At 38.0% G+C, this 288358-nt stretch overlaps 8 protein-coding genes across 14 annotated transcripts in view; 6 read left to right on the forward strand and 2 right to left on the reverse strand.

Annotated features, from left to right (window-relative positions):
• The first annotated feature begins 47240 nt into the window (after positions 1-47240).
• Positions 47241-126774, forward strand: kcnip4a (potassium voltage-gated channel interacting protein 4a). Of its 3 annotated transcripts, none has more exons than XM_053628997.1 (8): positions 47241-47394; positions 105007-105131; positions 121019-121088; positions 121892-121962; positions 123268-123375; positions 123465-123569; positions 123794-123856; positions 124114-126774. In XM_053628997.1, the coding sequence occupies exons 1-8, from the start codon at positions 47337-47339 to the stop codon at positions 124159-124161; spliced, it is 648 nt and encodes a 215-aa protein (XP_053484972.1). In that variant the 5' UTR covers positions 47241-47336; the 3' UTR covers positions 124162-126774. The 3 variants fall into 3 exon arrangements, with proteins under 3 accessions (XP_053484972.1, XP_053484970.1, XP_053484969.1); XM_053628995.1 differs by lacking the exon at positions 47241-47394 and adding an exon at positions 60990-61177; XM_053628994.1 differs by lacking the exon at positions 47241-47394 and adding an exon at positions 82397-82700.
• Positions 126775-128408: 1634 nt separating this feature from the next.
• On the reverse strand, positions 128409-148825 carry sec24d (SEC24 homolog D, COPII coat complex component). The gene is made up of 23 exons (XM_053628993.1): positions 148720-148825; positions 146815-146966; positions 146244-146346; positions 146005-146144; positions 145624-145896; positions 145363-145502; positions 144411-144522; positions 143988-144115; positions 142981-143119; positions 142727-142842; positions 140391-140515; positions 137009-137200; positions 136692-136785; positions 136222-136338; positions 135959-136129; positions 135726-135822; positions 135422-135567; positions 133307-133445; positions 132940-133058; positions 132436-132615; positions 131215-131406; positions 130816-130905; positions 128409-130561 (listed from the first exon to the last, which is right to left on the reverse strand). Exons 2-23 carry the CDS (start codon positions 146963-146965, stop codon positions 130421-130423), a joined length of 3105 nt encoding a protein of 1034 aa, XP_053484968.1. The 5' UTR covers position 146966; positions 148720-148825; the 3' UTR covers positions 128409-130420.
• A 1822-nt stretch (positions 148826-150647) lies between these two features.
• On the forward strand, positions 150648-177371 carry LOC128610002 (synaptopodin-2). Of its 2 annotated transcripts, XM_053628999.1 has the most exons (5): positions 150653-150844; positions 165109-165260; positions 165917-166638; positions 168449-171180; positions 174593-177371. In XM_053628999.1, the coding sequence occupies exons 1-5, from the start codon at positions 150737-150739 to the stop codon at positions 175166-175168; spliced, it is 4290 nt and encodes a 1429-aa protein (XP_053484974.1). In that variant the 5' UTR covers positions 150653-150736; the 3' UTR covers positions 175169-177371. The 2 variants fall into 2 exon arrangements, with proteins under 2 accessions (XP_053484973.1, XP_053484974.1); XM_053628998.1 differs by lacking the exon at positions 174593-177371 and having other exon boundaries at positions 150648-150844; positions 168449-173158.
• A 2565-nt stretch (positions 177372-179936) lies between these two features.
• myoz2a (myozenin 2a) lies at positions 179937-188993 on the forward strand. 2 transcript variants are annotated; one of them, XM_053629000.1, is made up of 6 exons: positions 179937-180025; positions 180896-180983; positions 183165-183328; positions 185058-185202; positions 187329-187512; positions 187891-188993. In XM_053629000.1, the coding sequence occupies exons 2-6, from the start codon at positions 180902-180904 to the stop codon at positions 188144-188146; spliced, it is 831 nt and encodes a 276-aa protein (XP_053484975.1). In that variant the 5' UTR covers positions 179937-180025; positions 180896-180901; the 3' UTR covers positions 188147-188993. The 2 variants fall into 2 exon arrangements, with proteins under 2 accessions (XP_053484975.1, XP_053484976.1); XM_053629001.1 differs by having other exon boundaries at positions 180896-180974.
• Positions 188994-197783: 8790 nt separating this feature from the next.
• LOC128610005 (inactive ubiquitin carboxyl-terminal hydrolase 53) lies at positions 197784-240802 on the forward strand. The gene is made up of 18 exons (XM_053629006.1): positions 197784-198175; positions 207341-207899; positions 209914-210006; positions 210099-210233; positions 211750-211863; positions 212245-212327; positions 212605-212704; positions 213799-213945; positions 217472-217621; positions 220064-220232; positions 221696-221845; positions 223845-223967; positions 226564-227287; positions 229690-229757; positions 238143-238179; positions 238413-239113; positions 239225-239331; positions 239569-240802. The coding sequence occupies exons 2-17, from the start codon at positions 207756-207758 to the stop codon at positions 239299-239301; spliced, it is 3015 nt and encodes a 1004-aa protein (XP_053484981.1). The 5' UTR covers positions 197784-198175; positions 207341-207755; the 3' UTR covers positions 239302-239331; positions 239569-240802.
• Positions 240803-242179: 1377 nt separating this feature from the next.
• On the reverse strand, positions 242180-269064 carry frem1a (Fras1 related extracellular matrix 1a). Of its 3 annotated transcripts, none has more exons than XM_053629003.1 (37): positions 268873-269064; positions 260489-260867; positions 258177-258271; positions 257778-258091; positions 257443-257639; positions 257016-257339; positions 256594-256702; positions 256352-256483; positions 255898-256242; positions 255657-255799; positions 255258-255454; positions 254489-254579; positions 254228-254395; positions 253801-254009; positions 253558-253651; positions 253212-253464; positions 252819-253022; positions 251925-252110; positions 251593-251789; positions 251148-251370; positions 250850-250994; positions 249808-249949; positions 249437-249632; positions 249045-249309; positions 247768-248194; positions 247128-247329; positions 246468-246612; positions 245910-246039; positions 245653-245725; positions 245338-245487; positions 244950-245161; positions 244806-244853; positions 244169-244339; positions 243884-244015; positions 243615-243730; positions 243435-243520; positions 242180-243338 (listed from the first exon to the last, which is right to left on the reverse strand). In XM_053629003.1, the coding sequence occupies exons 2-37, from the start codon at positions 260729-260731 to the stop codon at positions 243136-243138; spliced, it is 6567 nt and encodes a 2188-aa protein (XP_053484978.1). In that variant the 5' UTR covers positions 260732-260867; positions 268873-269064; the 3' UTR covers positions 242180-243135. The 3 variants fall into 3 exon arrangements, with proteins under 3 accessions (XP_053484978.1, XP_053484979.1, XP_053484977.1); XM_053629004.1 differs by lacking the exon at positions 268873-269064 and adding an exon at positions 265831-266207 and having other exon boundaries at positions 247777-248194; XM_053629002.1 differs by lacking the exon at positions 268873-269064 and adding an exon at positions 265831-266207.
• Positions 269065-269526: 462 nt separating this feature from the next.
• Positions 269527-271900, forward strand: LOC128610769 (bone morphogenetic protein 2). The gene is made up of 4 exons (XM_053630186.1): positions 269527-269710; positions 269834-270446; positions 270539-270619; positions 270721-271900. The coding sequence occupies exons 1-4, from the start codon at positions 269563-269565 to the stop codon at positions 270863-270865; spliced, it is 987 nt and encodes a 328-aa protein (XP_053486161.1). The 5' UTR covers positions 269527-269562; the 3' UTR covers positions 270866-271900.
• Positions 271901-274336: 2436 nt separating this feature from the next.
• Positions 274337-288358, forward strand: part of tspan5a (tetraspanin 5a) — a 25783-nt gene continuing 11761 nt past the window's right edge. The window contains exons 1-4 of the mRNA XM_053629010.1: positions 274337-274764; positions 284419-284469; positions 286500-286646; positions 287529-287699. Of these exons, the coding sequence (XP_053484985.1) occupies positions 274681-274764; positions 284419-284469; positions 286500-286646; positions 287529-287699 (453 nt within the window). The 5' untranslated portion in view covers positions 274337-274680. The remainder of the gene's footprint in view (positions 274765-284418; positions 284470-286499; positions 286647-287528; positions 287700-288358) is intronic.

The raw sequence follows: 288358 nt of genomic DNA on the forward strand, positions 1-288358 counted from the left end.
GATTGGACATGATTTGAAAAGGCACACACCTGTCTATATAAGGTCCCACAGTTAACAATGCATGTCAGAGCACAAACCAAGCCATGAAGTCCAAGGAACTGTCTGTAGACCTCCGAGACAGGATTGTATTGAGGCACAGATCTGGGGAAGGGTACAGAAACATTTCTGCAGCATTGAAGGTCCCAATGAGCACAGTGACCTCCATCATCCGTAAATGGAAGAAGTTTGGAACCACCAGGAATCTTCCTAGAGCTGGCCGCCCGGCCAAACTGAGTGATCGGGGGAGAAGGGCCTTAGTCAGGGAGGTGACCAAAAACCTGATGGTCACTCTGACAGAGCTCCAGCGTGTCTCTGTGGAGAGAGGGGAACCTTCCAGAAAAACAACCATCTCTGCAGCACTCCACCAATCAGGCCTGAATGGTAGAGTGGCCAGATGGAAGCCACTCCTCAGTAAAAGGCACATGACAGCACGCCTGGCGTTTGCCAAAAGGCACCTGAAGGACTCTCAGACCAAGACTAAGACAAAGATTGAACTCTTTAGCCTGAATGGCAAGCGTCATGTCTGGAGGAAACCAGGCAACAGTCATCACCTGGCCAATACCATCCCTACAGTGAAGCATGGTGGTGGCAGCATCATGCTGTGGGGATGTTTTTCAGCAGCAGGAACTGGGAGACTAGTCAGGATCGAGGGAAAGATAAATGCAGCAATGTACAGAGACATCCTTGATGAAAACCTGCTCCAGAGCACTCTGGACCTAAGACTGGGGTAAAGGTTTATCTTCCACAGGGCAACGACCCTAAGCACACAGCCACGATAACAAAGGAGTGGCTACAGGACAACTCTGTGAATGTCCTTGACTGGCCCAGCCAGAGCCCAGACTTGAACCCGATTGAACATCACTGGAGAGATCTGAAAATGGCTGATGGAGCTTGAGAGGTCCTGCAAAAAAGAATGGGAGAAACTGCCCAAAAATAGGTGTGCCAAGCTTGTAGCATCATACTCAAAAAGACTTGAGGCTGTAATTGGTGTCAAAGGTGCTTCAATAAAGTATTGAGCAAAGGCTGTGAATACTTATGTACATGTGCTTTTTTTTTTTTTTTTTTTTTTTTTTTTTTAAATAAATTTGCAAAGATTTCAAACAAACTTCTTTCATGTTGTCATTATGGGGTATTGTTTGTAGAATTTTGAGGAAAATAATGAATTTAATCCATTTTGGAATAAGGCTGTAACATAACAAAATGTGGAAAAAGTGAAGCGCTGTGAATACTTTCCGGATGCACTGTATACAGTCATTTTAAGCGATTTATAATACAATTACAGAGATTTCAGGTTTTGTGCATAGATGCAGCTGTATCGGGAGGGAAAGGAAAAAATTAAACATGTTCCATCAAATACATACATCTTTATATTTAAGGTCTTACTCATTGTACAATCATCGATTCTAATGGGGCTTTAAATTAAGAACTTTATTAAGGGCAAGTACACTATTTTGGTGAAACCGTTACTATAAGAGTGTAAGTTACTCTGAGACTACAGAGTTGATATTAGACAGTATTAGTGTCATCTGTGAGATAAATAAACATTATCTGTGATAATAAACAAACATCTATAAAGAAACATCTGTGAGAAAATAAACAACACTACAAGTGCCTAATTAGTGTGATCCAGATCTGTCTTTTTCAGTTATGTTTTTTAGGTTTCTTTCCAATAAAATAAAAACACACAAACATTTCGCAATTATACCTATTTTCCTATACAGACCTTCTAATTGTATTTAACTTGAACCCATTTCTTTAGGTTTAACCAAAAATGTTAATACAAAGTGTTAATATACAAATTTGTCTGGTGGTGTATATGATCAAATTAGTGCAAGGAAATGACTACAGCTTCAGCTACATCAAAGTGAGCCTTTGGGGAAAATGACCACAAACATTAAAATTAGGGTTGGGTTGTCGACCCATCACACATCTAGCATATTAGAATAATAGCCAAGAATTTAAAATGAGTCCACTGCATGTGATTTTAGTCCATAAACTAATGACAGATGCATTTGGCTTTATCTGGTTCTGGCCCTGCTTTGGGATTTCATTGGGTTTGTAGTAAACAGCTGGAGGCCAAACTATTTTTTTGGCCACTGATTACTCTCTGCATAGTCTGGCAAACACTAAACGTTTGCCTCAGGGATGTTCTTGCCCAGCTGTGCCTCAGCAAAGCTATAAAAGGTCTGGCATCAGCTGTGGTGGCACTTAGTAGTCTGAGACCGCAGATTAAACCTCTGACCCATTTAAACACCAGTATTACATTCTGAAGACTAGAAGTTGTTTCTAATGAAATAAAATTAAAAGTTCAGAACATTATCATTTTCATACAGCTTTTCATTGCTTTAGCTCTGTTAATTACTTGTAGTTTTGAAATTTTTGACATCAATTTAGTGTTCAGCTTTTGGTAGCATGGTGCATGCTTCTTGTGCCTTTTTTAAATTATTATTATTATTATTATTATTTATTTATTTATTTATTTATTTTTTTTTTTACACAGCTACCATTTTGTTTTGTACCTGACACTAATGACTTCTAGGACAGGAAACACAAGACTTTGATTAATAATATTTTCTCTTACTATTAACTCATTCACAGGTGGTAAATTTAAACATATGACTTTTTTAACAGACTTTCAACTTGAACTTCTCTGTAATCAAAATGTTTATAAGAGGTGGGTGATGAACACTGCGCTCAGGTTCCAATTCAAATAAACCTAAACCATCAGCTGCCTACATTGTGTCCATGTGAACAGCAACCAGTGCAAAATGTGAGTCAAACAGTGTTTGTATAATTAAATTAGAGCCGTGCTTTCAAACAGACTGACTTCAATTATGTATTAATACAAATGGGTGCGGAACAAATGATGAGAACTGTACACAGGGTCATCTATAGTTCAGTTGTTTTTCAATTGTGCTTTGACTCTCTTTAAATGAACCTCAGCAATGCAATATAAGAGTTGTGTGGTAGAAAGGAAATATGGATTTGATCTGTGTTAGCATTAGTCCAGAAATAACAATAAATAAAATAGCACAAAAAAAAGAAAAGCAAGTAAACTGCTCAGTTTATTTAGATAACTAAGAGGTAACTTTTGTAATAAAGTTGAAAAGCTATTGTTAGCTGTATCTCCAGAAACCCAGGGTATGGAATGGTAGCTAAGGGTCAGTGTGCTGTGATTGTACAAGTGATACCCTGAGCACTCTCTTCTATACTGTAGCTCTCTATAGCATTCTGGGAAGTGAACAGCAATATGCATGCAAAATGGAAAAGAAAACATTAGCCAACTGTTAAGTGATCCTGAGGACAGTGCTAATGTCTGTATAATTTGATGTGTCTTGGCCTTTTGTTGAGAAATGGCTTTGTTACAGACAGTGTTACCTCTCAGACTGTGGGCAACAGTTTAAAATGAAAGGAAAGCACATTCGAAAGGCAACCATGATGTTTTATGTAGTCCCTACATTTATGTAGTCTATGATAGGTCTAAAGTTGATTTTTGCACCATACATAAGACTTCTTTTACTTCTCTCACTTTTAAAAAAACTATTTTATTTTTATATTTAGGGTTTTTTTTTTAGATTTAATTTTCTGCATTTTATTAGGAAACTTTCTCTGAGCTGTTTTTGTTCACAGCTAAAATGGGACAAAAATGTAATGCAATTTAGCCAACAGGCAGTACAAGTTAATGTTTCATAGGAATTTTATTTATGCATTATTTATTTTATTTTAACAAACAACATACTATTTTCCTTTCCTTCTCCATATTTCTATTGTCGTTATCCTCCTGTAAGGCCTTTTAAGAATCTATATACAATGGCTATAAAAAGTCTACACACCCCTGTTAAAATGGCAAAAAAAATGAAAGTAAATTACGTCAGAACTTTTCTACCATCCATGTGAAAAAAATTTTAAGGAAAAAGGAAAAATAAAAAAACTTACAATAACCTAGTTGAATAAGTGTGCACACCACTAAACTAACACTTTGTTGAAGCACCTTTTGATTTTATTACACCATTCAGTCTTTTTGGGTAAGAGTCTATCAGCGTGGCACATCTTGGCTTGGCAATATTTTCCCACTCTTTCTTGCGAAAACATTCTAGCTCTATCAAATTGTAAGGGCATCTCCTGTGCACAGGCTTCAAGTCACCCCACAGATTTTTAGTTGGATTCAGGTCTGGGCTCTGGCTGGGCCATTCAAAACATTGATCTTTTGGTTAAGCCATTCCTTTGTTGATTTGAATATGTGCTTTGGGTCATTGTCGTGCTGAAAGATGGTATTTGTAGCTATTCATGATTCCCTCCATGGGAAGCCCCAGTTCTGGCTGAAGAAAAGCAGACCAAAGCATGATGCTTCCACCACCATGGTTCACAGAGGGAATGGTGATCTTTTGGCATTTTTTTGCACCAAACATACCTTTTGAAATCCTGGAATTATCATACCTTTTGGAATTAGTCTCATCAGACCATAACACATTTTGTCATATGGTTTGGGGTGATTTAGTTGGGCTTGTATGTTTTTTTTGTGAGAAAGGGCTATAGACTAGACACAACTACCCCAAAGCTCAGACATGTGAAGAATATGAAAGATTGTTGTCACATGCAGAAAGCAATCAGTACTTGTCAAATATTACTGCAGTTCCTTTTAAGTTGCCATAGGTTTCTTGGCAGCCTCACTGGTAAGTTTTTGCCTTCTTCTTTCGTAATTTTTGGGGGGACATCCTGTTCTTGGTGATGTCACTGTGGTGCTCCATTTTCTCTATGTGTTGATGATGTCCTTTACTGTGTTCCATGGTACATCTAATGTTTTGGAAATTCTTTACACCCCTCTCCTGATCTATACCTTTCAAGAAGTGCGACACCATGCATGCATTGTAAGCCCTTTGCGGACCAGGCGTTCAGCAGTCGGATGTAACCAAGAAGATGTGAAGCAAATCCTACAGAAGCAGCTGGTCTTTATTTGGGGTTAATCAGAATAATTTAATTGATGACAGCTGTATAATAATTATTTTTGAACAAGAGATTGAATGCAGGTATGGGAAGGTAGCTCAGGTCGTGAGTTCAAACCCCAGTACTGCAAAGCTGCCACTGTTGGGCCCTTGAGCAAGGCCCTTAACCCATCAACTGCTCAGATGTATAAATGAGATAAATGTAAGTCGCTTGGGATAATGGCGTCTGACAAATGCTGTAAATGTGACTGGTTCATTCTAAACACAGCCACATCACCAATTATAAAAAGGTGTGCACAATTATGCAACCACATTTTTGTCTCTTTTTTATTTTTATTACTTTCCCCCTGAAATGTTTTTGATTGTTTTTCAATTAATTTGTATATGTTGTAATTTCACCTCGAGGGTAGAAAACATTCTGACATGAATTACAGTTGCGGTCAGAAGTTTACATACACTCGTCATGAACATGAATGTCATGGCACTATTGGGCTTTCAATAATTTCTTTCAACTGTTCTTTTTCTGGGGCAAAATGAGTGTACAACATACATCTTTAATAAAAAACAAACACAAGGTCAAAATTATACATACAGAATCAAAAATATACATACAGCACACCTAATATTTAGTTGAATGTCCCTTTGCAAGTTTCACCTCAGGCAGACGCTTTTGTTAGCCATCCACCAGCTTCTGGCAGAATTCTGGTTGGATATTCGAGCACTCTTCTTGGCAGAATTGGCAAAGTTCAAAGACATTTGTTGGTTTCCTGGCCCTGACTTGATTTTAAGCACAGTCCACAAATGTTCGATAGGGTTGAGATCAAGTCTTTGGGAAGGCCATTCCAAAAGCTTAATATTAGCCTGCTTTATACATTCTACAACCTGCTTTGATGTGTGTTTGGGGTCATTGTCCTGTTGGAACACCCAGTTGTGTCCAAGTTTCAACCATCTGGCTGATGGTTTGAGATTATGCTGAATAATTCTAAACTGGTCCTCCTTCTTCATTATTCCATCTACTTCTTTCTTGGACGGCAGCCTTTCAGTCCATGGCGATGTAAAACTCGCTTGACTGTAGACAGTGACACTGATGTTCTAGCAGCTTCCAGTTCATGGCAGGTGGTTCCTGGGTTTTTCCTTACCATCTGAATCAATTTCCTCTCAGCGGAGAGTGACAGTTTGGGTCTTCTTCCAGACCTTGGAAAAGTGGCTACACTTTCCAATAACTTGTACTTACATACAATTGTTTGAACTGAAGATCTTGGAATCTGAATTGTTTAGAAATGGCTCCAAGAGACATTCCTGACTTGTGTAAATCCACCATCCTCTTTTTCAGATCTGCACTGTGCTCCTTGGACTTTCCCATAGTACAGTGTGTTGGTCAATCCAGTGAGTGTTTTCAAACAAACCCTTTTTATGTTGGCACAGAGAAGCTGCCAGCTGTAGTCAATCATGATCACTAACAGGAAATTAAGAGGCTTTGTCGGCAAATGAAAGGACATTTTGGAACTTTTTGCACGATTGAATTAATAAACAAAGTGTTTATATGTGTATTTTTGACCCTGTATGCAGAAATTTGATCCGGTGTTGATTACAGAAAACCCCAAATGAATTAAAACTTGTGAACAATATTCTTGTTTATTTTTAATTAACGATGTATGTGGTACAATCATTTTGCCCCAGGAAAAGAAAGTTCAGAGAAATTATTGAAAGCCCAATATTGCCATGACATTCATGTCCATGATTGGTGTAAGTAAATTTCCGACCACAACTGTATCTTGGTTAAATTTTTTTTTACATCACAAAAACCTGCCATTTGAAAGAGGTGTGTAGACTTTTTCTAGCCATTGTAAATATCACTTGCTGTAACCTTTTTAAAAATCACAAGGTCCTAAGATGTGGGTTATCTAACCCACATCTTAGAACCTTTAATAATAAAGCTACAGTTGGTATCTCGTAGAGCTGAACTGCTGCTGCATGTAGATTAATTAGTATTACTCTACTTTAAGGAATACTTTGGGCAAAGATTGTCCACTAACACTAAAAGACATCCCTGCTGGGGGAAGAAAAAAACCCCCCAATAGAAACCATTACAGAAATTCTAACGGGTTCCACTACAAATACAATTACAAACCAACAGCTATTAAAACCATTACTATTATTGGTTCTCAGTGGTATCCTCTAGACATAACATGCCACCAACAGATTACCATTAGAGACCCAGAGGGACCGTTAAAACCAATACTATTCCCATTAAAACCATTACAAATTCTATGAGGGTTTCTGTGGTGTTTTTTTTTTTTCCTCCACAGGGGTTTGGTGTGCGAATTAAGTTTGCTTTCTTTATTTTGCACAGGTGGATATAACTAACGAGTAACGGTAGCAGTTTAGAATAAATCATTACTTTTATATTATAACATAACAACGTCTTTGAGGCATGGGCGAGTGTGTGTGATGCTAAAGTGGTAGCTATACTCTTGTTGTTTATTTGCCCCGCAAATTTTGCCGCAAAACTAAAGAAGCGAACTTCGGGCACCAAATACCACGTGTCTGGTTGATTACATTTGGAGTCTTTTTTTTTGGTCGAAAGTACTCTTTTAATTCAACTTTAGGGCACTCGTTAACATAATTGTGCTTACAGTCATATCAGTAACTCTCTGGAGAAAAACTTAGTACTGATTGTAGCTTTAAATCTAGTAGCTGAACATAAAAATACGAATGTATTCACAATACGGCAATAACAGATGGTTAACGATGAAGGTTGAGACGCTTAAGGAACAAAGATTACAACCCAAAAACAAAAGTTTAAAAAGGTTATATTGACAGAATATGATGTGTAATGTGATCGTGTGATGCTAGCTAGCCTGCACCAGCTTGTTGGCATGTTAGCATTTTAGCTAAAGAGGCTGTTCTGACGTTGTGCCTTGTCTTCTGCAGTTTCTTTTCTTTTCTTTCATTTTTTAAAAAACTTTTGTTATTTAGACCTGAGTACTAGTGCTGCAATGCTTTAGACAGTAGTTATCGAGTTATTGAAAGGAGGAAAGATTAGCATGGTTTTTAAACACAAAACAAAATGGCGCATTTTACACTACAGTGGTTTTCTAGACTTTTTTGATAAACGACAACCTGTAGTTTATGCCTTGTATCATGTCATGATCATGTATTGCACTCGTGGGAAATGTGTTAAATAATATATTTATGATCTCAAAACAATACTTCCATTTTCTCAAAAAAAAAAAAATCACAAGGTCACTACTTCTTTTTACCTTTCATATGCTTTCTATGTCTTTGGATGTCCATCTCTATGGTTCATATGCACTTGCTGTGCCAGTGGCCAGATGGGTCATGGTGTGCGGCTGTGCAGACGCAGGACGTGGCTTTAATATTTAAGTATGAGGCTCTTGCAGAGGGCTTTGCTACCCTCGAGAATACCTCGTTACCTCGAGAATAGAGTAGAAGAGCAGGGTGAAAACTAGGCCAGGAAAGCAGGAGTCCAGCACTCATACCTAGACGCCGGCAGTCTAGAGCCCCATTTTGAAGAAGTAGAGAAGGTGGTATGGGCTGTGCTTTGATCAGATCTTCTACACAGATATCTGTATATGTAAGACACAGAGGAGTGTTGATACTATGAGTGTAGTCTAAAATCCTCTCTCATGACTCATGGTACTTTGTGAGGTTTTTTCTGAGTTTGTAAGTATGTGAATTATGTTCATTTAACAAGAATAGTGACGTTTGTGCTTTTCCCACCAAGGCCATAAATACAGTTGATATTTCAGGTGGGGTGGGGTTTACTCTATAAGGTGGTGGAATCACATTGTGTTTCACATACATCATGCTCTGTGTGTGTGTGTGTGTGTGTGTGTGTGTGTTTGTTCATTAACTATGTTATAACCCTTGTGTAAATTGTAAGATAATAGAAAGTATACAGAGTGTGTTTTGATGCTGGTGCTTAATATTTACGTCTTCTTTACAAAGCGGTTTACTTTCTCTTGCTGTATGTCTGTTGCTGTGTATCTGAATTGTTATGATTTATATAATATCATTACTTTAATTCATCTAAGATTGGGTACAGATTTGGATAGATTGAGTTCAGAGTGCCAACTACTTCTTCTGAATATCATTCCTTGTGGTTTTGATTGACCTAATTGTCAGTGAATTTTGACTGCTTTGTGTTTATTGTTTCCGCTATCAACCTAAATCAGTATAAATTTTGAATGCTTTCTCTGCATGAGAATAAAGACTTCCAATGATGTGTTTGTCACTTTGATTGATATATATATATATATATGTATATGTATATATATATATATATATATATATATATGACTGTAAAATACAAAAACAGACACTGGTATGTCAAACATTGATCTGTGAAATGGTTCAGCTGTGAAAACTGTTCAGCTGGCCTGGGAAATGATGGTATGTGTATGTTGCTCTGTAGGTCTCAAGTCTATTTATGGAAAAGAAAACTTTCCCTCTTTTTTTTATGGGAAATTGGTTGCGCCAAAGAAATAGGCAGGGATCTAAATCCTCATGGAAAAAGCTCTCTGTTTTGAGAGCTCTTCTTGAAACAGGCATTTCTCCATCAGAAACAACCTGCAGGATTCAGGATTTCTTTACATAGAGCACAAAGCATCTCATTTCATAGCTGAGCAATTTCTCTGTGAGTGTCCACTCGTATTTGAATAGAAACTCATTAATGTAATAATCAGTGGAGAAGGCTGAGGCTTTGTCAGATCAGAGATCAGAAAGTGTGTGCGGGGTTGATATAATGACAGCACTCATGGAGGGAAAGGTTGATGATAATTGAAGTTGTGATGATTAGTGATGATTAGTGATGAAGGTGATGCACCACTGTTTTTAAGAAGTGATGTAAAATACGAAATGCTCCAGACTGTCCATCATTATCAAGTTTTACCTTAGCTGCTTTTTATTTGGTTTGTATATACGTTCATGTGAAAAAATATGTATACCCCATGGAAATTGTAGGCTTTTTTGACATATTTGGACAAGCAAACAAGCAAGTCTTTGAAACAGTGCCTATTAATGAAGTTGATATACTTGAACAAAACCACAAGGAAAATTAGCTTTTTCAATCATTTATTGAACAGAAATATCAATAGATGTGATATTCGATATTCGAAATTTCAATAGATGTGATATATTTAAGCAGAAAACTTGTAGGCGTTTTGCATAATTGCCCGTCTGCTTTGCTGGAAATTTTGACCACTCTTTCATGCAATATTCTTTCAGTTGTAAGATGATTGAATGTTTTCTTGCATGTACTGCCTGTTTCAAATCCCCCCACAACATTTCAATGGGATTCAAATCCGGGCTTGACTAGGCCATTCCATACCCCTCTATTTCTTCTTTTTGACCCACTCCTTGGTGGATTTGCTAACTTCAACTTTTGGACAGATTGCCTCGCATTATCTTCATACACTCTTTGATATGATGCAGAATTCATAGTTGAATCAATGAATGCAAGCTGTCCAGTCCCTGAGGCAACGAAGCAACCCCAAACCATAACATTTCCACCACCGTGCTTCACAGTTGGTATGAGATGCTTCTCCTGAAACTGAGACTACTTTTTGCATCAGATGGCCTGCTCTTGGGCTGAATTTGCTGGGACGGCCAGTCCTAGACAAATTGGCAGTCATTTGAAATCTGAGTCATTTGTAGATTATTTTCCTTACAGTGGAATGATGTATATCAAATAATCTGGAGATCATTTTAAATCCCTTGCCAGACTCATAGGCATCCATAATGTTTTTTCTGAAGGCCTTACAGAACTCTTTAGATCTTGGCATGATGATACCACATACCTCAATAGCAAAGGGAACACCAGACACTAGATTTGAGAGGGGTATAAATAAGACCAGTTCCACCTGCACTCTTTAAGCAGGTTATAATCACTGGCACCCAATCTTGAACAGCTGATTCTAATTTTATGCATTTGAAGTTGTGATAAATGTAGGGGTGTACTTACTTTTTCTATGTGACTGATTTGTGTTTTTGTTCATTTAAATTGTGAAAATGACTAAAAAATGTCAATTTTATGTCATTTGATAGAGTGTATCAACTGTATTAATAGGCACTGTTTCAAAGAGGATCAAATGTTTGCTTGTTCAAATATGTCAAAAAAGAACAATTTCTATGGGATGTACTTATTGTTTTACATGCAATAATATAACCTTCGCTTGTTGCTCTTTGTGACTCCCCTCAATCTATTTATGTCTGTTTTTTCTTTTCCTCACATGCTTTGGATCACTATCTCCCTCTCTTGCTCTTTCTCCTCTTGTCCACCATTCTTCCCTTTTGTATTTGTCTTCCCACTCCCTCTGTTTTCCTATCATGTGGAACTGTGTTGCTTTGAGGATTAAAGTATTGATTGTGTAGATGAAACATTTGCCATGTGCAAGTGGTTCAGATTCAATCGATTTCCAAAAGAGCAATGTGTTTATAAATTATACGAACTAAGGAAAATAGATTTTATACCTTAAATTAGGGATTAATCCCGGGGTTGATATATAAACCTCAAGCTACTGAAGACATCTTTGTGTCATCCAAGTCACTGGATTCAGCACTTCAGCACAGCATGAATCTTGGAGTAACAACAGATGGCCAGTTAGCTAGACATCACGGTAGTGATCTGCTGATTTCATAGGTTTGCTCTGTGTAACTAATATGTACCTGTTGGAACATTATACACAACTCCTTATGCGTACACTTATCATCTCACGGCTTGTCTCACATCTCTGATTTCCAGTCTTTTTGGTCTTTTCTTCAACTAATGTTACATCTGCAATGAATTGGCATCCCATATGGGGTGAATTCTCCTGCCGTATGCCCAGTGATACTGGGGTAGGCTCTGGACCCATCATGACCCTGTCCAGAATAAAGCATTTAATGAAGATGAATGAATGTTACACATCTCTTTACCTCACTTTGATAGCTCACTGTAGCTGTTCACATTGCAAGTCCTTATTGCTTGCCTACAAAGTAACCAATGGAACTCTACCCATTTACATGGAGTCACTCCATAAGGCACAAATTACATCCTGATTGCAAGTGAACGGCATATGGTGATACCACCATATCACCAAAAAATTGATTCAGAGTACTCTGAGTATGTGTGTGTGTGTACGTGTGTGTGTGTGTGTGTGTGTGTGTGTGTGGCTATTTAAGTATGTTCTCTTTTGTTACTGTGTTAACTCCATCAATGTTCCACAGAATCCGACCTAAGAAATTCATAATTGATTCAAATGAATCAATTTGTGCAAATTGTTACCAAGATGTTCACTAATGGGGGCACAGTAAGTTAGTGGTTAGCATGTTTGCCTCGTACCACCAGGGTTGGATGTTTGATTCCTGCCTCTGCGCTGTATGCATGGAGTTTGCATGTTCTCCCTCTGCTTTAGGGTTTCCTCCGGATATTCCGGTTTCCTCCCCAAGTCCAAAGACATGTGTTATAGTCTGATTGGCATCTCTAAATCGTCCATAGTGTGTAAATGGGTGTGTGAGTGTGTGTGTGCCCTGTGATGGGTTGGCACGATCCTGTGACCCTGTGTAGGATAATCGGTAAAGAAAATGGATGGATGGATGCTTTGTGGCTAATATGGCTCTCACACCTGAACCCTTATGTTTATCTGGTGCTTTTTCTGTTTACTTATAGCAAGCTTGAACGTGTGTGGCTATTTAGGTATGTTTGTGTATATTTTCAACTCATTTGTAAGTCACCTTGAATACAATCATCTGCCACATGAATAAATGTAAATTGATGCAAATGTAATTGTCTTTAATTTCAGTTTTTATTTACCTCATCTCACAACGCACACTCCATATTTCTCTCATCCTGTCTGATCGACTGTCTCCCGTTAGAACTTTGGTTCTCCTTTTTTTATTTAATGCATCAATTGCTTGCTTCTTTTCAGCTCTCTCACTCAACTCAGTCCTGCAGATAAGCATAGGTGTTCTATAAGAACAGCTCCATTATCACCTGTCATTGTTGATTCATTAGCTTTGATACTTTCCCAAGTGCCACTCTTTTTCTCCCTCCACCCCTCTTCTCTCCTCTCCTGCTCCTCCCTCCCTCCCTCTCTCTCTCTCCCTCCACTCCGAGGCCGTGCTGGTCCCTCCTCCCCAGCAGTGGTCAGGAGGAGGCTGAAAGCACCACAGATGGTTCTGAGTCACATGAGCAGTCAGACTACTATGAAAGTGTGTATGTGTGTGAGAGAGAGGGAGTGTGAGAGCTTCGAGCACGAGGTGTGAAAGCGCAGTGACAGCTGAGAGAGCCGACTACTGCGGGCTCAGAGATAGGCGCAGCTCTGAAGGAGAGAGAGAAGGAGAACTCGGCACCTCTGGGAAATATTTATAAGAGGAGAGGCAATGCCGTGTAGTGCTGTATGAGCGTGCTGCCTCCTGTACACACACACAGCAGGCCAAGTGTACATGCTGGGATCACAGCTGCAGGGGGGAAAGTTTTCTGACAGAGAACCTACAGAGAAACGAACAGTAAGCAATAGCTTCAGCTATGAGCTGCAGGAAGAGATGCAAGAGGGAGATCCTAAAGCTTGCCGGGTACCTCTTCAGATTCATCACCGGCACGCTTAACACAGGTAAAGTTTGGAGCAGTTCCCTCACTGATAGAAGTTTACACCACATACCACTGATTATTAAAGTGATTACTCTTATGCAAGTTGCTTGCTGCAAGTGTCACTGTAAAAGGCAGTTTCACTTGGTTATATAGATATTCAGAATGAATGCATATGCTTGTTTTAAATTCAGCTGCACTGTGAATGAATGTATTTTTTACATATCATAAGCTAGTACAATGCACTCAGTGCACATGTCTGCAGACAGAGTCAAATCTAATTCTGACCTTGTTCATTACTGAGCCTTTCCATCATAATTGCGTTACTTAGGTCAGTGAATGCCTTTGATTGAATTATGATGAGGTAAACAATCTTGCATAATCATTTGCTGAATATAAACTAAACCACCGAAGACAAACATATTGCAGTAACCTTACTAGGAGTCCTCCAGATGATAAAACATTCCATTATTGGTTATTATGGTTATTATATGACTGTCATCCTTTGTCAATGTTTTCACTGTGATGTATTGTGAATGCAAATATGTTCTCTGTGATATATTGTAAATATATATTTTTTGTTCCAGGGTTTGAGCAGTGTATCATATTTCAGATATGGATGGGCTTGTTGTAAATTCATGAAATAAATCAATGAACATGTAGTGACCATGTTGACCTTGACGGAGGGTTTATATTATTATAACTCAAGTGCAGCTTTCAATCCATGAAGAACTGGTAAATTATGACAGAATGAGTTTCACTAAAGATAATCCATGACCACACCTGAATCTTTGTATTGTATGTGAAGAATAACACTGTAGAAACCTGTGCATGTAGTAATGGAAGGTGGTCAAAAGGCTACATCAAAATGCTCTGTTGTGCTGCTGTGTTAACTTTGCACTACCACAGTGACTGGGGTGGAAATGAGAATATGAGGTTAAATTAGTTTTGGCTACATTCTATTGAATTTCTAAAGGTTAGAGCCACAACATGATCTATTTCAGGATAATGTGACAGAAAATTATATTAGAACTTGCATGTCTGTGTTCTTTGTCTCTCCCTTTTTTGCAATCAATATTTGCAGTGGTTTATTGGCAGCTGCTAGCATGGTACAGTGTAAGTAGATGCATTGCAGCAAAGAGGTTTGCCTAAGGTATGACTTACAAACCTCTAGGTGTCCGTGAGCTTTCATTCTTTATTGATGCTTTCTGTTCTATGGAGAGAGTATCAAATGGGTGAGTAGGTAGACAAGTGAGTGAGTATATTGCACCATGAGAATTTCAAAAATATTGGTTTTGACTGCTATCCTTTACTTTATTGGTTTTGAGAAAATAGATCATATGAAATAATACACAACATTAGCATGTCCTTTTAATGCTGAAACTGTCTGTATTGATAATGTGTAAAACAATGTTTCTCATGAGAATGCTGGTTAATATGAGTGAAGGCTGTAGAAGTTTGTGTTTGGGCCTCATAGGCCACTTTAGCGTAAATTGTTGGCAAGTATCGTTCTGACTCTGTAAAAAGCAGATTTAAGGTTGAAGCACTGAGGCACAGTGAAGATTCAGAATTGGATTATGCATTTCATCCAGACCTTTCACTTTTATCTGTATCTTATAGCAGGGGTCATTAATTGGCAGGTCAAAGACATGGACAAAGAAATATGCATTCCTTTCTGCTTTGAGACTTATTTATAGCCAGGAGCTAATCAGCAATGGTTAAGCATCAAGGTAACTGCTGTCATCATTCAGTCATGTTAGTTGCTTTTCCAGACCATTGTAAGCAATAAAATTATGTAGCTGGACCTTCACAAATTTATATAAATTCAAACACTAATAGATATGAGCTGGATTTGTCTCATAGCATTTGTAAAATTGACATTTAGAGGCAATCCATTAGTTTATGTCTGCCGCATAGATCCTAGGTATGATCCATTATTTTATTATTATTCTTACCAAATGTAATGGAATTGATACAGGGTATAAAATGTATCACTGTCTGATTTAGCTCCTTATCCACTGCAGGTTTCTAGTTTGTCTCTGGCAACCAGCAAGTATCAATAATATATAAGTAGCCCTGGCAGAACAATTCAGTTATACAATTCAATACTAGTTGTAGTGCTTGTTTGGACAAAGCCCAAAGCTTCTTTTATTGCTGAATCACTGAATGTGAACGTTGTTTTTGACAGCCACACTTCTCAAGAGTGTAACTAAGCTAACATAGCCTGGAGCATTACCCTGATACATTACCAAACTGATCAGGCTTGGGGAGTAATGGAACACATGTAACAGTGTTACATAATCAGGACACAAATAACTGGTAACTGTAATCCGTTACAGTTACATCAAAAAACAAAGTAATCAGATTACATTTTTACATGCTTTGGACCATTGTCTTGCTGCATAATCCAGTTGCGCTTGAGTTTCAATTACGGACTGAAGACCAGACATTCTCCTTTAGGATTTTCTGGTAAAGAGCAAAATTCATGTTTCCCTCAATTATTGCAAGTTGCCCAGGCCCTGAAGCAGCAAAGCATCCCCACACCATCACACTTCCACCACCATGCTTGACTGTAGGTATGATGTTCTTTTTGTGGAATTCTGTGTTTGGTTTACGGGACCCCTGTCTTCCAAACAGTTTCGACTCATCAATCCACAGAACATTCTTCCAAAAAGTTTGAGGATCATCAAGTTGTGTTTTGGCAAAATTCAGACAAGCCTTAATGTTCTTCTGGGTTAGCAGTGGTTTTCGCATCGCAACACTTCCATGCCATTTTTGCCCAATGTCTCTTTGATAGTGGAGTCATGAACAGTGACCTTTATTGATGCAAGACAGGCCTGTAGGTCCTTTGATGTTGTCCTTGGTTCTTTTGTGACTTGCTGGATGAGTCGTTGCTGTGCTCTTGGTGGAATTTTGGAAGGTTGGCCACTTCTGGGAAGGTTCAGTACTGTGCCAAGTTTTTTTTTTTTTTCCATTTGGACAGAACGTCTCTCACTGTGGTCATTTTGAGTCCTAGAGCCTTTGAAATAGCTTTGTAACCCTTCCAAGACTGATGTATTTCAATCACCTTCTTCCTCATCATTTATGGAATTTCTTTTAACTTTGGCATAGTGTGTTACTGGGTAAGACCTTTTAACAAACGTCATGCTGTTGAAAAAGTTCTATTTAAGTGTTGATTTGATTGAACAGGGTTAGTAGTAATCAGGCCTGGTTGTGTCTAGTCCAGCTGAACCCCATTATGAATGTAGTTTCATAGATTTGGGGAATTAGTAACTACGGGGGCAAATACATTTTCACACACGCCCAGTTGTTATTGGAGAACTTTTTTGCTTCAATAAATAACATTATTATTTAAAAACTGTATTTTGTGTTTACTCAAGTTCCTTTGTTTTATCTTAGATTTTGTTTTAATTTCTGAAACAATTTACTATGAGATATATGCATAAACAGAAGAAATCAAATACTTTTTCACAGCACTGTATATTTATTGCTCTCTTTATATTTTCCCTAGAGTGCCTAGAGGTGTAAATTTAATCTTTTCCTGAGTTTTCAATTGTTCTCTTCGCCCTTTTGGAGACTAAAGTACTTCATCTAGAATTGTTTTTTCCCCCTCTAAATACTGTGATGTACTAGTGCTTTCATAAGATGCTCTTATAGGTGGCATTTCTTTATTCATAATGAATGGAAAGATTTCAGTTTTTTATGATGTTATACTCACTAAAAATCTTTTTGTATGACTGGCTTACAGCAATTCCTTTGGATGCTTTAACATGACACTGTGTGTGTAATGTGTTGGTGTGCATAAAAAAAAAGAAAAGAAAAAAGAAACTTTGAATAATTCATACATTTAATCATCTCTGTTTCAGACTATTTGATATTTGAACAACTGATATTCAAAAGATATGTAAAAGTAATGCTTCAACAGTTTTCTAGTAAAAGCTCCTTAGTCTTGTTTATGTAATTATATGTCCAATGTACTTTGTAATATATGTTATGCAGGAAAGTTTTTTGTTTAGGTTCAGGAATGATATTTCTGACTTTTCAGTCATTTTCCTTCCTCTGCAACGCCCTTGTGAACTAAGTGTTGTCACGCATCTTAAGTGTTTCATGGCGATAGGTCCAAATACTTGGCAAACATTCTGGAATATTGTCTGTCTTTTGTCTTCCAGAGAAAAGAAACAAAAATGGACATAATGTTTCTGACATTGTGCATGCATAAGCGGCCAGAAAACTTTCCATCACAATGCAGGCTTTGTGTTCCTCTCTATTTCTGTTAAAGCTTCACTGCCAGTAAACATGACCATTTATTTGTGAAACAAACCTTTCATATACACAGCGATTAGTTAACAGCTTAGTGGACAGTTATCAATAGGAAATCAATCACGATTTGATTTAGCTTTACAATACAGTTGTTTGTAGACTGAGATATGATTTAGTTTGTCAATACTGTTACTCTCAGCACCAATATCCTATTACACTAACAGAGATAATTAAGGAAGGGGTCTGCTACTCTATCAGTTTTTCAATACCCAGTAGCACCTTTAGGAAATGGATGACAGAAAGTGCTAAGGGAGTGTGGAGTGCACATTTGATGGCAATGTAGTTTAACAGCTTTTACATGTACAAAGTATACTGTTTATACTGTTTATATTAAAGGGTATGTCCACACCTTTCAAGGAATGAACTGCTATTTAAGAATAACAGTTTAGAGAGAGAGAGAGAGAGAGAGAGAGAGAGAGAGAGGTGAGCATGCTTGACTTGCACCCCTGGGGCTGGTGGTTTGGCCTTGCACCCCTAGGGCTGGCGGTTCGAATCCAATCTCCGCCCTGAACGTGTGGCGCCAGCATGTTCTCCCCATGCTTCAGGGGCGTCCTCCCCCAGTCCAAAGATATGCATTGTAGGTTGATTGGCATTTCCAAATTGTCCATAGTGTGTGAATGGGTGTGCGATTGTGCCCTGCGATGTGTTGGCACCCAGTCCAGGGTGTCCCCCGCCTTGTGCCCCAAGTTCCCTGGGATAGTCTCCAGGCTCCTGTAAGACTCTGTGTAGGATAAGCAGCATGGAAAATTAATGGATGAATGAAGGGGGACCCTCAGGGCCTTCTAGGCCAGCATAGAAGACACAAGGATTTCTGGAAATTAAAAATCAAAATGTCTGTAATTTTTTTTCATTCATTGTTTGTTGAATCTTCATACACAGTATGTTCTCTATAATGTTGAACTAATAGTCTCACTTTATTGGTGCATGTTTTTACTGGAATCAAAATGGTTATGATTTTGAAACAATAAATATAAAATTATTCATTCAGCTTTTTTGTTTGCTCAGTGCTTCTGTAAATCCTTCTGGGAACTGACTGTACAGCAAGTCTTAATTTTCATGATTGTGCTTTATATGTACAACTAATCTCTGCATCTGTGCTGAAAGTAGGTGCTTTGAGATAAGAAGGAAGATAAATGGATAGCTAGCCACATTACTGTGTCCATTAAAACATAATTGAGAGCTGAAGTTGCTCATGAATTTGCTTAGGTAAAAAAATATATTAAAATACACAGCAAAAACCCAAGTTGGGAAGCACAAAATGGATGAGAAGTAAATAGATTAGATACCAAAACACATTTGGTCACAGAAACAGATGAGTGCATTTTGTTCATGCTGTTGTTTTAGCTAGCTGATTAATATAATTTTTGCAACTGGGCTGGATAGCAAACTGTATTCTATGCAGTCCTCTAATCCGCCAGGGGGCGCCCGGGGGGCCTCAACAATTTGGTATGAAAAATAAATTCTCACTCTCAGACAACCACACACACACACACAATCAATTCCTAATGTAATGTAATGTAAAGATGTAAAAATGGGGGATATATTCAGAAGTCTGTATTTTTAATGTGTGTTAAAGACATCTTGCAAAAGGGGGGCCTCGGCCAAATGTTAATGCCATTTGGGGGGCCTTGCCCTGGAAAAGTTTGGGAACCCCAGCTCTAATCCATTTGATGGAAAACAAAGGGCTCAGCACAAGCCATACTACTAGCATAGCCACTAGTAGCAATTGCATTTTGCATACCAGAAAAAACAAAACAAAAAAAACTTCTAACTGCCAAATCCTACATTCAGCAGCATTAATGTTTTTGAACTAGCCGGATTTAACAACAGAAAATAGGCATCTGCTTGTTTTCTTTTTTTTTCTTTCTTTTTTTTTTTTTTTTTTGCTACCACCCTGACTGGGATTTCCTAGTGGCTATGTATTTTGTTAGTGACTGCTTGTGTATGGTCAACAATAATGTTCCTCTTTTTGTTTTAAGACAGTTCAATGTTAGGATTCTGTGCAATTTTGTGAAAGGTTTTAAATATTATGAGGTAAAGTGTAGGCATGCTTCTCTGCCTTTCTAAAGATGCTTTTGGAAGCAACCATCCTAAGCTAAATACAGGGTGTCCCAAAAGTCTTCATACATAAGGGACTATGTTTGCTAGTACCATGTCGGTTGTGCCTTCGTCAGTGGATGTTCATGGACGTTCACTTCTCCTTTTGACCCCAACACTTCCAGTCTTTTTGAATTTGTTAATAAGTTTGGCAACAGTTTTATATGATTGCCATGTTTCCTGTTAAAGTCTATCACAACTTTCTGACAGCTTCTCGATCCAGCCATGAGAATGATTTCAATCTGTTCTTCTTTTGTCAAAGGCATTCTTAAAGGCTATCTAAACTAAGCATGAACAATGTTTAGAAGACATTTTGCTACAAAGTCTTAATTTCTCCAATGTATGGAGACTTTTGGGACCCCCTGTATTTTTTTTATGTAGAAAAATGTCATTTTCAAAACAACCTTTTGATGGCTTTCATCAAGAGGACATAGTGAGTGCCGTAGGTCTAACTGTTTGGACAGTGTAACTGTGTTCCTGTTTGCTGTGTTGATGTGAACCCTGAGACACAAGTCATCTCAATTTCTGCTCTTTCCTGACAGCTATTGCAAGGTCATGTTGCAGTTGGTCTCACGTGATAATGTACTACAAAGTCCTCATAGTTCATGAGCATCCACAGTAAGCACATATTTCACAACAGCGGGTTGTCTGCACTGTAAATCAGACAGAACAAGTACAAAATATCTAAGCCCAAATATAAAGTTGTATTAATGATTGCTTCAAGGAGGTTCTGGCCACTGATTTGTTTGCGATGTAGTCTAAATTCAGGATTAGGGGAGATAGCTTTTCAAAGGCATTGCTTAATGTGACTTATTGAGACTTACATCGTACACCTTGTTTTCTCTGGTATTGTTCTGGAGTGTGAGGAGTCTGAATATAGAAGCTAGTATGCTCTTTTTGTCTGGTGCTACATAACTTTCCTTTACACACACACACACACACACACACAACATGGAAAGTAGCTGTATCTAACATTGCTATCTATATCATATTCCAAAAGTAACCCATCCCAGTTTCACATTTTAGACCAATGTCTGGAAGGCTTAATCCTGAAAAAGGATGTAGGAGATATAGCTCACCAAAATAAAATGCATAGTATTGTGTTAGGAATCAGTGCATGGCCATATCACATCATACATACATACACATTGCAGTTCATTGATTTTGAAATCTGTCACAAGACCTACTACAGTCCATGTGATTATGGCACAACAGTAGCCTTCACTGTTAGCTTTAGCCTTCTTTAGGTTCAGGTTCAGCTGACAGTCTCCTAAGCAGCTCCTTCAAAAATATCCATAACAAATAGTGTCCTGCCAAGCACCATAACCTTTATATGTGGCCTCTGTGGCATAACAGTGCCTGCAGCATCCAAAGCCAAGAGAGACAAGCCTGTAACCTTTTCTACATGCTACCCCAACTGAGGGATAATGCTACAGCTCCTTGTCAGTGGAGGTGTACTTTTCCTCCTTGTGTTTCATGGCTATTGTATCACTCTGACTGGCTGGCGTTCTCTTTGCTTGCCAACTGGATTGATGCCAAATAACTGCCACGTTTAGTCACACTAGAGGCAGACAAGTCTAGAACACTGAAATCCTGCCCGTTCACTAGGATCCAGGTTTCCCTTTTGGTTATGAATAGCTAAAGGTTCTCCTGAGGTAAAGGAACATGAGCCTTTTGCTTGTTGTTTCTACTCATGCAGCCAATTGTATCTTCTTTCCAGTATGCTGTCAACAATAAATTTCCATTCAAGATGTTATTGAAACACAGCTCATTAGAACTCATGGGTTAATTCTGATGCCCATCAGGTACCATTTAGGCTAATTTGTCTTGGTATAATTAATTACATGTGGACGATTTGAAAATAATGAAGATATTATGTTCCCCTCAGTGTTTTGAGAAGTCATTACATAGAATATTGAGATACTGCATACAGAGACATGGATTATTGTACATAAAATACACTATATGGCAAAAAGTATGTGGACACCTGACCATCACAACCATATGTGGTTCTTCTCCAAATTGTTGGCCCAAAGTTGGAATCACACAATTGTAAAGAATGTCTTTGTATGTTGTAGCATTACTGTTTCCCTTCACTTCACTTCACATGAAACATGCTCCAGCATGACAATGTCCCTGTGCACATTGTGAGGTTCATGAAGACATGGTTTGCCAAGTTTGGAGTGGAAGAACTTGACTGCATAGAACTCTGACTTCAACCCCATTGAACATCTTTGGGATGAACTGGAACTTCGACTATAGCCAAGGCCTCCTTTCCTGATGTCAGTGTCTGACTTCAGTAATGCTCTTGTGACTGAATGAGCACAAATCCGCACAGCCACGCTCCAAAATCTAGTGGAAAGCCTTCCCAGAAGAGTGGAGGTTATTATAAAAGCAAAGAGGACTAAATCTGAAATGGGATGTTCAAAAAGCCCATACGGGTGTGATGCTCAGGGGTCTACAAACTTTTGGCCATATAGTGTATCTGCTAGGGTACCATCACTACCACCCAGGAGTTAAACTAAGAGGGACCCCAGGGGAATAGAGTAAATACTGAACACTATAAATGTAAGGGATAAATTAAGCCATTTATTTACAGCAGAAAAATATTAATTTAGCAAGAAAATATTTTCATGGTATTAAACCAATATTGCTAACATTCATGAAAGAAGTAAATACCAATTTTAACCCCTGGTGCCAAATATTTTCATGAGGATCATAAATGCTTAATGGTGATAAAAATGTTACATGGCAGTTTGGTGTTTTAGCAGGTACTGTGACTGTCTCGCAGCTCCAGGGTCCCTAGTTTGATCCTGAGCTCAAGTTACTGTCTATGCACAGTTTCTTAAGTCCTCCCCGTGCTCGTATGGGTTTCCTTTAGGTTACTGAAGATGAATGATAATTTTGTGATAATAGGTTTCTGATTTGGCTGATAAGATGATGGCATTATCAAGTCTATAACTCTGCTTGTTGCAGTCCACAGATTTCTGATATTTTACCACAAAAAATTGTGTAATCTCATTATGGGCTGATAAATTACTGTATGCCCTTAAAATAACATCAGGGCTAAACTGAAAAAATAAAAATCTAGACTTTCTAGGATGTGATACAACATTGGCTGCAATGCAGTCATTGTTACCTTGGGGAGTGAGTAGTCTAATTGTTTTTTTCCTTCCATTTGATTCAGTTCAGCTTCCAGTCAGCAAATTTCACTTCTGTCTCTCCTAATGTTCTAATTTGCCTAATTTTCACTAATGTTTGAAAATGAGTTCCTCCTCAGTATACTCCATGCATGTTGTATTTTTAGAAGTGCTCTGTTGCAGACCTTGTCTGGTTGCAGGGCTCTTTCACCAGACCCCACTTGGAGAAACATGGATCATTAATCCTCTAAAGTAAAGGAAGAAAGCAAAGTAGGATTATGTGGATGCACTTTTGATTAAGACTTTTAGACATTAGTGTTAATAATACTACATAATGAAGGTTGATATTTGACTACAAAGCTGAAATTTTGTTCCAAGCAGTGGCCACTATTTTTTGAGTATTTACAGCTTTTATAGCTGACATGGTGTTCAATACTGTGGCCGTCTGCAGCTTTGAAATTTTAGACCTCTCTTCTGCCAGTATAGCTTACTGTTTTTATCTATTGTTACTTTCAGAATACTATAGCAATGATTTAATCCTTAGAGACATGCATCAATCCATATTAGTTAATGTTGAGCTTTTCCTGAATTGCCCACAAAGTTGTGGTTCCTCTCCCTGAGGCTTTATAAAATGTACAGAGAGAGAGAGAGAAAGAGAGAGAGAGAGGTTTTTAATTATATTTAATATAATTTTTATACCACAGTACTGTCTCTAGCGTATTGATTCATTTTCTATAACAGCATGGCTATGAACATGTGGCAGGAACGGATATAAATGCAGGTAAATTAGGTTTTATTTAAAATGCAGGGAGACAAATCCAAAGGGTTAGGCAAAAAGAACAATAGAAAAACAGGCAATGGTCAGGCGATCAACATGAATTAGGCAACACTATGGGCAAAAACCAGAAACAAGATCAGAGATACATGATAGCAAGCTACAAAAGGCTTAGTAACTACAGGTACTTGACACTGCGCATATGCTTCGCAATGAGTAAGTGATGTGAGAGTCCTTATACAATGTGAGTGTATAATTGAGTACAGGTGTGTGCAATCAGAATGAACGGGACAGAGTTCATGATGGATGAGTGTTGTAGTCTTCAGTGGTCATGTTTGTAGGTCATGTTGTATTCTGGGAGGTGTAGTTGGATGCTGATTCTGGCATTGACTTGACACTGAATCATAGGGAATTGTTTACTGGACTCTTCAGAACATAAGCACAATAATAGTGTTGTTATATAATGAAGAAAACTGATGAGATTTTGAATGAAAATGTTGATATGGTGACATTTTCTGTAAGAAGAAATTTAATTAACATTTTGAAGGAGGCTTCAGTTTCAGCACATTGCAACAGATAGGGATAAAGCTATTCCCTTTTTCCCCCCACAGGGAAAGACTAATAACAGAAAACATTACACTTTGTGATTTCTTGGTAACAAGTTGCATTTTCTATCTTATTAACCTCAAGTAAAAATAAGGGAATGACTGTTTGTAGCTGCTATAGCATAAGTGATAACAGGACCTAAGTTGTTTCACAGATGTTCCACAAACTAAAATGTTAAATGTAAAGATATAACGTGCAATTTACTATTCTTACAAAAAATCACACCATCCCATCATGTATTATTTTCCTAAAACAGCATTCCTTTGATTGTGCATATCAATTTATTAACAATTAAATTAAGCCATGTCAGCTTGACATTTGTTTCAATGCAAAACAATATTTTCTGGAGCTGTTTTATCATTGTTTAAAATCTTTATGCTTGGTACTCCTATGGAGATTTTTATTGATATGACTGTGGTGCTGGTAACTGCACTACAGGCATAATTTTAAAGATTTACTCTTCTTCATTAGAAATGAAATCAGAATGCAGTAGTATAGTTTGGTCTTATGAGCCCTGTGATCACAGCTTGAGGAGTATTGATGCATTGTTTCTGTTGATATTGAGACCCTGTAGTCTCTATTTTTGTAAACATATTATAAAGACATAACTGATGAAAATCAGGTTCAAGTTCAAGTGGCTTTATTGTCATTCCAGCCATATACAGCTGGTACAGTACACAGTGAAATGAAACAACATTCCTCCAGGACCACGGTGCTACATAAAACAACACACTAACCACATGAGGCGACACTGAACTAAATAAGACCTACACATTTCTACATAAAGTGCACATGCAAATGGGTGCTAACAGCACAAGTCTGTACAGTACTACTAAAACAGGACAATAGGCACAGTAAGTGACAGTGTAGTGCCGACCAGTAAACAGTTTTAGCGTGGACGTGTCCGATATAACAGGCAGTGCAAAAGATAGGTGCCAAAGAGTAACAATATAATTTAAAAATGGTATAAATGTAAACATAACATGCTATGACTTAGTATTCAGCAGATTAGCTTATACCATATATGGACATAGCAGTAATGCATTAGCAGCCAGGTAAAGTGTATAATAGTGACATGAAATTAAATATGATATTTTTATAAGTACAGTAGCAGCAAAAATGTCAGCGAGTCAATGCAGGAATGGGCAAATATTGCAATGGGAGTGCAGTGGTGTTCAGATCAGAATGTGTGTGTGTGTGTGTGTGTGTGTGTGTCAGTCCAGTCTCAGACTGTGTGTCAGACACAGTCTGGCCATGAGGGCCCGAATGCTTTGGTACCCTTTTCCAGACGGCAGGAGGGTGAAGAGTTTGTGTGAGGGGTGTGTGGGGTCGTCCACAATGCCGGTGGCTTTTCGGATGTGGCATGTGCTGTAAATCTCTATGATGGAGGGAAGAAAGACCAAGAGACCCAATGATCTTCTCAGTTGTCCTCCCTATCCGTTGCAGGGTCTTGTGATCCAATAAGGTGCAATTTCCAAACCAGACAGTAATGCAGCTGCTCATGATGCTCTCAATGGTTCCTCTGTAGAACGTGGTGAGGACGGGAGGTGGGAGACGGGCTTTTTTCAGCTTTCGCAGAAAGTAGAGACACTGCTGGGCTTTATTGGTTATGGAGCTGGTGTTGAGGGACCAGGTGAGGTTCTCTGTCAGGTGAACACCAAGGAATTTGGTGCTCTTGACGATCTCCACAGAGGAGCCTTTGATGTTCAGCGGAGAGTGCTGAGTGCTCCCCTGTAGTCAACAACCATCTCTTTCATTTTGTCCACATTCAGAGACAGACAGGTTGTTGGCTCTGCCCCAGTTCATTAGCTGCTGCACCTCCTCTCTGTATGCTGACTCGTTGTTCTTGGTGATGAAATCCACCACGGTCGTGTCATCTGTGAACTTGATAATGTGATTGGAGCTGTATGTTGCTGCACAGTCATGAGTCAGCAGAGTGAACTCAGTGGACTGAACACACATCCCTGAGGGGTCCCTGTGCTCAGTGTGGTGGTGCTGGAGATGCTGTTCCCGATCCGGACTGACTGAGGTCTCCCAGTCAGGATGTCCAGGATCCAATTGCAGATGGATGTGTTCAGGCCAAGTAGATTCAGCTTTCCAGTCAGGTGCTGGAATGATTGTGTTGAATGCTGAACTGAAGTCTGTGAACAGCATTCGAACGTAGCTGTCCTTTTTGTCCAGGTGGGTGAGGGCCAGATGTAGGGTGGTGGGTGTAGGGTGTTCTTATTAATCCTAACACAAGTATCTCTATCAGTGTAGAATAAATTTGTGTTTTATTGTAGTAAGATATGAAATGGAGCTCATATAATTACTAAATGAGAAGTAGTAAAAGCAGGTGACAGGTGAGACTAATCATAATTGCCCTTGTTGTGGATAGACGGTTCTACTTTTTCTACCTGCTATTGAAAAATAAAGCCATCACTGGTCTCTATTAGCTGTTTTAAAACAGCTGTCTCTAGAATTAGCATGATGATCATGTCTCTGTTTTGGACTTAACGATCATATATACTACTACAACTACATGTTATAAAATAAAAATAGTATAATTATTGTGTATGTGTAGGTATAATAATTTTTTGTAACACAGCTCAAGATGTATATGAATGTGATCGAATAATATTGGACGTTTTATTCAGTTATTTTCAATCCCTTTTAAATGCAGAGTAACAGAAGTCATATGAATTTGAGGGAAGGGGGTCAAGCCCCAGCACAGCCAAGCTGCCACTGAGCAAGGCCTTTAACCCTCTCTGCTCCAGGGGTGCCGTATCATGGCTGACCCTGCACTCTGACCCCAGCTTCTTAACACGCTGGGATATGCAGAAAAATAATTTCACTGTGCTGTAATGTATATGTGACAAATAAAGCCTTCTTCTTCTTCCAAAACTCTTAGGTTAGACAGATCTTAAATTGCTGTTTTAATAGTGGATTGCTATTATACAAACACACCCTGACCTAGCATTTGATTGATCTTCTTGTTTTGCAATTAAGGTGGCTTGTACCTTTTTTAACCCTTGTCTTCCAAGCAGTGTAATGTAATATGAACTTTTGTCCTGTTATCAGGGTAGGATGAAGACAGGAATGAATATATAATCTGGAAAATAACTGGAAAAGTCATATTTCTTCTGTAAATATGTAAAGTCATATTTCTACTGTAAAGAGCTCACAAATAAGATTCCTATGTAGAATTGTAGACATAAATGAACATCCTATCTTCCCCATGATAAATTCCTACCTACACTCACACACACCACCAGAGAAACTGATACAATCACAGTATAGGCTCACGACAAAGGATTTCCTTCCTTAAAACACAAGAAAATAGAGATCAATGGAACAAGCTGAATTACACAGGGACCAAATGCTTAGTGTCTTTTATGACATTGACATGCCACTGTTGGACTCGTGAGCCTGTATGCTTTGTAACACTGATTATGCACTGGCTATTATTTGGCAGCCTTTCTTGACTGCTTCTTAACGATCAGTGTTATAGATCTCCATGACAGATGCATTGGCCCATAAAGAGTGCAGCATCAGCATTTCCTCTCTTCCCTCTATGGTTTGCTGTCAAAATGATGTTGGAAAAACTTTTAATTACATTGTAGTTGTTTAGTGTTTGTAAGCAATCCAGCAATGTGTCCTGAGACAGCTTGATTCACAGTAGATTTATTGTTATTGTATAAACCTTTTTTTTTTTTTTTTTTTTGTTATTTACTTTGGTACAGTTGCCATTTAAGGTAAGCTAGCAGGTGATAAAGAAAGCCAATAAGTTCAAGTTAAAGTATTTATCTGCACCACTGTCTTGCTCTTTTTTTTTTACACCACTTTTTACACTCGTTCAACCCCACCTCAGCCCACTTGTTCAAGTGTTAGATAATCTCAATTTGCTGGAGTGTTTTTGTTTTAATTGAGAAATCGCTTAAACTCATGACACCCACAACAACAATACACACACAAAATTAATTAATATATTATGGAAATTGTTGATTTTAGGACTGTGCCAATTTAACGCTTGTAGCGTTAACATAGCACTACATCATGGCTACATAAGTCCTTCAGCTGACATACTGACAAAAATGTTTCTAAAGGCTTATTGCAAAGAACATCATAAACACTGTTTTTGTCATTTCACATGACAAGTAAGTCAGCTGACAGATCGACAGTTATGTTGGCACATTTTCTGGGCTGATGTACTTTAAAAACCCATGTCTACTGGCTTTGTAGCTCAGTGAACATCTTTTAAGTTCTTGTATATTTCTGCTCATAACATTTAAAATAAAAATCATGGCAAAGAAATGACACTACAATAGTATAGTTATAGCATTTTTTAGTATAGTTAGTATAGTTATAGCATAACATGTCTTATTTAAAACTCATACCATAAAAATGGCATTTGTTGTTATTACATTTGTAAGTCACTTTGGATAAAACTATCCGCTAAATGAATATATGTAAATATAAATGTACATCTGTCAATTTCACCAGAACTTTGTCATAAGTTAGCATTTCCAGCCAGATATACTGTATGTCTACGATCGCACCGCGAAAACAGCGAATCTTTGGTATCATGAGAAAACTCATTCCTTCTAGCATCATGATAGCTGGTTTAAATATGGTCATTTCCTTTCTAGAGCTCACCAGTAGTGAGAAACTACAGTCTGACCTAAACCAGGAGACAGAATTTCATTGGCTAATGAAGTTTAACGTTCATTTCTGGTGATGTGATTCGCCGAAATGAGTCACGTGACATGCTCCGCTATCTTACAACAGACTCATCATGGTTAAAACACAAAAATTCAGTGCAAAAGCAGCAAAAATGGATGTAATCAGCAATCTATAGCTCAAATAAGTAAGGAAAGGACATGGTAAAAAAAAAAAAAAAAAAAAAATTTTGCGAGAAAGAGAAAACAAATGAGGCATCGAGGTGTAAAATACTTGCGATGATTAACGATAGGAATATCTCCTCTATCTGCCCTCCTCTCATCACATCTCTGTCTATAATATAGTATAATTCACACAAAGAAGTCATATACAGTTTATATATAGTCAATTGTGTAGTAGAGCTTTTGGGGAAATGATAAATGAGTTACTGTGTAAATAAAGGTTATTTCTAATCAGTAAATATGAAAATCTGCAATCAATATCTTTACCAGCTGTTTTCTCAAAATGAGGTTTTTTTCATCACTCTGAACCAAAAATCTCAACTTGTGTAGCACTTACATAAGCTATACTTTTCATTTTCATTCTTAGTTATATACTGAAGATTATTACAAAGGATTTGTTCACACAGTGTTTATTGCCTGATTTACACAACATTTTGTATTAAAAACATGGTGATAATCAAGGTTTAATACATGTGCATAGTATTTAGAGATTTTATAAATGGAAAAAAAAAATAGATATCCGAAATCTGTTCTGTAAAAACGTTTAACTCTGAAATATTGTTAAAATGAAGTAAACATTTTAAATATAACTGTTTTCAATATCTAGATTTTTGTTTTTTTAAATGTATGTAATTAAGCGCATATTCAATGAGATAGTATTTTATTTGCATATCTAAACATACTTTTTTCAGAAAACTTGTAATGCAGGCAATAGTTATAATAATGTATATAATTTACTGGCAAAGTTTCATGATAACATCTTCACATTAAAAATGTTCACCTATTCACTTGTAGTGTCTCGCCTTAATTAAGATGTGTTACATTTTACTTCTAATAAGTTGAATGGCCTATGTTTCCTTAAGTTTTTTTCTTTAGTTATATGAGTGGTCAGGAAGTGTCTATGTAGTTTCACTGTAGCCATGTGAACACCACTGCCAAGTGAAGTGATAATAGTCCATGCAAATATTCACAATGAACACTGATTAATTAATAAAGGCACACTACCATGGGCTGCAAAGTGGCACAACAGAAAAGCATTCACGCTATTATCAGGAGATTGCTAGTTTGAATCCTCATGATGCCATAGCCATCCATAGCCAGTAGCCAAGGGAACAAAATTTGCCATGCTCTCAGGGTGGGAGGGATGGTCAGAGACACAGTCAGTCACAACAACACTGGCCAGTTGTGGATGTCTGTTAGCTCATGTTTGTCGAAGAGGGCAGATCTGAGTGTGTTATGCTGCTCTGTGACAAGGCAGTTGGTTGACTTCATGTGACTCAGAGGAAGCACGTTAGGCATCATACTCCACAGTTGGTACCTGGTGGGTGAGAATTGGCACATGAGATAATGTAGAAAAATAAATATTAAAACTGAAGCATAGTACTGATAAATTACTTAATTAATATTCTCCTTACTAATAGCATGATATTACTAATAGTATACTATTCCAAATTTTCTTCCACTCATATAAATATCGGAAGAGGACTTCAGATCTATCAAAATGGCATAACTTGTTTTTGTTAGTTTTCCTTGCCTAATCTGATCAAGTCAGAGTTTGATGGAAAGATCTGCACCTGCAAGTGAAAATATCTTGAATACATGCACATGTATCTATTGTTTCTCATTATAAAATTTTAACAAAATAAATCTAAATTATTAAGCTAATTTCCAGAAATTTTAGCCTATTCTCAGACTTGAAATTGTCTTTCAGATCATTTGCAAATAAACTCGCTTCTTTCCAGTTGTAATTTTAAGCTTGATACTATATTGTATACAGTATATTCAACATAATTCTCTTGCTAATATATATTAATCTTTGCTGTGTTTATTATTTTATTTATTTATGCATCTGCTGCAGACAATTCAATAGTACAAAATGGTAAAATGAATGATGTTATTGGGGAGAAGTTTCATCAGACTAAAAAGACATTTGGATTTTAATGAAGATAATAACACTAAGTCAAACAGATAATTAGCAGTAAATAAAATGCAGTTCATTTGTTGTGAATATGGTGCAATAAATATGAACATGGTGCAATGATGTTAAATTTAAATTTAGGAGATTTAAGAACATTGCAACAAACTAATAATTTTCACCGCTACTGTTTATGAATCATTTGTTTTAGAGCTATAACTATTTGCTTGGGTCAGGCATTTGTGGAAAGAAACATTCCAGAGGAGACTTATTAGTTACAATCCAATTAGATCTGTTAGAGAGTATCTGCTGCAACACTCCTCTAAACTAGAGCCTGGAGTCCATTCCATGTTTATTTTGTATTCTTTATAGGAGTCTGTTTCATCATTCAGCATAGTTGTCATTTCCATCTGATTTTCCATTCAGTATCATGGCAAAGTGAAATATATGTATTCTGGACTATGTCACCTCAGATTACTGTGAAAATATAGTCATGTGCTTATGGCTATTCCACATTCTGTTGTCCAGCTGCCTTATTTCAAGCTGCATCTGAAGGTTGTGCTACTGATGTGGAACCGGCTAACTTTGGTGATTTGTTTAATAGAAAAGAAAATCAATTGTCATCACAACTACAATGAAATTAGGTTTACATCTCCCCATGTTATATACATAGAGAATATGTATGCATTTGAAATAATAGAATACTGTACATAATAGTACAAAATGTGCAGTATACAGTTGTATGTGCAAGTTATGGCATCATAGGATATTAGTGCAAACAATGCTGAAGTGACATTACAGTCAGAAGGGTATGTTAATGTGCAAAGCAGCAGTTGCAGATTGGATACACAAATGAAGTGTGGTATGCAGTACTATCACAGGGAGGTAAGAGAATGGTATATTAATGGTTGCATAAATAAATAAGACTTAACAAAGTAATATACAGCAGAATAGTTCTACTACAATATCACATTGATGTAGCATCATGTCTTAGCTTTAGCTTATAGTTGCTAGTATTTATTGGTGCAGTGTGCATGTGGAGGCAGTTACAGAGGATGTGGTTCCATTATGCGGTTCCAGTGGGTTCATTAATCTCAGAAAGTGTAGCTGCTGCTGTGCTCTTTTAACCATTGGGGTGGGGTTTGCAGTCAAAAAGAGGTCCTCTCAACTTCAGTAGGTCCTCCTCAGGAACATGAAGCTGGTTACTTTCTCTACCATAACTCTGTTGAAGTCCGGAGGCATTTATTAGGGATCCCAACCTTGTACCTACACTTATTGGTCATTGAAGCAGGTAAATATACTGTACATATAGGTTATTTTGTAGGTATATAATTACAGAAATGTTGCTCTGCAAAATTTCTCCACCCTCACATTTTTTCTCACCATGTCCATAAGTGTATTATTTGGAGGAGCATTCTCAGTTATGCAAATGTATGTAGCGCTGTTGTGAAGCAAATTATGAGGGTTGAACCAGACACATAATGGTACCAGGTTAAATTGTGTCTTCATGTGTAATGAAGGTGTGAATTTGAAGTGAAAAATGAAACTACTCTGACTGTCAGGAATATCAAATCAGAGTCTTGTATCGTGGCTATAAAAACACCATCAAGGAGAAAAAAACTGCATTAGGAACAAGAGTAATAGCAGTAAATGCATTAGTCATTCAGGCATGAGGCCCAGTGCTGAGAAATAGCTTGCTGGCTGCAGGTACTGAACAGCAGGGAATACATTAACACAGTGTCAATTTCAGACAGAGTGAGAACTTTAGAAATAGCATGAGACTGATCCTCACCAAAGAAATTTAAATACAAGAATTCATTTTTGCTGGTGAAGGATAATATTGCTTTTTTTGTTATGAGGATGTGCTGAATTTTCATTGGCAGCTTGTGATGTGTTAGTTATTAGCCTTAACATTGTGGCTGTACAGTAGGAAATAGTAAAGCAGTCTCTCATGAATATTGAGTGAATAATGAATGAGAGTGGAGAGCTGAATGTGTGCGATTCATTTTACTTTAAATGAGAAATATCTGGGTAGGTTTTTTTTTTTTTTTTTTTTTTTTTTTACAGCAGTAATAAAAGATCAGGTCAGTGTAACCTGTAAATGAAAAAATAATAGCCTTTATAACTTGTTTTGCATGGATAATACTGTATGTATTATGTAGTGTAGTAGACCTATAAAGTTCTACAATTTACAATTTCTCATTAAATATTTCTAAATCGTATTGTGGGGAAAATAATTCTAAAAAAGCATTCTTTCGATTGCTAACCCCTTAAATTACTATGATTCATTAGAGACCAGTGTTCAGACTTAATTTCTTGCTCCTGAAGCTGTATTAATTTTTCTATAGTTACTGAAAGTTCCATACTAGTTAGTAATTTGCATATTAGTAGAAGAATCACTGACTAATTGGCTGGAACCAGAGTTTTAAGGTTCTATACTATCATATTACTAAATCTGCAAGGTTTATTTAATGCAACACATCATGTGCCTTTGAGAAAAATAAACTGAATCAAGGTGCAATGTGGAATTACAATGTACATAATGTATAGTTTGTTGTAATGCTCATTTCAAAGAATTTTTTGTCTTTATTGTCATTGTTTGTCTTTCAGTTCACTTCCGGAGCAACAAAATTTACGTGTTCATATGTGAGCACTGAAATACAGTATGTTCTACTTTAAGCTTTCCTGTGTTTGGAAGGTTTTGCTATTTTATATCATGAGCTGCAGAGTTGGGAGTTTTGCAGGTTGGCAATCAAGTTGTTAGAATTCAGGTTTATATCCTGAAAGCTGTCATCACCAGCCATATCAACAGACCACCTGGGGGAAATAACAATTTAACCAATGTTTTGTTTAGTTATTCCCTGTTTTACAACCTCAATTCCAAAAAAATTGGGACATTGTGTAAAAATGTAAATACATGTAAATAAAATCAGAATGCAATGATTTGCAAATCTCATAAACCCATATGTTATTCACAGTAGAACATAGAAAACATATCAAATGTTTAAACTGAGAAAAGTGTACCATTTTAAGAAAAAAAAATAAGGTAATTTTGAATTTGATGGCTGCAACACGTCTCAAAAAAATTGGGATGGGGCAACAAAAGGCTGGAAAAGTAAGTGTTACTAAAAAGAAATAGCTGGAGGAACATTTTGCAACTAATTAGGTTAATTGGCAACAGGTCGGTAACATGATTGGGTATAAAAAAAGAGTATCTTGGAGAGGCAGAGTCTCTCAGAAGTAAAGATGGGATGGAATCTGGATGGATGCATATGTTGCTCTAAAACCTGTACATACCTTTCAGTATTGATGCCTTTCCAGATGTGCAAGCTGCCCATTCCATAGGCACTAATGCACCCCATACCATCAGAGATGCAGGCTTTTGAACTGAGCGCTGATGAAAAGCCGGATGGTCCCTCTCCTCTTTAGTTTAGAGGACGCGGCGTCCATGGTTTCCAAAAAGAATTTCAAATTTTGATTCATCTGACCACAGAACAGTTTCCAACTTTGCCTCAGTCCATTTTAAATTAGCTTTGGCCCAGAGAAGACAGTGGCGCTTATGGATCATGTTCACATATGGCTTCTTCGTTGCATGATAGAGCTTTAACCAGTATTTGTGGATGGGAAGGCGAACTGTGTTCACAGACAATGGAGGCATTTCTGAACCCATGCAGTGATTTCCATTACAGAATCATGCCTTTTTTAATGCAGTGCCGCCTGAGGACCCGAAGATCACAGGCATGCAATATTGATTTTCACCGTTGTCCCTCGCGCACAGAGATTTCTCCAGATTCTCGGAATCATTTGATGATATTATGTACTGTACATGTATATTCATATGAGGAACATTATTCTGAAATTGTTCCACAGATTGTAGACGCAGTTTTTCGCAGATTGGTGAACTACTGCCCATGTTTAATTCTGAAAAACTCTGCCTCTCTAAGATACTCTTTTTATACCCAATCATGTTACTGACCTGTTGCCAATTAACCTCCAGCTGTTTTTTTTTTTTTGGTAACACTTACTTTTCCAGCCTTTTGTTGCTCCTGTCCCAACTTTTTTGAGACATGTTGTGGCCATCAAATTCAAAATTACCTTATTTTTTTCTTAAAATGGTACAATTACTCAGTTTAAACATTTGATATGTTTCTATGTTCTATTGTGAATAACATATGGGTTTATGAGATTTGCAAATCATTGCATTCTGTTTTAATTTTCATTTATTTACATTTCACACAGTGTCCCAACTTTAAGTTAACGGTTTTGCTTAATATTGTTGTTGAGCAAATGAAAACCACTAGGGGTTACATCACTAAGCAAATTACCAATAATAGCAGCATCACTGATTGTACAGAATTTATTCACTTTGTGTCTTCTGCAGCCAAACTTTAATTCAGGTTTTTTTTGTGACTAGATTTCATTATAGCCAGTTTCCACATCGATAGTTTCAAATGAGCCCATTGTGCTCCTGTTCCTAAATCGCATAATGCAAATGGTTTGGAATTGATCACAGAACAGATGCAGAATGACTCAGAGTTGCCAACTCTCAACTCCACCCTCACTGTAAACGTACAGGCATGAACTGAACATGCTAGATATTTTCTATAGAAACAGTTTCATTTGTGAGGCTGGACTGAATAACCACAAAGTATTTGCTGTAAAATACTTACTATTGGAAAAGAGTTATTAGTAGATATTAGATATTAGTTAATAGTCTGTGTATATAGTTCATATTCACTGCAAGAATATTAACAACTAAAAAAAAGATTTTCTTTTCTTGTGAATTATCTTCATCTTAAATTTCTGCTTTGCTGTGGTTGATGACTGTTCAATCCGATAACTCTGTCCATTTCCTCATCTCTCACAATCCCATTTTCTCACTACCAGGGCTGCACATTATATGGACTCTCACATTGCGAGACAGCACCATGAAATATTAGAAATCATATAGCCCAAGGTCAGTCGAGGTCATGTTTTAAAGCGTCAATAAAACTACAATGCTGAATTTCCTCGTGTTTTATCCTTAAGCTGTCTAAAAGTCTGACAGGCTTTTCCTTTTGGCCCATGACTTACAAAGGAGCAGTGCTGATAAATAGACTTGTCACTTTTTAATTGAATTTGTCACTAATCATTTAAAAATGTTTCAATAATATTTAAGTATATACACCGATCAGCCATAACATGAAAAGGACTGACAGATGAAGTGACTAACATTGATTATCTAATTATAATGGCACCTATCAAGGGGTGGGATATATTAGGCAGCAAGTGAACAGTCAGTTCTCAAGGTAGGAAAAATGGGTAAGTGTAAGGATCTGAGCAACTTGGAGCAATGGAAGAAGGTGGCCTGGTCTGATGAATCACGTTTTCTTTTACATCACTGGGTGCATGTGCGTTGCTTACCTGTGGAAGAGATGGCACCAGTGACAGCTGGTCAATAAGGGGTGCTGTGGCACCGCCCCCTTCAAGTAATCCAGATAAGAAGGCTACTTAAACATGTTAAATATATATTGCAAAATAATTATGAAAGAAAATTATTTAGTTGTACTATTCGCCTAGTCATGTTAGCATCTATTTAAAAAATAAAAAAATCTAAATTGTATTTTGTTCATACAGTACCTGTGTGCAGGGTGCCAGCCAAATGAGTGTGTATGTAGGTCCTTAAACTTTTGAAAAGTAGGTGAGTTGAGGCTGCTCTCTAATTGGCTTTCTTCAGATTGTCCTTGGGGTACATCTCATTGCGCCCCAGACACTCCCACTTTTGTTGTTAGTGAATCAATATTGTTTTTATATTTTTTGGACCATTCTCAATGACTCTCTTTCCCACTCAGCAGCTTGTCAGTTGGCCGGCACTGCAAGACATTGTTAATAACGTAGAAGACATTTCTTCTAGATGAAAGAAAATTTGGTTTTATCTTTTACAAAAAAAACCCTTTCACAAGACTTTCAAATGAAGAAAAAAAGGATAAAGCAGCATGGACCAAATCGACCCGACTTACAAATGCAGCAGCAGTCAAGTGATCACGGACGAGCTCACACCTGGTGTTTCTCTGGCACTTGTTGTGGCAAGGGCAAAAATTTATTTTCAAGTAGTGGCCATTGTTTAAGTAACATTATGGTGTTTTTTTGCGTGATTACAGTTTTTTGAGTTGACCTTGATTACTTTATTACTGATAATAAACCCACATTAAACTCAACTTCACTGATTCGTGGTACCTTATTGCATGCTTTAACAGTTGAATTTACCATTTTTAGCCAAGCAGTGGTGATACATTATTATATCACCTGTTAAATGGCTATATAACAATTACACTCAGTCCCGCATTATTAATGGTGTGATTTTCAGTTTGTTTGCACCCTCCCCAAAATTTTTAGCACCTGAGGCCACTGGATGGCACCAGCATGCACTATGGGAAGAATGCAACCCAGCGGAGGCAGTGTGATGCTCTGGACAATGTTCTGCTGGGAAATCCTGAGTCCTGGCATTCATGTGGATGTTACTTTGACAAGTACCACCTACATAAACACCTACCTAAACCAGAACAAGTTCACCCTTTCGTCGCAGTGGTATATCCTAATGGCAGTGGCCTCTTTCAGCAGGATAATGCACCCTGACAAAGAGTTCAAGGTGTTGATTTGGCCTCCAAATTCCCAGATCTCAATCCAATCGCACATCTGTGTGATGTGCTGGACAAACAAGTCCAATCCATGGAGGCCCCACCTCACAACTTACAGTACTTAAAGGATCTGCTGCTAACATCATGGTGCCAGATACCACAGCACACCTTCAGAGGTCTTGTGGAGTCCATGCCTCAATGGCTCAGTACTGTTTTCCTGGCACAAAGGGGACCTACACAATATTAGGCAGGTGGTTTTACTGTTATGCCTGATCTGTGTATATGTACATAAGTATATGCTTTGTAAAATGATATTTTAATATTAAGTAAACCATTTGTGTCAAAATACCTCAACAGATACCTTATTAAATATTTGTTCACCGAGCTAATTTGATGCCATTTGTAGAAATTTCATGGCTGTGTTACTTGGCCAATGTCTCCAGGTGGAAACTGGGACATGGGGAGGAGTGCTTGCACACTAAGTGTTCAGTTACAGGGTTGAAAGACATACATATGTATTGGTTACAGTTTGTAAGTCATCTCTAGGGGAAAGGATGTCCCTTGGACACCTGAGCTGGGCTATAAAAAGGTAAGCAGTCCCGCCTGTCAGACCTCACCACGGGCTGACTGTGAAATTTGTGCTAATGTATGTGATATACCTGATTAACCATCTGAGTGATGGTTGTTCTTTAGGATTTGCTTGAAGAGTCTTCAATGATGCTCTCACCATGTTCTTGTTTTTCATGTCTATCTTTGTTGATTGACAGAAAGCCACGATGTGTGAAGCCTTGATCAAAATGCAAGTATCAACCAAGCAGATCCAACTCATAAAACACATTGTAAAACACTTATTTTATTTGCTGCATCACGTCATTCAAGCTTCATTGATTTAAAAGAATTAATTACCTACAATGGGAAATAACAATTCACTGTCTAATAACTACTTATAATAAATAATTGTATCCACCCCCTCCATTACTCCGGTTTTCTCCCCCAGTCCAAAGACATGCACGGTAGGCTGATTGGCATGTCTAAAGTGTCCGTAGTGAATGAATGGGTGTGTGAGTGTGTATGTGATTGTGCCCTGCGATGGATTGGCACCCTGTCCAGGGTATACCCCGCCTTGTGCCTGATGCTCCCTGGATAGGCTCCAGGTTCCCCGTGACCCTGAAAAGCATAAGCGGTATAAAGGATGGATGGATGGATCCACCCCCTTTGCACTAAGAATACATATTACTCTAAGAAAAAGAGAGAGGCAATTGAAATGCACTTTGCCAGTCCTTTTAAGCTTGCTTTGTACACAGGAGCATTGTCATGTTGGAACATCTTGGAGCCTTTTAGTTCCAGTGAAGGGAACTCTTAATGCATACAAACACATGCAGGTCAGATGTCCACATGTACTTTTGACCATATAATAGATTTATTAATTTATAGCACCAACACAACTGTTTAAGTCTAATCCATAGGTTAGCTAAATCACTTATATTGTTCTTGGATTTTAGCAAATATGCAGATGTAGCACATGATAATTACAAATAATAGAGTGCCTTAGAACATGTTTGAAAATGCACTTTTGTCACGATTGGAGGCAGAGACGGATGCAAGTGCAGATTAGTTTTAATAAAAATACAAACAAAACACAACAGTATATATAGAACTTGTGGCAGAAACACTAAGGCTAAGAATAAACATAAACCAAAGACCATAAACACAGCAGCAGAAACAACAGCAAAGAAAGACAAATGCAAGACAAAGAGTGTAGCAAAAACTGTGGCTAATATACACATAAGTGCTCATGAACGTGATTCAGGTGCAGGTGGTCATGTGACCGTGATGCAATGAGGTGCAGTGGCTGCTGGGTACTGTAGTTCAGAGTTCCTCCTCTGATATTACATGATAACTTTGACTAATATATAAGTAATATTTTTGTAACAGATCAATATCTTATCAAACTGGTATTTCAATATGTGATGTTCAAACTGGTAAAAATGTTAGGAGAGACTGGGCAAGTTGAAGACAGAAAATGCAGTGAATTACACCAAACGTTGCCTCCATCCCATTAACCATAGCTATTTCTTCAAGTGACTAAACGCTATTTTCTTCAAGTGAAGAAATCTAGTAAAATGCTGACTTAGCATCTGGTAAAAATAAATAAATAAAATAAAACAAACAAAGAAGTTGTTTGTTTTTTCCAGAAAGACAATGCAAAAGAAACTGCATTATGCATAGAGCTTAATGCATGGTGTTAGTAGCAGAATTTTTATTCAGCAAACATTTTTGGTTTCCACAGATATGTCAGAAGTAGTAATGGAAAGAAGTATAAGGCTGTGTGAAAGTTTTATGATGCACAGTGACAGCTCTGGTGAGAATCGCTTGAATCATGAATGCTATGAAAAATAAACAGATTCTTCATGCTGTACCTGTAGAAAAACAACCAAAACATATTTCACAATAGTTTTCACTGTTTTGAAATAACACAGAGCTACTTTAATTGTGCATTCTAGAAAAAGCAACATAACTATGTTAAAAATACTGCACTAATGATTCCTATTCTAAACATGAATCATCCCTCAAGAAAATCTGTCTACAGTTGTATGCAAAAGTGTGGGCACCCCTGGCTAAATGACATTTTTTCTTGATTTTTGAATTGATTTCTCAAAGTATTAAAGCAGTCATTTCATGATTTTTAATGTTTTTCTTTTGTTTGGGAGTGTAATGTATCTGTTTGTGCATGTATAAGCACTGCAAATTCCCAAAGCTCATAGTCTCTCTCAAAGGGATTTATTTTATCTAACAGAGAACACTACTCCAGACCTGTCCAAAACACACTGTTTAAAGTCCAGATTTACTTCTGTAATTCCTCTACGTCACGGCGTGCACTATCAGCATAATCCCGCCTAAAGGCAAGCACAAAGAAAGAAGGCGAGGCTTCAGTGAATTCAGGCGCCATGTCGTGGAGATGCTGTGTGTTTCAGTGCGAAAGCAAAACCTCTTTGTTTAGCCTTCTGAAAACGGACGAAATTAGGAACCAGTAGTTACCGTTTATTTATAACGCTGTTCCTGAGCAGTACAACCCAATCATTTGCTTGTGCACAGTGTATTTTATGGAGGACAGCTCCCTGAACCTGGCCGAGTACAAGGCAGGCTACACACAAAGGATAATGCGATTCCTACTTTGCTCTGACAATCTTGTGCTTCTGGATCAGAACCTGTAAGTGTGTTTGATTATTTTATGAAGTATCTGCTATTGACTGTTCAAATGCGGAGTTTTGTGTTGTGGCTCAGTTGTAGACCTCTACAAACATGCTAGCTAAAGTTTCCTAAGTTGCCTCAGTATTGCAAGTGTTTGTTTGTATGTTGGCGGTCTGACAGAGACGTTGATTGTAGCTGCTGTTGTGATTGTATCTTGAAACAGTTTATATAAATCAAATCACAAGAATCTTAGCTTTCCAAAGACATATAGCATAAATACCTGTGTACAGAAGCTGTGTACATAGCACGGTTTTGCGGACCGCCGGTGGGGCGTCGGTATTTACATCAAATATAGAAAATAAGAGAGTTACAAAATAAAAACTTACCACTGTGAAATGTTGTGCTCAAGTTGTGTCTGCAAAGTTGGTTCTGCTTCATCATCCGCATTTTCTGAATAGGGCTCGAACTGATACGGTAAAACCGACGACATGCTGCTTAGGAGCTTAAAATTGCTTTAGAAGCTTTGGAGGCTAAAGCTGAGCCAAGTGCCGTTACATTTCTGACACACGCCTGAGGCTTATGGTCAAGCTCAATGCAATGGGTCAGCTAAACCAGAGCACTCTGGACTTTTCAGAAGAAGGGGCTTTGGAGAAATCGGAGCGTTTCAGGCAGCCTGCGAATAGAGGTACTGCAATAATGTACAGTATTTGACAAATAATGCATTTTTTGAACATGCATGTTAACCTATTTTATTACACCCAATAAACAACATAATTAACGTTTAAAAATGTTCAAAATCATAATATGACTCCTGTAAAGCATATTTACTTTATATTTGATTAACTTATAATAAATATAAAAAATCAAATAGTAATTGTGGCATGTACAAAAGTTTGTAGCAATTACTTATGAACACATTTGGCAGATATCACAGCTTGCGAAGTTTTGTTGTTGTTGCTGTTGTTGTTGTTTTGTAGCCAGTTAGTCTTTATACTCTTTATAGTCTTTATATTCTTGTTTAATGAATCTTCACCCTTTCTTCTTTGCAGAATGTTTCTAGTTCTGAGATTCATGGGCTGTTTTTCACGCACAGCATGTTTAAGATCTACCTACATATTTATAGTGATGTTCAAGTTAGTACAGCGGTTCCCAGCCTTGGTCTTGGAGAACCCCCTGTCTTGCTGGGGTTAGAGGTTTCCCCTATCCTAAAACACCCAATTCAACTTATAAGCTAATTAACAGTAACACTAAAATGTGCAGAACAGTGGGTACTCCAGGACCAGGGTTGGGAACCTGGACTGGAATTATTGGACTGTGAGGGCCATTCCAAATGATTCAGCTTGTTTTGATTCAGTTGGTCATAGTGGCTTTTGAGCTATGTTTTGGATTTTCGTTCTGTAGTTGAAGCCAATCTTTTTTTAGATTCAGTATTTTGACTGATGGTGTCACACTTGCTTACCAGAATTTGTTAATGTTTACTGCAATCCATATCCCTGTGTAATTTCATCTCCTTGTGCAGTCTTTCCTGTGCCACTGGCTGCTACACAACCCCAAAGCATTATAGAGCCACCCCCATTGTTAATGTTGGCAAGGTGTTCTTTTCATCAAATGCTGCTTTTTTCTCAAACCTTTGGTGATTGCGGCCAGTCAACAGCACTTGTTTCCAAAATGCATCTGGCTTATCTACATATTGTTTTGCATATAGTAGACATTAACTTTTGTGATGAGGTCACATTTAAGGTTTCCTTCTGATGACTCTTCCATGCAGATTATGTTTGCACTAGCAATGCTCCAAATTAGAACAGTGCACCAGCACTCCTGTGTCAGAGGGAAAGAGCGATTATGAAGCGTCCATGCTGGGCGATGACAAAAGGGCATATTGCAGATATTGCAAATAAAAAATTCTTGTGCACTATAATAAACTCCATGAACCCATTTTCTGGAAATTTTGCTGAGGCCTGGCACACTGCTTATAATTTTGACTGCAGCTCTGCTTCCCAAGGGATTTAAAATCCAGCAACGTGCAAGAAATGCAGCAAATGCATATGCAAGGCACAAGCCATTGTGACTACACATTACACTGTGCCACTGTTTATTGTGCCATATAATGCAATTGAATCTGTGCAGTTTGGAAAGCAAGTAAAGATAATTTTGCCTTTTGACCCAATTCAATTTGCAATGAATAAAAATCAAATATCTTAGCAAAACTTTGACATGGCAGTCTAGCCTACCATTCTTTGATAATCACTCAGCAAGGTCTCTGGTCTACAATACTTCAAATAAAATATAAATTGTGTTTATTTTACTCAGAAAATAGTGGTATAATTTCATGAAAGTGAGGATTATTCACCCTAAGAAGAATGCAAATCTTTTGACAATGACTAGAAATGGGACTGGTTAAACGTGTAACGCAACAATTGGTAATAATTTTTAAAATGCTTTATATAGTTTAAAGGGACCATGTTAATTTTGACAGATAACACCAAAGATAGAAGCCTGACTCAAACACAACACAAGAGTTAGGTACAGAAGCTAAATAAAGGCATAATACACACACTTCTTGATGTAACGCAGCTACATGTTATAGGTGTCCTTTCCTTTTAACTTTCTGACTTTACCTCAGTCTTGAGCTCCACATGCAGTATTTTCAGTGTTCCAGTTATAGCTGTTCTTGTGTAGCTTTTGGCACGAAGACAAAGCAGCACATCACTTTGGAGAACCTTCACCAATATAAAAGAACTTGCCCATAGGTACAACTGAAATGGACCCTGTCTAGTGTCCTTTGACTCAAATGTAAATAAGAAAGAAACTTTCAAACCTAATGCTTCAGGTGCACTGTGCTCCATAGAACTGGAAAATAATCCAATAAAGTACCTGCAAGTTCTTTTCTGATTCAGTTAAAATCCATTACACGTTGAGCTCTCTGACACCCTTTGTATGATTAAATTGAAATAATCTAAAGTTTCCTGCTTGCCCCTGCATATTGAATTTCACTGCTTTGGTTTGATTTGAGCAAGGGCCAAGGGTTTTGTAATAAAATATATTTCTAAGAGACAGATTGTTGGTGAAACCACCTGTCACATTCAGAGGTCTGTGTGAGATGAAATGTTTTGCTGAGAATATATTATTGTGTAAAGTCTTTACACAATATTACTGTGCCAGAACTTGTCAAACACTGAAAAAACCTGTCTTATACTGCCCCTGTGTGGTAATTCACAGAACTGTCAGATTGGCTACCTGTACTTCTCCAACAAGTGGTTCTGTCACTGTCGTGTCAGTTTTTCCAATGTCACCTATGAAAGCCAACAGACAGTGACCTTGTGATAATCATGTATTCATATTTTATCTCCTGAAATTGGCTAGAAATTGTATTAGGACTCTCTGGTGGTATTGTTAAATAATGATTGACCTCAATTAATGTAAAATGTTGACACGTTAACTAAGCCGTCTCACGTTAGTGTAGTGTTTACAAAACTCTCACCTTAACCTTTCCGTCCTGTTTGGGTCAATGTTATCTATATACATCTTTACTAAAATTGTAACAATTCTAGAAATAAATTTGTCTAACATGAAGGTACTCTCAATTTCTGTAATTGAACATAAACTATATATATATATATATATATATATATATATATATATATATATATTAAATAAAGGTTAAGGTTAGAATATGGGAAAGTTATAATATTTACTTTAATTTATTATTATTTGAATTATTTTTCATGTGGTTGAAAGTCCCCAACATGACTTTTTTGCATGTTTGCTTCAAACATGCATCTAAACATCAGATACTGAGTTTCACTAATGCTGCAGTTCAACCAGTGTATCTGAATATTTTACACAGTGCATTTTAGCAGTTTTACTAGAATAGTATTTGCATTTTAGATTAGCTGGCCAGATACTGGCATCCATCATGATGTGCTGCTGCTTTTTATCTGCTTACTTGGGAACAGATATAGACAGTGACTATAATGAACACATTAGTTTTATCTGCAATTTCAGAAACTAACAAATGCTTTTAAACCCTTAAACATATTCCAAGACTGCAGTGTCTGTGTCTTAAAAAAGTTCATTTCATTTTTCCTGTAATTTAATTCAAAAAGTGTAACTTTCATATATTCTAGCTTCATTACACTTAAAATGAAATATTTTAAGCATTTTTTTTTGTTTTAATCTTGATAATTACGGCTTACAGCTCATACAGAATTTATAATGCAGAAATGTCGACCTTCTGAAAAGTAAGTTAATTTATGCACTCGATATTTGGTCAGGGCTCCTTTTGCATGAATTACTGCATCAATGCGGCGTGGCATTGATTGGAAATGAATTTATCATCACTATATATTGGAATCCATCCATCCATCTTCTATACCACTTATCCCTCCTTCAGGGTCATGGGGAAACCTGGAGCCTATCCCAGAGAGCATCGGCACAAGGCGGGGTACACCCTGGACAGGGTGCCAATCCATCACAGGGCACAATCACATACACAGTCACACACCCATTCATACACTACGGACACTTTGGACATGCCAATCAGCCTACCATGCATGTCTTTGGACTAGGGGAGGAAACCAGAGTACCCGGAGGAAACCCCCGCAGCACGGGGAGAACATGCAAACTCCACACACACAGGGCCATGGTGGGAATCAAACCACCAACCCTGGAGGTGTGAGGTGAACGTGCTAACCACTAAGCCACTGTGCGCCCTTATATATTGGAATTACAATGATAAATGTGTGTAGTCATGGGATTGAGCCATATATTAAAGGCTTAAACTTGAAACACTGCATGATCGAAAGCATCAATTGGGTACAGAAAAATACTGCTATATCTAGTCTTGTCATATTCCAATTATCATTATACAGATGACTGATTACAGCTGTAGCAGGAAGCTGGTTAAAGGAGGTGCTTTTTTTTTAATTCTGTGTTTCTGGGGTCCCTGGGAATAATTGCCCAGTGACTAAGCCTTCTCAAGAGCCTATTTACATTCCAGAAAATTGGTTACTTGACGGCACTCTTTGCCTAATTTGCTCAGAGTCACTGGTTTTGTTGTTTGCTGTGTGGGTGGAAGAGTGTTGTATAATTATCTTGCATGTATGTCTGTGAGCGTGCGAAGGAAGGAGCCTGTGTGAAGTTCATGATAAGCTTACCTAAGATTTAATTAAGCTCATCTTAACCTCTGGCAGGTATAGATCTGGCATGGGCTTTTCTGTTTATAATCTGAGACATTCATCTTTGTATTATATTGAACCTGTACTGTTCAAGATGCATTGAAGTGTTTAACTTCACTTTTCACTTTTTCTGTGAACACAATACACACAAACACACTTGTGAGAGAGGTGATCTCATCCTGCATCTCATTCTGTATTCCTTCTAAGCTCCCTGAAATTATACATACTATACTACCTTGTGATTGCAAGCTTGTAATTACTAGTCCACTAAGGTATTTGTGATTAGGATTAAATAGTATTTACATTCCAGAATCATTACAATCTTGAATAATGCTGTATTAGAAACTTGGCTGTAGACATTTTAGTTAGAGATCCCAGAGAGTTTCTGATTCTCATGCCATCTGTGATACAATTTTGTCAAGGAAAAATGGCTGAGCAGATTTGCAAATGAAGGTTGTTGACATGAAGATGATACAACTCTCAGCTTGAGGAATTGCTTATGAATTTGAAATAATCAGGACTAGTTTACCGTTTTTGAAATGGCCCCACTGGAATGATATGTATGATTAGTCATAGACAATTTAAACGCAGCCCATATGCTTGTAGCTACCAACTCTCTTATCATTCCTCCCTCTCTCTTCTCCTGCCCTCCCTCCCCTCTTTCCCGCTCCTCCTGTGAAGCATCTGTTAAAGAGTGGAGTCACACAGTAGGAGGTAGCAGAAAGCGCACACAGCTCATTTATCTAGTTACTCAACTGGGCCAAAGTTAACACTGTATTTTTTGTATCATTCCTTGAGAGGAAAACCGATCATCACCTTGCCAAAGTTTAGAGAGGACCAGATCCAGCTAGAGTCAATGCCAGAGTGTCGTACTGAGTGAGGAGGCGGGAGTGAAGTGAGCAAAGACTTGGTCAGATCGGTCTGTTGAAAAGTGTGAGAAGTGCAGGGATCTATGAGGGGAAACACACTGTTGCAGGACGCCTGAAACATTCAGCAAAACAGACACAGTGAAAAAAGACACATAAACGGACAAAGAAGGTGCAACATGGGTGCACTAATGGTCATTTTCTCTGTCAACCAGAAGCAAAGAAGAAAAAGGAAAGGTAGGTTGTTTAGAGCTGTTTTATTTTAAATGATGGTGTGTGAGGTGGCTTGAAAAAAAAAAAACCTATAAGTTAGCATTACAGACAATTATATTTCCAATATTTATAATTAATATTAATTCATAGCTTTAACACATACTGTTAATATTGTAATATATGATTTTTTCCCCCTATTAGTTGCTTATAGGATAGGATAATTCTTAATCTGGACGTTTGTGTACACATTCATTCATTCATCTTCAGTAACTGCTTTATTCTGGTCATGGTTACAAGTTTTGTGTACATATAAGCAATATTTGTCAGAAACTCACCTTCATGAGATCACCTTTGTATTTCTCTGTTAAGCATGTCACAAGGTTATTCAGAGAAACATTGGAAATGTGTTGAAGTGAAATGTGTGGTTTTTTTAAGGGTTGTACTGTTTTTTTCAGCATTTTCGTTTCTGGCTAGTTTTTTTTTAAATAAATGTATGACATGTATGAAATATAGTTTTAAAGATAGCTGGCTCTGCTAAATTGCTGGCTGCTGCTTTACTGTTAATGCTTTATTATCAGTAAGTGGTATTAAAACATCACCTCTGACCTCAGCCTGCATAAAAAAAAAAATAAATAAATGTATGAGCTTTACTGTTAAGTGCCCATTATCAGTTACCTCAAACAGACTTTTACAAGCTTATACTCTGCCTGCTCTGCAATTAAATTATGAGTCAAAATGATGGTAATGAATGACAGTTAGAACTCAGCCAAGTTTTATTTATCTCATATATTAAGCACTTCTCATTATTATTATTATTAATTGTATTTCTATTAGTTTTATTAAGTCAACATTAGACTAATGAAAATGTCCAGATCAGCTGATAATGTTACACCTATTACTACTTTTATTACACAGTTAATATTGTCCTGTTCTCTGTGTTGATCGTCATTAAGAGTCGTGTCTATATGGAAGGTTATATTTAGTGTCTCATTTCTAACCTATATTTTATGAATGTTTTGTGGAACAGGTTGAGAGTAAAATGAATGGGTGAGCTTGGTCCCTCTTGCAGGCAATAGATCACAGAGCAGACAGTTCTTTGCACTGTTAGCAGAAATGAGGGGAACCCAGTTTCCATCGCAGCCACTGTAGTGGTCATGCAGTCTGCCATTGTAACACAGAAACATTGTAAATGTCAGGAATAGAGGAATTGTTTAAAGTTTGCTTTTTGTGTTTACAAGGTGTGTGTGGTACAGTAGGGATCTGTACAGAATATTTCAGTTTGTCGCACTTGATACTCCTTGATAATCTGGACTAATTGTCTTAATATTCAAAACTGTCAACATTAACAAATAGAAAATCTTAACTGTGTTGAAATGATGCAAGCACCATCTGTCCCTTGCCTCAATTCTATTATTTTAATATGATACAAAATGAAAATGATAATTGCTCATGCCACACCACTGAATCATCAATTTTGATTGGTCCGAAGATTTGTAATCCATCCATCCATCCATCTTCTATACCGCTTATCCTTCTTCAGGGTCACTGGGGAATCTGGAGCCTATCCCAGGAAGCATCGGGCACAAGGCGGGTTACACCCCGGACAGGGTGCCAATAGATTTGTAATAACTTTTTATAAAACAACACATAAGTAGTGCAGCTACATGGCTAAAGGCAGCTATTTATCAACGTGCTTGTTGTCATGAAATGTATGTAATGGAGGTTAGGACAGATGCAAGTGCAGATAAAAGGTTTGTTAAAAAGTGGCAGGCAGACAATTCCAAATCGTGAAACACTAGCGTCAAAACAGGCAAAAGGTCAGGCGATTGGCAAACGGGCATAAACTAGGCTAAACAAGGTCACTAGACAGCACCCAGGTGTGGGAAGCTAGATCGTCAGCTTCAGAAGAGAAGGCAACATGACGTCCTCAGTGGAACAGGATGGCAGAGCGACATCCTCAACCGAGCAGGGTGTCTGAACTTGGTTGGCCGTCTCGTCGACCTCGGACGAGAACACGACTTGTGAGGCCATCTCGTCGACCTCGGACGAGAACATGACTTGTGAGGCCGTCTCGTCGACCTTGGACGAGAACATGGCTTCTGAGGCTATCTTGTCGACCTCGGACAAGAACATTGCTTGTGAGGCCATCTCATTGACCTCAGATGAGAACATTGCTTGTGAGGCTGTCTCGTCGACCTGGGACGAGACCATGGCTTGTGAGACCACCTCGTGGTTCTCAGGCTGGAGCTCTGGAGATGAGGTTGCCACGTTGACCTCCGGCTGGAGCTTGGCAGGTGAGACCACCTCGTGGTTCTCAGGCTGGAGCTCTGGAGATGAGGTTGCCACATTGACCTCTGGCTGGAACTCTGCTGGTGAGACCACCTTGTGGGTCTTAAGCTGGAGCTTGGCTCTTGCACTCTTGTGGAGCCGTTTATGGGTGCACAAGCTGCCTTTGAAACATTCCTGGGAGCAGAAATATGATTAGTGCATCCCAAGTTTACTGCACGTTGGACACTGTAGGGTGGCTTCTTTACAGCAGCCCTCAGTCTTGCATGCCAGTGTCACCTCTACTGCCACGCTGTCAGCCTGGCTCTGGAGCTGAGCAGTGGAGGCCGTCCTGTTGATCCACTCATAAAATGTGTGGAACGGCAGATTGGGCTTGCTCATCACGCTGACTCCCCTCAAAAGTTCATCCAGGTTGCAGTTCTGCCCTGGATTCCTAAACTCCTTTAGAAATAGTTCCGCAAACCGAGTTACATTGCTGAGGGCACTGGACCCTGCACTGGCCAGATGCTCCACCCATAGCGCCAGGACACAATGAACCTGAGCCACTGCCTCTTGTCCAGCTTGGAGTTCGCCAGGCTTGAAAAGTAAATTTGGCAGTGGAACAGATCCTGCCTCGGGTAGTTGCACAATCCACAATTCGAATCTGGATGGTCTATGTTAGTCCACTGAGGAAACTGGACTGACATGAATGGTGGCCAGGCATCCCTATGTACGCTGGTATAACGATCTCCTCGCTCTCCTGCTGCTTCCATGTTGAGGCGAAGTCTTCTGGCACAAAATGTACGTAATGGGTTTATTAATGAGCGGCAGGTACACAATCCCAAATCGTGAAACACTAGTATGATCAAAACAGGCCAAAGGTCAGGCGATTGTCAAACAGGCATAAACTAGGCTAAACAAGAATTGAACAACGAGGGCGAGAACAAGAGCAAAACTATGGCACAGAAACAAAGAACAACGGCTTGGTATACGGGAAAACTCCTGCAATACTCCCGCCGGAAAATGAGACACGAGGGGCTTAAATACTAAACATAATCTGGGTGAAACACAAAACAGCTGAGACTAATGACACATACAGGAAACAACCGATGACAATACAGGGATGGAGACAAGACAGAAATCACAACACATTTGTCAGAAGTAAACAAAGTCAATGTCACTGACAAACCCAGAAGCACGTGCTCACCCTTTGAGCTCGCGATTCAGGTTTCAGAGCATGCCGTGTGCTCCAGCGCTTTGCACGAGGGGAAATCATGACACTTCTTTTAATTTGGTATTTGTTTAATCATTTTTGTAGTAATAATTAATTCACAGGAGCTCTGCAAATTTAATTTAACCTAAAAAGAAACATTTTAAAAAGAAAAAAAAAGTGTTAATTTAAAAAAGATAAATAATCATTGACGTTGCAGTGGTCAAGTAGTAGGCCCTATGTAAGGAGAACATTTTTGTTACATTGATCAAAGAACACTGCTCTGTCAGTAAAATTTTAGACGTATTTCTGTTCCTTAACATTTTCCAGCACAGAGATAGTGTATCAGTGAGAGAAAAAAGGCAAATGCTGATAAAGATTGACTATTGTAGAGATTATATCATAAGTGGCAATAGGCAATAACGTTTTATAGCTACACCATAGCATTATCTTTAACTGTCAATGAGGGAAAATTCTGATTTGGTATTCTGTAACAAAAAAAAGTGTACTCTTAGACAAATTAGTAACTGCATGTTCTATACTTTATCCAGTTATGATGCAAATGCAACATGCATATGTATATGTTTAAATACTTTATTCCATATCCTTCAAGTAAGACTGGCCAATCAATAGCTTCAAAAGCATATGTTTACAACAATTCTTCAGTCAAAATGTGTTTCACTAGAGTGAGTACATGAGTACGAGATATATATAAGCACTATGAGCTGTAATTTCCATATTTAGACCTAGAACTGTGTACAGAGTCTAGTATTTAATGCACTCAACTTTGATGCTCAACTTTCAACTTTCAGGAATATCCTTGGGTATAATATGACATTTAAAAATGGTAGACATGTTTTGTTTTTTTTCTTTTTGCATTAGCATAGCTTCTATTCATTCTTCAGAAATGTGACCCAGTTTCAAATATTAAATATTTCATCCACTGTCATGGTTCAGAGTAATACATTGAAAGATGGAAAAAAATTAAATAAATAATGGAGAGAGATTTACTCAAAAAAAGCATGTAACAATTACCACGCAGTCTTAGTCAATTTAACTAAGCATCTTTGAGCAAGGTTTACATGACACCAAGTATTACTCTCATTAAATTTTTTTTTAATTAAATTAAACTTGCTATTTTCTTTTTTATTAGTAAATTTGACTCAAACTTAGAGTTAAATCTTTAACTATTGCACAAATAAAACAAGTAAATCAAACTTTTGTCCTTTTTTTAAGTAAATTCTACATAGTTATTTCACACTAGAAAAAGTACACATCATCTAAAAGTTAGTTACTGCTTTATGGTCACTAACACCTTAAATTCATCCTTCCAAAATTTGCATACACTAATAATAGGCTTCAAAAAGACTGGACTGGCAGAACCCAACATGACTACTTAACTCATTTGAGTGCACACATACAAACCATGCACTTGACTGAGAAACACAAAGAGGGTGAATCAATCAGTTCAAGTAACATTTCTTCTTTTTTGCTACGTTTGTCAGCACTTGCAAAATAATATTAAATTTGACCCAGTAAAGAAAGTAAAGTATATATTTTAGCCACATATTTACATGAATTAATTTGGTACAGTAACAATTAATTTAGTAAGTTAAAGCAGTTAATAATTATATTAATGGGGGGGGGGGGGGGGGGGGGCCTGACAGTTTTTACCTTTTTTTTTCCAAAAAGTGCAGCTTTTATCTTTTTAATAATGTTACAAAATTATTACTTTTTTTTTACGGAGTATAGGTTTTTGTAGCTACAGTAATGTAAAGGTCAACAGAAAATAGAAAATAAAAGCAACATGTGTATAAGTGTATCTTTAGTATAATATCCTTAGTACAAAAACTAACCAGAGTTGTTGAGACAGAGCCTCATATGAGTGTATCCAGTGGCCTTTTATGAATAATGTGTACTTGCTTTCAAAAACACTGGACATAATGTTTTGTTGCCACTTTGATGGCGGTGCTGCCATCCTCTCGCCCGCCTACACAGAGCTTGCTGAAGAGCTCCTGTGTTTCAGTGGTGCCTCTTATGTAGCAGAATCATGCTGGCATAATACATAGAGGCAAACACATGATGCACTTGAAGAACACTACAATGACTACAGTCCTACTCTAGTTATTGAGAGCTCTTGAGCTCTTAGCTGTGTCGTGTCTCACTTTGCATTTCTGCTTCAATTCTTCAGCTTCAGTCTTAACCAAAAGTGACTAAGCAGGTGGGAGGAGTGCACACTGTATATTTGTAAAGTAGTAGCAGAAGGCACATGGTTCTCCTGTGTCAGGGCCACTTGCATTCCTCTTGCTGTGTCCTCTAATTGAATTTGTTTCCCTGGTCACCCACCGATTGGCCTGTGCTGCTGGCTCCAGTTCTGTCCTGGTCCTTCTGGTGTTTACACTGATAAACTGGGCACACAGAACACACACAATCACTCATGCCTACTGCAGGGAGAGCAGCTGTCACTCAGTGCAGGGTAGTGACTGCACACTACTTTATGCGTGCACTCCCCAACAAGGCCATGTAGTACACCTGGAGTGAGCCTATGAAACCCACTTTATCTTGGCAGCCAGATTCTAAAGCCAGTGTTATGTGTTAACCTGTTAATGATTACAGTTTTTAAAACAAGTCATTTATTTATTTATTTATTTATTTATTTTACTACTTGGAAGCAAATCCTTTGCAGTCAATGACTGCCTCAAATCTGTAACCCATGGACATCATCATATGCTGAGTTTGCTCCCTTGAGATGCTTGCACAGGTCTTTACAGGAGCCAACTTCAGTTGTTGCTTGTTTTGGGGCTTTTCTGTCTTCAGTTTTGTCTCACTGACCTACTTACTTATTGCACCTAGTGGCCAAAAATGGCAACTGCATCAAGCGCTAATAGAGGCCCATGGGACAGCATATGTGGCATGCTGCCCCATGTTCAGTCTATTAAAAATTTCCTTGGAGGCGGAGCAGTAGATAGGACAGTTGATCTCAGGATTGTGTTATAATGCCAAGTTGGGTAATTTAAAAATACTGCCAAAATAGCAAAGATAGCAAATAATCAAATTAAGTTTTCATTTATGAAGTGTAAGTACATTAAATTACATTTCTGAAGTGTAAGTACAGACAGTGTGTCTATGATATACTGAGACATTTCTATTTTAAGATACAGCGAGACCGCAGTGATAATCTGCATTTTATTTATCATTCACAATTATGTAAAAAAAAACACACACACAAAATAAACAGAAGTTTTCAGAATATTGAAATATTTATAACAAAGAAAGTAACTGTTTGATAGATTGAATAATTCATATTCAAGATTCTGCACTATTTCTAGGCCCCTATTTAAATGTAAGCAAATTCGTGATTCTGACCATGTTAACTGTTTTGTGCAAAAGGTTAGATTTTCCTCATGTCTAAATCTCTTTTATTGAAGCATGTGTTCAGACGACACTGGATTTGGATTTGATCCAAAATGGATCATAAGGTTTTGCACAAACTTATGGCATCCATGCCAGCTCAAGTCATTAAACACACTGTCATTAAATATTCAAAGATCCTACTTTTTACTCAAGTTTACGATAATTTTGCATGGTTTTTGAGATCTAGTTCGGCTCTAAATTTTGCTGAAACCTTGTTAATGATATTAGCCTTCTGTGTGTGCCTCACCCAGTTAGACAATCTCTCAACTTAATATTGTTTGAGGCTATGCCATCATTAATGCCTTCCTGCCCCACCAAAATCTATGGTCATGAGCTGCTGCTGCTGCTGGCAATAAACATCTACAGGCACTCTGACCAAAATAAAAAATTCAACTATGGCTACATCTGCTATAAACATGCCTACTGTAATGTAGCACTGGGCAATATGACAATATAATATTGTTTTTTGTGATAAATGACATCAAAAAACTGTTTTTAAAATATTGTTATTGTTACACACAGTTAGTAAAAATAGAAGCCTTTTATGTTAAATATTTTTGTAAATGTGAAAAAAGTGCAAAGTGTCCATTATTTTGTGATTGCTCCAGAGGTTTAGAAGCTGGTATGGATTTAAACAATGGTTAAAATGAAAGCAGAACTTTTCTGAGATACATGTTTAATACAGATGAGTAAAGGTGCCTTTTACAAACTCCGGCAAGCCATCATGTGCCTTTTACTGGTCTCCACTTTTACTGGTCACGGAGAGCCTATCCCAGGGAACTCGGGGCACAAGGCGGGGCACAAGGCGGGGCACAAACGCCAATCCATTGCAGTGCATAAACTCACATTTACACACAACGGACAATTTTGAAATGCCTACACAGCGCATGTGGGGGAGGAAACCGGGGTACCCGGAGGAAACCCCCAAAGCACAGTGAGGTTATGCAAACTCCGCACACACAGGGTGGAGGCTGTATTCAAACCCCCAACCCCGGAGGTGCGAGGCAAACATGCTAACCATTATGATCCTGGGTTCATCACTGAATATGTGTCCAAGTTGCACCATCTGGTGTTCAGGAACCAGTATTAGTGTTAATATATCTTTCTGTGTCTTTATACAACTAAAAAAGTTTATAGGATTTAATACAGTAAAGAAGTACACTAGTGTAAACTATCATTTAAATTTAAGGCCTGGTAGAATGGAAAAGCAGTTACAGTGTTTCAGTGTATGCGGTTTTTATGTACTCTCAATGTGTATGCATATTTGATATACACTGGTAGATCAGGAAATTTGACAAATATTTTACAATTCCAATGAAAATATTGATTGACCCTTATTGTCCAGTTGAGGGCAGCAGAACCATGTCTATCCATGCAAGTTTCTTTAGGTTTGCTGAGATGAGACACGTAACGCACGCTGCACAACTTTTGATGGACTTATATGTAAAGAAATTAACCATTTTATCATTTACTCAATAAGCTCATATTAAGCAAATATAGATTCATACATGGCTTGTTTGTTGATATTTTTATTCAGTAAATACGATGATTTCGTGTAAGATACCTGGATATTATAAATAACATTTGTTCCCTTTGAACGCAATTTATTTGAGAATCATGAGCCTATTTCAGAGATAATAGAAAACACATGCATTCATTAAATTCTTTAAAGGCCATTAGGAACTCTTAGAATAAACACAGTAACACATTGAGGATATTTATTATACTTAACACCACTAAGTCCACATGCTTACTGATATATTTATCAAGTATTAAGTATTCAGTGGTAATTAAGCTACACAGTGAAGGCTGAATAATTACTTTTGCTCTGTTTATCTAAATTAATGTGTTGTGCTTTGAATCAAAACACAGACCAAAAAAGAAACTGATGTTGTTTTGCTTTTATTACTGACAACACAATTTATTCCAGAACTTTAACGGATGTTATTTATTCAGAATTAGAATTCAGTCACCCTTTTGTCTATATCGAATAGTAAATGGTAAATACAGTACAAAACACAACAGAAAAACAGAAGAAAGCTACACTTGTAACCTCATCAAGAAATCCAGATTTTATTATTATGTGAGTTAGAATTGTCCCCAAAACTACATGGCCTGCATTTGCATATTGAAACTGATAGGCCATTGTATTTTTATGACCCAGTAACACTCACCTCACTCACATGTTCAATACTGAAAATGAGAATTTTAGCCTCCTTGTTTATTAAATTATGTGACAAAATCACTGCATGCTACTCATGCTGAGTCACAGGCAGCATAATACACTTGGTGGAAAATGCTATCCGTCCTCTTCCATACGCAGCCATGATTGGCTATTGTCACTGTGATTGACAGGGGGAAATGGAGTAGAGAGTTTTGTATGTTCTCCATGTTGTTTGCATGGGTTCCCTCCAGCTTGTCTGGTTTCCTTTCTAAAATATGTCAGTAGGTGGTGTAGCTACACTAATGAATGCATGAATATGATCCTCAGTGACTTTAGCTGAGATTAGAGATGCTGCTATGAAAATATAATTATTGCTTCATAAGGTTACGATTACTGTGTACAGTGCATCCGGAAAGTATTCACAGCGCTTCACTTTTCCCACATTTTGTTATGTTACAGCCTTGTTCCAAAATGGATAAAATTCATTATTTTCCTCAAAATTCTACAAACAATACCCCATAATGACAACGTGAAAGAATTTTGTTTGAAATCTTTGCAAATGTATTAAAAATATAAAACAAAACAAAAAAGCACATGTACATAAGTATTCACAGCCTTTGCCATGACACTCAAAATTGAGCTCAGGTCCATCCTGTTTCCACTGATCATCCTTGAGATGTTTCTACAACTTGATTGGAGTCCACCTGTGGTAAATTCAGTTGATTGGACATGATTTGAAAAGGCACACACCTGTCTATATAAGGTCCCACAGTTAACAATGCATGTCAGAGCACAAACCAAGCCATGAAGTCCAAGGAATTGTCTGTAGACCTCCGAGACAGGATTGTATTGAGGCACAGATCTGGGGAAGGGTACAGAAACATTTCTGCAGCATTGAAGGTCCCAATGAGCACAGTGGCCTCCATCATCTGTAAATGGAAGAAGTTTGGAACCACCAGGACTCTTCCTAGAGCTGGCTGCCCGGCAAACTGAGCGATCGGGGAGAAGGGCCTTAGTCAGGTAGGTGACCAAAAACCCGATGGTCACTCTGACAGAGCTCCAGCGTGTCTCTGTGGAGAGAGGAGAACCTTCCAGAAGAACAACCATCTCTGCAGCACTCCACCAATCAGGCCTGAATGGTAGAGTGGCCAGACGGAAGCCACTCCTCAGTAAAAGGCACATGACAGCCCGCCTGGAGTTTGCCAAAAGGCACCTGAAGGACTCTCAGACCAAGACCAAGACAAAGACTGAACTCTTTAGCCTGAATGGCAAGCGTCATGTCTGGAGGAAACCAGGCAACAGTCATCACCTGGCCAATACCATCCCTACAGTGAAGCATGGTGGTGGCAGCATCACGCTGTGGCGATGTTTTTCAGCGGCAGGAACTGGGATACTAGTCAGGATCAAGGGAAAGATGAATGCAGCAATGTACAGAGACATCCTTGATTAAAACCTGCTCCAGAGCGCTCTGGACCTCAGACTGGGGTAAAGGTTTATCTTCCACAACGACCCTAAGCACACAGCCAAGATAACAAAGGAGTGGCTACAGAAAACTCTGTGAATGTCCTTGAGTGGCCCAGCCAGAGCCCAGACTTGAAACCGATTGAAAATCTCTGGAGAGATCTGAAAATGGTTGTGCACCGACGCTCCCCATCCAACCTGATAGATTTGAGAGGTCCTGGAAAGAAGAATGGGAGAAACTGCCCAAAAATAGGTGTGCCAAGCTTGTAGCATCATACTCAAAAAGTCTTGATTCTGTAATTGGTGCCAAAGGTGCTTTAACAAAGTATTCAGCAAAGGCTGTGAATACTTATGTACATGTGCTTTTTTTTTGTTGTTTCTTATTTTTAATAAATTTGCAAAGATTTCAAACAAACTTCTTTCAAGTTGTCATTATGGGGTATTGTTTGTAGAATTTTGAGGAAAATAATGAATTTAATCCATTTTGGAATAAGGCTATAACATAACAAAATGTGGAAAACGTGAAGTGCTGTGAATACTTTCCAGATGCACTGTATGTAATAGTTATCCCCATTAATATTAATCAAATTTAACAAATAACTGCTTGAAATAATAATATTCAGTATTAGTGTTGTGTCAGAATTATGATCAAATGTTTCCCTCTTGTTGTTGCTAAGCGGACAAACTTTGACCGGGTACAAAATTTGCCAAAATAAACACAACCATGTAGATCAGTGTCAGATATGGCGCGTAAACACGGATGCAAGTGCAGATAGGGATAAATGTTTAATCACAAACACAGTAAAACTCAAAACAAGAACTCAGAAAACATGATACACCATATAACATTAAAGCATGAATCAAAACATAAACATAGAAACAAGATGCACACATAAAGACGAAGAACTCAAGATGACCAGTGCTGTACAAACTGTGGCTTATATAGTGACGCTGATTAACCAAAAACGTGAATCAGGTGAGGCCAGTCATGTGACGTAGCACTGTCTGCTGGGAGCTGTAGTCCCGGGTTAGTTCCTACGTATCCATGACAATCATATTTTGATAAGACTAGTATTGGCTCTGACAAGAAAATTACAACATGTGTAGTTATTAGGTAATAAGCTTCATTTATCATTGGCTAATTGATTTGTGAGATCTTTTAAATGTTACCAAAAACAGTTTAAACAATAACGGTTTTTACTAATAGCTGCTTTAATAGAGGAACAAACGATGGTCATGGCAAAAATGGTACACTTGTGGCTACTGTGATTAGGGATCTGTTACAGTTTTATTTGTGGCAGCTGGGTTCACTCTAAATATAGATAAGGACCCTGATGGCAGGCTTTGTGTGACTGCATGGTGCAATCACTCAGGACCTGACAGTGTGTGTCTGTGTGTGCGTGTGTGTGTGTGTGTGTGTACCTGTTGAGTTCTTTTCTTAACTGTGGAAAATGATGAGAATGTGTGAACTATCACACCAAGACAGGTATAGGATAAGAAGTTGTTTTTAAACTTATGGCCAGTTGCACAAAAATGTTCTTTGGTGTCAAAGAAAAAAAAAAAAATACCGTGGTGTGCTTAACATGCACTTGTGGATGACTCTAAAACCATAGAGAGGATAATTGAATCCAATGGGAGCGCTTGATGATGGCAATCAAAACCCAGGTTAAGCTAATCTTTAATCCCCGCTTGTCTTCCCAATTGCACATGATTGATGAGAGAAATTGCTGGAGGAGAAATGTGTGGGAAAAGCAGCATTGTGAATATCTTTTATTAGAATCTCTGCATGGTGCAAAAATTTTCTCACAATTTGCCTACCTCAAAATTGCTAAGCTCACTGTTATTAATCGTGCTCCATGATAAACTGATCTGGAAGTTATCATCAAAATAGTCAGAGGTTTTAGACATGGACCAAAGGAACGTGTTCTGCTTTAAAACCAACCGTCCTTATTAGACTGGAGGACATGTAATGGTGGGTAATTTCATCTCTCAGTCTCACACAAAACCCCCGTTCTGGGTGAGTCATTGTGAACCCAGAGCTTGAATGTGGTTTCATGTCCTTGGTGCTTCTGGAGCTAAAAGAGCCTTTTACTTAACTCTCACCTAAAAGATTGGCTTATAATTTATGTTTCTATCGAGGGTATTATCAAAATAATTATTCTTCTCTCACTTAGAAATGCTCATATTGCTGAGTATTCACAACTTTTTCAGTGCTTACTTTACAGAAACAGATTATTAATCATGTGTGACAGATTGACCTTGTGGGCAATCAGGTGAGGTGGCTGCTCAGTTAATTGCATTAATCCAGCTTCATTAGCAGCGGAATCAACGGACTGTTGCCGTAATCAAATCTAACAGAATAGCGTGATAATAACAGCACGAAAGAAGAATGAGCTGTCCTTTAAACAGCTGCCTTAACCTTCTGAACAAACACAAGTACTGTTTGTTTACAGCAATTAAAAAAAATTATCCAACTTGCTACACTGCCTTTAAGAGTGTGTTGTATATTCATTCTTTTTAGCTTCATGTTTAAACACATAATTGTTGCACTTTATATTAGTTGTAGTTCCCACAGGGATGCTGAATAATAGTGAGTTTGGCATGAAATGTAGTGCAATATTTTGGGAACAGTCATCGTGTCTAGCATGGATCCTTACTGTATTTGTTTCAGGACCAGTTTCCTTGGTAACAGATGCTCAATGTGACAGCGTCCTGAGGTGTGTAGAGCTTCAGAGCTATACACACTGTGTATTGTCTGACACCAGGTCTCAGAAGATGGACTGAGGCATTATCTTATTCTCTGTGTGTCCGTTGGGGAAAGATAAACTCCACAGAAACATCCTCTTTATTATGGAATATTACACAGGGAGGGGAAAAAATTGTCGTTCAACCTTTCATTCAATTCTTCCTACCTAATACCTGTCCAAAGATCCCTTATCACTTTTCCTTGTCCCCCTTAGCTTTATCTGTTTGCCTTTGTCTTCACCATCACTCCAACTTGCCCTCCCTGCTCCCTTTCCAGCTCTGCCCCTCCCCATCTCTCCTCCTCTCCTCCTCTCCTCTCCTCTCCTCTCCTCTCCTCTGTCTTTACGGAGGATGTGAAGAAACAGAGTCTCTACTTGTAGTTCACAGCAGAGTGTTCTGTGTCCAGAGCTGTGCTCACACACACACATGACATGACTCAGTCAGCACCATGAACTTGGAGGGTTTGGAGATGATCGCTGTGCTGGTGGTAGTTGTTCTCTTTGTAAAGGTTCTGGAACAGTTTGGACTTTTAGAGGCAAGCTATGATGGTAAGCAAAAAAGTGGCAAAGATTCTGTGTTTTGTAATGTGGTTAGTATTCACACTTACAGTAGAAGAAGGTGGTTAGTTCTTTACTAGCTTCTTGTTTGTTTGTTTTTATATATATCAGTAAATGCTTCTGGCATCATTTTTTTTTAATGAATGACAGGGTGTGTGCTGTAACTAATAACACACATGTCCAATATCCACTTGTTAGATAATTATTAAAATGTATTGCATAGTTTTGTAACCATGTGATCAAGTGGTGGAATGTCCAAAACTGGAAAAGAAGTATTTCTATGTTTCAAAACTATGTACTTGTTGCATCATAGTATTTTTATTAGTGTAAAATTTTGGTTAGTTGTTAATAATAATAATAATAATAATAATAATAATAATAAGGCTAAATGAGAACTGTTTCCTTATTATTGCTAAATAACTGTCAACAACTTTGCATAATTCCACGGCTAATACACATATTGAAATGTTCTCTGAAAAGATCTCTTGTGCTGTAGATTAGTATTGTTTATCAGCTTTACTCTATTATAAAAATGAGTTTAAAATGACCATATGCTGTTGGGCATAAGCTTCTCTGCTTTTTTATATTGAGCACAAGCTGTTTTGTGGGAAAAGATGCTGGAATCACAGCGAGGAAGTTCTTATTTTGAATGTGTGAATCGCTCGTTCTGCAACCACATGGCTACCTGTTATGTATAACCTGTTATGAGGAACAGTCTGAGACAACATGCTGCTTAAAAACAGGACTTGTTGGGTTTGTTAATGCTGTGGGGGGATTTCTATATTTGGAGGTTATATACTGTAGGGCAAACACGCCTCTCTGTTATATATGTCACCTACAGGTGGTTAGGCTCAGTGTCTTTATGGTAGATCTATAAATAATGGAAATAATGAAATAATTTTAAAATTAACATTAAAATAAAATCACAAAAAAGAATTAAACACTAAATGGATCATTTACATCCTGGCCACATCTGAAAGCCTGCAACAAAAATCTGTTTGCCTCCAGCATTTCCTCACACAAGACAAGAATGTTTATTCCAGTCACGACCCAGCCTAAAGTCCCAGATTTATCATGTTCAATACTAACAGGATTAGACAGTCTTAACAACAGCAATAATTAATAACATAATTTATTTAGTACTTTTTACATTTTTTTTGTCTAAATCTATGTATGTTGATTAAAGAAAATAAACTTTTAAAAACTACTTATGATAAAGCATAGTAATGAAACATTTTTCAATCATTAAAAACTTATAAATCAATGAAATTACTCAAAATCACAAGACGTAGGTCTATTTTTAATCAAAATGAATGATTTATGGATTACCAGAAGGTTAGGTTAAGTAAGTATATTTTTAATCTGGATTTAAAAACATCTATCTAGTCACTGTTCCTAATGTTTTCTGAAATACTATTCCAGAGTTTCAGGATGATATAATAAAAATCTTCCTCTAGCTAAGTTGCAGGTGGTTGGCCCTAATCACAGCAAGAGCTAAAGTTCTCAAACAAACAAGAGAGGCAAAAAGGGGCAATGTCCTGAGATGTTAAGTTGTATAAATACCATAATAGTAGTTAGAATATGAGCTGTGTAATGTAAGCCACTTACAAAAAGTCCTTTCAGATTCTACCTGGCCTTTCAGCTTCCACTGCTTTTATAGAGTCATATGAATCATTTCTAATTATTTCTAATTAAATTTAATATCTCATGTAGCAGTAGTTCTTTATCTATGGAATTGAGTTTTCAATATTATGTACATGCTGGTCTGGAGATCTATCTTAGGAGGGAGTGCTGTTTTATACAGATTACCTGAATCTATATGGTGTCTATTATACTGTTGAGCTGTATACAGTAAGAGTTAGAAATTTGTTTTGTATTTGATTGTTATACCATGGCAGTATGCGTAACAGTCAGAAAATGCAGCTATTTTACAAAGTTCACAATTCTTCATATAATTTGACTACTACCTGTGATGTTTGTTTTGAAAAACTCAGCAACAGAAGAAGAAAAAGCTTGGCTACTAAGAGGATTTCGGTACTGTATTTATATCAAGTATTAAGATCACATACCATTAAGATCACATAAGGACATATAGCATTAAGCAGTGCTCTAATATACTTTTTTGACAAATAGGTCACAATCTATGAAATATCTTCAGTACGAAATGATAAAGAGTAATTACATGAATTCAAATAACCATGCGCTTGTCTAATTAGCACATGGAAAGAAGCTGTAGTATCTTACATTGTGGAGTTTGATTTCTAACACTTATATATGATTGAATGTGAATTCTTTATAATAACTTTTGGAATCTCCTAAAGAGAAAGTTTGATTCTTGGTTGGTTCTTGTTTATTGTTGATAAGAATAGCCACTGTGTGGAAATGGCTATGTTCGCCCTGATCACTGCCTCTCTGGAGGAGTGACACTGAGTGACAGCAGTGTCACCAAAACACTGCTGATATGACAAGTGATGAAATGATGACAGAGATGGGCCTTTAAACAGGGCATTGACTTTCAGCTCAAATGGCTTCATAGAATATTTTTAGATAGTATGTTGGCTGTACAGATGACCAATTACTCTTTTTAACATAATCATGCTTTAAATGAGTCCAATTTTCAAATTACAAAAGCTGCATTTTTTTATTGAAGCCCACATCATTGAAGATGTCATTTCAACAAGCTGTAAGAGCAGATATTTGGCCCAGTAACAACAGTATCCACAGTGATGTGAACAATGCCCAAGTGACATACTGTTTATGAATAAGAATTACTAGCCAAATGTAGCAGCTGGTGGAGAAATTGCACACAAGAGTCACATATTTTATTAACTTGTCATCAGAGAATGTTTTATTTGATCAGTGACCTGTTGAGCTTCAGGCACAGTAAGGTTCTGGTTCTGGGTTCTGGTCTTTATAATTGTTTAAATAAATAGTGTTACTATAAACTGCATCATTTATTCTTTTTATTCTCATAATTTATTTAAGATATTCTTCTTTCCATTGGAAAATTTTGTAATTTTGTATTTGTAAAAAAGTTTGTAATTAAGCCATAAAACCATAATCACAAGCCCTTTGCAAAAACTTTAATCACACATGCAATATTGGTCAGAACAAAATTGCACAGATATTTTCCCCAAACCTTTCAGCCTTGCTTAGTCGTAAATCTTTTTTTTTTTGGGTGAATCAAGTTCAACTGGTAAAAACCAACAGATTTTATAACCATAATATATTATTAACCAAGCCTTTGAATTTTGAAAACATTCAGAGCAATTCAGTCACAGAATCATTTTTGTCATTTGGTCTAGGAGGCATGTTATGTGAACTTAACATGATAAGACGCTCCAAAAAAAAAATAGAGAGTCATGAGAAGTGTTGGTTTGTGTGTGAATCAGTGTGAAACCAAAAAGAAGATCACACAGTCACCATTCAGTCTCCTGTTGGGCTACCGCTTGGTCATCCGCTGTCCATTCACGTATTGTGTATGCCAAAGAAACACAATTGACACTTCTCCAGAGCTGCATACTGCAGATTTTCCATACACACTCTAGGTGGGGTCCAGGCCATCCTATCCAGTTCAAATAACTATCAATGACTGAAAATGGGAGAAGCTTTGTATACAGCAGGCACAATTAAGTAAATACTAGAGGAACAATACATACAGTATCTGTATATTTGGTAAATGGTCTGCACTTATATAGCGCTTTTTTCCAAAGCACTTTACACTGTGTCTCATTCTACCATTCACACACACTAACACACCAATGGTAGCAGAGCTGCCATGCAAGGCGCCTGAGCCACAGCTGCCCTGTTGGAACTTTATAAATAAATATTAAAAAATAGGTACTTTCCAATCAGGATCATTGTCATGTTGTAGACAAACAAAAAATGATTGATGTTTTTAATTTATACAGTAGTTCTGGCCTATGGCCACTGAGTGGTGTTATATCCATAGATGTACTCATTGCAAACAATTATCTGGTGGAGATAGTGTTTGATACTGTATAGTCATATATAGTACTGACTATACAGTGCATATAATTTTACTGTGTGTTCATTATAGATCCATTATATAAAAGTAGCAAAATTGTCATAATATGGAGGACTCTACTAGTATTTATACAAAAAGAAAAGAAAACTAAACCGATGGCTATCCTGTATTAACAGTAGGAAACTCAAAAACACTGTAGTAAAAAAAAAATTAAGCTGCTATATACAGTACACAGTGTACATGCAGGTGTTTGAAAAAAAAGGTTTATCACAAAGTACAAAAATATAATTAAGTTGCTGTGTCTTGCAAGTCCATTAGATGGTGCTATAGTAGAATGTATTTTTTGTTATAATCCTTGGGGCTGGTTTTACTTGTTACACAGACCAAATGAAAACTGAATAGTTTAATACAGATAAATCAGCATACAATATAATATTTTTTTTATTGATTTTTGTTTGTTTGTTTGGTTGGTTGGTTTGTGGAAACCTATGTCCTGGCTGCGACAAGATGACAATGACCAAAATAATAATTATGCCCATTCAAGTTAAGTAATTATAACCAACAATAAATGATCCACAAGAAAATTCATATATCATTATAATGGTCTTACACATCAAAAAAAAAAAAAAAAAAAAAAAGCAAATCATTTTCATACATTATGTTCATTTTGTGGGATTTATATTTGAGAACAAGCTGCACACTTTCATGTTTTATTTGTTCCATGGCTGATTTGCATATGTCATCTATAAGCATGCACTTTGAGGCATAAGCTGAATTTACTGTGTAGGCAGCTAATCATGTTATACAATTTATTACCATTTTAACAGGTATAATATTAGGTGGAACGACAGGCTTTTGCCTGTGTTATTAAGTTTTGCTAGAGTAGGCAGTCTTTTTTGTACTTTTTTTATCCATCTTCTTGTCCCAGTGAGCCTCTGCATTCTGCAGATATCATTTGCTCATCCATATAGGATGTAGCTCCACTATAATTTCTTTAATGCTGTTTGTAAAGACCTTCTTAATGGAAAAATCATACTGTTTATGCATGGTATTAATAACATACTTTTTTTCCCCTCACTGTGAAAAAGAAAATAAATAAGCTCTGTACAGCATTATGAAATAAGTAAGGAATGCATCATACTGGGACATACTGTTATCAGAAAATAATCAAAGACGTGGTGGTGTGATGCCGATGGATGTGAATTTAAGTTACGGATACCACTACAGAGTTGAGTATTTTCCTATAACTGCTCATCCTAAAATGTTTTATTTCTCTTATACACAGCAATTCCCCATTTATAAAAAATGTTCATTAATTTAATAATGACATGTTGTTTATTTATATTTCATGTTGTGGAACATCAGCAAAACAACTTCCTTTGATCACTTAGCTTAAAGCAGAGAGAACAGTTATTCCTTCACCATCCTCTCTTTTTTTCTCTCTCTTGAAATGAATAAGACATGTTACCAAGAACCTGGAAAGTCTTTGCCATGTCTGAGCATGTTTACATATAGCTTTACTTCATGCTGTTGTAATGCACTGTCACTGGAGACTAATGTTAAATAAATAACTCCTGAACATATCAACAGTTAGACATTTATTTTTAAAAAACAAACAACAACAACAACAACACTCATGTGGAGCATATGCCATACAGTCCATGTGTAAGTTGCTACAATAGAAATGATTACATATTAAAGAAAGCAAATAAATATAACCTGAGATTTGGCCTTGCAACCATACTATTGACCAAGTTGTGCTGTTATAGAAAATGAATGAATTAATCAACAACTTCTGACCAATCAGAATTGAGCATTCAACAGCGCTTTGGTACTTCATCTTCTTTTGCACCTGTTTAATACCGCAAAGTCCAGACATATCAGATTTCATTAGGATCACATTTCATTAGACATATCCTATTTAGCAAAAATAATCAAAACCATAACATTGTCCAGTGGGATAGGATTTAAATAGAAATATGTTTAAGAGAGGTGTGATTCCTTAAGAATGTAAATCCCTGCTGTTCCAATATAGCTGCATTGCTAGATGAACTAATAACTCAGTTGCACCACATTAACCCGAAATGCAGTGTTTTCAGGTTGGTAATGATATTCTCGGCAAATAGACTGTCACCGTTTCTCTAAAAAGTAATCTAAACTTGTGCAGATGCTATAAAACTCATGAATGGAGCACTATATTAGGCCTTAGTGGAAAGCATGACTGCATTTAAGGAGTTTAGGGATACACAGCCTAGTAAACAGTTCTAAGGTTGTCTCCAATCTATTGACAGTGTGATTAAAGCCTAATAAGCTTACTCTGAGCAAAGTTTGGAAGTTCTAGAGCTCCCACAAACAAATCTACTCTATATCAGCCATTCAAATATTATGTAGGTCTCTGTGTTTACTGGTGTAACTCTTTACCAGTCATGAAGGTGGAGCATGTCATACTACAGTGTGTCGCAGAAGTCTCTATATATAGGGGAAATTAACACTTTTTAGTAAAATGTCTTCCAAAATTTCCATACTTAGTTTATTTTATATATTTTTTTCCAGCTCACCTTTAAGAATGCCATTGACAAACAGCATCATTCTGATGGCTGGATCGGGAAGCTGGAGACTTTTGAGACACCTGGTATAACTTATTATTGGATTAGGAACTTTTTACCTTTTGCAATAAGTCAATATTTTGCAATCTTTAGAAAATCCAGGGGACAGGCTGGTGTGTGTTTCTCATGTGGGTGGTCTACATGAGAAATCAACCTATGATAATGGAGTTATCTGTACTAGATCTGCATAATCACAAAAAATTACATTGGTTAAAAAAAATTAAAGAAAAAAGTGCAACTACCACCATAAATACAACACCTACTGTACACAAACTAGCTTCTTGCTTTACAAAAGTGGTGGACTACATTTATTCATCTTCAGTAGGGATGCCACAATTCTCAATATAACATTGAACCGTTTGGTACGACATCCACGATTCAATACTCGCTTGTGAATTGCATTTTTTTTTTTTCTTTTTCGGTTTTGTGTTTAAAACTTTTTCGGTTTTGTGCATTTTATTTCTCTCCGAATTGGCTCTGTTTGTGTGTGCCCGTGAGTCTATGCACTGAGATGAGGAAACGCCTCCCCGCAAATAAATATCCAATCACTATGTAAAAAATTTAGGGGGGACTTAACCATGCTTCAATGCTGGTGTCAGATTTCTCATTTTAACGTGGCGAGCGGTGAAATGTGGCTGCAGTACGAGGACGCACCACCGTCTTTCAAATTTGTGGTGTGGGGATATTTCGATTTTGTAGTTGAGTATAATGCTGAGGAAGAAAAAACGATAAAAAAAAATAACTGTGTGCAAGCATTGCTTTATGTGTCACCTACTCAAATGGAAACACTTCCAACATGACTGCACATCTGCAGTGCCATCACCCAGCGATATCACTATCTGAAAGCAGGATAGCAGAGCAGGTAATACAGTCATCCAAAAAGCAACAGTCCCTCTCTGATTCCTTCCAGAAAAGAAACCCAACTGGTCCAGAGAGACACAAAAATAATAAAGGCAGTGGGGGTCTTCATTGCCAAATGTTTGTAGCTGTTTTTGATGATTAGAGATGTGGGCTTTCGTTATCTTATGAAAGTGCTCGATCCGCGTTACAGACTACCGTCTCACACTTTTTCCAGCGCTGAGGTAATTCCCGACCTCTATGAAAAGACACGCGACAGTATCAAGGATTCAGGGATTTTTATTGACATTCCAACACGTACATCTGGAACGAAATTAAGTACCAAAGGCCTGATTAAAACCACTCATAAGTAATAACAGCTAACTCACTCATACATAAATAAACACAAATACCCAATCATACACACATATATATGCACTAGAATCTGAGAAATTAGCAGCATAGCAAAAGACATGAAAAAAATGTTAAGTTTATCAGTTCTGGTGTGTGGCAGAGTTTAATAGTCTGGAAAGAAGCTGTTTTTTAACCTGATCATCCTAGTTCTGATGCTGCGCAGCCTCCTGTCTGAGGGGAGAAGGACAAATAGTCTGTTGGCAGGGTGGGAGGAGTCCTTCATAATGCTGGAGGCCCTACTCCTGCATCTGCTGATGTATGTGTCACTGATTACCCGGAGACTGCATCCAATAATCTTCTCTGCCGACTTAACCACACGCTGCAGGGCCTTCCTATCTGCAACAGAGCAGTTCCCATACCATACTGTGTAACACATGAGGTGAGGATGCTCTCCACCACACACTTATAAAAAGACGTAAGGACTGTAGTTCCCAATCCAGCCCGTTTAAGCCTCCTCAGAAAGTACAGCCAATGGTGATCCTTTTTTACCAGGCTGCTGCAGTTTGTTTTCCAGTTGAGGTTGTCATTGATATGTACCCCCAGGTGACACCTAACCAACCAATAAAAAATAAAATAAAATAAAAACAACTTACTCTGGCACTTACACCTTACTCTGTGCACTTTGCTTCTTCTGGAACTCAATTAATGGATCTTGTATGGTAGCACTACTTGTATTGTTCTCTGCTTGATATATCGCTTTGCTTGTATTTTCTCATTTGTAAGTCACTTTGGGAAAAATGTGTCTGCTAAATGAATAAATGTAATGTAAATGTAAATGTATTTGAAGCTGGAGACAACTTCCACCTCAGCTCCCCCAATGCAGAGGGAGGGGGTTGGTTCCTGATGGCCTTTCTGAAGTCCACAATCACTTCCTTAGTTTTTTTCACATTGATGCAAAGACTGTTGTCCCTGCACCAGGCCATCAATTGTTCCACCTCTAATTTGTAAGCTGACTCGTTATTCTGTGAAATGAATCCCATCACAAGAGTATCATCTGCAAACTTGACAATGTGGTTACTCGAATGTCTGGCAAAGCAATCATATGTCAGCAGAGTGTAGATTAACAGGCTCAGGACACATCCCTGCGGCGAGCCAGTGTTGAGAACAGTGGGGGAAGAAATACTGTTATGGATCTTTACAGACTGTCTTCTATTGGTTAAAAAGTCCCCAATTGCACAGTGAAGAGCCTAGTCCAAGAGTCTCCAGTTTATGTATCAGTGTCTGTGGAATGATCGTATTAAAAACAGAACTAAAATCAAGAAAGAGCAGTCTCGCATAGGTGTCTTTGCCAGAAGTACATCCAATGAGACAGCATCTGCAGTGGACCTGTTCTTTCTGTATGCATACTGATTAGGGTCAATGCTGGCATAAACTTTCTCACTGGTTTGAGTCATGACCAACTGCTCAAAGTACTTCATCACTATCGGGGTGAGTGCTACTGGGCGATAGTCATTCAAGCATGACACTGTAGTGGTCTTAGGCACAGGGATGATAGTGGCAGATTTGAGGCATGATGGTAGAACTGCATTAGAAAGTGATATGTTAAAAATGTCAGTTAATATCTCTGATAGCTGATATGCACAGTCTTTCAGGACCCTACCTGGGATGTTATCTGGGCCTGCACCTTTCCGTAGCTTGACTCTCTGCAAGACCCTCCTAACATCTTCTGTGGTTACATTGGGTGGCTGCTCACTAGGTGGTATAGTGAGTCTACTGCTAGGAGTGGTGTTAGAGTCCTATAGCACGCATAAAAAGCGTTGAGAGCATCAGGAAGAGACGGATCGCTAGGGCATTCAGTGTCTCTTCTGTTGTAATCAGTGATGCTCTTAATGCCAGCCCACATGCTCTGGGGGTCATTTGTAGAAAAGTGACTCTGTATTTTAAGAGCATAATCAGCCTTGGCTCTTTTAATGCCGGTTCTCAAGTTTCTCCTTGCTACTTTAAGCACCTCAGTGTCACCATTCCTGAATGCTCCATCTCATGCTTTCAGAAGAGATCTGACTCCTGCAGTCATCCATGGTTTCTGGTTAGGGTGGATAGATACTGTTCTGGTAGAAGTAACATCGTCCACACACTGACTGATGTAACTGGTGAGAGCAGATCCACCTCTCCAGCATTTGTCGCTGCTTCCCTGAAGACATGCCAGTCAGTACTCTCAAAGAAATGTTGAAGCACAGAGGCAGCATTACTTGGCCACACTGTGATTGACTTTTGTATTGGTTTCATATTGGTATTGTAGACAAATTGGATAAAGCACAGAGCCTTGCTCTGACTACAGATAGTTGGGCCTCACGGGCAACAGAGAGTTACCTCACTGTGACTGTTCACTACATATCAAATTGGGAACTGAAGAGTGCAGTACTCCAAACCTGTCCCCTGTATGAAGGTCATAGAAGTGCTCATTTGGCAGAAGAGTTGACAAATGTAGTGAATGGAAGTTGGGGAGGCCAAACATCCATGTGGTGGAAAACAAATGAATGCAAGCTCCCCCATGTAGCAAAATCTGCACAATGACACCTCTGTGTCCCAGGAACCTCGGTTGCAATTGTGAGAACTTTCTCCACTGCCAGAGACATTGTAAGTGCAAACAGCACTCGCCTTGCTGCAGAGAATGTTGACAGGCTTATCAAAATACAACCTCAAAATACAGGAACAGATAGACCTAAATGATATTGCACTTTACATTCTGAATGAAGGCTACTGTACTGGAGTACTGATAAGTTTAATTGAGATGGTTAATTTATGTTTAGTGAAATACAGGTATGTTTAGCTGAAATGGTCAATTTTTGTTTACATACATGTTTATTTTTTTAAATTTAGGAATTCACGTGTTCTCCAGTTTGTATATGGGCTACCATCAGCTGTGAGCTGGCAGTGTTAATTTTTATATATATTTATATTATACAATTTTTTTTTTTTTTTTTTTTTTTTTGCTTTTAAGTAAAATAAAGAAAGAGTATTGCAATAAAAATATTTTTTTTCTCCTTAACCTCTTACTGTTCCTGTCACCTAAGCATAGAATAACAAAAAAACAAACTTAAGTGCCAAGCCATCCAAACCGAACTGAAAACCGTGGTTAAAAAACCAAGGTATGTACTGAAGCGTAGGCTAACTGTATTGTTACATCCCTAATCTTCAGTAACATATTTGTTTTGGTCAGAGTCACAGTGGATCTGACGCATATCTGGGGGACGTGTTTGACTATGTATTACTTATCGATCAACAAAATGCACAGCATTGTTACCTCTTTCAATTCAGACATAATGTAGTCAATGTGAACTAATGCTTTACATAACAGGACTATTTCTCCCAACTAAACTTTTTTTTTTTTTCATTGGTTTGGGAAAACATCATCTACTGATTAAATAATCATACCAACAGAACATACCAACTACACCATGAGGAAGTGCATGGTTGAATAGCTTCAGTTTGTGTAAAAGGTCAAAACTGTTCTCAGCATAATTGGAAGCAGAATTTCTCTCCAGGTGGGATACACAGTGGCAGCCAGGACAGACTTTATCATGCTTTCTCTGAAGTGCTAGCTCAAAAGATAGCCTAAAAATAACTTTTTACACATGCTTATTAGTATATATTAGATAGTATACTGTGTCCATTTTTAATATTTCTAAAGGAAGATTAAGTTCATAATATTGAAGCACTAGTGGAATCACAACTACTGAAATTACTACTCAAATCAAAGCAAAATTGAGACACTAAACATGTCTTGGCTGATGAACGTGGATGATAATTCTTATTAATTATGATATCCTTTTAAGGACATTTCAAATTGACAGTTTATCTCTTTCAGAGTTTCAGTTTCAGAGGTAATTTTTTTTATATATATATATTTTTAAATCTAATGGCTTCTTCCACCAATATAGAGTAGCATATGCCCTATGCCAACAGAACAAAATTGCATGAATCCCTACGTATGACTATTATACTGCATGACTATTACTGTATATGGGTGGCTGTGGTTCAGGTGGTAGAGCGGGTTGTCCACTAATCGTAGGGTTGGTGGTTCGATTCCCGGCCCACGTGACTCCACATGCCGAAGTGTCCTTGGGCAAGGCACTGAACCCCAGGTTGCTCCTGATGGCAAGTTAGTGCCTTGCATGGCAGCTCTGCTACCACTGGTGTGTGTGTGTGTGTGTGAACGGGTGAATGAGACACATTGTAAAGCGATTTGGAACCACTAAGGTTAAAAAAGTGCTATATAAGTGCAGACTATTTACCATTTATATGTCTGTTTATCTCACTTTAACATATTTGTTTAGTCTGAACATTGTGTCATTGAGCTAGCCCTTGTTTAAAGCCACTCCCTTTTTCATGAAATTCATTTGGCACAGTTTGAAGTGTTTTTGTTTGTTTGTTTGTTTGTTTTTTGTACAATATAGTAATAAAACCCACAACCCACCCCAGTGAAATTGAATTGGTCAAAGTGGACCTTCATCATTAAACTGGACAGTTCTAAAGAATTAGCTAAGTATATTGAATTGAACTTCCCACCACTACTCTACTCAAATGCACTGTGCTGGCTCTACAGTTATGTGAACTGCTTATGTGGTCCTGCATAGAACTGAGCACTCATCAATCCCAACATGATATGAGCATCTGCATTGAGCAAATGGGCACTGGAAAATAGTATAAACAATACAAAATATTACAATAAATTGAAGTAAGAAGTAAAACCAAAAAGATGGCCTCTGAGTCTTAAATACTGAGTCTTAAATTCACATGCTGGCAAAATACAAATGTGCAAATTTGAAAACAATTTAAGTATCGTTTATCAATTATTGTAATCTGCAGATAAACCAATCAGATTTTGAAACTGATCCAAACATGATTAAGCTCACAGCAAGGTCAAATGTCTGAAAAAGTTTTTCTTCAATAGTTTCTTTCCTGTTTGAAGTACTTTTAATTTTCAGGGTATTTGAGGCATGCAAATAAGTAACAAGAAGGAGTAGACTTGTTGGGGGTGGAGGCATCCTTATCAACACCATTAGCTTCAAGTTTGACTTCTTTAACCTTATTGCTCATTGAAGCAGTTATTTTTTATGACTAGCCTTTGTGATAGTATTAGCCATGCTGAGTGGTTCATGTTCTTGCAGCAGTTACATTGAATAATGTTTCAAGCTTGTAAAAACCCCTTTATCAGCTGCAGGCTGTTGAATGTTTCATCCTATTTTGTTGTAAGGGCGCCCCACTGCGTCTTTTTGCCTTTTAACTCCACTATTTTCATTAAGCTCTTGCCCAACAGAGATGATTTAGTTTTACACATAACTGTGCTGGGGTGCAATTCCTGTGCATTCATTTCCCACTCCAGACAAATTCATAACAGATTACTCCATTATGAAATACTTGTTCAAGGCCCTACTCAAAAAGTTAAGCTCCAGATCTCATAGGGTTGTTCTCAGATTTTTTTGATTGATGGGTGTAATGTAGCCTGAACATTGCTAATCATGGAGGCTTATTGTATTGCTGATGCCAGTAACCTTGCTTAGTGACACAGATACAAATGGTCACATGAGCATTTGTCTTGATCCAGCATGATTGATTTGTGTAGTGATGATTGAGTAAACACAGCTGTTATTTCTATATGAGTGTCCATGTGTGTGTGCCATTATGGTTGTTTAGTCTGTCTCATTTAAGCATCACACTGCTCAGTTGCTGCACATTGACTGGTCCTTGCAAGAATGCAGTGTGTTTGATTTTCTGAATATTTGCTCAAGCAACATTATATTTCGCAGTACATTTATTATCCCAAATGAGAAAACTAGTCAAATACTGCATGTGAAGATATTAATAGTGGAAAAACTCCAAATGATAAATGTTGAAAAGTTTTCCCTTTCTGAATGTGATATAACTATTCTCTAACTATGGAATAAAACATGACAGGGTGTGGTATTGTGGGTAAATAAGCAATGGCAGCCAAGCATGAGGTGGAGTTACCGTTACAGCTCCAGCTCCAAAGTTTTTTAATTCCTCTTATACCACAGCAAGTTGCCAATGATGACAATATTTAATTTATTAATGATCGTGACATCATACTTCTAACAGTTTATATTTGTGTTTAATGTTGTGGAACATCTGTGAGAAGAGTTAGTTTCTGTAATCACTTATGCTAAACAGTTGTTCTCTGTAGCCTAAACCTCTTGAGTAGTCTTTCTCCATTTTTCTTAACATATCATAACTCTCCAGAAGTCATAGACTTCCATCATCAAATCAGGTCTTGAGACTGAGTGGGTCAGTGCAAAACCATTTCAAACAATTTTTCTGTCCATGCCTTATGTTTTGGTTTTTGCATTTCATTTGAACATTTTTGTGTTACTGGGTCATTGAAAATAAATGGTAAAATAGAGGTAATTGTTCATATATATATATATATATATATATATATATATATATATATATATATATATATATATGGACACTGCAACTATACAGCCTTGTTCTTTTTTATGCGCCATGATTATATACACATCAGTGTATAAAACATCCAAACTAGTCTTATTATTATGATGTTATATTGGTTATAATATGATAATCAGAATATCGGAACCTTCTAGAATACTCTCTCTCTCTCTCTCTCTCTCTCTCTCTCTCTCTCTGTGTGTATGTGTGTGTGTGTGTGTGTGTGTGTGTGTGTGCAAGCCTTTTAATCATCTACATTTTATTTCTATCAAATATCTAGCCTACTCACACACACACACACAAGTGTCAGTTAATATGCCGTTTATCTCACTTACATGTTCACTGCATATGTTCCCATATTCAGAGAGATTTTGTCAGAAGGCTCAGCTTTCAATCAGAGATCTCCCCAGAGTCTGCCTGCTGCAAATCAGTTGAACCAAGACACATGGTTTCTGATTCAGGCTGCTGATTGTTAATCACATATTCAGCAGGTGTGATGGAGGTATTAGTGATGTCTGTGTGATTAGTTCCTCATACACAGCAGGCACAGATCTTGATATTCTACCTCTCTGAATCACAATCTAAAAGTCTCTGGTATTCTCCTCTATTTTAGCCACCGTTGTTCCACATCTCATTTATTCCACATCCCTGCTTTTTTGTGAAGAGCACAAAGAGTCTCTCTATCTATTTATCTTTCTGGAGCTGCTGTACCAGTGAGACAGATAAAGATAGATGCCAGAGGTATAAGACTCTGTCTCCTGATCCTGCTCTCCAGAACCAATACAATGGTGAATCTTTGGTTCATTCACTTCTCATCATCCTGCTGACACCAAAACATCAAGTGCATGTGCAGAGCTAAAAGAGTTGAATATGAACTAATATTATATCAATATTAATAACACTAATGTTTATTTCTAAGCACATCTGATCTATGTAATAGAATCGAATTCAATGTTATTTACAGTCCTCTCCAAAACTATTGGAACAACAAGGTCAGTAAATTGGTTTTTGCTGTAGAATGGAGACATTTGGTTTTGAGATCAAAAGATGAATATGAAGAGAGAGTTTAGAACCTCTTTATTATTATTTTAATTTTAATAATTAACCGCTTTTATTTCCTGTTATTTATATGTAAATGTGTTAAATGAAATAGAATTTAGCACACTTTGTATCCGACCACCCAATTTGTAGGCGAGCAAAAATATTGGAACATGTGCCTGACAGGTGTTTCTTGTTAGGTCAATTGTTTAAACAATAAATAGCTCTGAACATCTACTCTTGGTTTTAGCGTTCAGTTTCACCTGTGAAGACTGCATTTGTTGTTTAAAAGGAAAAAGTTTTAGATTGAGCAGCATTTCACCTCCCGAAGAGGAGACAGAAGGGAGAAACTCCACAATATTCACTTTACATAAACATGCAAATGTGGGTGTGTGTGTGTGTGTGTGTGTGTGTGTGGGATGCAACAAATTGTATATGCAGCTCTGGTCAGGGCAGCCACAGATCATAGACTATAATTACTCGCATTTCACACTTAGTGCTTTTATAAATATGACAGGCTAATTTTAATGTTTCCCAAATATTGGAGAACTTGTCCCATTTGCATATCATAACAGGTGTTACTGAGTGGCATGTAATTAGTCCCATAAGACTGCCCAACTGGTCTGCATACAGCTTAATGACCCTATTATAGATTCTCTTTCATGTCATGTAGCTGTCATCAGTATGATGAATGATGTTTTTGTGGCATGGCAGTTTCTCATTTTAGAACGGTACCATTTTAGAGCATGACACTAAACAGCTGGGTGCTTTTAATGAATTTTCAATGGTATAATTTGAAATTATGGAGTGGAAAGAGACTCAACCAAACTGTACTTGACTCAGTAGGTTAGCTGAAGGCCTCACACTGACACTCAAAAAAAAACAAAAAACGAAACTACACATAAAAGGATTTACTTGGGAAGTAAATCTATCTCTCTGGTCCTCAGTTCAACCCTGAACTCAATTTACTGTTTGTGCAGGGTTTCATATGTTCTCTGTGGGCTTCCTCCAGGTTCTCCAGTTTCCCCACCATCATATTTTACAGAGTCTATCAGGTGCCATTCCTTGTCTCCTTTTGTGGTCAAACATGCTGATGTTTCATGAACAAAAACATCCAAAAGTGTTCATGACCAAAAAGTTTGATTTTGGTTTCATCCGACCATGACACACGATCCTTGGTGACGTTCGAGTGTTTAATTTTTTTAGATGCTCTCAGGAGGGGCATCTTTATTGTAACACTTTCAAACAGCTTGTTCTTATGACATTTAACAGTTGATTTTGAAACCTGACATCCACACGAATTAACCAAAGTCTTCAAAAACTGTGATCTTTAGACTCTTTTTCCTACCTTTACCGTCCTCCTCAGTGTGTGCACTTGGGTCCGATTTCCAATAGTTTCAGATGTGAAACTTATTGTTTGGACCAAATTGTGCTTAATGGAATTGTTACATGATTCTGTATTTTATGTCTCTTACCATCTCTTTTGTGTTGAAATTTATTTGTTTTTCCCCATCCAGGGTAATGGATGATTTTGTGCACATGCAAATGGATTTTACATGTGTGCAACCTCATATACCTCAGGGAAACAGGATATGGTAACAGCTAGCAACAAAAGTTCCTGAGAACTGAGAGCAAATGAAAACTTTTTTCAAAAACTTAATTTCTTAGTACTGCTAATAATTTGTTATCTATATTTTCAGAGAAAATATTCTTATTATAAAAAAAATAGCTCTAAATCATATTTTAATTACAACAAAGTTATTTCTATAGTATGAATGGAAATTAAATGTTTTTTTTTCTTTTGAAGCATGCCAATAAAATTGGTGAGCACTGTATGTACAGTACCATCTGTGAGTACGTTTATACATAGTTCTATCATCTTAGTAAAAATAAATTGTGCATTTGGCTTTACAGTTGTGTCTTGATTGGCTTGTTGTATTATTGTACAGTACATGAGACAGCTAACAAAAGGCCTCGAGTTAATATCAGAAGTGAGGTCTTCACTGTAATAAAAAAAAATATGTAAACACCAGCGTCCATTCAGCTGAGGGAAATATGAATAATAAAGTTCACTTTACTGTAGCAAACTTTTAGATGATAAGCAGTGAGTTTTATCATCAGTGAGAAAAGAAGAACATGTAAGAAACTTTTATCCTTTTCATCTAAAGATGTAAATAACTACTGGAGCATGCTTACCTGAGATTTTCTGCTCAGTCAAGGAAGCATTACTGCTACAGATGCTACCCGATTCCCGTTCTGAACTCATACTGCCTTACAGTAGAAGGAAGATTGCAGCTATACACTGGTGTAGCCTGGAGCTGTGAGGCAGCTGCATCACTGTGTCACCCATGAGTTTACCCCCCCCCCCCCCTCCACTTTAATCAAATACATTTTAGTAATAGGGTTTAGTCATGTAGATTTTGCCATTGATGGTGTAATAAAAAATTATTACAAGCTATTATTACTATTCCCACCTCTCTTTATTAAAAACTGAAGTGTACGTGACACAGCACAGAGCTTTCTTCCCTCTGTCATCCTCTTTGTGGCGCAAGTAAGAGTCACCAAGGACAGGCTAGCCAGATACCATGAAAATCTGAAAGACTTCCAAAAATGTTTTCCCCAAGCATCATTAATCAGAAAACAACAACAACTTGTCAAATCAGAGATGTATCCTGTGCTGGATTGTGATAAGAAGAGGACAGTTTTCTGTTAATCCTCTATGTGTCATTTTAGATATAACCTTTAAGACATTTGCTGAAGGGTAAAACCTGTAGGAACCATGAGGCATGAAGAGGTAGAGTTTGAGTTGGACAGAAGCTAGAGGTGTCCTGCATTACAAAAAAGTTTTTTAAAATTCTTTGTTTACAGTTTATATATACATACAACCCAAATTCCCTAAATTTGGGCCAGTATGGAAAATAAAAAATAAATAAATAAAAAAAGTTCGAAAATTCGATTCACCCTGTACTATATTGAAAACACATTATTAACACATGATTTGATGTTTTACTTTGTGAATTTATTTATTTATTTAAAATATACACTCATTTCAAATCTGATGACTGCAACACACTCCAAAAAAGTTGGGACAGTCGACTGTTTACTGCTGTGTAACATCACCTTTTCTTTTAATAACATTTATTAAGTGTTTGGGCGCTGAGTGAAAACACCAGTTGATTAAGTTTAGCTAGCGGTATTTTCACTCTTCATCCATTATGCATTTCTTCAGCTGCGCAACTGTACGGGGCCTTCGTTGCCTTATTTTGCGCTTCATAATGCGCCACATATTCTCAATCGGAGACAGGTCAGGACTGCAGGCAGGCCATGCTAGCACCCGCACTCGCTGCTTACGCAACCATGCGCTTGTAATCTGGGCAGAATGTGGTTTGTTTTTCTGATCTCTATGGCAGCATATGTTGCTCCAGAATGTGTACATATCTTTCTGCATCAATGGTGCCCTCACAGAGGTGCAAGTTACCCATGCCATGGGCACTGACACACCACCATACCATGACAGACGCTGGCTTTTGGGCCTGACACTGATAACAGCTTGGATGGTCCTTTTCCTCTTTGGCTCGAAGAACACGATGGCTGTTGTGTCCAAAAACTATTTGAAATGTTGACTTGTTGGACCACAAAACACGAATCTACTATGCTACTGTCCATCTCAGATGAGACCGAGCCCAGAGACGTCGGCGGCGCTTCTGGACAGTGTTGATGAATGACTTCTCCTTTGCATAGTAAGGCCTTAACTTGCATCTGTGGATGCAGTGGCGATTGGTGTTGAGTGACAAATGTTTACCAAAGTATTCCCAAGCCCATGTCGGGATATCCATTACAGACTCATGACAGTTGAGGGATCGGCGATCACGCGCATTCAGAAGTGGTTTTCAGCCTTGCCCTTTACACACCGAGATTTGACGAGATTCCTTAAATCTTTTAATTATATTGTGCACTGTAGAAGGTGAAATGCCCAAAATCCTACTGATTTGTCTTTGGGGAATGTTTACATCAAAGTGTTGGATTATTCTCTGACTCATCAGTTAGCAGATTGGCGAGCCTCGACCCATCCTTGCTCTTGAAGGACTAGGCCTTTTTTGGAGGCTTCTTATATACTATGATTAGACGATTGCCTCACCTGTTTCACATCACCTTCTTATTTCAACATGTCACATCGCTATTAGTCCTAAATTGCCCTGTCCCAACTTTTTGGGAACATGTTGCATGCATCAATTTCAAAATTAACGTTTACCTTCAAAAAACTGTGCAGTTGATCAGATAAAACATCAAATACCTTGACTTTATACGTTTTTTTGTTGTTGTTGTTGTTTGTTTTTTGTTTAAATGCATGTCAAAGTACATTTACAAATCATGCCTCTTTGTTCTTATTAGCATTTTCCATAATTGGGGTTGGGGTATATATATATATATATATATATATATATATATATATATATATATATATATATATATGCACACTATATGGCCAAAGGTATGTGGACACCTGACCATCACATCCATATGTGCTGCTTGTTGAACATCCCATTCCAGATTTAGTCCTCCCTTTACTGTTATACTAACCTCCACTCGACTTTGGAGCATGGCTGTGGGGATTTGTGCTCATTCAGCCACATAAGCATTAGTAAGATCAGGCACTGATGTCAGGCGAGGAGGCCTGGGGTGTCGTCAGAGTTCCAAATCATCTCACAGATGTTCATTGGGGTTAAGGTCAGGGCTCTTTGCAGGGCACTTGAGTCTTTCAACTCCAAAATTGGCAAACCATGTCTTCATGGAGCTCGCTTTGCGCACAGGGGCATTGTCATGCAGGAACAAGTTTGAGCCTCTTAGTTCCAGTGAAGGGAAGTTGTAATGCTGCAGCATATAAAGACATTCTTCTGTGCTTTCAACCTTATGGCAACAGTTTGAGGAAGAACCACAGATGGGTGTGATGGTTAGTTGTCCACATACTTTTGGTCATATAATGTAGGTCTGAGACAGCTCATTTATTCTGTATATATATTTGCTGTACAATAATATATGATCTATTTATCGTTTCCAAAATTTTAATTATATATCACAGCTAACATTAATGTATGCACTTATCCTTGGAACAGAACACACACACACACACACACACACACACACACACACACACACACACACACACACATACACACACACATACACACATATGCACGCGCACACACAGGACCAATACAAAACTGCAAATCCAAATGACCAGCAGGGGGCAGTAGTTAAGTATTCTAGGAAATGGTCAATGGTTATTGATATGTATTGTCTTGGGAGGCAGAGGTAATTACTCATTGGTTTGAAATCAAATGAATCCATATGAACCCACAGTTTCTATCGGTTTTGTCTTTTGCCTAATGAGGATAATTTGCACATTTGGCGGAATGTTTTTCCCCCAATGCTCATTTTCTAGCATGAGTAGATAGTCTGTAAATGGAAATGTCAGGGAGTAGAATGTATTTCCATTTAACTTGAGATTATTTACAAAATATAAAGAATTAAAATTTGGTTGTAAATAAGACAGCTGAAAAGCATCTTGTGTATGCTGTACTGCACTTGTAGTATAGTTTGCATAATGAAAGTCTACATGATGAGAATTTGCTCACATGGTATTGAAATAACAGCAAAAAGTGCATCATGCCTTCTGTACATGCTAAACAGATCAGGTCTGTCTGTACGGCTACACCGTTCCCTTTTTCAGTCTACTACTTTCCTCCCTTTCTCACTCTCTCCCTCCCTCTCTCTTTCGCGTCTCTCGTTCGTTCCCTGCCCTCCCCTTTGCTGAAACTAAACGCCTGAGTACAGTCTCTCAAATAAGAGCACAGTACAACTAACACAGCAGAGTGATTCAAACTCTGCTCTCCTTTGCTTCTCGTGCCTTTCCTGTCCGCTGACATCTTGAGCACACTCCCCTGGCCACGCAGCCTGGATTTGGGACAGGAGCTGGGTGGCACACGTGGGTGCCCTGGGGTACAGGGCCCATGCCAGTCTGTGGAAGAGGGCACATGGGCGTTGGGTAACTGGAGCTCAGATGTGGAGGAGCCAGGGGGCTGGCATGAGTCAGGGCAGGGTGCGATGCTGGGCACGGCGTGGGAGACGGAGGGGCTACAGACGCTGGGCATCGTGGTGATCGTGTGCGCCTCACTCAAACTGCTGCACTTGCTCGGCCTCATCAGCTTCTCCGAGGGTAAGGGAAGATATGAATTTAGACACTGGAGCAGTGTTTACTTAGTGTACACGGAGTTTAATAAGAGGAAAATAACTGTGTTTTCTTAGTGTGTAAGAAATTTGTAGAGTTGTGTGTTAGATATGTGTATGAGTTTGCAGATGGATTAGTTTCTGTGGATGAGGCAAAGATGAGAGATAAAATAAAAAGAAAACCCAGTTTTAAAAACTTTTGGCAATTAGTTGAAAAGAGAGTTTGATTAATCTAGTTTAACATTCCAAGAGTTTCAATTTATTTTGTTTTATTTAAAGAGTAGATAATCGCGGTTAACATGCTGTGAGCCTTCTCTCACACGTATTGGACCTCCAGAACAGTTGTAAATAATCATAACTTCATCAAATGTTTTCATAGCCCTCTTCACACTCTGTTCCAATTTTCCATTCCATCATCCTCTACTGATCTTAAACCTTTGCATAAACCAAGTGCTTTTTACATGACGGCATCAGCCTACTCATCAGGCAAGATGAATATGTGAATATCACAGTGTGAATAGAGCATTTGAAGTGATGTAGCAGTTTGAGTACAGCAGGTTTCCTCCCTTAATCGGTCTCTGAAATATCTGACAGAATATTTCTGACATTCGGATTTTGGGGATCTGCTCTCTTTGGTTTGGTTTACTCAAGACATAAATCAATTTCCAACATTTATAATATATTGGATAATTCAATTGATTATTAAGTAATCAAACTTTGCATTTCAACCTGGTTAAAACAGCCTCATTTTTTTTTTTTTGACATAACGCAATTTATTAAACATGGTGGCTTGAAAGTAAAGCACTGTTTCACTTTGTTTAATCCATCAATTAACAATTCTATAGGATTGACTATGCTATGTAATATGGAGAAGATTCCTAGCTTTCTGTTCTGGCACAGAATCCTCTCCATATTCTAACACTATCTTAAATCTCTTTCTGTCTCATATGTGTTTGACTATATTACGTTCTATTGAAATGCTGCTTAAAGAGAAGTACACTGCAAGGTTTACCATGTACTTTTATTATGTGTCATAGCTGTAGTGTTTTGTTTAAATGGGTCATTTAACACAATTACACAGCAAGGCCAGTGATTCAGGGGATGCTTTTAACCTCCTGCCTGAAACTGTGAGGCAGTGTTATTTGTTCCCTCGGTTGGGCTTCATCTTTCACGCTCTGTCTCATCAAAAACTGCATTTTCCTCCCGTGGAAAGCTAGAGACTAGAAATTCAAGCATCTTGACACTCTAGCAATCATTACTTTTTAGAATTATATATTGGTAATACTCAAGCACCTTTTCTATATTGTACAGTTTTGGTGACATGGTTTCGGTGCATTGCATATACCACGTGTGCTGTAATTATCAAAGTTAAGGTGAACAAATTACCACCTTTAACCCTGTTCAACCAAATTTTTATTGCTCGATTAAAAAAGCACCACTGGGACCACAAAGGTATTTTAAGAGTCAGGACTGACTGTGAAAAAGTGACGGCATATGGAAAGGGGTGGTTATGAATCTCAATGAACCGTTACTTTTTTTATTATTATTTCTTTCCTTTTTTTTCTCAAAGCTAGTTCCCAATGATGAACGTTTCTTGCATATCAGTAGACAGCAAGGCCAGCGCTTGCCAAGATGAGCCAAAGCTCAGCCGCCAGCTGTCAAGCAGAGCTGTTTGTGTCCTCAGTTAGGCTTTTTGCATACTGAACATTTCCATTTTTACTTTCTCTTCGCTTGGTTACTGATGTTGGCTGCATCTATGAAGGTTGCAAGATTCAATTCAGAAACTCAAACACAGAATCTGAAAAATCTCTGTTGTATATATATACAAGCAATTAGTCATCACAGTTTTCTGACTATTGTGAGGGTTTTGTTTTTTTTCCTGCCTCAGTTTATTAAAGATGGCTGCAACCTGTAAATATTTCATGTAGAGTAGAGTGAACTGACTAGTAGAACTTGTTATCCATACAGAAAGATGGACTGACTAACAGCAGCTCTGACTGCACTTTGACAGTGGATATTTCGAGATGGATCATTAAAAATCTGAATTGTATACATTCCAAGGCATGTTTGTTGTTTTTGGTATTTCCACTGTAAATTTTTAAAGGATTTACATTAAATACAGGTCATACTGTTATAGTAAGGAAAACAGGGGAACAAGACATGACACACTATGGAAATAAGACAGTAAGTAGAATAAAAAGAACAAAAAAAATCTAAATAATCTGGTAGCACACAAGCTAGAGTCACAACACATCAAGTTGTAAACTAGGATGCTGCAAGTTCTTTTTGATTTCTTTGTGCTCAATAACATACAGTATGTTAAGAGCAATTGTCAAACATTATACAATTTCTGAGCAGAACCTTGAATGTATTCATTATCAGTCCAGTCAATAGATACAGGCAGTTCCAATACACCTAAATGATTTTCCCATTGTACTAGATGCTTGAGAGAGCAAATGAGTGGAAAGGCATACGTTTTCTATAGACAGATAATTTCACCTTTGAAAGGAGACAGTTAAGAGAGTTGCTGGAAAGAGTAGAACGGAAAAAATATAATAAATCTAGAAATCTGATTGATTTGAGGCCTGTATTGTACCATTACATTACACATTCAATGCCAAAGAATATCTGCTCAAAAATAGTGTGTTAGCTATAGTGGCATCAAGTTGAACTTGACCAGTAAATCATTTATGAACATAAAAAGGATTGTAACACCCAACATGATGGAGCATTTACACTTGTATAACAAGTGACAACAAATGAAAACCTGAGGATATTTTGGTGAGAACTGAATGGTGTCATATCCCCTGTTTCAGTCAAATTTTAATTATACTAAGAAGCTGCATTCTGTGAGATATGCTATTTCAAAAATAGAATCAAACAGTATAAATGCTGAAATGCACCAGACTAAACTATGGAGTAGTTAAAATTCCCTCCAGGTTTAAGTGAGATTCCCTCATGAATTAGAATAGTGACACCACATGATTTATTGCACAGGGAATAAAATGAATAACCTAATTTTGTTTGTAGTGCATTTCTTGCAAGAAACTGACACCATAACTGACCATTTAAGATGCAATGGCAACACAACAATTTTAGTTAAAATGTCTCACAAATATACATGATTGTAATATATACAGTAATATAGGTTTAAAAACACACACACATGCAAACACTTTGCTTGACAAAAACATGCCTGAGCTCCTAAGGCACTTCTCAAGTACACCCGAGTTAGATTACCAGACAAGAAAAGTCTTAACAGAACAGTAACCTCGAGAGCAAAGGCAGATGAACTGAACTGGACCTTCACATATGCAATGAGCTGCAATTTATAATCCCACACTTTGACCATGCCATTAAATTCATGAGCAAACCTAGTTACTGTGAGTAGGCTTGAGCTTTGGCTCTAAGAAATTATATGATCTGTCCAGGATTGATTTCTTCTCCGTTTTTAGGGAAATTACCTAAATATTAATTTCCCATTGGGTCTTATTAGACATTTGCAACCAGTCTGATACCATATCCCATAGATCTGTTTTAAAACTCATTATATTTACAGTTGAGTTGCTTTACGCCATTTATTTGTTGTGAAACCGTGGAATAGTATGAAGAGCAGTTCTCAGTGGTGGTCACAGATAACTCATGGAGTTTTCAAATGGCCCCCTTTGCTTGCGAAGAGAGTTCTGCAAGATGGTAATAAATGATGCTAGCTCTTGAGCTGTCTCTTTTAATGAAAGATATTAAGGGTGTGGCCGCTGTAGTGCTAGACAGTGAGTTTGTATTGAACCCATTTATAAAACATGTAAAACATTTGATGAGAATACTTTGACAGTACACTTTGCAGCTAATGATGATGCGGAGGTGAAGGATTATCTTATGCTTTTGGTCATGCAATTATAGACATTGATTTGAGAAAATAAGGACTGCTATGTTTTGAGACATGACATGGAAATTACATTATGGACTCTTTAGGTATATTGTTAAATGAATATGTACACTTCTTGTGATTCGGGGAGTTCTCTCACCTTCTCCCAGGAACAAAAAGTACAGACTGTTAAATGACTAACTGATTAAATGATTTCATCCATGACTTGCTTGTGCTGCTGCAACACAAGCATTACTCCTAGTGTATCTTAATGGAAACATCCTTGTCATCATGTGATTTGACATGGAATGGTGTACTAAGTCAAATATATAATGTTTATAATGAGTTATTTCAGAACACTTAAATATTTGTTGCATGTATACAATGGACTCTTTTGCAGTAGTGGGTGGCTTTATTGACAGATTTGTGAATCACTAATTTAGCTTTTATCACAGATCTCTAGGCTACAAAAAGGTGCAATGGCTAGTAATTGGAGAACACTTCATTTTATATGCAGGTTTTGCACTTTATATTTAAGCTTTGCATTACAAAAAATAGGCCTGAGCTCAGAAGTTGCACTTCCCCAGTAAAGTCAGTTACTGTAGATTAATGGACAAGAAAATCCTGTACCAATTTTTGTTTTTAATAAAACAGCAGCCACTGTATGTAAGACAAACGCCGAACTAACTGAAATGCACTTCGACAAATGTAATCAGCTGCAACTGAAAATCTTAGAGAGGAAAATGCCATAAGCAAACCCAGTTATATTTGTGGACAGGCTTGAGCTTTGTCTCTAAGAAATTATGTGATCTGTTCAGGAATGACACTCTGGAGAGGAGACATTTCAAAAAGGAAAAACTTTTCATATTCATAAAATTGAATTGAATTGAATATTTAAGTCATTATTAACCAACCAGTCTTATGTATTCCTGGCAGAACATTAAAGATGCTATAACATCTACTTGATTTGAGCGTGACCCATCAGCGTGGATATAAACAGAGTCATCATCTCCTAGCCCTCACAGAAACTGTGAGGTGAGGACCAATTTGTGTATCAGTGGAGATAAATATCACCTAGCTCAGTGGAGCACTTGTGCGTACACACACACACACACACACACACACACACACACAGACACACACACACAGACACACGCACACACACAGAGGAATACAGAGGACGCTTATGTCAGATTAACATAGGCGCCAGCCATTAGCAGAGGGAGCACTGCATGTGTGATGGTCACGGCACCTTTTCACCTGCCCTTTGTCTTAGACATGTCCTTGCACAAGATTCACGAGTCACTGACAGAACCTCTGAGTCTGAACTGTACACTAAAGCGCCACAGGAGATGAGTTATGATAATGGCCTGTCAGAAGCTTATATGCCTGAGAGGACCTTTTCTTCACCTTATTCATATTGTGTGTGGGGTTTTTTCTTCTTATAAAACGATGGCATGAACAAATAGGCTGATTATTAGCAGAGAAACACAGCTTGTACAATGGCTGCCCTTATAAAAATGTGTTTCATTGTAATGTCCTTTAACCTCTTTGAAGTGTTAGTAAAAGACATGGATGAACAAGATTTCTTTCTCTTTTTTTAAGCAGAATTTGTAAGAAATTACATTGTCTGACTAACAAGCTGGAAAGTCTGAACTTGTAATGGTGATTTCATACCATGAAGCCAAATAAGTTGTGACAGCAAATGGTTCTCAATCATTATAGCTACAGAGAAAGGTTCACGCTTCATAGATAACTTTTTCACTTACCACAGAAAACTAGGAAACTATGCCTCAGTTATAGAATGGCACAGGGATTAGGACAAAAGAGAACCACCTCTGACAAATTGGAACCAGTAGTTTCATTCACAAATCATATTTTCATTCACAAATCAATGTCTGTGACATGTGAAGCAGTTTCTGGCTGTTGAAGGTTCAGTCTGAGTTCACTGAATCCAAAGTGTATTTTATGTGTGTTTTGTTAATTAATGGAAATTATAGCTGGCCAATAATGGTCATCATGGTTATTTTGCTCAATCATTAAATAAGAATTATTGTACTGTAGAAAGTAACAAGACAGCTGGGCTAAAACACAACCAGGAGCTTGCAAAGTCAAAGCTTATTATTCAGTGACTACTGCAAAATATTTATAACTACAGTGAAATTCTTAGCAAAAGCTATAAAGTTGTATGAGTGAAGAATATAAGTCAGGATCACATCATGTGATTTAATGTACCACACTCAAAACTTAAGTCTAACCCATAAGCAAATTAGTTCATTCTTTCTATGTTCAGTAAAGCTCTCCAGTAATTCAAAATTGATTAATAAAAAAAAAAAATCATGATTGATATACTATTAATTTTGCTGCCCTAATTAAAATAAAAAGCTGATTATTCACTAGACTCATAATCATTGTTTCCTTTACAGTATACAAAGGGGTTTTGTAAAGACAACTATTATTATTGTTTCCTCATGTCCTCTTAGTACCACAAAAACTTTTTATTTATTTTTTATTATAGAGACAATGTCTGTGGTAATGTAAGTCATAGCAATTGTACATTGTTATAATCGTAAAGAAATTTGTTGTTTCAAAATTTTTCAAATTTAAACTCCAGGGATCGAAATTTATCAACCATGTATGAGAGTAATTTTGAGGTATGCATACGCACATTTCTACGCATAGAATGTTATTTATCAAGTTCTTTTTGTGTGTGAGGATGTACATATATTTAGATGTGTATGCAGAAACCCCCAGTGATAGAAAAGTGTAATAGTGGGTAAACTGATTATGAGCAGGAGCTCTCATCCCACTTAATCCCACTACTGTAATAACGTCAAAATAATTGACAAAGTAATTGCTGGCTGTGGTGTTAACAAGGTGTAGACAGGGGACACATGAAATGTAAAGTAAAAATTATGAAAGGCACATCTAAAGATTGATTGGGATGATGCAGACAATGACTGATATTGTCTTGCTTGAAGATTTGACATGCACAGTTTGCCCAGGGAGCTCTCTTTGCTGAGATTGATGAGTGGCTCATCAGTTGGTTTTGTTTGACCAGTGCAATCTCTGCCAGCAGCTTGCTCCATTTTTGAAAACACCAGCAAAACACAAAGGCAAAGACAACAATAATGATGTATTTTCACACCATGGCAGGTTTAGCCATGCAATTTGGGAAACAGATTGCACTTATATTAAAACATAAAATAACCCAGTTTTTATTCACATATGTAAACAGAAAAGTCTACTCAGGAACAGGTCATTTGTGATGCACAGTTGAGCTTCTTGAATGTCGTAGCCACGAGGAACACATGATCCTTTCATTGTGCAGAACAGTGCGGTGGAATTCTGAATTCTTCAAGCCGGTATTGGAGCTTCTTAGACCTTTTGACATGCTTTATGTTGTTCACAACAAGCCATTTATTCAGGCACAATACAGAACCACTCGTTAAGGTGAATTCCCTACTCCCTCAGTGCATGGCTTACATTTAGTATCGGCTCGGCTTGCTTGGAACCTCGACCAAGAAAAATGTACCAGGTACCAGGTACTATCCACAGTGGAAAATCCCCAAAAAGCGAGCAGAGTCCAGTCGAGTCGAGTTAAGTTGAGCCATACCATGCAGTAGAAAAAGGAGCACAGCAATTTTAGAATATGTGGGATTTATCAACTGTCACTGCATACAGCTGTTTGAATTAGTGTTGTCATGATACCATAAACATATCTTACAATACATTACCAGCTGAAGTATCAGGATACTAAGCAGTATCAGGATACTGCTAATTCATAATTAAAAACTACAAAATGAACCAAATTTCAGAAATACGCAGATATAAATGAAAACAGACAAACCATACATTATGAATACGTTATTAATGAGAATGACTAACTGGCTGGGTGGCTTAGTGGTTAGCATGTTCACCTCACACCTCCAGGGTCGGTGTTTGATTCCCACTGTGGCCCGATGGATGGAGTAACTGGCTATTGGAAAAATTCAAGAACAATCATACAGTTGGCAAGCAACTAATTCAATGTGCCACATATTTCATCTATTGTTCCCTAGAGCAATGAAATCAAGCAAATGGAAATAGTCCTGAGAATACTAAGAATTCATCAGGAATAAATCATCAACATCATCAGGAATAAATAACTGAATTTAAATCATGAAATTGGGAACTGTCACAGATTTCCCCTTGCGCTGAGCACCACGCTCAACAGTCCATAGTGCGACAGCATGTGCTTCCGGGTTGTCAGTGACTTTGTTTACTTTTGACATGTGCTTTGTTTTGGTTTCTGTTCTGTCTCTGCCCCTTTTGTTTCCTGTTGGTTATTTCTTCAGCTGTTCTCATTTCCCACTTTGATTTTGTTTAGTATTAAAACCCCTCCTGTGTCTTGTTCAGTGCAAAGTATTGTGTGTCTGTGTTTAACCACCAGAACCATACCAAGACCTTGATCCTTGTTTGTTGATTCCATAGTTTTGATTTTTTTTTCTGTCCTCCTGGTTATTGATTCTTTTTTTCAGCTAGTTTATCCTGTTTGCCTTTCGCCTGACCTTTTACCTGTTTTTTTTTACCACATTTGTGATTTACGTTTTTGGATTTGTCTGCCTCTCTCATAATAAAAGCTTTAACTGCAATTGCATCCGTCCCAATCCCATTACATGACAGGAACGTTAGCTCACTTACTATCAAACACGGCTAATTTTAGTATTTAGGCATAGCGGTTAGCGTAACGGTAGCTTGTTTACTAACAAACAGGAAATCTTTAAAGATTAAAGTAAAACATTTAGGTAAAATGAAGTGTAACTAACCTTTGTGTATTCTGCAGAAGCAGTGGTATGTCTTTTAAGTGAAAATAGTACTAAATGCTGCACATACAGTACGACATTACTTACAGTTCACCGTATTGATGATGCTACTGTTTAAATAATACAGTGGCATTGGGGGTATTTTAAAGCTTTAGTATCGCGATACTACTGTAATACCGGTATATCATGCAACCCTCGTATGCACATGTGTGATAAATGGGAATTTCCTTATGCATATTGGAAGTTATTATGCACAACTGTAGAACTTGTTCTACTTGTGCTTAGATAACTGACACCCCAGCTCTAGTTACTTAGATTTATAATTAGACATATAATAATCTGATTGACTGAAAACCTTCATAGCCATATCACAGTAATGTATTAACATGAGAAGCAAGCAACTACATTCGTTGTTCCTTTTATTGCATACAACATAAAGGGCAGTGTGTTTTCAGCAACTTTTTTTTCCCAATCTTTAATTCAAGCTTAGTGGTTTTAGGCATTGGGGAAAAGGCTGACATGACCTTTCCAGTTTAGTTTCTGTGCTTTGCCTCAGGTGGCTTTAGCTATAATCAGACAGACAGTGGAAGGCTGACCCACACATTTGTAGAAGCTTAAGTGAGGACTGTCTCAATCCGTTAGAATTACAGGGACTTAATGGATGCTAATGGAAGTCCAGTCTGAGAAATGAACATTAAGGTTCAAGTGGACTGAAAGACATTCTCATCAGTTTTACTAAGGTGTGCAAACAGTTATGAGGCCCTACATCTTATTTCTGAGTATCAATCCACATTAAGATGAAGATACAATATAAGTGGACTGTGACACAGTTGGATATAGGAATAGTGAGAACGCTAATGCTAACCTATTGCGCAATACTCAATTATTTTATTCTTAATGCATTCTTTATATATCAATCCCAACATTTGCAATGCCATAAGCTTATAGCAGATCTAAATGAAAGCATTAAGACCACAGATTGTACAACAGCAAAGCTGATTGCTTTAAATGCTAGTCCTGTCATAGCTTAGCCTTGATGTCTAAACAAAAAAAGGCTCCATTTTGTTGAGAAACTCAACTCAAATTTAATCTAAAGGATTTGCTCTATGTAGATTAAACCTTTGTTAGACAGCATACATGTTTTCTTGCACCATTTCAATATGACTGGCTTTGACACAAGAGTTTGTAACCACTAGTATCTCCTGCCACATATATTTAAAAATGGGATGCAAATGAGTCTTTCAACATTGGAGCCTAAGGGACAAATTCAAACTTTTCATCAAAACAGTCTGGGAGGAACATTGACCGTTAGCATTAATCTCTAGTTTAATTGCAAAGCTAAAAGTGGAATAACATCTCCCCACAAATCCTCTGTGATTTGTAAGTTTAAGTATAGGCTGAAGGTGTGCTTATAGATTATGTTAGCTAATATGCTGAATGATAAATTTTGTCTACAATATATTGTTATATTTATATATACACTATTTAAATTATATTTTTCTACTTCTCCTTGTTTATGATATTTGGAATGTTTATTATGTCTAGCCCTGAGTGAATTTGTCTCATCTCAGTTTAAATCTCCTTGATAATTGCATATCCAATTTTAGCCCAGTTTTCTACCACACTGGGTTTTTCAAAGCTCATTCCTTATGTTAAAGGGCCAGTATGTTACCTTAAAGTGCTGACGCTTGTTTGTGGTTTCTTTATTAAAAGGGACTTTGGACTTTCTCTTATTAACTGATATATGAGATACAGGATTACAAGCTAAATGGCAATGTGTCTGGGACAAGTAATTCATCAAATTATTTTTAGCTATGTGTACTGTCTTTGTACTGTTCTGTGATTAGGTACAAAATTAATAACCTTTTAAGTATTTTGTGAAATATTTGAAATCAGCAACTGATACATTACATCTTTCAGTGAGATCATAGGGCTCAAACCATGTTTACATTTAAGTGAGATGATTTCTAACTGCAAAATCCCAAATGTAGTGTTTATTCCTAATTTATAAGTGATTCTTCCTTTAGTCATGCAAATCATCAGCTGTAATAATGGTACAATGTTATTATGCAAGCAAAGAAGTGATTTTTCATTTCAGTCTACATGAGACTACATGTAGAGCCCTGCATCAACATTCCCTCTTCATATTGCATTCAATCAGTGCATCACATTTAAGGGGGGTTTAAAATAGCGTTTTCAGTCAATATTCTTGATACTATTGTAAAAAGCCTGTCATAATTAGGTTGTATCTTTAAATAATATATTAATTTTCTACCAGCAGAGCATGGCTTGTAATGAATTATGTCGCATCATTACATTACAGTGCATCCGGAAAGTATTCACAGCGCTTCACTTTCCCCACATTTTGTTATGTTACAGCTTTATTCCAAAATGGATTAAATTCATTATTTTCCTCAAAATTCTACAAACAATATCCCATAATGACAACAGGAAATAAGTTTGTTTGAAATCTTTGCAAATTTATTAAAAATAAAAAACAAAAAAGCACATGTACATAAGTATTCACAGCCTTTGCTCAATACTTTTTTGAAGCACCTTTGGCACCAATTACAGCCTCAAGTCTTTTTGAGTATGATGCTACAAGCTTGGCACACCTATTTTTGGGCAGTTTCTCCCATTCTTTTTTGCAGGACCTCTCAAGCTCCATCAGGTTGGATGGGGAGCGTCAGTGCACAGCCATTTTCAGATCTCTCCAGAGATTTTCAGTCGGTTTCAAGTCTGGGCTGATAGCTACCCACATTAACACAGCAGATAACAAAATAAATGCCAAACAACTAAACACAGAACTTATAAAGGGGAACTAATCAAGGGAAACATAAGACAGGTATGTGCAGGAAATCAGAGGAACAGCCAAGGAAGACATTCAAACTATGGGGGAGGTTGCCCTCTAGTGATGTGGAGGGCAATTGTATCTGGTGGATATAACAGGTGTTTTTGTTTGTGTGTTTTGTCACTCATAGTTAACAGTGGAGAAATGCTAGACATCTCTTGGGTCTAGGACCATCTGTGCTTTATTAATGTTTGGCTTTTGGCAGCTACCTCCTGTCACTTATCTCTAATTTAAGTCAGCCATCTACACACCCAGAGAATATACATGAGCACACATGTATTGTGGCTAACCAATATTGTGAGAGATACAAAGTTTGTATAGATACACTATTGATCATTCTGCATTTCTGCTTTTATCGATTCCATCCATTTAATTACAAAAATAATTTTTCACTGAATAGTTAAGCTTCTTTCCTCAGACCTGTGATTGGATCACCTATTCAGTCTGGCAGAACTGGACAAGACAAGCACAGAGAATTGTTTTTTACATTCCTCACTTTAATTGACTTGGAGATACTGTCAAGAAGAAAAGCTATAATCTATTTTACTTGCTGGGGACACTTGGCATAATGCAAGAATACACCCTGGATGGGACGCTAGTCCATCACAGGGCACCATGCACACACACCACACGCAAGTTATTTACTAATAGTTGTGGAAATAGTAATAGCCCATCCATCCATCTTCTACCGCTTACTCCTTTTCAGGGTCAAGGGGAACCTGGAGCCTATCCCAGGGAGCATCGGGCACAAGGGTGACAGTCCACCGCAGGGCACAATCACATACAAACTCACACACCCATTCATACACTACGGACACTTTGGACATTCCAATCAGCCTACCATGCATGTCTTTGACTGGGGGAGGAAACCGGAGTACCCAGAGGAAACCCCCGCAGCACGGGGAGAACATGCAAATTCCGCACACACATGGCCCCGGCGGGACTCGAACCCTGGACCCTGGAGGTGTGAGGCGAACGTGCTAACCACTAATTAATATAATACCACTAGTATTATAATAATATAGTACTATAGAAATCCTCAGAAATTCTCTTTCTCCTATAACTTTAGCCAAACAAAGACAGAATACAAGTGCAACACTGCCTAATAGAAAAAAAGTTTATTTATTTATTCATTTTTATTGTATTGCTTCAGTCAAGGTATTTATTAACTGGTGTATTTGATTATTAAAGCAAAATGTGTTCATTTTGACATTTTATTACTTAAAATTATTTGGAAGTGGCAAGTCTGACAGATGGAGAACTTAAGAACAGGCCCTTAGAACAGAAACAGATACATAAATTTCCATAATATCAGCATTGAGCACTTCAGATTAACACATAACTTGAAGGGTATTGCCCCTACACTGTTGCTACTCATAAATGAGAGCACCTCTACTTCCCAATCCCAATTTTGACCCCTAAATTACTGATAATTAGGTTAAGGAATGGTTAAGGAAAGGAATAAAAAGTTGTATTATTCCTGTAGCATAGTGTCCAGAATCTACTGCATATGTTCTTTATGTTCTCCTTCAGGTAAAAGCTTAAGGCAATTTTTCATTTAATGTAAGCACTAGGTCCTCTTCTTGACAGGTGTCCAAGCTATAGAATAAACCATCTCACAGGTTTACATTAAACGTTCATTGTATGTTATATTTGGTACAGGAAGCTGGGTGAATGATTTTCTGCACACTTGACAGGGCACTAAATGAGTTTTTGTGTGTGTATGTCTCTGGAGGTTTAGTATGTGTGTGTGCCTTTGCTGGTCCATCTCTGAGCAGAAAAGATGTGATCCTGAGTTTTTAATTTTTGAACACCTGCACAATTTGTCAATTAGTAGTCAAATTCTTTGTAATTTTCCAAAGTCCAGCTGGAGGTGTACAGATCAAGTGTGTTGCTAATCAGACACCTCATTTTAAGCCCATTTATTCTCTCATTTATGACTCTACCAGTTACTGAGATGGAAGGCTCTATGCATGAATTATACAGTGGAATTGCTCTTTAATTAACAGTAAGAAAGAACATGCAGTATATTGTATGTCTGTGTGTCTTTGACAGCTAATTACATTAATGAAACAAAAATGACAGCAATTAAACCTTCTTTCACAGAAGTGTAATTATTAGAATTAGTATAACTTGAATTAAACTACTTTGCTGGAGCAGGTCCATAAGCACGGTTTGGTCTGGAATTTGGAATTAAACACCCTAAACATCAGTGAATACAGTATAAGTATATAACTGAATACAAGGCTTCTAAACACAAACAACTAAGGCATAGTCATTAAATGACAGTAAGCATTGTTTCCTACAGTTAAATATGGTGTACATGCCCTCAGTATGGCAAGGGGGTTATATTGTTTCAGCCTTCCTGCAGTGCTCATGAAGTGTGTTTACACCACTCTCAGTTTTACCTTTTTAAATGCCCACTAGGATTTTGAATTGTGGCTCACCAGGGCATGTGCTCTAACTGTGTCTGCTGTTGACGCCAAAGGCAGGTGGTTATGTCTGAGAACAGATCATAAATTAGTCTATTCTAATAGGCAGGGACCTTTGTGCAGCATTAAACTTTGTAAATCACACAATACACAGTAATGGAGAGCCTAAGACTGTGGATGCACCATTGGCCCAGACTATGTACATAATATATGTGGAAGAGCAGTGAGAAATCTGATGGATTCCAGCAGTAAATGGAAAGTTATAAATCCAGTCTAAACTCAGAGAACATGTTGAAGTGCATAAAAATGAAACTACCCAGACTTATAAATATTGTATATATTGTAGGTGACTTAACATTGTATTATATAATTACAGAGCTTCATAAGTAATTTACTATGTCAATGCCTGCATGAGTTTTGATTGATTTTATACAGGCTATGGTTTTTCAAAATGATCAGGGCTCTGTGGTACATACAGTACATCAAGCTCATTGGTTTGGTTTAAACCAGACTTTCTTTAAACATGAGCTGTTCCCTAATAACTCCAGCCTTTTAATTTCAAACTAAGGTGCTAACCCTGCCTAATTTGGCTAAAGTTATCATTTATCAAGCACATTTAAAATAAGAAAGACAGAGTTCCTCAAGGATTATGGATGTTGAACACTTCTAGCTTTCTAAAGAGGTTCTATCCTTTTCTGAAAAGGAAATCTTCTGTTGTAGATTTTACACAGACCCTGTAAGGTTTTCCAAGTGCAACAGACTGAAGAACGCTTTAGGGTGTTTGATGAAGTAGGAAGTGACATAATTGCATCAGTTTGCAGCTCTTCGAAGGAAGTGACACAGTGTGCTTAGTTCCATGGCTGTCCAGCCCTAATAATAATAATCATCAGTGTTCTGAAGAAAACTGCTGCTCTGGACAGTATGTCTATGTGCTGAAGTGCCAGCACCTGAAATTAGCACAGCCCTCCACTGAGTAGGGAATTGATTTGGTGCAGTCAGCTCTAGCATGCCATACTGGCTTGACCATATAAAATGAAAAATAGACATAGTTAGGTATATTTTGACTGTACGGTTTTATTTGAAGACAATATTTTTCAAAGGTTTTTAATCCCTTAGACATCCATCACCATAGGGGGAAAACCAAACTGATATCAAAACGTACATAAAAAAGCGATATGTGATAATGAATTTAAAAACTACATAGGTAGTCAATAGAAAATAGGTTGCCTGGAAGCATGAGCCCTACATTGATGTGAGGGGGGTTGCCAAGTTTCAACTATTAGTGTAACCTTTTATAACAATGTGCTATTGGAAGGGATGTGTGAATGAAGCCCTTTCTCAAAGAAACCCACACAATGAAGCACCTAAGCTTGAACCAAGTATCACTGGAACTACAAATAGAATATTTCACTGAACTGAGATGAGAACATGAGACTGTATACACAGAAAAGCACCCGATAGCCAATGTGTAAAATATGTTGATAGGGTTGTTTTTCAGTTAATCATCCAGGGCTTCTTGTAAAGATTAAGGGCCAACAACCTAGTTCACGCTTGTCAGGCGGTTAAGACTTGACCATTGATGGCTCTTTTAATAAGATAATCATATTCCCAAATCAATGGAAATGGTTGTGGGACACAAAATCAGTGTTTCCCAATGGCCAACTCGGTTTCTGGATTATAACCCTACTGAAAACATGTTGTGTGAATTGAAAAGGGAAAGCACATGCACAAACTTAGACTATAAATGAGCTTAAAGTGTTTATTAACAAGCTGTCCCTCTAAAAGTTTTCTCTAAATTTATTAGACATTACAGGAAGAGGCTTAGTGCTATTATTTTCTCTGGGGGAAACTTCGGCAATTAATTGGTGAAACCACTATTTTGTAGAAATAAGGCACTACTTAGACTCCAGGGATGCTGGAGTCAAAGGACGTGACAGTTTTGTGGAGATTACAAGGATTTATTTCTCAAAAATGATCATTTTATATATACACCAGTATATATTAACCACATTGCATGTTTGTGAAAGAAAGAAAAATAAATATATACAATAGATTTTACTAAGTAGGTTTTCCTTTCATTGTATGAATTAAAAATATATATGTGCACTAATTTTCTCTGAAGGGTGCCAATAATTCTGGGGCTGACTGTACATAAAACAATGCACAGAGGAACTGAAACCTTGTTAAATCAATCAGTTAATCAATAAAACAGAATAACTTGCATCCTAAGGGTGTTGTCATGACACACGTGTCTTGTACAGCATATGCGTATTTATCAATAAAAGATAAATAAATACAAAAGAAAGAGAAAAGAAATAAGAGAACTCTGACGCACAAACATTTTATTATTTTACGCAGATGGCTGTGATCATCATGTTCAGCCCAAATATTTATTCCTCTGGCTGTGAAGTGTCAGAGTCTCTGACTTCATTTCTACTTTGACGTCAGTGTTCTGGACAGTGGTGACGTTTATATGGCTAGGGTTAAAGATCAGGTTGAGTCATGCACTGACATTTCACACACTGTCTATATAGACATTATGAATTCTAACAAATGTTAGCAAGGCTTCTTCACAGAATGGCAAAAGTACATCCTCACAGCTTTCTCTTGTTTATTTGTTTTATTGAATGGTGTCAGGCATGTTTGTGTTAGATGCAACTTCATGAATTATTCATAAAGACCGCCTAAGTTTGCCCTTATCATCTTATCAACATTTAACCATCATGAATATGTTTATTTGACTCAATTTGTGTTGCTTGAATCACCAGCCACTCTATACACTATTAAATGTGCATTTAGTGTGCACAAGTATGCATGATTTAAAAGCTCCTGCATGTAGGTTAATATATAGTTTCTGTCTGATGAGCAAGATTTGTTACTAATGAGCTATAGCCTTAATCATCTGTCCTAGTATGTGACATTTATAATTAAACGGAATGTCAGAGACACTGTTTTTGACTTTACAATAAAGTCAACATGGACATATCAGCTCTCAATGTCAATTAACACTTCAATTTCCTCTACTCTGGCCGAATGCTAATGCCATCCAGCCAAACAATGCAGGAGGGATTCCAAGCTCGACTTGCATTCATGCCAAATAATGATTTGAGCAATCTCCAATTATCTGCTCTTTAAACGATTCCACATAGCTGCCAAAATAGTTTACCATCCTTTCAGCTCTGACATCTAATACATCAGAGTGTCTTTTTCCTTGCTATCTGTGTTGCACTGATAATTGAGCAGGTGTGGGGTGATGGATGGCAAGCTGTGGAGGAAAGCTCATCGTATCATGCCCACTCTATCTTTAAAGCCTTACAGTGGGATTTTCAGCAGTGCTTCAGGGTCATGTAGAGCTGTACCATCCTGCTTTGCTAAAAACACTTATGCTAGCACCCTAGGTGAGGTAGGATATACAGTATTTGCACAGGCAAACATAAGAAGAGTTCAAAGTGTCAAAGTGCAGGCCACAAAAATGAAATGGAGAAAGAAAATGAAAAGACACAAAACATAAACCTTATATAAAACAGGCTATATAGAGCATTCTTCCGTTGCAATGGAGAAATATTATGTGCACAGGCATTTTCTATATTTATGGCTGTGCAGTGCCTCAGAAGGCCTTTGAAAGCCATACACACACGTGTTTGAGATCAAATATGAATTTGAGATGATAGTTCAGAATTTTTGCTTTGATTTTCTGATATTTACACCTAGATGTGTTAAACAACTTAAAACATGGTATGTTTTGTGAAAACAACTCTTTCTTGTTGTCTAGGTATTCTCTGTTTGATTGATTGTTTGAACAATTAATAGCTCTGAAGGTCTGCTCTTGGTTTGAGCCCTGGGTTTCACCTGTAAATAATGTATTTGTTGTTAAAAAGAATAAACCAACATGAAAACCAGAGAATTGTCTATGTAAAGCCATTGCAAGCCATTTTGAAGCTGAGAAAAGAGGGAAAATCACATTGGGCAAAGTCAATGTAACAATATGGATTATCCTTAAAAAAAAACAAAAAAAACCACTGGTTTATTAACAACCAGACATCGAACAGGTCAACCAAGGAAAACAACTGCAGTTGATGAAAGAAACATTGTGAGAGCTGTGAAACCCAAAAACAACAGTCAGTGATGTCACCAACAACCTCCACAGGGCTGTTGTGAAGGCATCACAATCCACCATTGGTAGAAGACTTCAAGACCAGCAATATAGAGGCTCCACCATAAAATGCAAACCACTCAACAGCAATAAGAATCAGAAAGCCAGATTGGGATTAGCAGAGAAATACAGAGAAGTTCTGGAATCAAGATTAACCTCTACCACAGTGATGGAAAGGCCAAAGTGTGGAGAAAGAAATGATCTGCTCATGATCCAAAACATACAAGCTCATCTGTGAAACATGGTGGAAGTAGTGTCATGGCTTGAACTTGCATGGGTGCTTCTGCAATGGGCTTATTAATCTTTATTCATGATGTAACTCATGATGGTTGCAGCAGAATTAATTCAGAAGTCTACCAACACATTCTGTCTGCCAGTTTACAGAGAAATGCATCCAGTCTAATTGGGAGGAACTTTATCGTGCAGCAGCACAATGACCTTACAACACACTGCTAACACAATATAAAGGACTTCACCAGGGGGAAAAAATTGGAAGGTTTTAGACTGGCCAAGTCAATCACCATATATATGTCCATCAAGTATATATATGTATACTTGCATTGCATAGTGGGAGACAGCTTTATGGCAGAGGAGCAGAGGAAGAGCTTGCGGAGACGTGCTCCAACTCCACTCCTGCCGCCTCTCAGAAAGAACCTAGATTGATACACCGGGATACACCGGGAGCATCAGCATAGTTAGCAACAAGACATGAAACATGCATGAGGAACCAAGAGGAAAATGTGCCATGCTTATCAAACTAAGATAGCACTATATGTATTGTTGTATTGACTTTACCCAATGTGATTTGCTCTCTTTTCTCAGCTTTGAAATGGCTTGCTTTTCTTCCATATATATATATATATATATATATATATATATATATATATATATATATATATATATATATATATATATATATATATATACATATATATATACTTGCAAAGCAAGTTCTCCAAGCTTATGTCTCCTCTCACTGCAGTGTTCTGTTGGCTTTATCAAAAGAGTTGTCTCACTTTCTTCATAGACTCTTTTTTATCTGCCTCTCTCTCACTTTTATGCATACTTTCCGTCATTATTTCTCTCTGTTTATGTACCTGGTGTACCATATTATATAGTTAGGATTCAGGTCTTATCATGTAGACGGCTGCTCTGTTATCTGCCAGACCTGTATTTCTCAACAGGTTGGAGATCAGTGGACTTGACAAGAAAGGATATTATTTGTTTTCATGTTTTATCTTCTATCGATAAACACATTTTCACCTTTTAAGCAACCGCTTTAACCCCTCAAACCTCTAAATCCCATTAGCACATTCAGACTTTCTTTATTCTTCACCCTCATTACTACAAACCTTTTTTTCTAAAAGATTATTTTCAGTGTAGTTGGTGAATAATTCATAGTAATTACTAAATAACTTGCTCTAAAATTAATATCAGAATAATAAGACAGGACTTTTTATACCCTGTACAACTTGCATATTAATCTTTAAGCAGCTGTTTTAACCCCTTAAACTCCCAGATCCCATCTGCAGGTGCAGAGTTTCCTCATTACTCACTCTCATTGCTACAAACCTTTTCTATTATTTTCACTGTAGTTACTGAAAAATTCATAAGAGTTACAAGAAATTACTACATCTACACCTTCTCTAACATGAATAACTAAATAATAAGATGGGATTGTAAAGGAAAATCCACCTTGAATTACTTTTTTTATTTTGTAATGAAATTCTGAATGTAATTTTTTTTATATATAAAATTTCATCAAAATGTTGATCTATTATCTCTTTAGCTAACAGGTTGATACATTACCTACTGTACGATGGAAATTGACTGCATGCTGATAGTGGTGTGGGATTTAGCTGTTGAGTCATAATTAGTATTAACTACTTAAGTGCTATTGATATTAATTATAACCTTGATTTAGATTTTAAACAAATTTTAGTCACATCAAAATTTGTCACTGTTCTGTAAAGTGAAATTCATTGAGTACAAAATAATGTGTCAGAAGTTTAATTACTTATGTCATTATTTTTACTCATTGAGCAACTTCACTCTTCACTATTAGAACAATTTTACCCAACTGAAACAAAGAAATCTAAGTTTAGACGAATCATATTTGATCTCAAATTTCAATTCGTTGTTTCCCCTTTGTATTTTATGCCAAGGTGCTTGAGTCACTTGCTGTATTTGCAACATAACACACCAACCATCAGTAAAAAGGCTCATGTGGCCCTTTAACTGGCCGTCTGAGTCATACTGTTTTACTTTTGAGAGACCCCACTACCATGGTGATATGCTTTATGGTTCAGTGCCTCTTACCAAAACAAAAGCCCTGGACTATCAGGTCTGATAACAGCTGAAGAGAGCTGGCTGTTTGCACTGAACTCATTTTAGCTTTTATCAGGTGTCTAATGGGATGTGAAGACAGCAAGACACACTGGAGCAGTAAAAGAGAAGATATATTTTGAGCACTGACCAGAAAGGACATTGTCACATTTCCACCTACCGATTTACTTTGTGTCAAATAGTCAAAAGCCACTAATGTTTGTTTACAATCAATCAAAGTAATAATTATTGAGATCACTATGCTTATTTTTCTATTCATAATATTTTATTTTGAAATAATTATTACATATTCACTGTCTCAAATGCCAGAGGCAGCTTAATCTTCTAAAAAGAAAAAGTGGTGTTAAGCACCCACAGCATCAAAGAACTTGAATAATTGACTAATTAACAAATCCATAAATACACAGATTGACTGACTTTATGCAGCAGTGGTTTCAAGTTGCTGAATATCAAACAATTTATTTGATGAATGAGTATGCATATACAAGAGTGTTTAATTGCATACTGACTTCACATGTACACTGAAAGGAGTGAAATGTTTTTACTTTCATGCAGGATAGAGTGGGTGATATGGTATGTAGGTCAAAGAAAGAAGTTTCCAATAACTTTCAGTAAATCCCCAACAAAATTGTAACTTTATATGAACAAAATGCTTTTTTTGAAACCCATCATAATTGTGTTATTTCATAATATAATTTCCCAGGGACAGAAATGCATTGTCAGCATGAAGCCAGCAGATGTGCAAAAAGCTATCAGTACCCAAAAAGAAGATGATAAAAAAGATAAATGTATTGCACATTTGGAGGTTTTCAGTGATTAATTCATATGGCAAGGAACCTTATTTGGCTTATATGCAAGATGTGTTTTTTAAAAATGCAGTGGAGACAAGTTATGTTTGTGGATTCATTTATTCATCTACCTTATCTTGATCAGGATCATTTATTTGGTTATATTTTGCGAAACAGAACCAATAAGCTTATTAAAATATTACAGCTGGATGCAAAAAAAATAACTGCTGGGGAAGGCAGGATTATGTGTGTAACACAATAACACTATCTGCATCTGTTTAATGCTCCAAATATCTGTATCTGATTTAAACCCAAAGTGGGTGTGGCCTAATCCTGAAAATGGTGTTTTTTTTTTCTTTAATTAAATGTGAACCTTACCACTATGCCCCAGAACCCACTGGAAAATTCTGAAAAAAAGCCAGAGGTAGAAATGCCTTGTTTGTTTGTACCTGCCACAATAAAAACTAATTAATTTAGTTGGTTATAAAGAAACTGGTAGCTTAATTTAAACCATTGTTACCCTAACCAGGCAGTTACTAAACATGAACAGTGAACAGTGTGCCTCCTCTACATATCTGTATTTGTAGCTGTTTAGAACACAGAAATAATGTATTCGCATCAAGTTACATCCCTAGTCAAGAGTGTCTGGAGGAGCTGAAAGTGGTCAGAATGTGGGATTTAAAAACAGGCCCACACCCATACTGTATAGTGGGAAAAAGTTACCATTATTACAGCTTAGTTCAGTAGCTCTAAAACACTCACCATGTTTGCTTCAGAATTAATGACAAGGCTGAGTGACAGGTTTCTAATACATATGAGAAAATGCTGAGAAGGCATAAGGCTCCCTGTAGGGAAAATTACAGATGTTTCTCTACTTCTTTATCAGGTGTATATATGACAAGAGTGATTATAATCATTTATTAATCTCTAAAGCTGTTAAACGCAAGACCCTTCTGTGACCTCGTAAAACTATATAAAATTTTTAGTAGCTGTGCTGTTATCCAGAGAAAATCCTACATGAGATTTATGCATGTGTATACTGTTGTCCTCCACAGACAGTGCAGAGGATGAGCTGGAACTGTCAGCCGTGCGCCATCGGCCAGAAGCCCTGGAGCATCTGGAGGCCCAGACCCGCTTCTCTCGCAAAGAGCTACAGATTCTCTACCGCGGCTTCAAAAATGTGAGCTAGACCTTCATCTTGAAGTAGAACTTTTCTTAAGGTTTTGATTGAAGTAATTGCCTACTAGGATGTGTTAATATAGTACGTCAGTAACAGATCAAATGACAATGAGACTTAAAATGAGGTAAATGGGGATTATGACAAACTTCCAGATGAAAATGATTGTGACCTCGGCGTTGTAAGTTGCAGTCTGCTGTGTTGTGTAAAAATTAGTTAACCACATAAACTTCACAGACACAGCAAGAGGGAGAGCAAGGAGAGAGAGAGAGAGAGAACAAACACTGGTTCTCCAGTCCCCAGACATGCTGTCATCTGGTCCTCAGGCAGCTGGGAAGCGATCCCCCACAAAGTCAAGCAATGGCACTGGACTCCCTGGTGGATGGCTTCGGTCCCTCCCCTTTTCAGGTGGACAGCAGCCACACTTCTGCCTTCCCGGCGGACGGCAATCGCTCCTCCCCTTACAGGTAGATGGCAACAGTTCCTCCACCTCCTGAAGGATGGAAGCAACTCCTCCGTCCTCCCTGGCAACCGCTCCAGAACCACCAACTGCTTGGCCATGTGATCCTCCCACAGTGGCAAGGGCGCTCCAACAGTGCATCCCTCCTCCTTCCCGGGTTTCAGCACCAATGTAACAAACTTCAAAGTCAGGCATGGAGGATGTTGGAACCGGCTGAACATAAACATATCGTTTAATAATCAACAGAACCCAAACATAACAACATAACAGAAACACAAATGGAACAAAAAGTGCATGTGTGTCTCTCTCTCTCTCTGGCACTTCCAGCCACTCCTTTATTGCTCTCTCCCACTGATTAAACAACTCAGTGCTATTCTTCACAGCCTGGCCCCTCCCCCCTCCTTGTCACAATATATATTTTTATTTTTAAGTTTTTTGTGTAATATTTAAAATCTACAGTCTCCAAACCCACAGATACTTTTAGGTTTATAGATACAGTTGCGGTCAGAAGTTTACATACACTCATCATGAACGTGTCATGGCAATACTGGGCTTTCAATAATTTCTTTGAACTGTTCTTTTTCTGGGGCAGAATGATTGTACAACATACATCTTTAATAAAAAATTTAAAAAATTAAAAATTTAAAAAAAAAAAAACAAGAATTTGGTTCACAAGTTTTAATGTATTGGGGTTTTCTGTAGTAAACACAAGGTCAAATTTATACATACAAAGTCAAAAATATACATACAACACGCCTAATATTTAGTTGAATGTTCCTTTGCAAGTTTTACCTCAGGCAGACGCTTTAGGTAGCCATCAACCAGCTTCTAGCAGAATTCTGGTTGGATATTTGAGCACTCTTCTTGGCAGAATTGGTAAAGTTCAATAACATTTGTTGGTTTCCTGGCCCTGACTCAATTTTAAGCACAGTCCACTAATGTTCGCTAGGGTTGAGATCAGGTCTTTGGGAAGGCCATTCCAAAAGCTTAAAGTTAGCCTGCTTTATCCATTCTACAACCTGCTTTGATGTGTGTTTGGGGTCATTGTCCTGTTGGAACACGCAATTTTCAACCACCTGGCTGATGGTTTGAGATAAAGCTGAATAATTCTAAGCTGGTCCTCCTTCTTCATTATTCCATCCACTTTGTGAAATGCACCAGTTCCACTGGTAGCAAAACAGCCCCAGACCATAATGCTACTACCACCATGCTTAACAGTTGGTACAGTATTCTTTACTCTTCCAAACATACCTCTGGTCATTGTGGCCAAACAACTCAATCTTTGTCTCATCTGACCATAAAACTTTCCTCCAGAAGGTTTTTTTTTTGTTCATATGATCAGCCGCAAACTTTAGACGGTTTTGAAGGTGTCGATTTTGGCGCAGGGGCTTCTTTCTTGGACTGCAGCCTTTCAGTCCATGGCGATGTAAAACTCGCTTGACTGTAGACAGTGACATTGATGTTCCAGCAGCTTCCAGTTCATGGCAGGCCTGTGCCTTGGTGGTTCCTGGGTTTTTCCTGACCATCTGAATCAATTTCCTCTCAGCTGAGGGTGACAGTTTGGGTCTTCTTCCAGGTCTTGGCAAAGTGGCTACACTTTCCAATAACTTGTACTTACATACAATTGTTTGAACTGATGATCTTGGAATCTGCAGTTGTTTAGAAATGGCTCCAAGAGACATTCCTGACTTGTGTAAATCCACCATCCTCTTTTTCAGATCTGCACTGTGCTCCTTGGACTTTCCCATAGTACTGTGTGTTGGTCAATCCAATGAGTGTTTTCAAACAAACCCTTTTTATGTTGGCACAGAGAAACTGCCAGCTGTAGTCAATCATGATCACTAACAGGAAATTAAGAGGCCTTTGTCTTGGCAAATGAAAGGACATTTTGTAACTTTTTGCCCCATTGTATTAATAATCAAAGTGTTTATATATGTATTTTTGACCCTGTATGTAGAATTTTGATCCTGTGTTGATTACAGGAACCCGCAAATGAATGTTGTTTTTTTATTATTATTAAAGATGTATGCTGTACAATCATTCAGCCCCCAAAAAAGAAAAGTTCAAAGAAATTATTGAAAGCCCAATATTGCCATGACATTCATGTTCATGATGAGTGTGTGTAAACTTCTGATCGCAACTGTATCCATCTGCAGGGGCATGTTGGCTTAGTGGCTTAATGCACCTCCAGGGTTGAGGGTTCAAATCCCAACTCTGCACAGAGTTTACATTTTCACCCTGTGCTTCAGGGGTTTCCTCCAGGTACTCCAGTTCCCTCCCTCAGTCCAGGGTGCCCCCTACCTTGTGCCCCAGATCCAAAATGGATGAATGGATGGACATATGCTCAATGCAAGTAAAAATGTGTACAAAACAGGACTGGTAAGGGCTTCCAAGGGGCATAGGAGAAAATGGTTCCCCCTTTCCCTATCCTTTCCCTAGAGTCCAAGAGAGCAAAACTAGCCATGCTCTTTGGATGGAAAGGATGTCATATTCTAATCAGAATGACACTAAGACAGTCATGGGTGTTTGTGAGCACATGAATGCGGAAGAGGGCAGTTAGCTCTTTCCCCATGTCTTCAGCTGCTTGTGATGTCAGATGCAGTGACTGGATTCGTGTGTCTCTGAGAAAGCACATGTTTGCCATCACCTTCCCCAGGTGGTGCCTGTCGTATGATATGGTAGAGCTAGCTAGTGAGTGGGCCTTGATAAAATGACCAAATTCAGAGAAAATGCGGTGAAAAAAACAGGATTAGCCTTGGTCTTCATACTCTCTGTTCTTACGATGTACAGGCATTCTTCAGCAAGGTTTTCAGCACAGCAAAAAGAACAGATAATATAAAATATTTAAGGTAAAAATATCTTAGGGAAAACTTAGAAAATGTTTTTGAATCCTTGAGCCATTTATCAGTTATGTATTGAGATTGTATGATACATGGATGAGACACTGTCAGATAGAACCTTTCAAAACCAGTAAATGACCTTATATGTCTTTTTCTGTGTTGAAAAATCAATTTTCTAATGGTCTATAGCATAAATTCAAATTAACCTTGAAATATAGATCTTGTTGAGCTATAAATGTATATAACAGTACTAGTTGAAAATGTGGTAATCTACAACTCAAAAAAGCTAGAAGCTTCACTCAAAGAGGACCTTATAATATAAAGTTCATGTGCTCCTTCACACACAAAAAAATTGAATGGAAGTGACTGGAAGAGATTGTTAAAATGGGCATATCTAGAGGTTGAGGATTCTGGGAACTGTAACAACAACTTGTCCACCATCATCTCTGGTGGACAACATTTTAAAGGATAAAGTATTGGACCCTATCTTGAGGTCATACTTCGGACTAACAGCATACACAGTGTCTATGCACCAAATGTCTGCTGGTACCAATAAAAGTACCAATTTAGGTTACTTTTAATCATCACCCTGTTGCCTAAAACATCCAGATTTCCTGTAATTACTGTCAGTGGCAAAACACTGATAGACCGCTCCTAGCATTTTGTGAAATGAGTGTACAAAAAGTGCTAAAAGCCTCTTGCTTTTTAATCGGGCAGTTCATCGGGCACCAGTCTCACTCGTTCTAAGTGATCTGGTGTTCTTTACAGGTCTGCAGATGGGTTTTTTTTAGATAGAATGTGTTTCAATTTGAGTCTTTACCTGGCTTTCAGCCAGAGCACAAAGGCAGAAATCAAGTAATGGGCATTTGGCGTCCTTGTGAAGTAGGAGACGTATAAAGCAATGCTTTTAAAAACCTTTATGACCGTTATAATCAGAATAGTTGGCATTGTGTCCTGAATATCTCCAGACTGAAATCAAAAGACTACTGCTCTATGTGTTAATGAAATACTCTTTTAAACTCAGTCAATAAATTCTTTCTCTACAAACAAGAAGGCTTGTAATAGCAAACTTCAGCCTTGATAGAGAAATGTGGAATTATTGTAGTCATTCTTCATAGTGCTTTTAATTTTACAAAAGTACATAAATATGCCTTGTCTGAACTACTTTGGCATTCTTTGACATAATTGCACTATAAACGAGTCACAAGTGAAATCTGTAATTAAAAGAATATTGAAGTCAGTAACAGAAGAAATATGCCTATGCTCATTTTATTGGTAATGATGATCATTTTTACTTCTCTAAATTGATTCAAAATTGTTGATTCATTTTGTTGTTATGATTCTGGTGTTTACAGAACAAAAAGCATTTAAAGATTTATGGTTTATGTTACCAGAGGCTTCGCAGTTAGCACGTTTGTCTCACACCTCCAGGGTTGGGGGCTTGGTTCCTGCCTTTGCCCTGTGTGCATGGAGTTTGCATGTTCTCCCCGTGCTTCGGGGGTTTCTTCTGGGTACTCCGGTTTCCTCCCCCAGTCCAAAGACGTGTTGTAGGCTGATTGGCTTGTCTAAATTGTCCATAGTGTGTGAATGGGTGTGTGAGTGTGTGTGTGTGTGTGTGTGTGTGATGGGTTGGCACCCTGTCCAGGGTATGCCCCACCTTGTCCCTTGGGATAGGCTCCAGGCTCCCACGTGACCCTTTGTAGGATAAGAAGTACATAAAATGGAAAAGATTTATGTTACCTACATTTGATTGTGCTTTCACAGTTATGATCCTGAATGTTATACAGTGCCTTCTGTCATTGTTTTAGCTAATACAACACAAAAAGAAGGAGGTAAATAAATAGTCCTAGACTGCATGCTACAGTATACCTGAAGTCTTTGTGAATGTCTTAGTCAATGGCTTTGCCAATTATCAAGCACTTATTGCTCCCAGAGTGTTCTGTCTTTCCCGTAATTGTGATAATATAATTCAGGTAGCAATGTCCTGAAGCCCAGTCAAGACCAAATGAATCAATGTTTTGGAAACTTTCTCATGGCAACAATAAATAGCTGACCTCAGGCTTTTTATATTCATTCAAGCCATGCCATAATCACCCTGATTTTCTGGATTGAAATCTTTTTCTCTGCTGTATTATTCCGCTACAGCATTTTCACTTAATCATTTCTAAGATATGCAGTGCTGGCTGTTGTCTGTTATGCTGCAGAGCTAGGAACGTTAGAGACATCCTCAAACATGACTTCATTTCACAGTTCAACCCTATTGCTATGTAAGCTAATTATTGAATGATCATGGGTGACAAGACCGAAAAAAACACTTTTAATTACACTCTGCTTATTTATAAAGTGTAATGAACCATGTGTTGTTCATCCAGGCTAAATGATGCTAATAGAACTTTTGACTTGTCAAAAGTCAAAGAAAGTGATGGCATAGTGAGAGAAGCAGTGGCTCTTTAGATGGTAATTACTCTGAGTCTCTCTCATCCTGTGTGCAAAATAGGTGAAAGATGACAGCTACACTAAACATTCCTGCTTAATTAATCAGAGCTCAGTCCAACAATAAAGTACCGGTTCAGACTCAGACACAGACTGAGCTGCATTCGATTAGATGCCATAAGCTACTGTGTGTTTATTTACCTGGCATAACACAAGCTAATTACAATATTCTGTAGTTTTAGTATTGGTGAAGATAAACGTTTAGGGCATAATAATATTTGATGACATAATGAGCAATGCTGCATAGATTCTGACTGTGCTGATGATTCATTAGCCTTTGCAGTAAATTACGTTTGCGATCAGATACAAAATAACCCAGGGACATAACAAAAATGAAGACTAGGGACATTTGGCATGGAATCTGCAGCTCACACACACACAGAGAGAGAGAGAGAGAGAGAGAGAGAGAGAGAGAGAGAGAGAGAGAGAGAGATTTGGTACACACAGCTGTAAATACAAATAAAGTATGTAATTTATTAGTAAGTAAGAGTGTTTCATAGAGTGTGTGTGTGTGTGTGTGTGTGTGTGTGTGTGTGTGTGTGTGTGTTTGGACATACATGCTTGGAGTGAGCTGTTAGTTTCTGAGGTACTAACATAGTTAATGTACACACACACACACACACACATACACACACACACACACACACACACACAGCTAGTTCTACTGCCCTATAAATCATGATCACTTGGACAGAAACTACAGGCACTGTTCCAAACTATGACCTAACTCTTCATCTGGTTAATTTAAAACTGGGTTCATCAAAACCACTGCCTTATCTTGGAACTGCAAAATTATATACAGAGAGTGAAGTTTATGTAATTATGCTAGCGGGGCAGATCTTGTAAACAGAAACAGCAGTTTAATTTAGAAATTTCAATAAGTGTTCATTAAGGGCACATTACTTAACATTACAGAGTTCACCACAAGAGACTGTTTTGCATGTTTGTATTATAATTTAAGCTCATTTACAGAGAGCAAGCATATGACATCTTAACAGGAATGCTTTCTAAGATTATACTGTATGTCAGATGAGTGGAAAAAGAATGTGTTTGCATTGAATTCCTCAATGTTATGGTCTCAGAATCTTCAGAAAATTGAGAGTTTCTTTATTCTCTTCACACATAGAAATATGTCTAAAGATATCTAACAGGAAATTAGTCCCTTTATTTAATAGTAATATCAATTTATCCACCAGTTGTGCACCTTCAGCTGTGTACCACCATTTGTGCTAAATGCAAAACCACCAATTTACTTTCATAAGTAAGCACACAGGTATTATATATCATGCATTATATTCTACAAAGCCACTGGGTTCTATTTGTTCTGAGACTGTTGATTTCCCAGCTGCTCCATAGAGGATAATGAATTGGAGCTACTAACTGTTGTTGCTTCAGCCTAATAATGGACAGACTAATGCATGTGAAAAGTCTGTCCCAGATGTGTAATTAGAGAGACCGTTTCAGATAATTTCTGTGTTCATACAACAGACAGTTGGAAAGATTTGTAAAAAAAAATGTAAGATGTAATATGCTTTGATTGATTTTCTCCCTGCTGGTTTTTAGAGGCAGAGACCAGTGTGATGTAACTTAAGTGAAGATCATGAAGCACTCACTCATGGTTTCTAAGAAGTGATGTTGCTGAGTAACATGTGCTTATAGATCATTATGTTTGTGCTACAGGGCATTTCCGGAAATTTAATGTAACCCCTCATCACTGGGTCCAGACTTTACACACTATTGTAAATACAAACATTTTCTATTAGTTTTACTGTGGTTACCAAATCATATTATTTAATGTATATAGCTGTGTAAGCAGCTAGGACCTCTTGGGGTTATACTAGAATCATAGGTTTTACAGAAAATTTCAATTTGTCTAAATTACACTATGTAGTTCATAAATAATAATGTCTAATATTTGAATAGTGTACAGAGGTATTACCAAACTAATATTCTGTTAATATTACATATGGTTGGTTACATGTGAAGACACTATTCCAGCTTGACAAGTGATGTGTAATTATTGCTAGCGTTTACATGCATTAAAATGGTCTACTGACAGATATTTCAGAGACGTAAAACAGCACAAGAAAGTAATGCATTAAACAAGACAATCATGACTTTGTGCTGTTTTGACAAAAGAGCTAAACAGGGTAATATTCCATTATTATATTATACTTTTATACAAAGTTATGTCTTATCTGAATTATTACACGTGAATAAGGGTCTAGATTTATATTCCTCACTCTTGTAAGTACAAACTTTTCTTATTACTTTTACTGTAGTTACTGAATAATTCATAGTAATCACTGAATAATATGAATAATAAGCTTAATCTAGAATCGTGATGCATAATTAATTTAAAATCGTACTTAAAAAGTATTTTTATAACTCAGAATAATGGGTTTATGAATAAACTTTCCTAACTGCCTGTTCATTGTGTAAATCCTAGATAGCACTTCCAATAAAGTCATGTATTGACATATTATGTAGTATTTGTAATAAATACCACCAGTCATTTTTGCTCTCCTTCTTGCATATCCAACTAGATGAACAGAAATGAGTGCTGTTCTCCTTCTCATCGATTTGCATGCCCAAGTATATTAAAATGATATGGAGAGCTATCCACTTAACAGCTTGTTGCCACGATCAGACCTATACGTGTCCCATCCTTGAAAGCTGGTGTGAGAAATTACAGACTGCCTCTTAACAGATTCCACTCCAAGGTAGTTGTTGGAAAAACTTATCCCTGAAAAAGGCTTTACTATCAAAGGGACAGTACACCTCAGTCTCAGCAATATATGTATAATACCACCTAAAGTGACATTCAGTAAGTTATAGCATGGGAGCAGCAGTGGGACATCAAGAACAATCCCTGAATAAAGGGGTATGTGACCGTAATTATCATTCAGAAAGACATCCATTGCCCTCCACTAATATTGACACCTTCAGTAAATATGAGCAAAAAAGGCTATGAAAAATTGTCTTTGTCTAACCTTTTGATCGTTTGTTTAAAAAAATCACAAAAATGCCCTCATGCATATCAAACAATTGCAAACAAAACACAGGTTTATATAAAAAAAAAAAATCTTTGTTAAAAATAGGTGTGCAACAATTATTGGCTATCTTTTAGTCAATACTTTGTGCTACCTCCCTTTGCCAAGATAACAAAGCTCTGAGTCTTCTCCTACAGTGCCTGATAAGATTGGAGAATATATGGCAAGGGATCTGAAACCATTTCTCCATACAGAATCTCTCCAGATCCTTCAAATTTCAAGGTCCACGCTGGTGGACTCTCCTCTTCAGTTCATCCCAGAGGTATTCTATAGGTTTCAAGTTTGGGGACTGGGATGGCCATGGCAGGACCTTGATTTTGTGCTCAGTTAAACATTTTTGTGTTTATTTTGATGTACGTTTTAGATTATTGTCCAGCTGGAAGATCCAATCACAGCAGGACAATTAAGCTTTCTGGCAGAGGCAGTCAGGTTTTCATTTAATATCTGTTGTTATTTGATAGAGTCCATGATGCCATGTACAGAAAAACAGCCTCAAACATTAAAGAGCCACTACCATATTTAACTGTGAGCATGAGGTACGTGTCCATATGGCTACCTCTCTGTGTGCGCCAAAACCACCTCTGGTGTTTCTTGCCAAAAAGCTCTATTTTGGCTTCATTTGACCATAGAACCCGATCCCATTTGAAGTTCCAGTAGTTTCTGGCAAACTGAAAATGCATGAGTTTGTTTTTGGATGAGTAGAGGCTTTTTTCTTGAAACCCTTCCTGTCATGATATTGATTTCGAACCGGATGCAAATGCAGAATCTCAGGGAAACATTTAATAAAGTAACAAACAGAACACCACACAAAACTTACATGGCCCAAGGATAAGCATAACATTATACATGAGGTCAAAACAAAAAACACAAGTCAACAGAGCACTGCTGAACGTGATATATATACACACCAGTGCTAAGGAGCTAAATGTGAAACAGGTGAATGAGACATGTGACTTGGAGCATTGGCTGAAGGGAAATGTAGTTTCTAGTCCTTTTCCGATATTACATGACACTTCCAAACAACTTGTGGTGGTGTACAGTTGGTGACTTCGAATTGTAGCTTTGGAGACTTTCTGACCCCAAGACGCAACTAACTTCTGCAACTGTCCAGCTGTCCAATCCTTGGAGATTTTTTGGCCACTTGAACCTTCCTTTTCACAGTGTGTTGAGACAATATAGACACATGTCCAATTCCAGGTTGATTTATAACATTTCCAGTTGACTGGAACATCTTACTTATTTCCCTGATGGTGTAAATGGGCATTTTTAATGTTTGTGCTATTTTCTTATAGCCACTTCCCATTTTGTGAAGCTCAACAACTTTTTACCACACATCACAGCTATACTCCTTGGTCTTACCCATTGTTATGAATGACTAAGGGATTTTAGCCTACGTGTTACCTCATATTTATACCCCTGTGAAACAGAAGTCTTGGTTGAACAATTTCCTGTTCCGTGTCACCCAGGTGTTCTAAAAAAAATTCAAATATCAATGGAAATATACTTCAAATATATTTTTCTCATATTAATTCATAGGGGTGCCAATAATTGTTGCACACCTATATTTAACAAAGATATTTCTTGATAATCCTGTGTTTTGTTTGCAATTGTTTGATATCCAGGAAATCAGATTATTTTTGTGATTTTTTTTTTAAACAAAAGATCAAAAGGTTAAACAATAAAGACAATTTTTCACAGCCTTCTTTGCTCATATTTACCAAGGGTGCCAATACTAGTGGAGGGCACTGTCGGTCTAGACAATCCTATCACCTCGTCATTTGGGGGTCACACCTGTAACAACTTTGGTACTATGAGAACAGAAAGTGGTCACATCAACTGCTATGCTTAATTTACATTTAGAGCAAAACTTCATTTACATTACAGGCAGAAAACCTGTTTAGACATACAGTATAAAATGTCTGTGCTTGATATTGTTCGAGGTTCACTTTGACTCAGATGAACCCGAAGTGCTTCATGTACTTTGTAACTGTCATGCTGCAATACAGTTATTCTTCTTTGAGATCTTTGAAGTCCTCATTATTTTTTCTTACACTGGGGACAACCTCTCATTTAATTATATATCTTTTATTTATGTGCATTTTTGTAGAAATCTATGGGGCTCCCTAGCATCCAGTAGCTTTGAGTCAGATTTCCTTCACTAGCATTACTGCTCTGCATTATATATTAATCACTCACCACTCATCATGGCTATTTATCTCTTGGGCTTTGTCTGCACTAAGTAGTATTCTATTCACTGTATAGTGAGAGTCACTTAACGCTCATCTCTTTCCCCACCAAGTCAGTTCCTCTTGCTTCATTTTCTCCTTCAAATATTCCACATTCCCCAACAAGAACAGTGGTGCTTGAAAGTTAGAATTTTCTATATATCTGCATGCAAGTCCTAATTGATCAACAGTAACCAGAAATGTTTAGTTGCAGTTATTGCTGCACAAGGTGGTCACATCAGATACTGAAAGCAAAGGCTTACATACTGTACTTTTGCCCCTCACAGATATGTAATATTTTATCATTTTCATCAATAAATAAATGACCAAGTATAACATTTTTGTCTCATATGTTTTACTGGGTTCACTTTTTCTGCTTTTAGGACTTCTGGTTTTAGGTCATATTTATGCAGATATATAGAAAATTCTAAAGGGTTCACAAACTTTCAAGCACCACTGAAGCTTATTAGCAGGGCTTGTGCTTAATGCATTGCTAGCATTGTTGAGTGGTTCACTCAACAGTGGCCACTATTTACTGCTGAGCCTTCTAGTTTATTTGAATTCCTGACAATTAAACATCTACTTGTTTTGTAATGGGTATTTCCTCCACTATTGTCTTTATACTTAGGGTAGATTATTTTATACTTAAGGTAGATTACTCACATACTTCCATCTATACCAAATGGTTATCCACAAATTGCCATGCACAGTACAAGACTTCTGCTTATGCAACCAGTGTCTGATTCTCTTGTAAAGCAAAGATAAGTAAATGTAAATGTAAGTAAAAGAACTGATTGACACCTTACTTCCAGGAAAGGAGCCCTATAAAGTAGTAAGGTTTCAGAATCACTAAGCCATCTTCATCTGTTGAGGGTGCTAGGATTGTTGACAACAGCCACATTGGTGATCTTCCTTCTTAAAGGCTGGGAAGTGATGTGTTGCCACACTGCACCCCCCACTCCTTCAGATGGTACCACATGTGACGGTCAGCTATAGCAACCAAATCAGGGTGTCACAAGGTTGAGCAGCTCTCTTCTTAGGTGAGCTAATCCATGACTGGCCTCACTGAAAGCAAATCATCTGCCAGGGTTGTACAATGATGCAGCAGGTACATTGCCACATACAGTATGCCCAGGAGAGCGACATCTGCACCAGAAGTAGTGGCACAGATCTGGGAGAGGTTTGGCAAGGTGCTGGTGGACCTCTTTTCCAGTGCCAAATCAACACATTGCTGCTTACTGAGACAGGAGGCAGCCACCCTCACTATTTATTATACAGTTTTCCTTCTCTACTACTCATTCTTACCAACCTCTGCAGGACCCAGCAACTAGGCCTTAGAGCCTTACTTGTAACCCCAAGATGGCTCCAATTCAATTCAATTTTATTTGTATAGCGCTTTTAACAATGGACATTGTCTCAAAGCAGCTTTACAGAAACATATAAACACAGGATACAGACTTTAAGTGTGTGAATTAACTCCTAATGAGCAAGCTAATGGCGATGGTGGTGAGGAAAAACTCCCTAAGATGATATGAGGAAGAAACCTTAAGAGGAACCAGTCTCAGAAGGGAACCCATCCTCATCTGGGTAACAACGGATAGTGTGAAAGTAAAGGAAAGTTCATTATGGTTTTTATATGAAGTCTGTTTGTTGAACTAGTCCACTGTTCACTAAAGGAGACTTGAGTGCAAAACTGTATGTGGTAATTGCAGTCCTAAGGCCATAGCAGCAACCGTAGTCCCAGCAACCACAGCGAGAATGTCCATGTGGAATTGAGGTCCAAAACCATTTCCATGGTACTTCAAGTGGTACCATCCTAAGCAATCTCCAGGCTGTAGCCTCCAGTTGATGAGAGCTCCATCCAGAGGTAGGGCATCAGGATGGATCAGGCACGTACGGAGAGCAGAAAGAGTCAGGATCACTGGCACCTCCATAAAATCATGTGTGGCTCGACAAATCTTGGTTCCATGCTGTCCCAAATGGAAAATGAGTGTCTGTGGATCACCAACTGAGGATTGTGATCTACCAATCCTGGAAACACTTCTGAATGCTATGCAAATGTGTTATTTGGACAGGAAGGGAGCCATACAAGCCTCAGAACAAATTGCAGTGGGGTTAAGACATGGGATCCCTTGTCTAAACAGAGACTAACCCACTGAGTGGTCCTATGGTGAGTTCTGTTTCTCATGACAATGGACATTTACATTTTACATTTTATCCAAAGCAACTTACAAATGAGTAAATACAAGCAAAGCGATATACCATATCAAGCCAACAAACAATGCATAGTGCTACCTTACAAGATTTTTTATTGAGTAGAGATGTAAGAGCATGTGGAAGTGCAGAATTTTTTTCAGGGGTTATATTACATTACAGCATTTGGCAGACGCCTTATCCAGAGCGATATACAATTATCTCATTTATACAACTGAGCAGTTGATTGTTAAGGGGCTTCTTGCTCAAGGGCCCAACAGTAGGAGCTTGGCAGTGCTGGGATTTGAACTCAGAACCTTCTGATCAGAAGTCCAACATCTTAATCGCTGAGCTAACACTTCCCAAGTGGGGCAAGTTAGGGGTTAGTTAAGTGTTCATGGAAGTGGTGGGTCTTTAGTCATTTTTTGAAGATAGTGACAGCTTCTGTTGTCTGGATTGAGGTTCGAAGTTCATTCAACCACTGAGGGACAGTCAGTTTGAAGGTTCTGGAGAGGGACCTCATGCCTTGCTGTGTAGTCACTACCAGGCATCAGTCGTTAACTGATCGCTGGTTGCGTGAGTGAACATAAACTTCAAGGAAAGTGTTGAGGTAGGAGGGTGCTGTTCCAGACATGGTCTTGTACATGAGGATCAAGGCCTGGAATTTCATGCGGGCAGCTACATGATGCCAATGGAGGGAGATGAAGAAGGGTGTGACATGGGTGCTTTTGGTCTGGTTGAAAACAAGGCATGCTGCTGCATTCTGAATCATCTGAAGGGGTTTGATGGAGCTGGCTGGGAGGCCCAGGAGTAGTGCAGTATTCCAGTTTTGAGAAAACAAGAGCCTCGACTAGTAGCTGTGTAGCCTGTTCAGTGAGATAGGGTCTGATTTTCTTGATGTAGTACAGAATGAACCTAAAGGATCGTGCACTTGTTGAAATGTGGTCTCTAAAGGTCAAGTTGTCATTAAAAGTCACCCAAGGTTTCTGGCTGTCCTGGTTGGCTTGAGTGTGATTGAGCGGAGCTATCGTGAGGTTGTGGTTGATTGAGGGGCAGGCATGGATGAGAAGCTCTGTTTTTGCCAAGTTGAGCTTAAGGCCTCATATATGCCAGAAATTTGTTCTTACAAAATTTTCAGAAACGTTGATTGTTGATTGACTGTATGGCCAAAAGTATATGGACACCTAGCTATCACATCCAGATGTGCTGGTTGAACAAAAACCATGAACATTTAAGGTTTGATGTATGTATGATGATATTTATGTCCCCCCTTTTGCTGCTATAACAGCCTCCATTCTTCTGGAAAGGCTTTCCATTAGATTTTGGAGCATGGCTGTGGGGATTTGTCCCCATGATGTCAGGCACGGCGGCCTGGGGTACAGTCAGCATTCCAATTCATCCCAAAGATATTTAGTGGGGTTGAGGTCAGGGCTCTGTGCAGGTCATTCAAGTTCTTTCACTCCAGCATTGGCAAACCATGTCTTTATGGAGCTCACGTTGTGTACAGGACCATTGTCTCTTAGTTCCAGTGAAGGGAAATTGTAATGCTACAGCATACAATGACATTCAATATAATTGTGTGCTTCCAACTTTGTGGCAACAGTTTGGGGAAGAACTACATATAGGTGTGATGGTCAGGTGTCCACACTTTTGGCCATATAGTGTATTATGTCACTATGTGATTTTGTTGCAAGATCTTGGCATGCATGTTTATGTGCAACACAAGGTATCCAGCTGTAACATACCATCTCTAGTGTTTATCTCCTAACCACAGCTAGAGTCAAGTTTCTTTAATTGGCACACAATGGTGTTGATGGTAATTGGGTTTGTTATAGCTCACCAGTGTCTACTATGTAATTAGCATTTTGATGAGTGCCAAAGGTAATTTAAAATTACATTTCTTCTATGTAACTACTGAAATTCCCTGCTTCAGTAGAATATTTATTATTAAACTGTATATGATTTTATAGTTTTTTATTACCATCTTATGTACTTTCAACACAAAAAATAAGTATGAAGAATATTACATTACTGGCGATTGAAAGACAAGTGAAGCTGGAACTTTCCTAAATCCCATCTCTCTCTCTCTCTCTCTCGCTCTCTCTCTCTCTCTCTCTCTCACACACACACACACTACATGCTTGTGTTTTCTCTGGCTTTTTACTAATGGCACTATAGTGACACTGCCTTATCTTTTAAGCACTTAGTTCAATTCCATTTTAGAGCTCTTGCTATAAATCAGGGGGGAGCTTTCTTATTCATTTTGGCTGCTGAATAAGCTACAGTGATACAATGAAGAATAATCAACTCTCACAACAAAGAGAATGATGAATAAAGCCTCTCAACATGAATGGCTTCTTCAGTCCATGAGGGAACAGCTATTTGGAATGAGATACCCTTATTGCACACATGAAGTTTATAGCATATAAAATCACTTTTTGCTTATTACTTCATATTTTCCCTAAGTGAATTAAATGTTAGCTCTAAAATAAGGACTCATTGTATGGTTTATACAACACACAATCAGCACTATTGTAATGTATATTTCTTACAGTAGTTGCACATAACTTTAAAAGAACATATTGTTGAAGGTTACCTGGTAAAATAATGATTTTCTTTCTTATAGGAATGTCCAAGTGGTGTGGTCAATGAAGACACATTTAAAGACATTTACTCACAGTTCTTTCCACAAGGAGGTCAGTACATCTGTGGATATTACCTGTATTTTTTTCCAGTCATACAGTCACAGAACGATTTTATTATTTATTATTTCATCAATCATAGTGCAGTGTAGCGGTGTAACCAAAGGAGCCATTGATCCTGTCCACGTATGTACAGTTGTGGTCGGAAGTTTATATACACTCATCATGGACATGAATGTCATGGCATTATATAATTATATTATAAGAAACATGTGAACCAAATTTTTGTTTTTGTTTTTATTAAAGATGTATGTTGTACAATCATTCTGCCCCAGAAAAAAGAACAGTTCCAAAAAATTATTGAAGCCCATGCCATGATGAGTGCATGTAAACTTCCGACGGCAACTGTATGTATGTATGCATGTATGTATAATGTTTTGTTGCAGTAATTTGTGTTATAGTTATTCAAAGAAATAAGCTTAACTAATAATAAGATTTAAAGTTTTCTAGTGAAAAGGCTTGTAAGTGTGAAATAAGTATTGTCCCATAATCCCAAAAACAGAACTTTTACTAATTTTATTTTGTACCACTTATTCTTTAAAGCCAAACTTCAAAGATGATTTCACTACTGTATAACAGTGAATTAGTATTCTATGTGAGAAATAATCACATAAACACATAAAAGCGCTTAGTGTGATTGTGCCAAATACAAAATAAAGCTGCAAATATTAAACTAGCTTAAAGGCAGTTTCTAGGAATAAAACATTAATTGGAAACCATATTTTTGTCAGAAAGGGGATAAGAAATGACAGAGAACGCAGTAAAAACTGAAATACAGTGCTTGGTTTCTGTTTCAGATGCATCCACGTATGCACATTTTCTGTTCAACGCATTTGACACAGACCACAACGGCGCAGTGAGTTTTGAAGTAAGTAATATTTCAAGCTTACATATGTAATGAAGTTTCAGTGCATTCTCACACTAATCATCTGTATTTCTAACACTGGTCTTGTGAATGTTACACTCATGTCCATACTTTACTATAAAATTGATTGAACGCACTGAAATATATGCCTTTTGTGTTTGATGCATTGTCTGTCTTCTACATCTAATAAACGTTGATTACAATCCATATCCATATACAATCCATTAACAAGCTGCATAGCCTACAGTGTGGTGACAATTAAATTGTAATCAGCGTTGTAAATAAATGAAAGTTGGTTTTGTATATTAATTAGAATCAGCTTTATGAGCTTCTGCTTCATAAATGTCCTCAGGCCTGTTGACTATTTCTCATAAATCTCACAGTTTGATATTTATCATGTTTATTAAAAATAATACTGAAATGCTTTACTTGTAGTTCATTATGATGTGTAAAATGGAGCTGGGTGGGTTGCATGCATTACGTAAGGGAAAAAATATTATGGCGAATTAAGTTTAAGGAAAATAATCAATGATGGAGTGCTGTGATACTATTTCAAAAGATGATTATTTCCCTATAACACTCCCTATTGCCTGCTTTGGGGCTGCCCTTGTTCAGTATTGAATTTATTCACACTCCGCAGTAGTGGTTAATGGCTTATATGAAGGTAGACACTCAGGGCTTTAAGAATTTGCAGGGGTTTTTTGTTTTTTTTTTACCTAGCCTACTAGGTTCAAATGTTATATTTGTATCATGGTAATTGTACACAGTGTTTTAGTTGTGCTGACCATTTTATATCTGTACCAATGTTATTGTGGAGAAGTCCTCATTGTTTGCCCAGCAGGGGGCTCACACTTCTCCGCTTTCCCATCACTCTTCTCATCAGCAACTAAACACAGAGACAGATACTCTACACACAGAAACCTCACAGTGTCCTGGCTAAACTTATAACAGACTTGCGGCGATAAAATAATTAATTTGTTCATACTGGTTGAAAATGTCCGATTAGTCAATTTCCATCCCACTACAGAATAGAACTCTGTGAGAAAGGGTTAATAGAAAAGATGTATAAGACTCCTTCCAAAAGTATTAAATAAACATCTCCTCATAGAAAACTAAACCATATCAACAACTACTCGTGTTTATGTGGAGAATTTTGTCACAAATCCCCGTTACTAATGAAACCTGTTCATTATAGAAAATTAATCAACACCTTCTGACCAATCAGATTCAACAGCATTGTGGTAGAAGTATGCTTAAGAGACTTTATAGATGGATGAATCAGGTTGTTTGTGTTTGATTTGATTACAGGATTTCGTAATGGGCCTGTCTATACTGCTACGGGGCACAGTTCAGGAGAAACTCAACTGGGCATTTAACCTGTATGATATTAACAAAGATGGATATATAACAAAAGAGGTATTACAAGTCGTATAGCAGGAAACAGTAACATGAACAAAAAGAATGTAACTGTAATCAATAAAAACCCTTTGTGATTTGTATCACAGGAAATGTTAGACATCATGAAAGCCATTTATGACATGATGGGCAAGTGGACATATCCTATTCTTAAAGAGGAAACGCCAAAACAACACGTGGAGATATTTTTCCAGGTGAAAATACTTTTTAGTGCTATATTACTGGCTAACTGTGTATGAAATCTGATGTTTGATTAAATAATTTTCTCCATAAACTTAAAAGACCTGATCAAGGAAATGAAACTTGTATCATGTTAGTCTTTAATATTACATACTGTAATTCTTTTTCTACAGGTCTTTGATGAGTGATACTAACAAAATATTTTGTAACAATATATTTGTGTGTGTTTTTGTAACAGAAAATGGACAAAAATAAGGACGGCGTTGTCACCATAGACGAATTTATAGACTGCTGCCAAAATGTAAGACTGATTTATCTTTTTTAACATCACGAGTTCCTTGTGCATACAAACAATTACGTTTCATTCAAATAAATTTCTCAGCAAGAATAAGGGAGTGTAAAACATCGGAGTGATTATTTTAAAAATGGAAAATTCACTCAGGTATCTACATCATCTATTCTATCAGCAAAGCTAATTGAAAGTAATGTGTTTACTGAGACCAGGCTTTTTAATGATCAACTTCAAATGACTCACTTGTGTTTGTATGTTCTCTGCAGGATGAAAACATCATGAGATCGATGCAGCTTTTTGAAAATGTCATTTAATAGCCGGGTGGACAACATACCTCTGGTGGCTGGTCGGCTCATGCAAGCACCTTTCTACTCCACATGCGCCAATATCCTCATTAAGATAAATGGATTTGAATGGAAGGCAAACACTCAACCCAGAAAACACCATTCTTTTGGGTTCAAAGCACATTTCAACCCACATTAATTTCATTACAGTTCTTGTATAGACGTCATGCTTTTAATTAACCATTTACAGCAACTGCCATTTGAAAGGTTTTTGTGCATAGCGTACACTGAGCACTTCCTACATAGGAGGTCATGCTGGAACGGATTACTTTTAATCTCCCAGCTATGTTCCATTAAGTGTTACCAATAATATTGAAACAAAATGAAATTATTGTTTTCATTACCCCTTACAGCCATAGCATTTATTTCTGCCCTTAATCTTGTGAGAAAGACTGGGAACATTAGTCTCAGTCAGTTCTAACTATGTACTGCGGAGAGCATGTTTTATACACACGGTGCATGTGGAATCCGTTTTTTATGGTTTGATTTACTGTAAAATCTGTAAATAAGGGCCACAACAAATACATTGGTCCTTACTTCAATTTATGTTGTTATCTTTTGTCAAAGCATTTAAACATACTGTATGTCCAAAGGCACAGATATTTTGATTCCAGACATTTCTTAAGACAAGCATTTTAGTCCAAAGTTTGAAAGACTATGAATATGAGAAACATTTGTTGAATCTTTTTTTTTTTTTTTACATTTATGGCATTTGGCGGATGCCTTTATCCAGAGCGATTTACAGAAGTGCTGATGATGGGAAGGTTGATCGGGGAAGTAACTGTAACTGCATGGAATTCGAAGGATGAGATGTTGAGATGAGACAGGGAGAGAGGTGTGAAGTGTGAGAGAAAGCATAAGCAGAGGATAGAGCAGCCGGTGTAGCTGAGTTCTGTGGAGATATCCAGGTCTCAGTTAGTGCCAGAAAGTCAAGAGAGTAAAGGGAAGCTAAAGCTGAGATTAAATCAGCTTTCTTTACAGCAGACTGGCAATTTGAGAGCCACCTACCACTGCTGTTTGAGACTGAAACAGCAGAGGAGGGTAGATGAGGTTACTGGTAGTTCAGCCTCTGGTTTGTGGATGAGAGCTTCTAGGTCTGAGAGAGGTGACAACAGAGATACTGTAGGTTTGAAGCACATGTCTAGTCAGGAATGAAGTTAGTGAATATAGGGCTAAGAAGGAACTGGTAACACTTAACTGAACAAGAAGAAATAAACACCACTAAACTTGATACTTTATCTAAATTGATGCTGCTAACACTAGTGTCTGTAACCTTCAATATATCTTAGTAAGCCCTGCCCACAATTCACACCTTAAGAGAGACTGAAATTTCACTTGCTTAATCACCTGAGATTAGCATAGACTAACAAACTCTTCCAAGCAACACTACTGAATCAACAATACTATACAATACAGCAATTCTAGTGGCAAGAATCTAGATCCAACTGAGTCAAGTAGATAGTACACAAAAGTCAGAATCCTACCTTACCTGTAGAGAATAAATTCAAGATAGAACACTGTGTAAATTAAATAATTGCAGGTTTCCAACTTTATTCATGAATATTTGCCAAGCATATTAGAGTAATAACGAAATATACTCAATAAGATACTGTGTCATTATTTTTAGATTTATGTTTTGAGTAGTACTATTCTTAAAACAATGGTATTGCAGTTTGGTTTTATTTACTACGATTCTAACATTGTACCGAACAGAGCACTATTTGAGCCATACAGTATTTGATTTGATTCATGATCATTATGACAGTGTGTGTGCTAAGAACATCCAGAGTCTGATGAGAGGCACTAATTTGTGCAGATTCTGTGTCTTTAATTTGGACTTACACTTGAAGTACATTTTGTTCTATTTCTTGCCAGTTCTGGCATAGGAACAATGAACATTGCTGCTTTTTCATTACATTATGTCGCACGCTACAAAGAGCATCCTTTCATATTTTTTATGTCATTCCAAAGCAGTCAACCTTTTTCTCTGCCGGGTTTTTCCTCTCCTGTTTTCTGGCATTAGAACTGATTAGCTCCTGCTGGCTGAATCAAAGATGTAGGTATAGCTGTGACTGGCTACAGCACAGACAGAACAGTGAGCATGCTGGGTAGCAGATGCATGTTTTCTGTCTCCCAGTAGCATCCAAGAGCACTTGTCCAAAGGCAAAATTTCCAACTGCCATGTAATGCAATTACCACCAGCAATATGCTACATGGCATGCACTGGGTTCTTTGAAAAGCAAGCTGATTTGTGTAAAAATTTTTAAAAAACTATTTTATGTTAGAAATTGTCTCCAGATCTTTTTGTTGGTACTGTGGACATGAAATTTAGAAAAATTACACTTTGTAGTTATATTTTTTTATATTGTTTTAAAGAGCATGTTTTTCCTGATTTACTGGTAGGCAATGACAATTTAATATTGAAAACTAACCTATATTATAGTTCAAATATTGTCTTCTCAAGGTAAATAAGTCCATACAATCCTATATTTTCAAGTTATGAAAATATATAATGGAAAATGTCATTTGTTTTCCGTAATTTAATTCAAAAAGTGGAACTGTCATGTATTCTAGATTCATTACACATAAAGTGAAATATTTCGAGCCTTTTTTTCTTTTAATCTTGATTACGGCTTACAGCTCACGGAAATCAAAAATCCAGTATCTCAAAATATTAGAATAAAGAATTTATAATACAGCAATGTCGAACTTCTGAAAAGTATGTTAATTTATGCACTCAATACTTGGTCAGGGGTTTAATCCTTTTGCACGAATTATTGCATGAATGCGGCATGGCATGGAGGCGATCAGCCTGTGGCACTGCTGAGGTGTTCTGGAAGGCCAGGCTGCTTTGCTAGCGGCCTTCAGCTCATTTGTATTCTTGGGTCTGGTGTCTCTCAGATTCTCTATGGGGTTCAGGTCAGGCGAGTTGGCTGGCTAACCACGCACAGTAATACCATGGTCAGTAAACCAGTTATTAGTAGTTTTGGCACTGTGGGCAGATGCCAAGTCCTGCTGGAAAAGGAAATCAGCATCTCCATAAAGCTTGTCAGCAGATGGAAACATGAAGTGCTCTAAAATCTCCTGATGCTGCATTGACTCTCGACTTGAGAAAACACAGTAGACCAACACCAGCAGATGACATGGCACCCCAAATCATCATATTGTGGAGACAACTTGGATTCTGTGTCTCTCCACTCTTTCACCAGACTCTGGGACCTTGATTTCTAAATGAAATGCAAAATTTACTTTCATCTGAAAAGAAAACTTTGGACCATCAAGCAACGGTCCAGTTCTTTTTCTCATTAGCCCAGGTAAGATGCTTCTGAAGTTGTTCAAGAGTGGCTTGACACTAGGAATGCGATACTGCAACATTTTTGTATTATAAATTCTTCATTCTAATATTTTGAGATACTGGATTTTTTTATTTCCATGAGCTGTAAGCCATAATCATCATGATGAAAACAAAAACAAAAAAGGCTTGAAATATTTCACTTTGTGTAATGAATCTAGAATATATGAAAGTTCCACTTTTTTAATTAAATTAAGGGGAAAAAATTACTTTTCCATATTCTATTTTTTTTTTTTTAGATGCACCTGTATGTGGTAGAGATGGTGTATTTACATTAACATGGTGCCACCTAGTGGACATTTGGTATATATGCAGGACCAAAGTCATATATTATTTTACAAGCCTGTTTAGATTTGGGATTTGTTCACATTCTCTATAATATGTCTACAATCAAACATCACTCCAACTGTCTTTGGAAACATGCCATATGCTGTAGACCTTTTGCATCGAGATGCTAAGCATTAAAAATGCAGTAGGAATGCTGAGGGAAGGACTGGAAGCACGTTATGTGAATGCTTCACCTAGTTAGAGATGGTTAATAAGGGATAGTACTGAATAATGCAGATCGAGTGCGCTCTGTGCATATCACACTTCCCTATGCTATTAGAGAACATAGAGGCATTAGTTGACATTGATTCAATAAACAGCTCTGAATGTATGTGCTTGGTTGTGTTTTGCCTGTTGATCAGTTTGTGCCAGAAAAAAAAATCTAGCCTAATTAGAGTGGTGTTGGTGTGAGTCTGATACTTAGGTCAGCCATGCAAAATGTGTTTAATAGAGCTATTAAAATTAGGTCATTTTCACAGTCATTCACACAAATGAAAAACATTCATTGAAAAAAGAAGTTTCCTGAGTTCAGTGAAGACTAGTTTAATCCAATTTTTTTTTAATAATGGATGTTTATAAACTGCAATGTATATGGCAAAGCATCCTTAACTCAGCAAATGGGCCCAAAGTTCAGAATTTAAAAAAAGTCACTTACACTTCCACACTGTAAGCTACAATAAGCAGTTACATGTACCTCTACCTATGCTCTACATGGGTTACCTGAGGCATGTTTACGTACAAGTCATAATCTTTCAAATATAACACAGAAGTAATAAAATATACTGCTTCTGGTGATGTACCAATAAAAAAAGATTAAGGTATATTGAGTATGATAAATTTTTCTAATTAATTTGATAGCCATGAAGCCAGATCTCTGAGCATAGAAAGACCAAAGCTCATCTACAAAAGATGCCGTTCACTGTATATGATTTGCTTCTTGGATTATTATGCCGTAAACTGCTAAACACTCTCAATAAATGTTTCACTGTGTACAAATTTACAGCACAAATAGCATTATAATGATCAAGACAAAAATGCCACCAAGTCAGGAATACACAGAGTTATACATTAACAATTTCTCATAGTTTTCATGAATAAATATTACTTAATATAACTGTAGTTTACTTAATTTCGGTTAATATGGTCCATTCTAATGCTTCTAATATTTCTAATGGTATCCACTGATTTAATCTATGAATTTAATAGACAGCATTTCCTGTCATCTTAAGCATTTTAAGCAAAAAAGTCTAATATGTTTAATATGTCTGTACTAAAAGATTCTCATTCTTTGGTACCATTTTAATAAAACAATTTCCAGAGATGTAATTTTCAATTTGGCAAATAATGGGTAATTTGAGAATCCTTTCCTTTTTTCTGTTATCTAAAAAAAAAAAAAAAAAAAAAAGATTGCATATTTTATAAGACATTAATTCACACCATTACATACAAGCAAGCCAAGCTTAACCCAAACTAGACTTTTGAGTGAAATTGACAAAATAAGAACACTTGTGAAGTCCTGACGGAGTTGTACAGTCATTCAAAGGCAGCGCTGGAAATAGTAAGGAGTTCATCGTGTGTACTGCCTTGCACACATTCTCTCTATACATTCACCAACCACTTTATTAGGAACACCATACTAATCCTGACTAAACCCCAACCACCCCCAAGCCTTACACTTAGAACACTATCCATTCTTCTTGCCCTGGATTCCAGTTTTTGTTTCAAACATTCCTTTGAGTCTTGTCCATGTCGACATGATTGCGTAACACAAATTTCTGCTGATTTGTCAGTTGCACATTCATGCTGCGAATCTCCCGTATCACAACATTCAGAAGAAGCTCTATTAGATTCAGATCCAGTGAAGCCATTGAAGTACACTGAACTTGTGTTCATGTTTATGGAACCAGTTTGAGATGACTTGTGCTTTGTGACATGGTGCATTATTATGCTGGAAGTAGCCTTTATAAGATGGGTAAATTCTGACTATAAAGGGATGTACATGGCCAGCAACAATAGCAGAGGCTTGGCATTCAAATGATGCTTGACTGTTATTTAGGGGCCCAATATTTGCCAATAAACCATTCCCCACACCATTACACCACTTCCACCAGCCTGCACTGTTGACACAATGCAAGCTGGGTCTCTGGATTCATACTGTTGATGCCAAATTCTGACCCTACCATCTGCATGTCTGAGCAGAAATTGAGATTAATCAAGCTTCAAATGTTCAGTTTCAGTGAGATTGTGCCCATGGCTGCCTCAGATTCCTGTTCTTGGTTGACAGGAGGGGAACCTGATGTGATCATCTGTAGGTGTAGCCCATCCTCCTCAAGGTTGAGTGTGTTGTATGTTCTGAGATACTTTTCTGCTCACTACAGTTTTACAAGTATTTATCTGAATTACTGTAGCCTTCCTGTCAGCTCAAACCAGTCTTGATTTTAATTTATGCATTGTGTTGCTGACACATGTCTAGATGATCGGTTAATTCCATGACTGAGTAGATGTTCCTAATAAAGGGGCTAGTGATGGTATATGAGTTCTGTGTGTATGTTAGGTCAGAAGCTGCCTAATCTCACGGTGAACAGAGCACAAGAATTCCAAATACGAAGTTCCTCCATTCAAGCCTTTATCCTCCACTAGGAGCTGGCGGAACAGCATCTCTGATCTGTCTTTCTGCTTCACAATCACCATCTACAAAAAGAAAACACTTCTAAAGATCTACTGCAACAAAGACCTGGAAGCATCCTAGAGGGCGCCCCAGTAAAATATGCAGCATTCTGACATTCTAGTGAATTAAATTTGATAACATTTTTAAAACATCTAAGGTTTACCTTGTCAACCCCTAACAATTTGCAGAATGTGTTTCAGAACACAATGGCACTGCTCACTTGATCTTGAAACACAGTGTAACGCAAAATTAACTAACAGCATTGGGAGAGTTGTACCTTCATGGACTTGCACTGCTGCTGGGAGATGGCACAAATGATGGAGTGAAGCTTCCTAGAGTGAGCGGTATCTATTTCAGGCAATGTAGTCTGCAGATATATTAATATTAATATCAGTCAGTGAATAACCAGGTCAGCTTTAGAGAAATTATTCAATTCGTAGATGTTAAATGCTTGGAAAATTCTTTAAAGTTAAAAAAAATATATTTGATAACAATAAATAATATATTGTAACGGTTACTAGCTAATTCAATCAAAATATCAATTCCAGTTTTAATTGCATTTGGCTTTTCTGACCTGAATCATTTCAAACTTAATGCAATTCAACAATTAACCCAAACACAACAATGGTAGACACTGCTTGCATGTGATTTTGTGTATGATGCTGGTGTCTCTGACCGTATCTGAACTGAGGTGAGCCATGGAGGGCACATTGAAGAGGTTCTGGATGAGATCAGGAGAGCAGGCCTGGCCCAGCCAAAGGAACATAGACTGGCCATTCCCCAGCAAAAACACACCGGTCTCGCTCAAACGCTCCTCAGAGCAGCGCACTGCTGCTGGAATCGAATCACTCGCCACGTCCATGGAGTGCTGACAGAAACAGAGTAGGAGCTCATGACCAAAAACACACAAAATTTAATTTAATAGTAACTTTTTAAACTAATTTTAGGGGAGTTATATACTGACTGACTGTGTTGTTTATGTCCTGTCATTTTAATTTAACTAATTAAAATGTGCCTTTTAGCTTAGCCTTACCCTTTCTGCTTTTATGATCAGTACTGCATTCTGCCTTAATAGGGCTGGTATAGTCCAAGTAAACTATATTATTACATGTATCTCTAAGGGTGCTTTCCCATATGCATTTGCGATTTCAGGCAAAAACACAGAAATCGCACTCAGTTTTAGACCCAATTAACCAGACTGAGACTGTCTACAAATGGTGTTTGACTGCAGTTAGGGGGTGATTTGACTCTGGATTAAGGCAGCTGCAGTAAGTGAACCAAAAATGGAGTATATTTCTGGTTGTGGGTGACATTGCTTTATAGACGTGAACTATTAATTTGACCCATGGGTGACTGAATCACTGAACTGAATAAAAAGTCAGAAAAATGAGAGGTGTTCTGGATTTTTGGGCATATGAACAAAAACATTTGTTTAGTGCCAGCTCTGTGTTCTCTGTTCCTGAGTGATTTACACTATTTCAAATTTATTGGGCATAAATAAAGCAATGGACAAAATGGTCGGTTTACCTGTTTTTTCCCAATTTCCATATTTATGATTAATAAATTAAAGAGATTCATGAGTACGGTTTTCAGCCTTAGATGTCCCTCAGCGAGGTTTTTTTTTTTTTTTCTTTTTTCATTAACTTACAATATGTGCACAAACCATGTCACAAACCAAACAGCAAATAAACGATACATTTTGCTCTGGTTTGGGTGAAAAATAGACCTAAAAATAGGTGTGAAATCAGCCCAAGAAATACATGACTTGACTGTGTATATAATCACATCCTTTTCAGCCTGCATTGTTTTCTAACAGCCGAAGAAACAGCATCAAATAAACGGTGTACATTTGGCCTTTGGTTCCCTGTTTTTGCTTTATGTCTTCATGTGTTCTCACCACTGGAATGAGCTGTGGGTAAAGCAGGACCTGGCTCTCCTCCACTCCCATGGACATGACGCTGAGTCTATGGAAAGCCCGGTCATCTGTAGAGAGTTCAGTGCTGCCCACTAGAACTGGAGTCTTCATCAGGCTGTTCATGTACACTGGGAACACTTTCATAGCATCAGGCAGGATCAGCTGCACATAACATTATAGGGAAAAGAAAAGGTCAGCTGACATAAAAAGTCAAACTGCATAATGGTCAGTAAAAGTCAAAGATAAGCTAATCTGATACAAGAATGACAAAAGTTACTGATTGATACTGATAAATATGATGGCTCATGCTGTTAATTTCCCAACTTCCAATAATTCTCAATTTCACAACAACAAGTACATTCTACAAACAACAGTGACGTCCAACATGATGACTGCAAAGCTAAATCAAGATATTGAAGGCTATCTCCATATATGATAAAGCAACAATAAAGTCTCTTTTCTCTGAGAACACGTGACTTGTCAGACCTGACTTGCAGCAGAAGGTGTAGCACAGTTCTTCCTATAGCAGGCCAGCATGTGGGCTGTCTGCCTCACCAGGATCTCCCTCACTGTCCGCACAGGCTGGCTTAGTATAGCGTGGTACGCTGGACAAACAAAGACAAACACTTTTAGCGTGAGTACACAAATGTTATTTAAATCTAATGTAATGTTAAGGGTTAATTTTCTGGTAACATGCAAGACAGATATTAACCAGAAAACATTTCATTAGCCAATCCCAATTGACTACAGTTTAATCTAGGACTGGGCTAGGCTTAATGCATTTAAATTGGCTCTAGGTTTAAGTACTGTAGCTGAAAAAATTCTGACTCAAACATCAGACCTCAGTTTTTACCTGATTTGGCAAAGAAGTTGATGAGTGCATCAGTCTCACAGCTCTTGTAAAGCTCAGATAACTGAGAGCTACAGTTCAGACTGAGGTTGTGAACGCGCAGCCGCCTCTGACCACCGACGGAGGTGTAGAGCACAGCACACTGGAAAAGCAAGAGAGGCACACATAGTAGGGCAGAACTGACTCTTTTTCTCTAAATGCACACATACAACTGCAACATCACATGCACATACAAATATCACTTCTCCTGGTCCGCCTGAAAACAGCAGGATTCAACCAATACTCCGAGAGATATTTGTGAAAAACAATTTTATGCCATATACAGTGCTGTGAAAAAGTATTTTTTCCATTTCTTCTGTTTTTGTTTATATCTCATACTAAATGGTTTTCAAAATTACAACAAAATCTAAGATGAAGCAAAGGCAACCTGAGTAAACACAAAATACAGTTCAGGTGGTAGAGTGGGTTGTCCACTAATCGTAGGGTTGGTGGTTCAATTCCCGGCCCACATGACTCCACATGCCGAAGTGTCCTTGGGCAAGACACTGAACACCAAGCTGCTCCCAATGGCAAGCTAGCGCCTTGCATGGCAGCTCTGCTAAATTGCCCCTAGGTGTGAATAAGTGTGTGAATGTGTGTGACCATGGTGGCCTGTGATGGACTGCTTTCCAATCCATGGTGACTTTCCACCTCACGTCCTGGGATAGGCTCCAGATTCACCACAACCCTTACTAGGATTATCATTATACTCACTGAAGACAAATGAATGAATGTTGCTATATTATGCTGCAGCGTAGAAATGTAATCTGCTTGGAATGTTTACCAGGGACCTAACGCTGCAATGTTGCCGTGGTTATTCTTTATTTATTCTTTGTGATCAGATAGAGAGTTTGGCACCAAGCATTACTGGAAGAGAGTACAATGTCTGTGTTTTCTCTTTTTAATCTGTAACATATTTGTTGCAGGAATCTTTAAAGATGCACTGTTGTATTCTGTCCATGTTCAGTTCTCACACATAGCAAAACCAAAATAGTGCCAACTTGCAATATAAACAAGGCAGGCAGACCACTTGAGCTCACCATTTCAACAGGAAATTGCGAACACAACATTGCAGTAGTGGCTGCTAACCAGGTAGTTGTTAAAAATGTTTTACTTTGCAAACACTATCAATAACAGTTTCAATTACAGTCAGAAATAAAAAGAATGATTTACAATGTTTCAAATTACGATTATTAACTTATAATTCGTATTCTTATAAAAGGCTAATATCTATAATTTGGCAACATGCATTATGCTAGGATGAGGAGAAAACAAAAACATAAAAGGCAAGGGGAAAAAGACATTTGTTTTGGGCTAAAGCGCAGGTGTCTAATAATACAAAGGGTAGAGATGTCACGAGAACCGATACTTCGGTACCAACATTCTTAAAACATGACGGTACTTGTTTTTCGGCATTTCCGTCGGTACCAATTGTAACGAAAGTACCGAGGATGCGATTCTTCCGTACCTGATGGGGGCAGCAAATACACGCAAGTGTTTTAGTCGGTCCACAAGTGAAGAAGAAGAGGAACGCCTACAAGCACACGGGAAAAACTACAGAAGATTAGCTTAGTTTAAGAAGTTTAGCTCCGCCCCGACTCGTTGAGAGGAAAAGAGAGGAAAGCCAGTATCGGTTTCCAGTGTGCAACCGATGCGATCGTTCATTTCAAACAAAGCGAGGAAACACCTGGAATTTGGCGAAGCACCTGAAAGACGGTCCTATATTATGTCTGTTTGAGGCAGCTGGCATTGTGGCCATGAAACCAGCTAACATTATGCTCCATGTAATGTTTGCGATAGCCAGTTATGTTTAGGAGTGCACGTCCACTCATTATCAGACAGTGTTTGATAACTAAAATACCCCCCTCTCTCTCTCTCTTTGCCAGTATCAGCCAGAGGAGGATATCCTCCAGGAGAGTTTTTTATTTTATTTTTTTATTTTTATACCACACCGTGGTATCGACTTTGGTATCGAGTATCGTGTACTTTTGGTGGTATCGGTATCGACTACTAGATTTTTGGTATCGTGACAAGCCTAACAAAGGGGCTAGTGTTTGGTGGTGTATGTGCCACACTGACCTGTATAAGTGCCCCAGCCTCCTCACTGAGTGCGTCATCGTGCTTAAACTCCACTGTAACTGCTTTGTCACAGTCCACTGCAGCCATCTCCACATCTGTAGTTGTGTTCATATAGATGGCACCAAAGAAGTCTGTGGCCCTGAAACCTTAAGTATAGCCAGTATACACAGACTCAGGTGTTTGATCTTAAAATTGAATAAACTTACATTATTACAAATTTCTTCCTTTTGTTGACATACACAGAGAGTGTTGCTTCTCTGAGTGTCCAATTTCTGGTTTTGTTGTTTGAGACTGCCAGCTTTACCTGTGTTGGTTCGAACACGCATTATGGCATCAAATCCGATGGACTTCTCCACATCTCGTCTCAGATCGCTGAGGAAATGCGGACCGTCTATCTGAACCTACCAGATAAGATGATGTTTTGAAGTTAATCACAAGGGGATGACATTTCACACTACATAACAATTTCGATACACAATCACAGAAACATGAGATTATTAAAACTGTTTATTACACCTCAGGGAGTTTGATACACACCTGAAAGTTGCTATATTTGTAAACTGAGCCACCAGTGTGTGTGGGAATGTCACCCATAGTGGCCAAATCCACATACTGGTTAGGGAACAAGAAGAGGTCAACGCAGCATCCCTGGCTCACACACTCTTTAGTCAGCTGCTCATACACACCACGCTGTGGCTGAAACAGAGTCTGCAAATGCAAATATACACAAATTAGCCTTACATTCCAAATGTGTGCAAATTAACATATTTTGATTGACAGAAAAATAATTAATAAGCCACCTTTTCTTTCTCGGTGTTCACCAGCTTCCTGTCATCCCTGTTCTTCAGCTTCCCAGGTGCCTCTGCAGTTGGGAGGGAAGAGTGGAAGATGAAGAGCTTTCCACTGCATTCAGCAGCCTGAGGACACAATGGGTTTGGGCATGATCAGTGACTTACACTTTAATGACTGAGTGATTAATGAATAATTAATAATGTATTATTCTTATGAAAGGCTATGGGAGTTAGTAGGTTATTACACATAGGACAGTCACACAGAAACTGCAGAGGAGGTCTCAGTAAATGGTTACGTTCAAAGATACTGTATTTTAGTTTAACAAAGTTAAAGTGTAATTTAGTTGAGGAAAACTAATAAACTATAGTCTTTAATAAATTAGTAAACTATAGTCACAATAAATAAAGTATCTTCTGAGTTTTGAGTCCAGTTAGAAGTCAGAGTAAGCTAGATCAAATTGCACATATATTTGTTTTACCTTCAGTGCTTCCACTCCGGCTTGAATAACTGGAGCAAAAACAGTTTCGCTTTCATTTGTGTCAGCAAACATGTCAGGAATCTGGCTCAACAGACTATGATAAGCAATACAAGGAACAAAATTCATGTTTAATCCTTTTATTTCTACTTTTCTAAAAGGAATGCCATTGCAAAAAAAAAAAAAATCAAATTAATGTTTACCAAAAGATAACCAAATGACATTACATTGCAAATAGCACTGGATCATTTTTGGGTTACATCCATGCAACATGGATAAGAAATCATAATGTCAATAATAAATAAAACTGGTAAACCTACTTGTTGATGACAGCTCGTGATTCCTGAAAGCTCACTAGGAATCCATCCAGAAGGGGCAAAAACATATCTGTCACATCAGAGACCACCATCATCTGGGGTTGAGCTAGTGCACTATTCACATTGTAGAAGTGCAGGATCTTGTTGTAGGTGACAAAGCCCACTCTAATGGCTGAGCTTTCAGCTCCCTCCTCTCTAAAAAGCAAGAGTCAGGAAACATTAGTGTTATTGTTCAGGAAAGCACTTTATTATGAGTGCCAACATTTGTGGACTTATATCCCACATGATTCTCTTTTTTTGTATTTAATATAACCTCATGGAGCACTTTATTTGGAACACTAAACTAATACTGGGTAGGGTCTCCCTTTGTTCTCAAAACAGCCTAAATTCTCTGTGGCATGGATTCCATAAAATGTTGGAAACATTCCTTTGAGATTTTGGTCTGTGTCGACATGATTGCATCACACAATTCCTGCAGATTTTTCAGGAACACGTTTATGCTGCGAATCTCCCGTTCTACCACATCCCAAAGGTGTTCTACTGGATACAGATCCGGTGACTGGGAAGGCCAGTGAAGAACACTGAACTCATTGTCATGTTCATGAAACCAGTTTGAGACTTTTGCTTTGTGACATGGTGCATTATCATGCTGGACGATTTTGACAATACTACTCAAATAGGCTGTGGCATTTGTGGCAAGTGATGTTTGTTAATTATTAACAAAGTGTGTCAAGAAAAATTCAACCATACCATTACACCAGTCCACCAGCCTGGACTGTTGACCCAAGGTAGGTTGGGTCCATGTATTCGTGCTGTTTGGTGCCAATTCTGACCCTACCATCTGTGTGCCTCAGCAGAAATCAAAATTTATCAGACCAGGCTACGTTTTTCCAGCCTTAAAACTGCTCACTGGATGTTTTCCTTCACTGCACCATTCTGTAAACTCTAGAGATGTGAAAATCCCAGGAGTGCAGCAGTTATAGAAGTACTTAAACCAGTCCGTCTGGAACCGACAATAATGCCACAGTCAAAATCACTGAGATCATTTTCCCCCCATTCTGATGGTTGATGTGAACATTTCCCAAAGCTGCTGGCCAAAATCTGCAGGATTTTATACATCATAAAACTGCTGCCACACGATTGACTGATTAGATAATTGCATGATTGAGTAGGTGTACAGGTGTTCCTAATAAAGTGCTCAGTGAGTATATTTGAGTTCTGTAAGACTATAGAGTATAAAATCAATTAAAACTATTTCACAAATAAAACAAGCCAAACTCTTGTACAGAGACTGGGTTAGAGAGCACTCCATGTTTATAGTTCCAAGGGCCACTTCCTCAACATAAATAATTGTGAAAGCTGGTCAACAGGGCCAAAAATACATTCCCAGTGCTAAAACAGAATGTTTGAAAAGAAAAGTGTAAAAAAAAAAAAAAAATGATTGGTTTCGTTCCAGATTTGCAAATCTTGACCCTAGTCAGACCATTAGGACAGCAGCACCACAAAGATATGTGAAGTGACAAAACAAGCTTGTTTATGAGTTTAAATGCCTTGGTCCTGCCAGAAAAAGTTGAATAATGGTGGGTCAAGGGTTTGTGTAAAATTACATCTATAGAGGAAAAGGAGGGGATGTTTAAAAGCAAAAAAAAATTGTGAGAAGAGTGAAGGGAAGGCAATAAAAATCCCTCTTATCATTCCTACCTTATCATTTAGCTGACTGAGAAAAAAGTTACAGAGCGCAAAAGTCAAAAGTTCACACAAGCTCCAACTAGACAGAAGAAAGTAAAATGGAGCACAATGTTGCCTGTTAAAAAATGATGCTGAATATAGTATATCCATTTACAGTAGCAATACCAATGATTATATATTTTTTGAGAGGGTATTGGTGGTATTTGGTAAATTTCCAAATACACACTTTTAACACCATTGCATGCTGGAGTAAATAAAGCTTATGAAATTGGTCAAAGTGCTAATTCTGTGAGAATACATTATGTGCACATGACTGTAATTCACAAACTGCACATTTGTATGAGGAAAATGCTGAGAACTGAATTTAATATGTGAGGTAAACAAGTACTAGTACCTACAGAGAAACCATTTGTTCTTTGCAGATAAGTGAACCTGAATTGTATCTGGGATTTGTTGACTTCTCAAGCATAACAATTTTAAAAAATGGTGTGCTGGCTTAAATAACTCAGGGCCTACAGGCAAACTTCCATTATCCATAAAATGAACATTACTCCAAAACAGGGAACATCAGCACCCAATCAGTTCATGGCATATATTTAAGCTTGAGTCCTGATGAAAAATGAGGAAAAAATTCAATGCTGAGGTAAAACTGCACCAGGGTTGCTACCAACTGCTTGGCCTTTGAACGTTCCTTACTATGGTAGTTGAGCCATATAAAAGTTGAGCCATATAAAAACGTTGGGTGTCCAATGTGTTTCCCATTAAACGCATGCACTCTAGTGAGCAAAGCCAGAAACAGAGGGGAGAAATCAGATTTAATACCACAGGCTTATTTGGAGTGCACTTCCAGCATGCTTTTGAGGTGAGGTCAGTTTTCGAAACAAACACGGACATACCCACAGGGTAAGGAGAAAGACATTTTGCAGGAGATGTACATGGGAACTACTAGATGGTAAATCAAAAGTTTGTATATTTGCACGCCAATTTTTTTTTTACGTACGTTAGAGCATTGTGCTCCATGAACATTTCAAAGATTTGGCCTTTCTCGATCAGCCCCCACAAAAATCACGTAGGCAGGCATTTTCAAATGATGAGATACAGCAGTACTTGGCTTGGTGGAGTTTTGTTGTTTCGCTTTTCTTCACGCTCATTTTACTGACCATATTTGGCATGGAATTGGGGGCCTTTTTCAGGTGCAATGAGTTGCTTTCTGAGCTGATGGCAGCTAAGACGTGCATGTGTTACACCTGAGATATGCTATCAAAACAGTACTGACAAACATTTGTTGCCAAAATTTCTTGCTGATACTAATCATTGCATAAACAATGCCAAAGTGGTGTTACAAGAACATAGCCTTAAGGTAGATAGTTATGTTTAAGTGATTAACAGGCTTCAACAGTGTATATAATGTGTTCTTGAGGGAATGACAAAAAACAGTTTGTCATGTACAGCTAATAAACATCGGCCACTGCTTCTAAGTGATTCCTTACATTGTATTCCAAAACTACAAGCAAAAAATGTCACTTTTATTAATTATGGCAATAAGTATGTTTAAAAATGTATCTAAACTTTTAGCTTTACATGCATTGGTATACCTGATTTATTTTACAACCCATGTAAAATGTCCTGAAGCAAATCAAGTTAAAAATTTTTGGACAGTTCCGAGTCGTCAGTTAAAAGTAGAATTTTAACTTACTTTGGAAGTCGTTCCAGCAGCGTTTTCAGTTCCTCACATATCAATTTGACAAGTCCACTCTTTATGTTGTTGTATGAGACCTCGATCATGAAGATATAAGCAGGAGGATTGGGAGGCTTATTGTTCTGAGAAAGAAAACAAAAACAAAAATTACTTGCCTTGGCTTAACTGACAAATTTTTATTTACTGGCCTCTGCTACCAAGAATTAGTGTCCAATGCACCATTAAGCACAGGACTCCAGTAGTGGGTATATATTATTTACTAGTGTAGTGTAGAATATACAGTATATAATATTGTATATTAACTACATGTTGATTTGACTAACAATACCATTGAGGTATCTTAATTAGGAAACATCAGTTGAACTTTAAAACAGCCATAATTAACTTTTATGTACAATATAATCACATGGACACCAATATGATGATCCCAGCTGCCACATTCCAATATCTACTGTACATTATTATAAAATGTAGGACTAAGTGCTCAATGTTTTGCTTTATGGGTACCAGTGTGCAGTATAATATCATCCAAGGTAATTCTAAGCATAATTTATACAAACTTTAATTACCAAATTTATGCATCAGTTACTAAATTAATAACATGGTCTACTAAGTGAAGACAAAACACAATATGCTTGAAGTTCTGACAAAACAAGCAAATCTACTTGTTCTTGCCAATACTAAATTTACAATGTAAATGTTCACAGTTTAAGTTCCAGTTAAAAAAAAATGAGATGGTAGGCATGGGTTGGAGATTCTTTTTGCATGAAGGTGCATGAACGCAACAAATACTTTTAAAAAATCTGGGTGTTCACCAACTCATAATAAAACAATTATATGTTATAATAATGATATATTATATTATATTATATTATATATAATTAATGTATGTTATATCATAATTATCTACAAATGAAGAAAATTCAATATTGTTGCTATTCGCCCTACAAAAATTACACCAAGAGCTGAAGGAGATGAAAAATAACCCAAGAGCAATAGGAAAAGACCTGCAGGAAATACATTTCAACTATAAAAAAAAAACACTGAATGGTGTTAATAGAAGAAAATGACTGGACTTCAAAAATAAATTCCTGCACATCTCAAATTCAAATTCAGAAAAGAACCTAGCTGTTCCACAACATTTCTTGTACAATGTTCTGTGGAGAGATTACACAAAAGTTAAACTTTTGGCAGAAATGCACTGCACTATGTTAGGAAAGAAAAAAAACTAAAAAAAAACCCAAAAAAAACCCCCACCAAAACCTCATCCCGTCTGTGATGCACAGTGGAGGGAGCAACATGGTTTGGAGCTGTCTCAGGGCATGGACAGCTTATAGCCATTTAATTAATTAATTAATTAAAATATATTATAATCATTTTTACAGCAGAATGTCAGGACAGCAGTCACATTTTGGAATCAAGTCGGAGTCCAGACCTGAGACCGAAATGAGAGACTGATCATGCAAATCTCAAAAATATTGATGAACTGAAACAGTTTTGCAGGGATTAATGGTCTAAAATTCTTTATTGCCACTGTGTATATCTAATCAGCAGCTACAAAAATATAAGATCAAAGTTATTGCTGCTAAAGGAGGTTCTACCAGTTTTTAATTACAAGGTTTCTCCTACTTTGTCTAGCCTGAATTGTAAATGAGGAATAATTGTCAGCTTGTCAATACAAGGGACAAACCAAGAAATCTGTGACTTTTATTGTGTTTTCCTCTGCTCATTTTGCAGGTGAATTTCCTTCAGTTAACACTTTCATAATTGACAGAAGTGCCACAAAGATGTTACATAACGCAACAGGTAAATAAAAGGGAAAAGTTTTAGTGATACTACATGCAGCTCTAGTCTTATGAGCAAGTCATTCAACTAACTCCACTTAAAGCATCAATTTCTAGAAGTTACACTTTGTATATTTCCAACTGCATACGGCCACAGTATAACGTACTATAATATTATATAATAGTGCTTTTTTAATCTGCTGTCTTCAGCTCGCTATAGTGTTTCAGCAAATGACTGCCATGAAATGTAGTTCCATTAGATGGTCCATGCTGAACCCTTGTACGCAAATAAACACTCCAAGCAATGTACTGTATTTCTTTTCCATATAATTTTGAAAATATTCAATTCTACATTAAATGCTGAATGGCTTAGCAATATCCACCATATGCGACTGTTGTAAATTGCTATATTGTTCAAACATGTTTTAAATAACACCACTTCACATAAATACTGAAGAATGATCTCATTTTCAAATGCAAAGTATATTTTTCCATAAATAAAACCTAAGTGTATAATGCATTGTTGAGGAGCTATAAATAGAGCATTACTTTGCAGTAATCCAGCGTAGCGGCAAACTCATAAGAGCCCAGGGACAGCTCTGGTCTTTCATATACATCCATTCTTCGGCCCATGTGGTCTAGGTGTTGGAAATACTGGACAGGAACTAAGGAGGGATACATTTTTACTTCTTTTTTTTCTCAAAAGAAATAACTGTATGGGAAAATATATTTGTTGGTTGCTGACCTTATTGCTAAGTCAAAAAAAGTTAAAACCAACAGTGAAGTATGTCTGTGGTACTGACCCTCATTAATACAGCTGCAGAAGCCACACTGGAAGCGTCTTCCACCGTCAATGAAGAGCATAAAGGGGCATATGTAGGCCTTACAGCGGTTACAGCGTATGGGTCCTGCCTCGCCATGATTTACTATGTATAGAGGAGTCTAATGTAAACAGAATCAAGAGAAGACAAAGAAGCTGTTTATTATTTTGACCTGTAACACAGACTTTCAGGTAATTCGAATTATAATATATAAAGACCCGACACATTTATGTTTTTATAACCAATAAATAAATCACTAGCTTAAAGAAACACATGCAGAACTAAGTGGAACATGGTCCTCTCTGTGTAGTAATAAGAAGGCAAGTTATAAATTAAGCTATGTTTACAAGAATTAAGAGAAAATATTTCACCCAGGGTAACTAACTATATACATGTCTTTTAAGTTACATTTACACTTATTTACACTTACATTTATACAGTATATATTTACAGATATAAATATTTACAGATATATAATATAGTCTTAAATTATAAATCATATTTGTACTATGGCCACTTGTTACTACTAGTCAATTAGGAGGCCTGGAACGTTTGTTATGTAACATGTTCCCCTGAGATTGAATTTTAAAGTAATTAGCCTCTTGTGAAACAATACACTAACATTACCTAAAAAGGACCTACAGCAATAGTGCTGTCACAGACAGAAAGGTGAGACTGACTGAAGATTCCTGGACCACACAACACTCTCAGACCTCAGCAATCAAGAGTTTCAATGAAATATACTATCATTTGTCATATACAAGACAACAATGTATTTAATGTAAAGTTATTATCTAGAACACAGCTATCATATATACAGTATTAAATGCTGTCTTTATTTTTAAAGGAGTAATTATGGCTATAAGAGTATAAGTTACTAGTGACCCAGATGTGTATTGGTGATACACAACTTTGTTCTGTCTATGTGTAATAACATAATACTTTATATTAAAAGATAAGGACCAGTGACAATGATCTAGCATACATACTTCATTTTTGGGCACTGTGGCAAAAGGTTTGATGATGGCCGCCAGAGGCACTTGCCACTGCTTGGCAAGGTCAGAGGTACAGGGAAATGAATAAGTGGTGCATCGCATGAACCTTGGGCTAGCATTTCCTGAAACAACAATAAACAATTTGACTAAGAAATAAAGTTTTTTTATTCTCCTATGAAGAGATTCATTATAGTTTATTTATTTCTTGCATCACGCAATGATAGACCCCTCAGCTTTCATTCCTTTACCAGGGTCAAAGTTTAATGGTATTCTTAGGCCCTGGATTGTTTGTACAACTGTAAAGAAATGTTTTTCATTGGAGACTACATAATACTTCAGTAGGTCAATCTGTAAAAGGGTATCTGCTAAAAGCTGTAAAAGTAAATGCAAACACTGGTATTTTGTCACAGAACTCACCTTGATCCTGAACAGTGAAATTGGTTGTGACTAGGGGCGGCACTTGACCCCTGAGATTTGTGGTATAGACCTGACCACCTCTCTTAGCCTGGTCACTTTCAATCACTTGTATCTATACAGTGAAATGTAATGACATTTTAGGGAAACACAGTGCATAATGAATTATAGATAACCTAAAAGAAATTACTTTACCTAATTTACTAAATCTATAAACAGCATATCATTGTGCCACAGTCATCAATACAGAAGAGGACTGTACACACTCTGTACAGATAGATGTCAGGCAAAAAATTTTTTAAATGTTTAAATGGCATAACAACACACATTAATAGCAAGACATTTAGACAACACAACAAAACTGACTGAATGTAGCAACTGTTCCAGATCAGTCGACTAAAGAAATAACAATGAGGCTTGTGTTTAAATGCTGCAAGTGTCTTTTATCTCAGGTGATGAGACAGAGACTGATGTGGATGATGCTGATAATCAAAGTGAGGCAGGCGGAATCTTTCCGTGGAATAGCAATGACATTTTTAAATGTAATAATCTCTGGTTTCACTTTTGGGGGTGACCACAATTTAAAATTTTATAACTTTACCTATGGTTAAGATATGCGGAAAAGGTCAACATATTTCAGTTCAGGAAAACCAGCAATTTTCAGAGCTAAATAGAGTACAAAATGTTATAATTTGACCATCATCATCATCATCATATATGCATGCATGATAAATAATAATAAATAATTTATTTAATAATTTATATGTGAGACAATCTATTTATATTCAGTAAATATATTTTATAATTATTATGTAATGTTTGACCCAAGTTGGCACCCATGATGGCGTTTATTTGCAAATTATTCAATTGTTGAGTATATATTTGTTTACATGTCTCACACTGGGACTGTTACAGTGTTTATTGTACAAGTAAGTTCTTATCAATCAGTTCTTACTGTGCTAGGTATGGAGTCTGGATCAAGTTTCTTCTGAGGAGGTCCAGCCATGTTGGCAGGTCCTCCAGGGAAGCCTCCTGGGAACGCACCTGGCTGTGGCCCTGCCATCGGTGGCCCTGGCATCTGTCCTCCATATAATCCTGTATCCACAAAGACATTTAACATACAAACTGCCTCAGCTCAGTGTGCATATAATATAAGAGCATGGTTCACATCAATATTAAATGATTGTTTTGAAACAAAATGCCAAATATTCTTTACCTGGCTGCTGAGGAGGAAATCCCTGAGGTGCTGGTGGCTGTTGGAATCCAGCTCCACTCAACGGAGGAGGGTGAGGCCGTGAATTAGACAATCCCATTGGCGGAGGCCCTGTTGCACTCATGGGTGGATTAGCTGCCATTGGTGGACATGTAGCCATTGAGAGAGGTTGAGTGCCTGGAGGAGACATGGGTGGATGTCCCATTGTTGGTGGTGGAGACATGTGAAAAGGCTGTGGTGCCGCTAAAGACTGAGGAGTTTGCATGGGGCTTTGGGCTAGATAAAGCAATAAAAAGAATCAGAGGAACAAGTCAGAGGAAATAGCTAATTTAATCACAAACACAACTGTATATTAAGAAAAAGAACTGCTAATACTAAAATTACCATATCCATCAATGTTCATAGCACTCATCTGATTGGTTATTTGTTGGGTTGGAGGCGTGACTGGAGCCATGCTGTGGTATGGTCTTTGAGGGGACTGTCCATAGGGAGACATGGCAGAGGCTGCCGGAGGGGGAGGGAACCTAATAATAAAAAAAGTGATGAGGTTCAATTTAAACTGCGAAATTTTACAAAATTCACAAAAAAAAATCTTTAATCTATCTCTGCGCAAAGAAAGTTACGTCTGTAGGTGTGCGCCATTTTGTTGAACAGGAGATCCATACTGGCTAGACGCAGGTGGTGGAAGCATCCCAGAAGGAGAGGAGGCAGCTGGTTTGAGCATACCTGAAACATAACATTTGCAGGGTTGTAATAGGCAGCTAGTAATCAGTGATGGGGGTATTTAAACACATACCCCAAATTATATTCCTAAAAATTACAAGTTCACATTTCACACTGTCTCTAATTGAAGCTCCTTATGCTAATATTGCACATGCAATTGTACAGGGACAAAAGATCTTGACAAATGGCCCAAATGCCAAGAAGTAATACCATAACTACCTTTCTCAAATGTATAGATAATTACACACAGTTCTCTATTAATCACCATATTTAATATTCAGAATATTATCTAAGACCTGTGCAGTACTTATGGTAAATATGAGATCATTGCATATGCTAAGTCAAAAGCTAAAATACAGTTATCTAGTCACCAAAGCCAGCTTGTGCATGTGCACAGCTAACAAGAGAAGACATATTCTTGTCAAAAGTGAAACAAAAGTAAAATAGAAAGTGAAGTATATTTCATTGTACCTGTTGGTTGTGGAGGAAACGACTGTGGTGGAGCTCCATAGTGCCCATAATGGGATTGTGGAGGGGGAGCCCCGAATGTAGTGGGGTATCCCCCCATCCCCGCCTGGGCCTGCGAGTATGGAGGTGTAGCGACATAACCCTGCTGGCTCATCCTGTTAGATGTATTTAATTCCACAAATAAAGACAAACAGTAACATGTACAATTAATATAAATTAAGCTTTGAAAATTCTTGTAACACCAACCATGATAATGTACTTATACAAAAGTGCTGCGTCCCAATTCGCCTACTATCCGTCCTAAATAGTATCACAGATTACAATTAGTGAGTCAAATATCATGTGTTGTATCCCAAAGGTAGACGGATGGTCTATTATTTCCGGTAGATTTTCAAAGTGTGGATCCGTGGACACTTTTTCAGCTAATAATGCCCACAACTCCCTATGCAAGGGAGTGACCATTGTGATCATTTGCTTCTCCGAATTCAACCTGCAAAATAGTCGGACGAGTCGGTGATGCAGCTTCAGCATTTAAGTGTAAGAACTTAAATGTTAAGCACTAACCAAAGTATTTTTTTTTTATTGTCACGTAAGATTAACGGTTGGATGTTGTGTAAAAAGAGTACCATGTTTATAATTTTAAAAAAATAAAAGAAATAAATCAATGGAATGGTAAATTAAATTATATAGTATAAATTATAAGGATTAATGAATGAAGAAAAGCTGAACTGCAACGAGGAGTTTGTTTACGGTGACAGTGTGTGTAACTAAGCCACAACCTTCTCTTCCGTTACGTCACGTGTTCGTACGTCCCAGTCCTTACAAACCCTTTTGCTACACACTCAGAAATGTGTACTTTTTCAGCACAAAAAGAGTACATACTTCTAGTGCATAGTACTGTATATGTAGGCGTATTGGGACACAGCATATGACGCTTCCTATTATGTCAACATTTATGCCTCCATCTTTAGTAGTGATGGCCTCTAAGTTGCAATGCTTACATTGATACAGCTTAGGTAAATAACAGTTTATTCAATCTCTAATATGAAATTACAGACTCATGCAACCCAACCTTGGTTCATGCCATATTGCATGGAAGCTCATGATCTTGTGTAAGATGGACCTTTACCAATGAACTATTCAGAGATAATGAGAGTGATAAAGCACAGAGTGATCTCATTCTGTGTGTGTGTGTGTGTGTGAGAGAGAGAGAGATAGAGATATTATAGATTCATTTAGAATGGTTATCCGTCTGTAAGGAAACATGTTTAACAAAATAAAGGCTAGAGTAACATGTAAACTCCTGACTAAAATGTAAAGCTTCAGTGGGAGAACCTTTGAAGTCAAAAGCCTTTGGCCAGAAGATGAATTCTCTGACCGGTGACAGTGTTTAACACATTAAATGTTTGCCATCTCTTAATTAAAAAGTGAAAATATGAGCCTATGTAAAGCAGTAATTGTAAATAAATACTCAGTGATGGATAACAGATGCTGTCGGTGAGCATGCTTGAACTTGTGCAGTGCTTTACCTCTGCCCACAGCTGCCACGTCAAAGATGAGTGTTACATTCATGTTACAAAAACAAAACGTCTTTTAAAAAACAACAACAACGACGACGACGACGACATACGCCATACAGTTAGCATCAATTCAGCCGCCTAATATGTATGGAGTTCGTGCTTTATAAACGCTGTTTAATGTTTGTCGATAGCAAAAGAGTTGCGGTATATCTACTGAGCTAACTGACACAGAAGGAACTCACGGACGACTCAAACTTTCCGGTTTGTTTAAGTCTATTTAAAGACGTGTAACAGAACATAACGCAACATTATACTCTGCCTCACGAGACGTCTCAGATGTCTGGTCACGTATGTAACTAAAATAAATACATAAACGAAGAGAAATTACCTGTAAGGTAGAGATGACGCCGAGCAGACCTACTGTTCAGAATGTAGGCGAGCCTAACGGGAGTGCCACGTCAAACTCCCGGCACCGGCCTCGGGTATTTTGCTGCTTCTGCGCATGCGCACAGTGGTGGGAACCGCTACACGTCAGCAAAGATGCAGGAATACAGACGTGCGCAGAGAAATCCTCCGACTGTGTTCATGCAAGCAGAACACACGAAGATCAGCTCTTACAAAATACAAAATATCAAATAAGAATGCCTTTACGCTTTTCATAAACTAATCATTTCTGACGCTTGGTCTCAGTATCAGTTTTTTTTTAAACACTGAGTATGAAACACAAATACGTAAAAAGAAAATAACACCAACTATGTAACTGTAACAAAAAGAACTGATGTAGTATAGGCAAAAATCAGACAACAAATACAAAAAATATATTTATTTATTTATTTCTTGTATATGGAGGACTTAGTGGTTGGCATGTTTGCCTCGCATCGCCGGGGTTCGAATCCCGTCTCCGCCCTGAGTGTGCGGAGTTTGCATGTTCTCCCCGTGCTTCGAGGGTTTCCCACCCCATCCAGGGTGTCCCCCGTCTTGTGCCCGGAGTTCCCTAGGATACTTTAGGCTCCAGGCTCCCCGCGGCCTTGTGTAGGATAAGTAGTATGAAAAATGGATGAATGGATTTTTGTTTAATTGTTGAGTGAGAGGTGGAACCACCTAATTAAACTGTGCATATTGTGGGCTGGACAGTGATGCACCTGGATGCATTGCTGCCTCTCACAGCTCAAAGGTCCTATAGAGTTTCTGTGCATGTTCTCTCTGTGTCAATGTGTTTTTCCACTGGATTCTCCAGTGTTCTCCCACTATCCAAAAACAAGCCAGTAGGTGAGATGGCTAAGGTAAATTGGTCCTAGGTGTGAATGAGTGTGTGCATGTTGCCCTGCAATGGACTGGCGTCCCACATCAGCAAATTATTGAAAGTGAGCGTGTATGTATTAGGCTATATTATATTATATTATATTATAGTAGTATATTATTTCAGGGATTTTAATAAAAAATCTACAGTGTTACCATGAGGAATTAAATGTTATTTAAATGATCCATCCATCCATTTTCCATCACAGGGTCACAGGGGAGCCTGTAGCCCATCCTAGGGAGCTTGGGGCACAAGGCAGGGAAATCACACAACCCATAGCAGGGCACAGTCACACAAACTCACACACCACTGACAATTTAGAGATTGTCCAATCAGCCTACATCACATGTCTTTAAACTGGGGGATGAAACCGGAGTACCCGGAGGGAGCCCCCAGGTCACAGGGAGAGCATGCAAGCTCTGCTCACACACGGAGGAGGCAGGAGTCAAACCCTCAACCCGGGTTGTACAAGGCAAGTGTGCTAACCACTAAGCCACCACCATTATTATTATTATTATTATTATTATTATTATTATTATTATATTACAGGAATTTGAATTTAAAAAAATCTAAAATCTACAACAAGGATTTCAATTATTTAAATCATTACTTCTAATTAAATTTTTTGTTGGAAGTCCCCATAAAGCAGTATTGGTACTTAATTCCTCATAAAGCAGTTGTTAGACACTTAAACAGTTGTTAAATATTCGTTTGCAAATACAAGTTTTGCACATACTCTCTTAATCAGAAAATTCTGTTGCCCAGTTAAACCAGCTTGCTTTGCTATTCACCTTCTTGTTTATTTTTTAGAATCTTTGCTAATAAACTAACCTGCTGCTTTAGACAACAAGATGTGCGTGAGGGAGTTGTAGCCTCTGCCTGGAAATGTTTAAAGGCGGTTAAGGGAGAATTTGTTGGTGCTGGAGGGAGCAAACTTGAGCATTTCTCTCAAGCTCCAGTTTGAAAAGATCTGCGAGACTTTGGGCAGGTCTCAGAGAAATGACGCTGAGCAGTGGGCTGGACCTGATTTCTTCACCTACCTAAACCCTTGGACATATTCTCCCGAACACAGACTCAGAGAGGAGACAGACACGCGCGGTGCGGGATGAGCGCGCAGGATTACGCATGCGTGACGGTGCGGGGTCGCGCGCCCTGGGGCTTCCAGCTACGCCAAAGTGACACGGAGTCGCACCGATGTGTTCAGGTGCACCAGGTGAGATACACTTATTAACACACGGGGTCTTTATATAGGTTTGCAGTCGTGATATGCGTTAATTCAGTGCGTTAATTCTGGGAAATAACGCATTGAATTACGTGACTGACATCTTTATTATGCTGCATTTATAGGCTTTTGGTTTATTTAATGTTTTATGGATCATTTCTCCTGTGTAGTCCAGATATCAATTTGATTATAACAGTGAATTTTTTCGAAGCTTACTCATATGTGCACGTTGAACTTGAAACACTTTGTGGTTTTGGTTTCTGGGTTTGGGGCAAATTATTTTTTTGGATTATTATTGTTACCAAAGAGATAACCAAGCTGAAAGTCTGCCCCAAATAGCCGTGTAGTTCTGGATGTCACACTGTATTCAGTATGCTGTTAATGGTGCAGTAACAGTACAACATAATGGCAGTTTATGCTGACCCATGGTGAGTTCAAGATGTGAGACTACATAGACTACAACATTTATGTAAAATCCCTTTATACAATATAGCTTGAGCAAGCCTTCAATGTTCAAATTATTAGAATAGCTTATGACTATGATTTATACTACTTTATCAGCCATGTAAGTAAATGGGAGCAGATTAATGTGGTGATGGCATACTGCTAGTAGTCTTCTCCTCCATCACACTCAAGCAGGAGTCCTTATAAGGTCATAAATAGCTGCTAGTGGGTCAGTGTAGCATGTTATTTCTTAACACTCCCATGGATATGATCAAAATCTAAACAAGTAAAAACTGTTAGTATTGGGGGGGCTATAATAGACATTTTAAGGGTTACTCAAGTGTATACACAAAAGCAGGTCTGTAATGTAAGAGGTTTTCATTATTTTCCATGCAGTCATAAAAACAAAATTCACGTAGGGGTAACTTTTCAACCTTTGTCGGTTCTTCATTTGTCCTGCTCAGAGAATCCGTAAGGGCTCTATGCCTGTCAGAGTAGAGTTTCAAATAGGGGGCTAAGGACCCTGAAATATCCATCAAAATCTTAGAGAACCCTTTCTTTTAATGTACATAGAACCTTTAAGGGTTCCCCCAGAGGGACAACCATTAAATGTTCTAAATTGTAGAGTGTAAAACTGAATTTTGTATCTGTGACTGCATGTGAAAACATTTCTTACATAACAGTCATGCTCTTGTGAAACACATGAGCTAGGGTGTTATGCTCTTAAAACTTTTAGAAACCTTAAGGGTTCTTATGTTTACACAATCTAAGTTCTATGTAGAACCTTGCAACAAAAGGTTTTTCTACCAAAAAGGAGGCTAAGAACCCTTAAATATCCAACAAACCCTTGACATCCCCCCCCCCCCCCCGAGTGAAACATTTTGAGTGTCTATCCTTAGAATCATTTTTAATCATTGTCAAAATGACAGTAAAGTCGTAGGTCCTTGACTTTTCCTTGTTGGAGAGAAAAGAGATTATGCTTCCCAGGCAACTTCTCATTCATCCCAGGAAGTTTAAATGCAGCTCCATAAAATATTTATAATAAAAACTGGCATATTATTAATCAACTAACATTTTAATTATAAGAACTATGTCCTGGGCAGCACAGTGGCACAGTAGGTAGCATTGTTGCCTCACAGCTCTAGGGTTCTCACACTAAGTGCTGCTGGGATAGGCTCCGGATCCACCATGACCCTGACCAGGATAAAGCAGTTATGTACAGTACATTTAATAAAAAACTTGATAATGGTGGCACTGTGCTTTGTTTCTCAGACTGAGAGCCAGAAGGCTTATAAGACATTTTCCATATTTAATTGCTTGCAACATTGAGTTCTTTCAGGAGGAACACCTGAAGTCTTTTCAGTCTCCTGAAGATTCAGTCTATCTTGTTTTTTTTTTGTTTTTTTGCTTGTTTAGTACATTTTAACTGCCTGAAGCTGATACTATTACAGCTTATATGGTTCCACATTGTCAGTGGTGCTCTAAGAGTGTTATCCTGCATAATGATTGTGCCCAGCTGCCTTTAGCTTGTCAAAAGAATTTTACTTTTCAGAGATGTGCATTCCACTGACTTGGATGCTTGCCAAAGCACAAATCAAAGCAGTCTTAAGGGAATAGTGTAAGACAGTATTGCATTTGGGTGTTTGGTCTATATTCACACTGAATATTCTAATCTGTTCTGAAAGCCATCTGCAGTATAAGAGGCATGTTTGGGACTGACAGTATACATTACATGAGGCAAGATGTTCATCAAAGTGTTCTACAGTATTTGAGTGGGGCTTAAACATATGTGTGATGATGAGAACACGGCAGTATGATGTGGCCAGTTGGCCTCAGATCAAACTGTAATGGCTGATCAACTCGAGGTCAGCCAAGTGGCAATCATTCTTCTGTATAAGCCAAGGAATATAGGGTATGTATACAGTTTAATTATGGGTCAAATTTGCTGTGTTATCTACAGTATTCATCTGTTCAATTGAAAGTGTATTTGTTTGAGTTGCTAGATGTTTCTAAATTAAATACTGGGAAGTCTGACTTCACACTTCTATAAGGCTTGTGTGAGATCAAATGTTTTAGCTGAGTGGGTAAATATTTGCCTGCACTCCTGTGAAGGGGCTCAAGATGACAGAATGATGCCTCACACAGTTTTGTGGAGTTATTCTGTTCATCCAACACATCATAGGAGGATTTTCTGACAAGGTGAAAGGCAAAAAAAGAGAAGAAATAGCAGGAACATGGGAAATATTCTACATTTCATATGTCCTCTGACCATGAAAGTGTTTGCATGTAGTTTCAGGTTTATGTGCTTTTGTGCATATGTGCTTGTGTGCAGTTGTGTGTGTCTGGGTGCATGTAGGAGACAGTTTTCCTTATAAGGAAGATTGTTTTCTTCCTTTGTCATCAGTCTTTTGGGGGAATTCTGGCTTAGTTGCAAAAGTGGTGAAGTCATAGCTCCTCACATTCTTCGAGTTGCACAACACAAATGTAGCCTTTGAAAGCAAAACCTGCACCTGGAGAAGCAGACAGAGCTCTCATATAACCTAACATCAACTTAACTGCACATTCCTAAGATGATGATGTCATACCTTTGACTCATATATTATCATAATCTAGACATACAGCCTGGCACTCAGTTTTCATTACTCTCTATATAGAATGTACATGGATGGTTAATCTATTTCAGATTTTACAATGTTATATATAATAGAATATAGCAAAATTGTTTGTTGGGCAATTTATTTCTCTGAGCACTGAATTACCTAAACGATGTGTTATGCTGTCATTGGACACAGGAACAAAGCCATCTGCTTTGTAGACACGACCACATTACCAATTCCCTTCAGTGTCATGGATTCAGCTTTAAAAACCCATTTACATGGGTTTTTATGCTATAGGGATGGGTTCAGTATTTGTGCTTGACCCCATACATCAAATATGAATATCAGCTGCAGCTTGTGACTATAGATTTTGGTAGAGCTGGACAACATTAATAATTACACAGCCTTAAACAAATTTAAGTTAGAGGCTTTCAGATTTGACTTATGCTATAGGATGCTATCTAACAAATCCATGGAGGTGGATGCAGATGCTGGCTTTCTCAAAACAAAAAAACAAAACAACTGAAGAGGAAAAACACATATTGGGGGATTAATAAAAGGAAACACAAGACAGGTGTATAGAGGAAAGCAGTGAAACAACCAAGGAAGACATTCAAACTATGAGGGAGGTTGCCCTCTGGTGACCTGGGGGGGAACTATCCATGGTGGACACTGTCTAGTGAATTTTTAGAGCAACCCCGTAATAGGCAGTTGCGAGTAGACAACATACATTCACACAGAATGTGTTCTAGCAACTTGTTTTGTTTTGGTTTTCAACATACCTTTATTCAACTGTGTTTGATATAGCAAGCATTTTCCTGTTGACAGTCTGTGAGGCATACACAGAAGAAATAATAATTAACCATATAAGTCGGGGAGTGCCCCATGATTGTGCAACATCTGGAAAAGCAAGCAAATCAATGAAATATCAGCTTGTATGTCAAATAGCAACATTTATCAAAGTGTCATTTAAAAGAGGTAATTAGTATTTTAACAGAATTTAAAATGCATGGAGTTGTGAATGAAAAGTTTATGAAGATTATTATCAACAAATGGCTGACATACATACATACATACATACATACATAGAAGATCTACCCCACCTGCTGTCTCTATGAGTATAAACTATTAATTTATTCAGCTTTTGATTTAAGGTAACATAGTCAGCTCCTCACAGTATAAAAAAAAAAGGTATAAACACAATGCTTATGAGTAAAAATGTTATGAATATTATGAATGGTACTAGTCCATTGGTACTAGTCCAATGGTACTAGGTATGTAAATTCAATGACTTCCTCAAGGACTAACCTCAGTTTATAATAGATGGTTTTTCCAAAACTGAAAAACAGCAAAAACTGATTACATAATTTGGTGCCTTCAGGCAAACACGTGCTCACACACGCACACACACACACACACACACACACACACACACACACACACACACATGCACACACTATCAGACATCCTGTTTTATTTACCCCCTATGGCATAACTGTACTTAAACAGTGCTTAATGCTGAAGTGTGTTTAACTGTAAGAACTTTATTTGCCTGAGAATAGAGTAATTAGTTTTTACCTGCCCAGGGCCTGGAAGTTGTTAGTCAGAGAATTGTAAACATACACAGCCTAAAACTGGCCAAGAGAAACAGCTGCAAATGTGCTTTTCAGATGTGTTCAGTACAAGTTTTTGTTGGTGTGATTTCACTTGTTTTTTTTTGTTTTTTGTTTTTTTTACAATTGTTTTTATTAGTTTTCCATTCTATTTACAGTGCATATGTAATGTATCAACTGGGGTTTTTATTATTGTTTAAGTCAAATTATTTAATGAAGTTGAGAGTTTTGAACTTATATTCTCATAGGCGGTTTAACATCACCATAAGGCTTTGGCTTTCTTCAGTTCACCATCCTCTGTCACACTTAAGAAATAATTAAGTGTGTGGCTATTTTCCCATCCTCTTTTGGAGTGAGTGCTGATTCTGGCAGTTCAGGCATCCACCTTTTCTCTTTGAGCAATCACTCCACACACACACTGCATCTATGAGAGATCCATATATGGGTAACGTAAACTGTTCCATTTACCACTGCTGTTACTGTTGTTAAAACAAAGCCCACATCACCCTTGTTTTATCACTATCTAAAACAGTATACTCTTTCCCTGGTGCTCATAAAGTGACCATATAAAGTCATTGGAAATATGCCATATTTCACAGTGAGTAATTGTTTTTGGTTGTTATTGGTGAAGTTGTAATAGTTACATTGGTGTCATGCTGTAGTACTTATATTACAAATTATTCATATTTAAGTGTTTATGAAAAAAGTTACACCAGTGGTAAGGTTTTGATTATGCATGCACAAGCTTTGTAATTTGTCCAAATATTTTCACTAAGGCACATTTGGTACCTTCATTTTTACGTAACCTCTGGGCTCTAGTGACTGTTTGCAACACTGTTCTCAACATGCAGCATGCCAAGTCCCCACAGTATGCCTTAATTAACGTTCTCCAAACCCTGGTCCTGGAGCACCCCCTGTCCTGCACATTTTTATGTTTTTCCTGCTCTAACACAACCATTTAAATTCAGGAAGGCCTGTTAGCTGATTAGTTGAATCAGGAGTGTTGGGAGCAAGTAAAAGACTAAAATGTGCAGAACATTGGATACTCCAGGACCAGGGTTGGGAACTGGTGCCATAATTCATAAGCTTAATGTCAGATGGGATAGATCATGGGTTCCCAGTCTTTTCCAGGGCAAGGCCCCCCAAATGGCATTAATATTTGACCGAGGCCCCCCTTTTGCAAGATGTCTTTAAAACACATTAAAAATACAGACTTCTGAATATAACCCCCTTTTTTATTAATAATTACATCTTACATCTTTACATTACATTACATTAGGAATTGATTTTGTGTGTTTGTGTGTTTGTGTGTGTGTGTGTGTGTGTGTGTGTGGTTGTCTGAAAGTGAGAAAGAGAAAACATACTAGTGGGAGGGATGGGCTTGGTGGCTCCAACACAGTTTGTCAAGCCTGGGCTTTATGTCTGTCAGTGCCATATGCATGTCATTGTCCACATGTAGACGTGCTCTGTGTTTTGTTTTGATTAATTTTAAAGTATAAAAGCCAGACTCACACAAGTATGTTGTTGCAAAAGGGAGTTAGGTATAGCAAATGTGATTTTAATATGTATTGTTAAAAATAACATGTTATATATATATATATATATATATATATATATATATATATATATATATATATATATATATATATATATATATATAATTTATGTATTTTTTTAATCATGTATTTAGTTATTTTTCACACCAAATTGTTGAGGCCCCCGGGCGCCCCCTGGCGGCTCCCACTTTGAAAACCACTGGGATAGATGACCGAACAGAGTTTATTGTCAGAGCACTGCCCTCTAGTGGTAGAACACCAACCTAAAACTAGAATTTTGCCCAAGAGACAGTGTCTTGCAAAAGTATTCAACCCCACTGGAGAGATTTGTCTGAATAAAAAATAATAATAAAGTCACATAGTCTTCCAGTCAGTTTTTATTACAAATTCATGTTCTCTTAGAGTGAATTTAATTATTGGTCACGAAGTATTTCAAAATAAACAAAAAACTGAAAATGCTGCTTGCACAACTTCCCAGGTTCCAAAGCTCCAGATGAAAGATATTGTCTTAATGAGGACACTTATTGACTTATAATTGGACATAAGCTGTGAAATATTAAAACAGCTCTCATTTTCTGAAGAAAAAACACACCTCAGTTGATATGTCATTGAAGAGACTGTCAGTCTGGAGGAAAGACCGAAAAGGAAGTTAATGGTAAGCTAATAGAACTTCATAACTTAGGAACAGGGTGTAAAATTATATTTTATACATCCCAGTAAGCACCGCTGGTTCAATAACGTGGAAGTGGAAGCTGCATCACACCACCCAGGCACTACCTAGATAAGGTCATCCCTCAAAACTCACAACAAATCAAGACAGAAACTGATGAGAGAAGCCACAGTGAGGCGAACAGTCACTCTGAAGGAGTTACGAGTAACTTACTGACTGACAGTGGAGTGATGGTGCACCAGACTATTTCAAGAACTCTGCATAATTGAGGACTGTATGGGGGGGGTGGCTACAAAAAAAACATTGTACAAGAAGAGCCATATGAAAGCAGGAGAGTGACCCAATAAAGATGTGTTTTTTGGTGTGATGAGATCAAGGTCAAATACTGTTGGAAAAGTTTCCAAGCGCTACGGTATGTGTGGTGCAAACCTAACACAGACCATACCTCAACTAACACCATCCCTACAGTGGAATATGGTGGTGGCAGCATCATGCTCTGGAGATGCGTTTCATCTTCAGAGCTTGGTCTTCTTGTCAAAATTGAAGGGAGAATGGATGGAGCAAATGCAGCGGGATATTACAAGAGAGCCTGCTTCAGTCTGCTAAAAACAAACAAACAAAAAAAACCCTAAAGCTTGGTTGAGAGAAATTTCACCTCTCAGCAAGAAAAAGGCCAAAGCAATGCAGGAGTGGCTAAAAATAAATTGGTGAATGTTCTACAGTGGCCAACTCAATGTCTAGATCTGAATCCTACTGAGAATCTGTGGTACTGTTTTAAAATTGCAAGCAACAAACAACATCCAACAAACCTGAAGAACCTGGAGTAAATCTGACAGGAAGAATGGGCAAACATTAGTCCCAAACAATGTGCAAAGCTGGTAGGTTACTGCAACAAAAGGTGGTTCTAAAAATTACTAGTCTGAAGCGGTTGAATACCTATACAAGCAACATTTAGCAGTTTTTATTTGTTTTAAAGATCTGCTGACAAATAAAAAATTTGACCTTTAAAATGTATTTTAAGAGAATATTGGTTTGCAATAAGATACTGACTGGAACCTAAGAACTAATGACAGAGCTTTGTACCCTTGGGCCCAACCCAGAATGTTACAGCGAGTGTGTCACTAACACTTTGCAAGGCACACAGGAGGCAAACGTGGGGGGATAAGTGCTCCTATATTTTTAGTCAAGGTGGTAGGGTGTGTGTGCATGTGGAGAGGGGTGGTACAGTGAGAGGTTGTAGTCTTCCTGGCAAGAGGCATGGCTTGGAGGTGGCAGCAGTGTAGGGGTGGTGCCCAGGGCCACAGAAGAAGTGTGTGGGCACCGTTGGGTAGCACGAGGAGGTGGGATAATGTCTTCTTCTTCCTCGTCAACTTCTGTGGTGGACAGAGAGAGAGACGGGATAAGTCACACACGCTCACCTTCCCGCATCTGGTGGGGAGCTGCTGCCACAATTATCTTCTGCCAGCCATGTGTGCTTTGGCCACCCCACCCCATAACCATGTTTCTCTGTATGTTTCTCTGTTTGTTTACACCATGTGTGGCGCTGAAGCATGCCGCACCTGGTCTGGCTGGCCCTTCCTGGTGAGATCTGAGAGGGGGCGGCTGGAGAGGAGAAGTTAGGCACAAAGTGCCAGTAATATCCCGCCAGCCCCAAAAAGGCTCGTACCTGTTTTTTCGAGGTGGGTCCCTTACAGCCTTGATCTTATTCTCTTGAGGATTCAGCAGCCCCTGGCTAATGCAATATCCCAGGTACTGTGCCTCGGTCAAGCCCAGGTGACACTTCCATGGGTTAGCAGTCAGCCCGGCTTCCTGGAGACTTTGCGGGACTTCCCAGAGGTAGTGGAGGTGATCGGCCCAGATGGTGGAGTGAATGACAACAATGTCCAGATAGGCTGCAGCGTACTGTCGGTGGGGCCAGAGGGTGATGTCCATCAGCTGCTGGAACAATGCTGGCATCCCATGCAGGCCAGTACTGCCAGTGGCTGCTGGGGGTGTTGTAGGTGGTTTTTGTCTTGGCATCTGGGGCTAGGGCCACTTGCCAGTATCCCTTGGTGAGGTCAAGAGTGGAGGTGAACTGGGCTCCAGAAGTCAGGTGCTCCACCAGGTCGCCCATTCAAGGAAGGGGGTAGATGTTGAAGTCTGGCACACTGTTCAGCCTCCAGAAGTCATTACAGAGTCTCAGGCTGCCATTGGGCTTTGGCACCACCACAATGGGGCTGGACCAGGGGCTGGCGGATTTGTCGGCGGGCTTCTGGGACACGGTAGGGCCTCTGCCATATCACCACTCTCCACAGAGATTTTATCTCATGCTGCACGAGATGGGTCCAGCCCAGAGTCATGGAGAAGACATCCTGATGTTGGCTCACCAGCTCTGCTATCTCCTGCTTCTGGGCTGGACTCAATTCTTCATTCAGCTGGACCAAGGTATGTTCTGCGGGACTAGGGGACACAGCGGAGAAAGCAGAGACTGGTGCAGGTAGTATCCATCTTTTTAACAGATTGATGTGATAAATCTGAGTGTCAGGGTGCTAACTCTATCCACGATCCTGTAGGGACCTTGTCAGTGGGCTAGGAACTTACAAGAGGCGTCAGGGATCAGGAGGAGCACCTGAACACCCGGCTGGAACTCCCAGGGCTGGGCCAGCCAGTTATAGACCTGCTGTTGCTCTTGCTGTGCTGCCTCCAGGTGGTCATTTACAATGGGCGTGACCCTGCATTTCTTGGACATACTCGATGAGGGAGCAGTACGACGAGGGCTGATCCTCCCGAGCCACATCTAGTAGGCCCTGGGGCTACAGCCCAAAGAGGAACTCGAACGGCGTGAAGCCAGTGGAGGCCTGTGGGGTCTCCTGGCTGCCGAAGAGCACATAGGGCAGGAGTAAGTCCCAGTTCCTCCCTTCCTCATCTACCACCTGGTGCAGTATCTGCTTGAGGGTCTGGTTGAACTGCTCCACTAGGGCATCCATCTGGGGGTGGTAGATAGTGGTGCAGGTGTTTGACCTGCAACAGCTGACACATTTTGAGGCAAAGGGGGTACCTTGGTCGGTGACCAGTTTCTTGGGGACCCCGAGACGGCTGAACAGGAGCTCCTTTGTGATGTTCCAGGAAGTGACTTTTCATAGGGGGACCGCCTAGTCTAGGATGACCAAGATGTACTCGTGGCCCCGGGTGGATTTTGGGAGCGGCCCCACCAGGTTCATGCCTATCTGCTCAAATGGGATGCTAATGATTGGGAGTGAGATGAGGGGCGCCGGCAGGGGCTTCTGCGGTGTCATGCACTGACACTGGAGGCATTGCTGGCAGATGGCCCGTGTCTCAGTCTCCATTCCTGGACAGATGAACCTGTCCCTCAATTTTTCCAGTGTGTTCTGGGGCCCCAGGTGACCGCCTAGTGCGTGTGAGTGGGCCAGGTGCAACAGCAGTGGGGCCTTGGAACAGGGAATCACCAGCAGATCGCGGACTTCTCCCCGACATTCCATTCGGTGGTAAAGGAGGCAGGAAGCAGCTAGTGGGAGTTCTGGTCGACTCCTTTCTGCCACACCTGGCCCTAGCAGTGTCTCAGCCAGTCGTCCTCCTTCTGCTCCCAGCCTAGGTTCCCCTCTCTGGTAACCTGCTGAAACACAGAGAAGATGGGGTTAGGATGAGGAACGGGCTCACCTGAGGATCTGGCATCGATATTCTCTTCTCCTTGGGCCACGTAGGCCGGCCAGGCCCGGGCCCTCATGGCGGGCGTTCTTCATTGGAGGTGGTGCTGTGGCCTTGAGGGGAATCCGGACCACTCCCATCCAATGAGCAGAGGAATGGGGAGCTCAGGGATCAATCTCATGAGGAGGGGCCACTCCCCCGTAGTGGGTGGCAGGGACCTCCCAGACAGACGTGTCCGTGGATGCAGGTGATGAGGATGGTTCCCACAGGCTGGCAGGGGGGTCCCATGGTGGCCGGCCATGCCATGGTTACTCTGCTGCTGGAGTCTAGGAGGGCAGTGACCCCACGGTGAAATTCGGCCCAGAGGTGAAATTCAGCCGCCGCGTTGGTGGGGGACAGGCTGCAGCGGGCGGGGATTTCAGCTTTTAGTGTTCTGTAGTTGGTGGCCTCATCTGCTGGGAGGGCATAGTAAGCACGTTTAGCCTCCCTCAAGAGGTAGGGCGTGAGGATCTGAGCCCAGGTTTCTTCCTCCCACTTCTCACAGAAGACGATGCATTTGAAAGTTTGCAAATAGGCTTCTACATCGTCCTCATTGCAGAGCTTAGTGATCAGGTACTGGGCTTCATGGGAAGGATGGGGAAGAGGCACCATGGCACTGGCTTCTGGGCATCTTTGAAGGTTCAATGATTCTTGGGTGGGTCCCATACCTGCATTCTCCACCAGTGTCACTAATGCTTTGCTAGGCAAGGTGGAACACAGACACACAGGAGGCTGACATGCAGGGAAAAGTGCTCTTTTATTTTTAGTCAAGGTGGTAGGGTGTGTGTGCGTGTGGGGAGGGGTGGTGCAGTGAGTGGTTGTAGCCTTCCTGGCGAGAGGCATGGCTTGGCAGTGGCAGCAGTGTCTGGGCGGTGCCCAGGGCCACGGTAGAAGTGCGAGGAGGTGAGAGAGCATTTTCTTCTTTTCTCTTGGGGAGCTTCTGTGGCGGAAAGAGAGAGAGACGGGGTCAGTCACACACAAGAGAAAACACGCTCACCTTCCCGCATCTGGTGAGGAGCTGCTGAGAATTATCTCTTGCCAGCCGTGTGTGCTTTGGCTGCCACACCCCTTAGCCATGTGATCTCTGTTTGTTTACACCATGCGTGGTGCTGAAGTGGCGCTGTCCCTTCAGCGTGTTGCTGGCCGTTGTGTGAGGAGTGTGTCTGAGGTGCATGTGCTGCAGGCCCACCATCACAGTGATTTGGTGTAACCTGTTCCTGTAATGAGATGAAACATGTGCAAGTTTTAATTATTTACCTGTGCACCTATGCTTGATGTGATGTAAGATGTTCAATGCTGACATAACAAATCCACAAAGACTTCAGTCCAGGTCACTGTTTTCCTATGTCTAAATAGCTGGATGTCTTCTTTTGATGGAGCCCTGTACATAACTCATTGAACACTGTCTAATGTTACTTTACTTATGTAGGAAGTAAAAAAATACCGCATATGGTTTATAATGCAGTTAATATCTGACTTGACTGATTCTGCAGCACTCTGGAGCTACTTGGATGTTAAGATGCGACATAGTGACACATTCAATGGTTATTTAAATTGTACAGCTACAGTACATTATACTTGTAAATTACATGCACCTATATTGCTGTGTACATGATACAGTGTACAATTGTAGTGACCTTTATTCCAGAAGTTTGTCTGTTTCAATGTTACAACCAACTTCAGTAAACACTTTACAAATTCCACAAGACTTTACAAGATTCTAGTGATTGTTTTGAAAGTCTCTTCTGTCTCTGTCTCTTCTGTCCTCTCTCTAACAGGCTCATTCCATCTCAAGTGGTCCAATACAGGTTGCTCATCCATTTTGAATTGTACAAAAAAAATTGTGATTACCTCTATGTCTTGGTATTGCAAAATCACCATTTAAAAAAAGAAATGTATTTATTTTACTTGGTTTAACTATGATGGCCATCTTTGTGTCATGGCACACAATAAATTTTGTTTATGGAAACCTCAATATCTCTGCTCAGGAGGGGCCTAGCTCCTTGGAACAAAAGCTGATCTCCAGAGCACATTACAAGGAATACAGTTGTTATGCATGAATAGATTTTATCCAAATTTGGAAGTACAGTGTTCAGTTGGATATTTTATAAATGAACAGTGTGAACCATGAGAAAAGCAGTGAATGACTACAGCTCAGAAGTCACTTAGCGCTTTTATCACAGGAGAAACAACACAACAGCTCTGTTTATGACACTGTTCATTTATAAAACACCCAACTGAACACTGTATATCCATATTTGGATAAAGTCTTTTCACACATACCAACTGTACACCTGTACCAACATGATAGATCGGGCTGGTTCTTCAAATCTGGCCCTCGAGGTCCACTGTCCTGCAGCATTAACCTCCGATCTCAAACTCACAAGTTTTACAGCAGAATGCTAGAAGACTTGTTTCTGTGAAAATTTCAGGTTTATATCTGGTCCCCCACCAGAGATATTCAACCCAAAATTGAGAGACATTTTTAAAAATTGCACTTTCTCACCCCCATTAAATAAAGAGAAGTCTCAAACCTGAAATGTTCTGCATGCACACTATACAACAAATACAAAAGTACATCAGCCCAGGTCACTGTTTTCCTATGTCTAAATAGCTGGATGTTTTCTTTGGATGGAGCCCTGTACATAATTCATTAAATGCTGTCTAATGTGACTTTATTTATGACATGTAGGAAGTCAAAAATAGATAATATGTTTTTTATAATGCAGTTAATATCTGAGCTGTCTGCCTCTGCAGCACTCTGGAGCTACTGGTTGTTAAGATACCTAGGTACCCCCTAAAAAAATTAAGACTGAGACTCGAATTCCCATTATAAATTGACCCTGAAAGTGGAACTGTGAGCAATCTTGATCATTACATTTGGCCTTCTAGGTTTAAGTTCTAAGTCTAAAGAACATGAGTATGCAAAATGTTTATACTGTATATGGACATGTTCCAATGTGCTATAGAGACCAGTTTTTGTTCCAAGGAGCTCAGCCCATCCTGAGCCGAGATATTGAGGTTTCCGTAAATAGCCATATAACCAAAATTTGTTGTGTCACGACACAAAGATGGCCATTATAGTTAAAGCAAGTATTTTTTTATGGTGATTTTGCAATGCCAATACATGAAGGTAATGACAAAAAAGATGGTCGAGCAACCAACTTTGTAATGGAATGACCCAACAATCAAATATGCAGGACAATGTGTTAGTTGTGGGGACCATCTTAGAAGAATAGTTTCTCATATTTTACAAGCTGGCTTTCAGGACTTATTTGCAATGTGTACTCTCATCTTAAAGGTTAATGTTAATTTTACACTTTAGAGTCACTGCTGTTCCTCTACTATGGACAGCCTTCTGTCGAAGAGGATTGTTTGGTCAAGTAACATGCAGCTGTCATGCTGCATAAAACGGGAGCATGTCTGAATGCTGACACACAAGTGCTCAGCAAAAGTTAGGAATCCAAAAAGGGTTCTTTATTGTTTTTATGGATCTGTTTTAATAGTTTTTAAGCATAACAGTGAACGAGTCAATAGATAAAAAATAATAAGATACATTATTTTGTCTACAAATTTGCCTTTTTGTAGGGCATAACACCTACCTGAACTATCAAAGTCATATCTATTTATATGTCAACAGTGATTTTGTTATTATAATAAAATAGGCTTGTGGTTGTGTTCTTTCTTAAAGGTTGAAGAAGGCAGCCATGCATCCATAGCTGGTCTGTGTAAGGATGATGAACTTGTGTCTGTTAATGGAGTATCCTGCTCCAGCCTCAGCCTTGCAGAAGTTATTGTTCTCATTGAGAAAGCCACTGACTGCCTACAACTGCTGGTAAAAAGGTACTTAATATTTATAGTTAAACTGAATCAGACAGCCACCAGAAAGCTGTTCCTCAAGATCACCAAATTCTAATGGAATTTTTTTTTAATCTCATCTCAAATGTATACATAGGCCTAAGATAAACAGGCAGAACTAATAAGACTATTTTTGTACCACAGCTCCATTTCATGTATCTAATCTGGTGTTCACTTTGCATTTTGATTGTTTGTGTTATGGAGAGAGCAATTGTTGTCTCACTAATGACAGATATGACCTTTGACTCAACCAAATGGCAAATCAGCTGCTTTGTGTTTGGATCCCAACACTAACTACCCAGCTCAAGATAGCAGTTGGCTTTTGTTGATGATATACCAGTGGATTGTGCTTTCTGATTGTGCCAAACTGGCCCATACAGCTTTATTAAGTTTCATTTACTCTCATTTCAATTGCCAACAATTGCTGAATGGTTTATGTGCCACTTTTTAAGTGTGACCTTACAGCATCCATTGAATGGATAAAGTCTGGGACATTAAACACAATGACCTTTCTGAAAGGCCTCTTGTAAGAACTTGTGAGATAATAATTGATTGCTGTGGAAATACAAGTATATGACCAATATAAAAGTATACACTCATGTAACAACCAGACCCCTTTAACCATTATTTCTCCCTTACAGATGCTGTTTATATCCTCAACAGAAGTCTCAGTCAGTTAACACCACACTCCAGGCTTCCTGGAAGGAATTGAGGGAGCCCTACAAATCTGAGCATCAGGTTGAAACATGTTATGAAGAGACAAATAGTGATACAGAGTGCCCTGCAGGGAACACCATGGTCCGAACCCAGTTTTGCATTCCAGCTCCCAAGGATAGAGCTGGAACAGACACCTTTGACTCTAGTGATAGAGGGCCCAGGTTTGAAATCACTCCAGGAGCTGTAGTGGAATTGCAGTTGTCACTCTCTCAGACCACCCTGGAAGACACAGGCTGTACCTCATTAGGAAGTGCTCGTGGAGTTAAAGGAGACTTGTGCCATCAACCAAACACTGAAAATGACGAGTGCACAACGAGTGCACCAGGCTGCTCTTTCTATATACCACTGCATGAGAGAGAGCCTCTGGGTCAGCGAGGCGTGCTTGTCAGTTCTCCTTCTGCTTTGTTGGGACAGGTGGAGGTTACCATACAGCCATCTGGGAGGGAATCTGGAACAGAAAGAGTGGGGGCCGGTGGGACTGAGGCAACAGCTAATAAACAACAGGATTATGCTGAAGGAGAAGGAGGGTACACTGACGAAGATCCCACCTCCTTCTCTGTCTCCTTTGGAATTCCATCAGAAGAGGAGGACTCTGAGTCAGAGAGGGAGCTCAACAAGCCAAACAAGCACCGGGCAAGGCACGCCAGTAAGTCTTTTATTATCATTTAGCCTCTTATATTTTTTGCTATTTATTATACTGAGTGATTAGACATATCCATGTTTTCTAAACTTTAATTAATCTGTTTTGCTATATAATTTTAATGCCGTAGCACATTTCAATAAATTATATGAACACTGTGTTATGGTTACATATTTGTTCTAGTACTAGCATTGTTGTATGTAAAATGTACCAAGGACAAGAGGAAAACTGTTAAAAACAAACAAACAAACAAACAAACAAACAAACAAACAAAGAAACTGAGCTGAGAGTAATATATATTTGTATACTCAGTGTTAGCCTATATTTAAATTATGAAGACATTGTGGACCATGGAACTATGCATGCATTTCAGATTAATTACTTTTAGTCTGCATTAGGTTAATGGAAATGATATGTAATTACAAAATATCTGATTAAATATCTATAATAACTTTGTATCACATGTGCCAATTCCCATTAGGTTAATTTATATTGTTTTAGATTTTTGTACTCACAAGAAAAATAAACTGGATTGAATATCTGTGCTAAATTGAACTGTCTTCATGCACAGCTAAGACAGGGAGGGGGCCTAGAGGGTGACATGGTGAGGATAATAATAAAACATAGATATGCTAATGCTGCCTGTTGGAGAGCTCTTTGACAGACACCAGCATGTGTGACACTGACTAGTTACCTGATCCCTTAAAACTGGCCATCTTATCAGCACTGAAAAGGGAACTGTTCTGTTCTCATCTGTAGCCATCTCCACCATGAGGTTGACAATTCACATGTCAGACTATAACCAAACATGTCCAAAACTGATTTTAAAATATAGAAATGTTTGTGTACTGAAAGGTGTAACTTTACTACCACCTTTTGAATAAGGTTGAAATACCATGGATACCTCTAGAGATCATTTTTGGAACTCCTTTGGACTCAGTTACCCAAATATCTGTAGCTCATGCATGTAAATACTCTATAAAAGACTCAGAATTTTGTGTCACATTTTCCAATTATTACTACTAGTTATGTAATTTTATGTTTTTAACTGATTTCCTCTTTTCCACAATTCAAATCAATACAAATCATGGCTTTGTATTCTTTTAAATTTTAAATACATAAATTTAATTTAATACTTATAGAGACAAGTGACAAATTAAAGAAGAAGAAAAAAAACCCCATAGAAATGCATAAAGTGTCTTAGTAAGGTTTTGGGCCACCACTAGTTGCCAGAACAGTTTCAATGCTCCTTGGCATAGATTCTAAAAATCTCTACAACTGTACTGGAGAGATGAATACCATTCTTCCAAAAAATATTCAACATGTTTTGATGATGGTGCTTGAGAGCACTGTCTAATGTCTGAAAATATCCTGATAGATGTTTAGTTGGGTTGAGAGCTGGTGACTGTGAAGGCCACAGCGAATGATTAAAATAATTTCCAGACTCCTAAAACCATTCACTGAGCATTCATGACCTGTGGATGGGACAGTCTCATCCTGGAAGAGGCCACTCCCATCAAGATACAAATTTCTCATCATAGGATAAAGGTGGTCAGTCAGGAAAACTTTGTATTCCCTGAAAACATTGATTTGCCTTTTCCCTGTAAGGGGACAAGTGGACCAAACCATTTAATTTGTCACAACTTTAATTAGTTGCTTGTGTGCTCTCAAATTTAATTATTCATTGTCTACACTCTTTTACCCATTCTATACTTATCACTAAAGGGATGTAAGTGAATAATTTGAAATATCTCTTTAATACTGCCCTTGCTATCCTCGGTATTCTTTAATCCCCTTTTTTCTCTCTTTTTCCAAGGGCTCCGCCGAAGTGAAAGCCTGTCTGAGAAGCAGGTGAAGGAGGCCAAGTCTAAATGCAAGCGTATAGCCCTCCTCCTGACTACTGCTGCCCCCAACCCTAATAACAAGGGTTTGTTAATGTTCAAGAAGCATAGGCAAAGGGCAAAGCAGTACACACTTGTAAGCTACGGAACTGGAGAGAATGAGCCAGAATTTGAGGATGAAGACGATGACTACAATGACAAGGAAACACATGCTGTTGAGTTCACAGTTCTAGCCACCAGTGAAACTGAAATTGATGAAGATTTTTTCACAAATTCCTCAGGCCAGAAGAATATTGTAACCTTTGATTTGGATACTGGACTGCTTGAGATAGAGCGCAAGCTTCACAACCAAGAGGACATGAATGCACTCCCTGAAACCAAGGGCAAAGGAGCCCTGATGTTTGCACAGCGCAGACAACGTATTGATGAAATAGCAGCTGAACATGATGAGATGAGAAGTAAAGGTATTCCTGTTGAAGGTATACAGGAAGCTGAGAAAATCTACCAACAGGTGAATCAGCACTCTTGCATTCAGACTAATGACAGCCAGAATTACACTGATGTAAATGTGTATCACCAACAGCAACCTCAGCAGTACGAACAATACCAAGAACAGCATTATCAACAGCAACAGCAGCATCAATATCAAGAATACCAACAGCAGATGCAGTACCATCAGCAGCAACAGTATTACCAGCAACAGCAGGAATGCCAGCAAGAGCAACAAAATCAGCCTCAGCAGTACCAACAACAGCAGCAAATGCAACAATACTTTAATAATATGAATGGTGTGTCTAGTCACCAAACAAATGTAGTGCGATCATCAGTCATTAATAGAAGTGCTAAACCATTCTCAGTTCAGAATAGAGCAGCAGCCCCATTTCCCCCTTCTCTGAACCAAGAGCAGACGTATTATTCAGATGGACAAGGGGAACAAATTGCTACCAGAGATGAGCGAATTTCTGTACCTGCAATAAAAACAGGGATCTTACAAGATACAAGGAGAAAAAACAAAGCTAAACCCATGTTCACTTTTAAAGAGCCTCAAAAAGTTTCCCCAAATCCAGAGCTGCTGAATCTTCTCAACAGGAATGACAAGAAGGCAGGCTTTGATTCTGGTACAGAGGAGGATTATCTAAGCTTGGGGGCAGAGGCCTGCAACTTTTTACAATCCACTAAACTAAAGAACAAAACTCCACCACCAGTTGCTCCCAAACCTCACATACACCAAGTTACTCCTGTATGGTCACCACAACCAGAAACTGCAAACCAGCAATTTCAGCAAGATGTTGAAAATAACATCCCTGTAACTACCAGGGATCCTGTCCCTGAAATGGAGTCCACAGTCATACCAGAGGAAGAGCCCTCCACAGCACCTGCTTCTGATCAACATGAAGCTTCTACTAAGCTCCGCTCAGAGGTTCAACCAGAAGTGATCAATGCATGGGGTCTATCTGAGACACAAATACAATTAGGTCAGCAAATAGGTACTTGGCATGAAAATCCATCCCAGCCACAGTTACATGCAAAGCCAGAGCCAGCTGTTAGCTCTTGGGGTCCATCTTCAACTCAGGCTCTTGAGCAGCCACCAGTAACTGCTTGGGGTCCAGCAGAGCTTCCATCACAAGTCCTTGCTCAGAATCAGTCACAGATGCATCCACCTTGGGTGACACAATCTCAAATCCTTTCAGAAGTGGAACCACCCACATCTTTTCAAACACAGTCACAGCCCCAGCCTTCCTGGGTGACACAAAATCAACAACAACATCAACCCCACCCTCAGTCTCAAATTAATACATGGGTAACAGCTCCAATTCAATCACCACACCAACCCCCATGGGCCCAAAATCAAGTGCCACGACAGGCATCTGTCAGCACTTGGTCTCAAGATCTAAATCAACCCCAAGTACAGCCATCCTGGACCCAACAGCAACAAGAATCTCAACCAATACCACCTTGGACAGCCTCTCAACAGCATCCCCAGTCCCCCTGGAATCAACCTGAGAGCCAGCCACAGCCTCAACCAACTTGGGTCTCTCAGACCCAACAGCAAACCTTGCCACAACCACCAGTAAATACATGGAATCAATCTCAGAGTCTAGTTCAAACACAACCTCCATGGACTCATCAGGCTCAACCATCCTCTCAGCCTTCAGCACAAATGCAGCAGCAACAGAATCCTTGGACCTCAGTCCCCACCCAGTTACAACCACAACCAACATGGGCACAACAGACTCAAGAGCATCCACAGCAAACAATGAATTCATGGGTACCAGAGCAGAACAAAATACAGCCCCCCTGGAATCAGCCACAATCTCCAACTCAGGCACAACCTCCATGGTCTCATCCACCTCAGCAACAGACACCACTACAGTCTCAGTTTCAAACAACTTTAAGTACATGGACACCACAACCCCAGCAAGGTCCAGTCATTACCATGGGTTCTACTGAAAGTCAGAAGCTGGCTCAGCCATCCAAACCATGGAGTCCACCTCAGACCACTCAACCTCCTCCTCCACATCAACTGAACTCAAATACACCCATATCAAAGGTACCTTCACAAATGCCTGGAATGGGTTCAGCCTCTAGAATGGGTTCAGCTTTTGAGATGCCAGCCTTGCGAGGGAAAGGTGCTGAACTTTTTGCTAAGAGGCAATCCAGAATGGAAAAGTATGTGGTGGATTCTTCTACAGTGCAGGCTAACAAGGCAAGATCTTTGTCACCTTCTCCTTCTTTACCAGCCTCATGGAAATATTCATCTAATTGTCGTGCTCCACCACCTTTGGCATACAATCCACTACAGTCACCCTCATTTCCACTAGGTGCTATCAAGCAACCTCCCTCTACTAGCCCTACATTAAAGAACAAAAATAAAGTCACAGAGAAAGGAAAACCTGCACCCAAACCACTTAATGTTTTGGATGTCATGAAGCACCAACCTTACCAACTAAATTCTTCCCTTTTCACCTATGGGCCAGCAGCAGAAAAACTTGCTGCAGAAAAAGAAACAGCTGAAAAGTTTGCTGTTCAAGAAGCAGCTGAAGCCCGAGCTCAAAACCAAGCCCAAGCTCAGCCTCAAGCTCCTGACCCCTATAGTTTTATATCACATCAACCCCAGCCACCCCAGCAGCCCTATGGTATACCTGTTCCCTCTCCTGCTATGCATGATGGCCCTTATCACCACACTCCTAACAGCTACCAGCCTACCCCCAATGCTTATCAACAAGTCCCCCATCAGCAAATATATAATCCACCAAATGCTTGCCAACAACTTCCTTCCAATTCTTACCAACAATCACCAAGTATTCCCTACCAGCAGCCCCCTTCATATCAAGCTGGCCAATATCCAGCTTCCCAAGTACCATGCTACCAACCAGCTCCAGCCTCTTATGTAGTGCCTACTTGTCCAGTAGCAGGAAGAGCAGATTCAGCTACAGGAAGTAGCACCCTTGCTGCTCCAAAACCAAAGTTCTCAGCCAAAAAAAGTGATGCACAAGTGTGGAAGCCTAGTGCAGCTGAAAGTGTAGATAAATAGTCTATTTCACTTAATTGGCCTAGCAAAGTATGGAACGAGAGCTGTATATAAAGAGATTTCATTTAAAAAAAAATCAAAATGCATAAAAATTGCAGTACATATTTTATCAAAGAGCATTTAAAACCTTGATAACAGCAATGAAAGTCTTTGAATTTTAATACATACATTTACCAAAGTACTTCTATATACTTATTATACTTCTGTTACAATATCATATTGTACCGGTATTGTTTTAAGATAGTTTCTTCAATTAAATGTTTGTAATTTGAGCAAGTAAATGATTTAGAACATTCATCTGATGGTGAATGAAGAATATGGATATGTAATGAAGGGAAATAAATAAGGATGGAGATTGTTTGATTAGGCAGAGTAGTCACTCAGTACAGAAAGATCTTGAAATCTATAAGACAGACAACTATACCTGTTTATAAGGTATGAATTAATATTTAAAGTGTCAGTGGTTTAAGTGGACAGAATGTTTTGTAAGGAAGTATGAATGGGTTACAACATACGATTCAGTTAGTCTTTGAAAGAAGTTGTAGTGCAGCCTTGGCCATATTAATCAGTCAAGGACAGTCATATATTTAATTTATGGAAAACAAATTTGTTATTTTGTTTAGTTAAAGATATATTTAGCTCTTTAGGCCTTTTAAGTATGCAGGAATATATATATGTGATATAGAGTGTAACCAAACAAATTATATGTTTAAAAAAATAAGGTTGGAGCAATGCATTATTTCACTATATTTAAGATTTTGTAGATACTGTGTGATGTACTTAAAACAGTTTAACTAAAAAATAAGGATTTATTTTTCCAGCTTTCAAATTATGATGTTAATTTGTACGAATTAACACCTTGGTGGTTTTCCTGCTTTACTCTTTCTTTCTGTTTTTATTATTCTTTGTGACAAATTATACAAATTAGTTTTCAGATACAGAATTAAACATAAACAACATAAACAACTACCAAGGATTTTCTAAATGTAAAGACACTGAAAATTTGGAAAACATTCATTGTAATTGTTTTGTAATTTGGCTGATTTTTTTTGCTGCATTCTTCCCCATGTTTTCTTTTTCTTTTCTCTGGGTTTTCTTCACAGTGCACTTTCTGTAAGACTTGCCACAGTGCTATTAAAACGACTCTGTGTCATTCTGGTTCAGATTTCATTGGTTCACATTGCATGCCTCTTTTGATTTCTCCACACTTTGTATTAGCTTCTTACTTTGTCATATTCTTCTTCAATGCTTTGATTAATATGTTTGCATTAGGAAAACAACTGTCAAAGTCACTAGAAAAGAATTCTGCCAAACCACTGCTTTGTACTTGGACTGAATTACCTACCAGACTTGCAAAAGTTTTTTTTGAAATTGTATTAAAATCATAGCCCAAATCATGGTATTCACTGTTTTAAACTAAGGTAAGTAATGAAGATCATTCCATCCATAACCCAACAACTAATAAGCTAAGAGGATAAGTTACTATTATAGATGCTTTAAACATGGACCTGCATGGCATCATGCAGTTGAGTAGTGCAAAGGCTTGTCATTGCTGAAATATGGAAGTAATATGACTCAAGGCCCATTGCTAGGCTGAGCACTGGCTATTTTTGGAAGAATATGATACATGGAGAAAAAGAAGTCACAATCATTGTACATTAATTTGGTGGGGACCATGTATTGCTAGTATAAATTGAATATACTGGCTAATAATTAACATATAAAAATTAAAGATTATAATTAAAAAACAAAATTAACAAAACAAATTATATAGAGATTTTAGACAAATGTGAGGTTATTTATAAAGCCTCAATTTCATTGTTCCATTTAAATAGACTGATAATTAATACAGGAACCCAAGGATGAGAAGAATTGTACTAAATTTGTATGCCATTGACAAATTGAATCGTACCTGAAGAAACCCTGTACCACAACTAAAATGCTGACTTAGCAGGAGCTGCCAGTGCAGTGACTCATGGTGCAGCTATTAAGCGAATGCAAGCATATTCTTCCACTTTTTAAACAGCAGGTGGTAGCAGAGTCCTTCTGTTTAAGTTCTGCCTCGAACACTTTTCTGTTTGCTAATCATAGACTAACAGAACCATTAAGGAATTAAAAGTTGAAAAAGAGACCACTGGATGCAAGTACAGTTAACACACCTACAAGGTCATAGCTTCCAGTAAACAATCTAAATGTGAATTACTCAGCAATAAGTAGATACGGTCATTTGTTCATTCATTTTCAGCAACTGTTTTATCCTGATCAGGGTTGGGATGAGATGGGAAATGGTGTGCTGATGTGTCAATAGCCACCTTATAAAACCCCTGCACTCTACCCTCGCTCAAAAAATCTTGGCTGAGTACTTGGAATCTGCCTTGCTTAATACCTTCAAACTGTTCTTATGCACAAAACAAACAAACAAACAAACAAACAAAAAAACTTTAGTATTCTGCAACAGAAAAGAAAATCTATAACCCAAATAAATTTACCCACTAACTGGTTGCCATTGTTCATCAAATGTAATTTACTTTTATTATTTATAATAATTTTACTACCCTTAATGTTTTGATTCATTTTTTTTCCCCAGGCAATTGGAAGAAGCTCATCACTATCACCACCAGTTAGACTGTCACCACTGGGCCTTGGTTCCAGGTCTGCATCTGTTTCCCCATCACCCACACCTTCATCTCACGCAACTTACACCTCTCGCTCAACAGAGAGACAGGTATTCTGGTTGGAGAAGGGACGCAAGCCCCCAACCCCATGGGAGGCAGCATCACGCCACCCACTGGGTCTAGTGGATGAAGCCTTTTCCCACCAGGACATGCAACACTCTATTGCTTCTAATCTGCGCTCAGCAGCCCATCGCAAAATGCTACCCGAACCTCCAGCTGAGTGGAAGGCCAAGGTTTCCTATGAGCCTCCGCAAAAGAGCCAGGGCTGGAGAATGAGTCAATCATCTTTGTCTTTCCTTTCCCCAACCAAAAGCACAGCATCTGCCCCTGCTGCTCCTGTACCATATGGATCACCTTTGAGACGGTCTCAGCCACCGAGATCTATGACTGAGGCCAGTCTTGGCTCCTCTATGTCTGGGCTACAGTGCAGAAGGCCTCTGGGACAGTCAGTATATAGAAGCACATACAGTAACACCTGGAGACGGTAAATTCATGGTAGTATTTTTAATACTTGGGTTTCAAAAGACAGTGCAAATACAGCAGGTTCTGAATGCTTTTGTACAGAGTTGTTTTTAAAAGTATCCTTGAAAGAAATTACCTGTCACTGTAATTTCTAAAAAGTAGAAGAGCAGGATTGAACAGTTGAAATGTTGTTTACTGGGGGATTTAGAAAAGTCTGAAAGATGGAAATGTTAGGTGCAGAATAGCAGTTTGTTTAGCAGCTGATGATGAGGCAGAACTTCCAAATGCTTGAAATATTGCTGTGCTTCGATATTGTAATACAGTAAGATGTGTATACAATACGTAAATAAGTATACCACTGCCAGTTTTGTTACTATATGTTTTCATATACACAATAATCAATCATATAAATAACGAGGCCTATTGGTGAAAGACTGGTGAGACTAGATGAGAGGTTTCATGGAAAATATTCCATATTTCCACAGCACATTAGTAGCATATTAAGTTCACATTCCAAATTTCTACACTGCATAAGTGGCATGTTAATGTGCTTTAAAAAATAAAACCAATTTCAGTAACTAAAATTAATGTTGGGCAATAAATAATAAATTAAGTAATACCTTTGCTAACATGATCAACAGACAAGCTACCACTTCAGTAATGGCTAGTTCATGTTAATGTTGACTAATTAACCTTAAATAATGCATTTTTTAACATGAATATCATCAATTATATAAAATGAATAAAGCCTAAAAATAGTGCTTAGTAATGCTTATTACTTTACTTAACTCCAGGCATATTGCATATAATGAACAAACCCTATTTTCTGTTTACTAATGGTTAATAGGTGGTAGGGATACATTACTATGACATGATCGGTTTTTAATATGTAGCAATTTCCTTTGTTGATACATAAATCATTTCTAGCTTGCAATACTACTAAAATGGTAATTTAATATTGGCTATGGACAACATTAACTAATACAGTTATTACTTGTCTACTTAACATGAACTAGCCATCATCGAAGCTGTACCCTGTGTGCATACTAGAAAGTGCATTACTCAATGCTACCTAATGTTAGTTAGGTCAGTTCTTATTGTAACCACAGTGTTACCACAATTTTGTGTTTCGTATAGGTTTCTATTACATTAAGCATTTTTCTTCTCATAGGGTTGAAAATGCATGCATTTATTCACATGCGTTCACATGAACTGACAGTTCAGCACAAACGTGATTTTTTTATTGATGTGGGGCTATGAAACAAGCTGAAACTGTGGAATTATTGCAATGTACTTAGGTGACAAATTATGTGACAGACAGGTGGAAAAACCTACATGAAGTAATCTTAGTAATGTATTGTTAGTTAATGCATAACAGCCACTGTTTCTTCCCCTTTAATTTGTCTACTGTCTGTAGTTGTTTCATATGTCCCACTTTTATTTGCTCCAATGTGTCACTGTTGTCATTTTTACTTGAGAGCCCAATGTGGCCAATCATGCTAGCTTAGCCCCTGTAGCAAATTTATGTGAGTTTCAAGCCACAGCAAATCATGTGTTTGTATGATGTTATTTTAGCACACAGTTTAGTTTGTCAAGGGTGCCTTTCTTTTTTTTTTATTGTCACAGTCCTGTTACCAATTTCCCAACATTGCATGCTCTCATACTGTGTTTAGCGCAAAAGATTTTCATTAGCCGCTGAAGCTGACAATGTATAGTTTATCAATTGTTAGTTAGCTTTTAGCACTTTCTTTACCGGAGAAAAGATTTGTAAGAAAAGTGCTTCTGAATCCACAATTAAATTGAGATTTGAGGTTCAGATGATGTTGCTTAGTATTTTGTTAAAGTTCTCCTCTGATTGGTTAACCTTCCTCATTTTCTGTTATACCATGGTCACTAAGAAATATGTATACCTTTCTTCTTTGTTGACCCCTATGTTGACAAATGTGACACAAGATTTTGTTTTTCACCTTTTTAAAAATTAAATATGTAAAGTTGAGTGGAGTGCAAAAGTTTGCCTACCCTTAGACAGAGAATATATTTCATTTACAAAGAGGTATTAAATGTGCCTCATTCTTAGTTCTTTCTTGATTATAAGCAACATAAATGGTTAAAGAGTGTATGTGAAGAGAATATTATATTGTTCAGTAATGTGCACCTTCTCAATATGTTATATAAATATTATCTAATAACTTGTATGCCCATCCTTTGCTTTTATAAAAGACTCAAACCTCTTTCATATACAGTAGCTATTCACGTTATTTCATTTAGGGAATCTTTGCTTTTAAGTAATTTTTTATATAAAGGGAAGTTTTCAGGAAAAAAACAAAGGTTGTCCAAGGTGAGGATTATTTTTGACTGTTGCTTCAGTCAAAACTATCTATAGTTTTGAGCTCAATATAAAGTCTGAATTTATAATACAAAGAAGAAATACTCTACATACAGTTTGTAAAATGTGAATTGCAGAAATTTTTTACATTAATCTGGTTTACTGTAACAGCTCCTGGCTCATGCCATTGTTGGTCACATTTTGTTCCCTGTGTCACTGTCACGAATGGGAGGTGAAGGATGATGCAAGTGCAGACAATTTATTAAATAAAATGCAAACAAACAAAGAAAAAACAAAAACCATGAACATGAACCGTGGATACAAGGCAAAGCACATACAGACTATAGGCAATACTGTAGCACACATGACAACAAACGATAACTACAAGAAATGCTTGATGATGAGACACTGAAAAAAATAGAACTTAAATAGTTGTGCTAACAGGGCCTAAGGAGACACGGGTGAGAGTGATTAATGAGACGTGACATGCAGGGGCTGATGGGAAGTGTAGTTCTGCGACCCTTTGGCACTAACATGACAATCATATATTATTTTAGAGATACTTATAGTAAAACAGTTTCATAAACATACACTATATGGTCAAAAGTATGTGGACACCTGACTATCACACACACACATATGTGGTTCTTCCCCAAACTGGTGCCACGAAGTTGGAAGCACACAATTGTATAGGATGTCTTTGTATGCTGTAGCATTAAGATTTCCCTTCACTGGAACTAATGGGCCCAAACCTATTTCATCATGACAATGCCCTTGTGTACAAAGCAAGCTCCATAAAGGCATGGTTTGCCAAGATTGGTGTGGAAGAACTCGAGTGGCCTGCACAGAGCCCTGACCTCAACCACACTGAACACCTTTGTGATGAATTTGAATGCGCTCCAGGCCTCCTTGCCCTACATCAGCTCTCAACCTCACTAATGAATGGTCATATCCCCACAGCCAAGCGTCAAAATCTAGTGGAAAGCCTTTCCAGAAGAGTAGAGGTTATTATAACATCAAAGGAGGACTAAATCTGGATGAAACCTGGATGTTCAAAAAGCATATGTGAGTGTGATGGTCAGGAGTTCACACTTCTGGCTATATATTGTACATTCACATATACAAAATATTAATTAATACAAATGTTGCTATTTGAGTGATTTACAACACACAAATGCAATAAATAAATATATACGTACAGTCCCCTCAGAAACTATTGGAACAGCAAGGGCAATTGTCTTTTTTTTTGTTTGTTTGAGATCAAAAGATGAATATAAAAAGAGAGTGTAGAATTTTCTGGTATTTGTATATAGATGTGTTAAATGCCATAGAACATAGCACATTTTGTATTAGCCTGCCTAACTTGTAGGCAAGCAAAAATATTGGAACATGTGACTGACAGGTGTTTCTTGTTACATATGTCTTGTTAGATTGATTGTTGAAACAATAAATATCTCTGAACATCTACTCTTGGGTTGAGCCTTCAGTTTCAACCGTGAAGATTGCATTTGTTGTTAAAAAGGATAAGCCAACATGAAGATCAGAGAGATGTCTATGGGAGAAAAGCAAGCCATTTTGAAGCTGAGAAAATAGGTAAAATTATAATCAGAGGCATTGCACAAACATTTGGCATAGCCAATACAACAATTTTAAATGTCCTGAAGAAGAAAGAAACCACTGGTGTACTGAGCAAGGGACACTCAGCCAAGAAACATTGTGAGAACTGTGAAGACATCACCAGCAACCTTCACAGGGCATGGGTAAAGGTATCACAATACACCATTAAAAGAAGTCTTCAAGAGCAGAAATATAGAGGCCATATTACACTCATAAACCACTCATAAGCAGTTATGATAAGCAATTCTGTTGGAAGGCCAGATTGGAATTCACAAAGAAATACAGAGATGAGCTTTAAAATTTCTGGAATCAAGATCAACCTCTACCAACGTGATCCAAAGGCCAAAGTGTGGAGAAAGAAAGATCTGCTCATGATCCAAAACATACAAGCTCATATGTGAAACATGGTGGAGGTAGTGTCATGGCTGCTTTATTTCATGGCTGCTTCTAAAACAGGCTCACCAACAATTTGGTGATGCCACTGAGTCACAGGCTTGATGCAGTTATTGCAAACAAGTGATATGCAACCAAATATTAAGTGTGATTTACTTTAATTTACTTCAAGACTAATCTGTTCCTATACTTTTGCTGACCTAAAATAAACAAACAAACAAACAAACAAACAAATAAATAAATAAACTTAATTGCCATGTAGAACAGATAAACTCCAGTGATCAGTTACACCCAGAACTGACATTACCTAGCTTTATTAAACCTAAACATAGTAAGTATATGTGTGTCCTTATACTATATTTAACTTCATACAGTGTAAGTCACCCCCACCCGTTGAGCCACCTCCCCCATACCCCCATGGTGTACTTGGCCAGACCCTCTCAGTCCTTGGAAGAGCCGGGTCACATTACTCAGTCTGTTTCTGATCCACATCCCCTAAAGGATCCATATACAACCAAAGTCTACTACAGACACCTCCAAAGCACAGGTAAGGCCCTCCTTGCTCAGGTGGGTGTATTTTTAGGTGTATATATATTAAGAGAGAATCTCAGTCATCATCTGCTGTACTTGTGCTAAAGTAGGTATAGGAAAAATTACAGTCATAGACTGTAAGGCTTAAACATCATTAATCATATTTTCTGTTTTATCCTTGCTGCACTTTCTGTAACTTTGATAAATCTATTGCACCATTTTTTGCTTATGTGTATGAGGGTGGGGAAAGCATATTTAAAAAAAAAAAAAAAAAAAAACACCTTAATTTCTGCTTAGGCTTATTTGTTGTATTCCTTACTTTGAAATGGTTCCAGACATGAAATGATGATTCTCTGTCTTTTTTTTTGTTGTTGTTATTGTTTTGTTTTGTTTTTTTCATGCAACCATATTTTTCCAATTTCTGCTGGCTTGGCATCTTTGCTCTGTACAAATCTCAAGCAAAACATTCAAGGACTCTAAGATAGGAATATAATACAGGAAGAAAATACAGTAGCAGTGAGGAAATGATATATAGAGACGTAAATTTTCACTTCTCTTCACTGTATAATCACTTCATCTGTTTCACCAGCTTTATCTAATGTCCCTATTGTTATTTACAAGTCCCTTTGGCTACACTGTCTGGATCAGTCAGATTTACAGGGATTTTGAGTGACTGTAGGACAGAGTGTGTTTGAATAGTGTGTGTTGCACATGGGCATCACATTTAATGGCCCGAGGTTATTTAAGGGATGTGCTAAATTTGTCATTTAAACGCAATAAATTTCATATGCTGAACAGGGTGTATATCTACTGTGAATTGTTTCTGTCTTTGATACCGGAACATAGAATAAACTATATACATGTAACTGCTTCCTTTTCTGAACAGGACACAATGTCACAGCACTCATTAATGACAATAAGAGAAAGGAAAATGCAGGCGGCAGCCATTTGCAGAGAAATTCAAGGCACGGATGGTATGATCTTTATTTAGCTATTAACAAAAACAAATAAATCTAACCATTTAGACTTTTTAATGGGGCGGCTGTGGCTCAGTTGGTAGAGTGGGTTGTCCACTAGTTGTAGGGTTGGTGGTTCGATTCCCGGCCCACCTGACTCCACATGCCGAAGTGTTCTTGGGTAAGACACTGAACCCCAAGTTGCTCCCAATGGCAAGTTAGCACCTTGCATGGCAGCTCTGTTACCGTGTGTGTGTGTGTGTGTGTGTGTGTATGTGAATGAGACACAGTGTAAAGCGCTTTGGATAAAAGCACTATATAAGTTCGCCATTTAATGATATGTGTGTGGTTGATAATGACAATGTTACTGAACACTCTTATCTGTCACTGTGTTGTTTTCTCAACAATTTGCATATATTAAGTCCAGGTGGATACTAAACAGTGTTTATAGATAGTAGATACTAAACAGTGTCTTACAGAAAGTCACATGTGAAATTATTATGTTTCACACATTTTTCACATGTAGTTCACTTTCCACACTTTTTATTTTAGTGTTTTTTTTTGTGTGTGTATGTTGGGCATGTGGTTTGACTTATCAGATGTGATTTTCCTCACATGAATAATTTTTTTTTTCACATGTGATCATGTGTTCATATTGTTCACATGTGTGCTCTTAGGGTACAAATGTACTTTTGTGTGTATTTCACATTACAATCACATGATAATAATCATATGTGAAAAGTAATATGATGCGTAAATAGTGATTAGAATATTTAAGCCTATCAGTTTGGATTATATACTAAATGAGCTATATACATTCCAGTAATATTTCTTATATATTTTTTATGTAATTCTACATTATAGCGCAATGTATTTGTACATTTGTACCTAAAGACTCTTACAGTAGCCGGCGTCATACTCACTCTTCACAGACAGCCGGCCCACCATTTCGTAAGGTTTATTTTTATAATTCACCCTCGGCCACTCCCTGGCTGGGCTGTAAATAATCCAATGAGATGTTTTTACATCTGAAAGTAACTAATACTTTTGTAGTTGTCCATAGGAAGCACTATTTCTGGTCATGGAAAACTGGCAGCTGAGCGAATAAAGATTCTTTCCAGCTGTGGAAATATGATAATTGTGTATATTTCACAATAATTGGTAGATCTATAACACCTCCGTAATTAGCCACTGTTAAAGTGTTCAGTAAGAACTGGACAAATGAGACCAGGGCCTAAAAAAAATCCTCTGTGGGAAACCGAGTGGTAGATCTGTAGTCAAAGGAGTCATGAGTGAGTAAATGATTAAGGTACAAATGTAGTTTACATTTTAACCATCATGGATAAAAATTAAGGTCTAGGTGAACTATTAATTTATACAAATTGATTAGTTATAGATATATATTCTATATCAAGAAATGTACACTGCAAATTAATCGTATATCAAACTCAAATTGGTATATACTAATTTCTCCTACAGTGCATAAATAATACAAATAGGCTAATGCCTTTCATAGGTTTACACCACATATTGACCGTTCTGTTAAATAAAATGTATCATGTGCAAAATCTGAATCATTTTGAGTAGTTTTAAGAAACTTTAAGAATTTATTTTATTTATATACACTATATGGCCAAAAGTTTGTGGACACCTGAACATCACACTCATGTGTGCTTGTTGAATGTCCCATGACATTTGAGTTTTTCCACTCAATTTTGGCAAACCATGCCTTCATGAAGCTGACTTTCTGCACAGGGGCATTGTCATGCTGGAATATATTTGGGCCCCTTAGTTCCAGTGAAGGGAAATCTTAATCCTACAGATTAATCCATACATTATAGACAATTGTGTGCTTCCTACTTTGTGGCAACAGATTGAGGAAAGCCCACATATGGTTGCAATAGTCAGGTGTTGACATACTTTTGGCCATAAATTGGCCAAATTTAAAATTATTACGCTTATATGTTAGTGACTGGTCAAGTATAAATGAAATGCATATATTAATGTGTTTAATGTCATGTAAGCCAGGGTATCGATCAAAATCAGTGTGTTTTTGTGAGATCGTTGTAGAAACCAGGCCCAGTTTGGAATTGCGTCAGTGTCTTGAATATAGTGATAACTGGCAATTTAAAATTATTCACTAATTATGCATTTTTACAGAATCTGCACACCTAACATATGATTTGCTGACTCCTACAGGGTCAGAGATGGATCTGGGCCGAAAGATGAACACGCCTAAGGAAATCATGCTGGAAGAACTCTCCTTAGCTTCCAACAGGGGATCTCGACTCTTCAAGATGCGCCAGAAACGCTCAGAGAAATACACATTTGAGAACATTCAGAATGCATCTATTTATATGAATGTAAGTATGACTAGTTTGTTGGAGAGTAAGAGGAGTTCAACAGTCTGTAAATAGATCAATACAATCCATTTATTTAAGCAATAGAATATATGAGAGTTAAGGCGTTGCTATGAACAGCATCACAGATAGCATTTGGTCACAGACACAAGCTACAGGTGAGTCAGTAGTGTTGAATTATGGTATTAAAATGGAAATAATTATAACATATACATATAGCATATACAATACTGTGCAATAGTCTTAGGCACATGCAAAGAAATCTTGTTGAGCAAAGATGCCTTCAAACAGGATGAAATGAAATGTTTCTACATAAAAAATACTATATAGAGCAGTAAATAGAAATAAATGAAACATTCAATATTTGGTCTGTTGACCATTTGCTTTAAAAAAATATATTAGTAGCGCAGGTACAATTTGTGCAGTTTTATAAGGAAATTAGATGGTAAGTTTTATTAAGCATCTTGCAGAACCAGTCACAGTTCTTCTGGAGACTTTGACTGTCGCACTTGCTTCTTATTTTTGCAGCAAAACCCAGCAGGTCATGGAAAAAACCATAGGTTTTTTCAGGTGATCTCTTACATAATATGTGTCACGTATCGTGACGGAACAGAGATAGGACGGATGCAAGTGCAGTATGAACAGTTGTTTATTTAAGAGAGCCAGGCAGACAAATCCAAAACGTAATCCAAAACGTAATCCACAAACATGCAAGAGGTCAGGCGATTGGCAGACAGGCATACACGGGGCAAGGCTGGGATCTAGGTCGTGGTCACGGAAAACAGGGTCGATAAACAAAACGAGAAACGAACTATGACGAGGAACTGGAAGCGGATAATCCAGCGTGAACTAACTCTAAACATGGAACGTGACTATGACTACTATACGAACTAAACTAACTCTATGATAATCTTCCGAGTTGTGTGCTGGGAGGCGCGCGGTATATAAGCGGACATGATCAGCGTCTAAACCGCTAGCAGCTGAGAGCAATACAGACACACGTGAAATCCCAGCCAATGACAGAACAGGGAGGAGACATGACAAACAAACAAAACACACGTGTCCAGATGTCACTACGGTCAACAATGGAATAGCAGGTGCTCGCGCATTCGCGTTTAGAGCACGCTGCTTCAAGGGGGAATCGTGACAATATGCTGCTTTCTTTGTTCTGTAACATTGTTATTTAACATTTAATTTTGTGCTGGAAAATTAATGTTTGGAAATCTAAAATGTTTTTTGTACTGACTTAATGTAGAAGTCATAAAATTAAAATCTATGACAAAGTTTGTATTTAAAAATAATAGGGTGCCTAAGACCTTTGCACAGTATTGTACTTTTTTCTTTTTAATCCCTACCATTTTTTCTGCCAAAAGAATATGCTTTTTTAAAATTTATTATCTAAAATATTAAGATAATGGCAATGATTTGATTGAGATGATACACAGATGACACACAAAATAGTTTTTCACCTGGAAATCTGTGGAGTTTTTTTTTTTTTTTTTTTAAACTAGTAGCGTGTGTATCACATTGACCACTCTCTCTACCAATCTAAGCTCTCTACTATAATGTTCTTTACAATGCTTTGGGGAAAGTCAATCAAAATATTAGGTATGCATCATGTATTCTAAGCATTTGAGATTCATCTGTTATCACTTTAACATATTACCTTTCAATAACTATCCTCTCATTGTTTTCCTCTCTTTAATGCTCCTCTTATTTATCATTCTTGCAGGATGATTTGATTCCTCCTACACAAAGTATTGAAACCACAGATATGAAAACTGAAGTTAATTGTGTAGGAGTTGACCAAGCATCAAAAACTCTTCCAAATACACCTGACCAACATACCATGCCCAATCCTGCCAGTATAGCCCCAGGTTAGTGCTCATACAAATGCACAGTCTTTACCACTGCTAGAACACTATTCAGACCAACATGAAGCCAGTCAAATGTCCTTATAATAAATTTAATATCACTGGATTTGAGTTGGGAGTTATTTCTGCTACACACTTCACTGTTAGTATTCCTCTGTAATAGCCCTGAGCCTCTCCAGGAAGTTTGTCAGGCATTTCCTGTATCTTCTAGGTTCTGGCCCATTGCAGCAGTTGTCCATGATTTTATCTTTTTATATCCACACACTGATCTGGCTTACTGAGCCTACACTTTTGACTATACTTATTGGCTTTACTGTACTCTAACGTGCAGTACTGTCAAATGCTGTAAATGTAAATGTACAATGGCATAATGTAACAATATAAAGTTAAATCTGTCCTGTTGTTCAGGAAATCATTCTGTATGTTCAAGAATATTCTTAATCTAAAGTTGAGGCTATGTTTGAGTAAATACAAGTCCAGGACACAACAAGGCATAAAAACAAGCATTGCTACACCTGATACATATTGTGTGAAACCATTATTTCTTTTTAACCCCTTGCAGTCACTGTAAATTTCCATAGAATATACTATTAATATCCAGCACTGTGAATATTAGTGCTGAAAAATCTCAGCTGCCCATAACCTTTCTTGCTGGCCTTGAATCTGATCAGGCCTCCTTGGGCCTGCTAAACTAAGCAAGGATAGTCATAAGTGACAAATCACCCATGTTACATAACCTCTGTTTTGGGTTTGCTGGACACACTTGAGGGATGCTCATCTAGATGGACTTTTGTTTCTTCTTTTTCTTTTTTAAAGATTCTGCTTATTGTATATATATATATATATATATACGTATATATATATATATATATATATATATATATATATATATATATATATATATATATACACACACACACACACACAAACACACATTATATTGAGTCTATGACAAGGATTTTTTTTTTCCAGAAAATGGAGGTCCTTCCTAAGCCAGAAGTTAATCTTCTACACTTCTGTCTCTGCATACATCCGTAGAGAAACTTCATCTTAGGTCTGGGCCGTCAGTATAGCCAATGCTGCTAAGAAAACAGTTTTAAAACAAGTAGATCACAGCATGGACATCACAATTTACAAAACTGTAACAACTGCCTTGGAAGAAAAAGAAGGCATTGGCTTTCAAGAACTGCACACAATTAGCTAAAGCTAAGTCAGCTTGACCAATTTTAATCCTAGTTAGTGTGTCTGTGTGCCGTTACACAGCAAGGCAAGTGGCTGCTTGTCACTGTAAATCAGAAGCTAGAAATGCTATCAACCACTAAGCAAAGAAGATTGACTTTCTCTCTGAAACTCATAGCTCCTGATGAGTGGCTGTGTGTAAAGTGTCCAAATGTATACTACCTAGTTATTTTAATGGTTAATCAGTTATTTAAAGGCTTTATCCAGCTCTTAACATCTGCTTAAGGTGAATTATTTTGGCTGTATTTATTTATGGACACGGAAGGGGGGAAAATCCTGATAATTAAGCCTTTCATTTCACTTCAAATGTTCAGAATGAAATGAGATTACTTCTACTACCACATTTTTTAGGAACTAAATAAAATAATTGTGTTATAATATTTAATATTACTATATACAGATAATATATTATTATTATTATTATTATTATTATTATTATTATTATTATTATTATTATTGATATATAGACATCCTATAACACTATATTTCCAAAAAGTATTTTCTGATGTCCTAGAAGGTTCTAAGGGCTCCCCATCAGACAAGTGAATCATAAAAATAAATTATTTTGATTTATATTTTGATTTAATTTAAATTTTGGTCTGGTTTACTAACAGCATATTTTTTTAACAATTGATGCTGATTTTAAGGAATGGTATGCGAATGCATTTTATTTCTAGCTATGATACTTTGACATAAAAAAAGATTTTAGTTCAAATAATAAGCAAACATTAGGGAATGTTTCCACAGAAAATATTCCATAAAGAAGCCTGACGGTATGGTGCATTATTTTCTCATGAAGGCTTTGCAGGTAACATGTCTTCCTGATCTGTGTCTGTCTCTCTGTGTGGGCAGTTCAGGATCATTTCTCACCTTTGATGTGTATTCTTTAGGTTATGGCGGTCCCTTGAAGGATGTTCCAACAGAGAAATTCAACCGCACAGCTATTCCCAAATCCTACCACTCTCCTTGGGATCAGGCTCTCAGCAGTGATCCCTCTCTAGCAGACATGGTGTATTTACAAATGCCTGAATCTGAGCCCACACCTCAAATGCCACAGTACAAGAGCTTTAATCGGTGAGCATTGTTCTTCATAAAGACAGCCTATTACTCATCTGTCTATCTTATTAAATGCAGGTTTTTTTCAGCACTCCTTAGGGATATGGCAGAATCCAGGAATGTTACTTTATAGGGGAACAATTATGTTTTCCAAGCCAAAAGGTGCAACATGGAAATATTTGAACCTTTTCCTAAAACAATTTTTAGCACTTAAAGATTGACTGGGTAGAATAAAATGTTCCACCACAAATTTATTCAAGCTTGCACTTGACAAAAGTGGAATTTTTTTTTGTTTTGTTTTGTTTTTTTTATAGCAGATGTATCTTCAGGCAGTAATTTCCTTTAGTCATATTAGTTTCAGGAGCATTCACATCTAACCTGCTCTCTAATGCCTAGGGTGGCAACTCCATTTGGTGGCTTTGGAAATGCTCCTAAAGCCCCAGTCAAGTCAGTTGAAGTGAATGTTCTCCCAAGCGCCTTCAGTCTTCCACCTCCAGAAAATGTGGCTGGCCCTTTGCCCTCGCGACCCTCCTTCAACAGGACAGCTCTAGGCTGGGTGACTGATGGTGCCCCTCTGCTCCTTGCATCTGCCACCCTGGAGCCTAAGTCATCCAGGTTGCCTATGTTTATCCCTGAATCTGATGAACTTTGAATTTTATTTGCATTGCTAATGTGATAAATCGGAAGCTTTGCACACTATCTAATTTAGGTTGCATATTCAGGTTACATTAAATTATATGTACAGTGCTGTGAAAAAGTATTTGATTTCTTCTGTTTTTGTGTGTATTTCATAATAAATAGTTTTTGATCATCAAATGAAATACAACATAAGACAAAGGTAACCTGAGTAAACACAGAATACAGTTATTTTTTTAAGCAAAAAAAGTTATCCAACACCTATCACCCATGTGAAAAACTAACTGCCCACTTAAACTTTGGTTGTGCCACATTTATTGGAACCAAATGCTTCCGATAACTGGACATCAGTCTTTCACTTACATCTTGGACTAGGACTTATTCCTATGCTTTATTCCGATCATTGTCTTGCTGCATAATCCAGTTGCGTTTGAGTTTCAACTTATGGACTGAAGACATTCTCCTTTAAGATTTTCTGGTAGAAAGCAGAATTCATGTTTCCACTCAATTATTGCAAGTTTATCTTTGTTTTAATTTCTGAAACAATTTAGTATGAGATATACACAAAAACAGAAGAAATGGATGTAAGAGTTTTCCTTTCTAGGTACAGACTTACAAATATTTGTTTAATTACAATGCCATTTGAAGCTGCTACTACCTATTATAACTATTCACCTGTAAGCACTGGAAAAGTCTCAAATTTCACATTTGATTATGTGTGTAATATTTGATCACATTAAAAACATGTGAAAGTACATTACAAACACCTTATGTCCAATTAGCACATGGGAACTCAAGTAAACACATGTATCACCATGTAAATAATATGTGACGTGTGTCAAAAATAAAACCAAATTAACATGTGAGAGTAAATTAATCATTTGTATATGTAAAGGAAGTCTCTGCGAAACTGGACAGTTGAAGACCAGGAGATGTTTATTTTTTTCTTCTAGTCTTCAACGGATCAGTGTCCATGAGCGTGTGTCCTTAATAGCCTCAGATTCTTGTTAATGGTTGACAGGAGTGGAACCCAATCTAGTCATCTGCTGCTGTAGGCCATCCACCTCAAGGTTAAATGTGTTGTGCATGCTGAGGTGCTTTTCTGCTCACCATGGTTGTAAAGAGCGATTATTTGAGATACTATGTCTTTCCTGGCAGCTTTAAACAGTCTGGCCATTTTCCTCTCTCATCAAAAAGGCGTTTCTCAGACCTGTCACTCAATCAATGTTTTTTGTTTTTCGCACTATTCTCTGTAAATTTGGAGACTGTTGTGTGTGAAAATCCCAGAAGATCAGCAGTTTCTGAAATACTCAAAGCAGCTCTTCTGGTACCAACAACCTTGCCACGAACAAAGTCAGTGAGACCACATTTTTCCCATTCTGATGTATGATGTGAACATTAACTGAAGCTGACCTGAAACTGACCTGTATCTGCATGATTTTTATGTATTGAGATGCTGCCACATGAGATATATATATATATATATATATATGAACAAATAATAAAATAAATAATAAAACACAAGGAATTCATTAGAATTTACAAACATTAACTGAAAAGATTCAGCATTAAGGATTGTTTCTGAAATTTGTGTCTAACATATGTGATGGTTTGCTGTATTGTAATCACAGCAAATGAATGGCTTGAACACCTGCAGATGAATCGCTTGTTATGAACAACTCAGACTGCTCAAGTTAGTTGCACTGTATGTTTAAGTCAGCATGTGTGTCAAGGTTACAATCTCCAGATCTGACAAATCATATCTGTTTTACTGCAAAGATGGGATAAGTGACAGGTCTCTTGCCTTTTGGCTACATTGCTGTCTCTTGCATTCAGTCAGGCTGACAGTGATGGGTTCAGTGCATGTCCGTCACAGCTCACTGTACCTCATACTACACTGTAGCAGGTCAGTTTTTTCCTGGGAGATTAAAGCCGATTTAGACGTGTTTGAATGTGTTCATGAATTTTCTTAAGTCAGTTTGTGAAAACATAGCTTCTTCATATAATTTACATTTTTAAAGTAATTCTTCTTGTGTTTTGACAGTAATACCAGTTTAACTTAGGAGTAACACCAGCACAAGAGCTACTTTTTGCTTTATACAGTGCCCTCCACTAATATTGGCACCCTTGGTAAATATGAGCAAAGAAGGCTGTGAAAAATTGTCCTTATTGTTTAACCTTTTGATCTTTTGTTTAAAAAAAATCACAAAAATACTCTGCTCTCATGGATACCAAACAATTGCAAACAAAACACAGATTTATCAAAAATAATATTTGTTAAATATAGGTGTGCAACAAGCATTGGTACCTTTTTAGTCCATACTTTGTTCTACCTCCCTTTGCCAAGATAACAACTCTGAGTCTTCTCCTATAATGCCCGATGAGGTTGGAGAATACATGGCAAGGGATCTGAGACCATTCCTCCATACAGAATCTCTCCAGATCCTTCAAATTTCCAGGTCCACGCTGGTGGACTCTCCTCTTCAGTTCACCACAGGGGTTTTCTATGGTTTCAAGTCAGGGGACTGGGATGGCCATGGCAGGACCTTGATTTTGTCAGTAAAACATTTTTTTGTTGATTTTGATGTATGTTTTGGATAATTGTCCTGCTGGAAGATCCAACCACGGGCCATTTTAAGCTTTCTGGCAGAGGAAGTCAGGTTTTCATTTATTATCTGTTGATATTTCATAGAGTCCATGATGCCATGTATGCTAACAAAATGTCCAGGTCCTCTGGCAGAAAAACAGCCCCAAAACATTAAAGAGACACCACCATATTTAACTGTGGGCATGAGGTACTTTTCCATATGGCTACCTCTCTGTGTGCGCCAAAACCACCTCTGGTGTTTATTGTCAAAAAGCTCTATTTTGGTTTCATCTGGCCATAGAACCCGATCACATTTGAAGTTCCAGTAGTTTCTGGCAAACTGAAGATGCTTGAGTTTGTTCTTGGATGAGAGTAGAGGCTTTTTTCTTGAAACCCTTCCAAACAGCTTGTGGTGATGTAGGTGACTTCGGATTGTAGTTTTGGAGACTTTCTGACCCCAAGACGCAACTTACTTCGGCAATTCTCTAGCTGTGATCCTTGGAGATTTTTTAAGCCACTCAAACCATCCTCTTCACAGTGAGGTGAGACAATATAGACACATGTCCAATTCCAGGTTGATTCATAACATTTCCAGTTGAATGGAACTTCTTAAGTATTGCCCTGATGGTGAAAATGGGCAATTTCAATGTTTACGCTATTTACTTATAGCCACTTCCCATTTTGTGAAGCTCAACAACCTTTTGCTGCATATCACAGCTATACTCCTTGGTCTTACATTGTTATGAATGACTAAGGGAATTTGGCCTATATGTACCTCATATTTATACCCCTGTGGAACAGGAAGTCATGGTTGAACAATTTCTTGTTCCTAGTCACCCAGGTGTAGTAAAAAAAAAAGTCAAATATCATTGGGAATATACTTCAAATATATTTTTCTCATATGAATTCATAGGGGTGCCAATAATTGTTGCACACCTATATTTAACAAAGATTTTTTTTATGAACCTGTGTTGTGTTTGCAATTGTTTGATACCCCTGAGAGCAGAGTATTTTTGTGAATTTTTTAAACAAAAGATCAAAAGGTTAAACAATAAAGAATTTTTTTCACAGCTTTCTTTGCTCATATTTACCAAGGGTGCCAATATTAGTGGAGGGCACTGTAAGTAAAAGGGCCAACACGGCATATTTCCTCTTAAGCTGATTTTGCCTTCCAATTTTGATATTTTGTCTGTGTTAATATAAATTCAAGTAAGACAGTATATATTATTTATATTGATTTTAAAGCTCCATGGGATTGATCTACAGCCTATGCTGATATTAGTTGATATGTAGCTGCAGTTGCACCAAAATTTATATTACATAATAATATAAAAACACAATGTAAAAATGTTATAAATCTTGGGCACTGCATTTAATTCAGTGCAGCCCAACAATATATCTATCTCATGGGTGATGGGTTCTTGCTGGATAGCAACCAATTAGCCTGAGACTCCCTGCATCAAAGGTAGTAGATTACACATTCATCCAACCAGACAACAAATGATCTTTTTGAGCTACTGTATGATTGATGCACAAGCTCATATCATACAATGTACTGTACTGTAACACCCACCCACCCCAAACACACACTTGCTGATGCTGACAGAATTGCTAGCAAATTGTTTTAGGGCTATGACACTGGTTTTCAGTCTCAGTCCTGGACTTGGTAATTGCCTGATGACTCATGTTAAATGTGATAAAGCAGGCAAGATACAAAATATGGGCAGTGTATAGAGGGAACCAGGGGATTCTAGAAGTATTTATGATGTCTGATTCACCTCTGGATCTTCTATCTAAATAATTACTAGAACTGGCCAAATGTAACCACAATTGAGGGGTGGCTTTAAGTTCATTATATCATTATTCCCAAAATATGGTCAGATAATTTTTTTATAGTTAAGCCTTTAAACATGCAAAGGTAATGATCACATATTATACACATAAGTAACAGTCTATAAGGGTGAAATTTACCAATTTCGAAATGAAGATATTTCTCTATAAATCAGTGAGAAACTGCACTGCATTATTATTATTATTATTATTATTATTATTAGTAGTAGTAGTAGTAGTAGTAGTAGTAGTAGTAGTAGTAGCAGCAGCAGTAATATCATCATCACTATGAGATTTCAATTTCCATCAAATAAGTGCTGGTGCTCATCTCCACTCAATGTTCACATAAACCAAAGGGGGGTTTAATCCCTGAGTATAGTACAAAATGCTATATGAATTTCACAGTTCGTCATATGATAGAATGGCTACTTTGATTCCGGTGTACCCCAGTATTCTGAAGAAGAAAATTTAAAACTGCAAAAAACTTAAAGCCAGAGCTGCATATAGTACATGACAAAGTTTCTTCTTATTGGTTTCACTGGGAATTATTCTTCAGACTCCTGAGAAATTTTCTTTACAGCATGCCACTTTGATCATTCACTACAGCCCAATTCTCTTATGGTAGTGTTTTGTTTTGTTTTGTTTCTCATCAATAAGCAAGCAAAGATAACTATGAAGGCAGGAAGTGTTGGGTTGGGAGTTGCCCGTTTTACGTGTTTGACACCAGGGTTCAATAGTTCTTTGATCAGCCCTGAACCATGCTGATCTTGTATACATCTGTACTCCCTTAAATATGATTCTTCACTTTCAGCAACAGAAGAAAACATCTCACCATGTAAGTGAACGCTGCTCCACTGACTATTTAAAAAAATATCTCTTCTGTTATCATCTGTCCTTTTGGTTTATTGTTGAATGGATTCATTTGGCACATAGTGTAAGCAGGGTTTATAGTAGTCTAAATTATTCTAGTTCTGCTTGTGTTAACTTCTCTTATGTTTATAATTCTGTAATGCTGTTGTCTGCTAATTCTGAAATTTAAATAAGCACTTTTTTCTGTTGCTGAGTCTTAAATGCATTCCATGCACCAGGACTGGCTTCACACTGAATTCAACACACTGCAATTCTAAAGTATTACCAAAGAGATTTCAGGGGAAAAACACCCTATTTGCCTTTCTATTTTTTAATAATAGTCAATATATAATATAACCATGTTTCTTTTGCTCTCTAATATAAAGCATGTATGTCATCAACAAATGACCTCACTGAAATCACTGAACATCTCAAACTGGATTCAGTCGAAGAGAAAAAATCCATGGTCAAAAGGGTGGTGTTGGGTTGCAGGGAAATTAGCAGCGGGGTGTAATGTGTCAGATGTGTAGGGTAAAGCTTCTGCTTTTAAAGCAATTATTTTTTAAGCTACATTAACAGTGTTTAATTTAGACATTCTAGTCATTTGTGTAAGTCCATGTCATTTGTGATTTGTCCAGAGAAAAGAGAGAAAAAATAAAATAAAATAAAAAAAAGATATGAGCATTTATAAAGAACTAAAATCTTCAACCACTGGTAGTGAATCACCACTGGTACAGTAGATCTATAAATATTCTGTGTCAATATATACTGGAATGGAAAAAAAAATTCATGTTAAGGAGCACAGAGCTTGACTGAGTCACAGTCAGAATCCCTCCCTGTTGTTCAAATGGAAATGGGATCCTCCAGAGTCCAATTAAATAACACAAAGCCAACTAGTAAAGCATGACCTGTTCTCCTGAGGCTGATGTGAATGATGTATACAGCTGTTTCAGCAGGTTGAACCACCACTGAACTATACATACTTTACTCATGCATTGAAGCTTTAATTTTACATGCTAGTTATGTTAAACCAAGCTATATATCATGCTGACATCAGTTGTAAAGTGAAAAAAGATCAGGGATAAGAAAGTCTTATTGATAGAGTGTACCAGCAATCTGTCTACACAAAGCAATGCATGGCATGAGTTTTCGTCAATGGAAAAAAATTATTTGTATCTTATCCTAAATGTCAGGGACTGCTCGTCTGCTCTAGCTGTATCAGTGGAAGTCTTTGCTACCACGGCTACAGCAAACATTAAAAGGAAAATACATCACCATCACCACTTAACAATGTTCCAGGGTTGATGTAACGTGGGTAAATGCCAGAAATTTGTTCCTGTGTTCAGACAAAAGCTTTGCTTCACTCAAGACTGTTCACTTTTGGGGGGGGGGGGATGAACTAATTAAAAAAAAAAAAAATTAATTATAATGGATATTTTACAAAATGTTGTCTCCCTATAGTTCAATCAAACAGATTGAATGCAAATAAATATTTTCTGATTACAGTATGTATATCACTGGCCAGGTATCAACATCAAATCCTTCTTTCAGTAGGCAACAACATTTTAATGCAACAACATTAATGCAACATTTAATGCAGTTTAATGCAACAACATTAAACCTGCATTAGAAGCAGCAGCCTTTATTTGTCACATACAGCAGAGTGAAAATATATTCTTTGCATATCCCAACTTGGTAGGAAGCTGGGGTCAGAGCACATATCAGCTATGATGCAGTGTCCCTGGAGCAGAGATGGTTAAGGGCTTTGATCAAGGGCCCAACTGTGGCATCTAGGCAGTGCTGGGGCTTGAACCCCCAACCTTCTGATCAGTAATAGCATAAATATCACTAATGCTACTGAGGCAAAGGTGCATATAAATTAGCACTTTGTTAGAAATTCAACAAATTGTGTTGTCTTTCATACCATATTACCTCCCCAATAGGGTATTTTGACTGATAGTATTCTTAGTCCCTGACCAAGTGAACCAGTATCAGGATATATTTACTGATAGAGATTTCAAAGCACTTCTGTAAGTTGCCCTGCATAAGGCCGTGTGCCACATGCCGTAAATGTTAATGTAAATGTATTAACTATAAGATGTGTGTGACTGAAAATGTATTTGGGTTTTATGTTCTTTTTGCCTGTTTTTCCACTCTTTTGTTTTGATTTCTGTCTCTTTTTTTTTTTGTAACTTTGCACCATAAAATATAAATATGAGCTTACTAGCAATATGCTTCATGATATTTAAAGAAAAGAAATGAACGTATCTGCTATTATAATTTGCACTGCATGGCAGTAAACATTTGCTTGGGTGTCTACTTATTTGTTCCAGTTTCTTCTATGTGAATCACAGTTCTGAGCAAGTACAGTGTTTGATATTTTATCACAGTTCCTGGGAATAGATCATCACACCGCCTGCATAGTTGAAATTTTGCAAGATTTAGTTGTAGACCTTACTGAACACCCTTAGTGCTTCTTATCAAGCTGCATAGATATTCCTCAGTATCCTGATTGCCGGATATATCAAGGCTACAGGAAGCAGAAATAAAAACTGCATATCATTAGGCTTGGCATACCTGTGGCCCACAGTATTGCATCACGAACCTGGAATGCTGTTTTCCTTAACCCACAAGAGAGAAATTTATTCTCACTTTTAAGACCAATTAAGAAAGATAGTCATACCTCAAGATCAAATCTTGACAGCTGTCATACGGACAGATACTCAAACATTCATTTCATTTTATTTCCTTTGTATCAGTGTGGATGACACTTTAGCCTTGCTCATTACTAGCACTGAAACATTATGTACCTTGTTGGGAGCCTGCAGTGGGGAAATGCACTGACTCTTCAATGAGCTTCTCAAGTGCTTCCTGAGGAAAAGCCTGGTCCATTCAGATACACCATGACCTTGCACTAACCACTCTTTATTACTTGCTCTGATTGCTTTTAACAGTTAAACAGCTCATGCTCAGCAGGGACACAAATAAATGACTGATAGGAACCTCTGCCCTGGGTGTTACATTTATTAGCCCAGGTTTAATGGACACAGTTTAGCATATTTTAGGAACTTGAAAGTTGTGCATATATTATTTTATAAACAACAAAACACCCGAATTATAACAATCCATATTTATTTAAGCAATTTTGTTCATGGAAAGCTACACATGTAGTTATTTTTATTTTACGCATTTTAAGGCTGTTTGGAACATCCATGTCAGTAAAAGAAAAATTAATTTAAATGGTATGACTCAATAACAATGTTATATCAGAATATTTAAAAACTTATTGTATAAAAGAGGCTGCATGCATAATATAAATATCAAAACTGGTGCAATTTATATTAGAATATAATAATGATTATGATGATTATCACATATATGATAAGGCTGAAGTACAGCTGTAACAGTTTTTTCATAGATTACACCTACATGCTAGGACAATGGTAGCTCAGTGGTTAAAGTATTGTCTTGGAAGATTATGGGTTCAAATCCCAACACAACCACTGAGCTGCTGCTGGGCCCTTGAGCAAAACCCTTAAACTGCAAATGCTCAGTTGTATAAATGTAAGTTGCTCTGGATAAGTTTGTTGTAAATGTAAAGCTTTTCAAATAACAGTGGACCTACATCATATTTAATTGGGCTGCCATTTTAGCTTTTTACATTTTCACCACTACAGGCCAAGAGTATTTGTTTTGCAACCAAGACCCTTTCATTTTTACACAGAGTATATAAATATGCAGTATTCAATTTACTTACTGCATAAAGTTATGTGCACAGTTTTTATTATTTACTTATTTTATAAACAACTATATTATAGTAATTATTATTTTCATCATCTGAATAGACCTTTTTTTATTATAATATATTTTCAGTAGGCCTCCTATTGAATCAGCATCAGTGTTGATCCCATGATTACACTTTTTCTTTCATCATTCAACATCCTCAATAAGCACTTGCGCTGGAAATGACCTTTATTAGACCACTAGCTTACTAGGTGGCTTTATTTACTCAGCAAATATTTTCCAAGCGCAATTTGGCAATTCTGTTGACCTAAATTTGCAAAACCGGTATATCAGTAAAGTACAGCAACGCTGGAACAGGATGTGCATGTGCATTCCTGAAATGAGTAGACTACCTTTGCTGATTGTGAGTAAAAATATGTACCGAGGTTAGCAGAAACATACAACTCCTCCCTCGTGCCGTTGGACAGCACGTGCGCTGTCCTGGCTTCCGGCGAACCTAAGACTGCAGAGAACACAGGGATGTATGGGCGACGCTTCAGCCCTGCGTTGGGCGGGGCTTCCGTTTCAGGGCTGTGTGTGGGGGCGGGGCTTAAGCGCAGGAGCAGGGTTTCATCTCCGCGCTGTACACAGGGAGGGGCGGGGCTTGAGTTCAGCGCTGGAAACATCACAAATCCTGAATTTCAGGTGGCTGCAGTGAGTCGGCTCACTACTGCCACACACAAACACTCAGTGTCCAGGGAGCTGCAATCCTACAGGGACGCTGCGATTCAGTGCAATATTGAAATGCAGAGCAGAGTTATTTGGAGAAAAGAAATTAAATGTCTAAGTAGTCACTACTTCAACACAAAAAGTGATTTTCTTTCTTGTCAGTCATTTTGTTACTTTACTTAAGTGACAACTTCACCTAACGCAGTCGGCTCTTCCGCCTTTGACACTTCGGCAGCTGACGCCGAAAAACACTGTTGACATTTGGGAATAATCGCTGATTAAGTCGATCGGAAAGAGGCGAAATTATCCTGGAAAGTCGTCCACATGGTGAGTAATGTATGTTGCGGTACTGATTAGCTGCTGTCTTTTTGAGCAAACTTTCTCTCGCCATTTTTATGTCATCCACTGCGCATGTTACGGAGCCGGAAATCTACCTGATTCAGGTGATCAGGTTTTGTCGCTCCGTCCGTATAGAACTAGAGCTCACCTTCGTATAACATATTACAGAATGTATCTTTAAATTATTATTCCTTTTAATTGTATGCTATTACTGATTTATATCAGTATCATCCTTGTCTGTATTTGTTTTTTCTTAAATCTAACGTCTGTCACAGTAGAAGCCTCGACAGCTTGCGTAGCTTCCTCTCAAAACAAATGTACGAGGAAACCAGAACTAATTAGGACACACTATTATGCCTCTTATCCTTCGCCCAATATTAGCTGTTTTCTTTCAATGGTGTAAAGTTGCCCAGTTTTATATATATATATATATATATATATAATCTGTTCGGGCGTCATTTTGGGAACAAGCTGTCCTCTATTCACGTTAATTCAGTGAAACTTTCATCGATACCAGCGTCTGCTATGCTACAGCGCTCCAGGAATTTCCAAACGACCTGCTCTTGTTTACTGCTTAAGGTTAGGCTATATATTACCTCCTAGTCGTGCCCACAATTCCTCCGAACAATATATATATATATATATATATATATATATATATATATATATATATATATATATATATATATATATTTAAGAGGCCTAGAATATATTCGAGGAGCTTATTTCCAAATTAATATAGCTAATAAGTAACCTTTTTTCCTTAAAAGTAAATATGCTGAATTACATAGGCGTGAGAAAGTTGTCAGGTTGCTACACTCCAAACTACCATACCACCACATGAGTATTTATTACCCAAATACATAAAAAAAAAGCAGTAGTTAAATGAAGATGACAATTTATAACCTGGAAAATAAACTGGCATTAACCTATGCTGAGTTGATAGATAGTAAATGAATGATTATTGGGGCTTTTCTAAATAAGCAGCTGTTTATATTGAGTCATAGCCTGCATATTTAACTCAGCTTTACTCCTGTGATAAACATTTCCACAGCCAAACTATGAGAAGTATTCATTTATATATATACCTTTAGTTGGGCTATTTAGTTATTAGATAACTCAACTTTTGAGTTATTTAGATAAAATTGCTTAGCATCTTCCCACAATTGCATCGTAGGCCCCTCTCACTTTTGGTATAAACAGAACATATCATTTCATGAACGTTTAAGCACTAATCACAATCATATTAGAGTGTAATGTAATGTAAATTCTGTTAGAGATGAATGTATAGGTTTATGTTTTAGTTTATTGTAAAATGCCAAAATTGTTGTACCCTGTCGCATGGCTAGCTCTTCAGCATGTTTACCTGTAGAGAGTGACGAGAACGCACAGGCATGCTGAAAAACCGGCTGATGTTTGCCACGCTGCTGAGATCTGCTTTAAGATCAGCAACACTCTTCATGTTGTTGCCTCATTACAGACCTGCAATATCAAGCAGTCCCACAGCAGTCCCTTGCCTCCTTGTGGAACTGAATAAAAGCTAAAAAGTCTTGATGCTAGTCAATTTCTGCATGTCAATCCGGTAAGAGTGACTATCAAAATCATTGCCATGAAAAAGAAAAAGTCTAGTGAAGTTCGTGAATCAAAGTATTCGATCATGATTAAGGCAGCTTATAAACTGAAAAAGATTATTTTTTTTAAAGGATGCAAAAATGGATTCCTGTGAAAGAAATGTGGATTCTTGTAAAAGAAGTCAAATAAAACGTGACGCCAAATAAACGTTTAATCCTCGTTGGCGAAATCGCATTAATCATAAAGAAAATGAATGTCAAGAAAAGCTGCTTGCTGCATTGTGGCACTGAGGTTTATTATTAATCCACGTGGAAGTGAGGAGAACGTGTTTAGGAAGTGGCTCGCGACATTTAAGGGACAATATTCTACCACTCGGAAATGCTACAGGAAAAAGGCTCTGGGTGTCCTGTCCATGTCCTGTTCCTGAGGTAAGGTGTGTCTATGAGAATGAATGTGCAGCAAAAAGTTTGTCTAGGTCTTGGCTGTTTGCATTCAAGACTTGGTGATTGTGTGTGTGTGTGTGTGTGTGTGTGTACAAACGCAGTACCTGTACATTCTCTCAGGGCTCAAAGTGCTGACTGCATGCTGGAACACGGCACACAGCCTACAGGAAGCCCACACAGGAAACGGCCACTGCATTGTTGCTCCTGTCCACCGGGAATCCAGCCGCTCCTTCAGTGTTGTTTCAGAGTTTCAGGAGCGTGTCACATTTCGCCCCCTACGCACACTCATACAAAGGCTAGACGTCCTTTTGCTCGACTGCATCTGGCATTGGTGTTTGTGTGAATTGGAAGAGGAAGCAATATATGTCTTGGCCCATTCCACATGGGTGCACTGCTTCCTATATTTCTTACATTCCTGTTTTATTGGCATGTAAATACTAAAGCTGCCATTGTGTATTTTTGTTTTTTATTTAACCTACTGTAGTCAGTCTTTTGTCTTAGACATTTTTACTTCACAATTTATAACGTAAATGTGTATGTTATTTATGGCCTTTGCGAATTCCATAATGCTGTTGTTAGCCGTCATTCTGTCAGGTACTGCTCAAATTCCTACCTCTGGTTTGTTCATCACTTGCTTGTGATGAACGTACAGTGAAAACAGTGAAACTGTGCTCTTGTATAAACCTGTAATTATTATAGATATTTTAGAAGTTTTTTTCATTGATCATCTTGTATCTGTTTTGCATTTCTGACATTATCTAGATTATTGGCTGTTTGTTATTAGTTGGCCATACACTTTTCTTTTTGTCAGGATGTTTCACTCTTATAAATATATTAATAAATGAGGCCCATATTGCTTTAAGAGTAGTTTGGTGATTTGGTGAAAGATTTTATGAAATGGCCCTCTGTGGCTGTGAAGTTATTGTCATGGCAGATGATTGGTGAACTAGTTATTCAGATAGGTTTTTGATTAGAAAATAAGAAACTTATATTTTCCAATTTGGCCATTCAAATATGTTACGATCCAGGGTCTCCGGTTCAACCCTGAGCTTTCATTACTGTTGGGGTGGTGCTTCTGTGTACATTTCCCTGTTTCCATGTGGGATTCCTCTAAGTTTCTGGTTTACTCCCAACTCCAAAAAACATACAAGCGGATAGAATGTTTATGCCCTGTGATGGATTCGCTTCCCTTCCAAAGTGTGTTACTGCCTTTCCACCCATTCCAAGTGGTTCCAAGTGGCATAGGTGAATAAATAAATGAATATATACAGGGTGCCCCCAAAGTCTCTACATAGGTGAAATTAACCCTAACCATTCCAAAATTTTTCATACTTAGTTTGTTATATATACAGTTCTGTGTACAGTTTTTTTTGTACATCTCGTGCTAAACTGTTTCAGAAATGAAAACAAAATTTAAGATAAAACAAAGGCAACCCGAGTAAACCCAAATGCAGTTTTTAAATGATATTTATTGAAGCAAAAAAAAAAAAATTATCTCCAAAGGGAAAAACTCGGCACAGTAGTGAACCTTCCCAGAAGTAGCCGACCTTCCAAAATTCATCCATGAGCACAGCAATGACTCATCCAGCAAGTCACAAAAGAGCCAAGGACAACATCAAAGAACCTACAGGCCTGTCTTGCATCAATAAAGGTCACTGTTCATGACTCCTCTATCAGAAAGACACTGGGCAAAAATGGTGTCTATGGAAGCGTGGTGAGATGAAAACCACTGCCGACCCAGAAGAACATTAAGGCTCGTCAGAATTTTGCCAAAACACACCTTGATGACACTCAAACCTGTTAGGAGAATGTTCTGTGGATTGAAGAGTTGAAACTATTTGGATGACAGGGGTCCCGTTACATTTAGCGTAAACCAAACACAGAATTCCACAGAAACATCATCATCCCTACGGTCAAGCATGGTGGTGGAAGTGTGATGGTGTGGGGCTGCTTTGCTGCTTTGGGGCCTGGGCAACTTGCAGTAATTGAGGGAAACATGAATTCTGCTCTCAACCAGAAAATCCTAAAGGAGAATATTCCGTCTTCAGTGCGTAAGTTGAAACTCAAGTGCGACTGGATTATGCAGCAAGACAATGATCCAACGCATAGGTGTAAGTCCACTGCTGAGTGGTTTAAAAAAAAAAAAAAAAAATGAAAGTTTTGGAGTGGCCTATTAAAAGTCCTGACTTGAACCAATTGAGATGCTGTGGCAGGACCTTAAACGGGCAATTCATGCTTGAAAACTCTCCAGTGGAGCTGAAATAAAGCAGTTCTGCAAAGAAGAGTGGGCCAAAATTCCACCACAGAAAGACTGATCTCCAGTTATCAGAAGCATTTGGTCGCAGTTATTGCTGCTAAAGGTGGCACAACATTTTAAGTTTAAGGGGGCAATTAGTTTTTCACATGGGAGATAGGTGTTGGATAACTTAAAAATAATAATAGTAATAATAATAATAAAAAATGTATTGTGTGTTTATTCAGGTTGCCTTTGTTTTATGTTGTATTTTATTTGAAGACATATGAGAGATACACAAAACCAAAAGAAATCAAGATGGGGCAAATAATTTTCCATAGCACTTAGTTTTTTCAGATGCTTTACATGCCTTGTGTGATAGCATATTTGACCTCTAATATGAGTCAAATTTATACTGTTTGCTGTAATTCAACTCATTTGTCACTTGGAAGTGTGTCATTTATCACTTGGGAGTTTTTTGATCAGCTAATAAAGCAGAATTATTTTAATTCCTTAGATGGTAAGGAAGGAAGTGACATGATGCTGACCTCAAGGAACTGTTTTTGTTCTACAGCTGTACTGATCCAGGGTTAATCTAATCTAATGTGACATACAGTTTTAGACACCATTGCAAATCAACCCAATTATAAATTCGCTCAAAGGCTGAAAGGAAGAACTTTTCAGATGCAGTCAGTCTTATGAGGGTTTTTCTTATTGTTGTTGCTGTTCTAACTAGCATGTTTTTTCCTGAGCATTGGAAGTTTTCTGTGTAATGATCAAAAGGCTTAATGAGTGGACTGAAGGAAGTCATCTTGCATGCAGACTTGCCTTCTGTAGGAAGGGTGTGGGCAGAGTTGTTTGGTTTAAGCAAGGACTGATATGGTGACGTCATGTCATCCAGCTGGCCAGTAAAGGCTATAATAAGGAGAGATGTGGCATAATCAGAGACCTGAGCAGCTTGGAGTAAAAACCGGTAATGCTGTCACACTGATGGTGTCATATTGAAATATTGCACATGTTGCATAAGGTGTAGGAGTATGATTAGTCTGAATCTGTCTCAGAAAAAGGCAGGGCTTTCTGTGTAGGCGAGATGAAGCTTAAATCTAGGCTATCAATCCTAATATAGAATCCTCACTGTCTGTAGACCAGACCTACACCATGGATGTTATGGAATCTGTAGCTGTCGTAGATGAGAAATTGTTTTCTCATCATCTCTCACGTTCATCTTTAATGGCCGGGATGATCTCATGCTAGAAGTATAGCGTGTGAGCTGTAGTTGGGTTGAGCTGACAGGAAAAATAATTGTTTACTATTAGAGAGAGCTATGGTGTATTTCCCACTCTAATTGTGAATCATTATTATCATCTCACTGTAGCAGTCATAATTTTCTCTCTCATGACTTGTTCCCATAGAAATGGCTGAGTACAAGTGTTTATTGGAAGCAAATGTTGCCTCGGTCACCACTTATATCTGGTAAACTGTATGATCTTGGATTAAGAAATGCATAATCAGAATGACTAAATGAGAGAATTTGGCATTTGACTGAGTTACTGGCACATTTTTGTATCATATTCCATGCAGACACGATGGTCATCTGCTGTAATCCACTCTTCATATTAATCCTTAATCATTTATGAGCAGAAATAATTTGTGGATAATGTGTGGCTGGTTGGGATAATGTGGGCCTATTTGGAAACTATGCCTGCCTCTGTTAATAGTGCTTTGTTTTCTATGCATAATCACTGCTAAATGAAGTAAATAAAGCATATGGTGCTGCTACTGATAGTAGATTAAAAATACAGATAGTGGATTGGAAAATGTATTCAGTAATGTTCATTCAACTTGCCTGGTCCAGCCCTTATCACACGCTTCCAGAGATTTGGCAGGTTAGTGTTTCTATCACCATGATTGCTTCTTGAAAACATGTGGACACAGTGAATGTGTGTTTGTGGTGATTTACTGGTTGCCTTGGTAGTTTTTTCTTCTTGTTGTTGTTCTTCTTGGAAACCTCTTCAGCACTTCAGCCTTATGCATTGTATCTAAAAATTATATGAATGTAATTGTTGGCTCATTAGTTTCAGAACAAATACTTATTTATTGCAAGTGCTTACTGTCCAATGTGGAGATGCATCTCACGTCTCGAAACACTGATTTTAATCCTAAAGGCTGGACCTCTTTAGCACTTTGAGGCTTAAGCGATCACCTTGGAATGCTGTTGCTATGGCAGGCAGTGGCCATGTTACAAACGTTCAGAGGGCCTCCAAGCCTCAGATAGTAGGTTTGTGGGGTTTTTTTTTCTTCTTCTTTTTTTCTTTTTGGTGATGTTTATCACTTTTTGTTTATTAAGTTGAGAACACTTAAATCCAGTCTGGTGAAGAAATTTTTAGTGAAACCTCAAGCTTTCCCCCAGTGTCTCTTGGGAACTTTAGAAGTACAAACATGTTGCTGATCTGGTTGAATACGAGTAAGATTAGGTGAATAATAAGTTTGGTGTAACGTTTGACGAAATTGCTGGAGCTCATACACTCAAACGGGAAAATGCAAAACTGTCTTGGAAAGAAGTAGGGGTTCTTCTATAGCATTTATTTCAAATCGAGTACGAGTACATTGGTGTGTTTTTTGGTACTCGTTTTAACCGTACCATACACTGCAAAGAGTAACCTACCTAGTTTTAATTAATCATGGAACATTTTATCTGGCACTGGTTGAATAGCGCACACATGCATGTTCATGCACATATGCTTCTAGGCTCATACTTTATAATGTTATCTAGTTTGTTTTAAATAAAATGCATTATCTAGCTACATTAGTTACCTTGGAACAAGTATGGTTGCAGTGGAGAGCGGGGGGTTTTTTCATTTTGGAAAAGTGCTTCTGTACAGCTCCAAGTAATGTGCATTTTATTGACTTCGTTATATTGGAATCCCTCTTTGTTAAGGACTGATAGCAAGTGATCGCAATCTTTAAGAACAACGTACTAGGTAAACACTCTTATTTTCATTCACCTAGGATTGTTTTTAGACTATTTATCTCACCTAGCTAGAGTTTGCTGCCATGTTGGTTGCTGCCATGTGCCACTAGCAACAAACTCCTCATGCCTAGTCTTATGTTTGATCAGGTTACTTGTATTGTAGGAAGATGCTGTAACTGATCCTATTGATATTTTCACAAAGCATAGTTTGATGTGTGCTTTGCTTTGAATGCCATCATACATCCAGTTGCTGTCATTTTCTGTTGTCTGTTTATTAGCGTGACAGTGTTCACTAGGCTTATGTCGCATAGTATCATGTGGTATCGGATGCTAGTTTCTCTATCCATCCATCCATTTTCCATACCGCTTATCCTACACAGGGTCATGGGGGAGCCTGAAATCTATCCAAGGGAACTAGGGGCACAAGGTGGGGGACACCCTGGACGGGCTGCCAACCCATTGCAGGACAAAACCATTCAAACACTATGGACAATTTGGAAATGTTAGTCAGCATACAACACATGCCTTTGGACTGGGTGAGGAAACCGGAGTTCCAGGAGGGAGTTTGGCAAGTTTTACACCAAAGAAAACTGCTTTTATGTTGAAACTGAGCAGATGTTCATTCCACAGTATTAACCAAGCCTTATAACCACAAACCAGAAGTGCACACGGTTTGTGTGGATAAAAAGAGTACTGCTGCTATGCTACAGAGGACTGTTTATCCTTCAGAGTTTAAATGATCGCTTATAAGGGTACGCATGTCTCACCAAAATGTGCTGTGAGGCAAATGGTTTGGCAAGTTAATATAAACTTCCAGACATCAGTTCTTCACATGGACAATAAGCCAACCTAAAATATTTTCCCATCAGTCTCTGGATCTTGGATCTTTCTAGACAGCATAATGAGCACATACTGTTTACTTAAGGTAGCTTGAAGAACTGTAACAGGCTTTTTTTGGTTGTCGTAATAATTAGATACAGTAGTCAATGAGTGCCTGGAGTGTGACTGAGAGAACAGGAGCCATAACTTGAATGCAAGAAATTAAACTGTGGTGGTGGTGATGATGATGAAGATGAAGGTATTTTAGTAGAAACAACTGTCACTCACTACTACCACTACTATCACTTGCTAAAATGCTAATTTTGTATGAATTCGAAATGTAACAAATTTAATGAAAATAACAAATTTTTTAAAGGTATATCCACATAAGTTAATCATACAGTTGTGCTTGTGCAGTGACATGAGAAGAGTGAGAGAGAGAAGGAGAGAGCGAGAGCGCTACAGTAATTGGAACTGGCTATTTTATTAATTCATTAATCTTCAGTAAGAGCTTTATCCTCATCAGGGTCACTGTGAATCCGGAGTCCATCCCAGGAAACACTGGGCATGAGGCAAAAACACACCCTGGGTGGGCTGCCAGTCCATCACAGGACACCATGCACAATGTAGCATAGCTAATCCACCTACTGGCTTTATTTACTGGCTACTGGTGGGAGGAAACCCGGAAGAATGCTAGACATTAGAAGAACACAGAATTGGCTAATTGAAGAGTGAAATATGAGAAAATGAATAAAGAATGGGTTTAAAAATTGTTTAATCAAAGTCAGTTACTTGCTTTAACTCTTCAAATCATTAGGAGAAAGTTTTCCTTCTGGAAGTTATAGTAAGTAAATACTTGTAAATCATTAAATTAGTGCTTATAATTCATCATACAAGTTAATTACTAATCTTAAGTCACTACATGGATAAGAGGAAGGTGAATTGTGATTTACACTGTCACTGTAAATAAGGCAAATATTGGTGTATAAAAACAACAAAACAAAACGGTGCTGGTGTGTGTTCCCACTTTGGATTTGCATGGTCATCCAACAGTGTGGCTCTGCTGATGTTTTTCTAAATCATAATTAACTTCTCTATCTTTTTGTTTCTCCTAGGTTGGATTTCATGAGGATTTATTACTGAAGTGCTCATGGAGCAACACCTAGGATATGGATGACGTGCCATACGAGCTGTTAAATGCTGTTATAAGAATCTGGATCTACTTCAGTAAGGGAATGAACAAACCATTAAAAGACTCAAGTAGATATCTGCCATTTTCTGGTAAGGCCACTGGTCATTCAATTGGTTGATGTAACCTTGGAGACTTTTAGAGACTCTCAATGGACATCAGCCTCATGTGTGAAGCAGTTGCAAAATTCTACTCTGATGTTCAACAACACTTTAGCTTCTGCTTGTGTAATTACATAGCCTCTCATTGAAGAGGCTCATCCAGTTCAAGGAAATAACACCAGACCTGCTTCAATAAGAGCCTCTCTCTTAGCTGGAAGGTAAATTTCTGCCCAGAATCCAATGGCATGGGTAAAGTTCTTCAAGAAACCAAGGGGCAATCTTGGCAGGGTTTACCAGCCGGGGTCTATGCTGTCCCTGGCTCCTACCAAAGGGCTTCTAAATGAGCCGGGACAGAACAGCTGCTTCCTTAACAGCGCAGTGCAGGTATGGCCTGGTTTATTTATTTATTTATTTATTTATTTTCCTTCCCCTTTCTGTATATTCAGTGGCCTGTTTGTTATTTCATTGCGACATCTCTCTTGGGAATGTACATCTTGGTTTCGACAGACAAATATTTACTCCATCTTGACTCCCACCCCCACAAGTGACTCAGAGGGCACACTTAGTCATGCTCCCAATCTGTCTACTTGTTACTAGAAGGTGAGGTGGTGGGTGCATGGGTAGTATGACTGAGCTTCTCTTATATCACTTCCTTTTTTCTTTTTTCATCTTTCATCACACTGTAATGTGGTCATACTCCGGGCATGATTCAGTCCCACATGTCAGACCTACAGGCTGAGACATGCAAGAACCAAATGTCTCTGGATTAAGATAAAAGATTACTTAAGTTAAAGATTGGATATTTTGTATGTATGTTTTGAGCAGGCTTGCAAACCATGAATCATTAAGTGCAAAGCAAAGGAAAATGTGACCATGGACCTTTTTTGACTAAACTTTGAGTATTTAAATATCATATTAGCTGGTAGAGTTGACTCGAGAAGGGACAGACTCTCAAAGTTTATGGATTATATTTCTGTTGATTTAGATAATGTTTGGGGTTTTAGTGGGTTTTTAAGCTTATGATATCACACAGTGTTGTGCAGGGTAGGTCTGTCACAATAACTACTTTTTATTTTATTTTTTTTATTTTATTGGACGATATATTGTCCCAGAGATAATTGCGATCTAACCGATATTATTGTAGTTTTAAGACCATTTTATGCCACAGATATAATGATAATATAATAGTATTATAATGCAAGTACACCAATGAACTTTTAATTCTTAAGATTATTCAGACATTGGAATTGGAATGTCAAACAATATTTTTTGTCTTGTGACGAAAATATCCTTTAAATTTATTCAAAATGTGATCATCATATTTATTAATTTTAGTCAATTTTGCTCTGACTTAAATGGCATCACGTATTAGTCAATGGCATGTTAGTTGACGAGAAAATACTCACGCATTTTATATTTGAACATAAACATCAACAAAAACGTGAAAACTCCCCTTGTTTTGAAAACCTGATCTCCTGAAATAATATTACAATAAGTATTGTAATACAATATTGTGAATTCTTTATGCTTTAGTTATTCATATACATTTTATCCATATTTAGTTATATGTTGGGCCCTTAACCCTCTCTGCTCTGACATGCTGGGTTATGTGAAGAAAAGCATTTCATTGTGCTGTAATGTATATGCGATCAATAAAGACTCATTATTCATTGTCCATGTTTTAGTTCGTTGTTACAGAAAGAAATTTACAGCGTGACTTACCATTCTACCTAGCACCTTACTTGAGTTCAAGTAAGGTACTTGCGTTCGCGTCATTTTGTGCAGCAGCAAGTTGTAATATTAAGTTTTTTGTGTATATGTGTTTGAGTACAGGGTGAGTTAATTAACCCGCTAGTAAAGCACTTGTTTACCACTGTTCATACACTGTTCAGCTTCAGCTCACACAGCATAAGCGGCTCAATCCCTGACATTATGGACTATAGCCGTATTATTTGAAACACTACAACTATTTCTAGATTTTTCTTCTTCAAAAAGCATTGTTAGTGCATTGATAAGCTCTTGAGTGTTGTTTTTTCAGCAGTATAGTTTAATTAAAATCTGTGCTAGTTCTTGCTATACATCTTAAATTCAAATGCACAGTTTTTGCATTTGAATGTGCATGTTTATTTTAAATAGGACGAATAGTCGAAGTTATTTTAAGCAGACGAGAGGACAGAAACCGCACAAATGGCTAAAATGTTGGTGACATTCATCCTTATGTAAACAAACATACACAATGGGCAATATCAAGGTCATGTCCATATATTGTACGATAAGTCAATAACGGAATTATCGTGACAGGCCTAGTGCAGGGTCAGACCAGTTACCTAAAGACATAGCACTGTGTGTGCTAAATAACTCCTAATACTCTTCATATCTCCAACGATGATTTGCATAGGTGCTGTGGCAGCTTGACATCTTTAGACGGAGTCTACGACAACTTCCCAACCATTACTGCTTAGGGGAAGCCTGCATCTTCTGTGAATTAAAGGTACTTTCCTCAAGGCCCAGAACCTCTCGATGTAAATGATTGTAATGTCAGCTGGTGTTTGTATTAAGGTCTTGTATTATTTTCTTTTATAGGGAATATTCTCACAGTTTCAGGACAGCAGGGAGCGAGCGCTACCTTCAGACAATCTGCGCATTGCCCTGGCAGAGACTTTTAAGGATGAGCAACGTTTCCAGTTAGGCTTTATGGACGATGCCGCAGAATGCTTTGTAAGTATGTGAGGAAGAGAAAAAGGTCTGGAAAAGGACACAGACATTTTGACAAACTTCCACAATTATTATTAACACACACATGCACACAGAATACAGTTCTAAGCACAATAATTACGTAACCAAATCATTTTTGGCTTTCCATTTTTATGTAGTCTGACAGCAGTGTGTCACTGGTTCTTTGTAGCTATGCAACATGCTTTTATTTGTTTCCATAGTTAGGCCATATTCTTATGGTATATTTTAGAGAAAATAAGGACAGTGTAAGTGTATTCCAAACTATTTTATTGAGGTAATGCAGAGAAGCCTGTGTGCACTGTACATCATTGTTCCAAGCTCTACAGGCTTTCAGATTCAGTGTCCGTACCCAAGGGATTGAAGTACGTATTGTCCTCTCGTAAGCCTGTATAGGATTTTTCTCAAGCAGCATAATTGCAGTAAACCTGCTTAGGAAGGGGACCTGTAATCATCATTTATTTAGCAGAGCTATACAGAATAGGTCATTAGCTCTGTACACATCCATTTACAGTACTTCCACACAACACGAAACTCAATAAAGTCTTTCTGTCAGGGCTTCGGTGGGATGCAAACTAACCAGTATACAAGTCATCATTTCTGACGCCACTTTTCTTACAGCTGCAGTTAGGAATAGCTTCTTTGTGATCTAGTGTCAGTAAAAAATGTATCTGTTTATTCGTAAACAACCAGGGAGAAAGTACTACAAACACTACCATTATGAAGAGCATGGCTGTGTCGCCTGAAAGAGTGCTTGAGTAGATAATAATACATTCAGGAAAGCCTTTGTTTACTTTGTGTCTAGTTAATTACTGGAACCAGAAATGTGCAGTTTATGTAGTCTTATGAGTTTAGTGTGTTTCTATGTTCTAGCAAAACTTGTTCAACTCCTGAAATCATTAACCAGCTGTATAGATTCCTGATTAAGATCTTGTTTCATTTCATTGGGTAAATAATCACATGGAGAAATTTTGAGCTGTTATGTCTTCCGACTTCCTACAATATATAATTCTTAAAACTACAGGTTTTCCTGTAATATGTGAACTAAAATATGTCTCTCTTTTGCATGTATCTTAACTAAGTCAAATTGTAGCATTTTTTAAAAAAAAATTCTAGTAACCCTTTATAGTGAAAAGGGAGGAAACTGCATTTAAAGATTGCATTCCTACTGCACAGCTGGTACCTGATTATAAACTGAATTGCTTATGTCCATTTCATGGTAGCTTGTTATTCAACAATGTGAATATTTTAGACATCTTTAGGCAGATTAACTGTTTTTCAAGAAATATAGTTATGGCTTCTTAACCTAAAGATGTCAAAAACTGTTTTGGCCAAAACACTAGCGACATCCAATGGATATTCTAAGCTTGCTACAAATATTTCTAAATAATTAATAGCAACAGTGGACAATTGTTTAAATTTTGTCTATTATTTTGTCTGATTTTTTTCCCTGTGTATTTCTCATACATGGCATGTGTTTGATTTATGATTGTATCTAAAGGAGAACATTCTAGAGAGGATCCACCTCCATATTGCTCCTGATGTTGATATAGATGCCTGTACATCCAAAGTCTGCATCACACATCAGAAGTTTGCCATGACACTTTACGAACAGGTATTGCCCAAACAAGCATACACTCTGTACTGGCAATATGGAAAATGATCAGTGCTTTAGGACTCCATTCATTTTCTTCTAGCTTTATATATTTTTATTTGTAGTCTTACTCTAGATTTCTGTTTACTGATATTATATTACTGATATTTGCAATGGCAAAAACTGATATTCGTGCTGTATTCAACAGGCAGTGTTTATAGTGTAGAAAGTGCTTGCTGAAGAAACCAATTTAATCTTACCTAAACAGCAAAGTCCCCTCCTACGGTATAATGACATGGCTGCAGAAGTAATTAGCATTTAGCAGTTGCCAAGTGGCACCTAGCTGAGTTTGTGTGTGTGTGTGTGTGTGTGTGTGTGTGTGTGTGTGTGTGTGTGTGGCAGGTTGTATGTCGAAGCTGTGGAGCCTCGTCTGACCCTCTGCCCTTCACTCAGTTAGTGTTCTATGTTTCCACCACAGCTCTTTGGTAAGCTGAAATTCTCTTCTGCATGTGATACTACATGAGCTGAGCAGTTGCACTTTGTACTGTTTGAAAAAGCGTCAAGCATTATAAATAGGCTTTTAAAGTTGAGAAGATTGTTGGGCATTGTGACATTTATTGACACCTTTCAGATGTACTCTTTAGATTTAGATATTTACCCATTACATGTTAAAGCTAATTTTCCTTTCCAGTCTTTAACCTTTCTCTGTCCATTTGCCTCTCTCGCTCTCTCTCTCCCTTTCCTCATTCTTTTACTGCTCAGTGAAAAGTTATTGGAGAGGAGAGATGAAAAGCCACGTTCTGACATGTTTGGTGAACTGCTCCAGGCAGCCAGCACGATTGGAGACCAACGTGACTGTCCAGTAGGTGACCTCTTATGTGGATCAGGCTTTACGTGAATAAAAATTTTTATGAAAGTTCAGTAAGGCTACTATTACTAATAACTATTTCAGTAAAACATAATGGAGCATGCTTTTATTATCATCAAATATGAAGTAACAGCAGTGCCCTGAGGTGTTGTATTAAACTTATTCTATAGCTGTTTATCAATGCTATATATGAGCATGAGAGAGAAATGACGCATCATACTTTTTAAACCATTTATAGTTGCATTGAACATTCACGAGACAAAATAGTTCCTGTTAAACAGTCGTTCCCTCACCAGCTTTTGTCTTTTTTCCGTTCTACGTTTACCACATCATCCTCTTACTCACTCTTACAAAGCGCTGACACTCAGTACACTCAATACTTTCGTAAAATGTTACGTTTGAACTATATCAAACCGGATCAACTATTAAACACATTTTCCTGTGCGTTTCCTTTTAAATTTGATTGATTGTTAGGCTTAGATTATGCCTACATAATATACAATACAATCCACATACAATTCCCTGTGTTTGAGCTGTATAGGAACTTTAATGTATATTAACAAGTGCATTAATATTAACCTGTCATTTAAATCACAGTCAGTGCTATCGTCAGAGCCATGCTGTTAGCAAATTAATCAGCACCTTCTGACCAATCAAATTTGAGAATTCAACAGTGGTGTAAATGTGTTTTTTTATTTTTTTTTTTTGGTTTTTTTTGGTTAATAATTTATCTGAGAAGACTGAGAAAGGTGACCTGACGCATGAGATGACGTCTATAAAATATTAAAATACACTGCATTTTTAAATAGGCATTAGGCCCAGCTTGATGGTTGCATCATACATAAAACTGTCATATATGATAGAAATAGTACCAGGAAATGAAATTTATTACACGATAAAATACCTCATGCATCATCATTCGTCTTCGTTCTCTTGCCCTGTGTTAGCTTTATAATGTGTCCAATGATACTTTTTAAACTGTTTATCTGATTAGAGAGGAACATTTTTGGAATGCGAATCTGTATTCTGTGCAAAACAGTATGCAAGTGTGTGGTTTTGTCTTAACACATGTGCACGTCTTTCACCAGAGTAAGTGCGGTCAGGTGATCAAGATCCGGCGCGTGCTGATGAACGCACCGGAAATCGTCACCATTGGTTTTGTGTGGGACTCGGAGCAGTCTGACATGATGTTGGATGTCATCAAATCTCTTGGACCACACCTTAGCCTCTCAGGGGTAATACTGAAATAACTCTCGCAGATTCCGAAAATCTGTTTTGATTTTGGCAACAAATACAGGAGCTTTAAAGGCAATCTAAAGTTCATGTTTACTCTGCACAGTGCCTGGCTGTGCCAACAGATTAGTCCAGTCTACTTATGCTTATAACAGGACAAGGCCAAATGACCCTGCTGTCAGAAACTGAACATACAATATAAAATGTACTTTTGTCAATGTAAAGGTTTTTTTTTATCTTCATCTTTTTAGCATTCATGTTTTCACAGTATTGTAGTTTAATCTATCTACAATTCTATCTATCTATCTATCTACACAGAGTCAGAGCAGCTTTGATTAAATAGCTATAAAAGGATTTGTTTGACGTCACAGAAGTTCAGAGGCACTGACTGGATGAATTGCTGTTTATTTTGGTGCTGCCAAGCATATGTGAGAAATTCTGACTTTATCCCCTTTACAAGTCTGAAGTTGTCAAAAGTTGTGGGTGGAGTTGACCCACTCTGATGAGTAGGCCTTTGTGATGGAGGGTCATCTGGTGTGTGTTTGTGTCATCTGGTGTGTGGGTGTCATCTGCTATGTCTCTTCTTTTCTCTATTAGGCTACAGCTCTTTAGTTCAGTTTAGCACAATGGGTGTAAGGCTTGGCTCCTTCCAAGGTTTCACACAGCCGTATGTTGTTAAATATTATGCCTTTCAAGGCAAGACTTCCCCCGATCAAGACATTTTCCCCTGGGGGCAAGAAAGCACACATTCTTCCCCACGCCCTGTTCTCTGGATCTGAACACGCTGCGGTAGTGAGTTAGTCTTTCAGGAAGCCCACGGGTGACCACAAAGGCCGCAATTCATGCTTCAGCTGCTCATGTGATGCTGGCGGGTGTGCAGGAAAATAGTTCCCCTCCTGCGCTATGAACCATTGTTCAATAAAAATCAGGACATGGGGAACTGGGGCTGGAGGACAAAGTGACCCTGGCCTTGTGCAAGCAGATTTTAGCCTATTCATTACAGGGCTTAAGAGTTTCATAATGGAGGCAGGACCTTAATCTTGTTGTTAGTAATTCTCAGTTACTGAACACACAAGGACTGAAGGTATGATTGGGTGAATGAGTCATAGCTGCATGCTTCATCTCACTCGAAGCTGACAGTGATGCATTACAACCTGCCCATTATCAAGACCGAATTTTACCCGCAAGTAGCTTATATATTGCTATCAGCAGAGGAACAAAAACATTGCCCCAGCTAATTACTTAACGAGCTGTTAATATTGATGGTTCCCTTTTAACTTTAGGAGGATACATTATACTCTTGGCACCTTAATATGATTAATCCTTAAAAGCAGTTATTTTTGCTGTGGGTTTTGGTTATTGCAGCTCAAATGTGCCATTAAATCAGTAATTAAAAATGCAGGCGTGCCATCATTAACAGATATCTGCTATGCAAATGTAGCTACTCTGCTACAGTAATGTAAAAATATAGTATCTCACAAAAGTGAGTACACCCCTCACATTTTTGTAAATATTTGATTATATCTTTTCATGTGACAACACTGAAGAAATGACACTTTGCTACAATGTAAAGTCGTGAGTGTACAGCTTGTATAACAGTGTAAATTTGCTGTCCCCTCAAAATAACACACAGACATTAATGTCTAAACCGCTGGCAACAAAAGTGAGTACACCCCTAAGTGAAATTGTCCAAATTGGGCCTCATTAGCCATTTTCCCTCCCCGGTGTCATGTGACTTGTTAGTATTACAAGGTCTCAGGTGTGAATGGGGAGCAGGTGTTTTAAATTTGGTGTCATTGCTCTCACACTCCCTCATACTGGTCACTGGAAGTTCAACATGGCACCTCATGGCAAAGAACTCTCTGAGGATCTGAAAAAAAGAATTGTTGTTCTACATAAAGATGGCCTAGGCTATAAGAAGATTGCAAAGACCCTGACACTGAGCTGCAGCACTGTGGCCAAGACCATACAGCAGGTTAACAGGACAGGTTCCACTCAGAACAGGCCTCGTCATGGTCGACCAAAGTAGTTGAGTGCACGTGTCATATCCAGAGGTTGTGTTTGGGAAACAGATGTATGAGTGCTTCCATCATTGCTGCAGAGGTTGAAGGGGTTGGGGGTCAGCCTGTCAGTGCTCAGACCATACGCCGCACACTGCATCAAATTGGTCTGCATGGCTGTCGTCCCAGAAGGAAGCCTCTTCTACAGATGATGCACAAGAAAGCCTGCAAACAGTTTGCTGAAGACAAGCAGACTAAGGACATGGATTACTGGAACCATGTCCTGTGGTCTGATGAGACCAAGATAAAGTTATTTGGTTCAGATGGTGTCAAGCGTGTGTGGTGTCAACCAGGTGAGGAGTACAAAGACAAGTGTCTCTTGCCTACAGTCAAGCATGGTGGTGGGAGTGTCATGGGCTGGGGCTGCATGAGTGCCGCCGGGACTGGGGAACTGCAGTTCATTGAGGGAACCATGAATGCCAACATGTACTGTGACATACTGAAGCAGAGCATGATCCCCTCCCTTCGGAGACTGGGCCGCAGGGCAGTATTCCAGCATGATAACAACCCCAAACACACCTCCAAGACGACCACTGCCTTGCTAAAGAAGCTGAGGGTGAAGGTAACCCTATTGAGCATCTGTGGGGCATCCTCAAATGGAAGGTGGAGGAGCACAAGATCTCTAACATCCACCAGCTCCGTGATGTCGTCATGGAGGAATGGAAGAGGACTCCAGTGGCAATCTGTGAAGTTCTGCTGAACTCCATGCCCAAGAGGGTTAAGGCAGTGCTGGAAAATACTGGTGGCCACACAAAATATTGACACTTTGGGCCCAATTTGGACATTTTCACTTAGGGGTGTACTCACTTTTGTTGCCAGTGGTTTAGACATTAATGTCTGTGTGTTGAGTTATTTTGAGGGGACAGCAAATTTACACTGTTATACAAGCTGTACACTCACTACTTTACATTGTAGCAAAGTGTCATTTCTTCAGTGTTGTCACATGAAAAGATATAATCAAATATTTACCAAAATGTGAGGGGTGTACTCAATTTTGTGAGATACTGTATAATATAGATACACATCAAAGAGTAGTGATTGAGAATCACGATCTCAAAACTAAGACTAAAAAAAAATCATGGTTCGTATTTCATTTATACGAGCAAAATGTTGTGGAGCGGTGGTACCTGGTTGACGACCCTGCCGCTGACCTATGCCATATGGAACCAGTGGCACTGAGCATGCATTAACGGTGCCAGTGGGGCTTGTCACAACCTTAGTCACTGTGGAGGCCTGTATGGTTTTGGTTGCTTTAGGTAAGGTGGCAAGGCTGAAGGAAGAGCGGTAATCTTATGGGCACCGGAGGAGGTGCGACAGGCGGTATTGCCATAACATCGTGTGGCCGTGGTACCATTGCTGTACAAGTGACAGGCAGTGGTGACAAGCTGTTAAAACTTTAATGAAGACATATTGCAGATGTAATATCTCTGTTTCTTCCCATCTCTCTTTTTTTTTTCCTTCTCTCCAGCTTTTTTACCATGTCACAGATGAACAAGCCAAAAAGAGTGACCTGCAGCTGGTTGGGATGATCTGCTACACAAGCAAACACTACTGCACCTTCGCTTTCCACACCAAGTCCTCCAAGTGGTTCTTCTTTGATGATGCCACAGTCAAAGAGGTGCGTGATTCAGTTACATCAAATAGAATGAAAAAATATTGTCCTCGTTAAAAGCATCAGTAAAATCAAGCTGCTCACCAAATTGCATTGCACCTAAAACGAAAAAAATAAAACCTTTTCAAGTGTATTTATTGTCCTGTACAGCTGGTACAGTACACAGTGAAATGAAACAACGTTCCTCCAGGACTGAGGTGCTGCGTAAAACAACACCGAACTACATGAGACAGCACAGAATTAAATAAAACCCACATTTAGAAGAAACACATTTCTACATAAAGGTCACATGCAAACGTGTGCAAACAACACAAGTCTGTACAGTAGCTACTAAAAACATTACATAGTAAGACACAGTGTAATGCCACCCAGTACACAGTTCTGGTGTGGAAGTCTCAGATATAACAGGTAGTGCAAGAATAACAATATAATAAAAATGCTGTGAATGAAAACAAAAAATACTAGGACATAGTATTCAGCAGATGAGCTTATGCCGTGTGTGTGTATGTATGTAATGTATGTGTGTGTGTGTGTGTGTGTATGTGTGTGTGTATGTATGTGTGTATGTATGTGTGTGTGTGTGTGTGTGTGTGTGTGTGTGTGTGTGTGTGTATATATATATATATATATATATATATATATACACACACACACACACACACACACACACACACACATACATACATATATATATTTTTTTATATATATATATATAGTAGTGACAAGAAAAGTAATATATATTAAGTAGTGAAAAGAAATGAAAATACAACATTTTTGTAAATACAATAGCAGCATAAATGCAGATAGTCCACACGGAAATTGCAGATGGAAAGGGATGATGTTTAGTTGATAACCAGCTTCTTAATATATACCTACCGGTGCTGCACAATATACTGATATACTGAAAATGGAGGCAAAAGAAGCTTATTTTTTGTTATTTGAACATTTGATGAAAATTAATTGATAAATCCTGAGCTTAGCATAAGCCAAAATCAAATCAGTGCAGTCTTGACCAATCAATGCTTTATCGGTTTTCTGTATTACAAGGAATATAGCAAAACGTTGTATAACGACAAAGTTAGACGTATTCCATAAAACAATCCACCCATTCACCTCTCATGAACTGGCTTACTCATCACACAGCACACCTGGGTTATTATCTTCATTTATTTTCTGTAACTATACACTTGAAGTTCATGTTCTCTCTCACGGAGATTACATGCAGAACCGGTTCTTTGTCTCACTTCCATGCAGGGACTTACTTCCTAATGTATCACCAATTTTCCATAAACATTAACTAATAATGCATTTGTGAGAGTGGCGCTGGTGCGTGCGCTGAGATGCACAGCCGAGTCGGCTGGTTCCGTAGCTCTTTATCAATCTATCAGCAGTGGAGCGCTTGTGCTGCGTGTGCATTTTGGTGCTGGCCTGGCTGGAAGTGCTCGTCTCCCCAGAAAAGATGAATTACCCCCATCTCTCGCATATACACACACCATCGAGTATTGCTGCCTGTTCAAACAACACGTTCAAATATGTTTTTTTTTTTTTTCTTAAAGCAATAGAGAAGAGGAGAGTCTTTCAATGTCTAAATAAATAAGTACACAGATTCATTGCAGCTGAGTGCTTTGTAGCCTCTGTGTGTATTCTAGCCACACACAGTGTGTTTTTTTTTTTTTTTTTTTTTTTGTTTTGTTTTATATATTAATACTCTAGCGACCTAACTACTACAAAATGTTTGTCTCTAGTGTCTTTTGTTCAGTAATCCCAGTATTGGGTCAGAGAGTACGTGCTATGCTTTAGGATGCCATCACATCACTCTTCTTCTCCAGTCTGCTTATACTGCTTCTCAGTCTCATTAGGGACACTTGATATCCTTTCATTGTTAATTAAGCACCAAGGTTCCATCTAATACATGGATACACTCAGTAACCCATTAAATAAACTTGTCATCCCTACAGCTTTTATTTCTAATATTAAATTTGGCTAACCATGTAGCCTCGCTTTCCAGAGGATTAATCAACAGGTTTAATCAACAGCTGACGGGCTCTTTTGATTTTGCATGTCTGTTCAAATATTTTAAAAGCAGGATAGCAGATTTAAGGTGGCATGGTCACTCAGGGGGTAGTGTGACCACCTCACACCGTTTCCTCCAATCTCCCATAAGTGCCAGCAGGTGAACTGGTGACTCTAAATTGACCCTATGTGTGAATGTGCTGTGTGCATGGTGCCCTGTGATTGACTGGCGTCCCATTCTGAGTGCGTTTTTTGCCTCACGCCCAGTGTTCCCAGGACAGAATCAGAATCCAGCCTGACCCTGAACAGGGTATAGTGTTTACGAAAGGTGAATGAATGAATGAATGAATGAGAATAGCAGATTTAGTGCATAATCTTTCTTACGTTTCAAATGTGTCTGTGTATGTGTGTGTCGGTCTGGGTGTGTTTGTAAAGGTGGGCTCGAAATGGAAGGATGTGGTCACTAAATGCATCCGAGGACACTTCCAGCCACTGCTCTTGTTCTACTCCAACCCTGAGGGGAGCGCCGTGAAAGGAGTTGAGGTCCCTCGGTCTGAAAGCTCTGCTAGCCATCACAAGCCCTCAGCTAACGGTGAAATCCCAGGTACAGTATCACATGACATATAGTACTCTGATTGTTGGCTGTACCAAGCAAAAAAAACATTTCCTGCACTGAGAAAATATTACCTGGTTTATTACAGTGAGTATCTTTATAGAGTATCAGAAATTTAGAGAAAATCAGGTGTGCTTGAGCTGGAACACATGAAATACCTGAACTGGCTAGGGACAGAAAATATGTGTTCCAGCTCAAGCACACCTGATGCAACTAATGAATCCCTTGATTAGTTGCATCAGCTGTGCTCGAGACAACACCTGTTTTGCATATTTGTGCTATTGTGAGGGATTGAATTCAAGGACATGAATAATTTTGAGACTGGAGAAGTCATTATAAGCATTATATGCATTTTCAGTTGCATTTGGGGAGACCACTTGAAGTATTTGTTGTATTGAACTATTTCAATTGCTTTTGTTTGATTTGTTCATTGCAAGCAGCTGAAAGTCTGTACATTTTGACAATAAACCTGATTTGCAATGGGGGTTGAATAATTTTTTAATGCAACTATACTGGTTTGATACCCTGTCGCTTGCTGACCTTTTGGCAAAAAGCAAGACCCATTTGTTCTCAGCTGGTGCGGGATGAAAATAGTTGTTCTTAATTAGTGCTGCTTCAACCGTGTCATTCGGCGCTGATGTTCATGCTCTGTAGGTTTCTATAATGAACTGCTGAGCTTCAGAATTAATAAAGCATTACAAATGAATTGAAGCCTATGCAGGTGGTTAATTAGCGCTTTGATTTTGTGTGTGTGTGTGTGTGTGTGTGTGTGTGTGTGTGTGTGTGTAGGATTAAGAAGGACAAACAGTGATACAGTTAATCTGAGCTCATGTATTGATCATACAAATTGACTACTGTATTGTACTTTTGGTGCCAGTGCAGTCAGTTTACATTTGCCACTTTGATGATTCTCTGGTGCCATGTACGGTCTATTTAGGATTTCAATATATAAGCTGAACAAAACAAAAAAAAATACATTTGCCATGTGCACTTGACTGTATTCTTTGCTCTTGATTAATGATAAAGATGACATTGGTGTCTGACACACAGCTTTATTTAAAACCCATGTCTGCTTTAAAAACAGACACGTACGTAATGCTGACCTGGTCAGAGGGCAGACCTAAAAGCTGATGTACCGTGCATTGAGAGTGCTACTGCAGTCATTTGGAAGTAATGTGTATTAGTGTTCTTAGTACTTTCACTGAGAGATGAACTATTTGTTGACCTCACATACCCTGAATGACACCCTGTTTAGTCATACACTGCTCCACAACAGTGCAGTTCCAATTTACATTGTTCAGTCTGCCTTTACAATAAAATCATGTCACTAATGATGCATGTTTGAAGATGCTACAGTGTAATGTATTCATTAGACTGCATTTGTTTGTATTCTAATGTCTTGTTTTTTGTTTTTTTTCCTCTCTGTTTGAATACACACACATGCGCACATGCAGGCACCCCGCAGCCAGGCAGTAAGAAGCTGGAACTGACCCGAGAAAACCTGAGTGCTCTGTTGTCAGGTCACGGTACTTTAAAGCAGAAGAGCCAGCCTCTGTCAGCATTCAAGCGTGACACCAACCAGACCAGTGATGGGAAAGGACAAGGTACATAACCCGCAGCAAACGATAAAAAGCTAAAAGAAGGCTAAAACTGATTAGATGGAGTACACTGTGACAAAATGAATATATTGCTTAAGATTAAAACGAAGTTTCACTCATTGCTGTTTTGGCCCGTTTTTATGACTGCAGTTTGATATGAAATGTGGAATCCTTCTAGCGGGCATTTCTTTTCTTATGTCTATTATGCAGTGAGGTTTAAAGGACAGTGATGTTCTTTCTGTCTGTAATAACACTGGTAAAGTGATCTGTTTCCACTCAGCTTTATCCTGAAGTTTTTAGTAGAGAGGAATGGCTTAAGGAAATGTAGGCATCTGAAGAGCTATTAAACAGGCAGTAAACAGTAGACAAGGATAGCATTTCTTTTATTATTAGACATTCCTCTTTTATTACTGCCTGTAATCAGATTATGCCTTCTCTATTATTGTCAATATTATTCCAATAATGAAAGATTTCAACTCACCTTTGTTTTGTTTTTTCCCCCCCCTGACCTCGAGCTATAGAGAGTATCTGTTCAGGCTCAGAAACAGAAAACCAATAAAGCAAGGCTGAAATTTTATTATTGTATGACAAAATACTACATTAGGCCATCACATGACTTGCCTCACTCTGACTAGAAGACTGCTGTTCATGCTTATACATGCTATTTTAAACGGAAAATCTTGTGACTAAAAAAAACCCACAAGTTCCTTTCTAATTTGCAGTGCTTGAAAATGTTTATTTAAAGTGTGATGCAACTGTGAGTCTGGAAGGGTGGAGGTTGGACATGCTTCCTCAACAAGGCATGTGACGTTTGCTGACACACATTTCGAAATCTTGTATGACCTCAGTATGTTTAGAGAGAAATGCTGCTTGGCTGGCTGTGTGAGTGTTTACCTGCCCTGCTGAATCCGAATGTTTCATCAAGGAGTACACACTCCCTTCTTCCCGTCAGCACACAACACTGCTCGTCTTTCCCCAATGCCTTAAAACACCCTCAAATATTAAATATTTGAAAACCTCTCCTCTTGTTCCCTCTCTCATAGTGCTGATTTGGTATTGAGAGATATTAAAGGCAGTGGCAGATCTTTCCTGTACAATCTCCTCATTTCTGCAACACTTCACTTGCTTTTCCCACACACAGCAAAAAGCAGCGACGCACACACACTCATCACACACACATCAATTCTTTTAAAGTCTCGCCAGGCTTTCCCAGAGCCCTCAACGGTGTAGTGAACGAGTCTGGTAGCAGATATTTCTTCCTGTTGTCCAAGTAATGTTCGGTGTAAGACATACCATACATGCGGTGTAAGATGTACAATGAGGGCATGAAGATGCTGCTTATGGAGTTAATGGTCCAGCAATAAAACAAGCAGACACCTTTAAATATATATAAATAAATATTAACATATTATGAATACTAGTAGACGCTCATTGTGCACAAGCTATACTTGCACATGGATTGGGGTATAGAAGTTGTTACCCTGAGGATATGTCAGTTTGGGAATTTTTCTTTTGTCTTACTTGTCGTATAAACTATAAATCCCGTTGGAGTTCTCATCGCTTGGAGGCCAGTCAGTGTTGCTGAGGATGACCCCATATGGACAGCTTAGGGACACTTGGAAGTCATGGAGATGGCATTGGACTGCAGCTGTTGCGGGCAGTTTTGGTGCGGTGTATTTTTGTGCCCGGGTCTCCATCAGTGGACTGATGCAGAATAGACTTCATATTGAGACTGTGGTGAATCTCCTGATTACGAGGATGGGCTCCCTTTTGAGTCTGGTTCCTCTCAAGGTTTCTTTCTCATATCATCTTAGGGAGTTTTTCCTTGCCGCCGTCACCTCTGGCTTTCTCATTAGGGACAAATTTATCAATTTAAAATTTAGATTGGAAATTTATATCTTTCTGCAAAGCTGCTTTGTGACCATGTCAATTATGAAAAGCGTTATGCTGATAAAACTGAAGCTGAGCTGTTTCTTTAAACCAATTTTTAATTTTTTTTTAACAGTAAAAATAAACAGTGAACCAAAGGGCTTCTTTCGAGAACTCTCCAGAGAAGCCCGCAACTTTAACATCATGAAGAGAGACGCTGATAAATCGCACCAGAGGCCCGAAACACCGAGAAACAGAGGTGAGATGGAACACACATACTTTTTTTTTTTTTTTTTTTTTTTATAAAGGTATTAACACTGTATGCAAAACATACAGGAAAAGTAGTACGAAGAACAAAGGGAGTGTGTCAGAAGAAAAGGTAAAATTTATGTTGGGGGGAAAAAAAAACTGCTATTAAAGTTAGCCATTTTATATCAATAGAAATTTTGGTATGGAAGTTTCGTTCAGCGAGAAAAAAATTAATGAACAAAAAATGAATGCTGCTGGGTGATTGCATTCCAAAGTGTGGGGACATTGACACTAAGAGATCTGCTCACACTAATGCCATCTGGCTCTTAGGCCATAGAAATAGCTCAGTATTCCAGTTCTGTGTTGTATAAATAATGGTATTAGGAATGGAGTCGTGCATTTTTGGTAAATGGGCTAGAGCCTTTTTCCCAGCAGGCTTAGCTGCTTAGCTGTACGTATATAAATGTTTTATTTGGAGTATGGCTGCAACCTGAATATAGACTTGAACAGAATTTGGTGTGCGTGTAAACATAGTCAATGTTGGAGTACAGGTGGAACGTGTGCTGAAACTTTTGTATAAGGAATCTATCCCCATTAACAATAGACTAAGACACCCAGCAAATAAACTGGGAAATTAGCTTGTTATGATGCATATACTCTCCATAAATTTAAGTCTGATATATACCAAAACTTTAAACTCATACTATTCTGACTAGAGATGCACCGATACTTTCTCAGCCGATACCGATAACCGATTATTCAGAGTGATATCGGCCGATACCGATAGTTCTGCCTTTTATGCCTTCTTTTAAATTAATAAGAATTAATTCCACAATTCTGAAGGAACTGCAAATAAAAACTTTATTCTCTCCATTTCAACAAGTCGTTTCACAGTAACTGGTCTCATAAACAGAAAACACATTACTCAAATTAACATTAACACATGAACTAAATTCTGAAGATTAAAGTAAGATTCCATAACTTATTGAATGTTATTAATTCATATTAACATTGACTGAATTCTAAAAAACCTCCTGTTAGTCTCACATTCACTCACCACAAACAAAAGCATTTCTACTTCATCACTGAATATCAAACTGGTAATATAAAGGCAAAAAATAAACCTTTTTTTTGATGGTATTAACTCATATTAACATTAACTGGATATGACATATACTACTCTACAAATTTTTCTGTGCAATATATACTTTTTGTCAACTCCTCTTCATTTAAATCTTTTAACAGTGTATTGGCGCTTTAATTCAGAGTGAGCAGCTCAAGCAGTGCAGGGGAAAAAAAGCATTTAGACTCGATGCCGAAACTCCCGCTTCATTGCTGCAGTGTCGGTGTAAAATTTTAGCTGTGCAGAGATTATAGGGCTTACAAACTGCAGTTTTGTCGTCATTCCACACAAGAGACATCTTTACACACAGCACGAAATCTATATGTTTTCCCGCACTCGTTTGACTGACAGGATATAATCTGCCCTGATTATCGGACGTTTCTAAACTATCGGCCGATGGCCCATCACGTGAAAAATTGCCTTTAAATCGGTGCAGCTCTAATTCTGACCACACAGGCTCTCATCAATCAGTGATAATTATGCAAGGGGCTTTTGTGCTGTTTTGAGTGTCAACATTTTCAAGCCTTGACTTAAAACTTTAATGTAATATTCTTTAGTATTAAATCTAATCATATACAAGTTTGTGCCCACCCACCCAGACACACACGCATCTAAACGTGGCTATAGCATGATTTAAAGCCTTTATCCAGCATTGTCAGCAAAATGTAGCCAAATGGCTAATGTAGTCAGAGTAAAAGCCCTGCAGTTTTCTGTCCAGTGATTGATTCAGCGTCCCAGGCAATATTAACTCCTCTATCATATCACATAACTGTCACTGCAGTACATTTACTCCTGTGCTTCTATACTGTCTGCTTCACTGAGATGAGCTTGAATGGGAGTGCAATGATCATCGTTAACAACTTTTACACAAAGAGTGTGTGTGTGCATGTGCGCGTGCGTGTGTGTATGGACATTATATAGTCTGTATGCATTGTTGGAACTATATGGAGTGTGCATACATGCCTGATTATTTTGACATTGACCCCTGCAATGGCTTCCAATCTTTCTCAGACAAGTATACAAGCATGAAGGCTTTAAATGGACATATAAGTGCACTTACTTTACTTATACTAGCAGATCTTACTCCAGTGGTGTCTTCTAACACACTAACGTTTATTTTATGTCTATACCCTTAGAGATACGTGCATATGCACATATTTCTTCTTATTACTCTATCTGAAGACTTCATAATGGTCGCCTTGTACCAGCCTTGTACATTCAACCTGAGATGAAAAACAGTGGCCCTTGCACCAACGCATTGTGTATTATCCTTTGTATCAGAGATCTAGAAAAGCCTATAGATTAATTCAGCCTTGTTCAGACCAAAAAGAGTCACCCTTCCACCTTCAGTGGGATAGAAAAGAGCTCCTTTCTTCACATGATGTATTTACACTATGCCGTATTGAGAAAAGTCAGCTTTATTATTTAAACAAAACAGTAAATGATTTACATCTCTGTATTTATTTTTTTTTCCTCTTCCCAGACACAGCCTCAGAGAGGTCCTATTCGCGATCACTCTCGCCTCCTGAGAACGGATTTAAAAACGCAGAGTCCCGGCTGTATAGAAGTCAGGGCGTGGGCCCGACACGGGCACAGCGCTCACCCCGCACAAACAGGCGTGTAGCTCATGCACCACGTTCACATTCTCAACCTCGCATCCCAGTTCACCCTCCATCCAGCAATCCGTCCTCAAGATTAGATTTCTCCAACGGTTATGATACAGACAGTAGCTTTGACTCAAGAGAGCGTCCTAACGGAGCATTACGCACTCATGCTAACCGAGCTTGGAAGCCCATGCGCCAGGTCCTCAATGTAGACAGCATACTGAGCAACAACAACGAGAGCCGTCTCCCCAGCCTGGGTCAGCAGACCTCTGACCCGAAGAGGCTGCTGTATGAACGTGAGACCAGTTGGTCTGCGCGTGAAGATGGTAAAACTAAAAACTTGATGACTATTTACGAGGACGAGCAGCGTCATGAACTGGGCAGCAGGAGCTCACTGGAATCAGAAAGCCGTGAAAGAGAAAGGACCAAAGGCACTGTTAACCACTTCGCACTAAAAAAAGAAAACTGGAAGAACCAGCGAATGGAATCTGGATATGAGAGCAGCGACAGGCTGAGCAATGGCTCGGCTGGTATGGACTCTCCCGTGGTGGAGAATGTAGGTGCAAGAGAGCGACGGCGTGTCCCTGAGGTACACATACTGAGGTAAGAGTGGCTTTCTGTCTACATTTTTCTTTTTTGGCATAGGTGGAACTGAATCCTGGCAAATCAGTCCCTCCAGGATTTTGCCATTTTTATCTTGCAGAAATGAACGCAAAATCAGGCAAACTCCCACAATATTCAGAGGAGCTTGCAATTTTTCAAAATTACCACAGATTTTCCTCAGTTTTGGGCCAAGACTCGCATCACATCTTTGATTCATGTGCGTTCCACACGAGTACAGCTAAAAGGTCTCATTTACCAACAAACATCACTGTGAAAGACCATTTCGTGCAATTGCAATTTCAGTAATTCAAGTAGTTTTCTGCAAAAAAAAAAAAAAAAAAAGCCAACGAAAAAAGTCACAGCAAAATCAAGCATTTTTGGCTGCAACAATCACAAAAAAAACGTTGCACAATCCTGTACAGACTGAGTAAATGCTTTGAGTGGTTTCTGTGAAAATGTCGTTTACAAGCAAGTCAGAGCCTGGATTAAACAGGGTCGTTATGAAATGCAAAAATTGTAAGTGAAATTTCTGACATTAGAAATTGTTACTTTATATTATTTTCAGTTTAATTTCGAATGCCTAGTTTAAACTAAACGTATTTTGACACTGTATAGAAGTGCTGCTGTTTTTTTAATAGTTAACAGCTCTAGCTCCACTTCTGTGTTGTAAATAATGAATAATGTTTTTATAATGTTGTGAGGAATGGTGTCATTCACTTTTGGTATGTGGGTTAGAGCATTTTCAGTCAGGCTTAACTGCTTTCTGGTAACGTGGTAATTTAATGCGCCTGATATTTCTCAGCTAAAAACATTGTAGCCCAGGCATATCTTCATATTGACTAGATGTGTATTAAGTGGTTTATCTTATTACGAAGCTACAAATGAACTGAGCGAGGCTGTACACATGAGCCACCCCTTGGCATTTTCCACATAGTGATGCACATATTAAATAAATGTACAGTATATTGAGGCTTTTTTAAATATTATGCTGCAGGTTGCTGGATGAAATGCTGAATACAAGGGCTATTCCTCCAATTTTTTCACAATTTATCATGTGTAACGCTGTTATACAGCATTAGTTAGCAATTTTAATGAGTGCTATGTTAGATTTATTAATGCTGACACTTTTATACAAAGTGATATCTAGCTACTACCTCACCACCACTAAACATGCACAGTATGTCTGTATATGTTCCGTTAAACATTCCTGAGCTGGGGTAACGCTGTCATTTTATTAGAGTAATCTTCATGGCTCCATCCAGACAAGTTACTGAGTGTGCTAAAGTGCTGTAGCTTTGTGCAAGCTTTCCCTTCCTGCAGTAGAGTTCGATGAGGAGAATTGCTGTTGCAGTAATTTACAGACTCACTCATTGAAATTGAATGAATGTGGTGTTGGCAGTGTTCCACAGATCCAAAATAATAATAAAACCTTAAGACCCACTCAATTAAAGGCTCAATTTAAACTGCTTGAAGGGAAATAAGTGACACAGAAGTTTTTAGTAATCACAACAAAGATGAGCATTTTCAGAGACAAGGTTTGTCTGTGCTTTTTGATGCATGTTTGATATTCTTGCTTTTTTATTATTTTTATTTCATCTATATTTTCATGGTTTTTGCAAGCAAGGGATATGTAACCAAATATTAAGTGATCTTTACTTTAAGACCATCTGTTCCTATACTTTTGCTCACCTAAAAATTGGGTGGTCTGCCACCAATGGTGCAATGTTTTAAGTTGTTTAACATCTAGAGATGTAAATATGAGGATATGAAAGCTGACATTCTGGTCTATTGTCTCGTATTCATCTTTTGATCACAAACCCAAATGTCTTCAATGTATTGCGAAAACAATAGAATTGGCCCAGAATTTGTATTTGTGGTGTTAATTTACTGGAAATGTAACAATATTTAAGCTTAAATAAAATAAATATACAATTTGTTACTTAATACTTTAGAACATACTATTAGTCTCAGTAGAAAATTAAGGTATTGTCATGTGGGAATGTACCAGAAGTGGAATGCCACTGTCAATAGCATTAATGCTTTGTGTTTTAGTTCCAGCCTGTTTTGGTCTTGAAATTTGATAAACCTTTTGCAGCCAACTTGTAATTTAAGGTGTTATCAAATACTTCCAGGATAGATGTAAATAATAATAATAATAATAATAATAATAATAATAATAATAAATGTTTCTCTTCTGAGAAAAGGGCTAAAGAGCCATGGTAGTGATCACATTCCACCATGGTGAAGCAATGGTTTTGTGTGTGCGTGTGTGTGTGTGTGTGTGTTCTTGAAAAGCCAGGGTGTGGGGAAAACCTGTAACCTGCAATATACACTGCCAAATCCACATGAGGAGTTTAGCAATTGTGTTTTGTCACTCAGTCTGTTAATTGTGTACTTTTTAGGGACCCAGATTACCAACAGAGGTATGAGGACTCAAAGGCAGACAGTTCGCAAACTCCATTTTCTTACGGTAAGTGCTCTGATGCTAAACAGAACAAAATAAGATGGATGCCGTGTCAGACAACTATGCCGAACTTTTCTTTCATTGTTCTTTTATATTCTGAAAGAGATTATATGGCAAAAGTGAGGGAGGGAGGGTGCAGGAGAGGACGGGATGCAGCAGGAGTCTGAGTGTATGCTCTGTCTGTTCATCCTGGCACATGGCTCACAATAAAGATGTCATTCAGCCTCCTACGGATTATGCAACAACACAACGTACTCGTCACTTTCAGCAGAAAGTAAAACAAAGACAAAGAAATGTTTATTTCTCCAAATCGTAGTCCAGGGCAGTGGCGCTTGCTTCTCTGCAGGAGTGATTCAGGATTAATAGACTGGTGCTGCCCAGCTGTGCCCACGCTGCCAGAAAATGACAAGAGCAGGGTTGTCAGAAACGTGACATTTAAACCCACATGAATTTATTTTTTATTTTTTTAAGTGTTTTTGTTTTGTCTCTACTCTTGTTATTTTATCTTCTCGATTATCATACTCCAAATGACTTGATGTGTTAAAGGGGCAAACAAAAATAGTAAGCTTTAGATGTTTTTGTCCTGTTGAAGGTAGTTTATATAACAGTTATGAGTTGATGAATTGAAGCGGAAAGAGCAGCATTTAGAACTGACCTCATGCTGGCCTGTGAGTGCCTCTATACCCATGGACATGTTTGCTGACCTTAAAGATTTGTTGTTTCTATCTTCTGTGAGATGTTCATTCATTTAATAAATATTAAAGTCGATCATATGAAAATAGCTCTCAAGATTTTTCAGTTAATGCCAAACTGCATAAATGTCATTCTTGTATGTCATGCATGTACAGTTGCAATCAAAATTATTCAAGCCCCATTGCAAATCAGGTTTATTGTCAAATTTGCAGACTTTCAGCTGTTTGCAATTAACAATTCAAACAAAAGCAATTGAAATTGTTCTTTCCCCAAATTCAGCTGAAAATGCAACTTGTAATGATTTCTCCAGTCTCAAAATTATTCAAGCCCTTCATGGCAAGCATATTTAGTACTTAGTAGAGCACCTTTTTGCTGTTATGACCTGCTGCAAACGAGATGCATAGCCAGACACCAGCTTCTGGCAGCGTTCCTGAGGAACCTTAGCCAATTCCTCATGATCAATGGCCTCCAGTTCAGTAATATTCTTGGGTTTGCATGCTGCAACCGCCTTCTTCAAATCCCACCTGAGATTTTCTATGGGGTTCAAGTCAGGTGACTGTAATGGCCCTGTAGAATCTTCCAGGACTTCTTCTGCAACCAAGCCTTGGTGGAATTTGAGGTATGCCTGTGATCATTGTACTGTTGGAAGGTCCAGTGACACCCAAGCTTCAGCTTCCTCACAGACAGCATGACATTTTCTCCTCGGATTTCCTGATATTTCAATGAATCCATCTTGCCTTCCACACGCTGCAGGTTTCCAGTGCCAGAGGATGCAAAGCAGCCCCAGAGCATCACCAAGCCACCACCATGGTTGACTGTGGACAGAGTGTTCTTTCTTCATTCTTCTTCCTCCAGACATACCGCTGATCCATCGTGCCGAAAAGTTCCAGTTTTGTTTCATCGCTGCACAGAACAGAATCCCAAAATTTCTATGGCTTATTTATAAGATTTTGAGCCGACTTTTCTTGTGCTCTTGGGTCAGTAGTGGTGTACGTCTTGGAGTTCTGGCATGGAAACCTTCTGTGTTTAGTACACTCCTTAATGCACTCACTGAACCTTCAGTGCCTGTTGCCAGCAAGTCTTGCTGCAGGTCTTTTGCAGTCACTTGAGGGTTTTTCACAGCCTGCCTTCTCAGAAATCTGGTTGCACCCATTGATAGCTTCCTTTTTCTGCCCCGTCCAGGTATTTCATTTATTTTCTGCCACTAGCCAGTTCAGGTAATTAATGTGTTCCAGCTCAAGCACACGTGGTACAACTAATGAAGCCCATGATTAGTTGCATCAGGTGTGTTTGAGACAACACCTGTTTTGCATATTTGTGCTGTTGTGAGGGATTCTATTCAGGGGGTTGAATACTTGTGAAACTGGAGAAATCATTAGAAGTTGCATTTTCAGTTGAATTTGGGGGAACCACTTGAAGCATTCGTTGTGTTGAACTATTTCAATTGCTTTTGTTTGATTTGTTCATTGCAAACAGCTGAAAGTCTGTATATTTTGACAATAAACCTGATTTGCAATGGGGGGTTGAATAATTTTGTTTGCAACTGTAGGTGCAGCAGTTCTGGCATGTTATTTCATGTTTGATGTTGACTTGTATGTAAGGTTTGTGTTTCTCCCTTCTATTTTATTCTGTTCCACTCAGTTTCAGTGTGTTCATTCTGCTGAGCGTTAGTATCCTGTGTTTAAAGCTGCAGGAGAAGATAAAACATTTAGCATGTGTGGATCAAACTTATATTGACAGGGTTATTGTAGCGAATCTGATTGGTTGAAAAAAATTAAAGTCTTTATCTCAAATTATAAGTGAACAAAAGTGATTAGTTTGTTTTGGGTGTAGCTGAATTTGCTCATTATTATCCACAGTGGTTGGTATAGTAGTGATGCATCAACATGAAGATTTTTGCCAAAGATGTCAAATCCTTTTAGTTTGGTTTTGAATTTTAACTACAGGCTGTCCCAGAAATCTCCATAAATAAGGGACTATGTTTCTCAGCACCACGTTGGTTGTGTCTTCTTCAGTGGACGTCTACTTCTCTGCTATTTCCAGTCTTTTTGAATTTGTTAATAAGTTTGCAACAGTTTTGTGTGTGATGTGCTTGTCCTGTTGCCTCTTAAAGTCCATTGCAACCTTGCGACAGCTTCCCAATACAGCTATGAGAATGATTTCAATACGTCCTTCTTTTCTCAAAGGCATTCTTAAAGGCTGTCTAATACAGTGGGGGAAATAAGTATTGAACGCGACAACATTGTTTTCAGTAAATATATTTCCAATGAGTCTATTCACATGAAATTTTCACCAGACATCAGTATTAACTCAAGAAATCTGGAAATATAAAGAATTCACAACATTAAAGTCCATAAATGCAGCACAGTCAAGCTGCCACTGTTGGGCCCTTGAGCAAGGCCCTTAACCCTCTCTGCTCCAGGCGCGCTGTATCATGGCTGACCCTGCGCTCTGACCCCAACTTCCTAACATGCTGGGGTATGCGGAAAAAAAGAATTTCACTGTGCTGTAATGTATACGTGATTAAAAAAGACTCATTATAAATGAGGTTGTGTGTCATAAAGAAAAATGACACAGGGAAAAAAAAAGTATTTGACTCAAAATGTTTAATTATCAGTTTTTAGTTTATTACCCACAGTATTTTTTTTTAACTCTGAGCTTTAGCTCAATTTACATGTGTACTGTGCAGAAATACACAGTTAGAAACATTCTATGGGATTCCTCTTCCCCATGTTGTGTATATTTTTTTATCCTGAAATGCATAAAATATTAACTTCAATGCAGACTACAGCCACAAAAACTGAAGAGTGTGTCATGCCATATAATTGAGTTTCTCCCCTCTGCTGCCATTCTTGTCACAAAATGTTTGATATCAAGAAGCCACTCGTGAAAAACAAAGACATGCAAATCTGATTACACTGGTTTTTGATCAGATTTGAAACCACATTTATATGTTTGGTTTTGGTCATTCAGAATGCATAATATCCTTCCTGCTGTAATCAGTTATGCTTTAAAAAAATAATAAAGAGGGGTGGGAAGGGTCTGGCTGCCTGATCATAGCCTTTGTTTGCACTATCTTTTACCTTTTTAGGAGGGTGTTTAAAAGAAAGCTGCTTGTTCGTGTGATTTCTTTTCTCAAATGCTAACTGCCCTGTATTTTCCGTATTTTGTCTGCATTTGTTTAAGCTCAGTGCTGCGCTCACTACTTTCCCAGCTGAGAGGTGCATTTTGTGTCCCACCAGCTGTAGCTAAAGGTCAAGTCAGCAGGAACTACTGAAAGTTCAACCTGTTAAATGGACATAGCCTTTATTGGGTTGGATTTAGTATAGCATCTTAACATAAAATGAGAGCTGTTTCTAATAATACTGTGTGCAAAAAAATCATTATTGTATCATGTACAACCTGATACATATATCTGATAGCAATCTGATCTAGCTGCAAGTTACTCATCGTAGCTTTGTAGTGATGGCTGTTTTTGGAACAGAATTTCTACTGACGAAACTGCTAGTGACACATGGCTCGTTTTAGCATTTGGCCTCCAAATATATCTTGAAGTTTGGAGGTCAGTTACTGTATGTTTTCTGCACTTTTGACGATCAGTAGCTTGTGCTACTGTACATTTTGTCATTTTAAATCTTCGCAATTGTAAAAATGCTAAGAGCAGTTTTACTATTTAGGAACAAATATGTTTGATTGTATTAAATGCCCTTTGCGTACACTTTTGTACCTTATCTGGCTATTTGTTTGTATGTTCGTGGTTCTGAATTTAAGTCTGGCTGAGCTAACATACAAAACAGGTGTGGGACAGTGAGCTGAGTTGTGGCACTGCCAGTGATCTCACTCTCCCAGTTCAGACCAGAATTTATGGGTGCAGTTCTACCACCCATAGCCCTTCCCTTCCAGCCGGTCTATCTTAAGCTCCCACACTGCCAGGAGCACTGCCACAGGCCTGTTTCGCCGCATGATATATTTATGTCCTTAATTAATGCTTCTCCAAGTGTGAGATTATGATTAGAATAGCAGTGTTCTGTGCCCTTGGCTGTGTTCAGTGAAGGTGTGTACACATGAACGAAGGAATTCACAGGGGCAGTGTAGATGAGATCATGTCTCAAACTGTGGTTATTGTTTTTACTGCTTAGAAAAATTATTGTTTTTATTTCGCAGTGCTGTTGAATTATCACGTCAAGTTGGTCAGAAGGTGTTGATTTTCTATAATAGAAGTTCTGATATTGTTTCCAGCTATAAATCAAATGATCGGTTTATATTAAATGCACTCATTCTATATACATTATTGTTTTAATAGTAATAACTAATTCACAGGGACTTGCATGGAAAGCACTACCCAGAATCCAATTTTTAATTTAAAGTTTAATAACAAACAATTTGAAAAAAAAAAACAAGTTTAACAAAGTACGTTAAAAAAGAACGTTGCGTCTCGTGGTTTCTAGGTAGCATGTGTGTGTTAGTCTTATTTATTTCAAGAAAGAAGGGAAAAAAAAAGAGGCAAGTGAAGGAGTGACTGTTTACAGCTTATGTAATGTAAGTGATCACAGGACCTAACTTCTCTCCTGGAGGTTCCACAACATTCCACTACACTCTATGGCCAAAGGTTGACCACACCTGACCACCTACTGTACTGTAAATGTGGGTCTTCCCCAAACTGTTGCCACAAAGGTAAAAGTCACAGTTTTGTTGCCACAAAAGTAAGACAGAATTGTTTAGGATGTTTGTATGCTGTAGCATTAAAGTTTCCCTTTGCTGAAACTAAGAGCATGACAGTGGCCCTGTGCACAAAGCGAGCTCCATGATGCAATGGTTTGTCAAGGTTGGAGTGGAAGAACTCAAGTGACCTGCACAGAACCCTGATTTCAACCCCAACATTTGGGATGAACTGGAATGCCAAGTGAGCCCCAGGTGTCCTCACCCTCACTAATGCGCTTGTGGATGAATGAACAAATCCCCTAACTAAACTAAATTAATTGAACTAAATCAATCATGAGCAGGCTGGTCATATGCTTTCTAGTTGGAACATTTGGCCTTCCCAGAAAATTAAAAGCTAAGCCCTCAGATTCTGTAGAAATATTCCTAAGTGCAGTGATGACTGTAGGGCTGCAGCTAACGATTATTTTCATAATCGATCAATCAGTCGGTTATTTATTTTTTTTTTTCCTAATTCGATTAATCATATCGCATTTTTGTAATACAAAATAGATGAAAAATCCACAAACTGAGTGTTACAAATATAAACACTCTTATACAAAAAATTATAAAACTTTACATTAACACAACTGTTTGTCCAATTGTATGTGTGTGTAAAAGGTTATATTTTATATATAAGTATTTATGCATTATTTTAATGCATGCACAAATAAACACCAATAATTAAACTACGGTCATAAATAAATAATAAAATCTCACTTTCACTGCACCTTGTGGTTTCTGTTAGTCACTGCCTTTAGACATATTATTTTACTTGTGTTTACTTTGATCATACCATTTTAATTAGACATTACAGATCTTGCTTGCACTCGCACTGTTTATCACCACATCTACACTGCGAGTGAGGAGCAACGCGGCCTCGTTAGTAATACATCACTTCCGTTATAATAAACGACAAAATTTACACTGCATGCGTGCAAATGCACCATATAATGACTAAACTTAAATTAAACTAAATCTTTTAAGCAATTCGCACCAGTTTCCCCAAGCCCTTGAACAGTGGATCATTTTATATATAAACATGATATAGACATGTTTGTGCCCGTGCGCAACTGACGAGCTTCCATGCTACACAAACTCCGCTTTGTAAAGTTTACAGGTTACAGTGTTTAATTTAAAATGTGCCCCTACCTTACGCCTCCATCTGATGGTGACTGAGATCATGTTGGGTATAAAAGGTAATGTTGATGTAAACAAGAAATTTATTTTCATTGCCTCTGGGTATTCTGTTAAAACTAGCGGCATCGCATTACGTGCGTTTGACGTCATGCACCATCGACTGGAAAAGGCTTATACTTCCGGTATACAGTAAAAAAAAAAAACTGCTTGCGTTCCATTTAAGATGATACTACCTTTCTAAAAATTCACACACTAGACGGTAGAGTATAGAGTGCATAGTGTAAGTGTGTAGTATGTCATTTGGGACAAAACTTTAGTATTTACTCTCCGGTGTGTGTTTTTGGAACAGAAGTAACTTAATGAGTAAACATGCCCCGTGCCACGCAGACCAACTAATCAATTATGAGATTCATCAAGAACAATAATTTTCTTAATCGATTATTATCGATTTTATCAATTAGTTGTTGCAGCTCTAGTTGCCTGTTCTGTGATTAATAACACTGTGATCATATTTCACATTTATACTTCTGTATGGGTATGACTGCAGTGCAACAGCTTTATTTGACCAGCAAGTAAAACATGCAGGAAGTACGTGAGCTATACAGTGAGCCTTCAAACAGCAACAACCCACAAATGGTTTGTGTAAATCTTCACCCGAACAAGTGCAAAGTCTTCTGTTTTGCTCTCTGTTGATAGCATTATATCTGCTGCCATCACTTTAAGTTGTGGCCTTCAAACAAAGATCCTTTACAGGGGGCTTAGCAGCTTAAACATGATCGGCTTGGAAGAAGAGGGTAAAAGGGAAACCCAAATCAAGGTCTAAAGTTCGGTCATAATTATGGATGTGGCTGCTAATGCTCTGAGAAAATAATAACAGAAGGAGGGAGAAAGCCGTGTGCTGACGCATCACATCTCTGTCACGCAGGCTAGTGCAGTTTCAGGTCTCTGGGTTTGCAGGCTGTATCTCCAGGAGAGAAATCGCACCATCCTGCTTAAATGCTGCTATATCCCGACCATGCAGGGCTTTTTTCCCCCCATATTTTTTGTGTACTTTTATTTTCCTCAGGCATATCTTCAGAATGCTCATTTTTGTACTTTGTGCAACATTAAGCAGAAAAAACTCCACTGTGCTGATGAGTAGAAATATTACAATGACAATATAGTTTCCACATTTGAATAATATAATTTAAGGTTTAAAATTTTAAATGATTAAGTTTAAATGAAGTAGTTTAATCTGGCTGGAATTTATTAGGCATTTGGATACGGTTTTAAATGTTTAGTAAGTTTCCACATTAACCAAAGTATGTATCTGCAGTGTGTTCTCTTCCCAGCAGCGCTTTGTCTGGATCCTGAGCGCCCCCTGGTGGTTTTATTTTGCTTTCACATTTTCCTTTTCCTCTCTTAGATGATGTATCTCCTAGGAGGAGAAATGCTGGACTTTTGAGGCAATTTAGATTTGATAAAAAATCTTATCTACTAGTGACCTGATGACAAATTATTTCCTCGGTTATTCATTGTTTACTTGCTGTTTGCTGTGTTTACTCCATGGATTTCTCATTTATTTATTTTATTTCTTGGCGACTAAGAGGCTAGCTTAGACTGGGAAGCAGCCAGTGCTTTTACACTATCAAATATGCATTGTTGTCATTTCTTTGTCATTGTGCAAAACCATATTTAGCTGAATTAATTTAAAACTGTTCATACCAACTCTGTAAAGACATACTGCATCCTTTTGTGCAGATATAATACAAAATTGATGAGGAGCTCAAAACTGATTTGATATCCAGTAGAAAAGTATGTCTTAAACAATTTTAACAAAGTAATACGAGTCTAATTTGTATTCTCGTTTTCTTTTTATAGGTGAATTGCGAGGGAAAACTCACGAACATATTCCCAGGTAAAGCATTGGTGAAGGTTTAAAAATGTTTTGTCTCTGAAACACATTGGGCACTTTTCAACATTTCAGGTTGTTTTGTTCTGTTTCTGGAAAGTCGTATTAATTCATTTTCATTGAATTAATTAATCCATTTAATTTCATTGTCTGTATATCTTGTCAATGTCTTAAATCAAACACAAAAATCATTGTTAAATTAAATGGCATGATTAAATGACGACATCTTTATGTAATAGACAGAACAGAAGAGGTCACATGGACAGAACAGACGGAGTGAATGGTAGTACTGCGACTGGGTTATTAAGCAAAACAAGCAGCTCCGAGTGGAACAGCTCTGATGATTTGGCCGGTCCTGTATCAGAGCAGGAGGATTCTTTATTTCGCAATGATGTGCCTCCGCTTGTTCATCACAAACCATACCAGAGTCTTTCTCGCACCTCAGTTCCACCATTACCCCCCAAACCCAAAGTCCTGAGATCTGAAAACACGAGAGTTCTGATCCCAAACTCTGCTCACATGAGACCCAAATCCCCGGCCTATAAAGCAGCAGCTTTTTCAAAGATGAGCTCGGAGATATGTTTCGAGAACTCTGAGCCAAACATGCCCTCCTCATCAGACAGCAGCTCTAAATCCGGCTCGTCCGACCAGGACAGGAACGATCTGTCTCCCAGTGAGAGTGAGGACAAGTGTCCCAGCATCCCTGATTGTTGTGTCGAATCCACTGCCACGAGAGAGTATGCAATCCCCACCACCTACTTTTCTGTTGATAGCTGCATGACAGACACTTACCGGGCTAAGTACCATAAGAAAATATCTGCGGCAGATTCTAAAACAGGAGAGCACACATCATCTAGTGAGAGCGATCATGGGGAAACTGCATCCCCAACTCTCGCAGACGTAAAGATCCCAGATCTGTCCAGAGCCAAGAAAGAAACAGGTATTATTGCCATGTAGTCCAAATTTTGACATCCTAATAACTTCTTGTAGTAGACCAGACCGCTGGGTGTAAAACATTGAATTTGACCCAAGAACATCCTTTATTTTTCAGCCCGCACTAGCAGTAAACCCATCGTGAAATGGAATCCTGTTTCTGTAAAAGGACTGGATGAACATGGCTTCCTATGACACCAAACATCAGTCCCACCAGACAGAAAGGTAATTATTACATGATGTATTGTGTGTGTATATAAAGGGTTAACCTGCTGTAAATAGCACCATTTAGCTGCTGTTGCGGAAGTTGGTTATCATCTGATATCCAGAGCATTTTTGTGAATTTTTTTAACAAAATTTCAAAAGGTTAAAAAATAAATATAACCTTGTATGTTTTTATTTACAGTACATACACAAATGTGAAACTGCATTTTCTAAATACATTTTTTTTTTTTTTTACAGATGTAGAACATTTTAAAATGGACTTCGTACCAAAGAGATCAGACTCCTGCAGAGACCTGAGACACCTTTGCTCTTCATTCTCCCTTTATTTTTTGCCTCAAATGAATTCAAGGAATAATTCTATTGACATTTTTGCAATTGCACATTCATGAGCCATTATAGAATGAAAGATCTGTCATCTTGTCTTTTTTTTTTTCTTTTTTCATTCAGTATATTTTATGTGAGTTATTGCAGATCTCAGAATGTAGAAAACTGCTGAAAGAGCCAAGACGTAGATGAACAACTCTGTTTGCATGACTGTGTTTAGGGAAGTTTCCAGTGTAATTGGATAATAACGCATTGGTTATATTTAAATGTATGGAAGATGTTTTACTTCTGCTATGTGTGATAGTCATCTCTGGAATGGGGAATGGTTTAAAATATATTTTCCTATTTTTTTTTAATGTTGTTGTTTTTAAGATAAATGCCAAAAAGATAAAGCCAACCCTGCTTAATGATTTCCCCCATATGAGTTTACATAGTTTTCTATTGTCTTGCATGTAGTTGAAATGTTTTGGCTCTTGTATTTACCTTTCTGACTATGTTTAAGTAACTCCATTAAGCCTAAATGCACTAAACTGCATTTTCTTCAACGTGCCTGGCAGTTTTACAATCAGAAGACATTTTGTTTTAGTTTATTTAGAGGGTTAAACTTGCTGCTCCGGCTGTAGCAGGGGGAAGGAGAAACACTGAATTATATACTAAAGCACACAGATGTTTTTTCCAACAAATGAAACTGATTAAATGCTACCTGGTGTCTTGATTTGATTTTGCTGCATCTTTTTTGCACTATGACATGCTGATCTCCTTAAATTGATCAATTCAAGGTCACACATTTTGGACAGTGGACTGGACCTTTACTTTGTCATCTGTTATGGAAGTTGATGCGAGACAAAAATATTTGCTTGTACATGACTTTTAATTTGCTCCAAAATATATGGGTACTGTATGGTTTTATTTTAAAAGCCTTTTTAATGTCATAGACACAATGTACATTTTAAAAAATATATTTTTTATTTTTGTTAAAAAGTAAATTTTGTACGTTTACTAGACGGACACTAATAAAACAGTGCCTTATTTTGTATGTAAACAGAACTGAAAATAGCTGATTTTATTTGTGATTTCTTTGTATGCCGTTATGATTCATTTCTACTGACCAACAAATGTTTAATAAAGGATTTTCATCTGATTTTGATACTGGTTCAGTGTGTTAATGGCTTTAAAATAGTTTGATAATACTTGTGATTCAGTGAGTAGGGAGTGTACTGTCTGCCTGTGATCATAGCCTGAGCAGTTTCAGTAGTATAGCTACAGGCGAATAGTCATGTCTCTTATATTTATGAGTACATAAAGCCCATAATGCATTTAAATCCCATACAAAGGATATTATACACATACAATGAGGGGAAGTAAGTACTCAGAACCTTTATTATTATTATTATTATTATTATTATTATTATTATTATTTATTTTATATGCTTCCAGTGCATATAACCACTTCACATTTGCACACTTAATGCCATTTGACTTTGAAATTATGAATAGGAACAAAAAAACTTATATGGTGCTGTGAAAAAGTATTTGAAATTGAATATTTATTTGTATTGAAGCAAATAAAGTTACCAACACCTATCACTCATGTGAAAAACTAATTGGCTCCTTAATCTTAGAATCTGTTTGTGCCACCTTTAGCAGCAATAACTGCAACTAAATGCTTCTGATAACTGGAGATCAGTCTTTCACTGCACTGTGGTGGAATTTTGCAGAACTGCTTTAGTTCAGGCACACTGGAGTATGAACTGCCTATTTAAGGTCCTGCCACAGCATCTCAATTGGTTCAAGTCAGGACTTTGAGTAGGCAATTCCAAAACTTAAATTTTTTGAGCCATTCAGAGGCCATTTGAGCCTATGCTTTGGATCATTGTCTTGCTGCATAATCCAGTCGCGCTTGAGTTTCAACTTACAGACTGAAGACCAGGCATTTTCCTTTAAAGCAGCAAAGCATTCCCACACCATCACACCTCCACCACCATTTTTGACCATAGCTATGATGCTCTTTTTGTGGAATTCAGTGTTTGGTTTATGCCAGATGTAACAGGACCCCTGTCTTACAAACAGTTCCACTTTCGACTCCTCAATCTACAGAACATTCTCCCAAAAGGTTTGAGGATCATCAAGGTGTGTTTTTGAAAAATTTACACAAGCCTTAATATTTTTCTGGGTCAGCATTGGTTTTCACTTTACCACCCTTTCATGGATGCCATTTTTGCCCAGTGTCTTTCTGATAGTGGAGTCATGAACAGTGACCTTTATTGATGCAAGAGAGGCCTGTAGGTCCTTTGATGGTGTCCTTGGCTCTTTTGTGACTTGCTGGATGAGTAGTTGCTGTGCTCTTGGAGGAATTTTGGAAGGTTGGCCACTTCTGGGAAGGTTCACTACTGTGCCGAGTTTTTCCCTTTGGAGATAATGGCTCTCACTGTGGTTCTTTGAAGTCCCAGATCCTTTGAAATAGCTTTGTAACCCTTCCAAGACTGATTTATTAACTTCATGCTGTTGAAAAAGTTCTATTTAAGTGATGATTTGATTGAACACGGTTTGCAGTAATCAGGCCTGATTGCGTCTAGTCCAGCTGAACCCCATTATGAATGCAGTTTCATTGATTTGCGGAATTAGTAACTATGGGGGCAAATACATTTTCACTCAGACCTAGTTGGTATTAGATAACTTTTTTGCTTCAGTAAATAACATTATCATGTAAAAACTATATTTTGTGTTTACTGAGGTTGCCTTTGTTTTATCTTAGATTTTGTTTTAATTTCTGATACAATTTAGCATGAAATATACACAAAAACAGAAGTAATCAGTAGAGCGACAAATACTTTCACAGCACTATATTCTTAAGTATAAACAAAGACTGTTTAAAAATGAAATCGATAGGGAGTAAAATATTTGGACACTATATTAAAAAATATATTTAAAGGTTACAGAAACAATAAATCAAGCTCTAGATAAAAATGCTGTAAACAGTGATCTTGGGCAAATTGTACCAGGGCATTGCATCATTTATAAAAGACCATTCCATTGGTTGGAAAGATATTAAATAACGAAAACAAAAGTGTCAACATATTTTTTGTCACTGTATATAAATACATACATACATGAAATAATTATGCAGTAAGAAATCTATCTAGGAGAGTTTACATTTAAAGTATTGCAGTGTTGATTTTGATTACAGAAGTCGTTTCAGTTTCAATGTGCATAGCTTTAGTTCTGATTGTAAAATAAAACATTGCCACACACTTGAGGTATGAATGTCTGCATCCATTACCAAACATTTTTGAACACATACAGTCATTATAGTATACAGTGCCTCTCTAAATATTGTTATATGTTAAGAATAATATTTCACTATTTACCATCCAAATGTGAGTTCCAAATAAGCGCTATCATATACTGGATGGTCTCACATCATGAAGTAAACAAGTAATCTTAAGAGAGGGTATAAATGATTTAGTAATCAGTAGCAGCTCATGTTTTCACATAGCACACAAAATGGTGTCCCTTTCCAGTCTTACAATCTCTGATTTGCCATTTTGTCTTCCTCCAGACCAAAACACACTTCTTGTTGCTCTTGATTTTGGTTCGGGGTGGACCACGCCTCCAGTTGGTGTAAGTAACCGGCTCTCCATCCATCCATTCCCACTGGCCTTTACTCACCCGGTCATTCAGACCTGCACAGAGTTATCACAAGTGTCCAATTTAGCATAAACATGTTCTCAATTTGCATGAATTTGTATATGAGCTGAATGGAGTGCCGAACAAATTACCAATCCAGAAGGGCTTCCTCTCACTGAAGTCCCAGAGCCAATCCATGTCCGCTTTTGATAGCACACTGACAAGGTTGCCTTGGAAGCTAGGTGAATAACAATTAGAGTTGATGACACAAGGCAGAGCTAAGAAGGAATGTAATATCTGTTGTAGGTTTGGTGTTTTGTGTTTGATCACACCTCTCTCGACAGGTCCTGGCTGCATTGTTCCATGTAGCTTTTCGCTCTGTGATCAACAGATAGCAGTGGTGACTATGGTAAGTCCACCCCTGTGGACACTTCTGTGCATTCACAGTCTGGAAGAGTAGAGAAAAACTCCTATTAGATCATCTGTTTTTACAAAATCAGATGAATTCGTTAAAAAGGATTAGATGAGATGGGATTTGATGGAAATGTTACATCCAAGAGGTTGAATACGTACAGTATGTTGTCTATCTTATGCTGATTACCTCATCTGTAGCAGCCCAGGGTTTCCAGGATATCCCATTGCACTGCAGGAGCTGGCCTAAGCTTGCATTGAAATGGAGAAAACCTGCCATTTCTGGAGTGCAGACCTTAGGCTCTGGCCTAGAGAAAATATTCTGAGCACATAACCATGTATACACTGATTACATTGGGATAAACATGCACACAGATGTATTGAATTAGTTGTAAATATGCAACCTGATTGTAACATACAAATCTTATACATGACATTCTGTATGCTCTATTAATGCTCAACACTGGATTTATACCTGAGGTGCTGTGCCTCTTCGGTTAGGTGTAGGAAGTGCTGTAAGGTGGCTTGTGGTTTTGCCTGGGAGGGAACGCTGCTGCCCTCTACTGGTTACCTGCACTTGAGCCTTTTTCCCAGAGTTAAAGGCTGTAGTTTCATCCTCTACTGTCAGTGACATTATTCCATGATACTGCAATAAATATAGAGAAATGCTTTTCAAAGTTTTTTTTAAATAAACTGTTATATCATTTTAATGATGGAACATTAACTGGCAGTACAGCCCTAGTTTGAGGAACAGGAGATATACCACATTCATTAACTTGATTATTACAGTCATGACTATAAGTTCGGCTGCTAGAGACTGTCCCAGGACTTTTATTCACAATATGATCATAATAAACATCATTTAGTACTGTTTGACTTCACTCTTCTGTACCTGTATACTATAACAATTAAATCCACCCAGAAAAGGATGGGTTCCCTTTTGCATTGGGTTTCTCCCAAGGTTTCTTTTTCATGACATCTTAGAGAGTTTTTCCTGCAACTCATACTTCTGCCTTGTTCATTTTTAAGTGAATGAATTCAGATTGAAGTAAAGCTGCTTTGCGGCAATGTCTATTAGTAAAAGCATGAGAAACCATGGTACATTGACTTACAGTGTAAAGAACATCAGATCCACTCTGAATGATTGAAGAGGGTCGAATCTGTGTGTGAAAATAAGCTATTACACAAATTACACTGGAGCGTGATATACATAGCTTACAAGAGGCACACATTTTCATATAAGAATATCAACTCACAGACTTTCCATTGCCATTGGTTCTTAGTCTTTTCTTGGAGAAGGGGGTAATAACTTGAGCTAAGTTATTGCCTCTGACAGACTCTGACCCATCTCCCAGGGTGATAGGTAAAGTCTCTACCTGGATGGAGCCATGTTTAGGGTAGGACCCTGCTTGGAGCTCCTTACCCTGAAGATCTGGCCCTTTGGGAGACTGTTTCTCAGCACACTGCCCTATGGAGGCAGCCATATCCAAAAGATCATTGATTTGTAAATGTATAAAATGTAAGAAATGTACATATTCAGTTGCTTATTCAAATAGTAAAGACAGCTGTCATAGGCTACAAAGGCCACAAAGTAGCTGTCAGGTCTTAAACCCTCTTTGGTACTTTATTAATTTATGATCTGACCATTCTTGTTGTCCATTATCGTAATGACTGCTTTGTTGTTTCCTCTCTGTATTGCACCTACAGCGGAATCCAGTGTCACCTCAAACATCTCCTCAGCCTCCTCCAGAAAATCCTGCACAAGCTCTACCTTCCACTGCCGACTGGCCACACCTGGACATATACGACTTTAGTATTCAGTCTGGTAAATAAGTGTTTTTAACCATCATCCTTTTGGTACTGTATATTATTAACAAAGCACTGGTGTAGTAGCTGTAGGTGACAGCAACTAAGGGTTTTATGGGGGAAAAAAAAAAAGAATCAGCAAATGTACAGTACCAGGGTCAAACTGAATCAGAGTTGAGGGAGCTGATATGAAATCCTTTCCTATAGCTGCTGTTAGCTCCTTTACCTGATGAGTGAAAAGAACATAGAAAGAAATATATCTATTTACAACAACTAGGCTGAGAGTTAATTTGTTCATTTATACTTTATACTTTCTGAAACCCGCAGGATTCATACTGGTTATAATGCACTAAAGGCCAGTTTCCCTTAGCCTTTCCTACTAATTGAAAATAGAGAGCTACATTTTTCACCTTGAGAGTTACATATGATGAATCCTGCATATTGCCCTTCCTCTGAACTGTAAGAGAGAGTGGTCCTTTGCCTTCACACACACGATACTCTGTCTTGGTCAGCTCTACACTGGCCCAGCTGAACTCTAATCTACAGATAGAGAAACAGAAATAACGAGATGAACATTGATGGACAGTGATGGTTTTTCTCTTATTATGCCTTGAAGGTGCTGTTCACAACATTTAAAGGTGTTTTAGACATGTAATAATAATAATAATAATAATAATAATAATTTCAAGTTTATTTTTTTAAAACAGTGATTTGCAATATTGCTATGGAATAGTACTGGCTAATTTCTTCATTCCAATCTGCTGCTTAAATGATTCTGGCCAGTCTCAAGGCACATATAGCTTCAAGGATTTGGTTGGGGAGAATGTAAATGCTTGTCTGTTTCTATTGCAATTGCAATTCATCTCACAGGCAGCAGAGGGCACTAAAATAACAAACTGCTTCTTTCAGAATGCTAGCCTTCATTATGAGCTTGTGGTATATAAGCAAACTTTTTAGCATGTATTTACTTGTGAGATGGTCCAGTGTTGCCCAGTGGGTCAGAGACTGCAAACTCCAGACTGTCACTTAAGGCTTCCAGGGAAAGGTTAATCATATACAGAATATTCCTCTTGTTCAGATCCCTTTGAGTGAACCTCTGACGCACAAACGCACCTGGTGACACAGCAGGAAGTCTGATGGTGATATAGCTTGACCAATGTTACGCTCAGTACACCATTACACAGTCAACAAACTCTCTCATATTCTTATATGCTTATTGAGCTTTGTTATAAGCAGACATAGCGGTCATCCATCCATCCATCCATTTTCTCTACCACTTATCCTACACAGGGTCAGAGGGAGCCTGGAGCCTATTCCAGGGGACTTGGAGCACAAGGCAGGGGACACCCAGGACAGGGTGCCAACCTATCCCAGGGCACAGTCACACACACATTCACACACCCATTCACACACTACGGACAATTTAGAGATGCCAATCAGCCTATAACACATGTCTTTTGACTAGGGATGGAAACCCCCAAAGCATGGGAGAACATGCAAACTCTGCACACACAGGGCAGAGGCAGGATCTGAGCCCCCAACCCCAGAGGTGCGAGGCAAATGTACTAACCACTAAGCCACTGACTTAGCGATAATTTTTTGTAGAACTGTTTACATCATCTTCTTACCATTGGTGGCATTCTCCAAGTATCCAAAGTAAGGAGCTCTGAGTATGTGGAAGATGAGATTCTCATCTGCAGCATTCATATCCTGAGCCTTTAATTCTCTAGATGAGATAAAGATTCCATAACGTCCATCTTTTAGAAGTTCCACTTTCCACAGAGTCTCAAGCACCATCATGCGTGGAGCAAACCGGTCTAATGTTTCAATCTGAACACACACACACACACATTTATGGTCAAAAATACATTTGTACCCCAAAGACCAAAGACAACCCTTACACAAATTCTCTATAGTGTATCATGAGTATAGTATTGGTACTTCTTTGAAACCCACTTTAAACATTATGATGGTTTATCTACGGTGCGTTGTGTTAATTGTATCACCAAAGCACTATTCTCAAATCTGATTGGCTAGTTGTTTTTGGTTAATTTTCTATAACAGTGCAGCTCTGAGAGTACTGCCGAAAGGTTCGCAGCATCACACCACTTTGATGTTGATTATTTTCCTGTAACAGCAATGACCATTGTGTTTTATTCCTTACTTATTACATAATCAACTCAGATACTATAGCAATGTTTGTAATAGTCAATATGTGTCATAAAGGGGTCTTCTTTTCTACCAAAAATTCATAGGTTAACACTCAACTCTGCACACCTGTATAGAAAAGATGACTGGATCTGTATGCGCCTTCCCTCTCACCAGGAAGCCTCTTGCCGTGCTATCAGCAGCAATGAATGTAAACCGGTCAATCTGAGAAGCTCCACCCAAGTGTCTGTAAGCAACATCCAGGTCCAGTAGGTTCTGCTGTGTGAAGTTGCTCCCAGGAGCTAAGGGGAAACCTTTCATAATAAGCTGACCATACTGTGGGGGCTGCACAAGAATGAAGATCAGGCAATGGGGCGGGGTATCTGGGTCAGAAAGGTGCAGGTTATCAGTGGTGATAGTAATGGTGGAACCCTGAGGAACCTGCAGACCAGCCTTCTGCATAAGCGTAGGGAGAACTCTGTCTGTCATCTCAACCAAAATCTCCAGAGTACCATTACGTGTGGATTTTCCATTACTGATGACAAACCTAGAAACAATTTAGAAAAATCAAGATGTAAACAAAGAATTTGCATTCACCACAAGTTCTGTACATTATTAGAATAAAAGGTTTCTTAAGGGTTCTTCAAAGGGTATTTTGATAGTTAATGGAGCTTAGCTTCTTAAAGGAACCCTCCTTGATAGGAAACACAGGTCTCTACAAAGAACCTTTTAGGGATTTCTCTTAGAAGCACAAACAAAAGATCTTAATGAGTCTGTCCAAGAGTGTGAGGCCTGAAATTATTTCGCAACCCTTTTTATTATTATTATTTTTTTAAAGCTATCATTTTCTGTATGGTAGACGTTAAGCATAGACACTATGCTATTAAAGGAAAATACCCTAAAACAGATGTATATACATACATAGTGTGCATCCAGAATGCAATTCAGCTATAAGACTGTTACAGCAGAGACTCGGATCAGCTAGTTAGCGATCTACGAGATTACAATTGTACAATGAAGTACAATACCAGCATGAAAATGGACGCTTTGGACCCTTATTTATTTAACATACTAAAAGACTAAAGTGCTGCTGCATCACTGTCTTTAGGTAGAAATGAAGCAAGAGCTAAATCCCACTGCCACCACTCAGCAGGTATCAACAGGTAGTCAGCATTGTGAGTAATGTAGGAAATTATTAACCAAAGTGAAAGTAAACCAACCTGTCAAGAAGTCAAAGATGTGTTTTCTTTAAAAAAAAAAAAAAAAAAAAAAAAAAAAAACCTCAGATTTTCATTACAAAATAAATCTGGAATGTCAGCGAAGGTCACGTGCTACTTATAAAGATTAAAATACATTAAGCACAATATAAATGTCACAAAAACAAGCATGGTCCGTACTGTACTGTGTCTCTAGGTGAGGTAGGTCTGTTGTCATGGACGTAGCACACCAGATTAGCCGCTATATCCAGCTGGCTAAAAGAGTGTATGGGAATGCCAGTGTGTTTGATGTATTCCATATGACCATGCACTGGAGGCACAGTGATCACATAGAGCAGCTCTTCTGGCCTTTCAGTGCCATCTACAGCCAGCAAGACATCTGTAGTGATCACTACATGCTCTCCACGGCTAGCTTTCACCAGCTTTACAAACAATGCTATGTCTCCTGGAGAACAGAAATGATGAAAATCCACATGATCTGACCTTCTAACAAATATGTATATCAACCGTTCTAATGCATAATATTAGATGTAGCATCTAATAGCTGAGATTAAAACATTATAAACGAAAACCTTTCTGTAGCTCCTTGATAGTGATGTGGAAGTGTTGTGCAGGGGAACGGTTCCTGCCATCCTGTAGATGAAAGATGAAAAAGTCTTGTGTGTGAGCTCCAGGCTGAGCTGTGTGTACATAGCGCAGCAAATTCATATCCACTGCTTCCTGGGAACAGTTCATTTCTGTTGTCAGTGTCCTCCAGTCCAGGCCTGCCTGAGAAGGCACCAGAGAGGTTTGCATAAATGTATGATTATATGATGACATATAATCATTGGTATTTCACAAAAATAATAGTGTACAGTTTATATGATACTGCAGAGACATAGTAATAGTCGATGTTTGTTAAAATTAAATGTAGGCTTAGGAAAAGTCTTTCTTGTGCACTGACCTTAATCTGAAGCAGGCCATGAACGGGAACACTCTCAAACACATAGATGATGTTAGTGGAGGGCGTGTCATTGTCATGGGCACTTAGAACAGCACTGGAAATAAGTCTAGCTTCTCCTGGTTCCACCTCAATCCCAGTGTTTCTGTAGCACATACACCATAGCTATTAGCTCAATTCCATCATAGAATTATTTCAGCATACAATTATAATATGCTCAGGGGTGAAAAATACTTAATTAATTAATTCTACTTTATTTTGTTACATTTGTTACTATACTTAAGTATTATATTGGGCTATTTATACTTTACTTGTGTGTTATTGGAATTGAAGACTCTCCTAATTACAATTCTCCTGCCTAATTACATTCCTAAAAAAAAATACTTTTTACTACTTACTTTTTATTTACACCTTCAAAGTACTCATTAAAAATCCTGAAGAGTTTCTTCTTCTCTCCTCCAGCCTATAAATGTATGCTATACTCACTGTATGGGCAAAAGTTTGTGGACGCCTGACCATCACAACCATGTGTGCTTGTTGAACATCCAATTCCAGATTTAGTTTGCCTTTGCTGTTATAATAACATCCACTCTTCTGGGAAGGCTTTCTACTAGATTTCTGAATGTGGCTGTGGGCATTTGCTCATTCAGCCATGATGGAAAAGGAGGCCTTGGGTGCTCGCTTTGTGCACAGGGGCATTGTCAGGCTGGAACAGGTTTGGGCCTGTTAGTTCCAGTGAAGGGAAATTGTAACTTTACAGCAAAGAAAGACATTCTATACATTTGTATGCTTCCAATTTTCTGCCAACAAATTGGGGAAGACCCACATATGGGTCTAATGGGCAGGTGTCCACATACGTTTGACTGAATACTTCAAATTTTAGCTAAGATTTTACACATTATCTATACCTTCACTTCACTTAGTAGAATTTCCACCCCTGAATATGCTTGCCTGTATTAATAAGAATAATGCATGGGCCACTTCAATTCTTTTCTCTGTGTGTAGAAAGAAAAAAGACAGAGTACTTTCATTTTGTATCAGATACCTAATAATACACGGCTTCTCATCATTGATGGGCATCACTTTGACCAATATGTCCCTCTGGAGCTGGTGCTTTCCATCAGACAGCTGGATGATGAAGCTGTCCTGCTCACTCTCTGAGTCATCATGCAAATACATCAGCATCATACCTGTGAGGACAGAGTCACCAAGAGGTTCAATATCTGCTGTACATGTCACAGAATGTAATAATGACCAGAGTTTCTGACTGTCTGAATGATTGTTTAATTGATTGATTGATTGATTGATTGATTTGTTAATTTGCTTATTAATTCATTTATTACCATTTCTGAGATCTTCCATGGTGAAGACTTGGACATGAACCTCTGTTCCATGATTCTGGATGGATCTTCTATAATGGGCCACATCATTACCATGAAGCCCGCCCATGATAGCCCCATGTTGGGGCTGCTGGATGATGCGAAATGTTAATTGATCTCTGGGAACATCCAAATCCACAGCATTAATAATGGAGGCATCTAACTCCTTCATGTCTCCCTCTCGGACCTGCAAAGCACATCTCCATATTTACTACTATGAAAAAGACTGACAGAAGTTTCTTTAATAAGATGTACAGTAGCACAATTTTTTTTTTTTTAAATATCATATGTTTTTCATAAGCTATACACTGCATATTCCATGTGTTTGGTCCTAGGAAGTCCATATTAGCCAGGAGAAAAACTCAAATATTGAATCATTTGTATATTTTAGAAATTATTTTAGGCTCACACTAATGTTCCTGGCTAGGAAATCTGGACTTTCATCATTTGTTGGCTTGATGATGATGTAGAAGGGGATTGCAGAGGATTGGTGTTCGCCATCAGAGATGTATAGCATAAACTGGTCAGCAGTGGGTTCAGTCCTTTGGTGTCGGGACTGCACATAGTTTATGTGTCCATTCAGTACATCCCTATACAAAAAAGAGGCTGAGGGACAGAGAATATGAAAGCCTTCAATGTTGGTTAGTGAGTTTATTTACTTAAAGTTTTAAACTTAAGACACAATTCTGGGTAAGCCTTCACTAGCAGCCTTTTGAAAACCATGTCTGTGAGAGCACTGACCAATACTGATTCCCATGTTGCTCTTCTCAAACCCCGGACTAGGCAGAATGTTCTCAATATAGCCAAACTGTGGTGGAGACACCAATACAAGCTGCAGGTCCTCCAGAGGAGTGTCCTGGTCAGAGGCTGCAATATGTGCTACAGTGATGGAGGTAGAGCCTCCTTCATCCACCTGAAGCACTTCACCTGAGGAGAGGGAAAGAATTTTTCATGGAGAATAAGCCCATTATTATTATTATTATTAGTAGTAGTAGTAGTAGTAGTAGTATTCATATATCAAATGCTATTACATATCTCTTGTTTGAATTATAGATATATGTTATGCTAAACATATATGATTACCTAAGCACATCTACCTTGTATCTACACTACTCTGACCTTTTTTCAGGTACCCTAAAATATAGGTGCACATATAGGTGTGGATATACTGCCTATAGCACATTTGTTGCTATGCAAAAACTGTTAAGGCCCCATACCCTGTCCTTCATTGAAAGAGGACCATATGACCAATGCTGAACAGATATGCCAATTCCAATTCTCAACATATCAGTGACTCTAACAGGGTAGTGAGACTTTAATGTGTGATGCAGTCATAAAGAGCGGCTGTAATTGTACAACTACTACACAAAGAGTATCTGCTGTATATCGTTTGTGTACCTCAGTGTAAGTAGCCAAATCTATGCCAAATCCTTTCTATGTTAAATCCCCATTTTACTACTTAAATGTAGCTTTATTTCAACAAGTACAGCATTTATTATTTAAAAAGAACATATTACTTATGGAAAGACAGTATGCTTTAATACTCCTTTCTTACAGTTTGAAGTCTTCTTAAATCACTTTCAATAAATTAAAGATTATTTGCTTTGCAATTAGAATTGATCAAATAGGGTATACCAATAACAATGGATGGTGGCTGGTTGTCCACAGGATAAACAGTAATATTGAGGTCATAGATTAACAAGGAGTCCTGGGGATGTTTTGTTTGCCTGTTAAACTGAGGAGGTCTGTCAAAGCAGCATGAAGGAACTGGAGCCGTCTGTTCATCAGAGATTACGAATGTGATGGTGTCACGACGAGGGAGCAATCCAACCTCCAGACCTTTGGAATGTTTTTTGTATTAGTAACTGTTCTCATTTCAGACACCATAAAACCACGATGCATTCAAATACAGACCAATATTTTGCAAATCTGCAAGAGGTCTAAATATGTTTTAATTATTATAAAGAGCAATAGGTGAAATATTGTTGCATAATACAGATAAGGAGAGAGAAGGGGTAGTTTTAATACCTGTGTGTTTGTAGCTGATGATCCTGGCCTCTATATCTTCTTGAAAGAACCTGTCTACCACTATACCGTTCTTTAGCACTACACCATGATATGGCTGACGAGCAATCAGATAGTTCAGTTTGCTGTCATCACTATCAACATCTGTTGCATAGATGTACTCTATGGTGATCACAACATCCTGTCCCTCTGCACACTCTAGAACAGTCTTCAAGCCTGGCACCAGTGCTGGCATTTCATCATTGACTAGTGTTACCTGTCAATGAATATAAAAGTTAGATTTCATTTAGTAATAGTTAATGTTAATTTTAATGAATACAGTGAGTAATTTTTTTTTTTTTAATTTTACCTTAATATGTAAAACAAAGTCAACTGAATTCACCCCATCTGTGGCTATACATTTAATGTTATCTTCCTCTGTCTCTGAACTATCATGGCGATATCTGTGTGGGGGAAATGCACATAGTGGAAATTCATTCATAAGTTAATAATACCAATTATGCAAATTTGCAAGAAAATGAAAAAAAAAAAAGCCCCAACTCTGATCCTGCTAATAATTGAAAATGGTGAATGAAATCCTGACATATCTGACCTAACTTTTAGACTTTTCAGGTCTCTAACAGTGAAAGTCTGGCCTTGACTCAGGGGTACACCATCCAGATACACGTCCCCATGCTGAGGTCTTCTCTTCAGCGCCACACGTAGTGAGTCCTCCAGAGAATCCACATCAGTCAGGTGCAAGTGATCTGCACTGACCCAGCATTCTCCCCCTTCATCCACAGTTAACTGGTTAATGTGCACCTAAGAATCAAACAAAACACCATTATTCAAACCTGCATGTAGCCACTTTTCATTTGACCATTTTTGTGTATGCTTCACATAAACATGATGTAGCATAGCATTGTTTGACAACAAATCAGTGCAACTATCAGTGAAGGTTTCCTATCAAATAACTAACATATATTCTATTTAATGCACACTGTTCAATCAAATTGTGTTGTCTGAACAGATTGGGGTACCTCCGGGGATTGGTTGTCTACTGGCAGCACTGTAATATTGAAACAGATTCCAGTCGTAGTTCGGCCCTGCTCACTGGTTACAGACAGCACAAATTGAATATGCTGAGGATAAGGCCCAATATCTTGGAAAGGCGGCATGTAAGCTACTTTCATGTAGTTGACAGTATGCTAGTGGGAAGGAAGAAAGTTGTTAGCATTTGCACCCCCATAAACAGCCAAACTGTGAGAAAAGGAACAAACCATTTATTTTTATTTTTTTACCTGTGTGAAAAGTCTAAGCACAGGGGCATTGGGATCCTTAGCCAATTTTGGGATGCTGTCAACCAGGAACAACCGCCCTGCATCATGTCCCCTAGCAAGCATAAGTAGGTAAATAAATTTTTAAGTGCAAAACATATTAATAAACTACAACATGACAGCAAATCATAAAATGATTATAAGTTATCATAAGTTAGATCCTTACTGAATATTGCATGCTCATTTGAGAGAATGAATTGCACTTCTTCAGTATGTTATCTAATTGGTCTAGTGAAAACTGATTTCATTCAGAGTTACTTATATTATTACATTTAGACACTTATTTCTTCTGTATAACAATGCTTCCTTTAAGTAGGTTTTAAGCATTTATATACTGTTATTAATGCTGTGCCAAGTTGACAGCATATGAAAAATAACATCATATGAGTGCCCTTGATAAAAATAAGCAAGAATAAAAGCATCAGTAGAGTAATTTAGGTGCATTAATTTTTCTCTTAGTCTAAGCAAACTCCAGTTTTCTATTTTCTGCACTTTCTCAGATTAATTCGCACTGTAGCTAGCAAAGAGCATGTGATGTCCCTTTCCATTTTCAGGTAAAGCTGTTGTGTTTTTGGTTTTGCTGTTGTGTTTCCAAATTTGATGCTGTGTTTTTTGTTTTCTTGTCACATTTTCTCATTTGCTGTAGCAGTTTTAGTTTGTTAATGTGTTTTGCACTTAACAGCCAACATAATATTGATCTTAAGATCTTTGAAAAATATCCCCTACCACCTACCCATATGTGGTAGTGTAGAAAGGTGGGATGGTAACAGTGTAGGTAAGCTCACAGTCTGGTGACTCAACATCAACAAAGTGCAACTGCTTCTTGGTTAAATATACCACATCTGTCTCTTTGACTATCAGATGTCGAGTTACTCCTGGGGCCTCTTTAGGTGGCTGATCTGGGACAGGTTGAATTTGAATCACAATGACCTGCAAAAGATGTCATATTTAAAAATAAATAAATAAAATATGTATTGGAATTAATTCATATCCATATTTGAAATCCAATGTGAAATGTCATATTATGCAGTAGAAGGGCCTTATCAAATAATTAATGTGTCTGGTGGCAGTGATAGCAGAATTCCCAGACTGGGCTTACAGGATTGGTGTTGGATGTGTCAACAAATTATACCTGAGGCTCTGAGAGATTGGGAGGATCATGGAAGTCAGATAACACCACTTCAAAAGAGTCATCAAATACTTCATTGCCAAAGTGCCTGTAGTAGATGATGGAATGAAAGAGATCCTTTTGTAGAAAACGCATCACAGGATATCCTACAAAGAAAACATGAGTTCCCCAAGATGTTAGACACCATATGTAGCTGTCAAAGACTAAGCTAAGTAGCTGATTTATAAAAAAAACTATTTTTAACCTGTAATTCCTGGACCTGGCAACTTCATGATCTCCCCTGCTTGAGGAGGCTTAGTGATATTGAATAAGATGTAGTCATCACTGGAGTCCATGTCTGATGCTTGAAGTATCGAACCTCTAAGAAGAGCTGTTTGTCCCTCAGAGAGTTCCAGGACCATATTGGTGATGAAGAATGGTGGACTGTCATCCTTGGGTAAGATGTTGATGGGGAACTTATGTCTGGTTTGGTGGCGGCCATCAGTGATCCGAAAGACCACAAAGTCTTTGGTGGTATCGCTGTCATCATGATAATAGCGCACCACTCCAGCCTTGATGTCACTTACAGTGAACATGAACCCTTTTCCACCTAAAATATATTAATTTTAGTCAACCACTAATGTGGTATAAAGGGATGATGGTCTTTTCAGGATAACTGTATCAATAATTAATGTAGGAACAAATGATTATTTGTACACCTCTGACTGTCAGTCTTCCATGCTGTAAGCCATCCACAGTGATGATTCTTACAGTCTTTAGATCATCATTGTCCACAATTTGCAGCTGATCCCACGTGATGGGCCGAGACTGCCCTTCCAGGAGACTGAGACCTTTGAAAATTTCAGCAGTGTTAGAATCTGTGGTCAGGAAAATTATTTACACAAAGTAAACTGTTGACAACTGTAGTTAAACTTGTGTTCAATCAGGATAAAATACTCACCCATGTTCCATGACACTCTTGGTGCATTTGTGTCTGCTGTCCTGACTGACACATGTACTATAATAGGTGAACTTTTCTCAAAGTAGAAATCATGGACTTCAAGCTCTACCTAATTGAGTAAAGGCTAAAGGATTAGTGACAAACTACCAACATGTTTGATTACACTTTTAGGAAGAAAATTATTCAACCCTTCAACGTTCTATAGTATGACATTGCAGGTTCTATTTAGAACTGATAAGCAGAGAGTTTACCTATCAGAGGGCTGCAAAAAGAAAGCTATGAACACTTAACTAACCAACCAACCAAGTACTCTTAAAGAACTAAGAGCGTAAGTTGTACATTATGCAGCAAAATTATCCAAATTGTGAGTAAATGTGCTTTTATGAATGAAGTTGGTATCTTGTACAGTGTCTAGAAGGTACCTCATAGTTCCTGCGTTGTGTATGGCTGGAATTTGGAGGCTGGAAGCTGATAAGCATTTCATTGAGGTCCACCCAGGTGAAAGATGAGATGGGCTTGGTGTGATCAGACAAATGAGTGATGAAGCCCTCACTGGGAGGCTTGGTGATATTGAACACCAGCCTGTTCTTTGGGGTCTCAGCATCTACTGCATCAAGAATGGCTGTGGACAGTGGAGTCAGGATGAACTGATCCACTTCCAGGATGAACATGGACATGAAGGCAGGCTTTGGGGGCTGGTTGGGAACAGACCCTTTAATGGTCACAGGGATCCAGGCTTGTTCTGACTGGATGATTAAAACACATCATTTAATATCACAATGTGTGATGAGATAATAAGCGTAACAAGTGACTGGCTTGCACACTGGTCCATGCTTTTGGCATATATACCTGGATTATGCTCCTGCTCCTCGTGTCTGTGAGATCCAGTTTGATAGCAATGTAATCAATATCAGGTGATGGAGGATCAGTATGCTGATAGCGAATGCCCATCATTAAGAATTCTTCGCAAGACACTTTTGTAATTGTCACCAATTTTAGTCCTTTTAAACAGTCTTCACTCTTGCATTTGGATCTGGCTTTATTTTCTGAAGAAAGTGTAAAAAAAAATATCCATGAAAAACGTGGCTCAAAAGTGTACTTAATTTGGCCAAGAACTGTGCTATGCTGGCTCTAAACAGCATATTTAGTATATAGTGTATAGCTCACACAGGAAGATGTCATACCTAATTGTTGTCGAATTGAGACAAAGCTGTCTGGCTCATCTCCTCTTGGCCCTTCTAGCTTGTCAGGTTCACCAGTGACCAGCTGACCATGTCCAGGTAGACCAGAGTCTGGTGTCATCACCCTAATAGTACACTCTATGTTGGGCCGATGCTCATAGTGGAAGGACATCACATTGCCATCAAGCATATTGGAAAGGCCGTAGAACTCTGGAATTTGCAACGTCTGTGGTCCCAACTTTATAACATTACAGTCAGGTTCCATGATCTCAATATGGAGTGAGAACAATTCACTATATGTCTCTGTCTCTGTGAATCTAAAATACAAAACATTTAAGATTTTAAGTAAATTTCTTAAGATTTTAAGTAAATTATTACACCATTTATAAACAAAACACATACCTGTACAATCGAAGTTTGACAGTATCTTCTTTTAAAATAGGACAACCATTATGCGTATATTTCACCTCATCAGCCAAATAGTGGCAGTCAAAAACCTGGTGAAAGAATAGCAGTTAAGAAACACACATAAAATCCATTTCACTAGACTTTGCAAAAATATGTTAAATTAGCAGAGGTTCTATAATAATGTTATAATAATGCAACGTAAAAGGCCAGCTTTTTCACAGACCTTTCTGAAACTATGACAAGGTGTGGTAATACACCTCATTCCCAAAGTGCTTTTGCAAGCCACGTGAAAATAAGAATTAAAAACAGCATTTAAAAAAAACAAACAAACAAACAAAAAAAAAACTGTTGTTTCATCTGGATTTTTAACAGGATGCAGCCATGAAGAATTTTTATGTTTCACTTTAGGTTAAATTGCTTGCGGCCACTTTATGGGAATAATTGCAAACAAAAATAATTGTTTGCACCATTTAAAAGACTTTAAAACCTTAATGATGTCAATTTATGTTTAAGAGAATGCCTGGGGAATACCATAACCACAGTGTAAAGAAAAGAAAAATTAACCCCTTTGTCCATCCAGTTTGAATTGATGCTGCTATGTGATATTACTGTTTGATATTTACATGCCATGTTGTCATGAACAAATACAGAATTCTTCACCTCAAACCTACAGTCAGACTGTAAATCACTTCAAACTGTGGTCACACAGCATTTTAATGACATCTTTCAGAACAAGTTTATTTTTATGTTTTAAATTATAAATAATCCAAATTTGCAAGAAACAATCTGCCAGCCCTGCTATATGTGCATGCTCTTCAGCTCAAATTCAACCTTAAGAAAAAAATCAATGCAAGCTCTGCAGGCTTTCTTAATAAAAGAAAAAGAGGAAATATTATGTTTATATTATGTTTATGGCAGTTATGTTTTCACTGTTAAGCGGTGGAAGATACTGGATTAAATTACATCACCATCTTTCCCCGTGATAATTCAACGACTAAAATACTTTTTTATAAAATAAAATATAATATTTTATCTAATCTTGTCTATTCTTTTGTGTCATCTAGAATTAGTAACAGACTATTCATTAAATAGCCATTAATATATATTTTTTAAATCTACGTTACTACAGAAACTTTAAATATGCCTAGAACAATACAACAAACCTGTGGCACAGTGTCATTTTACAAGTGAGTGTTGATCTGTCACCACATTCTCATTTATCCAGTAAGTTCACTGTGCATGCTGAAGGTAGATCTAACTAGATGGCCAGACTTTTAAAAGTTAAATGTGAATTATACCTGCATTGATCTTATTTCAACTATACTAAATCTGACCCAGGTGCTTTTCTTCACAGACAAGCAGGCTATAATGATATTTATGTGTGGATATCTTTTCTATTAGCATGCTTAGTTTCATGGTTAACACTTTACAAAACTATTCAATAACGTATAGGTATTTCTGCAGTGACTATTCAGGAACAAATGAGTAGTACTACATTGACACCCAAATTACTAATGAATACTGGGTATTTACTCAGTAAGTAATAATAACGTGAGAACTATCACATAGCTAGTCATTAGTACTTAGTTATCATGTGTTTCACTTTACAGTACTGTTCCAGATCCTCATTATCCCCTAATGAAAGATACAGTGACACTTCAGTCATTATCTAACATGTACAAATTACTTACTCAGTAATATCTGGAAAAGATATAAAAGTAAGAAATAGAGTCATATATTTATGAACCAGGTTGTGATTGGTGGTTATCCAGAAGTATTACTGACACACTCCTGCAAAATTGAATGATGGGAGGTAAGAAATGTAAGAAATGAATAGGCTACTTTGCATCAGCTAGCAGTTCTTTGGTAGTTGGAGCTTTTGTGATTTGCACTTAATCGGTAGTTAGGTAGAGTTTTCCAGGATTGCTTAGTTCACAACAAAGTACAAAACTATTACTTGATTATTACATACAGAGTAACTGCCCAGTATCCATTAGTAGTTAATAGGAATTAATATAGGACCACTCATTCATTCCTGCTTAGTCCCTGCATAGTTACCTGTAGGTTATTGAACCGTATTTTAAAGTGTTACCATTTTATGTACAAAGCCTGTGGGGTCTTGCACTTCCAGATGTTAACAGCAAAAAAGATGAATTTAACCAGCTGAAACTGAGAGAAAATGACAACTTCTCTTCAGTTAAGGCAGAACTGATAATTAGCTGGACTAAGTATTCAGCTCAGACTTTTCAAGCATAAATCAGTATGTTCTGAGATATGAACAGAGAGTTTAGAAATAGGGATAATACCTGAGGGGACAGTGTGCCAACACGTTGGGTAATAGGTTCATTCAGAACCACTTCCAGCTTGCAGGTATCCCTCTCTCTGGGTATGTGGAATTGCAGATCTCCTTCCTGCAAGAAAGCTGACTGTCCTCTCTTCACCCGCAGGCCATGGTTGGTCTTCACCAGGGAGCACATGCAAAAGTGCAAAAGTCCCAGCAAAAGCAGAAACCAAAATGGCCACATATGAGTCCTTTGTTGAAGAACCATTCTTGGTTCTTCATATATATTTTTCGGTTAGATGAAATTCCGTTTGTTTTTTCTTATGCTTTGCTTCAAACTGGATGATTTATATCCCTCTTTTCTTAAGACATGTTCTGTATATTATCACATGTTCAGGGAAGATCTGTAAGTAAAAAAATGAAATTACATATGCATACAGTATATTTGCTGTGTTTTTGCTTATTATAGTAATGTTAAAGTTAACTCTTTTTTTAACTTTAAGCAAGAATGCATATACAGAAGGAAAAAAAATTAAGCTTGTGGATGTGAATAAACCAATGAAAAGCATTGGCTTCTAGATGCAGTGCAATGGACACTAAAAACATTTCCTCCTATCTTTGAGAAATACTTCACTGGCAGTTCTCCTTGACATGTTTGTGGAGAGACAGGAAAATGCAGCCCAGTCTCAATGAGGTGAGATGTCAAGTAGAAAAATGACCTTAAGTCCTAGACTAGCATTCATGGGGGAGTGGGCTGTCTAATCTGTCATCTTAGAAAACACAGCTACAGTAAATAGGGTTAATTTCTCCAACTACAGTTCATTGCCAAAACCTCAAAGACATGATAAATGGCTTCCCCTTTCCTGTTGTATGTATATGGTTTAAGTTATTCTTGTCATGAGTTATGCTACATTACACAACTTGAGCTAAAATAAATGTGACTGTTAGTTCAGTGATGTACAAATATAGATATTGTAGTTGATATTTGCAAAGCTGAGATCAATGTCAGAGTTACATGACTATACTAACCAGTGTGAAAGCATTTAAATGCTTTAAGCTATAAGCTTTGCCTGGTACTAAAACTTTTTGTTGGAAAAAAGTTAAAAGGTCTGTCATGTGGAAATGATTTTGTGAAGTTTGATATAATCACTGCTCTCTTAAACACTCCAGTTGTATAATACAGCTGTTATTACATACATCTACTCTAAACAAGATAACAATTTAGTCTCCATAAGGTTTTATTTAAAACCACTCTATAAATGACATTGTGGTTGATAAATACCCAGATGCCATGCAAAAAATCTAACATTGAAAAGATATGTAAAATATTATTCCACTGAGATCAATCTACAAGCTTTCAAGGTTTAGTGGTGACTAAATGTGATGTAGTATTTGCAAAATGTTCAGCACTCACTTGAGTGCTGTCCAGGACGACAGTATGTTGTGAATAATTGCTTAGGAAGTATTGTAATGAGTGTAATAAGTTTTGTATGTATCAGTATGCATTACACAATTTCCAATATGCTTGTCACTGTCCACCTGTGATGAATCCCATAGCACTGAAATATGTTGGTTATGAATTTTGCCTTAACAGAAACATGCCTGATACTGGGAAACAGACATTCCCCCAAGCCTAAACTATTGTTAAACTCACTTCCAGTCTTTCTTTTAGAATGACATCATACTTTTCATTGAATGCACATGTTAACACCTGGCTGTTCACACACATGGTACACATTTAAAGTCTCCTAAACAAGTATCCTTAAGGTAAATATACCATTATCATTTTAAAATGTATTCTATTTTTATAATATAGTTTTGTTTTTTTGTTTTTTATTGTAAAGAGTGAATAGTTAACAATGTTATTCAGTTTTATTTATATGAGTATATAAGAAGAATAAAAAACAGACTAGATTCTGGATCTGAGATTTTATTCAATTCATCTCTTCTTAACCAACCTTAGGATCATCCTCGTGAACTCTTCAAGAACATGTTCTATAGTGTTTCTAACCTCAGCTCCTATGTGGAGGAAAACTTAAATGACTTCTTTCACTTGTTTTTCCAAGCACTGATCATAGATTTCTACCTGTCCTAAAACACCACAGACGTTACGGATGACTACAAGATCAAGCTCCAAACATGATATTTTATAGTTTTTCAAACTAATGACCAAAGACAGGATCCTCTGTAATTCATGTTTCCTCAGTGCCAAAACTTATTACACTTGATGGAAAGCAGCATGACTGGACCACAAAAACTACCATGAATGGCTGGAGTCCAGAGAAACACAGCATGCCCTGGAGACCAGCAGATTTGACTCACTCATCAACTTAGTTTAGGATAAGAGAGGGAGATAGGATGAAATGCCAAAAATGTGGTTTGAACCAGAATCCTTGGTTTAGTGTCTTACATTTTTGTTTGTCAATTAGGTGTTATTAATGGAAATCACAAAGCAAAGGTGCCTTGTAAATATTTTCAGGTGGGATAGAATTACATTTCTGGTTGGCATTGGTAGACTGTGAACATCCGTTTTAGTCCTTGACCCTCCTTTTCACTAATGCAAAACCAGTAAAAGTTGTTTTCAATTTTAAATTGTTTCAGACTCCACAGTGAGAAATTTAATCAAAGCTTGTCTGAGCCTAGGAAACTAAATTAATAACTCAGTGGTACACCCATTCCTTGTGTTTAAGGATTACTGTAGAAAACTAATTTTCAGTCCAGAAAGAGCAAAAAAAAAATTGGGGTAAAAGAAGAAAAGTCTAGAAAAGCCACCAAAAAACATTAGACTAACTCCAACATGATAAGCAGTGAAGCCAATTTCTGGAGACCTAATGTAAGCTGAGCCTACATAGCACTGCAGGCCAGGATGCCTATAACAGAGAGAGGATTAAGTGTGAGGTCGGTGGGTTATTCACCAAAAAGGGCCAAATTCCAAACTGTGCTTGGGGCAGATTAGAAGTGGGACCTTTCCCATCTTTAAAGTCCTCACTGACAACATTGTGCTTAATCAATCTGTGGGCTTGCTGTAGAATAAATATCCCTCCCTAAGTCTGCCAAAAAACAAACACCACAGGCCACTGGTGTCAACGATTCACAAAACCAAAAACTGTGTGGATTTTTTCTACAGAACAATGAACAAATAAAAAAAATATATATCTTTCTTATACATTACGTGATTGTTGCCTTAAAGCACAGATCTTATCTGGCTAAATGTTGGAGGTAGGGATGAGGGTAAGCAAACTTATAATGTAACATAATATATACTACATCCATCTGAAATAAAAATGCTACTACCAGTTCTAGTGTTTTTTTAATGATAAATGATGAGTAGATACTGTATGATGAGTATCTGCCTATTGAATAATGGTACTAATTGGTGCAGATAATAACACAAAATGTTTTTTTAAAGTCCAAATGAACAGAATTTTTTTTCAGCTTATGATATAATATAAAGGAAAAGGGGAAAAATGTCCATCCAAAGCCCAGCTGTGCTGTACAATAGAAAATACAAAGCCTCTTTCCACCACATTCCCAACACTTTACCTGATCACACAACAAGATCTCACAGTTCCCAAACCACAAACATTGTTCTTCAGAACAAGACTCAACATGTAAAGACATCATCTATGATTATACCGTTATCCTTGTTTAGGGTGATCTCGCAAAGGTTTGGACCAAGTTCAACAGCCCATCGTTGAAAGAGCTCCATGAGCTCAATACTATATATGAGGTCTGCATAGGGCAGCTTACTTGGAAATCCATTCATGATTTGTACCTCCTACTTAATAAAAAGCTTGAAACCAGGCTTAACATGTGAATCAACGATAGTAAGGTTAAATTGTAAAAACTATAGATAACATTTGTACTTGACTACCCTGAAAAAAGAGTGTACATTTCCTAAATATTTTACACATTTAAATATTTTTAGTAGTTAACAGCTCCTACCCTGTACTTAATTAAAGCCAGCGTATTAGAATTGGGTACATTTAGTGTGGAATGAAAATATCTTGCACTTATATGGAATATGTAACTCAACTGACCTACTTCCCATATGCAGAAAAGTACATGTGGGCTTACAGTACATGTTGGTTACAATTAGTAATGAGATTTAGAACTTCTGAACTAAAGGAAACTAAAGGTAGGCAGGGTGGGTGGCCGGCAGTCTGCATGCTCCCTGAATGGTTGCATCTTAGCCTCAAATTCCATTCAAGCATGTAGGAGCAGAGTTTTCAGCATCAAAATGTATTGAAAAATAAATAAATAAAATTAAAATCACAACTCTGACAATATGTCGCTGATTAAACACATGCTTGACTACTTGTTTGACTAAAAGTCTTGCTATTATGATTTAGACTTTATGTATAATACATTGTGAGGTTTGAGCATCATGAAACCCTACTTTCAAAGAAGAATGCACTCAACATCTCTTGCAGTGTAAAGCTCTTGGGTATAATTTACACTACAGCAAAGCAAAGTCTAAGTTCCAGAAGACACAATTTTGGGTCATACAGAGAAAAACATGTGGTGTTCCTCTCTTGACAAGCACGCTCTATCCACAGCTGGGAACAAGTGGAGACAACGGCTGGAGCCTGCAAAATCGGAAGCCTGTTCTTCACAGCGCTGAGCCCTGCTTCTCATCTCACTAATGACAGGGTCCCAGACAGCCAACTCTTTCCAAAGCAAAGATGAGTAAAGCACAAAGGGGTGTAAGGGGGGAGGCAAAAAGGCTGCTTCTCCTCTTTCTAAATAGCCTCAGCCTCCATTTTTTGGCAGAATACCAGGATAGCCTTGTCCAGTGTGCAGAAATGTTAAGGACTCCTGGGCAAAAAGGCCAGTGCCAAATCCAAGTGGAGGTTGTGCACTTGTCTTAAGAATACTGCTTAGGTTTACACTTGACCCTGACCCTGTGAAACTATGAAGAATGTCCCTATATCCCAAATGTGGTCAAGACTGACGTCAGTATTATAATGGCTAAAGTAGACTAGTTAAAGACTGGAGCAATCAAAAATAATTGCAAAAAAAGTGTGTTAATACCAAAATAACACCAAGAAGGAAATATTCATACCACGTCTCATTAAAGCCCTTGTGTTGTTGGGTTTTTTTGTCAGGAAAGAAAAATACCAAAGATTATTTCAATGCAATGTTAAATGCCACAAACGCAAATAGTACAAGAACACTTTCTATTATTCTTTTATGAGCTTTCTACTTTATCATCATGTTATTTTAGCAACAAATCTCTGCTTGACAGCTGTCAATGGATGTGTGGCTTTTCTAAACCAGTCATCCTCCACTGAATTAATTTCCATCATCATTCCTGCACGTATATTTCTAAGACATGGACGCAAGAACAAACAATTGTGTTCTTACCTAAAGCACAAACAGCAATTCTCTATCTCCAAAAACATGCTACTGCCCCAGAGCGCTCCTCTATCTTACACAGCAACTGTCTAATTGAGCAAAGAGCCTTGAGCAGCTTGCACAGAGACAGGGGGAGGGAAGAGGGAGGCAGTCTGTGTGAGCACAGGGGAGGGAATCAGAGATGTTGTCCCACTCCACAGAGTCCAGAGGGAGGAGTGCATGGAAGTACAGAGTCTCCTAACAAAGGGAGAAATGCAGAAGCAAGCAGAATAGAGACACAAACACAGACAATGTAAGATTAAAGAGAAGAGAATAGTGAATGTTTTCAGGATTGCAGGACATGACAAAGCCTGCAACATTAATTAAAAACTGAAGGAAGACTGCTGGATCTTTCATCATAACTGAACAGGAATGCAGACAGAAAGTGTACATGGATTTCAAAACTGCCTTCAATATAGGCTAATGCTGTGGGAACAAATGTGAATTTGTTTGTTTCTGTACTTTTTTTGCTGTATGAATTGCACTCAGGCCATGAGAGAGATTTGTATCGCTGGGATCAAGGCAAAAGTGACAAACATTTTCTTTCTGAAACCACCAGCAGCTAACTAGTCAACAGCAAAACCAAAATGATTGAGTGTAAATGAAGTATGTTATGGTTAAACCAACAGCTGACAAGCCTAGACACATTTCTGGCACAAGTTTCCTGTGCCATGTGATCTTTGACTTAGAAATGGCTGCCAGTTAACAGCTCAACAATATCTAATCAAGAAGAATAACGCTCTGTATTTAGTGGATGATTAATGAGGAAGAGAGACAAGCTATAACTGGGGAGAAAAAAGCTAATGTTCGCTAATATAGCCATCTTCATGAGTGCATAAAAATCCACTTTTCCTAATGTGCTTACAGAAAATTACAGAAGTTTACACAATAATCACTGATAATTACTGATTTTTAAAAAAACAGTTGTTGCATGCAAAGTAACTCCAATTGCTTGCAGAAAGGAACCCCCCCCCCACCTCCCCTACTCCATAACCCCCACTCACCCCACCCCATACAATGCCTCCATACTTACAGGAAAGGAGTCTTTATGTACATACAACCTATTATCTACTTCTTTCACTCCCTGGGGCTTGTTGGCACATGATTGTTTTAAGAAGTAAGTAGATCCAGGTTCACCTTCCTCACACTGAATACCAGACAAGGTCACTGCCTGTTTAATGGAGGTATAATGACTATTTCCCCCTGAAAACTGAATTACTAATTATGGGAATGATCCGAATTGGTGAATTTGGATATCAGTTTACAAATTGAAGTACTAAATGATTTATGAAGTACATTTCCTTAATGAAAACTCCATCTGTTTCCTTGACTGCATTGTACTGAGGCACAAAAAGTCTTTCCTTAAGTAGTTTATATAAAATTCATTAAAAAAAAAAAATAGCCACAGCAACATGTGACTAAACAAAACTCTTCTTTTTCCTTTGGATTACAAATAATACATATGTATATATTAAGGATTACTAATTTGTTATAAACATGCCTTTGAATTTGTACTTAACAAATTAAGTACTCTCTCAGTAGAAAATAATTACTAGAACAAGTTATAAGTATTTTGGAAGCTTATTATTTTCTGAAAATCAGTACTCTTTTAACACCTCCTTAAGATAAAAGTGCTTGACCTCACAAAAGAACCGCAATTAGACCTCTAATTTTCTTTAAACGCTTTTCTTAAAACCAAGGCATGTCAGCAGTTGCGCTAAAAGATGGAGTTTCTGCCACCAGGCCCCTATTTGGGAGGTGAAATAATCCATTGATCATGCTTCTCTGACAGTGGTGACTGAAACTGGCTTATATAATAGTAAAGTAGACCAGGAGGAGCAATGAAGCCAAACAAGAGGCTGGAATCACTGAAAAGCTCAGAGTAAAGTTGGACAAGTTAATAATGGCTCAAAACCCAGTATAATCTTTTTGGATCCATTAAGAAACTGTTTGCAATGTTCTGTTACTAAAACTTTCTAAAAGTAGATGTTCAACGTAATAGTTTGAATTAGATGTTTCTAACGCCAAATGAATAGCATTAAAAAGGTAAACACCTTGTAATTGATGCCTGGTTATACATTAAGTCATTAATTTATTTTCTGAGTTTTCATGTGCTGTTTATCTGTTTCCCGCACATAAGTACAACTGAAAATGAACGCTTGTAATTCAATTTTCATCTAGACGTTCCAAAACTTATAAGAAATCTCAAAGATCTTGTGCCAGTTTTCCCCAGATGACCAATCCAATCATATGTTTATGTCTAGTTTGATAACATTTATTAACTATAGTTTTAAAATGTTCAATACAACCCACACCATATTTGTATGGATAGCATGACCAATAATCTTTATGCAAGAACTGTTGATTAGCCTCTTCCCACATTAAAGTTTAAATGGGGAATTCCTAGATGATGTGGTTGCGATTTTGCTTGACTTTACATGAATAGATAGGAACACATTTCATACCAATTTAGTTGTGTAAATTTGAAATTCTTAGCCCATGTGTCCTGACTTCTAGTCTCAATATAAAAATCTTCTAGAATCATTTACTTCTCTTAAATCTACTTTGACATGTAAATACTTGATTGCATTTATGTACTTACGTACTTACTTTATGTATTTATGCACTATATAACGTTTACTCTTTCACAATTTTCAGTAGCTACAATACAGTCACTTTAATTTGGGCTCAGGTGAATTAAATGTGATTCAATGTATATTAAAACTATACTGTATTAATTTGGTTACAAGAAAGCACAATGTTTAAGAAGAAAAAGGACAACTGAAGAATACAACTGATTAAATTAATCAACACTGACATCTACTGTTCAAACATGTGAGCCAGAAAATTACTAACTGATTTATCCTGGTCAGGGTGGTGGTGAACCCAGAGCCTATCCCAGGAACACTGGTTGTAAGACATTGGCTGTATACACACCAGATGGAATTGAAGTCTATTGCAGAGCATCACAATCTAACAATAGTTACAATTTAGAGACACCAGTCCACTTACCTCCATGTCTTTGAAGAGATAATCCAAGAACAAAAACCACACATACAAAAAGTCCACAAACTTACAGGATCAAAACCCAGGACATTGGAACACAATCCTTGAACTCTCAACAAATACATAAACAACCATATACAACAATACTATACAGTATGAAAACACATTACTTGAAAAGCAGGCTTTCCACAAGCAAATGTTGAGTATCTCTACTTGTTATAAACAATTGCCAGATAGAAAAGCTTGTAAAAATTTTCAGCAAGTTGAAAAGAGACTTTGAATCCACAAAAAGAAGAGTGATCATCCCCCAAAACCAAAACAAGACTTGTTGCTTTGCTCTGCTGCCAGAAACAGCACAGACACAATGCATGTCAAATGGACTGTAACATTCCAGGCATTTTCAGTGTGAGCGGTAATTACTTTCTCTCTATGTTTGGCTGTGTGGCGTGCATTTTGTGAATCCTTCCCACACCCAATTAACAAATGAGGTTCAGCTTTCCTGCTGTTATTTTATCTTGTGAGGTACAGACCAGGAATCTCCTCTTTATCTGTCTTAAAGTTTTTAACATGGAGTTTAAAAGATTTTTATGTTTGTTGTATGCTGTTATAACCCTGAATGTTGTAAGTAGCTTGAAGTTTGAAGAGAATCTTCCTGAAGATTTTGAAAATGGGGATCTTAGCAAAGCCATTTTGGAGATGCTTCACATCAATAAGCTGTCGGTCCCTCAGCAAGTGAAGCCACATCCTTATATGAAGCAAATTTACCATTTACTGAGCACACAGGAGTCGAGGCAGAGAAGCAATTCAGATGGGACTTTGGTGCAGAGCTTCCGTAGTATACAAGGTACGAAACTCTCCATATACTCTTTAGTGCAGGAAATGTTACTAACATTGATTTTTATCGTATGTGAATAATGAAATTTTAAAAGCTATTGCTTCAATAGTTATTCATGTGTTTACTAACTAGGCACAAAATATAGCAAACCTGGTTGGATCTGGTTCAACTTGTCATACTTACAGCCCTCTATGACTGTTGCTGAGCTGATCTTACTGAGAAAAACCCTACACCCTGAACCGCTCACAGTAACAGTGGCTGTACACAGCCTGTCTTTTAGAGCAGGGAACCTGAGCATAAGTGGCCCCCTCACTGAGCACCTGCTCACCCTGGACCAGCTTCCCCCGTCAGGCTATGATGTGTTCAATGTGACAGCATCTCTACCTAATCATGTCCATGGACCACACATCCTGGGCTTCCAGCTGCGCTTCAGGGATGAAAGTGGCAGCCTGGTGCTCCATGAGGCCCTAACGCAGAGCTTGTACTGCTTAAACACAAGCTCTTTAAGTCAGCCTCTGCTAGTGACATACAAGGTGAAACCAACAGAGCGGCAGATCTCTGAACACAGGCAGAGGCAGTACTGCAGAGAAAGCACTCATCAGATAAATCAGCATTCACAATTGAGACAGCAGAGAAGCACAAATGACACAGCATGCAAGCTTTATGAACTTCTCGTTGACATACATAAGTCTGAGCTGGGTCAATGGATACTGCAGCCAACAGCATTTAACATCAGCTTCTGCAGGTAGTTGAAATTTTTTTTTATTATTATGTAACTTTTTTTAATCACCAGTTTCTGAAAGTATTCTGTTACATTACGCTATATCTGTTCCGTAGGGGTTTGTGCATAAAGGAACAGGCAAATCTTTCTCTGGCTGATCAGAAACCAAAGGATAAGCACTTGGAAAATGACAAAAGGTATCTGTACTTAAAAACGACTTGTCACCTACATTTCAGTTGTATTTAAAACAGAATAATTTTTAAACAGAATCTGTTTATAACCTTGTGCTTCATTCCAGTCCACACTGCACCTCACAGGAGACGTCCCCCCTCACAGTGATGTATCGGAGCGCCACAAATGACATCATCATAAAGCAGTTAAGAGATATCAGGGCACAGGGATGTGTTTGCTCAGACAAAATTAAATCAAGTACAAATGAGTGAAATAACACATTGATATCTACTCAAATATAAAGTAGTGTGTTGGCACAGAGTGTGTGGATTATAATTCCATTACCCAACACAGCCATAAAAGTTTAGCACTGCAAAAATATAACCCATAAACTATTTAAGTAAAAATTATAAGTTACCTGAAGAAGATTAACTTATTAATAAGAGTTGCTTGAGGTACTTGGATAATACAGTGGTTCCTATGACCATGAATATGATCACCCAATGCATGGTGTATGTTTATGTTTCATGCTCTGGCCAACTTGATTAATCTCAATCAAGTAATTATCCTCTCGTTCAAGAATTAGTCAAATGTGCAATGCATCTGGTTACAATAACTAGAGGCTGAGGTCCATCAAGCCCATGAAAATGGTTCAAACTTAGGGCCTCTATAAAATGTGCATAAGCACTGCATAAATATCTCATAAAGCAATGCTGGAGGCATGTCAGTACTCATTGGATAACATTAAAGGAATTGTGAGATCTGGAAGAGCGTAAAGAGAACCACCCTTAATTATCATTTAGCACATTCATGACACTTGGAGTTGTAAGGAGGAATACAATGTGTATACAAATATGTAGAAGAATCCAATACAACGATGTACAAAGATACAATCTGCTTCTTAACAGTGTTTTACACCTGATTAACACCAAATTTTGAGAGTATTAAAATCAAAGTCAAGTTGTATTAGAATGGCACTACATATTAGTTTTAAATGAAAATAAACCACTAGCACTTCAGCTGAACAGCATTCAATTTCATGCTCCTATAAGACGTAGATACAGTAAATACACCTCACAATAGTTAAGATGACAAATGTACACTTTACACTTTCATGAATGTGCTATTAGTAAAGACAAAGCAATATATATATAAAAGCTGTTATGTCATCTCAAAGGTTTTAAAGCTTACATAAATCCTCCAGTAGTGCTTCATAAAATATTTATTAACTTATTAATTCATTTAAAAGGTAGCCTGCATGAATGTACATTCGTACTTTGGACCACAAGAGGACAAGCACTTCTACATTTTTTAAAGGCATTTGTCCATTTTCTAATGTATAACTATGTACAGTTTATTATAATATTCATTCTGCTTGCATTTGGTTATTCTGTGCATTATAAACCTAAGCACAGTTCAGTTTCATTATTTATAATGTTCTAATTATATTATGTTTAGGTGGTAAGCCAATAAAAAAAGTGTCAGGAATTAACATCAAGTACTGAATTATATAAGTACATATGCTGTATCTAGCTACAGCAAAGTGGCATTACTGTAATATGACTATTGATTAAATAATGGTTAAGTAAACATTTTTTTTTTCTATTGGCACTTATCATAGACCATGTCAAAATAAACTTTGCTTTTGTACACCCTCCAGTAATGAACAGAAATGAGAGGAAAAAAGATTATTGTCCACTTAACTGTTTTGGGGTTTGTAACTAGCAGCTTAAATCCAACTTAGACTGCAAAAGAGCCTAAAAATGCTGCAGAAACTAAAGTGTCCAGAACATAATCTGACACAAGACTAAACAATGGTTAGGCATTTCAGCAGTTCTTTTGCTTAATAGTTTTGGCTGTAATGTGTTATCCTTTCAACAGTGCTTCCTCTCAGACTGTAATATTGTAACCCACATTAAACTGACATTGAAAATGAGCAACACCTGATGCTTTTATATGTCTAGTAATAAATGTACTTCATGTATTTCACCTGTTCACATTCATGTGCACAATATTTCTGAGGTAAAAAAAAAACAACAACAACAAAAAAAACATGTGGTAGCACATTGCTAGCTCTATAGTTAAAAAATGACGTTGTGATGTAGTCTGTTAAATATTATGTGTGTAGTGTCTGACAATAAATAGGAGGAAAGCTCCATGTACAGTTTACGTTAAAAAAAAAAACAGCTACAGCTAAAACTACTAAAATACAACTACAGCTACAAATCAGAATGTTAACCAAAGTTCACATCTACACTTAAGACTTGAGGAATTTTCTTCCATTTCTAATCTAATTGAAGAGCACTGCAGCACAATAACAGCTACACAGTAGTTTTTACTTTATTTGAATCGATTTATAAACATAATGCAAAGTATAGATAATCACAAGATAAATCATAACAATTTAAATAATCGACTGGCAAAGACCAACAACTTTGCACTAAAAATAGACGGAATTATATTCATTACTACAGTTTACACTCGAAGGCGTTGCACGTTTTGGATTAATGATACGGCTTGTTGTCTCCCTCTGCAGGAGGGTCTCTCATCTTCCTAAAGGTCCTGTGTTATACCCCTCTGCACAATAGAGTAATTGAGACTGTGGGTAGGAGGACCCTTGTTTTCAGATCCATACAATCATCCTTGCTGGTGGGAAAAACCCCCAAGAGGAACCGTCACAGAAATTCAAATGGTTCCCACTACAAATAACTTTACAAACCATCAGCTGTTAACCATTAAAACCATTACCAAATGGTTTCCATTACGTAGTAGGATTTAAGGACGTAGGTTCTTAATGGTATCCACTAGACATAATATGCCACCAATAAAAGGCAACAAATTACCAGTAGAGACCCACAGAGAGCACGTTAGTCTCACACCTCCAGGGTTGGGGGTCCGAGCCCCACCACGGCTCTGTGTGTGCGGACTTTGCATGTTCTCCCAGTGCTGTAAGTGTTTCCTCCAGGTACTCTGGTTTCCTCCCCCAGTCCAAAGACATGCATGGTAGGCTGATTGGCATGTCCAAAGTGTCCATAGTGTATGAATGTGTGTGAATGTGTATATGTGTATGTGATTGTGCCCTGCGATGGATTGGCACCCTGTCTAGGGTGTACCCCGCCTAGTGCCCCATGCTCCCTTCCTGGGATAGGTTCCAGGTTCCCCGTGACACTGTAGGATAAGCGGTATAGACGATGGATGGGAGTGAAGTATGGCTGGATGGATGGACCCACAGGGACAATTACAGTTTCCATTAAAACCAATGCAATTCCCATTATAACCAGTAAAACATTACAGATTCTGTGAGGGTTTCTATTGTTTTTTCCAGCAGAGATATAATCACACTTTGCACTGACTAATCACAAATGCCTCGGGCACTGGTGTTTATTAATATATTTATTATATATAGTATATATTTTTTTCTTAGCTTTTTCTGCAAGATGTTTAATGCTCTCTATAAGTGTATTCTTTATTTGTAAATTGGCTCAATTACATCCTATTATATACACCATAAAGAGAGCGTAGAATTAACTTGACGCACCAACAAAAAGATAAATTATTTTAAACCGAAATATTGTACTCAACACGTGAATTTTTCGACAAGACAGAAAGTTGTACAAACACGTAGGAAGTGTAATCAGGCAAAAAAGACAAGAGTACTGTATTTTCCCGAATGAGAAAAACACATTAGTGACGCTGTCTGTAGTTCCGCCTACAATGTTCTCGCGAGAGCACCGTCCGATTGGTCGAGATTTCGGTCCATCAAAATCAACCATGTCAAGTGTAAACAGAGCAGTGAGACAACCGTTTAGATTAACCGCAAAAGTAGGCCGAGGTTCCTTGCGTTTATTATCCACAAGAGGCTTCTGACTACCAGCACGTCCTGTGTATATACATTAAAGTCGTTAATATTTAGCTGCGTCAAGAAAACAATCCTGAATGATGTGTGTGTGTGGATAGTGACAGTGAGGGGAAGCTTGGTGTCTCTTTCTAGATAAAAGGCGGCGGTAATTAAGCTGAACCTGCTGCACTGATCCTTTCATTTCAGAGTTAAGTAGCAGGAGAAGGGACTTAATGTGGACGAGCATCAATGATGACAGGAAAGCATTACAATGGACATGAAGTCAGCTGCTGCATCAAATATTTTATATTTGGATTTAACATAATATTTTGGGTAAGACCATGTTTCATTTTAACTTGATTTTCTTCTTCTTTTTCCTTCGAGGCCATGCTCGGCTGTTTGTTTGTTCAGTTGTTATCCAAACGGTATGTCTTTGTGAAAGGACGACTGTGTTGTTGTTGTTGTTGATGTTTTTACAGGATAAAAATGAATTTATTTTTTATATTTTTTACCAGTAAACACCGTCGCATCCAGCCTCCTCTTACTGATTCAGATGGGTCTGATTAAAACAAAACACGCTGATAATATTGATCCGGTTTGATTTTTATTTAGTGTACCGTCTTTTCCCGTCCATTTTAAATCCCATTCTTGTACACAAACAACGGACATCTTTTCTACGTCTTTCAAAGACATATTAAAACTTTCAGTATTCTCATTTTAAACGCTTTTCCTTAGAATCGTTACATTTTTGCCAGGAGTCTATTTCCTAGCGTCCATGCAGCGTTCAGTGTGTCCAGCGTGTTTCTGTGCACAATAATAATAATCGGCTTTAACACGAGTTTAGGTTACGTAGGATCCGTACACTACTGTACTAATAGCATGTATTAATAATACTGTACTAATAGCATGTCAGCATACCAGGTGCACTTAGTAGTAAATTATAACGTACTGTTTGTTTCATATAGTAGTATTTTCTAAACTGGTCCACGTTGTTGCTCTGTCTCAGCTCCTAACACGTCTAAACCAAACAATGAATAAAATAAGTGTGCTGGCGGACCCTTGTCCTAATAATAATAATAATAATAATAATATACGTTGTTTTGTTATTATTATTGTTATGAAGAAGAAACCAAATTATTATTATTATTATTATTATAAATATATAGCCTCTTTCTGTTTTTCATTCCTGACAACTTTCTTCCCATATTCCTTTCCTAACAAAAATCAGTTAATTATGCATCCTCCTGTGCTTTATTATCAACAGCTAATCTACATTACAGAGTCTGAGATGGTAACAGTTCATTACTCAGTCTTCTGCTGTAAGATTAAGTGCAGTGCCAAACAGAAGACTGTCTATCACCACACTTTTACTGCACAATTTAGGCTATTCTACACACTACATCAAGCCATTCATCATTTCCATTAAGCCATGTGAGGGATTTCTGTTTTCCTCCAACACTGGCCATTTTATTTAATTTTGGTGTTTTTTTTATGGTTAATTTATTATCCATATTTTTCTATCTTATTTATTATAAAGTCCTTGTAGTGATTGCATTTGTACCTGAAATGCGCATACTGTAGATTACACTTTAATGGTATAATAGACATTATTTTACTATTTAGGTTCCACAGACAGGTATAGGTTTGCCGTACTAAGATTCCACTTCAGGCTGATGGAATAACCTTTATTGGCCTCATTCCTCCTGTAAGTGCTGACACTTCTGCTGCTGTCTGCCCTTTTTTTATCCTGAGAGTCCTGATTAGGTTAGACAAACCTTATTAAATATTTAATTGGAGCTAAAAATGCTAGGATGTAAAAATTTAAAGCTACCTTTTGGGGAAAAGCCGCCTAGCGTTTTCATAATATTTAAAATAATATGGAAAAAGTCTCCAAACTAAGTGCTCCACTAGCTTGTTCTTTCAGGTGAAAGCACAAAACTACTAGGTTTGTAGCATTAAGATCTAATTCCCTGTTAGCAGGGCAAGTACCTTTGCAGTGTTATGACTATAAAGGTGTATGTAGAAGAACACTATTGGTCTCCTCTCAATATATTCCTTATGGCTGCCTGAATGATATTGCAACACCAGCAGACTGTTCTTGCTAATATGTTGTACAGCCAGTTAAAGCAAAAAGCTTAGGTTTATTCAGTTTTCCAACACAAACTATGCCCTAAGTTGAAATGAATAATTGATCCATTTGCGAATGAAGATTTTGCTTTTACTGTGATCAACCAAATTCACTGTCGGCTGGATCCAATGTGACCCTGATCAGAATAACTCGCTTACTGAAGATGAATGAATAGATGTTATCATTGAATATACATAAAAATTGTTATAGTTCAGACATCAAGTAAGATGTATTTGTTTCCTGGCTTATGCTTTGCCCTGTCTGTATTCCATATAAAATGTCCCTGGGAGCAGTTAAATGAAGTGTTACTCCCACACTCCTACTGTTATTGCATTAGTTGTGACCATAACAGAGTAAATAAAGCACCTGAAATATTTTGGGACAATAACATAATTACTTTTCATAGTTGACCAGATTGGACTTCACATTAAGTTAGAAAAATTGTGTTTGTGTGTGCACATTTATTAATTAATATGAATAAATGCTTTATCAATTTCAAAAGAATAAAAAGCCAAATAACTGAATACAATGTATGCAACAGTTTCTCTATGGTCCATATTTCTCTTGCTTTGGTTAGTAATTTTTCAGCTTTATACTTTATTCCGCTTTGATGCACTTTCTGTGTTCTGTATGCCTTCAGAGTGCGTCTCCAAACTAAGTTCTCCACTAGCTTGTTCTTTTAAATGAAAGCAGTCCTTTGTTTTTCTGCATGACAGTTTCCTGTGTACATGATATAGGGTTTCTGAGGCATGGCACATTCTCCTTTTTGTTTCCATTTTAAGAATCTTTGCATGGGTGAAATATGAGGCTATGTTGGACAAAAGATTTATTTTGATAAAATTTACTAAGAGAAATATTCAGTCACTCAAGGTTTCATCAGGTCACAGATGCTTTCATGTGAATGGTCGATGCAGTCAGTGAACCATTGGAAATGCATAAAATGTTTTAGCGTCAAGTCTCATCAAGATAATAGATTTGTAATTATCACTCTCATCAGCGCACTGTTTCTAAATATAGCTGCTCTGTTGTAAAGCTATGTCCTAAACCTAGGTGAATCCTGTGTACCACCTCAGCTTTGACTATTCCTGTTAGTTTTCCTTATTTTTATCGGTAAGATTGAGTATTAGATTATGCATAGAGGTGCATTAAGTTCTTGCAATCATAGTAACTAGGCTACAGTAAAGAAAGCAAGCCTATAATTTAAATCTAGGCTAGTAATCCTTCTAGACAAACAGTCCTGCCAACCTCACTGAAGTACAGGAGGTGTTCAGAGTGCAATAACTGGAGGATTTGATTATGAATGTAATCCAGTAGAGAGCTCGGATAGGCCAATATGATTATAAAGTCCCCTAAAAGCTCTAAACACCATTTTAAGTTATAATACAAGACTGACAGGAGCTAATTTGGTTATATCTTTGCACACAGTTCATGCAGTACAGTATATTGAGACTACTCCTCAATAGCATTTTAGGGCATGATGTTGTTGTTGTTGTTGTTGTTTCCAGACATTTAACACAGGTCTAGATGGATTAATCCAATAAAACGGTCCTGTCCCTACAGACTCTGATACAATAACACCCAAGTTTCCAACATGTAACAATGGAGTAGTTAAGAATGGATGCATAATTACTATTTATTTTTATTACAATAAAGCTTGAATTTGGTTTAATTGGGTTTGACTTGTTTATGTACAGTCAGCTCCATAAGTAGATTACATTAGATTGCATTAGATTGTTTATTGCCATGGTGCGGAGAGTACAAGTACAAAGCAAGTGAAATGTAATCAGCATCTAACCAGAAGTGCAAATAGCAGTGTAGCAAGTAGAAAACAAGTGTGCACATATATGGCAGTTTACATGAACCCACTAACCCTGTAAGGCCAAAAAACCGGCTTGCCCGTCTTTGACCTATTCCCGTAAGGACAATATACCGGCTTGGTCGTCTATGCCAAATACCCATAAGGCCAATATAGTGGCTTTACAGTGTAAACGTTATCCCCGTAAGGCTGGTGTACCGGCATTACTCTGCTATGATTCCTTACTTATTTAATTATTATTTTTTGACCTGGAAGGTTGATGACGTCATGACGTCACGACGTGATTACGTCGTTACGCCGTCATTATGATGAAGATGATCCAAGCGTGAATGTTGTTGATAAACTTGCGGTGTAATAGTAGAACTTAACTAAAAATGTCAAAGCGAAAAGCTAATCGTGTTCCAGCTAAAGTTACACCTACAATGAACACAGGTACCTCTAAAATACTGAAAAAAATTAAAACATACTCAGTTACACAGGCGAGAGCAAGTATTCTAGATAGTGACAGCAGTGAAAGTTCAGGCGATGTTGAAACCGAAACTGATAGTGACGCAAACTCTCATAATTCATTTGATCTGGCGCTAAAATGCATTTATTCAAAGGCATTGACCACGCTGATGCTCGTATGGTACTTCTAAATGAGTATAAGGATTTTAGCGAGCATTTTTCATAATTTCTCTAGTTAAGAATTGTGCTCTAAGTGGAGTAAAAACACTGAACTGCTTAATTTTCAAAGTAATATTACACACATACATTATTATAAGTTGTTTCAAGGCCTAAAAATGTTAAAATTAAAATGTTGATTTTGGGGCCAATTTTGGCCTGGGAACTCAGGGTTGGCATGCTGTTTCTATGGGGAATATAGGGTTGTGGGACATAATACTGGGGGAACTAAGGGGTAAGAGGGTTAACTACCCTTCGGATGGCTACACTACAGGTGAAAAGTGTTGAGCAGTAGTGTACTACAGGCTGTTTCAGTATACTTTTTTTTTTTTTCAAGTTCACATGGCCAAATAATACAAAGCTACAGGCCTGGTGTTTGACGCACGCACCAATTCCTTCTGATAAATGTAAAAAAAATTTTGGCTATAAAGTAAGCACGTTTTGAGTTGGTTAGGTTCCCATTTGCAACCTTCGCAATTTTGCAATCACAGAAATGAACGCAAAATCAAAATCAAGCAAACTCTGCAGTATTCGGAGGAGCAGATTTGGGCCAAGACGCATCATTTGACATCAACACAATGTGCATTCAGCCAAAGCACTCTTGTATCCACATGCCTCCAACAAGTGTACAGCTAAAAGGTCTCATTTACCGACAAACATCACTGCAAAAGACGTCAATTCACGATGTAAAAAGCACAAAAAACTCTGTAAGTTGCATTGCAAATTTTGCCACAGCAAAATCAAGCATTTTTGACTGCAACAAAAAAAACTCAGCGAAATCCTGTATGGACTGATAAATGTGTAAGTACATTTACATTTATTAATTTAGCAGACGCTTTTGTCCAAAGCGATTATACAAATGAGATAATACAAGCAAAGTAGAGGTAGAGCTTATCATGCATGTCATATAACAGTTATTTCCGGTCCAATAATTTGATTGGAAGATCGGCAGTCCAAAAGTGCTTATATTACTTACTGGGACGTTTCTCTGTATGTGTCAGTCTGCTTGTCTGTGTTCGCCATGTAAAATTCCACTTCCTAGATCGAAGCCATTGCTACAGTACTGTTGGGTACATCATCAGCACACATGGAAAATGATAATTTTCAGGAATATAACATTTGACTTAAACTATGAAAGCTTGGCAGATGAAATGGAAATGAACAAATCACTGTGAGCTAACTAGCTCAGAGGTGTACACTGGTAATGATGTGCACTTGCTGCCTCACTCTGTAGGATACTCTTACACATGGGATCTTAGGACATCAAAATTTTCAAGGTGTGAACTGCGCATCATTAGAGAAATAATCCCTGGTACAGCTACAGGAATTCTGGTGCTATGACTCTTAAAATGGGCAGTGGTGGCTCAGTGGTTAAAGGGTTACTGATCAGAAGGTCAAGAGTTCAAGCCCCAGCACTGCTAATCTACCACTCTTGGGCCCTTGGGAAAGGCCTTTAATCCTCAATATCTCAGTTGTATAAATGAGATAAATGTAAGTCGCTCTGGATAAAAGCGTCTGCCAAATGCCATAAATATAATAATAATATAATATAAAATGGCTCGATGATCTGTTCTTACTGAGAAATGATGCTGAAAATGCTCAGACATGACATCCCAAATTGGTTTATGAACCAGCCTTCAGACAGTTCCTGAGCTTGCGTTTTCAACTCCTTTTGTTTGGCAACACTGCAGAATGGCGTTATTGCCAGAAGAAATTCAATATCAGTTAAAAAGAACTGATCCAAACACATCGGACATTGCAAACAACCAGCAGTTGTTTGCAAAATATGCAAAAGCAAGATTGGATCTGGAGGAAACACAACAAAGCTGTTTAACCACCTCAAAAGAAAGCACCCCAAAGAGTATGCCAAAAGACCGGTAACATACGGTGAGTGTAACAGCACTGCAAGCAAGAACAATGTTGTTAAACAACAATAGCAATAAAGAGGTTTGAAAATGCATTCCTCATGAGAAATCAATTTAGCATTGGAAAGACATATACTGATCAGCCATAACATTAAAACCATTGACAGGTGACATAAATAATACTGATTATCTCATTACAATGGCACATATCTAGGGGTGGGATATATTAGGCAGCAAGTGATCAGTCAGTTCTCAAGGTTTATGTGTTGGAAGCAGGAAAAATGGGTAAACGTAATCATCTGAACGACTTTGACAAGGGCCAAATTGTGATTGCTGGACAACTGGGTCAGAGTATCTCCAAAACAGCAGGTTTTGTGTGGGGTTCCTAGTACCTACCAAAAGTGCTGCAAGGAAGGCCAACCAGTGACCAGCGACAGGGTCATGAACACCGAAGTCTCATTGATGCGTGTGGGGAGTGAAGCCTAGCTCGTCTGGTCTGATCTCACAGAAGAGCTACTGTAGCACAAATTGCAGAAGAAGTTAATGCTGGCTATAATAGAAAGATGTCAGAACACACCATGTATCTCAGCTTGCTGCATATGGGGCTGCGTAGCTGCAGACCGGTCAGAATGCCCATGCTGATCCCTGTCCACCACCAAAAGCACCTACAATGGGCACGTGAGCATCAGAACTGGACCATGGAGCAATGGAAGAAAATGGTTTTAATGTGCATGTTTATAAGCATAGATTTATAATGCCCATTATCACTCCAGAAGGAGAATGAGACTGAATGTGCAAAATATGTGAATAAAATGTGTTTTTATTCTTAAAAACAGTTTTGTTTGCTGATTTTTCACATTTACTTGTACTGCAGGGACAAAAATACTAAATGAGGATTTTGTTTTATACTTGTTTCATATTCTTAAATATCAGAAACTTAATAGATATTTGTGATAAGCTCATAGCCCTGTTAGTCAATTCTAAACTTCAGATGTTTCATTTCTGAACGAGCATTGAACATTTTGGATTTTGAACTTTTGGTGAGCTAAGAAAAGACCTCAGCAAACAAAAGGGCCCGTTTACACTTACTCCCTGCATACACTGTTTAAATTATGAGCAGATTTCTGATCATATTCAGCTTGGAAATATGAATAGAAATTTAGTGACTCGTTCTCTGGCTATGCGTAGTCCCTTTGCTCAGTATTATAGACTTATATCTCTCATTCAATCCCTCTGTGTCTGCCTCTGGCTGTCTCTGACTGTTTGGTTGCTTTATCGCTGGGACTTCTAAGGAGTCAAATATCCGGCCTTCTGAGAAATGCTGAATGCTTCTTGTTTTCCCCTTGATGACCCCCTTGTCCCACTTCAGTCACATATAGGGATGCAGTACAAGTGTACTGGATCACTACAACAGTGTATACCACCTAATATAATAAAAAATCATGTCAGGTCAAATGTGTTCATAATGGAAGTAGCAGAATAAGTGTTCATGTTATGCTGTATTGCCATAATGTCTGTATTCACAAAGGCATATATTAACATTTTACTAAAAGAATAAGGTATTGAACAATATTTCATTTAACTCTATAAAAGTTAATTATATCCCTAATTCCAGTGCAAGAGCTGTCCTTCACTCTGCAGCCACTAGTTGGACAGACACATGTATTTAATGTTTTTAGATCAAATCTGTGTAGTGTGGTTAACTCCTACTTTCTGTATGAATGTCAGAAATGTTAATGCTTGAAACAAAACCGACACAATGACGGCTACTGGCCTTGCCTTACTAACAGCATCAGATTACCAACAACATTAAACACACTGACCCACTGTACTGAGTGCAGTGTTAAAGTATTGCAGTGTTAAAGTATCGCTGTTCTCAGTATTAGACCAGTATTAGTATTAGACCAGTATTAGTACGTACAATGAGTTCTGATTGATGTGATTGAGAAAAAGTGTATATATTTGCTTTGAAAGACCCTGCAGCTATATTTATTATGAAAGACACTTTGTTAAAAGCCTGGTTATTGTTTGGTGCCTGTTTGAACCAGATAGTTTCAGGAGCTTTCCTGATCTCATATCGTAATGTATGAACTACACTATATGTTTGTGGACACCTGACCATCTCACCCAAATGTGGTTCTTCCCCAAACTGTTGCCACAAAGATGGAAGCACAGAATTGTATAGAATGTCTTTGTATGCTGTAGCATGAACATTTCCCTTCACTGGAACTAAGGGACCCAAACCTTTTTCATCATGCCTCTGTGCACAAAGCTACGTCCATAAGGACATGGTTTGCTAATGTTGGTGTGAAAGAACTCGAGTGACCTTTGGGATGAATTGGCATTCCACCAGGCCTTCTTACTTGGCATCAATGCCTGACCTCACTATGGCTCTTGTGGCTGAATGGAAACAAATCCCCATGGCCAAGCTCCAAAATCTAGTGAAAAGCCTTGCTGGAGGAGTGGAGGTTGTTCTAGCAGCAAAGTGGGGAATAATTCCATGTCAATCCCCATGGATTTGGAATGGGCATATATTGGTGTGATGGTAAGGTGTCCACATACTTTTGTCAGTACAGTAGTGTGTATATCGTATCATGGGGACTACTCTTGAACTCTGAATGCAGGATTTCTGTGAAACGTTATTTTTCAGACTGAACAATAAATCTGATCGTTGGAAACCGCTGTCAGTCAGTCCTAATCTCACACTGAATAATACAATTTTGCCCACAAGATTAGGGTTACTGGAGGTTTCTGGAGCGCTCGACACACTTTATCGCTTCCTGTAGATATATTTTGAAAGCTCAATCTCGGTTCTCCCGGTGCTAGACACTGAAATGAGTTACCTGCTTGAATCACCGATAACACTGGCAGTTTAAACCCACATATTTTGTCGATTACTCATTAGTAATTTACTGTGTGTGCAAATGTGTGAAGACATTTTGTTTCATTTACAAAATATGGTACATTTGAACACTTACATTATTCCTCTTAGGGTATAATAATATCTGTAAAGTTAAAATGATCCCTGAATGCCTTTTTACATTTATTTCAATAACAGAGCCTTTTATTTATTTTATTTTTTTTATTGTTGATAGATTATTTTGACTCAAACAGAACCTATGGATTAGAATTTTCTTAGTTGGTCTTACAGGGTGTAAATGTGTTCAGAAGTCTTGCATTGACTCCCCTGAGATGATAGTTACCGGAGTGCACTGTTACAAATGATCATAAATTCAGTACACTTTCACACTCACTGACCCCTGGTCTCATTTCCTGTTTCTGGTTTATATGTTAGGAAATGAGAAATGAGATTTTTTTTTTAGATTTTTTTTAAAGTGGAGTGAGAGTCGAGATTTGTTAGATTTTTCTAACATGGAGGGATGTTAAATTAAATTTATCCAGGTGAAATGCCGAACACATGGTGAATATTAGAATAAAGTGTTATTTACTGTATTCTACAATAAATAAGCTTGAATTATGTATGAATTACTGAACTTTTCTTCTGTTTTTTTTAGTTACTGGGGTTGGCCTTCCTGGGGATTGGACTATGGGCATGGAATGAGAAGGTGAGAAAGTGTCAAATACACATTCGCTGGAGTTATGTTAAGTCAAATCTACTGAAAAGTGTTCATCTTCCAAGATGAAAGTAGTGTTAAGAACGAGTAAAATGGAACTAAGTCATTAAAGGTGAAATTTCAGTGTGCATTCAGGTACTGCATAGAAACTAACTAAACATCCATTATTAGGAGATCACAAATTCAAATTCCAATAATGCCACAGGCTTCTGTAGCCATGGGTCTGAGAGAGCTTGTTGTAAATGCTTCTCAGAGTGGGAAGAATAGTCTTCCTCTTTGTTCTGCTTGTTTCCTGTTTATTATTTGTCTCTTTGAGGGAACATTTGAACCCTTCAAACAAAAGGCTTTCAGAGCACTCCAAGGAGAATGGTTTTAGGGAGCTAGTATGAATCCTTAAATAAGGTTGAGGGTTAAGGAACTATTTTAGTGGTGTAGTTGGTGTGCTGATTTTTATTCAGGTGGTGGGTGGGAATTGCCATTGATTAGTGTGATTACGTTGACTAAATTGGGAGAAAAATGCACAAATAATTTTACAGATAATTCTTAATGTAAGTCTTCATTTGACCCAGCAGGGGTGTCAAACACTTCTCAGTTTGAAGTGAGTACTTTTCCACAGCAGTGTCATTCATTCAGATGCACCTATTGAGTAAGGTCAGTTTGTGCTATCTTCATCAATGTTTGCTAACCCAGAGTGGGTATGATGAGAGACCTCAGTTTTTCGGGTGTTGTATACAGTACCTAAAAGTGCTGGATATTAACCAGAGTGTGCAGAGTTAGGACTATAGCAGAATGTGTCCCATCTCTGTACACAGTCTTTAAGTGGTATATATTTTAGTCTTTCTTCTAAAACATATACCACTTAATTCAAGACAATGCATTTAAAGTACTTCTATTTGGGTAATTTGATTGTCCTCAGTTGTCTCACAACTTGTATCTCACATTCAAATGCATTGCCTCACATTTTCACAGATTAGTATACTGTGTAGCCTGGGGAGGATGTAACTAAAGATAAGTACAGCAGGCTCTGAAGGCACAGAGGACACCGCCTTGAAATTTATGAAATCTGTGTTCATGTAAGAGAACCAGATATTCATGTTGGTTAGGTTGGCTTGGCCTGCTCTCAGCAGGGAGCATAACTGAATCAAAGCCAATAGCACACTGACATGTTTTTTTTTTTAATACACAAATAAAAACATACAGAACATTTATTCTATTTTATTACATTTATCAAAACCCAAATGATGTTCCCTATGCTGTAGACTAGGGCCCTTACATAAATGACCATGTGTTAGCTTACATCTCAGTTGACCTCCCACTCCCTTTCCTCTGTTTACAGTTGGCATTAACATCTGTCTCTGTTGGACAGCACTAAGTACCGGATGTTTGGCACATTTCAATACTGCTTCTTTAAGAAATGCTATATAATATTGTTTTTGAATATTACAAGTTGCAGTGTTGGACTTGGCGATTGGAAGGAGTATATTTAGAGTTTGGCAGTATAAGTTCAGCTTCCAGATGTTACTGTTAAAGCAAGCATTATACTGTTGAACTATAAAGCTGTCAAGTCACATTTTTGAATTCCCCGAACACCGACAGCACAGGCCTATCCTCCCCCTACGCAGTTATTAATGTGTGACTGCAAGAAAGTTTTACTTTCTTTTTTGTGGAAGAGCAATTCCTCAATGGTGGTGGTGTTAAAAGCAAATGAAGCATGATTAGTAGAGCAAAAGTTCCACAAAATGCTGTGCAGCCTTCCACTGATTGTATGAGTAGCTTTTATTGACCAATCACTTCAGTCACAACAGTTTAATTAAGAAATGCCATGTGACAGCTAAATATTCATATATATTTGTGCTTGTTTTGAACTGATATTGTGTTTTGGCACTTTCTAGTAAACTCTTTTGTCAAGAAATGTATATGTACATGAATATACCAGGTGTAAACCTTCTCAGCTCTACATTTCTGATCAGAGCTTAATAGTATACAACTGAATAGGGCCTAACTCTGTCTCTGTCTGTCAGGGTGTGCTCTCAAACATCTCCTCCATCACTGATTTGGGTGGGTTTGACCCTGTCTGGCTGTTTCTAGTGGTGGGTGGTGTGATGTTTATCCTGGGTTTTGCTGGTTGCATCGGAGCTCTGAGAGAGAACACCGTCCTCCTCAAATTTGTGAGTCTATGTTTTCATCTTCATAGTATCCTTTTTAAACGGTCAACGGTGAAAGACACCTTTATTCAAATAGTCAGATACTATTAATATAATATTCCAGAATTATTGACACCCCTAAAGTGTTTATTGTATTGCCCTCAGTCTCCAACAGACAAACCTCTGTTGTCTTTTAACTATGTTCTGTTTCTGATGTATGTTCTAAAATCTGCCATCCACCACAATGGGCTAATAATGGATATAAAAAAAATACAAAAGCACTTCAAAACATTGCAAGACATTGGGGCTTGTGTGAAGATTGATGCCATTTATGAATTGCACTATATTTCAGCCCAAAACTTAGTTAAGATTAAGACTTGGCCATATATAGTACCGTGAATATCTCCAAGCATACACTCAAATCAATAGAGAAATGATTGTGGAGACACAATCACTGTTTTGCAACAGACAACTCCATCTCTAGATCTGAACACTAATTCAGACCACTGTCTTGAAAGAAAGAGGACAGTTCACTTGCAAAAAACAAAGAATATAAAGAAGTTTGAAATGTTCTGTATGAAGGAGTGTCCAAGATCCATTTATTAAAGTGTAATTAACTTTGTAAGATGATACGATTATTAAAATAAATGAATACAGGATACCTATATTGAAGTATGACTCATGGCATCCAAGTTTATTTTTTTTAGCTCATTTTTTATAAAGGGTGTCAGTAATTCTGTCAATTTTCCTAGTCCAATTCAGTTATCTTATGCAGCAGTCTTCTATATCATGTAGCAACATCTGTTATTTTAGTGTCTCAAGATTATTTGGGGGGAAAAAATAAAGTCTTTACTTGAACTAATAATAATAATTTCTCCTGTGTTCTTGCTTCTTGGCCCACTCTAGTTTTCTGTGTTCCTGGGGATTATATTCTTCCTGGAACTGACAGCTGGGATTCTTGCCTTTGTCTTTAAGGACTGGCTCAAAGACCAGCTTCAGTTCTTCATTAACAACAACATCAGAGCCTATAGAGATGATATTGACCTACAAAACCTTATCGACTTCACTCAGGAATATGTAAGTGGGAAAGTGTGACGTGTTTATTGCATGACACAGTAAAAGGAAAAAGAAAGATGAGAATAGAAAAATAATCGTGAAACCTCAAAACAGTGAATGTTGCTTGATGAGAGAGTAGATGCGACAGAAATAGGGAGGGGGAAAAAAGAGAGGAAGATTAGGACAAACATGATAGACAACACAATTGCTGCATCTCCATTCTCAAAGTCAGTGTGTGTGGAGCCAGTTAACATAACAGTCTGCTCTACATCATGCTGTCTCTAATAGGCAGAATCCCCACAATGCAGCGCTTATTTATTTTCTGTATTACTCTTTTATTTAGCTGACAGGATCATCATAGCAGGCTGCTGAAGCTTGTCTATTTCACAGAATTGAAACATTAGCAGAGATTTTTTGGCAGACAAGCCACCTTAGGAAAATGGACGCTTGCAATAGTAATTTGTAAATGACTTGTACTTGCGCAATGGATTTCAGTGCATTTTGAATGCTCCATTGTGTCCACTTTGTACTACAGACATGCAGTCCTACAACTGAAGTGTAAAACAAATGCATGTTTCATCGTTTGAAAGTTTTAGGGCCTTTAGGTCTGCCAGGTCAGCTTCTCGCATCTAATTCAGCCCAGGAATCTAATTCAGTTTTGTAGTTTAGCCAAACCTGAC

This window comes from Ictalurus furcatus, chromosome 7 (genome assembly GCF_023375685.1).
Source record: "Ictalurus furcatus strain D&B chromosome 7, Billie_1.0, whole genome shotgun sequence".
In the NCBI taxonomy this organism is placed as follows: domain Eukaryota; kingdom Metazoa; phylum Chordata; class Actinopteri; order Siluriformes; family Ictaluridae; genus Ictalurus; species Ictalurus furcatus.

Bases quoted from the DNA above. Each gene is read 5' to 3' on its own strand.
- frem1a (XM_053629003.1), bottom strand. From the start codon at position 260,731: ATGGTTCTTCAACAAAGGACTCATATGTGGCCATTTTGGTTTCTGCTT. The intron at 245,488-245,652 runs GTACTGTACATT...GTATATGTCCAG, and splicing joins TCTGATTCAGTTTGACCCTG to GTGTGGCCAGTCGGCAGTGG. The intron at 243,339-243,434 runs GTAATTTGTTCG...AACTCTGTGCAG, and splicing joins GAGGAAGCCCTTCTGGATTG to GTCTGAATGACCGGGTGAGT.
- kcnip4a (XM_053628994.1), top strand. From the start codon at position 82,589: ATGCTGGGCACGGCGTGGGAGACGGAGGGGCTACAGACGCTGGGCATC. The intron at 105,132-121,018 runs GTGAGCTAGACC...TCTTTCTTATAG, and splicing joins TCTACCGCGGCTTCAAAAAT to GAATGTCCAAGTGGTGTGGT. The intron at 121,089-121,891 runs GTCAGTACATCT...TTTCTGTTTCAG, and splicing joins ACAGTTCTTTCCACAAGGAG to ATGCATCCACGTATGCACAT.
- sec24d (XM_053628993.1), bottom strand. From the start codon at position 146,965: ATGAGCCAGCAGGGTTATGTCGCTACACCTCCATACTCGCAGGCCCAG. The intron at 144,523-145,362 runs GTAAGAACTGAT...TTCACTGTATAG, and splicing joins CAGACTCCATACCTAGCACA to ATACAAGTGATTGAAAGTGA. The intron at 132,616-132,939 runs GTCTGACAAGTC...TGTTATGTGCAG, and splicing joins CACCTTCTGCTGCAAGTCAG to CTGATCCTGCCTGATGCTAT.
- LOC128610769 (XM_053630186.1), top strand. From the start codon at position 269,563: ATGCTTCACATCAATAAGCTGTCGGTCCCTCAGCAAGTGAAGCCACAT. The intron at 270,447-270,538 runs GTAGTTGAAATT...TCTGTTCCGTAG, and splicing joins TTTAACATCAGCTTCTGCAG to GGGTTTGTGCATAAAGGAAC. The intron at 270,620-270,720 runs GTATCTGTACTT...GCTTCATTCCAG, and splicing joins CACTTGGAAAATGACAAAAG to TCCACACTGCACCTCACAGG.
- LOC128610002 (XM_053628998.1), top strand. From the start codon at position 150,737: ATGAGCGCGCAGGATTACGCATGCGTGACGGTGCGGGGTCGCGCGCCC. The intron at 150,845-165,108 runs GTGAGATACACT...TCTTTCTTAAAG, and splicing joins GATGTGTTCAGGTGCACCAG to GTTGAAGAAGGCAGCCATGC. The intron at 166,639-168,448 runs GTAAGTCTTTTA...TCTTTTTCCAAG, and splicing joins GCACCGGGCAAGGCACGCCA to GGCTCCGCCGAAGTGAAAGC.
- myoz2a (XM_053629000.1), top strand. From the start codon at position 180,902: ATGTCACAGCACTCATTAATGACAATAAGAGAAAGGAAAATGCAGGCG. The intron at 180,984-183,164 runs GTATGATCTTTA...TGACTCCTACAG, and splicing joins AGAAATTCAAGGCACGGATG to GGTCAGAGATGGATCTGGGC. The intron at 183,329-185,057 runs GTAAGTATGACT...TCATTCTTGCAG, and splicing joins ATGCATCTATTTATATGAAT to GATGATTTGATTCCTCCTAC.
- LOC128610005 (XM_053629006.1), top strand. From the start codon at position 207,756: ATGGCATGGGTAAAGTTCTTCAAGAAACCAAGGGGCAATCTTGGCAGG. The intron at 211,864-212,244 runs GTATTGCCCAAA...TGTGTGTGGCAG, and splicing joins CCATGACACTTTACGAACAG to GTTGTATGTCGAAGCTGTGG. The intron at 217,622-220,063 runs GTGCGTGATTCA...GTGTTTGTAAAG, and splicing joins ATGATGCCACAGTCAAAGAG to GTGGGCTCGAAATGGAAGGA.